This window comes from Carettochelys insculpta, chromosome 4, assembly GCF_033958435.1.
Source record: "Carettochelys insculpta isolate YL-2023 chromosome 4, ASM3395843v1, whole genome shotgun sequence".
Classification (NCBI taxonomy): domain Eukaryota; kingdom Metazoa; phylum Chordata; order Testudines; family Carettochelyidae; genus Carettochelys; species Carettochelys insculpta.
Window position 1 is genome coordinate 113,951,644 of NC_134140.1, and position 269,908 is coordinate 114,221,551.

General features: G+C 43.6%; 6 protein-coding genes and 4 long non-coding RNA genes across 17 annotated transcripts; 6 read left to right on the plus strand and 4 right to left on the minus strand.

Annotated features, from left to right (window-relative positions):
• Positions 1-582: 582 nt before the first annotated feature.
• Positions 583-12,724, plus strand: LOC142012762 (uncharacterized). The gene is made up of 3 exons (XR_012645458.1): positions 583-643; positions 4,571-4,718; positions 11,967-12,724. It is a non-coding gene; the product is annotated as an uncharacterized LOC142012762 (long non-coding RNA).
• Positions 12,725-14,273: 1,549 nt separating this feature from the next.
• Positions 14,274-17,147, plus strand: H2AZ1 (H2A.Z variant histone 1). Of its 2 annotated transcripts, XM_074993523.1 has the most exons (5): positions 14,274-14,458; positions 14,954-15,031; positions 15,505-15,618; positions 16,448-16,577; positions 16,734-17,147. In XM_074993523.1, the coding sequence occupies exons 1-5, from the start codon at positions 14,456-14,458 to the stop codon at positions 16,793-16,795; spliced, it is 387 nt and encodes a 128-aa protein (XP_074849624.1). In that variant the 5' UTR covers positions 14,274-14,455; the 3' UTR covers positions 16,796-17,147. The 2 variants fall into 2 exon arrangements, with proteins under 2 accessions (XP_074849624.1, XP_074849625.1); XM_074993524.1 differs by lacking the exon at positions 14,954-15,031.
• LOC142012765 (uncharacterized) lies at positions 15,641-19,918 on the minus strand. Its single transcript, XR_012645459.1, has 3 exons — positions 19,788-19,918; positions 18,754-18,873; positions 15,641-16,230 (listed from the first exon to the last, which is right to left on the minus strand). It is a non-coding gene; the product is annotated as an uncharacterized LOC142012765 (long non-coding RNA).
• A 373-nt stretch (positions 19,919-20,291) lies between these two features.
• DNAJB14 (DnaJ heat shock protein family (Hsp40) member B14) lies at positions 20,292-60,894 on the plus strand. 2 transcript variants are annotated; one of them, XM_074993521.1, is made up of 8 exons: positions 20,292-20,574; positions 25,778-25,952; positions 41,450-41,595; positions 44,186-44,371; positions 44,763-44,857; positions 48,693-48,802; positions 49,801-49,973; positions 54,619-60,894. In XM_074993521.1, exons 1-8 carry the CDS (start codon positions 20,442-20,444, stop codon positions 54,741-54,743), a joined length of 1,143 nt encoding a protein of 380 aa, XP_074849622.1. In that variant the 5' UTR covers positions 20,292-20,441; the 3' UTR covers positions 54,744-60,894. The 2 variants fall into 2 exon arrangements, with proteins under 2 accessions (XP_074849622.1, XP_074849623.1); XM_074993522.1 differs by lacking the exon at positions 25,778-25,952 and having other exon boundaries at positions 20,333-20,574.
• Positions 60,895-63,532: 2,638 nt separating this feature from the next.
• On the plus strand, positions 63,533-73,082 carry LAMTOR3 (late endosomal/lysosomal adaptor, MAPK and MTOR activator 3). Of its 2 annotated transcripts, none has more exons than XM_074993528.1 (7): positions 63,533-63,614; positions 65,779-65,824; positions 67,542-67,576; positions 68,341-68,399; positions 69,597-69,730; positions 71,748-71,811; positions 72,864-73,082. In XM_074993528.1, exons 2-7 carry the CDS (start codon positions 65,816-65,818, stop codon positions 72,935-72,937), a joined length of 375 nt encoding a protein of 124 aa, XP_074849629.1. In that variant the 5' UTR covers positions 63,533-63,614; positions 65,779-65,815; the 3' UTR covers positions 72,938-73,082. The 2 variants fall into 2 exon arrangements, with proteins under 2 accessions (XP_074849629.1, XP_074849630.1); XM_074993529.1 differs by lacking the exon at positions 63,533-63,614 and adding an exon at positions 65,030-65,089.
• On the minus strand, positions 69,741-119,707 carry DAPP1 (dual adaptor of phosphotyrosine and 3-phosphoinositides 1). 2 transcript variants are annotated; one of them, XM_074993526.1, is made up of 10 exons: positions 119,322-119,704; positions 99,889-100,011; positions 95,342-95,475; positions 86,650-86,780; positions 84,900-84,947; positions 82,233-82,295; positions 79,458-79,543; positions 78,466-78,553; positions 77,090-77,136; positions 69,741-71,239 (listed from the first exon to the last, which is right to left on the minus strand). In XM_074993526.1, the coding sequence occupies exons 1-10, from the start codon at positions 119,423-119,425 to the stop codon at positions 71,224-71,226; spliced, it is 840 nt and encodes a 279-aa protein (XP_074849627.1). In that variant the 5' UTR covers positions 119,426-119,704; the 3' UTR covers positions 69,741-71,223. The 2 variants fall into 2 exon arrangements, with proteins under 2 accessions (XP_074849627.1, XP_074849628.1); XM_074993527.1 differs by lacking the exon at positions 99,889-100,011 and having other exon boundaries at positions 119,322-119,707.
• Positions 119,708-171,526: 51,819 nt separating this feature from the next.
• On the minus strand, positions 171,527-194,820 carry LOC142012769 (uncharacterized). The gene is made up of 3 exons (XR_012645460.1): positions 194,686-194,820; positions 177,074-177,227; positions 171,527-172,445 (listed from the first exon to the last, which is right to left on the minus strand). It is a non-coding gene; the product is annotated as an uncharacterized LOC142012769 (long non-coding RNA).
• On the plus strand, positions 191,496-207,610 carry C4H4orf54 (chromosome 4 C4orf54 homolog). Of its 2 annotated transcripts, none has more exons than XM_074993530.1 (3): positions 191,496-196,132; positions 200,591-200,704; positions 205,160-207,610. In XM_074993530.1, exon 1 carries the CDS (start codon positions 191,826-191,828, stop codon positions 196,107-196,109), a length of 4,284 nt encoding a protein of 1,427 aa, XP_074849631.1. In that variant the 5' UTR covers positions 191,496-191,825; the 3' UTR covers positions 196,110-196,132; positions 200,591-200,704; positions 205,160-207,610. The 2 variants fall into 2 exon arrangements, with proteins under 2 accessions (XP_074849631.1, XP_074849632.1); XM_074993531.1 differs by having other exon boundaries at positions 200,591-200,700.
• A 13,528-nt stretch (positions 207,611-221,138) lies between these two features.
• Positions 221,139-259,864, minus strand: MTTP (microsomal triglyceride transfer protein). 2 transcript variants are annotated; one of them, XM_074993532.1, is made up of 18 exons: positions 259,730-259,864; positions 254,185-254,372; positions 252,930-253,073; positions 250,049-250,156; positions 248,963-249,079; positions 247,340-247,479; positions 245,277-245,427; positions 241,296-241,453; positions 240,415-240,583; positions 239,946-240,053; positions 238,318-238,530; positions 236,916-237,127; positions 235,809-235,906; positions 235,588-235,709; positions 234,144-234,371; positions 226,909-227,033; positions 223,814-223,984; positions 221,139-223,282 (listed from the first exon to the last, which is right to left on the minus strand). In XM_074993532.1, exons 1-18 carry the CDS (start codon positions 259,788-259,790, stop codon positions 223,114-223,116), a joined length of 2,682 nt encoding a protein of 893 aa, XP_074849633.1. In that variant the 5' UTR covers positions 259,791-259,864; the 3' UTR covers positions 221,139-223,113. The 2 variants fall into 2 exon arrangements, 1 of the variants encoding a protein (XP_074849633.1); XR_012645461.1 differs by lacking the exon at positions 221,139-223,282 and having other exon boundaries at positions 223,961-223,984; positions 234,235-234,371.
• LOC142012771 (uncharacterized) lies at positions 233,908-248,888 on the plus strand. 2 transcript variants are annotated; one of them, XR_012645463.1, is made up of 5 exons: positions 233,908-234,010; positions 238,305-238,455; positions 240,246-240,301; positions 242,671-242,772; positions 247,862-248,888. It is a non-coding gene; the product is annotated as an uncharacterized LOC142012771 (long non-coding RNA). The 2 variants fall into 2 exon arrangements; XR_012645462.1 differs by having other exon boundaries at positions 242,671-242,757.
• Positions 259,865-269,908: the final 10,044 nt, after the last annotated feature.

Here is a 269,908-nt window from a genome sequence, read left to right on the forward strand (position 1 = left end):
ACAACAGCAATGAAAAACATTTGCTGATCTAAATGCAGAAAAAGTACAATATAATGGAAATGAGTGGTGGCATTTTGTAAACTGCCATTACAAAAGCATATGCACAGACTCCACCAAATCCACTGACAATGGATCTAGATGGAACTTAGTACATAAATTGACACCCAGGTGATGACAATTCTGCCACCCATCCCACGTTCCAGGGCTGCACACTCACCTCCCATTTACTCCAGTTGGCATGAGTTGGTTTCTTACTTCTGTGAGAAAGATTCGTTGCCCCCGTTTCAGCCCCAGCTGCATGGCTCCTTCCTTTTGGTTTCCGCTGTACCATGGGCTTCATGTTCCTCACAGCTCTCTCATCCCTGCTTCGAACCATCTTGCTTTAACCAAGCATGATCTGCTCCCATTCTCCGTCCCTACCCAATCCCAACTCTCCCCTATTGCTGGTTACATGCCATTGTTCTCTTTCCTGATTTATGCCACAGATGACCCAGCTGCCTCTCTGTGATAAGGAGAATGAGTATACAGCCATGAGACAAAGAAGAAACAGATTGAGCAGTCTGCATTTAACCTTTACAGTGCCAGAAGTCTCCAGCTTCCCTCAGAATTTTCTCCTCTGCTGCAAGTCTGTCAGTCAGAAGAGGTGAGTCTTAGGCTGTGTCCACACTATGGGATAAATTCAAATTTAAGGTAGTTAGCTCAATATTACCATGTGACTGTCTTCACTGTAAATACCATTAGCTCAATTTAGGGAGCACTAATATTGCAGTTACCTGACGGGTATAGCATCAAGCTCAAGTTCAGAAATTCAATTAAAAGCCAGTGTGGAAGCGTCATGTCTTAAAATCCAATTTATTAGCCTCCAGACGTTCCCATATATAACCCACAGTGCCCCTCACTGCTCCGTCCTGGCCACTGCTCTCCAGTTAATTAGGTAATAGGAAGACCATGAATTTCCAAGTGGGAGCAGCAAGCCTTTGGCTGTGGGCTCATGTTTATATGAGAGCCTGGGAAATGTCTTTCTTTTTTTGCTATTAGCGCTGTGAGTGCGTCTACCCATTACAAATAGCCCCTGCAGGGAATATATAGTTCTGTCTCTCCACTTATTATTTTTTCCTGTGCTGCCTGATGCCGGCCACTGCCCCGTCACACCACATGGCAACCAGGCTGTTGTGGGGGTCTTGGGGCTGCTGGATATGAAAGAGTTTACTGTACTAATGTTTGAGTCATTATTTCTTAACTTTATTACTACATGGCTGCGTCTACACGTGCACGCTACTTCGAAGTAGCGGCAGTAACTTCGAAATAGCGCCCGTCACGTCTACACGTGTTGGGCGCTATTTCGAAGTTGAAATCGACGTTAGGCGGCGAGACGTCGAAGTCGCTAACCCCATGAGCGGATGGGAATAGCGCCCTACTTCGACGTTCAACATCGAAGTAGGGATGTGTAGACGATCCGCGTCCCGCAACATCGAAATAGCGGGGTCCTCCATGGCGGCCATCAGCTGGGGGGTTGAGAGATACTCTCTCTCCAGCCCTTGCGGGGCTCTGTGGTCACCGTGGGCAGCAGCCCTTAGCCCAGGGCTTCTGGCTGCTGCTGCTGCAGCTGGGGGTCCGTGCTGCATATACAGGGTCTGCAACTAGTTGTTGGCTCTTTGTATCTTGCACTGTTTAATGAAAGTGTGTCTGGGAGGGGCCCTTTAAGGGAGCGACTTGCTGTTGAGTCCGCCCCGTGACCCTGTCTGCAGCTGTGCCTGGCTCCCTTATTTCGATGTGTGCTACTTTGGCGTGTAGACGTTCCCTCGCTGTGCCTATTTCGATGTTGGGCTGAGCAACGTCGAAGTTGAACATCGACGTTGCCAGCCCTGGAGGACATGTAGACGTTATTCATCGAAATAGCCTATTTCGATGTTGCTACATCGAAATAAGCTATTTCGAAGTTGGGTGCACGTGTAGACGTAGCCCATATGATGTAGAGGCCCTAATCAGGATTAGAGACCTATTATATTATGCCAAGTGTAATAAAAAAGTGAATACACTGTTCCTGTCCCCAGGATCCAGTATGTCCTCCAGGTAGTACCTGCAGATGAGAAATAAAGTTGGTGAGAGTTATTGGGCATATGAAAAAATTGCAGGCTAAGAGAGAGAGGATTTTTTTATTAGCGAGCAAGTTGGAAGTAAGAGGCCAAAATCAATAGTCAATTCTTCAAGAACCAACTGTTAATATAATAGATAAACAGATGCATAACATTATCTGAACACCATCTGGGGAACTACCATAGAGATAAAGCTAGCTCTTCATTTCTAAAACAAAAGTTGCATTTTACCATGGAATAACTAAGATATATTAGCTGTCCTGCTGTAAAATCCTAGCAGAAATAAGGCAATGTAGTTTTAGTGTGAGGTAAACCAGGTGACGCCAACCAGAGGTAGGGCTGCAATGCTGACCTTGCGTGGCTACTTAGCTGTGAGAACTACAAGAACCTTGCCTCCATTAGGCTTTTACCAGGAGATAAGTGTCTTGGTAGTGAAGACGTATCCTTAACCTTCTACAGAAATAAGGGTTGCATAGTTTATATTTCAGATACTTATTTTCATTTCTTAAATTATGCTGCCACTATGTGGCCAATTCATTTTGTTCATTTAAACTAGGGATCCCAACCTATGGGTTGTCACCCAAACATGGATCATGATTAGATTTTGAAAGGGTCACCGGCTGGGTGGCTCCAAGCTGCATGTGGCTCTTAAAGGAGCCATTTGCAGCTCTGATGCCGCTCACTTCTCCAGCTCTCAGTCCCTGCCCTGCCCTGCGGTGCTGAAATTAAGTTCAATTTAATTGGTTTAATGGCCAGCAGGAGGGAGCTGGCTGTTAAGCCAATTGAATTGAGTCCCATTTCAGCACAGCAGGGCAGGCACCTGCCTGCGCTGTATGTGGGGGAAGGAAATAGGAGGGCTGGGGAGCAAAGCAGAGGAGGCGGCAGTGGCCCAATGAAGGAACAGCAGGGGGCAGCAGAGGCTGTGTGTGGAACTCGTGTGAGGTAGGTGGGGTGGCAGAGGGAGGATGACAGAGGTTTAAGCCTGGGGACTGGGGCAACAGAGGGAGGGCTGAAAGGGGTTTAAGCCTGGGGATGGAGGGGCAGGGCTGAGAGATGGCCAGGGCTCTGTGCCCCAGCCATCTCCCAGCCTGGCCGGGAATCCTGTGGCTGGTGTTGCCGGCCAGGGCTCTCTGCCCTAGCCAGCTCCCAGCTGCAGCGCTACCAGGGCAGCACCCCACCACTCTCTCCCAGCGTTTTGGAAATCTTATGCAGGACAGACAGCCCTGGCTGGGGATCCCGCGGGTGGGACTGCCCATCCTGCATAAGTTTTCCAAAAGCTGGCAACCCTAGCCAGACAGTTTAAGCCTGGGTGTGGGGGGATGGTGGGAGCTGAGAGGGGTTTAAGCCTGGTGGTGGGGAGTGGGGAAGCTGAGAGGGGTTTAAGTCAGGGGAGTGGGGGGGGCGCATTTTGGGGCTGAGAGGGTTTTAAGCCAGGAGGTAGGGAGATGCATTTTTCCCAGGGAAGAACCTCCCCAGGCCCACCATCACTTTTGAATTGCTTTGAGTCACTAAGTCTTCCTGAATTGTCAAAATGGGTTCCCATCCCCAAAAGGATAGGGATTGCTGATTTAAAATAGCATTTTGGAAGTTTTTTTTCCCACACTTTGACAAAATTGGCTGTTGCATCTGTAAGTGCATTGAGATGTTGATACCAGTGTTTGCAACTGATTACAGTATGTTAAGAATGTAACAACAAAATCCCATCTTGTATGTAATCTACATGTTGTTAATATAGCCACTTGTAGAGAGGTACACAAAATATTTATATTCATTCTGATGTGTAGTTTATGTTTAGTGAAATAAATATTCTTGTTGACATAGAACATGTCTTGATGTTTGGAGTCCTTTGCTATAGTTGGCTAAATTAAGCGTGCATAATATTTATGTAATGTTTTAATATCTAATTTTTAATTTATGTTAGTACTAGTTGGTATACACTTTTGTCCATCCAGCTGTGGTCTTGATTTTGTAAACACCACGCTGTGCTGAGGTGAAAATAGGTAGTAAGTAACTCAGGATATTGACACCAGAAACAAATAACAGGTATAATAAAGGTACATATTCCAACAACTCTTGAAAAGCCTCCTAGTAACTATATGCTGCCTCATCCCCCTTCTACAATAAAACTAGCAGAAAGTATTAATGGAAGAGAAAATCCACCAGGATTTTCTCTTCTGATTGTTCCAGAGATGGGGTGGGATTCTCGTGTGTCCTTCCATCCTCACAGAAAGAGCCAAGATGGAACACTGCTTCCATGAAGGAACATTTCGGTCAAGTCCAGTCTATAGTCTGCTGGACACCACAGAATTTTCCTCTTTCTACCCAGTCCTGGCATTTATCCACGGAAAGAGCCAGTCTCCTCCTACAATCTCTATTTTTTCTCCTTTTACCTTTGAGTAAAGAAATTAGAGTTGGAGGATTTACTCAAACTGAAAGACAATACTTACATGTTTCTAAAATGACTGACGAACTAGACCCTACTTACCTCTGGAGTTGCCTGGAGTTGCTGAAGAAGGAATGGATGCCTATGAACCTGGAGAATTAATAGGAATCTGCCAGCTGTCAACATCTGGGAGGGCAGGAAGGAAAGACATGGAAACCAACGGTGCTTGACTGGAAACGGTAAAACTCATCTACGTGTTCTTAATTTTTCTCTTTTGTTTTAAACTTTGCTTGCTTTTTATCCCCAATTAAGTGTGTGGTAAATAGATTGATTGCAGGAGGAGTATTGTAATTGACCAGTAAAAGAATTACGCCTTGTGTTTTCAATCTACGTTCAATCTATACATATCAAACTGCATCAGATTGGTGAGGTCATAAAAACAAAAACAAAAAATTCATTCTGATTAAAGTGAAATCCACATTTGGACGGTACAGTCATTATTTTGTTAGTTCAAATATCGACTATGCCTGCACCACACAGCACTGCATGGCCTCACACTAGGCTTACATTTGCTTCATTCATAAGGACTGAAGAAATTTCTGCACAAGAGGGTGTTGCCCCTGATTCACTCCAATGCTTAGCCAGTATTTGGGGCCCTGCCCCTGAAAGGAGTTAATACTGAGTATTTGAATATGATATTTCTTTAGTGCAATCCTGTTTATATACAAAGAATGTACACAAACCCTATTACCCTGAACACAGTAAAAACAAAGAGCAGGAATCTCCTCCTACAGAAATCTAGGTCTTCATTTCCAGTGAATACTGTACCTAAAAGAAGCTCTGTCTCCAGATCATCCCTAGATCACACCCACCATTTCCTCTCCTGTTTGCTTTCTGACTCTCTTACACACATGGTCAGTCCTCTGCACTGTCTCTGCATTTGTAAACAGTCTTCCGAGAAACCCTTAAACCCACAAGACTTAGCTTGCGATTGGCCTAGCCGTACAGCTCATTGCTTGGGACAATCACTTCCTGTAGTCAACTCTCACTACGCAACGGAACATTCATTTGCTCTTTCTAGTTAGTCTGAATGAAGGTTGGTTAGTGCACACATCAGCTTTAACCAAGCATGTGATTGCTCTATGGATCAAGGACACGCTTAATGGCAGCCATTAATACCTTGCCCCCACGGTTAGATTAAAAAAGGGGCTTTACATTTGCTAAAAAGATCTACAGTCTTCCAAAAGAGCAGATCTTAAATGAGGCCCCCTTTTTCCAGGGCCTGGTGCAACAGCCACCTAAGCCCCTGCATTTTGGCCCTGTCTGGGGATAGGAGGAGTGACATGTCTCTATGCTCTGCCATTTCCCTTCTCCTCTGCCCTGGGGCTGGAGCTGAAATTCCATCCCTCTGCTTCCCTTGCCTGCAGCCTCCACCCCCGCAGCTCCCATTGTCAGGGAATCATGGCCAGTAGGAGCTGCATGGGGCAGTGCCTGCAGGAGAGCACAGGGTAGTGCACAGAGCAATTTGTCCTCTTCACTCCCCAGTACCTGCCCAACCAAAGGGTAGCTACCCCTCCTAAGTGCCCCACACCAACCCCTTGCACCAATCCTGAGCCCCTCCCACCGAGACCTGACACCCACACTCCAATCTCCTGTCCTGAGCCCTCCCAGACCTTGCTCCCTCACCTCCTGGCCTGAGTCCGCTTCTGAACTCCAAACCTCTCTGCCCCAGCCTGTACCACAAATCCCTCATCCCCAGCCCCACCCTCAAGCTTGCACCCATAGTCCAAACCCTCACCTCCTCGCACAGCCAACCTAATGTCTCACCCCTCAGCTCCCTCCTGCACTCTGAGCCTCTCATTTTTGGCCCCAGCCCAAAGCCTAATGGGGAGGGGGGGTCCCACAAAATCTGACAGCCCCAGGCCTCAGACGAGTTCATTCAACCCTGCTTCTAGCATATCAATTGTTCACCTGTTTTCTCATCTGACTTATTCACAATTTACTTTCTCTCTGACAAAATCATATTCAATTTTTGCCTCATACAGGTTTAGCCAACATACTAAAAATAGATTGTACTATGTACTACCATTGTCAATGGGGATAATTACAACAGGACCCTGTCAGTCAGGCCTAGTAGTCTCAGAGATCCTGAAATGTCTGTGAGAAACAAAGTTTGGTTTTCTCTACTGTTTTGGAAATCAAACCCAATTCATAACTAGGTCCCAAGAGTGAAACCATGGGTAATATTAAAGGAGAAACTGAAGCATTCACCAAGAAAAGGAGACTGGGAGCAGCGGGGACAAGGGGAGATAACTTCTGTGCCTGAAAAGAATAGGTTTGTAAGGAGGAATTATGATTTGGTAGAGTCTGTAGCAAATACAGCTCCCATTTGGACTTATAGATCAAACCTTTCACTTACAGTCCTCTCCTATACTAGAAGTACGTTCTTTCATCAGCAGAACTGAGCGAGGAGAACATAAAAATCTATACCAACCAGTCTTTATGGCCCTGTTAATAGGAGCCATAAGGGACTACAATCAATATGTAACTATAGACAAATGGGGAGTTTGTGTGTCTCTGACCAGCAGCGTGCAGCACAAATGCCATGGTCAGATTTACTGCAGATTCTTAAAGAACTGTTTATTGATGCCAAACTGATAAATATACCAGTTAAAGCCAACTATTTTTTCCATGCACCATTGCACACAATACATGAGTGTCATCAGAGGACATTGATCTTCCTTAATTCAGCTCTATGAGTCAGCTGGGAAAGTTAACTAATGCAAAGAAGCACTATGTCAGTGTAGCAAAATCAGCTAAGGCAGGGGAACTTTTAGAAGAACACAACTTCAACAAGTTTAAAACATGCTTCAGTCTGGCAGTGCAATAAAGATCAATCCATGCTACAGTTTTGGACATTGCAGGATAAAAGCACAAAATGGGAACAAAGTGTTAATGCAGCTTGGTTCCTTCTCTGCTATAAGGCCAACATGGTTTAGCTGTTTTTAGTGAGGGGAAGCTCGCAGACCAGATTTCACCCTATTCCTGCCTGGTTGATCTTACTGGTTAGAGGGGGCCTAGGTCAAAAGTACTGCAAAAATATTGAAATCAGTGGGAGTCAAGAACTTAAATACCTTTGAGGATATAAGCCTAATTAACATGGGGCCAACAGAATTGCCAGGGCCCAGGGCAAGGTGAGTAGGGGGCAGCTCCAAGCTCCCGAAAGGGGTGGGACCGGGGTGGAGGGACCTGAGGCAGCCAGCTCTCAGCACTGAGCTGTGCCATGCACCCCCAGCCAGCCCTTAGCACTGACCATTAGCAACAGCAGCTGGGAGCCCTCCGTCCTTTTGCATCACCAAGTCCCAGGGCCCTTGCCCCCTGTCTCCTCATAGCGAGCCAGCTAATTAACATGAAAAAGCTACAAATTAAACACTAAAGAATGTGTCTATAGTGAGAATTAAATAGTGCTCCCTTAGCAAAGGGACTTACTGCAGAAGGAACATAACCAGCCATACGTCTTCAGAAAAGACATGAGTGTAGGCCCGAATAAAGGTACAAAAACAAGGTGACATGAGTTTCCTCCTTCAAAAGGAAAGTTGAAGCCTTGCAATGGCAGTTAAGAGTGCTATGTTCAGCCTTCCACTAGACACCAGCCAAGTCAATCGATCGCTCTGTGACACACACACTTCCCCAGCTATAAAGTGGAAATAGTAATTCTTTCTCTTACCCTGGTCTATAGGGACTGTAAGGGTTTGGGACAGAGCCTGTCACTCACTAGGGGCTTATATAACACCTACTACAATCAGGCTGGCCCTTTCCTCAGCTGGGGTTGCTAGGTACTACAAAGATATAAATAATAATACTGTGATAAAGAAAAAGGACATGATAATGCACAATGCAGCTTAGCTAATATGAAAAGAGGGTCTCGTAATGGGAAGCATTGGGCAATCTTAATAATAAGCAATGCTGCCATCTCTGTCCATAATAAAAGCAAGCCATAAAAACCCTACCGTCACAAGCTTCTCAGCCTGGACACAGGAGCCTATAGGCAGGCCACCCCATTGTCTTTGATCAGTATCAACACCATTAAATACCCTCAATTATCAGCCCTAAACGCTTTTCTTTACAGCTTCTACCACTTGTGAGGTTTAGTGCATATGAACACTCTGGGTACATCTACACTTACTGGAAAATCAACATGGTGGTGGTTGCCCTTCCAGGGTTTGATTTAGCACGCCTAGTAGGGCTGCTCTAAATCCAATGATATGGGCTGCACTTTCCACCCTGGCAGTCCTCGCAGTTGCGAGCAGTAAGGCAAGTTGATGGCAGAATTTCTCCGGTCAGCTTCCTGCTGTGGGGATGGCAGGAAAAATCGATTTAGGGTACATTGACTCCAGCTATGCAATTCACATAGCTGGAGTGGGGTATCTTAAATCAATTTTTCCCCATAGTGTAAACCTGGCTTTAGCTCATGGCAAGGTGGGATATAAATCTATCTTCCACTAGCCAGGAAAACATTATGGCTACATCTACACTAGCACACTACGTCCAAGTAGCCTATTTCAATGTAAGAACATTGAAATAGGCTACTTCGATGTGTATCCTCTACACGTCCTCCAGGGCTGGTGTCATCGACATTCAACGTTGAAGTAGCGACAGAGAATGTCAAAAGGAGCCGCCCCAGAAGGAAATGCGGAGCGTCCACACACACACACACACACACACACACACGTGCTCCCCATCAAAATAAGGGGCCAGCAAAGCCCCAAGCCGCTCCCTTAAAGGGCCCCTCCCAGACACACTCAGCCTGCACAGCACGAGATCCACAGAGCCAATAACTGGTTGCAGACCCTGTGCATGCAGCATGGACCCCCAGCTGCAGCAGCAGCAGCACCAGCCAGAAGCCCTGGGCTAAGGGCTGCTGCATGCAGTGACCATAGAGCCCCACGGGCTGGACAGATTAAAGTACACTTTTAGGTCCACACACATATAGGGTGCGTCTACACTAGCCAGCTACTTTGAAGTAGCTGGCACAACGTGGAAATAGTACATTTGTGTGGCTAGTCATTTGTGGTTTAAAAATATCTTCTTTCAGTAAGGAAAAAAATGGTACATTATGTTAAACTGGAGCTGAGTGATAACACATAATTAACTAAATCTCTTCTCCTCAAAATAACACTGTTTGTTACACGCGAGCCTATACAAATTAAAAAATTGTGGTGGAAGTAGCCAAATGAACCAGCAAAGGAGTGGGGGGAAGGGAAGAGTGCTTCTCTGGGACAGAATTATTTTTGTTTCTTCAGCTCTGTTGTTACAGAGCTTTCTAGCGTACATCCTAGACTAGACCTGCTTTCTTCTTAGAAATTCCCTTTTCTTAAACCAGCTGCGTTATTCCCAAAATGTCTATTGGAGCCCAGTTTCCAGGCCCTTTGCAGAGAAAAGGGAGGAACTAGTCTTTTGAGGCACCTCATATTTGTAACTCCATATTCAGATCACTTGGCAGGGATTAGTACATTTTAGATTTGTTTAGCCAACATGCAGAAACACACCTTCTTCAGCTCTAGATTCCTACAGCACTACAATATTTAGTAATACTTAGTATTAGCAAGCAATGATGTGGAAGTGAATTTCCAAAATGGTGTCTAGAAAAGCATGTTACTATTTCTACTTTGTCTTTGGATCCTGCTATCATCATTCTGATACAGAAAGGCTTGGCAAAATCTAGCTCTACCAAAAAGTGTGTAGAATATGATCCAATGAACAGTCTGGACTACTATGAGTAAACAGCATGAGGTGTGACCTCCCAGTATTTATATTAATAAGTAGTGGACTGTTGCCCAAAATGACTGAGCCTCAATTAGCAAAATGCCCCTTTCCTCACCTTCTGCTATCCCCAGAAAGCTGAATATACCTCAAAAGTGTGGTGGAAGGAAAAGAATTGTGGTGGAGGACAAGGAAGGATGGTGGTCAACTGAGAAGTAAATGTGTGCCCTCTACTGTCTCCTCCCCTTTTGGAACTGAGATATTTCTATTCTAAAGCATAGACCGAGCACAAACTGTACTTCTCCCTGTGGTGTTCTTTCATAGTCTGCTGACTGCCTCCTTGCTCCTAACCATCACCAATCAACCCAAACCTTAGGCCCGGTCTACATTAATGGAGAAGACTGAATTAAGATATGCAACTCCAGCTATGTTAATAATGTAGCTGGAGTCAACATACCTTAATTCATACTTCTGCAACGGGATTGAACAATCCTATCAAGCTCCTTTACTTCTTGTGAGGAGCAGCAGTACTGGTGCCTATGGTGGCACCCTTTGAGTTTGATTTAGCGTGGCCCTATCAGGCTTGCTAAATCAAACTCCAACAGATTAACCATGGCAGCATTGATCTTCTGCTGAATGTAGACAAGCCCTTAGTTCATGAACTGATCTCATTTCCACTGCACACAGGAGCCCATTTGTTCTTCTCCCAATTTAGACCTATCCCAAGTTTCTTCCAACTAATCCTCCATTTGCTCAGAAACACAGCTATGCTCAGAACACTGAGGCAATACAAAATTGGTATCCACATCTGCAAAAATTATCCGTGGCTATCTCTTTCCACTGATGTGGATACCCATGGATATAAAGCAGATATCCATGGATTTGGAAACAACTCATACCTAATCTCTCCAAAATTCAGAATTTGCTCTCCTCCAAACACAAAATATAGGCTATACACCTGGTCCACATATACAAAACACTCTGACAGACTTGCTCTGTTTGTTGCTGCACTTGGAGAAAGAGGGAAGACCTCTGGCTGCAGAAAGCCCTGAATCTTAATTCTGACTTGAAGATAATCAGCATCATAAAAGTCTGGTATGCCCTTCTAAGTACCTCCTAGCTGTGTTTCCCTGTAAGTTTCTGCCTTTCCTAGCATGATGGGTCACTGATCTTGACTGGGGCTCTAGGCACTAATGCAATACAATTTTATGGAATATATGTATTCCCCTTTGTAGAAGGAAGGTCTTGTGTTTGTTAAAGCAGAAGAGTCTGAGGCTTGGTCTACGCTAGGAGGTTAGGTAGAATTTAGGTGACTTAGGCCAAATTTCTGAGAGTCAGTCCGCACTAAGGGAGCCGTTCTGTTGACATGAAGGGCTCCTAAGGTTGATTTTTATACCCCTGCTTTTTCACAAGGAGTAACACCAAATTCAACCTTGCATGGTCAACCACTTTTCATGGAGCTGCTAATCAGAGAGGCTTTGAAAAACAGCTTTATGAGAATGACTGGACAGTGACATGACAGTCATGTCTGTTGCTCTTAAGGAGGTCCTCCCTGAATGACATGTGCTTGCCTGTAAAGCCTGTAAGCTCCTCTCCTCCCCCCACTGCAACCCAAGTAATAGACACTGGTTTTTTAAAGCTGAATTGTTTTTATTCATGGGACACTAAAACAGATTTTTTGCACATCCCATACAAGTGGCCAAACCAATGTGTTATTATTTCAGGCGGATGTGAGTGTTGACAGAAGGAAGGGCAAACCTGCCTGGGGCATCTCACTCAAAAGGGATCGTGGCTGTGAATCCTGAGTCAAAACAGGAATTTAACTACCTTTGAAGAATTTATGCCCTGCCCCTTGATATTTCCTACCGGAGAACAACTGCTGTTCAGGTTGATGGGTGAAGGAGGGAGGTTGGAATCCCTTTCTTAGGTATTTTTGTGCATTGGATGCTTCATCCGTGGTTGAGAATGCCAATGTATAGCAGGGCATACATAAAAGTTTATCTGTGGATCTGGCCAGAGGTATCTACAGAGGCAGATGAGGACCTAGAGGAGTTCTCAAAAGTATGTGGATACACAAGTCAAACTGACTGTGATGGAAATTGAGTGCCTGAGGCACAGTTAAAAATCCCACATCTTTAGACATCCAAATAACATTGGAAAGGTGTCCTCTTGTCACCAAAGATATCTAACAAAGCCATCAAATTGTCTTCTCCCTCTAAAATAGAATTTATTATAAAATGCTAATGGCACAGTCAAAATGCCAATGCTGTAATATCAAAAAGGGCTACCTGTTTAAATCATCAGATAAGTGTAACTTTCATTGAGCAAAGTATGTGCAGAATCCATGTGGAGTAATTTGTACAAGTGCTTCTTATTTTTGTAACTTGCAAGACCCACTCATCACTAATGCTTTGGGATGTATGTACATAAAAATATATTAAAACTTTTGACCAAAGTTAAAGTGACACCTGCCTTCCCCAGATTATTGCAGCAAATTGCCTTATTATCCTGTCTAGCAAAAGTCTGAAAATGACCTTATCTTGCACTAATGATTAGAACTTGTTGACTTTTCTCTACCAGACTACTGATTTGTCAAAATTTTAAACATTCGGTAGAGACGGCATAATTTTGATGAAGGCCAGGTGGAAAGCCAGCAGGATTCTAGTGGAACCCTGCCAGGCTTTCTGCTTGCCAGACTGTTGAGCCTGGGAGTGCTAGTTCCCAAACTCATGGTTTCTTGACAGCCTGAGTGTCCAGTGCCCAAGATTAGCCACAGTAACTTTCCGTGTAACAGGGACTCCATCGTTTGCCTTGTTGTGGAAAACATCTACATTTAAGCTTTTGCTTTAATTATGAACAAAATCAATGTGAGTTAAATAATCTTGTTGAAGGATTGCAGTTTCTCAGCACAGTAATGATAATTCAGGATGAGAAATGAATTCCTAAATTGAGAGTGCTTCAAGAACAATCTCCTGCTGTGACATCCAAGCTTGTGACAGCTGAATTAGGAATTATCTCAACAGTATTTAATATCAGGTTATTCAAAAATATTGCAAGATGTTGAATAGTTATAGAAAAAACTTCTAGATCTTGGCAAAATACCTACACCGGGTTTTAAATGAGTGTAGATTGCCAGTTGATTTTTAACTAAAGGTTTGGAGCTTGAGAAGACATATACACGGAGCGCTGCAACATGCCTCCAAAGATTCGACTTTGAGAAGGGTGAACGTTAAGAACCCTCAATGATCTTAAGCTTGCTCCATTGGAAACACCAGTCCTATAGCCACAGTTGAATGCCTTAGCGCTATGGTATTCTATGTAACAATGGGTGAGATTCTTTGAAATAAACCGGAAGGTCCCACAATATTTCACCCTTCCATCAGCCTGGGGTCAGCAGGCAGTAATTAACAAGTTGGGAAACAAACCCTGTTGTGTAGTGAAGAAAGGTACCATGGCCAACTCTTGCAGTAGGTGGCATCTTCCTTGAAGTCCTAACACTTGGACTAAAGAACATCTCACTGGCGTTTATTAAAGCCTGTTTCTAGTTGCTCTGTTGTGGCACAGCAACCTGAGCCATGCCCTGAAAGCCCTCAAGCTCCAGGGAACATGTCGTTCCCCCTCCCTAAGCGTTCGATGTGCTTGATTTTGGAAGCCAGACCTGGGCTGTATGGGGACGGCTCAGCGACTTTGCGAACGCTGCGCCAACAGACAGCCTTGGAGCCGAGCTGAGCCCCGGGGACGGCCGGGTAGCTGCAGGCAGATATGAGGAACAAGCTCGCGCTCCCCCCCCCACGGCCGCGGCAGTGCCAAAACGAGCCGCTAGGGTCCGCGCGCTCAGCACACCCCTCCTCCAACCAAAGGCGGTGACGTCACTTTAAATATGGACGAAGTCCTGATTGAGGACAGAATCAGTAGGCTGCCCGCGCCTGTCAGTCACTTGATCTCTCCAGCCCCATCCCCTAGCTGGTGTATGATTGGTCCCAGCGCCCCAGGGACGGCCCCTCCCCACTCAGTAGATTGGCTAGCTGTAGGAGCCGGGTTCTCAGATGCGGGCACGTTCGGTGGTTATAAAGCGCTCGCGCAAGGCGGGAGCAGGCGTAGTTTGAATCGCGGCGGGTGCGGGGCTAGGGTCGGCGTAGCTCGGTCTAGTCTGTGTGGATAGAACGCGCGCTTTCCCTTGCTGCCTGCTTGTGGAGCTGCGACACCGCACATAATGGTGAGGAACCCGCGGGAACGGGGTCGGCGGGGAGAATGGGGCTGCGGCTACACCGCCTTGTGGCGGTAATGGCAGAAGCTGAGGTGAACAAGCCGTAGTGTTTGGCGGAGGGTAGAAGCGCGCGCAGGAAAGGAGTTAACAAGTGGGTCGGGGTGGTTGGACGAATAGGAGGTGCTACTGGTAAAGCTGCTGCTGGCGGCGGCGGCGGGGGGGGGGGTGGAGGGGAAAAAAAGGCAGCAGCGCACGCGCATTTTTGCAGCTGCTTTGGCATGCTTTGGCGCATGCGTTCGAGAAGCGGCTGCTGCCTGCGACTGTGGAGGAACAAACTGCGCAGGTGGGGGGTGGCGCATGCGTTGGGTGGGCGAATGGCGCGTCTGCCTCTGATGCCCAGAGCGGCGCGCGCCGCGTCCTTTCGCTTCTTACGTTCTGTATGGGGTGTCACGGAGCACGCTGCGCTTGTTGCATGTGCTGCTGCTCACGGTCTCTTTGCCTTAGGCTGGCGGGAAGGCTGGGAAAGATTCCGGAAAAACCAAGACAAAGGCGGTGTCCCGCTCCCAGAGAGCTGGTCTGCAGGTGAGGACTGGGCGAGCTGTTTGCTTATAGTCCGTTCGCCCCGGTTTAGGAGGGGTTTGCCCGAGGGCTCTTCAGAGTTATGGTGGCCTATGCCTTTTATGTCAAGTCTTAAATTATTTGGCTTTTTTACAGTTTAGCCGCCCGAGGTCTTTCCCTAGAAGATATGGGTTGCAAGAGATCTTAAGACGTCATGTCATCCAGCCCCCTGCTCAAAGCATCACACAGGCGATTACTGGCATAGCTCTGGCCTGTTAGTCTCAGGTGGTGTGAAGCTGTCACGGGAAGCATACTCAAACTGCTAGTTTACATGTGCCCTATTGAGTATGAGCTTTCTGAGGGAAGCGAGGGGCTGGGTTTTTGTTTTGTGAAGTTGTTTCCTGTCTGGCTGTTGTACAGAATCAATAGGGGTAAGGATTGTGGTCTTATGGACACTCTTACCCTATGGATGCCCTGTTTATTCTGATCTCTTGCAGTTCCCTGTTGGCCGCATCCACCGACACTTGAAATCCAGGACTACCAGTCATGGGCGTGTGGGAGCCACAGCTGCTGTATACAGTGCTGCTATCCTGGAGTACCTGACAGCTGAGGTAAAAGTTGTCCAATGGGAAAATGTGGAGGACTGCTGGTACTGCATAATGGCCAGAGCTGTGTGAATTCTGTAATTCTTTAATAATTGGAATATACTGTAGAATTGTGCTCCAGAACTTTTGCTGTAGTCTTATCTGAGTTTGTAAAAATGTACACTGATGTCTGAGGTCTAGTCTTAAAAAAAAATTTGGGTCAAGACAGCTGTCTTGGTCAAAGGTGTGAAGAAAATCAACACCCTTGAAGTGTCATTAAGACAACAATATCTGGTGTTGATAATACTGGGTCAGTGAAAGGTCTTCTGTTGATCAAGCTGCTGGTTCTCCCAGGAGGCTGACTACCTATACCAACAGCAGGGTTCTCACATCAGCTTAGTTGATGTCTACACTTGAAATGTTGCGGTGACAGCACTATAACTATGCTGCTGTAACACTTTAAATGTCTGAGACCTTATTCACAGACATGAAACTGGTTGTAAGATGTATGCTGCTCTAGTCATATCACATGGTTAGGCATGGGACTCTGACTGCAGTTGTGGGGCCTGCCACTGTTTTCCCCAAGATGCTGCAGAACTCTCCATTTTTGTTGCAGGATAGAGTGTCTTCAGTTTTGAGCTATAGGGAGGAGAAATGAAAATGAGGAATATCCTGCAATGCCACCAGTTAACACTTAAGCAGAGCTAAATGGTGTATTCCATAGAACTTCCCTACACAAGGCCGTGGTAACCCTTCATGTAGTTCTAGCCTACACTACCTGCTAGATACTGTTTCAGAGAGTCATTACCTGTTGCAGCCTGTAATGGGTAGGGACTGAAAGAGCTTTTGTATGCAGGTTCTGGAGCTGGCAGGAAATGCATCCAAAGACTTAAAAGTGAAGCGCATCACTCCCCGTCACTTGCAGCTTGCAATAAGAGGAGATGAAGAATTGGACTCTCTCATTAAGGCAACAATTGCTGGTGGTGGTATGTAATTCCAGCTCCTAGCTCTTCAAACTAAACTTAACCATTGTGTTTTTTATGAAATCCATTATACATGATTACAGTTCCTCCTGGGTTTTGAATGACCCAGGGGGATACACTTCAGCCTTGCCTTAATTATGTTTTTGGTTTTTTCCTTAGGTGTAATACCACATATTCACAAATCTCTTATTGGAAAGAAAGGACAACAGAAAACTGTCTAAAGGACACCAGTATTCCTTGTTATCTCAGGACTTTAAGACTTAAAGTTGTCCAGTGTTGGTGATTCCAGTGGACTGTATCTGTGAAACACAATTTTGCCTTTTGTAACTTTAGCTTCTCAAAGCTTACTGAGCATTCTAACAAACCAAATTTCTGTACTGAAGTCTTAACCATATTTAAGTGTTACCATGGCTTCAAAGAAGCTGTTGTATCTGTAAGGGTTTTTGATTGAGCTGACTGTTTTTAGATCTGTTTGATTTTAATGTGAAGCAGAAGTTAAAGGAAATGTTTGGTTTTGTACAGACTCTTCAGCCACTAGAGTGGAAATATTCAATAAATGTTGTATCAATACTAGTTTCTCTGTGTGCGTTGGCATTGCTAAACTTTGAAGAGAGCTCTTTTCCCAAAGGCAACTCTTAAGATCTATTGGACACTACTTAACCATAGAAATGTTACCCTACTATGACAGACTGTAAATTACTTCTTCAATTGCCAAACTTTGATTCAAGCAAATTGTTCAGTGTAAAATCATTTTGCCCCAGTTCCGATGGTACTTACTAACACCCTCATGATTTGTAACCTTAATCAGGCAACACTGATCCTATATGCTTGAAGCTTGATGAAGGCAGGAGGGATATAATAGTCTGTGTTCAAGGTACTTCTGTTCACTAGCTTGTATTTTATAGCCTTTGGTGCTGCTCATACAAAGAGGCTTGTCCTAGACTGCTACAGCTAAGTAAAGATTACTAATTCTTGCTCTCTCCCTTTGCAGAGTTTAAACATGAATTTGTAGGCAAACATTCATCATCTAACAAATGGTCAGTCTACAATGTTGTACCAGCAGTAGTGCTACACTAGTGCACTGACCTTCATAGGCCATTGAGCTTGTTTAATTATATGCTACTTAGTGGAAGTAGTGTTAAGATAGGGCAGGCCTACCCTACATGGGAAGATGGACATGAAAATTGCTTACCTTAATTCAATTATGTAGCTAAAGTCAATGTATAGTAAACTTTGATATCTGGCATCCACAGGACTAGGAGATACTCAGAATATTTGATTATCTGGTAAATTGGGAGTATTCATGTTGGAGGGGTAATAGGAGAGGCTCCTTCTGTCTGCACTCAAATGCAGCAAGGAGGGATGCAAGGCAGCACTTGAGAGGGCTGGTCCCCTCTTCCAGGAGGCAGGATGTTGCACACTTTCTCTGCACAAATCCCAGCCCTGATGCTACTTCCCTACTTAGGGAGGCTGACAAGAGGCAGTGTTCCTGTCAACTCACCTTATCCTAATGGTGGAGGAGAGTACCCTGTATACTTGATTTAGTGTCAGCAGTGGGCATGCTAAATGAAACAGGACCATGGGCAGGGTTCATCTTATCCGTACTATAACAGAGGCTGTAGGGGTACCTGGCAGAAACTCCAGATTCTACAGCTTCATAGTAGACACCTTAATGGGCTGCATGAAATGTACTACCTTGCTACAGAGTGTTTTATATTTCTGTTAATGAAAGCTTGAATACTGCCTCCAGTACACAGCCTTTGGCTGTTCAGGATTTTTAATCTGTCTTTAAAATTCAGGATTATGGCTTAATGCCCTTCAAGCTTTCCTCCTACTTACCTATCCAATGACTTCACTGCAAAGGTGTGATTAGAGGGGAAATTAAGTCTAGGTGAGCCACCAGTTCTAACTGAAGGTTTCAAAGCTATGGTCAGTTTCCTCATTTGACATGAAGCTGAACCCCTATCAAGTGTCTTTTGAATTTAGTGTAATTTGTGAGGGTAAAGGGGGTGGCTGCCAATTAAGCAAATGTCCTGTAGTTAATAGCCCCAAAGTGTCACCTGAGCATGCTTGTAGAGGTGAAAATGAAGTACTGAATAAAGAAACCTTGCACTAAATCATGCTTGCCTATATTGCTACTATACATGGAATTAGAGCAGGTTTAAATAGCATGACTCACTGTAGATGCAGCCTTGCAAGTGAAGGACGCATGTCGGAGAGGAAATTTTGCAGCAGCACTAGAACACAAATAGCATTCAGCAGAGAAGCAATTTCCTGCGACTCAGCAGGTCACTGGAGCCTATAAAATAAAGATTCTGCTCTGAGGATAATCTGTCGCTCTAACTGCACAGCCTGTAACACTTTCTAGTGGCTACCCTATAGTATAGCTTCAATAAATTTGTGAATGGACCTAAATAAACTACACCTAGGTACCATTTAAAAATGGTGGCACCAACACTTGTAAACTGAAGTCTTGACCCTGTAACAAGCTTGTAGTGTCAACTGAATATCTCCCTCCTTACCAGAAATAGCTAAATTGCAGTTTTAAAGAATGACATGCACACACCTTATCTAAAAGTGAGGAGGGGAAAAACCAGAATGGTCTTCAACAAAGAAATAATTTGTGCTGGGTGTTAAGAAAAACAGCAGAAATTAACAGCCTAAGGAGGCTGAAAGGTTTTTGTAATGTTGCCTTCATGTGAGAATTGATCAATCCAGGGCATTCTGTAGCTTACATCTCAAAGAGCTAAAAAGGACTTTGCGAGGTTATTACATTCAGTCCCCTCCCCTCTTAGCAGGACCAAGCAGCATCCCTGACAGTTTTTTTTTCTCTTCCCTAAATATCTATTTGCCTCCTCCATGATCAAACTCACAAGCCTGGGTTTAGCAGCCCAATGCTCAAACCACTCAGCTAGCCTTCCCCACATGAAGACCGAAGTACAGTCCTCCAAAAGTTTTCAGGAGAGTGACAATAGCCCAGGACTGAAGCTTTCCCCTGGCTGGGGCTTTTGCTGCAGTTTCAGGCAAGGAAGAGCAAACTTCTTAGGTAAGGCTCCATCCTTTGTCCCTGCAACTAGCAGCACCCTCCCCAACCTCTCTAACGTAATCCAAACTGCTGGAAATTTTGATTATGTTCCTCTAAAAAACCCCTTTCAGCACGTATAAGAAAACAATGTAAAAACTCAAGTGGTAAATAAATGTGAATTCACATACATTAGAACAGTTACATTTCAACATTATTAATAAGAGGCAGAATTGAGTCCGAGACCTAGAAGCTGATCACGTTGTGCCCGGTTACAAAATTTCACGCTCCCCTCCGTGGCCTGCACGCACCCCAGTTTAGGGGATATTTGCCAAGGAGGGGGGTAAAAGTTACAGCAAAGGCGAACCCTGTCTCCTTGCACTGCCAGCTCAGCCTGAAGTTGCTGCCCCGCCAGAGGACGCTGTAAGAGCCTTCCACCTAGATTAGAGGCACCTATTCCGGTCTCTCGCCTGCCGCCTTCCCGGTGGGGCGGCCCGTGTGATTCTCTGGGTGTCCATGCGGCGGGAGCTGTCCGGGCGGGGAAGCGTTCGGGGGTCGTGCGTCGGCGCCGAGGACGGCCCCCGGGTACGGGCTAGCTAAGCCGAGGCGCCGGCGGCGCAGTGCGCACGCTCACTGCGGCCGCGCAGTTTGGCCCAAGAGCGGCTGGCTGCTCGGCTCCGCGCGCTGGTGTTGCCGTAGCGGCTGGGAGGACGCGCCGCGCTGCGCCGCGCCGGGATGGCTCGTGCGGAGTAGCCGGAGCTCGAGGACCCCACCCCCGCTCCGCTCTGGCTTCGGGCCCCTTCTCTCTGCGCTGTGGCGGGCGGAGGCGGCGCAAGGAGAAGCCCATGGAGGGGAACCGGGATGAGGCGGAGAAATGCATCGAGATCGCCCGGGAGGCCCTGGAGGCCGCCAACCGCGACCGGGCGCTGCGCTTCCTCCACAAGGCCCAGAAGCTCTACCCGACCGAAACCGCCCGAGGTGAGGCCCCGACCCCTGCCTGGCTGGCCTCCTCCCTTGGGCCGCCACTCCCCGTCTCCTGCTGCCACCCCGGCTTGCCAGTGGGCCGGAGGGGAGGCCTGCCCGAGCTGAGCCCCACTCCCCGCCAGCTTCCCTGCTTGGGAAGGCCCAAGTCGTTGGGGAGAGGCCAGACTAGCTTTCCTCGGCCTGCCTAACCTCTTAGGCTCCGTCCCACCTGGCTTCCCGTCCTCTAGGGTTGTCAAACACACTAGCCCCCCCCCCCCCCCCCGCCGGGTTAGCGCGTGACCACTGGTCAGGGAGATCCTGAGTCGCCTTCAACCATGGGGCTGTGCCCCATGAACACTGGTGAGCCCAGCATGTCAGTGGGCTTTGTGGCTGTGCAGTCTCTCACTTCAGACGTCAGGTGATGTGTACAGAGAGTGGCACATGAGCTAGCAGGTGATGGGCGTATACATATGCGGGCTACTGGAAGGCCACAAAAAGTGAGCTAGTTCAGCTATATTCAGACTACTCTGGCAGTAGACCCGTGTCAAAGAAACAAAATGATTGGTAGTGTAACTGTTGGGAGATTGGCTTTTTATGTATTAAAAAAAAAAGACAAGACATTCTGTGGCACCATATAGACTATCAGATATTTTGGAGCATAAGCTTTTGTGGGCAAAGACCCACTTCGTCAGATGCATGGGTGGTGGGGGGTTCAGAGGAGGCTGTAAAGAGCTGGGTCTCAGTAAAAGGGACAGCCAGAGCTCACAAGGTCTATTCAGTCAGGGTGCATGTGGCCAATAATGGCCACATTGTCGGCCACATGCACCCTGGCTGAATAGACCTTGTGAGCTCTGGCTGTCCCTTTTACGAGACCCCCTCTTTAAATCCTCCTCTGAAACCTTCCCACCCATGCATCTGACAAAGTGGGTCTTTGCCCACAAAAGTTTATGCTCCAAAATATCTGATAGTGTAGACGGTGCCACAGGACTTCTTGTTGTCTTTGAAGATACAGACTAACTCTGACACTTGTCATGGTGGGGTGTGGGGGAAAAAAAAAGACAGGAGCTGGGAAGAGAATCCTTTGGCTGGAATCAGAATTGGAAGTTAGTTGTGGAGAAGCACAAGTTCAGCTTTACTCTACTGTAGTGAGTCATTGATCTTATTTCACTCAAGTTGTCAGAGAATGTGTCTACACAGCAGCTAGACATGGCCTCTGCCAGCCACTGGTGTCTTGTTGATGTGTAGACATACCTAAAAGGCTTGAGGAGCTAGCTGAAATTCAGAGAAGTGCTTTGCTAAAACAATTAGAAGGAACACCACTTCGGTTTAGTATGTTCTGTTATTGAAATAACATGCATGGGTTATTGTTCGCGCTTTTAGCTGCTAACATGGCTAAAGTGGGGCAAACTGTTTTGGGATGTCACTGTGTTTTACAGTAGGATTCGCTGCACAAGTACAAGTTGCTCTACTCCCTTGTGAACTGAGTCTATAGTAGTGATCTTCATGGGTAGCTAAAACTCCAGTATAAACAATGCCATAGTGTCAAACAAGGCAACAAAGTCCAGTAATACTTAGGAAAATGGGACAACTCACACTTACAGAATTGTTCAGTGTTTTTCACAGAATATTAGAACTGGATGGAACTTCAAAAGGTCATCAAGTCAAGTCCCCTGCCCTCATTGCAGGAAAAGCACCAAATGTATCATCCCGGATAAATATTTGTCCAACCCTGTACTTAAATAAGTCTAGTGATGCAGATTCTATAACTCCTAGGAGGCAATTTATTGCAGTACCTAACCACCCTGACAGTTAGGAACTCTTTCTGATGTCCAACCTAAACTTCCCTTTGGCCACTTACACACTGAAATTTTAAAAAGCATTAGAATTTTTCCACGGTTTCTTTAGGGGAAATAATAGCATGGTTTCAAATTTCATTATCGCAAGGGTCACTTCCTGTCTTAGGGTCCTCTGGTCATGGTGTGCCAAACGTTTATTGTAAATGTTAGGTTATGCAATAATTTGTTGAGTTTGCTGACTCCCTTTAAATTCCCTTTTTTCTTTAAGACGTAAGGAAGATTCATTTTATTCTGCTTACTGAAATGAAGATTTTACAAAATTAAATACTGCAGTATAGAGTATGTCAAAGTTAAATCATTCTGTAGGACAGTGGTTCTCAAACTTTTTGGCCCATGGCCCACTGCGTTCAATGCAGACTTGTCTTGGGATCACCAGCCAATCACTCAGGATGACAAAATTCCTTTGTTTATCTCTAAATATCTTAAATATTAAATTATTCATGTTATGCTATTCTTGCTATAACATAAGGAGGGGTACAGAACTGGTAAGAAAGGAAATATTAATTAAAATCAAAATAATAAAGCAGATTAAGCACTTTAACTTTTAATGTTAGTTTACCAAAATTTGTTTTAAATTAACTAAAATATTAATTTATGCTCAAAACAAAACATTGTATTTCTGGGTGTGGGGGCGGGGAAACCTATTTTAGGTCAGGGCCACTGATCCATAGACAAATCAGTTGGGGAGCCACACAAGCAGACACCCCCCCCCCCCCCCCAAAAAAAAGACGACAACCCTTACTGATGTGGCCCCCAACTGAAATACCTTAGTGTGCCTCAGAGCTGCATGCTGGAAGTGTTGTCCGCCACTCTGCTCAGGCACCCCACTACTTGGTGGGAGAAGCACTTGGCAGTGGCGGCGGCCCTGGTGAGTTGCTGGCGTTGAGTTATAGTGGCGAGGGGGTTGGAGGTGCTTGGCTTTAGGGGAAGGGTCAGGCACTGGGTTATAGTGGAGAGCTGGGGGTGCCTGGTTCTGGAGGCAAGGAGGGGGATTGGGTTAGAGTGGGGTTTGTGGTTGCCTGGTTTGGGAGAAGGAAGGCATTGAGTTAGGGCAGAGGGGACCCTGTTCTAATGACTCTTGGCTCCTATCACCCCCTGGGGGCAGCCTCGCATAGTGGGCTGGGAACCAGGAGCCCAGGGTTCTGCCTCCACCCTCAATCTAGTGGAGGGAGGCTGGGAGCCAGGACTTCTGGGTTTTATCACCCCATCTCCATCACAGAGGGGGTGGCAATATACCCTAGTGGTTAGAGCATGCGGCTGGGAGCCAGGACTCTTGGGTTCCGTTCCCCCCACCAAAGTGGGGTGCGTCCAGTGGTGGGGTTGGAGGGAGGCTGGGAAACGGGACTCTTGGGTTCTACATCACCCCCCCGAGGGTAGCCATTTCTGTGCCATGAAGTTACATAGTTCTTTTTTGAACTCTGTTGTAGTTTTGTCCTTCATAATGTCTTCTGGCAAAATGCTCCACAGGTTGACTGTGCATTGTGTGAAGAAATACTTTGTTTTCTTTTTTTTTTTTTAAATCTGTGGCCTATTTAATTTGATTGGGTGATCTCCTAGTTCATAGGATACAAGGAATAAATTACTACGTCCATCATGATTTTATAGACCTCTATAACATTCCCCCATTAGTCATCTCTTGTCCAAGATAAAAAGTCCCAGTCTTATTAATCTCTCCTCAGAAGGAATCTGTTCCTTACCCCTAATCACTTTTGTTGCCCTTTTCTGTACCTTTACCAATTCCAATATACAGTAGAATCCAGAGATACATACACTGCACTTGACTTGCGTGTATCTCGGGTTAATGTGAGTTTGAATGACAGAGAGCTGGTGCCTGGGCCTGGGCTGCCTGGTGCCAGCTTCCCACCACTCAGAGGAGCAGGGAAACTGACCTGTCGGTAGCAGCACCGAGATCCTGACTCTTGGCTGCCACCTCTAACAGTAGTGAGGAAACCACTCCTGTCAGGGGTGACAAGTCAGTTTTCCCTGGTTTCCCCACTCCTGTCAGTGCTGCAGCGCTGGTCAGTTTCCCAGCTCCCCAGAGTGGTGGGCAGCCTGGAGCCAGGCACCAGCTTCCCACTACCCTGAGTCATGTTAAATCAAGATATGTGCAACTTGAGTGCATGTATCTCAGGGTTCTACTGCTCTACAAAAAATGAATGGGAACTTTTTCTTTAGGACCTTAAAAAACTTTGTGGTAGTGATAGTTTATGAAACTTAATATCGATCTGTCATCTGCCATTTTGTTCTGAAGAGTGACTTTTCAATAGCTCTGGCCTTTAAGTCCAGCCCCTTAAATTAGTATGATGTTGCTCCCCATCTGTTTGTAGAATAAACACCCACTTAGTACGTGAAGCCAAAATTGGAACAAGTTCCAGCACATCTTTCATTGCATCTTAAAAATTGGCAAATTAGAGCTCTGCTGGGGTTTAAAAAGGAGAGACTCATACTGGGCCACCAGTATCCTTATGCCCTACCACCAGTGGCAAGGGTTTAACCCTGGAGGCAGATGTAATGTAGATTCTGGGTCATCCAGGTCTTCAGTACTTGGAATTTGATTTGGGAGTTAGTGCAGAGCATTGAGTTGCCAAACTGTTAATGTTGGCGCATCCCAGGTTAGAAACAAACAATAGTGGTTTTGGTAATTAACAAGTTTGGGACTGTCGTAGGTATACAAATTGTGGTATAGTCCACTTCTGTCTTTGCATGAGGTGCAGCCAAAAAAGAAACTCAAATATTTCTTTGGTGGATTTTATTTTCTAATGGATAGCTGACCCTAAAGTCTGATTTACTGAGGGACATTCTCCACCTATTGATATACTTGCTTTCCACTACCACTTTTTCTCAGTAAAACTTCCCCTGAGTGATGTATCAAAATGATTGATTGCTAATTCAAACAGTGTTGTTAAAAGTAAAAGCAGTCCAGTCGCACTTTAAAGGCTAACAAAATAATTTATTAGGTGATGAGTTTTCGTGGGACAGACCCACTTCTTCAGATCATAGCCATACCAGAACAGACTCAATATTTAAGGCACAGAGAAGCAAAAATAGTAATTAAAGTTGACAAATCAGAAAAATATTATCATGGTGAGCAAATCAGAGAGTAGAAGGGTGGGGGGAGTCAAGAATTAGATGAAGCCAAGTATGCATAAGAGTCCCTATAATGACCTAGAAAATTCCCATTTTATTTAATATCTAATTTTGTCTAATATTCCATTTTATCTAATATCTTTATCTAATTCTTGACTCCTGCCCCCCTTCTGCCCCTTACTTCCACATAATGAAAAAGTTTGAGCCCTGCCCTGATAGCTCTCTCCCATCTGCAATGTGCATTATGATATTACAGATATGTTACCTCTTTACAGTTTTGTTGGAAGCAATTATGAAGAATGGAAGTGCTGCTGGGAGTACTCCATACTGCCAAAAGCCAGCAAAAAGCAATGATCAAAGCAAGCCCACTTGTGCAAAGGACAGCAATGCATCTGCTGCAGGCGAAAGTGGGAAAGGCTACACCAAAGATCAAGTGGAAGGAGTACTCAGGTATCAACTTACATAAACACATCACCTCTTGCATCATATGCATGTGGATATTATTCTCTTATGCTTTCAGGTTAAAAAACAAATCTAAAGAAGCATCTCTTATATGAGGGGTGAGCACAGTGAAGAGCAGGCCCCTAAGGGGAGTAAAATTTCATAAGGGGGGTTGCAGCACGATCAGCTGTGGGGTCTCAGGCTCATTCGTCTCATTAAAAAGTTGAAATCTGTGACTGTTTTTATGTGTATGTATTCACATTTGTACACCCATTAATTCAGTTTTTACATTCTGCTGACTTATTTTCTTACATGTGCTGAAAAGGTTTTTTTTAATATGAACATAACCAAAATTTCCATCTGTTTGGATTACGTTAGACAAGTTGGGAGAGCTCTGCTAAATGCAGGTATGTAAAGTGGGGGCTCGAGGTAAAAAGTTTGCTCACCCATGTCCTAGATCTAGCTCATCTTTGGAGCGGAGATGCTGGTCCTGAATAAGAACTTTTTTTTTTTAAGAACACAGATTGTGACATATATTCACTTTTGGTGAGAGTGCTGTGCCTGTCTACATTGCAGAGATCCCTACATGTTTTTAAAAAAAATCCTGCATAGTTACTGAGAGGCTGTCATGGCAAAATGGCAGTGATTCCCAAAGTCCTGTTGTAAAACCTACAAGGGCAGTGTTTCTATCTTAGATATTTATAAGGTGTATAAAAGTGAGACTAAAAGTCTTGGGGTTAGAACTGTGAGGAAAATTAACACTAAAATTTTTAAAACAATCGCACTATGCACATGGGTTTTTGATTATTTTAAATATTAAAATTAGCTCCTTATTGGAAGGCTCTATATCTTTGGAACCTCTTGACTAAATGATACGGTTTTTCTCCAAGAATTATGTCCTTGCTCCGGTTGTGACAAGTCAAACAACTTTCACTATTAGTGTGTATTGTAGAGCATTTGGAAAATTAAAAAAGTTCAGTGTCTTGGCACTACCATTGTCCTGGAAGAATTTAATTAAATGGTCCCAAATTCACACCACAAATTTCAGTTCTTTCCACTGTTGTAGCATGCCTTCAAGACAATCTGCCTATGCAAGTGGATTTTTAAAGCACTTTGATTATTACAATCCTCTCCTTTCTGTGGGAGCTGTATATGGGGAAACACTTGACTAAAAACTCCATTTGGACTACTAATTCTACTGCTGAGCTTACTATAGTGCAGTAGTACGATAGCGGAAAAGTAGTGTCACCACCAGTTAAGGACGCAACTTGATTTTCATTCTGTAGAGATGAAAAAAGTCTACAAAAAATTCTGTCTTCTAGATTAAATTGTAATTTTAAAATGTTTCTGGGCAGCCTGAGCAATGCTCAACTTTTTTCGGCACCTTTATGGCAACTTGTAAGAGGGAGAAATTATCGTAGTTTTAAAAAGAGCCGTGTGACAAAATTTCTAAAGTCATGCATTTCATTGGGATCTCTCTTCCCCAGGAAAGCACTTTGAGGGATGAAATCAATGGTCTTGTTGCTTTCGGTGTACCTTTTGATTTGTGGGGATTGGATAAATTATCTTAGAACAGGCATGTCAAACATGCAGCTCGATTGATTTTTTTTTTTTTCAGCCCACAGTACATGTTTATAAAGAAACTAAGTGAGGCCCAGCCAGTTATGTTGTTTAACCTAGATGACGAACTTGACTGTGAAGGAGCCAGAGATTGTGACAGTGAGAACTGAATGCTGCTAAACCCGCCAGGCAGCCTCGCTCCCCCTTCTGGCCCCAAGGCATGTATCGAGGAGGCAGAGCTGCATGAGAGCAGGGCTCTGCGCAGCTGGGGCCAGGCACAGCACCAGCACCACCACGAGAGGACCAAAGCTACATCCAGTGGACGGTGTGGCAAGAGGTTCTGCCAGGGGGACCTTCTGGGGGGCCCCCAACCCTCCTGTCCTCTGCCCTTCCCTGCCCTGACTAGCAAATGGTCAGGGCCTGGCTGTGCCTTGGCCCCGGCAAACCCCTTCTCACCCCCTGTCTGCATGAAGTCTCCTACACATCTCAGAGTGCTCCTCTGTCCCTCCGACATGCACCCACCTCTGGCCACCCCAGGGTTTTCACACCAAGGGGCTTTGTGTGAAATTCCCCTGGGGAGCCTGACCAAGCCAAGGAAGGGCCAATGGCAGGAGGCTCAGAAATTAACACTTCCTCTGGCTTAGCTCGCCTTGCCTGACAGAGCACCTAGGAGCCCAGGCCTAGAACAAGTTCTTCTTGGGCAGGGGTTAGCAACCAAAATAGCAAGAAGAGCCATTTTTTTTCTAATTTGGTAAAAAAAAAAAACCTCAGTCCTTCAAGAGCAGCAGCGCATGTGAATACAAGACAGTGCTTAATAAATAACATCAAACCATACTTTTTGTAACCCCTGTTTTAAGAACAGCGCGCACACAATGATTCGTAATATGATACATGTTTAGTGCAGGACATTCACAAACTTCTTACATTCTGTTTCCTCACACTACATGTTTGTTTGTACCTCTGACTTTTGCTCCTGAACCTTCTCTCTCTGGAGGACACTAGGGGGAGTTATCCAACATTTTGATATCACCTCTCATTTGCTATTTAAATATGAGTTGTTCATTTTGGGGCTTTTAAATGTTCATCCTTTATCGAAAATAATCAGGAGGGGGTTTTGTTTTTTTAATTTGCAATTAAAGTGTAGAGAGCCACAAAAGTCCTTAAAGGGCCACCGGTGGCAGAGCCCTGCCCTTGGGCTAGCTACTGCACAAAACGCAGTAAAAAAGGCAATCTTTGTGATTGACAAACTGGCCCTCTAGGCAGCTTTCTTAAACATAATCTGGGTTAACAAAAAGTTTCAACCTTGCCATGCTTGCTCAGATGCATACATGTATCAGCCAATATTTTGTTTAAATCTGTTCCTAAAGATCAGTTCATAAATCCATGTTTAATGACTTGTTGAGGTAAAAATTTAATAATGTAGCTTTAAGGGTGCTGGTGGCATTGTGTGCCTTCAACAGCGTCAAGTTCAGTACAACTCAGACTTTTGACAAGGAAATACAGAGTTAACGTATATGCCTTCTGATCACAAAACTAGTTGATGTGGCAAGAATATGGCCACTGAAATTCATTGTTGGTAGAAAACAAAGTAATGCACACTGGATAATGTAGTCCCAACTACACATACAAAATTATGGAGTCTAAATTAACTACTACTGTTCAATACAGAGATCTTAGAGTTATGCAAGCATGTCAGACGTGTGGGCCGCATGCAGCCAGATCAAATTTTAAAACAATAAAATTTATATTAAGTATTAAATTCTCAATTACTATTATTTTTATATTATAGTCAAACAAGACCTGAAAAAATTATAAAATAGACCTAAACAATAATCTATAAGAAATAATTATGACTTTCCAATAGAAGTATATTTTCTTTGGCCCTGAAAGCTATCAATTTTCATTTGTGTGGCCCTCAGTAGGCTTTGTATTTAAAAGCTCCTTTTTACTTTCTAAGACAGGCTTGTCACAGAATACACATAGTAAGCAAGACATATAATAGAACTTCAGAGTTGTGAACACCAAATTTACAAACCACAACTCTCATCTGGAATTGGAAGTATGCAATCAGAAAAATACAGTATAGTACTGGTGAACGCAAGCTACTGAAAAAACAAAAGGAAACGTTTTAAAAGTTATGAGGCAAGGAAATTTTTCTTGTTTCATTTAAATTAAGATGGTTAAATTAACCTTTTTCTTCATAGTAAAATTTCAAAGTTGTATTAAATCTATCTTCAGTTATGAACTTTTGGGGGAAAAAAATTACATTCTATTTAGGGTTGTGAACTTCTCAGAATTATGAATGGCCTCCATTCCTGGCATATTCATAACTCTGATGTGCAGCTGTGCTGAGAAAGCTGCCCAGGGCAAGATTTGAATTCAATGTATATGGATTCTGCAGAATTCAGTGGCCACAGCGTGTCACTTTAGCTATGTCTGCACAAGAGCAATCTGTTGACAGAAGTTACTGTGGGAAGATATCTTCCAACAAAACTTCTTTGGACAGATTGTGGCCAGACTGCAAAGCAGATTGAAAGAGGAATCTGCTCTGTCAACAGAGCAGCTGGCCTGCTCGGTCACTCTGTCAACACAGCAGACACAGCTGCTGGTGTCCTGGAAGCCCTGTCAGTCAACAGAAGGTACCCTGGTAGGTCCGGACTGGATTTCTGTCAACAGAGGCGTTCTGTCTCATGGGGGAGCACCAGAACACTGTTGCCAAAAGAGCTTCATTCTGTCGATTTACTACTGACAGAGCCTTGGGGATGTGGACGGTCCCCAGGTTGTCAACAAAACTCTCTAGTGTAGACACAGTCACCCATTAGTAATAGCGATATGATGTTCTGTGCAGATGTGTTCTCGGTAAGAACTGCATCATACAATCCCACTCATAAATATTTCCAGCTCTCCCTTCAAACTGATTCATGTGTTAGTGGCCATAATTCTTACTGGAGGGCCGTAGCAGAGCCTTTTTCATCTGATGGTTAGAAACCTTCTAATTTCCAGATTGCCATTTGTTCATAGCTAGTTTATACAAATTTGTCTTGTACCAGCATTGTCCTTTAGCTTAAATGACCATTTACCCTCTTTCCTCATTCCTAGATGTATTTATAAACCACAATTGTTTGGACCCTGTCTTAGCCTTCTTTTGGCTAAATTAAGCAGTCCAAGCTCTAACAATCTCCTATCATAAGATACCTCCTCTATTCCTGTGATCTTGCTTGGTAGCACTTCTCTTCATAAGTTCCAATTTTCATTTTTCTGTATTGAATATGGTATGAAGAACTGTACATAGTACTCCAAAAGAACTCTTATCAGTGCCATGTACAATGACATTAATATTTCTCTATCTGTACTGGAAATGCCTTGCTTGGTGCATCCTAGGACTGCATTTGCTTTTTTGAAGCCACATCATAGTGGTGGCTTATTGCTGTGGTCAACCCACACACTCAGGTCTGTCGTCTTGAATGCTTTCTTCCAGCTGATGAGCCCTCCATCTTTTAACATAAATTCTTATCATTAACCCCTAAAAGCATGATCTTACACTTTGTACTACTGAATTTCAGGCCATTTCTGTTATCCTACACAGTCATCCAGATACTCCTGTACAGTATGCAGAGCCTCCTCCTTATTGACAGTACCGCCCAATTTTGTATCATCAGCAAATTTCAATAGCACTCTCCTACTTTTTATGACAAGGTTATTATTAAAAATATTGAATATGATTGGTCCTACAACTGATTCTTGAAGAACTCCACTAATAAACTTCTTCAACTCTGAGAGCTGCCTTTCAGCAAAACCAAGTGCCTTCTATCCATTAGCCAGTTCCATATCTGCCTTACAGTTGTGCTAATCCCCATGTTTTCTAATTTAACTATTGATTTCCCATGCAGTACCATGTCAAATGTTTTAGTGAAGTCCAAGTGTGTTTGATCTATTGATTACCCAAATCTTAAAATAATCAGTTATTTTTTTCAAAGAAGGAAATCGGGCGAGTCTGGCACAATCTACCCTTTGGTGAACCCATGTTGCATTGCATCCTTCTTCCTGTTTACCTCCATTAATTTAATTATTTTTCCTTCATAATTTGTTCCAGAGTTGTTCTTGATTACTACTGAGATTAGACTAACACATCTGTAATTGCCTATATCCCTTTTGACCCCTTTTTTAAGTACAGGTATGAGGTTAGTTATTCTACAGTCAAACAGTATTATCCCCAGATAGACAGAGATATTAAAAGTAAATCCTTACTGCTGGATTAACAATTTGAGTTACTTAGACATGGTAGATATGAGTAAAGGGTAGGGAACTATTGTATGAATAAAGACTAGACTAATATGCTGAAGTATTTTATATATTTTATGTTGAAGTAGTTTTGATAGAATTGTTTTAATGGTATTAATAGAATAGTTTTACATATAAATTCGTGAATGAATTCCTTAATCAGGTTTTTCACATTTTTCTGTTTTGTAAGACAAATCCTCAAATTGTAACATGTTCTCAATTTTGTTAGTTTTGCATGAATGTGACTATGCAATTAAGTGTTCCGACTTCTTAAAATACTTATTTGAAGAATAGCTTCTTTCTGATGTCCCTGAAGCATTTGGACATTTTTTGATAATCTAATGAATGCTGAGAGAAAACGTTTAGGATCTGGCTATAGAGACGGTATAGTTTTTCATACACGGTTTTGTTTGTTTTCATTGGCACTAGCAAGCCTCTAGTGTGGAGAGAGCTTGCCTATGAGGTTTCTGTTGTGGAACATTCTGCATTAGAATTTCTGACATGATCAGACTATCCTAAAATTTCTTGTTATAACCATAGGTTTAAGATATGCAGTGGAGACAATTCTGGAGCAGAAAAACTCAACAGATTTACTCTGTTGTTTTTCATCAGTGTTGCTCTAGTATTGTTGATAGATACAAATATAAACAAGTACCAAGGTGCTGGTTCTTTAATTTCTTCCATATGCACAAGGGACATGGCTCACCAACAAGCTACAGTAGCACTTCTATAGAGCATTGCATTATCGTGCAAACAAGTTGCTCAATGGGGAGAAGTGTAAGATGCAATACCTTTCCGTTGATTGCATAAGTGCTGATTGATATGCTATGAATAGTAAAAAAGTTTAAAAGAAAACTACTTATTCAGCACAAAAGTTTGAAAACTTGCATACTGAGGAGTACTTCTCCAGTGGACTGTAATGTATTTGAAAATAAGGTTTTTGTTTGTTTAAAAATTAGCTTTCCTAATAATAGTGATTATCTTGCCTGACCTTTTGCTTCCTTGATCAGCCTTCCCCTGTGTGACTCATAGGGGGAGGGCCTGAGAGAGGCCAGCAGGCTTAAAAGCCAGAGGCGGGAGCGAAGCGGACAGGGAGCTGCAGACAGGGGAGTTTTACGAGGGAGTTTGGCAGAAGGGAGGCCTACGATGGTCAGGAAGACCTGCAACACCTGTGCCACCACTACTGCTGTCTCCTCCACCTGTGCCTGTAGCCAGACAGACTGCCTGACCATGGATGCCTCTACCCAGACCCTGGTGTGGCCTTGCAAGGACTGTGCGTTGAAAGTCCCAGTTACAGATATCCAGGCTGGGGGGACCGTTCAGTGTGATAGGTGCCTGCTGGTGGAATCTCTCAGGCAGCGGGTGGGAGAGTTACAGGAGGAGGTGTCCGGGTTGAGGAGTATCCGAATCCATGAGCAGTTCCTAGATAGTATTCATCTGGGGTCTGCTGAGGTGACTGTCCCAGTGTACAGGAAGGCTGATAAACCACTGGTGGAGAAAGAGGTAGACCAGGGTGGGCACTGGCAGCTTGGTTACTTCTGGCAGCAGGCAGTGTTCCACCCCTGCACAGAACCCTCCCACTGTGGTACTGGGAAACCGTTATGCTGTACTTCCTACAGGAGATGAGTTGCCCAGTACAGAAGAGGAGAAGCCTCGTACCCCCGAGGCTGAGAAGTCTCCTGCCACCACTGCAGGAAGGAAACGCAGAGTAGTGGTGGTCGGAGACTCTCTTTTGAGGGGGACGGAGGCACCCATCTGTCGCCCTGACATTTCGTCTTGGGAGGTATGCTGCCTGCCTGGGGCCCATATCCGAGATGTTACAGAAGCATTGTCGAGGATTGTCCGGCCCTCAGACTACTATCCCATGCTTCTCATCCATGTGGGCACTAATGATACTGTGAGGTGTAATGCTGAGCAGGTCAAGAGTGACTACAGGGCTCTGGGGGCACGGGTGAAGGGGTTTGGGGCACAGGTGGTATTCTCTTCAATCCTTCTTGTTGCGGGTAGGGGCCCAGGCAGAGACAGGTGCATCCTAGAGGTGAATGCCTGGCTGCGTGGATGGTGTCGCCGGGAAGGCTTCGGTTTCTTCAACCACGGGATGCTATTTCAGGAAGGACTGCTAGGCAGAGATGGTGTTCACCTTTTGAGGAGGGGAAAGACCATATTTGGACACAGACTTGCTAACCTGGTGAGGAGGGCTTTAAACTAGGTTTGCCGGGGACAGGGGAGCAAAGCCCGCAGGTAAGTGGAGAACATGGAAACCTGGGAGATGGGTCGGAAGTAGGAGGGAGCATGGGCAACAATGTCAGAGTAAAAAGAGGGCCAGGAAGAAACTGGGGGGAAAGTTCAAATCAATATCTAACATGCCTATATACCAATGCAAGAAGTATGGGTAATAAGCAGGAAGAACTGGAAGTGCTAATAAATAAATACAACTATGATATCATTGGCATCACAGAAACTTGTTTGGAATGTTGGTATTGAAGGCTACAGCCTGGTTAGGAAAGATAGACAGGGAAAAAAGCGGGGAGGTGTTGCCTTATATATAAAAAATGTACACACTTGGACTGAGGTGGAGATGGACATGTTGAGAGTCTGTGGGTTAGTTTAAGAGGGGTAAAAAACAAGGGTGATGTCCTGTTATGAGTCTACTACAGGCCACCTAACCAGGTGGAAGAGGTGGATGATGCTTTTTTTAAACAGCTAACAAAATCATCCAGAGCCCAGGATTTGGTGGTGATGGGAGACTTTAACTATCCAGATATATGCTGGGACACTAATACAGCGGGGCACAGACTATCCAATAAGTTCTTAGACTGCATTGGAGACAATTTTTTATTCCAAAAAGTTGAAAAAGCCACCAGGGGAGAAACTGTTCTGGATTTGATTTAACAAATAAGGAGGACTTGGTCGAGAATTTGAGTGTGGGAGGCTGCTTGGGTGAAAGTGATCATGAAATCATAGAATTCACAATTCTAAGGACTGGTAGGAGGGAAAACAGCAAAATAGAGATGATGGATTTCAGGAAGGCAGATTTTGGTAAACTCAGAGAGCTGGTAGGTAAGATCCCATGGGAGGAAAAACTGAGGGGAAAAACAACTGAGGAGAGTTGGCAGTTTTTCAAAGAGACATTATTAAGGGCCCAAAAACAAGCTATTCCCCTATGTAGGAAAGATAGTAAATATGGGCAAAGACCACCTTGGCTTAACAAGGAGATCCTGCATGATCTCAAACTAAAAAAGGAATGCTATAAAAAATGGAAACTAGGACAAATGACAAAGAATGAACATAGGCAAATAACACAGGAATGCAGGAGTAAAATTAGAAAGGCTAAGGCACAAAATGAGCTCCAACTAGCTACAGGCATAAAGGGTAACAAGAAGGCCTTTTACAAATATATTAGAAACAAGAGGAAGACCAAGGACTGGGTAGGGCCATTGCTCAGTGAAGAGGGAGAAACAGTAACGGGGAACTTGGAAATGGCAGAGATGCTTAATGACTTCTTTGTTTCGGTCTTCACAGAGAAGTCTGAAGGAATGCCTGACATAGTGAATGCTGGTGGAAAAGGGGTAGGGTTAGTTTTTGAAATAAAAAAAGAACAAGTTAAAAACCATTTGGAAAAATTAGATGTCTGCAAGTCATCAGGGCCTGATGAAATGCATCCTAGACTCCTCAAGGAGCTGATAGAAGAGGTGGCTGAGCCGCTAGCTCTCATTTTTGGAAAGTCATGGGAGACAGGAGAGATTCCAGAAGACTGGAAGAGGGCAAATATAGTGCCCATCTACAAAAAGGGGAACAAGAACACCCCAGGAAATTACAGGCCAGTCAGCTTAACTTCTGTGCCAGGAAAGGCAATGGAGCAGGTAGTTAAGGAAGTCATGGGCAAGCACTTGGAAGGTAGTAAAGTGATAGGGAACAGCCAGCATGGTTTTGTAAAAAACAAATCATGTCAAACCAACCTGATAGCTTTTTTTGACACGATAACGAGACTCGTAGATAAGGGAGAAGCAGTGGATGTGGTATACCTAGACTTTAGTAAAGCATTTGATACGGTCTCGCATAATATTCTTATCGACAAACTAGGCAAGTCCAACTTAAATGGGGCTGCAATAAGGTGGGTGCATAACTGGCTGGCTAATTATACCCAGAGAGGAGTAGTTAATGGTGCTCAATCCTGCTGGAAAAGCATAACAAGTGGGTTTCCGCAGGGGTCTGTTTTGGGACCAGTTCTGTTCAATATCTTCATTAATGATTTGGATATTGGCATAGAAAGTACGCTTATTAAGTTTACAGATGATACCAAGCTGGGAGGGGTTGCAGCTACCTTGGAGGATAGGGTCATAATTCAGAATGATCTAGATAAATTGGAGAAATGGTCTGAAGTAAACAGGATGAAGTTTAATAAAGATAAATGTAAGGTGTTGCACTTAGGAAGGAATAATCTGTTTCACACATACAGAATGGGAAAAGACTGTCTAGGAAGGAGTACAGCAGAAAGGGATCTAGGGGTTCTAGTAGAGCACAAGTTAAATATGAGTCAACAGTGTGATCCTGTTGCAAAAAAAGCAAACATGATTCTGGGATGCATTAGCAGGTATGTTGTGAACAAGACACGGGAAATCATTCTTCCGCTCTACTCTGCGCTGGTTAGGCCTCAGCTGGAATATTGTGTCCAGTTCTGGGCACCCCAATTCAAGAAAGATGTGGAGAAATTAGAGAAGGTCCAGAGAAGAGCAACTAGAATGATAAAAGGTCTGGAGAACATGACTTATGAAGAAAGGCTGAAAGAATTGGGCTTGTTTAGCTTGGAAAAGAGAAGATTGAGGGGGGACATGATAGTGGTTTTCAGATATCTTAAAGGGTGTCATAAGGAGGAGGGAGAAAACTTGTTGTTCTTGGCCTCTGAGGAGAGAACAAGAGGCAATGGACTTAAGCTGCAGCAAGGGAAGTTTAGGTTGGACATTAGGAAAAAGTTCCCAACTGTCAGGGTGGTCAAGTACTGGAATAAGTTGCCAAGGGAGGTGGTGGAATCTCCCTCGCTGGAGATATTTAAGAACAAATTCGATAGATGTCTATCAGGGATGGTGTAGATAGTGGTTGGTCCTGCCGTCGGGGCAGGGGACTGGACTCGATGGCCTCTCGAGGCCCCTTCTGGTCCTAGTGTTCTATGATTCTATGATCTTCTTCAAAATGTGCCTAAATTGTGATGGTAGTGTAAGAGTCAAATGCAGGACAGATCAGATGAGCTCCCTCTTGTTTTTATGCTATCTGTACCTCAAGACATCTACTTTACTACAGCAGCAAAGAGTTTACCTCTTGACCACAGCTTTTAATTTGCAATAAACATAGCAAAGACAGGAAGCAGGCTTGCAGCGATGGGAGAAACTTGATTTTTTTCTCCTCACACTCACGCTACCCTTCTAATCCCTCAAAAACTGTAATAAGGTCTCTGACAGAGTTACAGCTATAAGGAACGAGAATTGCTGGATGATGGGATACTTGGTCTGGGCCGTACAGAGAATGCCACACTCAGGACAGACTGCAAGAAACAGCACAGACAATACCTGACACTGGTAGTTTGTTCTGGAATTAGTCACCAAACCAGTATCAAAAGGGTTTCTGCAGCACTACACTGGAAGCTGAACACAATCCCCCTGAAGCAATGCAGCTCTTGATAAACTGATATATCATAGATAGTGTTTACTAAAACCCCAATTCACCATATGTGATGTTCTACTAATGCCAAAGGATAGGACATTTAATCCTAGTTCAAGATGAGTGTCAAATATTACTCAAATATCACACTTTCAGTCAGCCTTTAGGAAATTAACTAAAGATTTATTAACAAAAGAAAAGAAAAAAAGTTACTGAACTGTTAAAACTACAAAAGCTACTGAAAACTTGCTGACTTTCTACCATCTTATTATCAGTTACATCAATTGGAATAGAAATATTGCACTTACGTTTCAGTGTAAGGCATATGAAGCAGTAAAAACAGATCATTGTCTGAATGAACTTTTAGATTGCACTGACTTTACTGGTGTTTTTATATAGCCTGTTGTAAAACTAGGCAAATATCTAGATGGGCTACTGTACCCCCTGGAAGGCCTCAGCGTAGGTCCCCTGATTAAGAACTACTGTTCTATAAAGTGCAAGCTAGAGGCTGCAGTATTTGTCTTTCAAGAGAAAAGTGATAGAATAAAACCTCCTAGGCTTTTTGAAAATAAATTTCTACAGCAAATATATATTGGGCAGGCATCAAAGTCCACCCCCTAATTATAAACTGTCCTGTGTGAATGTCCTCTGTGATATCCTCAAACCCCTTTGAAGAACTCATAGAATCATAGGGCTGGAAAGGACCTCAGGAAGTCATCTAATCCAGCCCCCTGCTTCAAGCAGGATCAACCCCAGCTAAATCATCCCAGCCAGGGCCTTGTCAAGCCAGGACTTAAAAACCTTTAGGGATGCTCAGAAAAGCGGTCTCCACCCGTACCCCCTCACCTCTCCACCCACTCTTTCTGGGCTTGACAGCAAGACTTAAGAGCAAAATAAATTGTACATTTGTTACGTTTTTTTGCTTCTATAAAGTGTTCTATAACTACTATTAATGAGAGACTAAGTTAATCAGTTTTAACTTGTAAAACATTCTAATAAAGACATCTTTGCTTTTGGACAAGTGTTTTGCAGTTGGTAATGTAGTCCTTCATTTCTTTTGGGCCATTTAGTAGATAACTATTTCAGATTTGGCGACGATATATACCTTCAAATCAGCGGCACGGCTGTGGGTACCCGCATGGCCCCTCAATATGCCAATATTTTCATGGCTGACCTGGAACAGTGCTTCCTTAGCTCTCGTCCACTAACACCCCATCTCTACTTACTCTACATTGATGACATCTTCATCATCTGGACCCATGGAAAGGAGACTCTGGAGGAATTCCACCGGGACTTCAACAACTTTCACCCCAACATCAACCTCAGCCTGGAACAGTCCACACAGGAGAGCCACTTCCTGGACACCACGGTGCTAATACGCGATGGCCACATCAATACCACCCTGTACCGTAAACCCACTGACCGCTACGCCTACCTTCATGCCTCCAGCTTCCATCCCAGACACACCACACGATCCATTGTCTACAGCCAAGCACTAAGATGTAACCGCATTTGCTCCAACCCCTCTGACAGAGACAAACACCTACAGGATCTCTACCAAGCATTCTTGAAACTGCAGTACCCACCTGAGGAAGTGAAAAAACAGATCAACAGAGCCAGACGTGTGCCATGAAGCCTCTTACTACAGGACAAGCCCAAGAGAGAAACCAACAGAACACCACTAGCCATCACCTACAGTCCTCAGCTAAAACCTCTACAGCACATCATCAGGGATTTACAACCCATCCTGGACAATGATCCCCCACTTTCACAGGCCTCGGGAGGCAGACCAGTCCTTGCCCACAGACAACCTGCCAACCTGAAGCAAATCCTAACCAGCGCCACAGTCACTCTAACTCAGGGACCCATCCATGCAACAAACCACGTTGCCAGCTCTGCCCACATATCTACACCAGCAACACCATTACAGGACCTAACCAAATCAGCCACACTATCGTGGGTTCATTCAGCTGCACATCTACCAATATAATTTGTGCCAGCAATGCCCCTCTGCTATGTACATCGGACAAACTGGACAGTCTCTACATAAAAGAATAAACGCACACAAATCAGATATCAGAAATGGCAATATACAAAAACCTGTAGGAGAGCACTTCAGTCTCCCAGGCCACACAGTAGCAGACTTAAAAGTAGCTATCCTACAGCAAAGAAATTTCAGGACCAGACTCCAAAGAGAAATTTCTGAGCTACAATTCATCTGCAAATTCGATGCCTCAGCTCTGGCTTAAACAAAGACTGCGAATGGCTGGCTAAATACAGAAGCAGCTTCCCCTCCCTTGGTGTTCACACCTCCAGATCAACTGCTGGTAGTAAGCCTCACCCTTGCTGACTGAGCTAACCTTGTTATCCCCAGCCTTGCTCTGGCTTATTTATACCTGGCCCTGCAGATTTCCAAGACCAGCATCTGATGAAGTGAGTCTGTGCTCACGAAAGCTCATGCTCAGAACTTTTCTGTTAGTCTATAAGGTGCCACAGGACCCTTTGTTGCTGTTACAGATCCAGACTAACACGGCTACCCCTCCGATTTATGAATTGAAATATTTTTAAAACTTTTAAACAGTTTTTAACTCATGTTTTCTTAATTCTATGAGAATTTTTTTGTATGTCGTAAAGATTTTGGGGAGTGAGTTATATTAGATGGGTGGCAAATACTCTTGTGGTGATTTTACCTTGAGCATGGTCTAGTTACTTAAACACAGGAAAAATGATCCCTTGAATGAGATATCGCTTGATCAGTCTGTGATCTCAACAGTATCTTGTAAAATGATCTGGTCTGATTTCATATGCTAGCATATCTTTAATGTAGAATTCTCATTCCTGTATCAAAGTTATTCATCTCATGAGCCAGACAAAGTCCGCTTACCCTTTTACCTATTTAACTTGTGTGAGCATTGGGACTGGTCATCACGTGGTTTTGGACTACTGTGGTGGTGTCGGCTTAGAAACTGTCATATTTAAAGGAATAGAGTCTCCTAGTGGGGGTACAATTATAGAGCAGTGCAAGGTGCTAAGTTCATTGCATACATTTATAGTGTTATAAAACTGCTAAGGCAGACCCTTGGTCTGCAGTGGTAGTGTTAGTCATCTTGCTACCTACTTGGGTACTTTATTATTTTAATTTCTGTGCCTCAACTTTTTTTTTATTTTTGCATCACCTATTTCAGTTTTCACCAAATAGCAGTGTACTGCAATTTTGAGGAACCCTGCGGGAGAATCCTGCAGTTCCCAAATACTTTAAACTTAAGTTTCTGAATTCACTACTCCATAATTTAGTTTGGATTTAAAATTAATGTCCTGCTTTTGATCGAGCTTTCCTGTTTCCATGGAAGGAGGGCACTCTCTGTCCCTTGTGACATCAGTGTCTCCACCTCACTTCTGAGTGCACTGAATTATTACATCATTGTCCTGATATTACTGTTCATGTCAGGATGAAACAAAGTTTTGAGTATCAAAGTTGTTAAGGCTATGTGCAGAGTTGAGTCTGTGTTTAAGCCTTCTAGATCATCAGAATATAGGATTAGTGCTATTTTATTATTTCTTTGGATATATGCAAGCAGTTTATAAGAATAAAATGGTTTACAGGGTCCAGGCATACTCCTGTCTATGAAAATGTCTCGTGTGGTTCCTTATGTACATTTCTTCGTGGAGTTGGCATTTGATATTTTTCTGACTACCCATTCTGCCAAGTGAGGTTGGTTTTTCTAGTTCATGGCAGCATTAATAAAAAAATTCTTTGCTTCTGTGGAAGTTGTACAAGCTAAAATAGAATCCTTGTCCCCTCTCTCAACTGTATTAGCTTCATAGCATAAAAAGGAGTGAAAAGTGTAATGAGTACACAAAATAAAATGTACATAATAGTGCCATTTTTATACATTTACAGAATATTTTAGCTATATAAATATATTTCTATATCTACAGTGATGTCTGCAGTTATATTTAACTGTTTTTATTTGAATCTTTGAAATCTTTTCACTTATTCTTTTCTGCAGTATAAAGAAAAGTAAAAATTATTATGAAGTACTTGGAGTGTCAAAAGATGCAGGTGAAGAAGACTTGAAGAAGGCTTATCGAAAGCTTGCTTTGAAGTTTCATCCAGACAAAAACCATGCACCTGGAGCAACAGATGCTTTTAAAAGTAAAAGTTTTATAATTAAACTTAGTACGTGGAGGAAAACTTTTAAAATATATGGGCCCCATCAAGTGTGAGCTAGCTGAGTTAGAGCACAGGGGTTTAGTTGTGATTCATTTTATCTGCATAGAATGGACCAATCAGCAGTTTGTGTGGCTCCAAAAAGGCCCTTAAATAATTACTTTTCTTAGGAAACGATTGGTCGTATAGATCAATTAGGGCCTCATCATTGGAGATAAACAAGGCAAAATAGATCTGAATAATTTTTTGCTTCATTGTTGATTTTATTTGAGATGCACAGGCTTAGCTTGTGAAATTATTTTTATGCCATTTTTATCATTATCAGGTGACTCTTTACTTTGGTTAGGTTAATTTAATGTGAAGACACATTTTACATGAGTATACATGCTATTCCATCATATTATTTACATATTTATAATTTCTTTTGGTCCCTGGGGCATTTGTAGCAAGAAGCACTTCATAGCTGAAGAATTAGTTCTGGTGGTAACTATTATAAAACCATGTTTTCAGATATTTCTGTTTTGTAGCATCCTGGCTAAAAGAGCACAAAATCAGACACAAATCTGCATTATTCAGTATACCTGGCAATAAAAGTTCTATAATGTAAATATATGAATAGAATTTTTCTTAAATAAGTAATTTGTGTGTTAGTGTAAATGTAGTTTACTAGTGTAAACACTGCTTTTTCCTGTTCCACACATTGAGACTGACTATGCAGTATCACATCAGATATATTTATGCTTAGTTTTATACCATCACAGACCAAGGAGAAGTATACATCTGACTGTTTTTGATATTGGAAGGTTTAAAAAAAAATTTTTTCAGCAAAGTACAGTTTTTACTCAGTCAGAGGAAATACTACATTACCTTTTTCTTGGAGCTTTGTGCGTATTACTCATTTTTCAAACAAAAACAGATTTTGTCAAAATGGACAAAATTGCAATTACTTTTTGACCAACCCCTAACTCAGTTTAATATCCACGCAGCCAGTATCGTCAAGATTGCTCCTGGATCAGACTAAATTGCTGATAGGAAAACTTTTAGCAAGAAAAACCTCTATTATGGCATATATACAGGAAGGGAAATATGAACTTTTCGGAAGTAATTGTTTTTATCAAGTGTAATCTATTTTATTTTTTGCATTTTTTTTATATTACATTTTTGTTTGGGCATGGAACAAATCAAAATATTATCAAGGCTCATATTGTTAATTTGAACCATGAAAAAACTTTTTGTGTAGACCTGACTAACAGTACTGATTGTGGCACATTAAGGCTAAGGCTACACTCCAGTTTCTATTTCAGGGTACATTTGTATCCTGAAATAGAAGCTGAGCAGCCAAACATGGTACTTGAAATAGCAAGGCTATTTTGAGCTTCGTGTTTAATTCTTGGTAACCCTCATGGTTACCAGAAAATTTGAAATGGCACCTTATTTGGAACCCTGGTGCAGTGTAACCTGCACTGCATTCGAAATAAGGTAGCTTGAAATAACTTAAGCAGTTTGCACACAAGCTAGGGTTGTGTATAGCCCTTGCATACAGGTTTAAGATGAGAAGTTAATTGCTAATAATTGTTTTAGTGTATTCACACATGGCTTTGATAGCTAAATTTTATTTTACAAAATGTATAATTAGTTAAAGGATCACTGTCATATATAAAGAATAGTTTTAAATTTTTTCACCTTGTGACTTAAGCCTGGCCTACGCTAGAGGGCAATGTTGACCTAAAGTACGTGTACCACTCCAGCTAGGTAAATAGCATAGCTGGAGTCAACATACCTTAGGTCAAGGTGACACAGTGTCCCCACTGTGGGGCCATGTCTGCGCTTAGAGAAAATGTCAAAATGGCCATGCTAATGGCCAAATCAAAGTATACTAATCAGGTGCTGAAATACATATCCAGCACCTCATTAGCATGCCACCGGCCGCGGCACTTCGAAATTGCCGCTTTTCACTCCCGTGCAGCTCATCCAGATGGGGGTCCTGTAATTTCTCTCCACTATCGAAGATGGCAAACTCTCACCACCATCTTTACCCTGAGGCAGAGTAACTCTGATAACTATGTTTGAAGTATATGTCCTACAGCAGGGTTTCAATGTAATTTCTGTAGCTTGGTCTGTCATTTAAAAGCAGCACTTCCAGCATTGTTATACATACATATCCTATAGAGCTGGAAGGGACTTTGTGAGGTTATTGAATCCAGTTCAGGTTGTTTCACTAATATTAATTCTCATGTTTCATTGGTAATAATTTCTATTTGTCATTTTCTAACTGAATGTAACTTTGAATGTATTCATGTTAATTAGTCCATTAAATATACCTGATATGCTGCCTAGCAGAGTTAAGTTATGTTATTTGATAAAGCCAAACTTTTGCAATTAACTGTGTTTTAAGTTCACATTAAAGCAATTTTAAAAAAAAAATTGTAACAAGGGGAAAATATTTTAGCAGATGAAGAAATAGCACTTAAGAATGGTGCTGATCTTCAGCCAATTCTTGACTGAAATTACAACTCTAATTATTGAGTAGCTCTTAATGTTACTTTGTATGACTTCTCTTGGTTCCTTCTTTCAGAGATTGGAAATGCATATGCTGTGCTGAGCAATCCAGAAAAACGAAAGCAATACGACCTTACAGGCAGTGAAGAGCAAGCTTGTAATCACCCTGGCAATGGTAGATTTAATTTCCACAGAGGTTGTGAAGCTGATATTACTCCAGAGGATTTATTCAATATGTTCTTTGGAGGAGCGTTCCCATCAGGTATTTACTTATTAACATTTCATTGGTATTTCTCAGAGCTGCGCTCCAGAACTCATGTGATGATTTTTGGAATATTTAAACCCAATTCTTATTTTCCTAATCTACTGTAAGCAGTTTATTTCCTTCCGTGTATTGCAACATACTGAAGTTTGTTAATTTCCTTTTCTGATAGCTATCATAATCTTAACACCTGAAGTCATAAATGGATACATATTGTAGGCTTTCAAAAATAAGGACATGTTTAGTTAATGTAACTTTCAAAGTGTAAGAAATTTAAAGTCATGAAGTTTAAATGTATACTCTTTACTAGTTCCTCAGTCCATGCTCTTTCTCTTTCATCTGGCATGTTTATAGTTTGTGTTGTCATGACTGTTGATGTTTCTTTTTGTAGGTAGTGTACATTCATTTTCAAATGGTCGAGCTGGCTACGGTCATCCTAACCAACACCGTCATAGTGGACATGAAAGAGAAGAGGAGAGGGGTGATGTATGTTTGAGTGTTTTTTACCTAAATCTACTGCTAGAGAAAGAAGATAGTAGTCCTATGCATGGCATGATTGAAGGGGAGTCTGGTGCTTTGCTGGAGGACCTGAATTTGCAGCTGAGTTATTTTACAGGCTTAGTGTGGGTAAGCCTAGCTCCTTTGGTAAACGGACTTGAAGATTTGTGTAAGGTGTAGTAAACAACACAAAAGATCCCAAACTGTGTGTCATAATGTCCTAAATGATTGACGTTAATTTGTGGTCACTAAAGATTTGTCCATACTTGAAGATCAATTTGGATTGAGCAGGGCAGATAGATGTATATCACCAACTGCTAGGATGGCCGGGTGCCCTGTGTTTGACTGGAAATTCCAGTCGAGAAGGGGACATGGCAGTGTCTAGTTATATCTATTGACCAGACACCCAAAGTCCAGTTACTGAGAGCAGGAGTGGAGGGGAGGTGTTGCGTGATTACATGCTCCAGCCACTACTCAGCTATGACTGCCCCCTACTTTCATAAAGCAGCTGCAGATCCCAGCCCCAGCTCCACAGCAAGTCCTTCCTGACCTGGGGGTTGGCAGGGAAAAAGCACTGGGGGGGTGGGCAGGGTAGGAGGACCGAAGAGGAATGGACGGGGTGGGACTTCAGGGGAAGAGGTGGAGCCAGTGCAAGACTTTGGGAGGCCTTGAAAGTGGGGGAGATAGTGTGGAGAGGTTTTGGCACTCATAGTGGGCATCAAGGGTGAGCATTTTTTCCTGCAGAGAGGCCACGCCACAAATTTTGCTACTGGTGGCAGGCCAGCTCAGGGCTGAAAGGGGTGAGGCTGGAGGCTACAGACAGAGAGAGAGACTGAGAGAGACACGGACTTTGAGATACAGATTGTGTGTGCTGCAGTGTAAATGTGACAGTAACACTGAGGGTGTGTGGCACAGACTTGGTATGTGTGACTGTGTGTCACGGCTGCTGCTGGGTAAGTTTCTGAGATGTCACCCTCTTTCTCGAAGGGAAGTCTGTCCTGCTCTGTTGTTTCCCCTTCCTCAACCCTCTGCACACCTTAGTGAGTCACTTACCAGCCATACTTCAGACTGAAGCAGCTCTGCTGTGTTTCCCCCTCTCCCTGATCCCTATTCTACAGATATGGGGTACAGGGGAAGGGGAACATCCTAACTTCAGCCCTACCCTCACTCCTCCACACCCTCTCCCTCTCCACAGCTGGTTGGAGAATCCTAGGAGCAGCTGAACTGTAGATGGAATGAGGGGGAGAGGGTCTGCTGGCTGTAAGTATGGATGCTCTGCTAATCAGCTGGGTGGGCCAGAGAGAAATGTTTGGTGGGCTGGATCTAGCCCCAGGACTGATTTTGCCCAGCCCAGTCTAGATTTTAAATATTACCAAGATGGTGGCAACTCTACCAACTGGAAACTCTTGATTTAAATAATAAATTGTACTGAATTTTTAATCCATACTTCAGTTATTGTCTAAAGAGAGGATCACCTTGGTCAACATGGCTAGTAACATATTAATTTACAACTAAATAGGATCTTTACACTAGATGTGGTATATCTTTTGGCTACCTAGCAGAATCCTCTCTAACTATGTATATATATTTACATTTTATTTTGTTGAAAATAATGAAATGGTATTGCTTATATACCATAGTTTTTTGCTTTTGATTTATGACCAGCCAAATTAGGATGGCAACTGGATAGAATTAACATAAAACAGCCACCAGAAATTATTTTTATTAAAACAACATTAAATGTTTTGGCTATATAAACTTCTCTTCTCAGACATATTTACAACTAAATTATATTTACAACTGAATTATAAGTATAGGCCTTAACGTATTTTGTATTGAGATTTTATTTGTCAACAGATTTATTTTATAAAATAAAATAGTTATAATTTGCATAACAAAACAAAATCCAATTTAATTTAAAAATCAGATTTTTTCCACCTTGATATCAAGATAGGGAACTAATTTAAAACACATTAGCTGTTCCAGAGGATAACTTCATATGTGGATGCTCTTATTCTGGAATAAGAGTGCCTTATTCCCGTTTGTCTTAATCTGTTGTAAAAGTGAAGATCTGAAGAAGTGGGTCTGTCCCACAAAAGCTTATTGCCTAATAAATCATGTTGCTAATCTTTAAAGTGCTACATGACTGCTTTTTTGTTTTGATAGAATACAGACTAACACAGCTACCTCTCTGTTACTGTTGTAAAAGTACATTAAGTTAAGAGCATTCACACATGAAGTTACTCAAGAATAACTGTTCTGGATTAGCAACGAAGGGTCCTGTGGTACCTTATAGTCTAACAGAAAAGTTTTGAGCATGAGCTTTCGTGAGCACAGACTCACTTCATCAGATTGTTCTGGATTATCATCAGACAAGCCCTAAGTGTGGCCCATTGTTAGCATTTAACTACTTGTTTGACATCTATGTGAACATGGTCTAGCACATTAAATCAGTGAAATGACTCATTGACTTCCATAGGCTTTGAATTATATCTCCACAGCTTTAAAAGCATCTCTTTTTGGTATTTGTGACAGACTGTGTATTGCACAGCTGTTAACTAACTAAATGCTGTTTATACTTACGCTGTGAGCTCTTTGGAACTGGGACATTCTTTTTCTTGTATGGGTTTTTTATCATTGCCTTTGCAGTAGGGGTACTTTGCAGTGCCTAAGCTGTCCACTACTAATTGTAGTTAATCAAAAAATTGGCAGACAAACTGCTTTGTGGACTATTGGTATAGTGTTCAGTCTTAAAAAGCAAATCTCAGTTTGGACTGATTCTGATACTAAACTGCTCAAGATAGTTAAGACCAAAGCAGGCTGTGAAGAACTTCAAAAAATGTCACAAAACTAAGTGAATGGGCAACAAAGTGGCAAACGAAATTTAATGTGGATAAATGTAAAGTAAGGCACATTGGGGGGAAAAAAAACAATTATATGTATGCTATAATGGGGGCTAATTTAGCTACAACTAATCAGGAAGAAGATCTTGGAGTCGTCATGGATAGTCCTCTGAAAACATCCACACAGTTTGTAGCAGCAGTCAAAAAAGCAAACAAGATGTTAGGAATCATTTTTAAAAAGATAGAGAATAAGATGGGGAATACCTTATTGCCCTTATATAAAACTATGGTATGTCCAAATTTTGAATACTGTGTACAGATGTGGTCTCCTCATCTCAAAAAAGATGTATTGGCATTAGAAAAAGCTCAGAAGAGGGCAACTGAAATGACTAGGGGTTTGGAATTGGTCCCCTATGAAGAGAGATTAGAGAGACTAAGTCATTTCATTTTAGAAAAGAGGAGCCAAATGGGGGATATGATAGAGATATATAAAATCACAAGTGGTGAGGAGAAAGTAAATAAGGAAAAGTTATGTATTTGTTCCTGTAATATAAGAACTAGGGGACACCAAATGAAATTAATGGGAAGCAGGTTTAAAACAAACAAAAGGAAGTTCTTCACACAGCATACAGTTAACCTGTGGAACTCCTTGCCAAAGGAGGTTGGGAAGGCTAGCACTATAACAGGGTTTGAAAAAGAGCTAGAGAAATTTATGGAGGTTAGGTACCTTAGTGGCTGTTAGCCAGGATGGGTAAGGAATGGTGGGTATCCCTAGCCTCTGTGTGTTAGAGGCTGGAGATGGATGGCAGAAGAGAGGTCACTTGATCATTACCTGTTTAGTTCACTCTCTCTGGGGCATCTGGCGGTGGCCATTGTAGGCAGACAGGATACTGGACTGGATGGACCTTTAGGCTGACCCAGTACAGCCATTCTTATGTTTTGATTTTATGAAATGCCTAACTCTTTGTTATGTTCCATAGGGAGGCTTCTCTATGTTCATCCAACTGATGCCTATTATTGTACTGATCCTTGTCTCTTTGCTGAGCCAGTTGATGGTTTCCAATCCTCCTTACACCTTATCTCCAAGATCGTAAGTGATGCTGATTAAATTTGTTAAACAAAATACATCCAAAAACACATTCTGCCCTTTTTCTCCCTTTGCATATCTTTTTCACATCTGCTTTGCAGAATCCTCTTCTATTTGCATCAAGTTGGGAGTTGACGACAACAGCTTCCTATCTGTCGTGTTAAGGTCTGAATTAGGAAGAAAGTTGGAGAATTTCACTGTTTTCTCTTTTCCCCTATTGTAGATTTTGTTACAGTATTTTATCCCAGCCTGTCTAGAATGGAGTACAAGTATTGAAACTTACCTGTTTACTATAGAATGGTATCTAAAACTCTATTTTTTTTCCTGGAAAGAAATAACTCCCTTGACAAATCATGCAGATGGATAGAGAATAGATTTGGCCTACCTGCCTGCAGACTCCTGTTTCACACTCCTGCAGAACTACTAAACTTCATAGAAGAAAGGGCTCTCCTCTTACAGAGCCGAGTTCCACAGGAAAGAGATGTTCTTCCCTCTTGACGTTAAACTCCTATGATATTACAAGTGGTATTCCTCCAGAACACAGACAGACCATGAGTACTTAATCTGCAGTATGCCACCATACAGGTGGCTTTATCAAGGGCTGCAGTAAAACATTTTAATGCGAAATGCTGCTGTTCTTGATGGCTGCAGGGTAGGGTCCTAATTTTTTGTTTTGCCAGTTTCCAGTGTTGGTGGTGGTGGTTATATGCACATGTTTTTGTTTTAATCACCTTGTAAATAAATAAATCAATAAGTTACTTCCCAAAGTGGTTTTTTGGAGTTAGAGAGATGTAAAAGGCAGAAAATTCTATTTTCATGACCTTGTAAATGTTTCCTTCTGTTTTAAACATGGCACGTGCCTGCTCTTTATTACAACTCACTTTTCTGTACCTTTAAATAGCATACTCAATGAAACTCTATTGCTGCTCTTGATGAAGAGCAATATTTGAAATGTGCATATTGGGTATATAAAAAGACTAACAAGCACATGTCTCTTACAGGAGTACAGGGCAGACCATCAGAATGAAAACAGAAAACTTAGGTGTCATTTATTATGTCAACAAGGACTTCAAAAATGAATACAAAGGAGTATCATTACAGAAGGTGGAAAAGACCGTGGAGGAGGACTATGTGTCTAACATTCGAAATAACTGTTGGAAGGAGAGGCAGCAAAGTAAGTTTACCCAATGAGTAGTGTTTACAGGTGATTTGAATGAAAGAGCCAATATAAAGACCAGTCTTTCGCATTTGTTGTGTGTTTAATACACCGAGTTGTCTACGGTTTGGTGACTGAAGGAAACAACTGCCATCTACAGAATGATAGTCTGTATTCTGCTACATGTTGCCATTTCTCAGAAACTGAAATTATGCCCTTTTTTGGTATTCAATAAGATATATATGTTTGACTACGTTAGTAGTGGGGAAGACTATTCTTCCCCACCCCTAATCTGAAATGGCTCACAGAGCAATACTTACTGTGTTATATCATCCCTGTTGTTGCCCTGCCTCCACTTCCTTATTATGCCTGTAGCTTAGCATTTGTTTGAGTCAAAAAAGGGCAAAAGGCTTTTATTTATTTACTTACTTGCTTGCTTATTTATTTATTTTAAAGGGAGGAAAAATTCCTATGACCTGAGGCCTGGAACTTTCTGTATTTAGTCCTGGACCAGAGTAGGAAAAAACAAAAAATACGAACACGCTGAAATTTTAATATCACATGCATCTTTGGGGCCAAAAATGAATACTTTCTATAATTTTATCCTCTCGCCTGCCATGCAAGATCTAGGAACTTGTGCAATAGCATATCTTAAAAATCAGATTGCTTAGCCTACTAATTTTTTTCTTCTTACCTACTTTGAGTAAGTTATAATTCAACCAACTACTTTCTTAAAGGGATAGGAATAGAATCCATACCTTTAACACCTGAGTGATATAAAACACCATCAGTTTGGGAACTAAGGCACTTTGAAGTTGCGTGGGGAGAATTAGCCTAATGAAGTGCTGCATATTCATCACAGGACTTCATTAGTATTCTCTGATCAGGCTGATTACTAGAAGGGGACTACTGTAAACACAGCCATTATATCAGTTTAGGTTGTGGGGTTTTTTGTTTGTTTGTTTGTTTTTTAAGGGTAGATTCTCCACTTTCTCTCACTGAAAAACCCCACACTTCTGTTCAACATTGTCTTGAGAGAGAGAGAGCACAAAAAGAGAGCAATTGTTCTACTTTCTGAGGTTTATTAATCTTCACTGCTCCTTTTATACTTGCTTTTTCTTTCTAGTTATAAAAGCCAGGGGAGTAAACGAGCGAGGAATGCTGGGTCAAGATTCCAGTATAAAAAAGCAAAATAAATTCTACAGTAAAAATGATGTTGTTCGGCACTTGGATAATGGGCACGTTCTGCTAACTGGTACTTGGGCTGGCTTCCTGGCCAGGGCTGGCAGCAGCAGAGTGCTCCCCACCTCCAGCCGTTGGAAACAGGGCCAGCCCTCCACCCCGCATCCCCCAATGCGCGCGCGCACGCACCAGAATCAGCTGAGCGGGGCCAATGGCCCCACTCGATTAACTGGAAAATTTGATTATCTGGCAACACGTGTTCCCCAGGGAAGCTGGCTAATCAAACTTCTACTGTATTTTGTAACCTTAACTGAAAGGAAAAAAGGTTAAAAAACGAAAACTTCCATTTTGAAATTACTGTCATAAAATGTGCTCAAATAACATTTTTCTGCTTAAATGAATGTCTTTAACAAAGTCCCATCTATCTATAAGGTACATTTGCTGTTTAGAATAAGAAACCTACCTGTTTATTTGTAGATTTGAGCTTAAATGCTGACAGGACTTCACTTGAAAATGTGGCTAAAAATAAGACCTGCTTGGGACTATGATAAGAACAGTACATGGGCATCATCTCGGAAGATGTGACACAGTCTTTTAGGGAAGTTATTATTGTGTAGTCCCTCTGTTTCTCTTTCACGGTAGATTTATACATAACGATGCAAGGTGTTGCAACAAAAAAGGGTGGGGAGATGTGGTGTGAAAGGTTCCTTTAGAAGATCTCTAAATCAAAAATTGATTTAAAATCTATCAGAGCAGGGCTCGGGGAGCAGGTTTGGGGGGGTTTTATTTTCTTCCAGGTTTAAATAGGTCAATTTGAATATTTAGTTAAAGTCTCTCTCGCTGTAAAATGGTTAAAATAGTAAATAAAGGTAGGGGATCAGCAAGTGACTGAGCCAAATTGCTGCTGTATGTCTGAGTTTGAGCGGATAGCAACTCCTCATACTCAACACCTTCTAATCCCCTCCCACACGAAAAGCAGAGCACAGAGTTGCAGAGGCAGTAGTACCTTTTGAAAAAATCCTTGCACTAAAAGAAAATAAAAAGTAGGGAAGGTGTGTGGTGGAGGCCTCTCTGACTTCAATTTGAAGACTTAGCACTCAAAATATGGAGGAATGAGCGAGCTGAAGAAAATTAACCACCAACCAAGGCAGATATTAGGGAGTGTATCTTAGGCTACGTCTACACTAGAGAATTTTGAAGACAAAACTGTGGTTTTGTCAACAAAACTCATGGAGCATCTACAAACAAAATGTGTATTGTCAACAGAAAGTTGACAAAAAAATGGCGTAATTGCTCGGGGGTGCCCATTTGCCGACAGAGTGGGTCAAAAGATGATCCACTTTTATTTGTAGATGGAAATCTGTCAACAGAAGTTTTGTTGGAACATCTCTTCTGACAGTAACTTCTGTAGACAGATCCTTATTGACATAGCCTTAGAGATTTACTACAAGACATAACATCCAAAATTCAATCAGTAAAGAAAGAAGTTACTGACACTGGGTATGTCTGCACTTGGGAATAAAGTCAAAATCGTTAGTGAACATTTTAACACTAGATTTTATAAAATCGAAGTTGAGTTTCTTCACCTGGTCATAACATTGATTTAGTGTGTCCCCATTAAATTGCGGAGTTCAACTGTGGCAGCAGTGCATTGTGGGCACCTATCCCATAGTTCCTGCAGCCCTGTTGCATTTTGGGTGTCCATGCCAGTGTCTTGTGGGGAAAAGTGTCACTGAAAGTGGGTCTGGGTGTCTGATGTCATCATCCCACCGTGCATTTCCCTCACTTCTCGCTTCCCATTGAAAAAAAAATGGCCAAGGGAATTTTCACATCACTTTCACATGGACTGCAACACCCCATTGCAAAGAATAACTTGGCTCCATAGATGCGTTAGTCCCACCGCAATTCAGTATATTCTGAACCTAATGCCCTTGGAGGATGAGTATGTTGATCTGGGGGGCATTTCTGCACGTTGAGATTGGGAGATGAGGAATGTGGAGTGTCTGACAACAATGGAGTCACTGTACACGATGGAGTGCAGGTTCTGGACCCATGAAACCAGCTCAGACTGGTGAGACTGCATCATTTTGCAGGCATGGGATGATCAGCAATGGCTGCAAAACTTCCATGTGTGTAAGGCCACTTTCATGGACCTTTGTGAATTGCTGTTTCCCGCCATGGAGCACAGCAATACCAGAATGAGACCTGCTTTGCCAGTTCACAAACATTGTAATTGCTCTGTGGAAGCTTGCAATACCAAACAGCTACCAGTCAGTGGGAAATCAATTTGGAGTTGGCAGATCCACAGTGGGGGTTGTCGTCATCCAGGCACCCAGGCAATCGCTAACCTTCTCCTGTAAAAGACAGTGACTCTGGGGAATGTGCAGGACACTGTGGACAGTTTTGTTGCCATAGGATTCCCTAACTGTGATGGGGCCATAGATGCAGCACACATCCTCATCCTCGCACCAGGTCACCTGTTCTCAGAGTACATAGATTGCCTGGGGTGTACTTCTCTATGGTGTTGCAGGCGTTGGTGAATCACAAAGGGCGTTTCACCAACATCACAGTGGGGTGGTCGGGAAGGGTGCATGACGCACATATCTGAAGGAATTCTGGTCTGTTTAGAAGGCTCCAGAGTGGCACTTTCTTCCTAGGTCAGAACATCCTACACATCCCCGAGGTTGGTGACCATATCTCCCTATCCCAAAAACGGGGCGGGGAGGTGGCTCCTCCCAGCTCCACTGAGGCGCAGAGAGCTGGGAACCAGGTGGCAGCCACATGGGTGGGCTCCCGGCTCCCCACACCTTGGGAAGGAGGCAGCAGCCACTGGTGCTCCTCCCGGCTCCCCCTAGGTGTAGGCAGCAGCCACATCGGTCCAACTTACGGACCCAGGTGGCAGCTGCCTGGGTCCAGCTCCCACGAGTGGCAGGTAGCCGGGAGCCAGGCACAGCTGTGCGGGTCCAGCTCCTGGGAGCAGTGAGGTGCCTGATGAAGCCAGATGGGCCCAGCTCTCCCAAACCATGGGGAGCTGGGAACCGGGAGGCAGCCGCTCCCCACCCCCCAAATAGGTGGCAGTTAGCCCCATTTTGAAAATAAATTGGGACACCTTCTTGGCACCCAAAATATGGGTCTGTCCTGCCAGAAGCAGGGCAGTGGTCACCCTAGGGATGTGGAAATACCCATAGGCTGAGTCGACACAGCATGGCTTTTCCAGCAGACCCGCTGCACTTCAAACTGTCAAGCAGTGCTGATGGAAATCCATGGGAAACCTGCACTAAAGCTGTACCTGGATGTCGCTTCTCTAATAGCAGTAGTAATTGGGGTAAAAACAACAATCGATTAATTGGGAGCAGCAACCAGAGTGAAGCAAGCTGTGCGGAGGACTTAGGTGTGAGATGTTTGGGGTAGTTCTGAGAGAGAGAATCCTACATACATGTGCAATTACTACTTTTAACCTTCCAATTTTTCCTTTGTTCAGAAACAGCCTTGCTATATGAAGCAAAAGTGTACCGAGATGATCGCCTCCGAATGAAGGCAGACTCCTTGTCCATGGAAAACTGCAAAGAACTAGAAAGGCTGACCAGTATCTATCGAGGGGGTTAAACGAGAATGTTACCCCTGTGCATCTTTAAGTATGCTCTTATGTCTCTCCTGTATAGTGAGAAGAGATTTAGTTTCATTCTGAAAATTGAAGAGCGTGGATGTAAAACTCTACTGTGTAGCTGTTTCCAGAATCCTTATGCTGAAATATCATTTAATGGCTTATTTATCTACTCTGAAATATAGAACAAAGTCAGTTCATATATTTTAATTGTTTAGTATTTACTTCAAAAGCTTCCATGAATTCTTTCACCAGAGAGAGTAACTCAGAAAGGATGCCACACTTACAGATACTTAAGTCATAGTGGCTCTCCTCTAACATACTTGTCATGTAAATATCTATGGAAAGAACACTTTATGTATATACAAGTTAAATGACTTTCTATTTAATGTCTCAGAAATTTAGCTCCATAAAACTTTTTGTCTCCCTGATGGAATAGTGTGACTATATCACTCCTGATTCAGATTTCAAGTGTGTGTTGTTTGAAACAAAACAGTTTTAAACACTTTATCTCTAACTTTTATGTAAAAATGTCAGGCTTTATCAGCTTAGAGGTACTTGATATTTTTAAAATATAGCCATGTATATTCCTAAATATATGATGGTGTAAATTTATTTAGCGTAGAATAGCAGTTAACTGTTGTTTTTAAGATTTTTCTGACAGATAATAAGAAAACCAAGAGTTTCGTTAATATCAATATTTGTAAAGTGCTGTATAGAGGTTATGACCATTGCTTTTAGTACTTGTAGTAATTTACAGCAGCTTTGCCATTTGATATTTCAGTAGTATGTAAGTCCATGAGCATGGTGAACATGCACTCCCAGGTTCCATATTTTTCAGTGCAAAGGTAGAAGGAAAACCTGCAATAGTAATTGGAGGTTAAAAAAACCAGAACAGAAAACAACAATAATAAGTTTGCTCTTGAGAGACTTTCAGTTTCTCATTTCACACTAGTATCCTAAACATGATTCCTGTTCAGTGGTCACAAGTGGAACAGGAAAATCAAACCTTGTGCCTTTTAACATTTCTGACAATTAATAAATGCTTACCTAGTTTGTAATATTCTGTCATAAAAACCCCACAAATTTGACCAAGTACAGAAACAAAAGAAGTTACAATATATAAAGTCCTTTCAGTCTAGCATCTTGCTGGATAGGTTTTTAATAAAAGAGGAAACATACCATTCAGCAAGTAAATACAATGTTATAATTTAATTCCATGGATGGAACACATAAGTTATATATATCCAGACATGCTATCACAAATTAAGGGGCATTCTGAACCAGAGTGATACAGGTTTTTTGTTGCCTGTAGAAAGAATGAGTAAGTGTTTTGGATGTAGTGGGTGACATTTCTGCATCATACTGTTAGTCAATGCAACAAAGCAAAATACTTTGTTTTTCATTTGTGAATGCTGGAAATTTGGTAATAAGGGCAGTATGTTGTTTTAGAGGTATTCTCTCTTTTAATAATTTATTGAATTACAAGGAGGCAAATTCTGCTTTCAGGTTATAATAGTACAATTGTTTAACTGAAGTCAGCTTCCTGTTCACTTAATTGGACTTATTTCGGATTTACACTGATATACCTTGTGAGCACATTTTGTCCCCAGAACCACACTAAATGCTGCTAATTTGGGTGACCCTTAAGCCCCTTCTACAGTGTCTCAGTGGAAATGCCCAATATTGTATGTTATGATGGAACGGACTGGCTGGTGACAAAACAAATGGCCAAACCAAAATGTTCTTGGTCATTTGAATGAAGTAGTGTTCAAAGTAGTTTATTAAAGGTGAACTTCAAAGCTGAGTTGAAAACTAAAATAAAGCAGCCTTCCTGTGCTGAATGTGCCCTCTCATCAGGTTTTGCAGCACTAAGAGGGGTGATATATCACGTTTATCTGCATTTTAGAAATCAGCCAAATGTTTGCAGCTTACCCAAGACAACAAGCAAACAAATGTGGATTTCACAGTTTCTAAAAGTATCCAGAAAACATCATAAATATGCTAATTTGGGGAGCAAAACATCAAATAACTTGACAAATTCTCTACTTTCTTGATGGAAGAATTTTTTTTTCAATGGTCTTGAACAAATGCACTGGTCTCCTGCTTCACATATACATCTGTATGTTTGCAGGCACCTTTTGTTCAGTGAACATAAAGGGGAAATGATTTTATAGTGCATTTATAAAGTATTGGGGCTGTGAAACCACAATTACTATGTTTAATAAAGCTGCTTATAGTAAACATATAGTTACTGTATAGTGAGAACTAGGCTGCTACATTCCATTGAATTATAAATGATTAGAAAAAATACTTTTCTAGGACAGTTCTGTTTTTAAAAAAAAAAACAAAAACATGGTTTGATTTGTTGAAAAAATGCTGCTTCCCACTTATCAGATTAAGTATTTGCAGTCTCTCTTATTGAGACCAAGATATGGGGATTTGGGAAGCATGGGTATTACTTCCTGTAGAATAAAGACCTACCTTCCTTAAAGGTGATCTGCAAAGGATTCTTTTAAAGTTAACTGTGTTTTTACTTTTTAATATATTTTAAAAATAAATGACTGGGAGGTATTACTTTTTTTTAAGTTTAAAAGTGTCAGAAATGTCAAGTCTCTTCTTTGGTTTTACTGAAGGATCTTCTCAGCAGCTCAAAGTATGTATCTTGTGAGCAAGATGATAAGGAGTAAATATCCTTTCTCAAAATATTAATTAGTCTTAAGTCAACATTATCATAAAACGAAACCAGAGTTTTAAGCAACATGACTAAAAATCCTGGCACTTTTTGGCTGCTCAGATTTTACTCTGGACTCTAGTGAGTCAGTCACTCCATTGGGCCTCTGCTACATAGTTTTCCAGGGTGCACGGAAACTGAACTTCTCAACTGAAAAACAAACTGAGAAAAGTCATTTAACAAAACAGCTCCTGGTAAGCCAACTTGATATAAAGAAGCAAAAATGAGCCCATTTACTTCCTTTGCAAAGTGACTGTACCAAAAAAAAAAACAAAACCACAATAGCATCTTTTTTTTTTTTTTAAGTCAGTGGAGAACGCTGATTTGATTCCACTTTAAGGTAATAAATATTTTGTCCATTTGGTCAACATTTTAGTGGAAGTTTAAGTTTTACTAAAACTTAAAAATTTGTGGTGTCACTCTAGTAGAAGACAGCAAATATGGTGCTCAGATTTCTCAGGACCTGTGGAGTTGTTTTGCTAAAGGTGTAGTGCTTAACAAAAATTTTATGTAGCCAAATACTTTTTCCCCCACTTGGGATCTGGGTTTGCAAGCAGACTGCCATACATAAAGTCCCTGAATCTGCTTTCATTGAAATTGCAAGCAAAATTCCATTTCATTGAAATCAATGGCAAACATGCCATTTATTAAATGCAATACGGTATAATTTCATGTCTGGGTACATATGTTATATCAACGAATGCTGATAAGTTAAGGGACTTTAAGAAGTTGTTAGCTAATGAGTACGTGTTGCCTGTAAAAAGAGCAAGAAGAGAGTGTTTGAGTTTAGTGATGCAGTTGCTGTTTGGGAACATCAGTGGGGCTCAATGTGTGTGAGGGGGGAACAAGTGGAATTAATCATTTGCAGGATTGGGCCCTTTGCAAAGCCATTACATTTTAGCTTTCAGTCTTTTCTGATGGACATAAAGATCAATTTCAATTTAAACCTCTGTTTACTATTCACTCCCCCCTGCCCTAATAAGTCATTTTAAATTATACCAGAAGCTCTCATGATCTGATAATGAGGCTGTAGATTGCAGTTGAAGATTTTACAGTGACCTTATTTCACTTGGAATTTCTTTGAGAGTTACCTTAATAGCACCAAATCCACTTCCTTAAACTACGCTCCTTTTATTATTTTTGAGACCAGATTGTGGATGCTCAACTTTCATTAAAATTAATCTGCCTTTTTCATGTTCAGCAAAGAAATAGTTTGTCCCCCACCCCCAACCCTGGTGATTGGGGAGAAGGGCGTGGTTTTTATTTGTTTTAACAGAAGACTCAAATGTTCAGAAGTGTTCAGAATTGGTTGTGGAGGTAGATTTCTCAGATCTTCGCTCCTGTTAAGGCACTTAAAGTAGTCAGATTTTTCCAAAGTTCCCAAAATCCAGCAGCTTTTATTTACTACAGTCAGAGGTGTTGGGTGCTGAGCTCCTTTGAAAATCTGCCCCTATGATCTCGGGGTTTTTGAAGTTGTCCTTTATCTACTGGAAAGAATTTTGCTGAAGGTTTAGTGCTTAAAAACAATTTCACATAGCCAAATACTGAATATTCACAACTCATATTTGTACATTTTAAAAATACAGGCAGTCTTTCCTTATGAGAAAACTTCATTACCCCTTTTGAATGTGGTATGTAATGCATAAACATAGTATCATGCAAATCCATAGCTATGCACATGCATATTCTCATATGGGTGTACCAGACATAAATCTATAAAAATGCATTTACAGGAAATGGGCATTGCTTTCCACTCTCTCGTAAGTCATGAACCAGCTTGAGCATAAATACATTTCGGTCTTCTTCTCTGTTACCTTGATGCATTTCCTTTTTCCGATTGTGCTGGTTCTCCAAAACGTTCCCAAAGACTAATGTTGAAGTTGGTCTTTTTAAAAAAAAAATCCATTTTTGCTTTTGGGTATTAACCATCATTGGCGAAACACATTAAATCTCATATAAATGGATAAAATTTCCATAGTGCTTGATTATTAATTGAATTTTTTTCAGTTGTGCTCTTTTAGAACAAATGAATCTTCTTGATTGGAATCTTCATTTTTGTCCTGAGTCAGCCTACCATGTGGACTGGGGAGAGCATAATCCACTGAGTAACCACATGGGAAACTTAGGTTCACGATCACGAGGCAACACAAGATTCCCTTTTTCTATTAAATCTATCCAAATGATGGAAGATTCCCATCCCCCATAGTGGGTTAGAAGAATAAATAAATGCAGTGATGAGTATGTCAAGGTGGGGTTCATGGAAGAGATTGCTGCATCTACGTTTCTAACCCCATACGTTTTAGCCAAAAAGGTTGGGGTGGATGGATCTTACAGGAATGACTTGGAGAAAGATGATGAAACTCATCCTTTTTGCCTTCATGCAGATCTAGTCTGTGTGTTTAAGTGAATGAATGTGGAATGAGACCTCTCAGTATCATCTTTTTGGTGACTTTAATCTTGAAGGAAAATTTCACTAGAGACTCTTTTTGATTTGGTTACCCACTATTAAAGATATTTTTTCCAATGTGTTTAAATTTTCTTTTTAAGCATGTTGAACAGAAAAATAACTTGTTCCTTATATTAAGGGTTATGTGAAATGTGTTTTTTTTTTTTAAAACTTCCTTGCATGTATAATTTCCTTGACAAGTACGTGATTCCTTTTCACTAAATACCAAGGTTTGCTGGTCTTGGGACCATTAGACTTGTGAATACTGTGTGTGCATGTGTATAGGTGTATATATTTCTTTTCCAGATAATACCTCAAACTTTGTGATAGTTTAATATTGTACCACTGTAAATTTGCACAGAGGCAGGCTTCTGTTAGAAATTATCCATCAGATTTTGAGGGTTCTGGCGTCACTGATCTTTTTTTCTCCCTCGTATGTGCATAGGCATTTCTGTTAGAATCTATGCTTAAAAGAAAAGTATATCCTTTTGTTCTGCCCAGCAATCTAAAGCCTTATAAATTAAAAAGCATTTCTTAACTTAAACTGTGAAAGATGGATGAAAATGGCATACATTTCAAATGACATTTCTGAACCTGCTGCTAGCATAGGCTGTTTTGCCCGTTGTGACACGATATGTTCCAAGTGTGTGTATGGAGAATATAAAGTCCATTGCCATCTTTAAAAATCTGAAGGAATTTAAATGGTTGTTCTTCAGACTTGTTTAAAAAAGCAATGAAGGAATGGTGATGTTACACAGTCTTTGCAGATCATGTTTAAGACACTTCATAAATTTAATGGAAGCCTTGCAAAGGAAATCCAATGAAGTAAAGGTGGTATGTTAACAAAATTCTTATTTTATCTTGTTTAACTCTGTGGCATTTTCAAGATTTAAAAGTTAAGTTTAAAGAGAAACTTGCTTATTTATAAATATCTAATGTAATATTAGACATATCAAAATAAAATTATTTTCAGTGTGTAAATGAGCCAGCATCTTACCTTTTTACCTGTTAAAGAAAACCCCTAGTTGACTTTTCAGTGGTTTGTTTTATTCTATGCACAGCTGATGTAGCTATTGAGACTAGGAACATACTTGTAAGATCAGCTATCCCTTTTTAAGGCAAAGTATTCTAGCTACTAAAATATTTAATCTTAAATTCTTACATATTTTGAAAATGCTGCTGGTTTTTTTTCATAAATTGGGACTTCAACATAGAAATTAATTACCAAAAGGAAGATTAGTCACTTGCAATAAACACTTTTTTCTTCTCTGGGGAAAAACAATTTCTAATCAATTGTGATAGACTAGTTAACATACTTTCACGTTCCAAGTCACAGTGAGTCTGTACTTACCGGACGATTGACATGGGCAAAATCGACGTGTCTGGGCTGAACCATCAACCCCTGCCCTCCAGTCTATCAAATGGAGTAAGGGATGTCTACATGAGACTTCCAAGCCCCAGACTACACTAGGTGAGAAAGTTGATTCTGGTACACCAATTCTAGCTATGCTAATGACATAGCTAGAATTGCGTATCGAAAATCAACTTTCCACCCTAGTGTAGCTCTAGCCAAAGTCCTTTGTCAAAAGGAATAATTAGATGGTACCATCTATTACCGGGGTGGGCAAAATATAGTCTGAGGGCCACATCTGGCCTGCAGGTGCATCAGGAGCCTCAGCCATATGCAAGTCCAGAGTGGGGAGGGTGGGCGTTCGGCTGGGTGACTAGAGTTGGGGGCTGGGAGCCAGGACTCTTGGGTGCTTTCACCCCCCACACTCTGAGGGGAGAAGGGTGGCAGTCCAGTGCAGGAAGGCTGGGAGCTAATTCCTCCTGAGGGTGTGGTGGCAGCAGCAGTAGTAAAGGGGGCTGGGAACCCTAAGCCCTCAGTTCTGTTCCTTGGCAGGGAGGTTCAGAGCCCCCTGCAGGAAGGGTGGGAGTTAGGACTCGAGTCCTATCACCCAACAGGGAGGAGAGTTGGGACTAGTGGTTAGAGTAGGGGGCTTGGAGCCAGGAATCCTGGATTCTATTTCCATCCCCATCCCAGGGGGTTAGCAGTCCAGTGAAGGAAGCCTGGGAGACAGGACTCTTGGGTTCTATCACCCTACAGTGAGGGGGGTAGTAGTTTTGCCTGGGGGTTAAAGCAGGCAGCTGTGACCCAGGACACCTGGGCTCTGCCCCACTCCCAAAAGGAAAGTGGGAAGCTAATGGAGAGAGGCTGGGAGTAAGGACTCTTGGGTTGTATCACCCACCTCCCCCTCGGTTGAGAGTGTTCCCTAGTGGCTAGAGCAGGGGGGGCGCTACTGTATATTAGTGTCAGCTGTGGAGCTAATATTGTATATCTACAGCTTATATAGTTACATGACAGTTTATTTAAAAATCAAAACAAGCAGTCCTCTAGCACTTTAAAGACTCACAAAATTTATTAGGTGATGCCCTTTCCTGGGACAGACCCACTTCTTCAGATCCAGAAAATTCTAAATGATAACTGAGAGGAAGAGAAAGTAACAGAAGGATGGGGGAAAAAATGAAACAAAAACACAGCCATCTGCTAGGGAGAACAGCAGGTGGGGGTAGGAAGGGGATACTGCAAGCGACAGTTAGTCTGTACCTTCACAAACAAGAAGTCCTGGGGCACCATATAGACTAACAGATATTTTGGAGCATAAGTGTTCGTGGGCTTATGCTCCAAAATGTTAGTCTATAAGGTGTCCAGGACTTTGGTGACTTACTACAAGTCTCTCTTAAGTGGGCTGCCTCAGATTACTGTGACTATCCCAGGTGGGGAAAGTGTCCTCATATTTAAAAACCAGGTAGCCTGCCGTGCTAATGGCCACAAGCTATCCAGTGCCTAACGCAGGAGGTGCAGGGGTGGGAGAGGTTGGGAAGAGGCTGAGACGCTCTTCCCTGGGAAGCAGCACCTGACTCGTCCACATCTAAAGGTGTACAGCGAGACTCCCACAGTGTGTCTACATTTGCATTCCTCTTTCGAAACAGGCGTGCAAATGAGGTGAATTGAAAATTCAAATTAGGTGTAAATTTGCATAATATCATTTGCATATTCTAATTACAAAAGAAGAAAACCTGTGTAGATGCTGCTCTTTTGAAAGTAAACCCATCTTCGAAAGAATCCTTCTTCCCTTTATTTCCTTGGAAGAAGCAGTGTCTACAATGGCCATTTTTTGTCCAAAAAGCTCTTTTGAAATTACAGTATGCAAACGAGGTATCAAATATGTAAACTTATATACTATTTGCATGTTTAATTTGCCTCATTTGCATACTTCTTTCCAAAGAGGAATGCACAGGTAGACACACTCTCAAGGACGACAACGCTCCTAGAGCGGAAATCAGCCCATGGTATTAACCCTCCCGCGGTCCGGCTGCATCACACTCAACCCAGCAGTTTCCCCCGCCCGCCAGCGCAGCGCTTCCGTCGGGGCGGAAGCCGGCAGAGCCGCGGTAGCTCCGCCTCCTGCATGTCCCCTGCTCGTCCCACTACCGCCGCCCCTGCGAGGCTTCCACAAGTGAACTCGCCCATTGGCTACCAGGGAGACAAGGCTGACACCACCCCGGAAGTGAGGAACTCGGCGGAAGTCGGCGATTGTTCCGGGAGCACGGAGTCACATGACCGCGGGTTAAAGGGGAAGCGGCCGCTGGCTGTGGGCAATCGCGGAGGACGCGGCTCGTTGGCTCCTGGTAAGGGCGGAGTTCAGCGCCCCCTCCTCGTTCTCGCAGAGGCAGCGTGTTGTGGGTATTGTTATTATAGCGCTTACTGCACTGATTCCTTCGCCTGCGGGGTACAGCGGAAGCCCCTCCCCGCCCGCAGGAGCAAGGGAGCCTGGCCCGCCCTGAGCGGTGTGCGTCCCACCGGCCGTGAGCTCCCCCCGTCTCCGCGGGAGCCTGGCCCGGGCCGCCTCCGTTGCCCTTCCCGCTAGGCGGACGCCTCGGCGCGGGACCTGTATCGCCTTGCGGCAGCTCCAGCCCCTTCCTGCCGCTGCTCCTGCTGGGCACACGTAGCCCGATCTCTCCCCCGCCTTCTCCCCAGTTTGTGCGTGTGCGGAGACCACTATCTCTTACTCTCTCTCTTTCTCTCTCTCTCTCGCTCTCTCTCTCTCTCTCACTCCCACCCACGCCGGGGCCTCTGGCTGTCTCACACACACACACACACACACACACACACCCCTTGGGGTCTCTGGCTGTGACCAGCCCCAGGATTTAACCTTTCCTCCTCGATCCGATTCGGCTACCCTTCAGCAGGCAGCTTTTAGCAAGCTAAAAGCCTTTCCTCTGCTGTCCTCTAGCCCTGCAGCTCTCAGGGTGACAGCTGCACGGCTGGGGGAAGGGGCCACAGAGCAGCTTCAAGTTATGCTTAACTTGCGTTAAAGCCAGTTACATGCAACTTGAAGCCATGTATTTTTGGGAGTTTACTGTCGCTATTTTCAGCTTACACTCATTCCTTTTTTTAGCACCCGATCACTAAGCTTCATGTGGTTTGCACTGCAAGTGTACATCAGTATAAGAGTGCAGCTCAGGGGTTGCTCAAGCCCTCAGAGAGTGCGTGTCATGCCTCAGATGGCAGCGTGACCACAATTCACTAAATTTGGTCGGCTCGTTAAATCATTAGCTTCCCTGGCTTGGCTCAGGAGCTGATGGTCAGTATGATGTGAATGTTGATCCATACCCTCTAGCCATACAGTTATACCTGTCTATTTCTTAGTGTGGACATACAGCTGTCTCCAGAGCTTGTCCTGTCAACATGTGAGAGCAGGGCCTGGGAAAACCTGCCCATCCTTCCCACAAGCCCTGTTCCTGCCCTGCCTCTGCTCCACCCCCACTCCACCCCTGCCCCCAAACCCTGTCCCCTTACCACTCCCCCAAGCAATAAGAGCCAGGGTTTCTTGGGCCTGGTGCAGGATGGCGGCAGGAGATGCCCCTGTCTCCCACACTCACCAAGGCAGCAGGAACTAGAGTGAACCTGAAACCTGGTCTGCTCCACCATGCTACCCTCTCCCAGTCCGCTGCACCCTGCTTCTCCACAGCTACAAGAAGTGGCAGATCCTAGAGCCAGGGTGCTCTGCTTCCTGCTGCTACAGCATAGTACAGCCAGCCTGGAGAGGGGAGCCTGGCATACCAGAGCATGATGCTGGTCTGCTCCAGATCTCACCACCATGGTAAGTGTGGGAGTGGAACACAACCTGTGTTAAAGCCCTGCACCAAGCCCCTGTAATTTTCTGATTCCTTCCCATCCATAGGGAAGTTGTGGCAGCCACCATGGGGCCCACAAAAGCATGGAGGCTGGGGCGGCTGCCCCAAGCCATTCTGTGGACAGGACAGCTCAGCATATAGTTATCACTTATTGTAGATGTGGATTAATTATGTGGACTGGAGAAGCTTTTGTGTCAGCATAGTAGGATCTTAACCTAAGGCCATGGAGCTGTTCCGTTGCAGCTTTTTAAATATAAATCTGCTGTGAGACTCTCTCATTTATGCAGCTTTTGACCCATGTTTCATCCTGGAATGCCTGGGGCTTCTTGTAAGGAAGGTCCTCTGAGCCTGCCTTGTGTGCATCTTAACAAAACAAACCAGCAGTCATGTAGCAGACTAGACGGCTACCTCTCTATTACTATTGTGTGCATCTTGTAAAACATTTTCTTTTAAGAGCAGTTCAGTGCCAAAAATTCATTCTTTTGGGCAGGCTACCATGATCGTTATTTTGTTTGCATTAGATAGGAATAGCCAGGGAATGTTGGAAATTAATAGGGATGCTTCCTCCTCGTCTTTAATTTTACGTGAGTAAGCAAAAAGATAAGAGTGCATAGTTGCTTTTGTGCATGACTAATGTTGAGACTTATTTTTTCAGGAACTTTGACAGTACATCTGATTTAAAGTTGCAAAACATGGCTGATGTAAGTTTTTTGAAAACACACATTTCTGTTGAAAATGTCTTTGTAATTAAATGCACTTTGTTGTTGTTGTGTGTTTTTGTTTTTTGTGTTTTTTGCTTTACCATTTCTGAAAGCTACCAAATAGGAAGAAACTTTATGCCTGTCCATAAAAAGCTTACTTCACTGCCCAATCCGATGGACAGGACAGCTCATTCAGTTCAGTCAGACTTACTTATGCCAGTAAAGCTATGTATGAGCTAAAGCAGTGTTTCTCAGCCTTTTTTTTATACAGTATCCCTTTAAAAAAATACCCTCAGTACCCACAATTTTCAGACATGCAAGTTTCTTTTTTTCTACCATTGCAACACATTTGTTTAAACAACTTAATTGTAACTGGTTGGTTGGAAGAAATTACCTATGGGCAATAAGCTTCACATTGTACTTAGGATTGTGCAAAGAGAGAAATAGAAAATTTAGATCAACATAAAATAAGTCCAATCTTTTTATTCATACATATATTTTATGCACACATCAATGAACAGTGATCAATGAAATGAGAAGAACAATTTTTAATTAATTCAAAATATAAACTTATTTGGATGAAATCAAATGTTCAAACCTAGGTTTGAAACTGCTGAGCTCCACAATTAAAGAAATGTTTTTGACACAGTTTCTGTGTGCTCTCTTCTTCCAAATGTGCAGTTTTATTCTTCATTTTTACAAGGTCCATTTTAAACCCTTTCAGTTGTAATTAGAAATACTAAAGTAAAATTGTACAAATAGCAATTTTATCAGTTACTTCAGATAACAAGCATAATATTCCAGAGCCAGGCACCATCAGCTCCCCACTTTAACCCAATCCCCGCCCCCCCCCCGAGCCGGTAACCCCATCCTCCCACCATAATCCAATGCAGCAACTCACCAAACACTAGGGAGGGATGCATGCGCAGAGCAGTACACAGCACTGTCGTGGCTCTGAGCATTTTATTGCTGAAAGAGCTGCATATGACTCCAATACGCGTGCCACACCCCCTACCCCAGATATCTCTCGTGTATGCATACAGGTGCACATACCACACATTGAGAAACACTGAACTAAAGATTTGCAGGACTAAGGCCTTAGAAAACTATAAGCGCTTTGAAAGGAGAATAGGCCTTGACTAATTGAGAATGGCTTGAATTATGCAAAAGGAGGGAGAATCTGCTCTTTGGTCAATAAGATGTGAAGTGATCATGTCTGGAAGATTTTAGATCAAAGTTCAGGTGTGTCTGGGACATAAATTTGTAGCAGCAATTTGTTAAAATGTTTCAGTGCTACATATTGCTTTAAACTGAAACGTTACAGCTAAAACACTTTGGGAGGAGTGTGAGATGCAATTGTGTACTTGCTGCCATTTCACTGCATGTGTTTAGTTAACAAGTACCAGGATGTACACTCCCGGAGCCTCTGAATGATTAACAGAATGAAAGTAACAAGTAATATAAGTATGATGCATATGCAGATTCTGGAACTCTATTTTTAATGTACAAGTACTGAAGAAGGTGCTTGGAGTTTTTAGTCAGATTATAATTAAACAAATTCCACGCAGTGCAATTTAAAAGAAACGTTTTAGAATGAAAGAGGAAGTCTTAAAAATATGTGAATAATTTCTACTGTGACAAAACTGTGAAAGTTTTTAATACATTTTTTGAAAAAAAAAAAAAAAAACATCTTTCCTAATCTTATTTTTCTTTATAGGACCTGAAAAGGTTTCTGTACAAAAAATTACCAAGGTAATGCAGTTATCATGCTACAGAAAAGAATCAGCTTAGCACTGTGTACTGCTTTACAACTACTGTATGTTGTTGGGTTTTTTTTTAAATCTTATTTTCGTGGGTTTTATTGAAAATAATCCAATGGAACATCCATATTGTATGGACAGTTTTTAAAAATTGTTTTAAATTGCAGGTTCTTATACTCTGAATAATGTTTATCTGGCTGCAAAAACCTATCCTTTGGTGACCCAGCTTTGTGTGAAAGAGACGCTTGTCTTGAAGTTTAGTACACTGTTACTTTGGTGTGAGTTATGTGAGTTCAGGTGGAAACAAATCTTGCTATCTCTCCATTCCAAAAGGACGACAGTATTCTTCATTTCATTTTAAGGGAATAGTGTTAAAAAGGGCACCTGTTACTGGAATAACTCTTCTCGTATTCAAGCAACCTATCGAGCTGGATATTTGAAGACTTGGTAATTTAGAGTTTCTCAGGACTTCAGCCTCATTGGCATACCCCCTCTCCCAGTGCCATCCCAGTGCTTATCTCCTGATTTTTAGTAGTTTATTTTCTGCCATGTACCCCTTGAAATCCTTTCACGTGCCACACTTTGGGAAACACTGACCGCATAACAAAAGCTAATTTAAGGGTGGGCACTCCTTGAACTATCGCCTCTCTCCTTCCTACTACTGTTTTCACTTTGGTATGTGTTTGCTGAATGAAAATGAACCTCACTGTCAACATTTCAACATAGTAAAAACAACACTTCTTGTTTTTTCTCTAGTGTGGAAGGTCTTCATGCTATTTTAGTGTCAGACAGAGATGGTGTGCCTGTTATCAAAGGTAAATCACAATGTCTGATTGTACATCTACTGTGTAATAATGAAAGAGAAAGTAGTGGCTTCCTGATGGAGAGAGGATTTTCTTCCCCCAATTTGTCTTTTAGTTTACAGTAAATATTGGAGGTTGAGCTACGCATTAAGTCAGACATGCTGAAATCTGGGACATTTTAAGAAGCATTTATCGAACATTACTATATTTTAAGGGAGCCTTCTGTCTAGGCACATGCAGCATGTTTAAAACCATAGTCCGTAGACGCTTTTCCATGTCATGTCTTCAGTGATGAACACTGGAATCATGTGACAAGTTTATATCTTAAAGCTGCTTTCAGATTGGTAGACAATGCCTAGACTGGTTGAGCAGTAGTCGTATCCTGTGATATGGCCAACTGCTACCTTCTGATAGATGCAGCCAATTACGGTTGAATGTGTTTGCATTGGTGGATGCCCTGTCCTTACTTTATTTCAAGCAATAGCGTGAGACATCCTTTGTTCCAGGCCCAAGGGTGGAAGTCAAGAATCCCAAGATATAGGCATCTGCAGATGGTTTTTAATGTCTCATCACATTTACTGGTGCTCACTAGGAGTTGCACATGTGTGTGAATCTGAAGGCAGAGAAGTGACATGAGCATGATGGGGTGAAATGCGATGGGTCTGGCACAGTGCTGCAAGTGAGACCATTAAAACAGCATCAGCACAGATCATGGCGCAGCAAAAAAGCATACGGAAAATAAGCCATCCTCAGAATATTAGGAAAACTGGCTGGTGAAGTGCTGCTAAAGAAATGCACAGTAAAACGTTTACTTGCGTCCTCCAAAGCACATCAGGGATTCTTTACTGGGGGAAGGTTGGAAGTGAGTATGGGCAGTTGCATATGTACAAAATTCAGGCTTACTGACAGGAATGCTCTGGGGCTCTTTAAAGCACGGCCACGCGGTGTACTCCAGACAACTCTGAGGGGTTGCAGGGGTCCAGTGTAGCTTGCTCCAGAGAGCACTAAGGGTTGTCTGCCCCAGCCCCGCCCCTTCTGAGAGTATGGAGCCAGACCCACACACACACACACACCCCTTTGCCCAAGGGCCAGGCAAGTCTGTCAGTCTGTCTTATGAGATCTGATCTAAATTACAGTTGCCTTAGATGCAGGATGCCTGACCCATATATATGGAGATCATGTAGCAATATAAAATATGTTTTGTTCCAGTTGCCAATGATAATGCTCCAGAGCATGCACTTAGACCTGGTTTCTTGTCCACCTTTGCACTTGCAACAGACCAGGGCAGCAAACTAGGGCTTTCAAAAAACAAGAGTATCATCTGTTACTACAACACATACCAGGTAAGGGATTTCAGCATTGCCTTCATCTGTCTGTTGTCCAGAACTCGTCTGACACGACTTTAAAAAAAAAAAAAACAAAAAACAAAAAAAAAAAAAACCCTGGGCTGACTTTCCACAGAGGTTCAATTAAATTTAAATATGTATGTTATTTACTCAAATATAATGCAAGCTGGTTTTACTGACTTTTTGCAGTATTGATTGAAATGAGCTTTTACTTCCCAGCATCAAGGATGAGTTACTGGTTCAGGGTAATACTTGAAGATCACTGTTTTCTCCAGCAGATGGTGCCTGATGCAAATCCCTAGTGTCTACCGTTGATGTGTCCCTGTTCTACATTTGTAATTATTGCTCACAGTTTAAAATACATCAACTGAAAAACACAATGTGCCTGTTTATATACATACTAGGAAACTGTCTCAAGGTTGCTTGGCATTTTAGTGCAGTAAGGTGTTTTATTCCTCCTCCCCATACACACACCTGCTGGGTTGGGGGAAAAAAAGCTGTGTCTGTTGTCCAGGCTTTTTTTCCCAGGCCCAGCAGGAGCCCAAGAGAGGGGTAATGGGACAGACGACTGGACTGGACTGGACTGGGCCTACCAGTGCAGCTTTGTTCCCCTAACCAGTGGCAGTGGGAGGAGGGTGAGGGTTGGGGCCAGGGCAGGGCCGTGACTGTTCTCTGCAGCCCTGGTCCAGCAGCAGTAGGGCGCTTGAGCCGGGCCTGCAATTTTTTCTTTTCCCTGACTCCAGAGAGAGCTGCTGGGGGATTAGGGAGCTGGCCAGGGACTGGGGCAATTTTCCCAGCCCCAGTTAGAGCTTGGTGCTAGGGGGGAGAGGGTGGAGTGTCCTCTGGTTTGTGGCCGCAGTGTCTCAGGGGGACGCTAGTTATGGGAGGCAGCAGGGCTCCCCTTTTGCAGCACTGTGGCAGAAGTGAGGGGGGGGGGGCAGGTAGAGGAGCATTTACCAATCCCAGCAGGGTGGAGAGCCCTGTCTGCATGTGGCCTCTCTTTTCCTGCTGCTGCAGTGTGGTTCTTCCCTGCACTTGCTGTCGCCAGTGGTGACTTTGAAATATGTCCTCCCTCCTGTCGGTGCCCCTCCCTTTCTATGTTCTGGGAAATCCTGGGATTTCAGGCATTTCCCACTTTCTAGGCACAACCAAATCCTGACCCTGGGTTAAGTTAGGTAAGAGGAAGCTGCATAACAAATTTCATGGTCGTAGTTCTGACAGTTTAAGAGGAGTTCTTGAACAAATGTAGCACAGACAAATGCACCATAAAATATATAGTAGATAATGATCAGTGATACTGCTGAACAAGCTGTGGTTCTGTCCACATCCAAACTGTTTAACAGTTAAATCCAGCTGAAAGAATATGTCTAGGCAATTTACAAACAATTCCTTTTATAAAGCTGTTTTCTTTTTATTTCATGTCTACTGAAATCCATCGTTCTCCGGTAGTTTCACATTCCTCCTCTGACTGTGGACTGATGAGCAGAATTTTACAGAATGGCATTACTACAAATAAATGAGGAAAAAAGCCTGTTCAGACTAGAAATACTCAGCTTTGTTTGATGGAAAATTAATGCAAAAAAGTGACTGTTTGACCCTGACTGCATTGCTTTGCCATGTTTGAGACTATTAATTCATGTTCTGTATTTCTGATCTCTTCAGGGCAATATCTCCTTCCTTGGGTAGAACTGTTACATGATTTTTTTTAAAAAAAGGAAATAACATGCATACTCTGCTACAGCTTTTGAAATTGGCTACATTTCACAATGTGTAATATACTGTACATCTCTGTGGGCCATAAGGGATTACTGTCTATATCTGTTAGCACCTTTTAACTCTGAGTCTTTAAAACTTATGCTTAGTCCTCATCCTATTCTTAATTTAAATTGGTAGGACCAGTTGCATGAGCAGTAAGGACTACAGGATTAAGAAATGGCATTACTGTATATCGATTTTTGTTTAAGCATTAATCGATTTTTGGTTTTGAGGCACTTTTGTTTGTCTGTTTTTTAAGGTGGTCCAGTTCAACCGGTTACCTTTGGTAGTAAGTTTCATTGCTAGCAGCAATGCCAACACAGGTATATTTTAATTTCCTAAACTGTCATGCCATTTTAAACTGAGTGGTATTTTTTAATAGACTTAACATAATTCATTGGGAAAAATGAAAAGCTTAGGTCAGTACTCATTTTAAAACTGCATATTGACTTGTCATCAGCATTGGCACCTATTTCAAAAAGTTTTCGTGGTTGAGCAGAAAAAATATTTTCAGTAAAATCTTCAAAACTGCATATGTCCCACTGGGGCTAATATTTGAAAAAAATTCAAAATAGGACGTTGGGTGCCTATAACCGTTCTTAAAAGCAGTTCATTTTTCCCCATATTCTGATACTGTCTTAGCTTAAACAGGATGTGAACTTCATTCACTTGGAATAGGTACTGGTAATAATCCTTATTCTGTCCTCTAGGCTTCACAGTGTGTCTGAATTGCATTTTTGTCTGTTAAATGCTACGGTCTACAGGGAAGATAACTGTGTTGTTGTGTCTGGAACAGCTTAGCACATTAGTGCTTAATAATGCATCGTCCTTATAATCGCTAGTGGTAGCAAAAATTCCGCAGGTCAGATTTTGCCTAGGTTGACCTGTGCAACACCTTGTGTCAAAATTATGGCCTTCAATTATGCAGGGCTCCGAGTTTGACACTCCAGTGCATCCACCTGGCTCTCTGCTTCTTGTTGTGGAGTCCTTGTTCTCTGAGTTTGAAACATACAAATTCTTCCAATACACCCCAGAGTCTGCATGGTATAGAAGAGATACAGCAGGTGCCTGCAAAGAGGAATACCGTGCTTGCATAGGCTCTGTTCCTATTTTGGGGGCTTTCCTGCCATGTTTTGCTCTTATCTGATCGCCTACCTGTCCTTCAGAGAGGAAGAGAGCAGAGGGCATTTAATTATAGTGGCAGCTGCTGGTCGCTGCCGTCACTAGCTTTTTAAGACTGCTTCCTTGTACAGTGAGAAGCTGAAGTCAAATCAATTTAGTTTTAGTAAACTCTCATTTTTAACTGCTTTGGCGAGAGCCTTAAAGGATGTTGTGTAGTATAACCATTTTGTATCTCTTCTTTTTATTGTTCCAGGATTGATTGTCAGCTTAGAGAAGGAGCTTGCTCCCCTGTTTGAAGAGTTGAGGCAGGTTGTAGAGGGTTCTTAACCTGATGGTATCTGCAAAGACGGCATTTCTTCACTATCCAATGGGATAAAATGTTTCAATAATTCTCAGCCAATGAAATAACTAATGTTTGAGGAAATGTCACTTCCCCATATTGTATTAAATAAAAATAAATGTGTACATAGTGCTGAATCTGCAATGAGATACTAATGTGTTGTAGATAGACTCTTTGGCCACACCTGATATGGTGCGGTACTGGGGAGACAACCAATTGGCTCCAGTGGAGCCACTGACTAGGGATCGGGCTTAATAAAGTTGAATGGTATCTGCAGTCTGGTCCAGATAAGTGACCCATCTCCCTTATTCTATAGGAAATGAAGCATTAAATAGGGTTTACTCTCTGACTAGCCACCACTACATAGTGAGAAAACAGAATTAATTTTCATTGTCCTGTAATGAATGCTTTGCTGCTTCTTTGCATGTACTAAGAAAAAGAGAAAATTTGCTGGCAGTCATAGCAGGACAATCAGTAAGTATACCATATATTTTCATTTTTGTTGCTGGTTTAGAGAAATACTACTAATCCTGAATGTCAGCTTCCTTGGTATAGGAGCAGGATGCTGGGATTTTTATATAAGATATCGCTTCAAGCGTTTTCCTTATTAATAGGTACAAGTGCTCAATCAGTGTTGCACTTCTTTGTATTTCTTTTGTACAGCATAGACGTGTTACCCATGTTTGGCTTTTGTTCTAGTATTTGTGGATAAGTTAGTGGCAACACTTCGTGCTCATTTCTCTTCAGGATTTCCTAAGTAAATGTCTAAATAAAACAGTATTTTGTAAAAAGTTGTAGCCTGATTCATTTTTGTAAGAGTTGTAACATATTACTGGTAAACCTATTTTCCATGCAAATAACTGTCTCCCTTATTGCTTTTTAAATGTAAAACTTGGAGAACTTATTTGCTGAAAAGTAACTTATGTGGATCTCATTTAATTCTCGTTTTTTTTGGAACATCTTCATTTTTATAAAAACTTGCATCATTTACACTCATAGGTCAACTTCTGCTTGTGTGTTGGTTTTCTGTAAGTAAAAAAATGGCTTTGGGCAATGTGGGGGGTGAGGCTTAGAGCCCCAGGAAGTGGCAGCTGCTGGCACTCCTGCTCCAGAGCCCCAGGGAAGCGGTGGCAGTTCCTGGCACCGGAGGCCCAGGGAAGTGAGGCCACTCGGCAATAATTGAATTTGCGAATTTGTGACACCTGTGAATGGTGAGACCCTACTGTATAATGACTTGTTTTAAAGCAAAACTTTGTATATTGATGTGGGATTTATGATTTTAAAGCAGATGGCACTGTTGCCTATGTTTTTGTCTTTTCTTGTACTTTCGAATAAGTTAGTGGTAATGCTTTATCTGCTCTAGTAACTCTTACTAGAATGCCACTTCAGAACTGAGGATGGCCTGAGAGGACCTTTTATGTCTCAACTCCTCCACCCCTTCCCCTCCCACCCCCTCCCAAAAAAAATCACCTTAGCACTCACTCCTTGTGTCCCTCAGCTCATTGCCTCTCCAGCTACCCAAACAGAAAAATATGAACTTTTACAGCATATTTCTAAAGTGATCACATTTGGGCTGTAGTCTACAGGCCTATGAATTCTATAATGGAAGAACCTTTATAGTGAATGCCTTGCTAGCTTCCCTCTTCTTTAAAGTTCTTAAATTCAGAAGCCCCAGCTTTTGCTGTCTGTAACTGTAGAAGTATCCAATGGAAGAGGCAGTTTTTCAGGTAGTCTAGTCTTAAAACATCTACAGCCTTAATATAATAAGGCAAACACTTTAAATTCAACCTAGAAACTAATCGGCCAGGGTAGACTCTTGATCAACCAGTGTAACATCCTGTTTGACACTCCAGGAGAAAAGCAGCAAGCTGTATTCTAGCCTGTCTTCAATTTGTGTTTGTTTGTAAGAGTGTGTGTATCCTAATTTTGTTTCAAATATTCTGTGACCAGGCCTTTTATCATGCAAAGAAGCTTGAATTGCGAATGATTTGACTTCAAAGAGGATTTTCCTACCTATTAGTAGAGGGGGAATCTCTAATGTTGGCTCTATTGAACTCTGCTGCAGTTATCATATAACAGATTCATTCATTCCAAAAGCTCTCGTCAGTGGTCCTATTGCTTAATAATTTGGGGGGCAGACAAAATGGATGGAAAATAATTAATTATTTTATAAAACTCTGTTGCATGTTGGCATCATTCTGCTAACATCTTTGACTTCAGGCATCAGAAATCTGTGTTCAAAAAGACTCTTAATGGTACAGTAAAACTGTATTTATGCACACTTTAAAATATTTCATCTACACAAAAGCACTCACCAAATAATGTGAACATCTAAATTAAAAGAACATACTTGTCCTGTAATTACAGTCTGGCTCTTTCATCTCTCATAATGAAGTCGATTATTTTGCCAGGCTCAGGTACCTCTCTAGACACAGTAAAGGCAGCTATAGAAAATTAAACTGGTTGGAGTGCAAGCTTTATTTAAAGAATGCCAAAGCAGCTTCTAGGGCAGGAGAATATAGCATGGCTTTGTCTAATGTAAAACATTTTTGAGTGGCTACCAGTCAAGAAAATTTGGTTTTTCAGAACAAATGCATGATCTCTGCCTTCTTTGTCTGGCTAGCTGCCTAGTGCTTTATAACTCAGTGCCAGAATGTAACATCTCTTAGCTCTTTATCTTGTCCCCTAAGGCACACAATTAATAGCTTCTCCTTGTACACTCTCAATGCTAATCAAGGAGACGCTTCTAGCAGAAATGTCAAAAATTTAAATCTTCTTCATGTGGGTGAGTGAAGGGGACCTCACCCTGCTAGACTCCCACTGAATACCCAATGGAGCCCAAGAGCTCTGCTGTCTGTAGAGCAGTGATGGGAAGTCTAGGCCAGTGAGTGGGCCCCATGAGTGGCCCTCCTTCATCTCAGTGAGCCGCAAGATTGTTATAACTAAGACAGTCTCTCAGATACGCAAGTTTTGCTGAATGCACTTGCGTACCTAGAATTTGCAGGTGTCCTCATTGAAACATAGCAGTGTTCTCAGTGGATGCACAGGGAGTACACAGCTCTCCAAGTTAATGTTTGCGAGCAGCCCGCACCTCACTTCACATGCTGTTGCTTTACAGGCATGTTACTTTAATAATAGGGGTAGGAAAAGACCGTAGTTGGAAACTAGCAGAATCTGGCAACCCTGTGCATGTGCAATAGTAAACAAAATGTCTTGTGGGCCATAAATAAAACATCAATGGGCTGCAGGTTTTCCACCACTGCTGCAGAATAGTCTGGCCTCTTTTCAGGGATGCTGGGATTACTTTCTTCAGCTATGTACAAAAAATGGAGAAGGTGGGATCCAATTCCCATGTGCCCTTTTCACCCCGAGTATAAGCAAGGATGCTCTTGATATAATACATTTCCGTAATACACGTTCTGTTTAACAGAAAGAAAGGCTATCTACACAACACACAGTTGCAACTACCACTGCCAAAATGTTGGACCAAATCACAAGCTAGTGTCGTATATCAAAGTTATGTATTATTCATCGCCCACTTTGACACTGGACTTTACAAATATTTAGTTTATATTTTCCATGTAATAGGGACTTATATTAGAAGAATATACTTTAGTCAGTTTCACGTCAATATGAAAAAAAAAAATCTTCTTTGATGACAGAATTGTCCTTTAAGGCCATCCTTAAAACACAATGCAAAAGCAATATTTAAAGTTTCCAGAATAAGGCTGATTTCACCTGAGTAAGCTAAACCATTCACAACAGCTGTTGCTAGTAGGTAGTTATGTATGTATTACAGAAGTTCGAAGAAGCTAACATGAAAGTGCTTTACGCCTATACCAAAAGCTTCATCTACTGAACTTTTTTGTGATATATTAGTAAACAGACTAAGTGGCTCAATTAAACGTGCGTTAAGAATGTGCACTGGTAAGGAACCAGCATTGTTAGGATGCATCTGTTTTCAGAGATGACATTTCACATTCTGTAAGTGTCCATTTAGCATTAATCCTGTATATGACGCAAGTACATAGATGTTCACGGTAAGTAATGGGTGGGCTGGAGCTATCCTCATCGGGAAGTGACTCTTAAATGCTGGAAACTACAACTCACTGAGGAAATTTGTTTAGAGGAATAATTACTGATTAGAGGTGGCATCACGCTGGTCCTGTTGTTTTCTTATTTGTGACTGAAACAAAAGACAATCCATTATTTAGTCATATGTGGCTAGTTGAGATATCAAAGAAAATAAAAATTGGTTAAATAGGTAAAACACTAGTTGCTGATTTTTTTTTTGAGCAAGTTGGATTCATAATACACTGTCCTGCCTTCTTGACTCTTCACTGATCACCCAGTTCATGCTTTCAGTGTTGTCCTCTATTAAATACAATCTAGGTAAAAAATTCCTTTGGCGCGTGGGCCATGACACTTTGGCTGGGTCTACACACGCCCCTTCCTTTTGAAAGGGGCATGTTAATGAGCAGGTTTGAAATATGTTAATGAGGCGCTGCAATGACTATTCAACACCTCATTAGCATAATGGCGGCCGTGACGATTCGAAAGTGCGGCTTTTCGAATCGCGTGCCGCCCGTGGAGATGGGACCTTCTGAAAGGACACCCCCCGCAGTTTTTGAAATCCCTGGAAGAAGGGCTTTCAAAAACTGGGGGGGGGTCCTTTTGGAAGGTCCCGTCTCCACGGGCGGCACGCGATTCGAAAAGCCACACTTTCAAATCGCCGCGGCCACCATTATGCTAATGAGGTGCTGCATAGTCATTGCAGCACCTCATTAGCATATTTCAAACCTGCTCATTAACATGCCCCGTTCGAAAGGAAGGGGCACGTGTAGACCCAGCCTTTGTGTTTTGTACATGACTATGAACACATACGGCACTCAAAAAAAAAAAAACTACTGTAGAGTGTAGAATATGCACATTCAAAATGCTTAACCAGCTTTGTGTGTGTATCTTGATGCAACGATTTCAAACTGTAGAGCTAGTCTACCTAGTTTTGCCCTCTTAGATATTTCCAGACATGCAGGGGAATTCCAATATAAAGATCCTGGATTAAAAAAACCCAACACTCCCTTCCCATATGGCAGATGTGCTTTTAAAGGTACTATGCTGTATACACGTCTTAATATTTTATTACTAATCAAATACTTCTTAGACACAAACCAATAACAGCAGCCCCATTGTACCAGAGAAGTGGAGAAGTAGGTCTGTCCCACAAAAGCTCATCACCAAATACATGATTTTGTTAGTCTTTAAAGTGCTACCTTTCTGCTGTTTTGTTTCATTTGGTCTATAGTGATTCAAAATGGACAAGGCTAGATAGTTTCAATGAGGGCAAGGCAATTTGCTCAGGCCTGGCATTAATGCATCATTATGGTAAATGCATCTATCTGTTACATGCGTAAATACAGGAAAGAGCCAACAAATGCTTGTCTAGTCTTTGGCATGCTAAGTCAGTGATATTAGCCTTTGGCCCACGTTGCCATTTAACACACCAGCTCCTTACCAGCTTCCATCGCAGTATCTTAATCCACTCATCAGCTTCTATGCCAGTCTTTGCACATAGGTAGTATGTCCTTAGTGGGAACACTAAACTGTAAAGAAAACCTAAATTAAACTGCATCATAATCCATTAGCACAATCAGTACACCATAGCAGTGCTCCCTCTCCCATTGGTACCAACCAGTTATTATTGAGATTTCAGGCTGGAGTGATACTACAGCTGTGAGGCTAATGGCTCACACCCTGCCTGCAGTGCAGCTTAACCTGCTTAGCCAGAACTACTTCCCAATTCAGTTCTTGATGAGGTATTGTTAGTACATTGCTCCTGGCCAGTATATATAAATGAATTGTGTTTTGCATAAGTGAGTAGGGACAGCTTTCTTGTAGCCCTCAAAAATAACCATGGTTAAATTCACAGACTGTGGTATAATCTCATTAAGAGTTACACCACCTGCTCACCCTGTGAATTCAGTTTTCTGAATGGACATGGGACTCGATGCATTAATCCCACAGCCAAACAAGTATTTTAACTAAAGCATTAATTCTTGGGGCACTGTGTAGAATTGGTCAAGAGAACTGATTGAGATACATGGATAAAATAAGAGTGGGAGACACTCTATAACGCTCACCCCTTATCATCAAGTATCAGAGGGGTAGCCGTGTTAGTCTGTATCCCAAAAAACAACATAAAGTCCTGTGGCATCTTATAGACTAACATGTTTTGGAGCATAAGCTTTCGTGGGCAAAGACCCACTTTGTCAGATGCATCTACATGTGCATCTGAATCTACAAAGTGGGTCTTTGCCCACCAAAGCTCATGCTCCAAAAGATCTGTTAGTCTATAGGGCGCCACAAAACTTCTCGTTTTCCTCCTTATCATCAGGTGCTTGTCAGAGATGGATGTCAATAACAAATCAATGTTTCCTGAGTATATTAGGGCTTTCAGAAATGCTAGGGGGAAAAAATAATCAAGAGTTCATTGGGACTGCAGCTTACCAGAAGCAGTTGACTCGTTCCTGTGAGTAATCAAATTGCACTGCTGTGCATTCTGTTAAGTCTAGTGCCCGAATTGGTTCTGTGGACTTGAAAATAAAATGTTTTAAAAGCAAGACTGTATGAAACCAGAAGAAAAAGAGTAGGTGACCTCAATCCAAGGCCTCTCTTTCCACACCTATCAAGTGGTAAGGAGGCAGATTCTGCTCTCAGTTATGGTGGAGTAAATGCAGAGTAACTGTATTGATGCCACACAGACAGCGGTGTATCGGAAAGCAGAATTTTGCTGAATATGAGAACAAGGAACAGGAACATACCCTTTCAATGTAGGGCTAGTCTGATCACAGCAGGATACTGCCAGCGGAAGGTAATACGGGCAGATGTGCAAGGCTAGAGTTGCCAATTCTGTGACTAACATAACAAAGATTTTCATATAGTTTCCAACCAAAGGGGGGCTTCTGCTGAAGTGGGAAAGAGGGTGTTTTGGCAACTACATGTCCCATGATGGCAGGAAAAAATTACACTTGTTAGAGGAAAAGGCAGAGCTTAGCCCACCTGTGAGGGAGTTAATTCCTCAGCATACTAAAAGGAGTGAATCTGGGTAAGACGAGAAACAAAAAGGCAAAGGAAAGCAACTATTTCAACACATGAGGTTGCTCTTTGGCTGATTGTGGCTGGAGTAATGCGTGTTTTATGTTTCTTTGAGCAAATGTATAGGTGTTTGTGTCACTGCAGTTGAAAAATGCCTAAGCTTTACAGTCAAACATCCTCCCAGGTCTTTGACTTTTCCACACTGCTTGATCAGTCCTTGTTGGGTCAGCTTGTTGTAAGGGGACCTACAGAGCAGCCTTGGTTTTCTGGCTTGCTGACTGAAGAGATGAGCATGACATACATGTCGCTTTCTTCTTTTCCCCTCAAGGCACATAACTGCTCTGAGGCCTTAGCTACCCACTAGCTACAGAAGAGCCATTTGTGTGGAGAAATATGCCAACTTGTCAATCAGTAAGTTGGTGTTTGGTTTTTCGCACACAATAGTTCCTTGTCCACAGATATCCCCACACGACCCAGAACAATGATATTTCTAATGCTCCTCCCCAGGAGGCAATGCTTATTCCAGATTTATCTTGATGCCTTATGAAGAATTCTCCTGGAAACTTCATTCAAATGGCCTTGAATATGAAGACAGGGACTGAAAATTGGTTGAAGAACCATAAATGGTCATTATAACTGCCAGTGTCGTGAGCTGTGAGGAAGAGGCCCACGGTATAGCCTTGCAACCTGACACACATCCAACAGAACCTGACTACAAGTGTGAGGTTTGGGTCACGTCAGGTATGACGACAATCTGCCCTTCTTGGGCTCAGTCACTTTGGGCAGGCTCTACTCACCTCTTGCCCAAAGGGTCAGCATGCCAACACTGCATGCCCCATTCCTGCCAGCAGCCGCTGCCTCACTGCATGGCGTGTGCTGTGGATTGCATGTGCCAACAAGCTGCAGCCCCTCTTCTGGAGCACACATAGCACAACCAAGTCTCAAGGCTTGGCAGACCTTGTTACGTAGCTACCAACCTTGCACTCCACAGGCAGACAGAGGCTGCTGACGTATCACTGGTATGAGGTGTATGGAGCAGGAGGCTCCCACCTGGCCTGGCCCTTATACTAAGGCAGCAATGGCAGCAATTGCACAGGTTCAGGGTGAAAATGACTTATCTGCATAGGCTCAGCTAGGTTCAGGGAACTATAAAATGAGGCCTGAGCTGACCTCTAGTTCAGTGTTGTGTTGCTCTTATTTAATATCGCTCTTAATGAACTTGAATGAAGGGAGTGCAAGGGGTAAACTGTTTCTTACTGTTGCAGGGGATGCTAACCTGGGATGTGTTGCAACACCAGCAAGAAGATAGAAATTACATAAAAGGGCTTAACAAGGTTAGCAACTTAGGCAAAAGATGAAGTACATCTGCTAAAGGCTGTTATATCTGGGGTAAAGTTATGCAAAACAAAGCAATGGAAAATAAATGCTTGGAAAGCAGGAATGCCAAAAGGGGAAAAAGGTGCTGTGTAACTCAAAAATGGGGTGAAATTGAGGAAAGGACAATAAACCCTGAATATCAGGTAAAGTGTCCCAATAATAATGCAGCTAGTTTGTGGAACAACATCCTCAAGTGCAAGTTCCATCGTAATGTTCAATGATCACTCCCTGAGGAAGGACTTGTAAATAAAAGATCTGCTTTTTTCTGTCTGTTTCCACCTGGCTGCACATAAGAACAAGAAGGTCCCTGTCTACTGTCCCCACTCACTCTCTCAGAAACTCAGCCCTTGAAGGCACAGTCCCCAATACCACACATTGTTTCTCAAATGTAAAGTAGATTGAACAAGGCAATTTCAAATATACCATAAAGAGCAGCTTTATATGGGGTTATGGTGAATGATTAGATTAAACACCTACTAGGTTATAATATTTACAATTATTCTCTAAATGGCAAAACTACTGTTGACTTCATTGGGAGCAGAATCAACCTGTCATCACATGGCATGTGATGGCTAAAAACATGCATGATTTCCACAAGTGGAACCATGGCATGTGTGAAAACCATGAAGTCAGGAGCCAGGGCACGGCAGGGGTTTAAATAGGGGAACTGATCTATATTAGAGCCATCCTGAGAAAGGCTGGGCACCTACAGCTCCTGATGAATTCCAAAGGATTTACATGTTCTCAAGACCAGGCCCTACTTGAGATCTGATAATTTTATACTATGTCAATTTACAATGTCTTACTCACCATCTGGTCTTTGAAATATTTAAGTTCATTCCTGGACAATGTAAACCACCTTGTTTTCCAACTCTGAGAAATCAAGAAAGCAAGCAAATGGGTCTTTTTGAGGATTTTAAAATAAAGTAAAAAGCACAGCAGAGATAATCAAACAACCTTTTCTTTGAAACCATTTTGTTTCTTAAAGAAGCTCTGTGTGTATTCAAAGTGTCCTATACTAAATTAAACTATCATTCCAAAAGTTAACATGGACACTAGATAAAATAAAATCGGAATCAGATGCATTCAAAGGGAGCCTTTGACCACTTGATTATAACATTACTTACCTTACACTTTCTTCTTAAGGCTCAAAAAGTTCTTAACAAGGAATAAGTTTTATCACCATTTTGCAGATGGGAAAATCGGGGTTCAGAGAGGTTAGCTAGCTTGCCCATGACCCCTGGCCTGAAAAGGCCCAGTATCTGCCTCTCAGATTAACACTGCTGGGGAAGCCCAGAACTTGAGACTTTATGTCACAGGTTCCCTTGTACTGATAGACCTTAGGGTCCAGATTGGTCGATTATATCAAGGGGCTTCCTATTGTGTGGTTTTCTGAACAGCTTCAGTGAACAAATATGTATATATTACATAATTTAATGTCAAGCCAATGAAATCGACCTTTGAGCAACTCACTGACAGGAAGCAATCAAAGACATAAGAATGGCCATATGGGGTCAGCCCATTGGTCCAACTAGGTCAGTATCCTGTCTCTGACAGTGCCTGGTGCCAGATGTTTCAGCAGGAGTGAGCAGAATAGGAACATTTATCAAGGGATCTATTCCTTGTCATCCAACCCAAGCTTCATGGAGTTCCACTCCTGACCATCTTGGCTACAGAACTAGCTGCCATGAACTCACCTAATTCTTTTTTGATTCCAGTTATCGTTTTAGCCTTCACAACATCTATTGGGAACAAGTTCCACAGGTTGGTTGTGTGTTGTGTGAAGACGTACTTCCTTATTTTTGTTTTAAAACTGTACCCTATTAATTTGACCTTGGTTTGTGTGTGATGTCAAAAGGCACATAGCACATCCTTCTTCATTTTCTCCATTTTTACTCACCACTATCATATCTTCCGTCAGTCATCTCTTTTCCCAGCTCAACAGCCCCAGTTGAGTCTCTCCTCATATGGAAACTGTCCCATGCCTCTAGGCATTTTTGTTACCCTTCTCTGTATTTTTCCAGTTGTAACATATCTTTTTGAGCTGGTGTGTCCAGAATGACTTGCAGTGTTCAAGGTGTGAGCTTACGCTGACTTTATATAGTGGCATTATTGTATTTTCAATCTTTTTATCTATATCTTTCCTAATGGTTCCTAGCATTCTGTTAGGTGTTGTGTGGGTTTTTTTTGTTTATTTGGCCTGCCTGTGTACATTGAGCAGATGTTTACAGAGAACTATCCACAGAGAAGCCAATATCGCTTTTTTGAGTGGTAATAGCTAATTTAGGCTTCATCATTTTGTATGTGTAGTACTGATTATGCTTTCCAATGTGCATTACTTTGCACTTACCAACATCAAATTTCATCCACTATTTTCTTGACCATTCATCCAGTTTTGTAAGATACCTTTGGACTTACCTACCCGATGTAAATTTTTACCATCTGCAAACTTTCCCAGCTCACCAGTTTACTCTCTTTTCCCTGCTCATATATGAACGTGTTGCCCAGCCCTGGTCCCAGTAAAGGTCTCTTTTGAACTCTGCTGTTTACCTCTCTCCATTGTGAAAACCCTAGCCTCAGTTATGATCCATAAAAGGACTTTCCCTCTTATCCTATGCCTACTTAGTTTGCTAAGAGTCTTTTATGAGGGACCTTGTCAAAAGCTTTCTGAAAGTCCAAGAACACCGTATCACCCTTACCCACATGTTTATTAACTATCCCTCAAGAAATCTAATAGCTTGGTGAGGCATGATTTTCCTTTACAAAAGCCATGTTGCTTCTTCCCTAACATACCTGCATTCATCTATACATTGGCTAATCCTCTTCTTTACTACTGTTTCAACTAGTCTGCCTGGCCCAGACGCCAGGATTATTGGTCAGTAACTGTCAGGATCACTTTAATTTTTTTTAAAAATGTTCTCACATTAGTTACTACTGATCATCAGATACAGAGACCGAATTAAACAATAGATTATATACCACAGTTACTGGTCCTGAAATTTAATATTTGGGTTCCTTCAGAACACATGGATGAATGCAATCTGGTCCAGGAGACTTATTACAAATGTATAAATTTATTCAAAAACCACCTCTATTTACAACTCTATTTGGGAGATTTCCTCAGGTTTGTCACCTAAAAAGAATGGCTCCAGCACAAGAAACTCCCACACATCATCTGTAGTGAAGACCAAAGCAAAGAATTAATTTAGCTTCTCCATAAGGGCCTTGTCTTTCTTGAGTGCTCCTTTAGCACCTCAGTTGTTCAATGGCCCCACCATTTGTTGAGAGGCAGTCTGCTCCTGATGTACTTGAAACATCTGTTAGTTTTTGTGTCATTTGTTGACTGCTTTTAAGATTCTTTTTTTTATCCGCCTAATTATACTTTTACACTTTCACTTGCCAGAGTTTGTTTTGCCATAAAGATGTATTTTTAATTCCTGTATACAGGATATTTAACCAGAGAACATTTTTTCTTACCTTTACTATTCTGCCTTGTTTTATCAAGTATCCTTCTTTTGTACCAAGCTGCAAAGAAACAAGGAAAGGGATCACACTTAAAGGTTGAGGTGTATTTATGTTTTGTTCCTTTTCATTATGAGCAAAACCAAATCAAACTATAGTTCATTCTGCAGATCCCTCCCACCACAACTCATCTTATCCTTGTGCAGGTTCTGTGATATCCCCATAGTGTGGATGAAATTGCCCTCAAGGTCAGGTTTCAGATTGGTCCTTTGTGAGTATGTGTAGGCCAGAGTCTATTCCGTCTCCAAGTATATAATAATACAAAGTCAGTAAAATATACATAAAAATAAAGTCATTTTTCTTCCTTTCCTTTACTTTACTTCATTTACTTTACTACCTAGCTGCCATATGCCATAATACCTACGTAATGTAATAAATCTTGGGATTATCCATGTAGACTGTTCTGGAAAAAAAAATTAAAAAAGCAAAGAGCTGGGACACTTTTTCTTTAGTTAAATAGTCTCTATATGTAACAAAAGCTCTTTCAACTAAAGATGAGCAGAGTGTGTACAGAACATTGTGTAACACAAAAGAATGTGACAGGGAGTTTTGCTGACATAGGCTGTAGTGTAGACACAGCCTCTCTGGAAATGGTTTTCTAACCAGTTATGCACCCATTTTACAGAAGCTTCATCTAGGCTATATTTCCCAGGTTTATTTCTGAGAAGGTCATTTGAGACAATGTGAAAAGCCTTACTGAAGTCAAGCTATACCTCATCTACCACAAGGTGTTACTCTGCTAAAGAAAGCCATTAGGTTGGTTTGACATGATTTGTTCTTGACCAGGGGTCTGCAACGTGCAGTTCCAGAGCCACATGAAGCTCTTTAAGAACTTTGTTAAAGCAAAAAATATAAACTGTTTTAAATAAACCGTGAACATCTTGCAGTAAACATGTATCACATTACAAATCTTTGTGTGTGCGCTGTTCTTAAAAGAAGGCATACAAAAAGTATGGGTTGATGTTATTTATTAAGGACCATCTCCTATTCACATGCATTGCTGCTCTTGAATTACTGAGCTTTTACTGAATTAAAAAAAAATGGCTCTTAGTGCTGTTTTGGTTGCTGACCCCTGTTCCTGACAAATCCATGTTGACAGTTACTTAACTCCTTCCTATTTTCTTGGTGTTTGCAAATTGATTGCCTTATTATTTGCTCCTTTATCTTTCTGGGTACAGAAGTTGAGTTCACTAGTTTATAATTCCCCAGGTTTTCCTTATCCCCTTTTTATAGATGGACACTCTATCTGCCCTCTTCCACTTCTCTGGAATCTCTCCCATAGATCACGAGTTTCCAAAGGTAATTGCCAATGGATCATGTATCTCCTCAATCAGCTTCTTGAGTATTCTGGGATATATTTCATCATTTAATCATTTTGCCTGTCATCTTTTGTAAAAAACTAGTTTCAAATCTTGTTAAAGTTAATATTCTGAAAGTATAGCAGTTAATGTGCTTGGTTCTTCAAGGGTTAAAAATAATTTTAGTTTGACTGGAATGATTTGCATATGACGGCTCTCTTTTCAGCATTTTCTAATGCTCAGCACTGCTGATTTTTTGATGGTTATGGTGGAAAGATCCTTATGCACCACCAGGATTATTTTCTTGACTCTAATAATTTTTTAAAGGGCAGAACAAGAGTGCGTGCTCCAGGATGCCGTTTGCTTGTCATGTTACATTCCAACTTCAGAGTACAAAATTAACTTACCGATGGAGCGCTTGGAACAAGGTCATTTTCAGTTTTTCCTGTCTGCATTGCAGTGTGAACCCGGACAGATTCATAAATAGAAGGTTCTTCCACTTTCCGGGGATATGGATGTTTCAGTACAATTAGCGTTCCTGAATGAAAGATAGCACTAGTGAGTGACCTGACAAAGTGAGTGATTGTCCCAGCTATCTGTTTGTGTGATTTTAAAACATATTTCCCATTTAAAGGTAAGAATGCACAGAAGTCATGAACAGTATTCCATAGAGTTCTGGAGCACTCCTCTGTTCTCAGGTCCTAACAGAAGAGAGGAATTTTAATACACACAGGTCAGAGGATAAGACGACTTTATATCATAAAGGACACTCAAATTATTGATAAAATGAGGCACATCATTTCCAAAATGCCCAGCCTAAGTAGCCTATAAAGTCTTCTGCAGGGGACAAAAATCCTTCCCCACAAACTGCAGAGTGGCTATAGGCAGTGATTGGCGTATTTGTTCAGTGGTGGTTCTACCTGACTAGAGTCGATCATTCTCACCCTTGACTCTGCCCTGCCCTGCTCCTGAGAAGTCCTGGATTTTATTCCCCTGGGCATGTAAATCAGGGGCTCTTGTATGGGCTACCCAAATCCAGCCAGTCTCCCGCACCTAGTGGAACTGCATTGGGTCGGCTGTGTCGGAAAACCTCTGCTCTCCTGTGGGTGCCCAACTGAACCTTGTCTCTTCTGTTCCTTCAAGCAGTCGCTAATGTTATGGCTACACTGTAGAGCTGAAGCCAACATATTTATGCTGACTTAGTCATATCAGCTGAGGCCCCTAGTGTAGCTGCATAATGCCCCAGCAGAAGGACTATCTGCTGGTGTAGGAGCACCATCTCCCCAAATCAGCTAAGAAGTCCTTTTCTGATGCCATAGTTGAGCCTGTGCTGGAGTTTTTGTCAGCAAAGCTATCATGCTTCCGCACCACTGACTGACTGAGCTAAGCTGGGGTAAGTTTTAACTGCAGACCAGGCCTGAACTTTTGAACCTGCCTTCATGCAGACTTGCACATCAACCTCCTCCCTAATGTGATACGAGTAGAAAAGCCAAGAATGCAAAGCACAGAACTGTCACACCTTCAGGAGGCGAGGAAAGGATGTTGTCTTTGTTCCCTTTAGGGCTGTAGTTTGAATCCGCTTTTGCTCACCCATTAATATGAAGATACTTGGGGTAGACACACAACATACGGCTTTGGTGGCTATCAAGCACCTATGCTGTGTTTCACGCAATAGCTAAGCCCAGTATCTTGGAATTTTCACAGCTGCATATAAATACATTGTGCCTTTCTTAAGCCTCCAAACTCAGTGTACAGACCTATAAGGAACCCACACTGAAGTCCAGTGCAAAGAGATGTTCGCTTCACTCTTTTGTGCACAGTTAAGAGGGGACAGAATGGTCCCATAGCTGGGATCCCAATGGCACACCTTAAGGCTGTAATTAGGGGCCGGGCTCTGCTCCTGACCTACTGTGTGGCATTGGGCAAATGGCTTCATCTCATGGGGCTTTGATTTTTCTTGTTGCAAAATGGGAATAACAAAGATGACCCACCTTTGATAAGCAATTTAGGGAAGATTGTAAATGCTCCATGCTCATTATCAGAGCAGATTTAGAGTCTATGTTTATCAGGCTTCCTCACTAAATACAATCTTAGCTTTAGAATATATGAATGCTGTGGTAGCTAAAAGGCCAGGTGGTGGTTGTTGATTTCTAAATGCTCATTTTCTATTTGTGACAGAGGAACAGACTGCATGCAAATGACCTTTTTGACACTTTCCCTCTATTTAGTATATGTTAATATAGCTGTTGTTTCATCTCCCTTGTTGAAACTTGATGGGTTGTGTCCTCATGAGCTTGTGATCATCGGTTCTCACAAGCTAAGCAACATTAAGACTAATGAAGACTTGGACTGAAGATCCACAAGGAAAACTCAGATTGCTGCTAGAAGAGGCACTGTCAGCTGACCCAGTGCCTGGAGAGGGCACTAAGAGACCCAGCTTCTGCTTAAAGTCCCAATCCTGCAGACACAAATGCACATGCCTAAAGTCAGCGCTCACTCAGTGCTTAACGTGTGCAAGAGAATGCTTCATTCTGTGTCTAGTTCCAGCTGACTGGGTATAACAACAAGAGCTTCACAGTGTCCTGGACAAACTTTCTAGGAAGTTCAGCCCATCAAGATACAACTCCCAATATCCCAAGATCTCATCTACACTAGAAAAGGATTAGTTTATATATCTATATAGGCAAATCCTCCTAAGGTAGCTGAATCTTATACTGGCAACAGACATACCATTGTACCAGTTCCCAAGCAAATCAAGCTGTACAAGCAAAAGCATTTTTTTCTGCAATTATAACTATTTTGGGGGTACAAACATTGTGTACAAAATTTAACTCTTGCTTAACAATACTAAAATGGTAACGTTTTAAGAATTGACCTGGCCCATTTTTACACAAGGCAGTTAGTCCCATTTAAATCTATAGGTTTGCTTGGGATATAAAGTTAACCATGTTATTAAATCTTTGCAGGATCAAGGCTTATGAGAGCCATTATAAGAGATATCACAGCCCTGAGCAGCTGCAAGCAGCTGAGGCCATTTGTGTTTGGGGTGTTGAAGAGGGGGGTTTTTAAGATTGTTGTCTGGGCAAGACTCTGACACAGCTACAGTTTGTCTGCTTGCAAAGTGCTTAGGAAGAAAGCAAAACTTACAAGCAGAAAAGCAGTGGTAAAACAAAAGTAAATTCAGATTTTTATTATTCAATCTTAACAGAATAGGAGAACATACATAACGTGTAACATGTAAACAGCCTGACTTCATGGGTGTCTCACCCTAAGATCCAGTCTTTAGGAAGTTAATAACCTAACTTGTCTTAGAATCATAGCCTTTGTTATTTAAGCTGCACTGTCTTCTTTCAGCATAGCTCGTTACACCTGTGTTTCCCCACACTTGATTCATTCATTGTATAATGTTCATTCCCAGAATGCACCCTCCTGTAGCCAGGCCCTTAAACCAAAGGGGTGGGGGGAATAAGCTGCAACATTCAGGAGCCTATTGTGGCTACAAGTAGTGAACTGTAGCTGGTTGTATGCTTTCTAGAGGGTAAGTGTTTGTCTCTTTCTTTCCCTGATCCCCTTGGCTTTTTACTTTGCTTTTCAGGAAGAGTTCTTTCAGCATGGCTTTTAAACCACAGTCCTAGCTTTTAACTTGGACTCAGCTACCATAACTAACTATATCCTGTTACCAAGTAGCTGATCTAGTAGCTAATGAGACTAGAGGTATGCTAGATAGAACTTGTGAGGCAGGGTCTACTAGTGGTGAACCTGATATGCTGCTATTTGCCTGTGCTTTCTCCAACAGGACTATAAGAATAATATCTAAGCACTTTATTGATCTCAAGCAAAGGAATCAGTAATCTTTGGTCATCAGAAAGGGAACTTCCCTTCTCTCTCATACCTTAGTATGTGGCACAGCCTCATGCTGATATATAAATGTGAGGCAATAATAATATACCTTTTAGATTTTTTTCTATATATCAAAGTGCTTCATAAAGGTAAATAAGCATTATTATTCCCACTGTATAGATAGGAAACAGACACCATAACATACTGAATCAGCAATAAAGTCAGGAATAGAAACCAGTTTCCTTGACTCCTAATTAATTAGTGGATCATGCTTCAGTAATAAAGGAACATATTACTTTATTGGTCAGTTTGTTCCAGTTAACACTACAACTTAGTTATAAAGTAATTATTTAACTTTGTTTTTAGGTTAGAGAAATCACCTTTTCTGAAGTGTCTTATTGATATTCTTGCTCCCTACATCGCTGCTTGGTTACAGCAATGTTTGGCAAACTATGTACCGCGGTACACAGGTGTTCCATGAACTCACAGGTGTGCTGCAAGTGTTTGAAAAAATACACTGATAATCTATATTTTCTATTATTGTAGCCAGATGCAATGTTACTACTTCATTGCTATGATACCTGATTAAATTATTTCAGTTTGTTTTTGCTATCTATGTTGCTGTTTGGGGGTGTTTATTGTGGTTTGATAATATTTTAAGAGACTTTTCATAGGTGTTCTGCATAAAAATTATTTGGGGTCCTGTATTCTCAAAAAGTTTAAGAAACACTGGGTGAGAGGATGTTGTAGACAAGTGTTACACATACACCATTCAGATTAACCTTCAGGGAGCTATGATTAAACAGCAGGCAGTATATGTTTCCAGCAAAACACTAGCAAAGGAGATCTCTAAAATTAGATTGGTGTTTCAGGTCCAAGTTTCCTCCCTACCCACATGAATTTTCTAAGACCAGATAACTCACAAAGGTAATTCATCAAAGTGACCATCCACAATAAACTTTCAAAATGATGTGTGAAATTCTATAGACTAATTATTTTGCACAAGGAGATGGGCTGCGGGAAGAAGAATATTTGAAGTCAATAGCTGACACCTAATCACAGGTACAGGGAAGTATGCAAATGTGATATGCTTTACTTGAGTTATGTGGTGTAGGTCCAGGGTCATAGTCAACTTAATATTCACCAGCTCCATGGAAAACTGCTTTTGCATTTAATAAGAATGGATCCAAGAGGACCCTAATTTGCTATTATTTGAAATAAGCCAACAGAACCAAACAGAATGCATTAACTTCCATAGACTATTGATATACTTGGCACAAATGGCACATGCTGGTTCAAACAGCCTGTAAAAATATTATGTTCTATTAAGTTCTGTAGGATTTTTCCATAATGATATTTTTTATGTAGAGTAATTCAGCAAATACATAACTAGAAATGGCCAAGCTAATCTGTACCAAGACCTTTTTTGTGATGTGTTTTGGCTTTCATTTTAGGGGTAGGTGGGTGATATAATTCTGCTTTCCAATGAATAGGAATAGCCTGAAAACTGACAGAAGAGGAAAATATCAGTATATGATTGTATTCTTGGAAATTACAGCTGATTAAAGCCCCAAATTGGTTTTCATGTCTTCCTAATGACTCAAAGCTTATACATGGGTTCCAAAAACAACAGCTGGGAACTGGTAAAGGAAGCAAACAAACAGAAAAGAATAACCTTTTGACGATGTCAGTTTGGCAAGAAGTCAGAAATACGATAGCATGTTGCTTCTTCCCTTGTTTTAGAAGCTCACTTCAGTAACCAAGTCTAGTTGTCTAGTCAAGAAAAAGTCTTACAGAAAATAGCTGAGAAAGCCACATTTGTTTGTTTTGTGTTTGTGGGTTTTTTGTATGTTTTTGTGCACACTGAAACACTGAAGTAAAAATCAGCATGTGTGGGTGGCTACTTGCAATGACTAAAGAAGCCATAGGCAGAAATAGGCCTAGTTAGAATTCTAATGTTTAAGCCCCAACCCAGCACAGAAATCACATGCATCAGATCTCAGGGCTTTATGCAACTTTTAATCGATAGATCACAAAGCACTTGCGCTGGGCTCACAGTCAGAAACATAGAGCATCTAAATGACATAAGATTTCACAGTGACTGTTTTACCCATGATGGCTTATGCCCAAATAAATCAGTTATTCATTCAGGTGCCACAGGATTCTTTGTTTTTTTGTAGACACAGACTGACATGGCTACCCCATGAGACCTGTACCTTTTTAAAATATTTTCACAACTCTTTGCAAAACTTCATCTAAAACATAAAAGGTACCCAGTTTTTTCACTGTGATTTTATTTATGTTTATAAATGGAAAAAAATTCATTGATATGAAAAGCTGAGTTTTGGAAAATGGAAACTTTTTTTTTTTGGTGGGAAATTTGTAATAATGACCACTTATCACACACGTTTACATTTTCAAAAGTTTCCACTTTTAAATTTTTGTTGCCAACATGTTGATTGGCCACTAAGTTCTACCCTCCTTTCCCATGGACATGGAACATTCACTTGAGAACCATGAGCTGCTTTGACATTTTTCCTGCACCACTGCCACATTTCAGAGCCCAAACTAACTGTAATTTTAAATGGAAGAAAATGATAATCGGAAGAGGGAAGCTTTTATAACTGATTCTGTTTCTTTGTAGGTAATAGCATGTGCTTGTGAAGTCCTTTGTTTATAAAACAGCCAGAGAACAAAATAATTCCGGGTTCCTTGTTTATTGGGTCATATTGTTGAGCTGCCAATTCTGCCAACATCCCCTACAAGCATTTAAAAAAAAATGGATTATACAGTTACTGTCCACTGGTGCCTGGGCCAAAGTTCTCACATTATCTATCACTGAGGGAGAGCATGGTCTGGAAGCCAGATCTGGATTCTGTTCCCAGCTTTGGCCATTGACCTGTTTTCTGATCTTGGGCCAGATACTTCACCTCTCTTGCCCTAATGACATTTGCCTTCTTATGGATAAAAGGTAAGTATTACAAGTCTGTTCAACCACAAGACCACTTACTGCCCTTGCTCCCTTCAATTAGCCATTACCCCCCATTAATCATTATTAATCATGCTTATTACAGTTGTGCTCAAATAATTTGACATCAGGATGTGAAATCAGCAGTGGTGCCAATTCTTTCTTCCTGTATATAGGAGAGATAAGTGGAAAGGGAATAAGCTTGTTGGCAAGATACTTGACTACCCATTTCCAGCCTATAGCTCTGTCTGATGAGAGGTTTCACAGAGCTAGCAGAATCTGATTAGGGCGTTTTAAGCCAACTGCCATGCACATCATTCAGCACTAGGGATCCAGCTTGCAGAGATCACGTAGCACCAAATCCTTATTTACTAATGGATGTAACACATGGAGTGAAGGAAAGAAAAATCATAATTTTCTATGTCATCTGAAATATATCAGCAAGTTTAACCTTTCAAATATTTCTGATGTCAGATAAGAATGTTCTCGTAGTCCAAAATGTAGGGTTTATATTGAAATAGTCTCATCCTGCACTTTAAATCAAAACATGTCTGGCAAACTAGTAATCCAAAGCATAGTTCATCATACAGTTGTATTTCTAAAACAAACCTTAAAACCCTGTGACTGGGTTAATATTTGTCCCACATATACAGAAGTGTTTGAGTCCATAGACATAAAAAATACAGCATCATGGTAATTGCACTTGGTAATATTCATTAGGCATCTATTTGATCATTTGCAGGTATATACCTTTACTGTATATACAAATTATTTTCATATTTTTACATACCTGATACTAAAATTTTGTCCCCAGATATTAATAGTTTTCTGTCTTACAAACATTAATGAATTCTAGCAATTTCTTCCAAGAAGGTAGGAAAGTCTTAGCCTTATTTTAGGGATAAGAACAACCACAACAAGGAACACTGGCCCATCACCATACAAGTGACAATACTGCAGCTAGGATTAGAACTCAGGAGTGCTTGGCACCTAGACCTAACCTATTCATTTTACCATTAGAATAGACCCCCCTTCTCTTTTTCTCAGGATTAATGCTAGAAATTTGAACTCAGAGTTTTAAATTTCATCCCTACAAGTGAGTTGGTCTATGATCTGCTGGCAATAAGCATCTTTCTCCTCCTTGACCCTCTTCAGGCAGTAGCTGTTCATTGAAATGTTCTGTGATTTTTCTTATTTTTAAATAATACAGCTGATAAAGTAAATATTTTGAAAACAAAATATAATCTCTGCTTCATGGCAGAGCAAGTCAATAAGTAGGCTGCTCGGGGAGGAAAGGCAAAGGTTGATGGTAAAGTACAGGGCATGTCAGCTGTAGGAGAGGTGGGGAAACCACTGGGGGCTTATGGGATGGAAAGTCATAGAAATAAATTCTTGCAGAGCTCTCTGCTTCCCCTACTCTCAGCCCTGTCCCACCACACCTACTCTTCTGAGAGGATGTTTAAATGTTATTATGGGACAGCCATCACATTGAAGTTTTTAATCCAATATTTCTTTACCTCAAACTCAAAACTAGGGAGGCAGAGTTTAAAAGTCCCATCCTCCTCGGCATTCAATTTTGTTTTCGATAACTGATGAAAACTAACCCTATTGGCTTGATTTGCTGAAAGCAATTTCTATAGTTCCATCCCACATGCAACATCAAACTTGTATCAAACACCAGCTGACTAACAAATTGAAAAGTTCTACCAGGTAGCTCCATAGGAGAGCTGTGGTTCCCTCCCTTCCCCAGGGTGAATACACACAAAGGCATCTGCCTCAGGGAACAGAGAGAAGCAGGTGGGTTCATGGACTTGTCATGCCACTGGGCTAGGTGGAAGGGGCCTCAGGTAAAATGGGTAGAACTGGGCCAGCCGGCCCTCAGTACAGGCTGGAGTGCATTGTGCTGCCTCTCTCCATCCAGCCCTCCTTCCCCCACTGTTCATCTCCTAGCGGCAGCCAGGAGCCCCAGGTCCTTCTGAAGTATGAGGACCTGGGGCAACTGCCCTTTTGCCCCCTCTCCTCCATTGGTGGAGCTGGAGAGAAGATCCTAGTACTGACTCTACCTGGAGACCAAAATGGGCTAGTGTCCCAGGCTACTGAACTCACAACCTGCTTACTTTGTTTTTTGTCTAGATTAAGTGGCTGGTCTCCCAAGAGACAGCCACCTCTGGTACTTTAACATTTTTCATGTAGTATTTTGTGGGTGCCAGAGTATACCTGAGCAGGTTTTGAATAAAAATGTCTCTCCGGTTTGGATTCCCTAAGACTGTCATGTGACATCTATTGTTTACCTGTCTCACTTCCAATTAAAGGCTGGTTCGCAAAATGCATGACTAACTCCTTCAAGCTGGGAAATTCATTGAAGCCGAACTTGAAAGCTGTCCCAGTGTGCTCCACATGGAAATGTTTCACAGAATCTTTTGCTCTAAAAGGAAAAAAGACAATTGTCTGTACATGCAAGTTTTCAAATTAAGCAATGTCGCTGCAGGACAATGTAAACGCTGCTTCATGCTTACACAGCACCAACCTTTTTTAGATCTTTGAGTGGTAGGAATGTTGAGGCTGTGTTTTTTTTAATTTTTATTTTTTCCCCCAAAGATACAGCCTGTTCAGAGCTCCCATTTACTCCTTTTAGAGTTGAAAGTGCTTGATACTTCTGGGAGCCAGCGCTATAAATTAAGAGTTGCAATGCCACTATGAAGAAGCTTACGTATGAAAAATATCTTACAGATGGGGTATAATAAAAAGCACACACAGCTTAACCAACTTGTCCAAGGTCACAGTGGCAGTCAATGACCAACTACAGCTCAAGTCCTTTCTTCCAGCATCCTGCTCTACCCACTAGGCTGCCTGCCCAGTTAGCAGCAGTACAGTTAATTCTTAAAATATAATCCTTGTGCTCAATGTACACATTTGATTATTATTAAATAACATTTTCAAACATTAGCTGCCTAATTTAGGCACCTTTAAAGGTGGCTGCTTTCTCCTCCCTCCCGCGCAAAGTCTTCCTAATCTCACTGTGAAGTCTTTTTGTGTTACAGGTGCTCAGGACTTTTCATATTTTCATATCAGGCCTCCTTTATTTGCATGCCTAAGTATAGCTTTAGAGTTTAATTTTGGGAAGCTAGGTTTCAGAATTTTTTGCCTACTGTTTACTTTCACCACTGAAGGACCCATCAAGATCAGGGTTCTGTTCTGTTAGGCACTATACAAATCTACACAGGAAGACAGACTTTTATCTTTATTGGTACAATGCCATTCAGGACAACTTGTCAACATGTACAAAGAGCTAGCAGTCCTGACTTCCTTGCTGGATGTTTGTCATCCATAAGACAGTGACACAATTCATAGAAAAGGCATCCAAACAGGTATTTCTCCTCTATTAAAGTGGATCCTGCTAACAATAGCAACTCAGGTAGTCCAGAGAATGTTTATACAAAAATGTTGCGGGGGGGGGGGATGGGAAAGATATATTGAAAATAGCAGAGGAAGGGGAGAAGTTATGAATTCCTATTATTGTTGCATGATTTAGTAGGAACTACATTTTTTATACTGGATGGTTACAGTCCCTGAAATGCTTTACTGCATCTTGGCTATTTTTAATTATGTTAAATAGCCATGTTCTAAGCACAGGTGGCCACTCCAGGGTGTGCATTCACAGCATATAGAGCTCCTCTCTTGTGGCTGAAAAAGCCTTCTGCCTTCAGCGTCCCATCACACAATGTATGCAAGACATAGGCTGTCATGGCTTCTTGTTACACTGAGGTCATGGTCTCATCTCTTCATCTAATTTTACAGGAAATAAAGTGTGGCAATGAGAGCAGGCACTCTTCATTGCATAGTTCCTCTTCAAAGTTGGTGAATTTAACCACTCACTAGCTTCAGATGCAAATATCAGTCAAAATATCAAGGGATATCTATCTGATCATGAATTGCATACTGAAGCAAGCTGCTAATGCTGACTGATAAAGTGTGTGTGTGTGTGTGTGTGTGTGTTAAATAAAGGACATATCAAAATGTTCAAGAGTAGCTGAGTTGGTTGAAAAATGAGGGTGGTGTGTGTGCCAGGAGAAACATCTGAATAAAATTTAAAACTTTTGAAATGAACATTTTATTTTGTTTTAGCTTCATCAAAAATCCAGGGATTAATTCAGCATGAAACAGGCATTTTTTCATTTTGTTTAAAGTTTTTCATGGATTCTTTCTATGGATTCTTTCTATTAACCAAAAATTTGTTTCAAAATGAATTTTTCCCTACCTCTTCTCCTCCCCACTATTTTTATTTCCATAGAAAAAAAGAGAAGGGGGTAGCATAATTAATTCAACTTTTTCAATTAATTTTGCTGAAAAATAAAGTCAAGGGAAATAATTTTTTGCTAAAAATTCACTTCCCTCGACAAGCCATTATTTCTATGAAAAACATTTTAATTAAAAACTTTAGGCAGCTGTTCTGAGATCTTCTAATCGACCACATCAAAAGGTGGAAGCAAACATTTACACCAGACTGTAAAGAACTGTGAGGACTAACTTTAAGTATACTCATTGATCTTGACTTCTGGATGCTAATTTTTCACATCAAACCAGTTTGCATATATCTGAAGTGTCATCTTTGGATTCTGTCTATACAAATAAAACATGCAAAGTAATTTTAAAAATAGAATCACTTAAAGACTTACTTAAATTTCATCTAACTAACAGGAGGTACACTCCTTCATAGGTATTTTTCTAGATGTTTGGCTTTGTTCATTTCTTCCTCCCCTTCACAATGCAAACAACTATACCACAACAGATGAGTAAGTAGGAAGGCATGTACTTTGGCTGATATGCACTATGTTTCTTCATAATAAGTTACCATTACATGCATCTAAAGGGCATCAAAAAGATCTGGGCAGTCTGAACTGTCAGTGAAACTTTCAATAATCTCCATTCTACTCACCAGTCTTGTGCTGGAGTAACTCCACTGACTTCAACAAAGTAACAGAAAAGTGATGTAACGCAGTAAAGAACTAGGGGCAAGGATGCTGACCTGTGATTCTATTTTAACTAATAACTATTGATGAAGTATTATTGGTTTGCTACTTTACTACACTGTTCTTAAGGATGACTAAAGCCTTCCAGTCCAAATCTCTGTTCAGTTTCTTAAATTTACAATGTCTGAGTTTTGCAGGTACAGGTTGAACCTCTCTAGTCCAGCACCGAACCAGAGAATCTGCCAAACAACTGGAGGTCATTGTTATCTAGCAGCATTACCAACACCTCCACTGCTTACTGGGCTCTTTGAAAACATTTAGGCATAAATAACACCACAGGAACACTGACAGCCAGGGCTAGTGGCTGTAAACAAACCTCACAGGACAGTAGGAAACTTGGTAATACCCATGATAAGTAGACATCTGACTAACTCAAATCATGCTGGACCAGAGAGTGCCAGACAAGAGAGGTTCAACTTGTATTATAAACTTGGATTTAACAGAGAATTTTTGTAAACTGATAAAAAGAAATATTTAATTAGTAATGACTCTTTTGAAATATATATAACTTTAACATTGTCTTGCAAAACTGGCCAATGGCAGAAGCGTAGCTCAAGTAGCACTTGATTCTTTCTGCTAGTGTAAAAATACTCAGATCACTGAAAAATTACTCTTCAAAAACTAAAATGTTTTAAGAAATGTTTCTGTTTTCTCCTTGTCATGTGGGTGTTTGTTTTTTTTTAAATAAATACAAGGCACCTGTAATCAATACTTCTTGGGACCTCTGTATGGCGGTCCTTCTTAACACCACGGGACGCCAATTGGTTTAGGTGCTGTACAAATGAGCGGGGGGTAGGGTTTAAGGCATTCCATGCTGCACAATGCTCATGATCTGGGAATGTGTCTGTATTAAAGCTATATTTGCTGGTATCTCTACACTGACAAAAACCACTAGGGTACTAGTGGGAAATTGGGTTTCACAATGGCAGTTGATATTGGTTACCAGTGAAATATCTTACAATGATACCAGACAATATATAAATGGCAAGTTATTAATTTAAATGGTGTCAGTGTTCTTATTTGCAAGTTATCCACGGCAGTGCATGCAATGTTAAGAAAACATCCCCTTTAAAATCTTGTTATCTCAGTTATTGGGAAAAGCTCCTTACATCAAGACAAAGACTCAACAGTCAAGGTCGTAATCTTTGAGCATGGTTGCAGAGTCTGAGTTACCTATTCTCCTGGTGTCAGTCTTAACTCCTTTATGTCCCTTGAGCTACACTGATTTACATCAATGGCGACTCTGGTATTCTGAGCACTCGTGCATTGCTGTGACTCTGGGCACAATGTAAAACTTGGGATGGGCTTCTGGAGGCATTGTTTGGTCTCCAAAGGCTGTAGTCAGGTGGTAAGATGTAGCTGTTAACTGCTATGTTTACCACGATAAAATTCTCACCACGGAGTCTTTCTGCTCACTTAAGTCTGATCCCTTTACTATTATGTCTGCTAATCCAGGTAGTTTTACAATTCTAGAGGGTTTTGAAAGATTGTACAATCTTCAAATCAGCTCATCAAATGAAGCATCTTTCAGCAGCAAGAATGCCGACAGACCTCTGAAACTGGGCACAAATATTAGGTGTTGAGATGTTTACTTCTTCCTGGTATGGCATTCAACAAGGTTTCACTTGGATGCAGCTTACTGGTCAAAACCCCTTTTTGATTTTCTGATCACAGAACTATTAATGTGTTATATATAAAATTAATCATGTGTACCACTGTTGCCAATAATCCTGGTGGTAAGTGGAAGATGCTTATAATGGTAGAAATACAGTCATGTAAGTTAGTTAATTTTTTTCCTCATATTCTACCTTACTGAGAGAGAATACAAGTCACTCCTTTCATTACTCTTCCTTAAGAGATAGCTTCCATCACTTCCGTTGGAAAGAAGAAGAGCCTCTGCTGCATGGCGGGTGAGATTATCATGGTACCACCTAGCAAAATATGAAGGTTAAAATGTCACTCATTTGGTCTGACACAGTGACTTGCAAAGCAGTAATAACCCCCTGGATGGGGCTGCAGCCAGCTCTTCATTATAACCTGAAATATTTGCACATGTATTCCCTCTCTCTCTCTCACATGCGCGCACACACACACTTCTATCTTGCACACGGGGGCACATATTTGCAGTACAACTCCTTTGACCTGGACATTTTCATGGGGAGACTTTTTTTTTTTTTTGCAAACTCTGAACGAAATTGGTTCCGACTATTATGTCAGTTAAGCCATGAATACAATTCTGACTTTGTGTAGGGAGGAAATCTAGCCCTTTTTGTTCAGTTCTATCTCAAAAAAAAAAAAAAAACAGCCAGGGGTGTGTCAAACATCCAAACTTCCCCCTGACGTTAGCTCTTCCAGGAAACTAGTTCAGACTTTGTCTGAAAACCCCAAAGGTTAGGACTATAAAGCCATTTGTTTCCTTCTGCTGCATGATGGAGGCTGAGGCCAAGGGGGTGTGGGAGGGGTGGCAAATCATGGCCTATTTATGTGTGTGAAAATCTCCAAGTTTTCTCAACTTGATCCCCTGATAGTATTGCAAACTGGGCCTCCAGACACCCTAGTGAACAGGAGCCCTGTGGGGAACAGCCCCAAAGCAGAGCAGGGTAGGCTCCTGAGCATTTTTGTTTCTGCAGCATGCTTCCTTCAAGTTCAGGTTGATTTTTCCGAAGAAAATCCACTTTGGAGTTCCTGCTGCTCTCACCAGTAGCTACAGTCCCTCCTGGGCTATGAACTTCCACCTTCAGAAGTGAGGATTGTACCAGTGTTGCTTTAAGCCACTGTACGGTAACTGAACCCTTCCAGTGCTGCTTGTGCCAACATTGTCCTTAAGCTTAAATAAAGCTCGTGTTTACCCCTTGACCTATCTATACAAAGCAATCCTATCCCTTCTCAGCTGTCTTTTGGCTGTGCTAAACAATCCAAGTCACCTCTTCTAAAAGCACTGGCTATACTCTAGAGGAATCAATAAGAATACAGGAATGGACAATGAAAACACAGGGGGTGAGACATACTCCTTCCTCGTACTAGTATTGTGCTCCTCTCATTCTTTCGACTCGGGTAATACTGAAGATTATTTAAATTGAAAGGGAACCACACGGGCTTTTATTTTCCAGTTTGTGCGCTTTGAGCATTTGACAGCACTTTGGGCTTGTCTACACTAGCTCCCTACTTCGAAGGAAAGATGGTAAGTTGCATATGCAGCACTTCATTAAGCAAATTCTCCTCCACGGCAACTTCAAAGTGTTCAAGTGTAGCCGCAGCTCACTCGCTGGGACTTCAAAGTGCCCCAAGCACTTCTGAGAAGTAAAGGGACTTCAAAGTACCGGTGGGTGAGCCATGGCTACACATGAGCTGACACTTCGAAGTTGAACACTTCGAAGGTGCCAGGGGGGAGAATTTGCTTCAAGAAGTGATGCATATACACCGCAGCACTTCATTAACCAACTCCCAACCCTACTTACCACGCTTTGAAGAAGGGAGCTAGCATAGACAAGCCCTTTGTGTATAGAAACTCAGTGAAAAAACCCTTTCAGACAGCAACAGGCAAGCAGAAAAACACACTTAAAAACCAGGGTAGACTGTTTAAAAGGTAGTTTCTCAGAAAATGAATTTTAAACAGCCCTCATGTTGACAGTGTCCTAACTATTTATTCACATTTCACTGGTTGTAATTTCTACAAAAATTTGAGTTTTAACTTTCCATATTTTTCCCCTCAGTCCTGCAAGAACAGGGGTTTAAGTGCAAGACATTTCTTTACCCTTTTCAAGCTCTGTCTCCTATCTTCTAAATCTGTATTTCCTGAAATGTTTTTTTTTCTCCTCTGTTACACTTCCTCTTTCAGGCAAATATGCGGCACATACTACTGTAGCCAAAAAGATAGTGTTCAGAAAAAGCCTGTACATTAATCTATCATGTCAGCAATACCGTTCAACCATGCTTCTGAACACACTGCCGACAAATAAATATGTCTTGGTTAAAATCTTCACCTGGAGGAAGTATAACTTTTTTTTGCAGTAGAGGGGAAGGGAGTGAAATTACTCTGTCATCTGTTATAGACCTTCAAGAGAGAGGCCTGAGCCCTGAAAAGTTCTGAGCGCTATTTTTGCATATAGGTAACCTGGCTTAATTTCGAAAGGACTGTAACATGGAATAGAGGAAATCAAAATGGAAAGAGACATTAAACAAATGGCAAGATCTCAGAAACTTTCCTGACGCAAATTCAGGGTATACTGGATACCACATCCTGTTAAATACCCTGCACCTAAATAGGAAAACTGTTCCCCATAATAAAAAGTCCAAGAATGAGCGAGTGGGAGAGGAGCGAATACAGTATCTGGCGATCACATGGTAGGCTGAGCCCTGTAAGAGGCAACTGGTCCAGACCACCTGTGCATCACGAACAGCTTCTCAGTGTATCTGACAGAGGGCAGCTGGTCTCTATAAACATAGGGAAACAGAGAGAGAGAGTGCTGTGGCAGAGACTGTAGAGCTGGCAGGGAGCCACAGGCTCCTGCAGAAGACTCTTGACTGTCGGGGGAGGGCTGTGAGCACCAGGAACAGAGAAGCCTGGGATTCGGTAAGAACTGCCAATGGCAGATTTTAAAGGAGAAATATGAACCCTCCAGCCAGGAAGGCCTAGGACCAGCCTGCTAAAAGCAGGGATTTGAGCTCAACTTTGTAGACTTTGAGTTTTGTTCTTCACTTTAACAAACTAAGCATCTTGGAGAAATCAGTTTTGCGGTGTTTATCCCCGGTGGGAGGGCATGAAGCAGGGTGCTGCTGAGCCACCTCTGCCACAAGGAGGCCCTCAGGAGGCAGCCAGTCTATACACCCTTGCAGGTGAAACTGTATTCCTGCTCATACGTAAATTGCTATTGGCCCTGTGGGTGTCCTAAGAGACAGCAATGATTTAGAGCAGGGCTGCGCAAAATGTAGGGGGGGGCCTCCGTAGAGGGGGCATGAAATTTCACACAGGGAGCGCAGTACAATCCTCTGCTGGGTCTCAGGCTCATCCACCTCGTCAAAAATGTTGAAATATGTGTTAGTTCATGTGTAGGTGCATTCCCATTTATGGGCCAATTAATGGAGTTTTTTACATTCTGCAAACTTATTTTCTGACACCTGCTGAAAGGGTTTTGTTTGTTTGTTGTTCTCATCTGAACATAACTGAAATATTGTCAGTTTGGATGACATTAGACAGCTTGGAGGGGCCCTGCTAACTGCAGGGATGAAAATTGGGGCCTGACATAAAAGGTTTGTTCATCCCCCATTTAGAGGACCTGCGAGGCCTGGACTCGGATACCATTCTGAAACCTAAGGAAATCTGAGTTTAGCAGAGTTCCTGGGTTTGGTTTTCCTTTCTTTAATGTATACATGTAGGAAAAGGTATTGGGACAAATTCTGATCTCAGCTACATTGCATACAGTTTGAATTTAGACCAATGGAATGAAAAGCAGAAGTCGGACCACAACATTTCCTGGCATTCATGATAAAGTGGTCACTAGCCTGACACATGGTAACAGTGCATCTCCCTTTTCTTCTCATTCATCGTAGCAATTCAGTATTTCAATAAACACACCCTACAAAGATTTAATTAGGATTTAAGATCAATTGCTGCTTGAAGCCTATTTCAGAAGCAAAGGCTAGTTAGTGAATCTGTCTCCCTACTTAAAACCAAACAAACAAACAAAAACCTTCATAATTTGAAAGTCCATGGAGGACAAGACCCAATGAAACCTAATGCAGACAGAAACCTAATGCTACCAAGATTTTGGGGGGTAAGGATCTGTTCACAGAACTACATACACTGTATGCAGTAAAATAAATGGCACAAATGAAGATCAAAGCATCTTCCTTTGGAACACCTGTTGTTCTGGGGCTTGGTTACAAAGCCCATTTTAACTGTCAAAGGTCAGTCTCGGTGGTGGTGTTCCAACAGCACAATGATGGGACCAGTGTTAACATCTAACTAGTTCTAGAACTGGAAGAAAGGGCAAGATTTTTGGAGTGAAATTTCATATAAATTGTTTCAATTTGGTGACCAAGAAACACAGGTTCCCTACCTCCACACCCCTCCTCCAAAAGTGTTCTACCAGTTATCAATTTTTACATAGACAGTCTTTTAAACTTGAAGTTGCTCATTGAAAAGAAATGAGACGTTTCAAAAGGGCTTCTATTTTTAAGTTTCAGAAACATTTTGAATAAAAAGTTGTTTTCACTTTCTTTTCAAGCTCAAAAATTGAAATAGAGCAAGGCTCAGCAAAACTTTCTTTAAAAAATTAAATGGGAAAACTTTTTATATTAAGAAATGGATCTTCTACATTTGGTTCAAAATATTCCCACACCTTTGACTGTATCTATTTTGGTTTTTGAGGTGGAGGTGTTACTTTATATGCCAAGAAAGCCCACACACAAACAACAAACCCTGATATCCTGTTATGGCCATCCTGGTCAGCATATAAAATATAAACAGATGTGACAATATCAATTAACTGCTGTTACCAAAGCAACTGTGTCAGACATTGTAGAATTGCTTTTGTTTTTCTTTTTATTCTGACACAATGAAAAGTCTTGGTAATCTGAAAATTCAATTTTTAGTACTGACTAATCCTTGAGATGGCCATTCAAAATGTGTCTGTGGGCCGGGTGGGAGGGGGTCTCCTGGCATGTTTTGTGTGGTGTGTTTGTTTTGGTTTTTGGCTTACTGCCTATATTTAGTGACAACCTGTTTTAATGTTTTGGTTGTCTTGCAGAGAAAAGCAAATATTTTCACGTAAATATCCAGGAAAGTCCTGTAAATGGCCAATTCATACATTTAAATAGACAATTTATTCTCACAGTATGATAATGTAAGTTTAAAAAGAAGTCTCAAAGGAAAACTGGAACCCATTCTCGTCAAGTCAGCAGTGTGGCTCTTCAGAAGGTCAAAATTAATCTCAGTTGAAATCCGCTATGAAATGTACTTGACAAAAAAGTTTTTAATTACTCTTGGCACAGGCACTAGTGCAAATGATCTGTTTGCAAAGGGAGTTCGTGTGACACGAGCCATGGGGCTGTCTCTCTATGAAAGGGTTGCTGATCAGTTTCAGACCCGCCCTAACCTCAGTTTAACACTCAGTAGAACTATTTATATGTGTGTTATTTAACTAAGACCTGTTAAATCTTTTTTTTTTTTTTAAACACCACATTTTTTATATTGTTCTCAATTTAGTTGTACTGCAGTACAGGTTGAACCTCTCTTGTCCAGCACCCTTGGGACATGCCCGATGCCAGATGAGAGACTCAATATTGTCTAGCAGTATTATCAACCGTTCCAATACTTACTGGGCTCTTAGAAGACAGTTAGTTACAGCTAAATAACAGCACAGAAGACTGAGAGCCAGGACTGGTGGCTGGAAACAAACTTTTATGATATTAAGGGAAACTTGGCCACACCCATGCTATGTGGTCATCCGGCTAACTAAAATCATGTTGCCAGACAAGACGGTTTTTGGTTTGAGCATTGGCCTGCTAAACCTAGGGCTGTGAGCTCAATCCTTGAGGAGGCTGTTTAGGGATTGGAGCAAATAGATGTCAGGAACAGTGCTTGGTCCTGCCAAAAGGGCAGGGGACTGGGCTAGATGACCTCCCAAGGTCCCTTCCGGTTCTAGGAGATATGTATTGCCACTTTATTTACAAAAAAAAATAGAGAGGTTCAACCTGTACAGTCTAGGAGCCTCATTTGCCCCATTGTGCTAGGCACTGGGTAGATGTACTCAGTGATAGTTGACCCACCATTAAAACAAGGTCAAGGTCTCTTTCTACTGTCTCTCACAAAGAACTCCTCTCTCTCTGCACACATAGCCAGTCCTGCCAGCTGGGGAGGACAAGGGAGACAACTGCCTGGGGGCCCAGATACAAAAGGGCCTGGAAGTCCCAACTATAGCCACAGCTGTCACTGCAGCAGCTGGAGGCTGGGGCTGTTTAAATCAATGCTGGAGCACTGTGTGGCACTCGCCAGGCAGTGCTGAAGCCTTGGGGGAAGGGGCAGCGTTCACCATAAGCTCAACGGTACTGAGATCTGGCTGCTCCAACCCTCCCCACTCCACCAGAGGCCCCCCCCTCTTCTGGGGGGCCTGGAGCAGATCACTATCCCTCCCCCCACCAACCGCTTTGCCCAGGGGCCTGGGCAGGTTGTTGGTCCCGCTGCACACAGCTCATTTAATGCATTTTAGATCAACCTAGGCATCATGGAATGCAGCCAAGATCCATTCTTTATTGATAATATGAATAACTGTGAGCTTGATTTATGCACCTTCAGGGAAGCCCTATTAAGAAATAAGCTGTTAGTACATCCCTTGACTGAAGAAAAGCAGTGCAAAATAATCCCCGTTCCATAGAAACTGGGTTCAAAGAACCATTAGCTAAGCTGCTGGAAATAGGACTACCTCTGTTAGCCAAGATGGGTAGGGATGGAACCCCACACTTTGGGGGGGTCTCTATGCCCCCAACTTCCAGAAGTTGGAGCTGGATGACAGGGGAAGGAGCACCCTGCAATTTTCCTGCTCTGTTCACTCCCTCTTAAGCAGCTGGCACTAACCACTCTCAGGAGACAGGATATGGAGTTAAATGTACCATTGGTGACCCAGTATGGTTATTCACATAAGAATGGCCAATCTGTTCTTCCCATAGCTGCATACCTCGGGACACCAGTAAGCTATATGTTGATGATAAATGAGGCTTTTGGACATGAATACAGCAGTCAACCCAGCTAGGAGCCATGGCTCAAAGGAATTTTACCCTGTGGGGGAGAGTGTCAACTTAATCTTTGTTTTCGTTCAGTGGGATACCTGAAGCGGACAACTGCGTGGGTTAGGGAATGTCATCTGGCTCAGTGGGTTCTTAAACACAGAAGGGACTGGGCTGTCCTGAGGGGCAACAATGTGCAGGTAGAGAAGAATGTAGATTGCCTTCCTTGGTACTTTAAAACAAATATTGCTAATGTTAGGAAGAGAGAACCAATATTGCTCCTGGTATGATAGATAATGAAATGACTTTTCATTAGTGAAGTACTCTGTCTCGTTTGAATGCCTCGCTAAGATCAACCATGTGCAATCCACTTTGCTTTCTTTGAATGCACTGAAACCATCTTATGTAATACTTATTGGAATGTGCACGGTGGTGTATTTTGTCTTGCATTCTGTGCACCTCCTGAGAGCCATCAAAAGGATTTTGGTAAGGTCCCTCCAAAAATAACTCCCCTACTTTACTCATAGAAGCAAGCTATTTATTCTGGGTAATGCTCCAGAAACAAGAGCTCCATGCACTGCAAACATATTGTACTGAAGGACAGCTGAGGACACACAGCCTGCTTTGGCTTCATGGGAGGGCTTTGGGTGAAGAGCGAGATTAAGGCATTCTAGTGCTACAACTATCCTCGCTGCTATTCATTTATGTAGTGCTAATATGTTTACAATGGACTCCTCTTTGCCTGTGCTCAATTCTACCTAAAATCTGAGGAGCAAAGAAGGCTTATTTGCTGAGAGGAGGAATGAAGGACCATGCAATCTTATATATTTGTATCCTCGTTGCCTCAAAAATAATTTCTTGGAAACATAGCCAGAGACCACTGAAGCTCTCGACAAACAAACTTATCCAGAGTCCTAGTAAACTTGCCCCCAGAAATTATTTTAGGCTTAACTGGCACATGCACATACAAACACACATGCTCTAGAGGGGGCCACTGTGTCCAAGCAGGGCACGATTGCCAAGGGAGCCCAAGTAAGCGTCCCACCACGATGTTCCATCTGGTAACAGCTGCTTTAAATTACAACCGTATCTCCACAGGATCCCCTCTCCTGTTTGAGAGCTGTGCTGAATCACTGCCTCTACTGGACAAGTTCACTCTGACTATTTGGCCCTGGAATTCCATTACTGGACATTACCATTCCCATCTCTGCCAGTAAAACATCAGCCTGGCACTTAACTTTCAGTTTCTTGATTCCTGTTTTATTCTTGGCGTCCACTATTTGTCACTCAGCTTCTGTGACACAGACCTTCATTTTTTCACCTCTGCCAGAATGACTTTCTAACTGCACTTTTAATGAAAATCCTGTTGGAGACACCTCCTTTGGTAAGGCATTTTTCCCTGCTCATTGGGGAAGCAAATATTTCCTTTTGATTCTGGACACAGGTGGTGTTGGTCTGAGGCTGGCAATTTTTTTTACTATGTCCATACCAGTAACAAGCACTGGTTTCTCTTGCTTCAGAGAAGAATTTTCAGTAATTAGTCACCTTCTGCTAGACTAGGTTTTGTATTCACTGATTAAATCAGTAATAGGGCAGGTTTTACTGGAGCTGCTCTTTACAGAGATGAAACAAGAGATGAAGCTCAGGCTTTCAGGTGAGCTGCTCTTGCCTTTTTCTAAAGCTGTGTATTGACACTTTGGTTTTTAGCCACCACTATGAATTCCTGTTTTAGAACCAGGTAACCTGTGCAACAGCACAAATTGTGCCTATGCTAGGAGTTTATATGGGTGCACCTATGCTGGGAGTTAAAACCCCAGGATAGACAAGAGCCTCTTAGTTTACAATATTCATAGGTACTCAGCATGGTGATAGGTGCGCTGTAAATAGTAGTCAAAAGTTTTGATGGAAAAATACTTCTGGCTTTTCAACAAACAGGAAAGTTCTACAGAAAACGGCTCTATCAGAAGCCTAATAAGTCGTTAAAAGAAAAAATTGATAACCTTTTCCCCCACCAAAAAGGAAATCCTAAATTGTTCTTGTAGTTGACATGATCCTTGCACACATCAGACTCCATGCAGAACATCTTTTTGATCTCCTGACAAATGTATTATCGCTTATACTGCACAATATGGCACTGGGCCATATAGGAGAAGCAGCTTTGCTTCTATTCTTTTAAACTCTCAAGAATGATGCTTGTTGCATCAGCTGTTACCTGAAAATCAGACTGTCTGTACTCTGTCACATTTTTTGTACCTTCAAGATTATCTACTTCAGTGATAAGACTTAATGGAGAGAAACTAGTTGTAAACCAGAATATCCACATTTTCACATTGTAAGAATTTAGGTAACCTTCAGTTTCTTCTTATCAACATCAAACGTTCACTGGGGTTACTTTCTCATTCCATTTTATGAATGAGAGATGTAATAGTGGACCCATAATGAGCCACTGGCAAGAGGGACTGAACCTGTGAACTCTTGATCTTAATGTACAAGCCTCTTCCCTGAACTAAATGAGCCTGTTTTATTAAGTGAGACTTTTATGATTCTCTACATGTGCCCAGCCACCATGTGAAGGGGACAGAGCCACTGCACTGACTGGCTGTGGACTGCCCATCAGGAATCTCTGTCCAACCCCATCAAGTGAATTTTCACAGCTACACTCCATAAAACAAAACCCGAATGGAAAACAGCATTGTGCCGAGATGTCCTCTTCCCATCCCCTACCTACACCAAGACTGACCCAACATTCTCTTCTGTCCCCAAGATTTTATCAGCCTGAAGACTCTTTCCCTCACTACAGTAGAGTCTAGGAGTGTACGGTAGCAAAATCTCAGTCTGCGGGAAGGTTAGTGACAGAAGGTAAGGGAGCCATTGTCTGGTAAAGATCTACAGCACCATACTTTCAATGGTATCATACTCTGCAAAAGAGCTTGTGATGCGGCGGAAGCGGGGGGCGCACCTCACTGCCCTGCCCACTCGCTGCCAGCTCCAGGTCCTCCAGTTACTCAACTCTGAGCTATTTCCAGTGACACTAGCATTCAAAAGTCCTTTCTCCCACAAACACAATGGTACCAAACAAGCCTAGAGCAATTTATGTAGTTATATATTTGAGAAAATGTTTTTAAAAAGCAACATTTTAAAATTGTCCTTTAGCCTAGAGACGCACTGCTCACACAGAACAGACCTTGCCTTTGGGTAATCCTAGGGAAGTTAGTCTTGGCATGCAGACCAAAAAACATTTATTCATCAAAGTTGTCATCTGTGTCATCTCTGTCTCGGGCACCACTGCAAGACACATTATCACATGGATCCTTGGCCACGCAGTATTTGTACGTCTCCGTACAATGCGGGCTGCTGGCCAAACATTTGCAGGATGGTGAGCATCTGCTCTTTGCACATGAGCCGAAGGACTGATTGGGGAGTGTGTAGTATTTTACACACAGCTGGTGCGGTCAGTCCATCCTCCAAGACCCATCTATGCCTGATAGGGGAGGACAGCTTTGGATGTGATTAATCATCCTGGAGACGTTCCATTGCTAGATTATTTGCCCTTTTAATAGCATTTATACCTCCTTGGTTGTGGCAAACTTTCTCTGCCTGATTGCTTTTTGGAAACTATTCACCAGCATGGCCTGCAAGTGATGTAATATCGGTCTTCAAATGGCAAACTCCGCATATGAATGCCTGCAGTGCATTTCTGACCTCCACATAAATGTCTTTGGCCATTCTAAGCACCTTCAGGATGAGAAGTCAGTGCCTTCCAGTTGGTTAATCTGGTCTTTCCAGCCAACCTTCCAGCAGTGCTATGCCCTGACAGTGGATGGAAACCTGGCAGTATGGCAGCTTTCAAGGGCCCAAGTGAAAGGAACACACCTCAGGAAGGTAAAGAGCAATGCTGTCCCCTCAACAGCAGGCAAAAAACCAGAATCTTGCAGAAGTCTTGCGTGGCATCTCACAGAGTAGCAGAATGTCTGTCTTGTGCAAAACCCAGAGCTTTGTAGCATTCTCTCTGTGGCACTGATGGCATGCAACATAATTTTAATGTTGGCTTCCCCATGGGAACTATGAAGAAACTCAACTGAACAGTAAGAGGTTGTAGTTTCATGATACCATGCACTGGCAAGGCTCCCTGAGCAATTCATTGCACACTGGAGCATTTTTCCTACAAGATATGCCACTCATTCATCCTTTGTGTGAGCATGAGAGAGCTTCTTCTCTGAGGAAACAAGGTGCTTGCAGAGTCAATGATTTTTTGAGCCCTTCGCGGCTACAAATGTCTACCTGCAGGTGCAGTATCTGCAGACAGAAATCAGGATCTGCTACTCCCAGGAGATGCTGTGGTGGAAGGAAAGGAATGTAATGCTGCCACTCCTGGCTGTGCAGCTATACCTCCCCAAGCCTATTGCCAGTGAAGCTATACAAACACAAGCAAGAGACAAAACTGGTGATGGGACTGAGGGCAGTACAGCCACGCGGGTGAGAAAAACTGCCAGCATGAGGAGCTGGCTCCTGGGAGCGGCAGCATCTTGCTCCTCTCCTCTGGCTGCAGCATCTCCTGGGAGTAGAGCCCTGGGGATCAGTGGATACAGATTTCTATCTGTGCCTATCCACATCCATAGATAGAAATTTGTCTCTGCATGGGGTTTGAATAGCTTTTGTAGGGGAAAGAGGCAAAACCATGAAGGCTCTTCTCTCTGGTAATAATTTTTTGATCAATTCTTCTACATACATACCCTACACAAGATGAACTTTACCACAGGTCTTATATTTTCTCTGCAGCCTATAACCAACTGTTCAGCCACCCTCTGGCAGGTGTTACCATAGTCACCCTAGCCCTGGCACCAGCTGTAGCTGTGCTGCATCAGCACAAAACGCTGCCCTGCGGTGAGAGTGACAGTCCAGAGAGGGGAGCTCAAAATCTGCCTGCAGCTGGAAAGTGGTTGAAGAAGGGGGATTGGCCTGAGGATGCTGGCCCAGGAAGGGCCATGTGCAAGAAGACTGAGCGCAATAGATACAGCGTGTGAGATCAGTAAGACTGACATTTGAGACATTGACAGTGTGGGGCTTGGGAAATGGGTGTGGACCTGTGGGTGAGGAGTTAGTCACTGACGTGCCTGTTGGAAAGAGGTGTGGTTATTGCAGCTTCAAACCACAGAAGCATCACCAGCTGGACAGAGGCAACAGTGAGACAGCAAGGGGCTGAAGCTGGGCTTTACCGTCAGAGAAAGGAGGAATTGATTCTACCTTCAGCTGACAAAGCATGTTGTTGAAAATATTTTTGTGAGTTATTTACAGGATATTAATTTCCTAAACAAGTATCTGCTGTTACTTCATATTACATTAGTATCTTATTTTTTTTGTTCCTTCTAATTTGTTTTTTTCTTTTATAAAGTTTAAAATTTATGGTTATAGTCATTGAATTGGCTTGCCTCTGCCTTTGCCTCTCCACATAACCTCACCAAAGTCTGCATCATTGCATTAACAGTTTCAGTTTGTCACAGGCTTGTGGCTTATCAGTTATTGCTACAATGAAAGGCCTCTGTCAGCATAAAGTGCCAGTCCTGTTGTCAACAGGTACCGGCTTAGGAGCACCTTCCTAGATGTGCATTATTTAGCTCTGTGTTTGTCAAATATACATTGTTCCATCGCATTCAAAGAACAATCATTGTGCTTTCCCAAAGACTCATGTAGATCAACATCACGCAGATCTGGACACAATCAGGAGACGAGCAAACCATGACCAGTCTGCAGTTAGGTCTGTAATAGGGTCTGCCACCTTCACTTTGATATTCCTCTTTGCATTTGTTCAAGTACAGCTTTTGTTTGTTCTTCTTGACTGGAGCCTGGAATAACTATTTGGGTTTTGAAGACTTCAAGCAGATCATGACTCCAAATAGCCATTCAGCTGCCATCCTTAGCTAGCTCATCACTGCTTTTGTCTTGATATTCATGTGCACTGGTTTATCAGTGGGTTGCCAATGTGACCAAGCTCAAACTGTAGCTTTAAAAATGCCCTTTATTAGCATTTCACACTCCTAATGGGCCTAAGTTGTCTTTAGTTACTGGTGGGTAAGTCATCCTAGCCATGATTAAGATTTCATTCCAAATTTAATGGTGCTCTGGGGCTATCCAAAAAAATCAGGAAAGAACATTTGGATGCTGTGTTATGCCCCAAATGACCTTCATCATTCTGTTTTTATTTTCTAAAGCTTCATCTGAGTCAAGTGCACAGATGGGAACTGGTGACCTTTTAACAACAGATGAGGTACCAGGCAAACATCTAAAGCAACCTTTCCACTTAGGGTAATCGTAACAAGCCAATTTCCTTTTTCAAATTCTTCCCATATGCCAAAGTCAGATTTTTTTCTACGCTGCTTACTTCAGTGAGGTACCAGGCAATCATTTACAGCAAAAAAGTTTTTCATTACATATTCCAATACTGCAAGGTGCAAATGCTAGTTAGAAGTTCTGACACATCGAAAAAAGAGCAGCAAAGACTCATTCATCTTCAGGTATTGCCACGCCATCCTGAAAACTGGCATTGTCACTAATTTGACCTTATGAAATTTCTCGTCCATTCTGTGACGTTGCAGCTCTCCAGGGCATGCAATACGTCACTGAGAGTGGAATGCAAGCTGGATGTGTGGAACTGGTTAGTCAAGTCCTGTGTGCTTTGGAAAATGACTTCAACCCACATCAGCAAGCTTGCCAAAGAAGTGTATTGTGTAATGTACAGTAAAAAGCCCACATTAGGGACACCTTGGGAATGGAGGTTGTAACTCTGAACAAAATGTCCTTTGAAAATTTTCCAACTGAACATTGACTTAATGCAGCTCTGAAACTTTACCATACAGAAGAAAAAGGCTGCTTTCTCTTTATCTTTTTAGGACATTTAGATAGTACTGTACTATATTTTGCCTTTTTTTGGGAGGGGGTCTCTTTTTGGGGGGTCCTTTGTTGCATGCATTTGGTTCCAAATGAGGTGTATGATTGGTCAGTTTGTAACGTTAGTGCTCATAACTCTGAGGTTCTATTGTACTTATGTACCAATGTGCATTCCATTTCCGGATGTGTAGCCAATATCTTACTATAACTCTTTTGGCATAACAAGCAAAGCTGATAATCAATACCACTGAACTGCTATGTTTTAGTTAATCATGGCACATCAACTTGAAGCATTATCATAAGTGAAAGTAATCTGTAACATTAAAAAATGAATTAGATATCATGTTTTGAGCATTAACTACAGGAGGGTCTCGATATTTGCAAGGGCTCAGCGTTGAGAAACTTCGCAAATGTTCAATTTTGCAAATAGCATTTTACCCAATGGGGGGAGACAAGAATTTTGACCACTGAGCTGCTTCTTCCCTCCCCCTTGACAGGGGGATCACCGGGCCCCGGTGCTAAGCTGCTCCTCCCTTTCAAGCGGGAGGGAAGGAGCAGCTCAGCACCAGCCACTGCTGCCATGGCGGGGTCCAGCAATCACCCTGATAAGGGGGAAGAAAGGAGCAGCTGAGCTCCAGCAGGGACTGGCAATCCTTCTGCTTGCGCATAATTACATTCAGGAATGTTAATATCGCGACCTTACTGTAGTTACGTAGTACGTCCAATCCAGTGTCACATTTAGCAGTGTGAGGGCTGTATGTATTGACATGTCTGTTTTTTAAAAACCTGCCTTCTTGAATATATATCTGCATACTTGCTCTAGTTTCACCATGTTTGCTTCCATTGTCTTCGTGACGTAAAGAGCTTCTGAATTGTATGAATGTGTCGATTTTTTACAATCAAACAACACTTCCCTGGCCCTTCTGTTGCTCCTGGAATTATGCATTGTTCACTGGGCTTTGTTTTGTTTTCCAGTTTGGAAAAAGTCAATTAGAGACCTTTTAATGAAATGCTCACAGTGGGTAACTACGTTAGTCTGTAGCTTCACAAACAACAAGCCGTCCTGTAGCACCTTAGAAACTAACAAATGTATTAGGTCATGAGAGTTTTGCTATGTCCCTGCTGCTTCCCCAGGGCTCTGGAGAAGGGCCGGCAGCTGCAGCTTCCCCGGGGCTCTTGGGGAGTGCTGGGCACTGCCACTTCCCTGGGGCTCCCAGGGAGTGCCCACAGCTTCCGCCTCCTTCCCAGCTCCCCTGGGTTGGGAGGAGCCACCCATAGTCCCCCATATCCCGTATTTGCGACAGAGAGAGAGATGGTTGCCCTAATGTGCAGGCAACAAAATGGCAGATGAAATTCAGTGTTGATAAATGTCACGTAATCATCAACATAATCACAACTAGATCGATAAAATGATGGGCTCTAACGATGCAGTTACCCCTCAGGAAGGAGATCCTGGAGTCATTGTGAATAGCTCTCTGAAAACACCCACTCAATGTGCAGCAGCAGCAGTCAAAAAACAAACACAATGTTGGGAATCATTAAGACAGGAATACATAATAAAACAGACTATATCTTATTGGCTCTTCAAAAATTCATGGTACATGTACACCCCCATCCTGAATATTGAGTGCAGATGTGATGGCTTTATCTCAAAAAAAGATATACTGGAAAAGGTTCAGAAATGCACAACAAAAATGATTAGGGGTTTGGAACAGCTGCGCTACAAGGAGAGATTAGTAAGATGTGAACTTTTCAGCTGGGAAAAGGAAAAGGCGTATGATAGAGTTCTATAAAATCATGACTGGTGTTGAGAAAGTAAATAAGGAAAAGCTGTTTACTTCCTATAACAAAGGAACTAAGGATCACCAAATGAATTCAATAGGCAGCAGGTTTGAAAACTCTTTGTGCTGACAGGGTTCTCAGAGACTGCATCGTGGCAAACCAAAATAAAGGCTTGAGTGGGGCTTGGCTAGTTTCTGGTTCTCATTTGGAAGGCAAACTTCTCAATCAGGCTAAAACTATGCCTCTCAGAAGAAAACTAAGATTCTAGAGAAAAATAAGCCAATTTAAGGAAAATCTGCAGTCAATCCCCAAAAGAACTGGATTTACAGCGCCTAAGATTCTCTGTTGATAATTTTTAGAGAAAAACCTTATCTCATAGTTGATGACATCTTGAAACATGCTTTTGAGTTATGGGAGGGACAGATAAATATTGTTGACTCAACAAGCTTTTGCATTCATCTTAATTTCCTGTCCATTTCTGATTTGCTGACACAGTGATACACATTACAAAGCATTTCTTGTAGCCACTCACTCTTGCTTCAAACATAAAAGGAATGTTTCTCACGTTTCCAAAATAGGAAATCATTTCAACTGATGGTGACATCTTCAAAACCTCTCCAACTTCTTTGTTTCTGTACAGTGGAGCGAAAGACACATCTGGTGCTCTTTCTCCACAGGTGGCTCACAAATTGCATACCTCTTATGTATAATGTTTTCGATTTAGCAATGAGTTGCTATTGCATGGTTCCAGGACACCCAGATGCCTTCAGCATCCCAAAAAGTTTGCCAATAACCTATAATGATTTCATGTTGTTAGAGTATGGCTCATTGACTTTGCAGTTAATTTAAAAAACACATAACTTATGACAACAAGTCCTGGGCCACCTCATAGACTAACAGATGTTTTGGAGCATAAGCTTTTTTTTGTTTTTGAAGATACAGACTAACTCGGCTACCTCTCTGATAACTTATATGGTGTTTTATGCAGAGTGTATCCTTCCACTCTGAAAACTAGTTTCTACTCTCAAAAAGCTGATGCAAATGAAAAAGAGAAACAAGGCACAGTTGCTCTGGGAACCATTACCCAGTGCTTTCATTTCACTTTAGCCATGAACAGATCTTCCCTGCTATACACTTTCAAGTGATGGAAATATCAGTTGTGAGGAGCTTTTATTGGAGTTTCTTCACTGAGTCCAATTTTTGCCCTCTTCATTAAACGTGTCATCACAAGAAACACACACCATCTCCACCTGTGCATTAATCTTTCTTTTCCTTCGTGGGTCTTCCAATCTTCACCTACTTCCTCAGAAATTGTAGGTACCCTCCCAGTCTTTCAGTTTCTGGGATCCTATTGGTTGGTGGTCTTGCTTCTTTTTTCTCCCCTTTCAGGACTGCTCTCCCACTACCTGTTTGTGTTACTGCTACCCACCAATTTTGTCTAAAGAAACACACCCTGCCTGAAACTGATGCAAGCCTAATCATTTTCACTTTCTTGGTAGGAAGAAAGCACTGTAGGCAGGTATTGCAAAATACAGTCAACCATTGGCCAGCAGCCAGGAATGAACTGGCCCTTGGGCAAGTACCCCATGGACCCCACCCAGCATCTCTCTCTCTCTCTCTCTCTTTCTTTTTTTCCCCTAAGGTAGCTAGTAATGATTCCATTTCTGGGCACCCTATTTGTGACACCTTTTCAAAAGTTCTGCGTAACAAGCTGGCTATCAGAGGGGTAGCCATGTCAGTCTGCATCTGCAAAAACAACAAGAAGTCCTATGCCACTTTTTTATGCTCCAAAATATCTGTTAGTTTATAAGCTTTTGTGGGCAAAGACCCACTTCATTAGATGGGTATGGCTGACTGAAACCCAACATTTTCTCCACTGGATCGTCATTTGCTAAGGGTGTTTTGTGAAACTCTCTACTCCAGATATTTCACTAACTCAATCAGGTATTCAGGAGATGGGAGTGGGGCTCCTGACAGATGACGCAGGTTGTACAGTTCCTTGGATAGGAACTTGGGGAGCAGCCAAAGCTAGTGAAAAGTCCTGGCTGGATTTTATGTTTCCACAGGAGGCTTTTTTTGGTGAAGTTTTTGAGCTGCTGAGACTACTGAAAATATATTCCTATTGCTGTTTCACTGCAGCGTCTTCTACTGTCAGCAGAGGAATCTCTGTGTAAGGGTAGTAATGACAGCACAAACGCTGTCCTTTTGAGATTGGAGGTATCCTAAAAGACAATCTTTGGTCAGCCTTATACCCTACTCAATTTTAATGTCCTGACCTTTTGAACATTTATACTTTCACACATAACTTCCTCAGTATTGCAGTGGGCCTAGGGCATAGTGAAGAAGTCACTGGAGGAATCTTTATGGACGCACGTGTGTATGTGGCACTTACGTATTAAAGTACAATATGGCTGGCATGGTGCAGAGAGAGGGTGATGATGCCATTTTACACCCTTGTGCTGCAGTTTTCTTGTTTGCAACACTATCTAACTGCGGGATACGGTGTGACAGGATTTGCAAAAGGCAGTATTTTGTCAACAGAATATCCCAGGCAGCAAGCACACAGGGATTGTGATTTTAAAATGTTGCACTCCTATTGAGTGAAATGTCATCACAGTAAAACTAAGCAATCAGATGCCCTCAGTATTGAAGAGAGGATCATCAATGGATGGTCCAATAGGGTGAAGTTATCAGTACTACTGCAAGAAGTGCGGAGGAAATGTAAAACTAACACGGCTTTTGAAATTGCCAGATGTGGCAACTGCTTTCAACAGTAATTGTGAAATGTTATTAAATTCCTTGTTGCACTTTGAATGCATCAAAGCTACATATAGACACCTATTACAGCAGCTGGAGTCTAATGTAGTTTCAAGGCATACATATTAGACCAAATCTGAACGGGGAATCATTAGGGAAACAATTCCAAATGCTCTGGTGTGTGGGGCAACCCATAAGACCTCCTCAAAAATTAATGGAATTGCAATGGGTATAAGTCAGCACAAAACAGGGCCTGACAGAAAGAGAAAGAGAAGCCTTTTGAATTTAATGGGGGCGGGGGGACAGCTCAAGCATAGTTCCTGAGCAATCTGCTCCCTGCTTTGCCGCCCTTGACCATGTTAGTACAGTAACCGTTGTCGTTTCTGATTAGGTTTTAGGACACCCATTTAAACTGTTCATTATTTGCCTGTTCTTAATGACAATAGCAGAGAGGGTACTAAATACAAAGCCAGTAGTAACCCAGACCCCTCAAACAAGCAGTCCCTCTCTTTCCACCTCTGCCTGCCCTATACCCACATTAGAATTCTCTGACCCTGCGGGGGCCAAAGCTGCCCCTCCTCCAGCCTAGGTAGCAGCAAGGGCCCTGCAGCTGCGCCCATGTCCCTCTTTCCCCCATAAAGCTGCCTGCCGCCCCCACCCCCTTTCATTCACAGTCTGAGCGACTGAACTCCTCCTCCCCCCTCCCCTTTCGTCGGCACTAGCGCGAAGCCGCCCCGCGCCGGGCCGTACCCACTCCTCAGGTTGGGACTGTGCTGAAATGGGCCGAGGTGGCAAAGTGTGGCCCCGCTGCTTGGGCGGGAGCTATTGCCGAGTGCGTCGCCCCCCTCTCCCCCGCCCCATTCATAGGCCGCCCCCGGGGCCCGAACTGGAAGGGGGCTGAGCCCACGCCCGGGAAGCAGCACCTAGGCAAAGGCACAGCGCTGCCTCGTCCCCCCGCCGGAGGGGGACCACCCCGGCTGGGCATGCGTGCGAGCGGGCCGAGTCCTGCCTGCCCTCTGGCTTCCCAGCCGCGCGGGGGCGGCTGCGGGGGACCCGTGGGGCGAGGTCTGGCCCGGCCCGCGCCACCCCTTACCCGAGGCTCTGTATCTCCTCCAGCGCTTCTTCCTCTGGCCCGTCGTCTGGAACCCCCTTGGCTCGGCTCATCTCCGCGCCTCCTCCCGCCTCGGCTCTTCCCATCCGCCCCACCTGCCGCTCGCGCGGGCGGGGAAGGCCGGCGGGGGCTCCCCGCTGCGCCGGTCGCCGGCAGCGCGGAGGCTCCGCGGGAGCACCAACCTGCTGCTGCCTGGCGAGCCGGGCCGAGGAGGAAGTGAGAGCGAGTCCCTCCCCGCACCCAGCCCGCCTGGCCCGGGCGCGAGCACAAGGAAGGGCTGGCCCCGGCGGCGGGGCTCAGGCTGGGGAATGGGAGGAAGGCTCCTGGGGGGGCGGGGGGCAAACCTGGGGGCGGCCCCTCCTCTGAACAGCCGCTTCACCTCCTGGGACTCCCCGTCCCACGGGGTGGGGTGGGGACTTTCCTGGCTCCTGCCTGCACCCCCTGCTGGAGACCTGCCCTGGCCTGGCTGTCCACACGCTCAGCAAAGAGATGGGCTGAGCCTAGCCTCGGAGGCTACCTCGACACAAGAAGCTGTTTCCCGCCAAACCGGGCTTTTGTCGGGAAAAACCGCAGAGCGTCTACATGGCAAATGCACTTTGTCAACAGTTTATTGACAAAACCGGGCACATCTGCGAGCAGCGTTATACCTCTCCCTGATCAGGTCGAATGCCTCCCTCGACAGTTTCCTGACGGCAAAACAGCTGTGTTGATGCTCCAGGGCCCTTTTGCCGACAGACAGGGCTTCCAGTTCCAGGACTGCACTGTTTGCAGAGCTTCCCATCAGCCGCTCTGTCCAGAGAGGACCGGGCAGTCTGGCTGCTCTCTGACCACAGAGCGGTTTGCTCTTTCATCCTCTTTTATGTGTAGATGCAACCTGTCAAGAGAAGTTTTGCCGGAAAATCCCTTCCGACAGTCACTTCTGTTGACAGATGCTTCTCATGTAGATGTAGCCAGTGTGAGTATGAGCAGCACCAAATCTTCTGTTCCTAGTGTGTCTAATTAATTCAAGGGAAGAATAGGATTTTTAAGAATAATTAGTTGCAAATGATAGAAGTGACAAATGAATAGATACTCCATGAAAATGTGTTTTTTCTTTATGAAGAGAAATTTAAATTCCCTTGCTGGGCTTGCAGTGGTCGCTTGCAGTCATTGTGTTGGGGGAAGAAAGAGAACATTGACCTTTGCGTGGTCCAATGAGGTGAGTCCACCCCCTGCCATTTATGAAATATCTAGGTTTGTGGTTTGTATGGGCAATGGTCCAGAACCTTTCTATGAACAGTGCCTTTGGGACAATTGACTTGCCAGGTGGTGCCAGGCCTGAAGGCCATGTAGTCCATCTCTGACGGTGCCCAGTACCAGAAGTTTCAGAGGAAGGCATAAGAATCCTGCAGTAGGCATATGTGGAATCATTTCTTCTTCACCACAACCACCCTCACGTTATGTGTCATCCAGCAGAGCTGTCCCATCCAGAGGGTGAGGTCGGCAGCCATCCCAGGTCCTATGCTTCTGGGGGCCACACAGTGGCAGCCCCAGCCCTCCTAGGACAGAAGAGGATTACCCAGGGCAGGGGGTAGCAGTGAGTGGTGGCAGCAGCAGGGAGTTGCCTCCCCTTGTCCCCTTTCCCTGCACTCACCACGCAGTGCCTGTGGCAACGTGATCCACTCTGCTGCTGCATGCCCTCCTGGCCCACTGAGCCCTGCTTCTCCATGGGCAGTGAAGTGGCACTTCCCACTGCCACAGAAAAGTGGGGCTCGGTGGGCCAGGAGCGAGTGCCTAAGCAAAACGGAGCAGGCTGCCACTGGCACTGCATAGTGAGTATGCAGGGCAGGAGGTCAAGGGCAGATGAATGCTGCTGCTACTGACAGATATCAGAGAGGTATCCGTGTTAGTCTGTAGCTTTGAGAACAACAAGAAGTCCTGTGGCACCTTATAGTCTAACAGATATTTTGGAGCAAAAGCTTTCATGGGCAAAGACCCACTTCAGAAAGCTTATGCTCCAAAATAACTGTTAGTCTATAAGGTGCCACAGAACTTCTTGTTGTTCTCACTGCTGCTACTGCACCCTGACCCAGGTAATCCCAGGCCCTATTTTTGGAGGGAAGGGGGCACGGTGGGGGCAAAGTGGGGGAGGGAGGGCTTACAGCACAGGTGGGGTTGTCTTGTGCCCTGCCTGCAGGGCACTAAAGGGGTTGCCCCATGCCCGGCCCCTCATGACTCAGGTCAGCCTGTCCCACTCTGTAATAGATTAGCTTAATCTTAAATCATGAAATTCAATCTTGCAAAAATTTGGGATGAGTTATTTAATTATAATTTTTTTTTTTGAAGAATGCATCACTCCAACGAGAAAGAAAATATAAAAAAAGGCAGCTGAAAGGATTCAGGCTCTCTGTACTAGTGCAGCCCTTTGTGACAATGCTTTGTCTATTATGTAAGCAAATTCATGCTTCCCAATGTGTATCTGATTTGTGTGTCTTTTAATAATCTGTAAACACTACTTAATTGTTTGCAGATGTCATAAAATGAGTTAAAATCTTGGTTTACACAAAACACACTTTTATTCAACATGCTAATGTAAATGTCAATAACAAACTGAAACACTTTTCCTTACCCAAAGTAGCTGTGATGTACATCGTTGCTCTTAAGCTGTTTTTAAAAGCATCATTTGAGGTGTATGCACAGACACACACACGCCCTAAGAATTACATCACATTTCTGCTAGCTCATGCACATATGCAAACTTCTTTTTTCTGCAGCAAGAAATCCCCCTTGCCTTTTATAAGGGGTGGTAAATTCACAGCCAGTAAATATGAGGCTTTGTCTACATGCCAACTGAACAACAGAACTTTTGTTGGTTTTGGGGGGGTGCTTAGAAAAGCCTTTTTCTGCCCCACCCTCACCACCAAGAAGAAAAATTTGCCATGACTAATGGCTCGTTGTTGACAGGGGTGCTCTCCAATCGATAACGTGAACCCCGCTTATATGAGATGGATATATTTTGTTGGCAAAAGTGCTGACAGGCTTCAGATTGAAAGACTTTTAGCAACACAGCTGTGTCGACATGGCTGTGTCACTAAAAGCTGTGTAGTATAGCCAAACCTAAGGCTTGAGTCACTTACAGTTAAATTGCTCTGTAAATATGCCTTTTTGACCTAAGGATAACCACTTACAAGTCGCTAAAAGGGCATTAAAGGAGGAGGGAGAAAAATTATTCTCCTTAACCACAAAATGATAGGACAAGAAGCAATAGCCTTAAATTGAAGCAGGAGAGGTTTGGGTTGGACATTAGGAAAAGCTTCCTAATTGTCAGGGTGGTTAAGCACTGGAATAAATTGCCTAGGGAAGCTGTGGAATCTCCATCACTGGAGATATTTAAGATCTGATTAGATAAACATCTGTCAGGCATTTGTCTTGGTCCTGCTGTGAGGGCAGTGGACTGGGCTTGATGACCTCTCAAGGTCCCTCCCTGTTCTACTATTTCTGCCATGATGCCCTTTGCTCATTTGTTGATTTGGGATCCTTATATCTTCTGTCAAACTCCCTTTCATTCCACATCAGACCTTGCTTTGCCATGTTAAGAAGCTGTACATTAAAGATAAGCAAACATCCTCCCAACCATTGTTTGCATGGGAAGACAAAACATTATGGCTACATCTATACTTACAAAAAACTTTGAAATGGCCATGCTAATGGCCAAATTGAAGAATACTAATGAGGCGCTGAAATGAATATTCAGTGCCTCATCAGCATGCCACCAGCCACAGCACTTTGAAAGTGCTGCATTTTGCTTGCTCGCAGCTCGTCTACATGGGGGTCCTTTTTGAAAGGACTGTGCCAACATTGAAATTCCCATCAAAATCAGCTGATAGGAATATGGGGATTTCGATGTTGGCAGGGACCTTTCGAAAAGGACCCCTGTGTAGACAAGCTAGGAAGCAGCAATGTTTTAGCTCACTCATCAGCCTGAAGCACAGTAAAACATGTATGCCTCCTTGACAGAAACAAAACAACAAGGTACTGCTTGGTTGAGGAAAGCATAGTTTGTTGCATTCTTTCTTTCCCCCTGTTCCCACTAAATGCTCAGCTTCATAAGGTTCCTTCCTCCCCTACTCCCAGAAACGATCCCATAAATACCCCCCATTTGATATGTAACCATGGAAATTGTAGGTCTTTAATCACTTTCCCAGACTCTGTTCAGGATGTTGGCCTATTTCCCATTCACCTCACAAAAAAAACCAAAACTGGCCTGCAGGCTGGGGAGAGAGGAGAGAATCGTGCACCCCACAGACATTGTCACCACACCCTTTGGGCATTCTAATTCTGGCAGGGCTTGAAGTCCCCATAGAGACTCTCTATTAGAAGGTCCCATGCTCTGTAAACTCTTTGCATTGAGACTGGATGTCTTCCTAAAATGCATGCTGGTCCTTCAACTCGTAATTATGGAAGTTTTGCAGAAATTTGGAATTTACTGGGTAAAGGTTTATGACTTTGTGTTACCTGGGAAGTCATACTAGACAATTATAATGGCCCCTTCCGACCTTACAAGTTTATGAAACAGTTGTTTCAATTTATTTGGTAAAATTTCATGCGACTTTAGAATGAACAGCTGCTAACTATTAAATAGAAGTGTATCAAGATTCATTGATGTAATAGGATATAATTATGAACTATGTTTGCTCTCATTTGGACTGCTGTAAATCTGAACTTTGGTTTTAGCAGACTTTTATATGTATGTAATACAGCATGGAATCTGATTTATATAGTTGATAACCTAATGAATGTGGTAAAGGGGTACTATCCATTTTTTTAAAAAATCTCATTTAAAAACACTTATTACCTCTCTTTAGTAATGTTTTAGATCGGGGTCAGCAACCTTTCTGAGGCAGAATGCCAAAATGTGACCTTTTGACCTCTACATACAGTCTGAGTGCTGGCGATACTTTTTAAAGTCACCAATAGTCCTACTTAAAACAGTTTCATTAAAAAATAAATTAAGATGCAGACCTTTACCGTTTTTAGATGGTGGTTGTTAGCATTAGCTGGTCTTTTGTTAATCCACAGGCAGCATCGCTTTGAGCAAACTTAGGGGTGGGACCCCAGGTCTAAGCTCCTGCCTCACATGCTGATGAACATCGGCACATGTGCTGATGGTTGTTGACCCCTGCTTTAGATCATGGACACAAGGGCTACGTCTACACGTGCACGCTACATCGAAATAGCTTATTTCGATGTAGCGACATCAAAATAGGCTATTTCGATGAATAACGTCTACACGTCCTCCAGGGCTGGCAACATCGACGTTCAACTTCGACGTTGGGCAGCACCACATCAAAATAGGCGCTGCGAGGGAACGTCTACACACCAAAGTAGCACACATCGAAATAAGGGTGCCAGGAACAGCTGCAGACAGGGTCACAGGGCGGACTAGCACTTCCCGGGCAACAGCACGCCGCTCCCTTAAAGGGCCCCTCCCAGACACAGTTGCACTAAACAGCACAAGATCCACAGAGCCGACAACTGGTTGCAGACCCTGTGCATGCAGCATGGATCCCCAGCTGCAGCAGCAGCAGCCAGAAGCCCTGGGCTAAGGGCTGCTGCACACAGTGACCATAGAGCCCCACAGGGGCTGGAGAGAGTGTCTCTCAACCCCTCAGCTGATGGCCGCCATGGCGGACCCCACTATTTCGATGTTGCAGGACGCGGATCGTCTACACATGCCTTACTTCGATGTTCAACTTCGAAGTAGGGTGCTATTCCCATCCCCTCATGGGGTTAGCGACTTCGACTTCTTGCCACCTAATGTCGATTTCAACTTCGAAATAGCGCCCAAAACGTGTAGCTGTGAGGGGCGCTATTTCGAAGTTGGCGCCGCTACTTCGAAGTAGCTTGCACGTGTAGACGCAGCCAGAGTATTTAAAAGCCGATGTACTTATCACTATTTATGCTGGTTTATTTTTTTTATATCACTCCTCTCAATGTAAGTAGACTTACAGCTTTCAGTTTGTACACGACTTGTACTAGCGCAATGCAGTAATATTTTAAACACCAAAAGGGAATGTTTTCTTGCAGACAAACTTCCCCTTGAAATAATAAAAAGTTATTTCTGAGCCACGAGGTCCTTACTCAATTTTTACTCAGGCAAAACTCGATCAATGTCAGTTTTGCTCAAATATGGGCTGAGCCAAAATCTGAAAATTTTGCATCTCTAGGTTTGTCCCTGTCACATTGAATTTGGGGTTTAAAATACTTATTTAGAGTTGCCATAATTTGTGAGTATAATGTGTCTGGCTTCTAAATATAGGACACTATCTCTGTGCAATCTTGCTTAGTTCAGTGTGCTTGTCGGGATGTAGCTGGGGATAGAATTTGGTCTGATGACTCATGGTGGTGGTTTTATGTTTGTTTGTTTTTCCCAAATCCATCCTTCCACTGGGGAGAAACGTCTCTGGCACATCTAAGACATAGTTGAAAACAAGCTATGGGATTTTGGTGCGCTGGCTCTGAAATGGTTAACTAACACCTCTTATTTTGAAAGCCTTGGGATATCCTTGTTAGGTGCCAGTGAGCATACAGCAGCAGGACTAGACTTTAAATAATGCTTGGAAAGGTTAGATATTTATGGGTAAATATTGGTTAACATAATTCTCTCTGCACACACACAAACCAATGAAAAAATGTTTCCACTGATAATAGAGAGGCAAATAAGAAAATGCTTCTTTAGACCTTTTTAGAGTTTCTTTTAAGGTTATTTACTTTATATTTTGATATGTGATGCTAAGAATTTTTGTTTTAATGGTTATAAAGCTTTAAGTTTTTGTATTTTAACATCTACTGTCATTGAATAATTGTCTGACCACCCATAATTTCCTATGACTTTGAAAATTTAAATTTTCAGAGTATATTATTTGTCAGAATTATATTGTAAAAAAAAACAAATTTTGCCATTTTAAGGCAGTCCCACTCCATTCCCTGAGAAAGTAAGCAAAAACAGTGTTAATATCAAGCTCCAGCAGCATTATTGAGTGGAAAACTCAAGATTAAAAACAACAAAATTGCTAGAAAAAAATGTGTATTTGGACTTCTAAATGGTTTGAAATGAGAGTAGATTAAAGCAGCCAGACTAGATTACTTATCATGCCTCGCCACAAGGTGGACATAGTGCAGGGTACTTAGGCATCCCAGCTTACAGCAAGCCAAATGCTTCTATATACCAGCTTGAAGAATATTGCAAATCGTGGAGTAAACCTGCTCAAGCAGAAAACAAGTCAAGCTAGGAACAGTTTCTTGTGCTTATTTGAGAAACTTCATTCAGTTTTACCATAAGACCCAACTGGACTCTTGAGATCTGATTTTGCAGCCCCTTTGTGTGAGCAATTCCCACAAAGTCAAAAGGAGTCGCCCATATGGAACAGCTGCAGACTCAGACCAGAACCCTAAAATAAATACATTAAGTGGAACAGTCTCAGGGACCTAGAAATATGGTAAAATTAAGCTTCTTTTCACTGGCAGAATAGTTTATTTTAGTAAATGTATAATTGACTTTAGCCTAAGAATGAACATCTTATGTGTCAGAGGATAATTATCCCTTTAATTAACTCTTCTACTCCAGTTACTATTCATCTGGCCCCTCTCCCCAGCACTTCTGATCTTACCATTGGGCCCAGGCTCAATGAGTGTCCCCAGCTGTCCCCTTCACACCATATCTGCCAGCTGCACAGCACACAGCTGGTCCATCTTCAAACACATATAGCAGACATCCACATGTGCACAAGTGCCACCACCTTAGCTTCCTCACCTTCCTGTCCCTGCCCTGACACCAAGAGATGGCATCTCTTATCATGTATGGAGGGACAGGAGCCCTGGTGGGACATGAGGTATTCCACCTTGGTCCCACAGCCCGCCAGGGACATTAGTTGGTAGCTCCTGCCCAGACCTGTGAGCACAGGAGAAAATGTGACATGGCTCATCACTTCACCTGAAACCAGCCCTTCTGCATGGAGAGAGAGACCCTGGCACATGTCTACATCGAGTGCAACAGTTTTCTGTCCCTTTTCCAGTTTCTGCAAAAACTTCTACTTAAGTTTTAGCTATGCTTTGTCCCACATCTCCTGATCTAGTCACATCCCATCCATGCCCCCACCAAGTCACAAGGTCTCTTCTGGGCACTGACCAAGGTGGCTGTCCATCAGACTGGAAGGAGGAAGCTAAATGGGAGGTGCGCTGCAATGGTGGAGTCTGTTTCTGATGCCCCCCGTCATGTCTTTGGACAGAATTCCTCCCGGCCAAGTCCTCTGATCCCTGGAAACATTAGAGGAGCAGCAGGTGCTGGCTGGTGTTCTCTGCTTATTGTCTTCCCCTAGATCCCTGCTTTTGGACCTGTGGCCCTTTTTTCTGCCCCTCTTTTTGCATTTGTTATCCCCTGTAATGATTTATGCCTGGGTCCAGTGAATCCTTCCCTGAGGTTGGAAAGATTGGGGCCTTCAGGTGCAGATGGGTTCAAAAACCTTAATAGGTACTGTCCATATGTCTGCATGGATATGACAGAAGGTGGAATTTGGCTCTTGTTTCATTGGCATAGTCTAGGTTCTCATGTTGTGAATCCATGAGAAGTCTTCCTGATCTTAGCATTTTGCAACTTTAAAGTCTCTAGCTTCAAGTAGCATAGAGAACATATATTTAGATTATCAAACTTTGTGGCCTTTTTTTCCAAAATTGGCTTATTGAACTTTTAACCCTGGGGCAAATTCCATAAGCAAAAAAGGTGAAGACTGATCGTGGATTATTTTACTCAAATTTTTGTCAACAAATATAAACCATTGAATGATGCAGCATATTACATTATATGACAACATTTTATCAAAGAATACTATTCATAAGCTTTGTTTAAAACGTCTGTAAACTTCCCTCTGAGGACGACGATTCTGGGCTTAAATGCTTCCTCACTTCTGGAGGGACATAGGTTAACATGGTGCTCACATCTGTGTAACTGAAACCCAGAAGGCAGCAAGCAGGATTTATGGACACCAGGCCTATTCCAAAATGGTGTTGACAGCTTGGTTCATTGCCAGTTGCTTATTTAAGCTTACAAATGCCCTCTGGCATGAAAGTCTTCTAAAAAAGAAAAAGATATGAATTTTGTACAGCATGCAAATGTTTCACTGCAAGCATTCCATAGGGTCTGCTCTGCTCAATTTATGCTTTATGCATTGCATGCCATGGATTTAATCCTTTTCTCCCTGCACTTCAGCAAGAAATGATATGAATGGTATATTTACAAGCCATTGGCAGTTTCATCTTCCATTTTGAGTTGAGGCATTTTGGTCAGTCTAAAAACCAGTGCTTTGTCACATTAACACCCTGCACCAACCACCTATCAGACGGCTCATTATAAATAGAGATCCTCTCTAGAGGCATAGTCTTACCTGGAGCAGCCATCTGGAAGAATTGCAAGGCATGATCCCTGCATGTCTATTACTTGGCCATTGCTACTGATTTTGCTTTTGAAGGGAAGAGGCAGGAAGTATGTATTTCATGACTGTGGTACAATGTGCTTTGCCAGTTAATATTAAAACTCCCATTAAAAGTAAATGACGGAAGCAAGCACACTGTTTTTCACTGAGCAGCAGGAGATGTGTAAGCTACCTCAGAGATATTATTTTAATGGCAAGCGGAGTGAGAGAGGTAGGCAATCATGCCTTGATCCAGTTCTTTCTTAACATGAGCGTTATGTGCTGCTAATAGAGACATCTTCATATGCTTTAAACTGCAAGCTAGTAATTGTCACGACTCCTTCCTTTTCCGGCACTACTTTGTACACATTTGTGTAATTGAGTGGCACTCTAGGTGATATTCCCCCCCCCCAGAAAATCTATTGTGACCACGCATCTTCCTGTGGTTATTTATTTTTACACAGACTACAACAGCTGCACTCAGGTCCCTTGGGATATACGTGTTGGGTCTCTGCCAGTGTGTCAGTCCATCAAATCCTTTATTTTTATGTAGCGCCTTTCATAGTAGCGATCTATGTCCTGTTGGCAAAAGTTATAATTAGACCTTCAAAACCAGTTCAGGAAAAGAAAAATCCAATTTTGCAAATCCCCAAACTGATTCAAATGAGAATGTGAGCGCTCAGAAGGCTTGGCTTTGGTATGCTCTTGTCAACATAGCTCTGACACAGCAGAGAAGTTTTGCTTTGGTTAGTTCTGCTGCTTTTTTGTGATAGTTCCATTTTATGGTCCTAAAGTGGTCCACTTGCAATGTAGCAGTCATCATTAGATTAAAACCCAAGCCATTTTATGTTATCTCTTTGTTGCATTTAAAACATCACAAGTTTCTGCATCTACACAGTAAGTTTGCCCAAGTTACAGCAGCCAGTGTAATTGAACTGGTGCAACCACAAGAGTGGATAGGCAAAGCTGCTCTAAACCGTGACTGAACAACAGTGCTAATTGAAATGTCCCATGGTTTAAAGGTCTTAATCACAACTAGGCTACAGGCATTTCCTGTGCAATAAGAAATTGAATTGACTTTAAAGAGGACTATTCCACAGCCATAGAGATTCACCAGTCAAGTGTTCCTTTATGTACATGTGATTAGAATAAAGAACTGAGAGTTGGAGGCTGATGGAAGCAGAAGGATTGAGAAGATAAAGATTCTAGACCCAAACAGATCTGATACTGCACAGGGCATTGGAATGAGGTGGTCTGGTATGTGTGTCCTGATTTGGCTTCATGGAGTTAAGGATTGTGGATTTGTTTTTGTGTTGGCCAGGAGAGGTTGCTGTCCACACAAGTCTTGATGCATTTTGAGACAGAATAGCTAAATCTGGGACTCCAGTTTTTTTACTGATTACCTTTATTTTCAGCACTTGCCCATTATTGAAGTTGAGATGTAATGTGCATTGTTTGGTTTGAACATTTGAGTTGTATAAACAAGGGATAGGTATATGCTCTAAAATAGGGGTGGCCAACATGTGGCCCATATCCACCATGTTTTATTTGAGTGTAATAGTGTCTCAGCTGAGGACTTCAATGTTTTGCAGGCATTAACTAGTTTACACCAGCAGCTGCTGAGGTGGGTGAATATGGTCATACACATTTTGGAGGTAGATGAATTCAAGCACAATGAAGATGAGGGATTTGCTCAAAGTAAAATTAGCAAGTAGCTTTTTAATTGTTAATTCCCTTCTCTACGGAGAAGACAAATAAATCTCCCTAAGGGTTACCTCAGAGGTGTCCTGAAGTTTAAGTAATTTGCCAAGTACTTTGAGTCTTCAGAAGAAACATACTCCAGGAATGAAAACTATTATTGTAATTTAGGAACTTGTTAAACTTCAGCATATATCTGAATTTCAAAGTGTGCTCAGTCAACTGTTTAGACCTGATCCTGTTTTGTTGAAATAGAGGGCAGTTTACACTGATAAAGTAGGAGTCTTGAGAAGGATTTGGTGTACTGAAGCCTTTCAAATTAAAAGTCTATTTTTAAAATCACCCTGAGCTGCAATGGACAGCCAGTGTAAGGAACTGAGAATATAGCAACATGGTCTGTTTGCTTTGGGTGGCAGGGGTCTTTCTGGCTGCCACATTCTGGATGAAGCTAAACTCCTGAAAGAGTGTTTCTGGCAAAGCCATCACTGAAGAATGTACAGAAATCCTATTTGGATGTAACAAAAAGCAGGGGCCTGCAGGATTTTGGCAGAGTTTAGTATGTCACACTTTTCACAGGTGATATTAAGCTATTTAAATAGGAAATATATATTTTAAACAGGTTTGTAAAAAAGAGACTTGCAAATCTACAATAAATTGGATGTGGCTTGCTGTACATGAATAAGGGATACACTCAAGAAGTGCCTGAAGGAGGCTAATCCAGTTGGATTAGGGTGTGCATTCTATTTAATGCCAAGAATGAAAATGTCAGTTTGACTCTGGTGCTTTGCCAGTGTGCTATAATGGGTACAAAAAGCAGCTCCAGCTTCCAGTCTCTGCCATTTGACTGTAAAACAGCTTATATCTTCATTGCATTGTTTTTTAAAATTGTATAGATGTAGCCACCTCTAAGGCAGAGTAGCAGAGAAGCAGGCAATTGGTAAATAATAGTAATGGAAGAGGAAAGAGAAGGAAAAATTTATCCAAAAGGGAATTTGCACACTATTGTCACCAAAAGCACAAGGGGGTCTTTAAAGTTCATGCCAGGCTGAAAGAGCCTCGGACTTTAAAATCTCAAATGTAAGATCGTTCTACATAAGGAAAATTGCAGAGGAGACCAAGTAGATCCCTCATGATCTGAACCAGTGGTTTCAGGAATCTTGATATTTTATTTTTGATGCTAAATCCAGAAAGTCTGGCAAGAAGTTCTTTAACAAACATACATTTTTCCTTGGAGAGAAATTTTGCCAGTGTTGGCATTTTACATTAGAGCAGCTATCAAAATTGCCATTGAGTTGCATTGAATGCTGCTGCTAAGTTTAGAGAACATGGGAAACAAACTGGCTATGTCTACACTAGCGTTCTTCGTTCAAACAAAACATGTAAATGAAGGAAATCAAAAATGCAAATGAAGCACAAATTTACATATCTGGTATCTCATTTGCATATTCTTTTTTCAAAAGAATAAAAGAAGTGTAGATGCGGTTCCTTCAAAAGTAATCCCCATCTTCAAAAGAACCCTTCTTTCTCAAAAAAAAAATTGGAAGAAGGGTTCTTTCAAAGATGGGGATTACTTTTGAAAGAGCCATGTCAATGCTGCTTTTCTTCTTTTGAAATAAGAGTATGCAAATGACGTGCCCAATATCTAAATTTGTGCCTCATTTGCATTTTTGATTTCCTTCATTTGCATGTCTCTTTTGAAAGAGGAATGCTAATATAGACGTAGCCACTGTGTGTTGCTTTCAGTAGGAAATTGTGAATAGAGTTCCTGTACTTTCTAAATTTTTCTGCATTTACATGAAAATGATAGGCAACCTGAGGCCCCTAGGCTGTATGTGTCCCACTGGGGCCTACTGGGGTGCCACCTGCAGCCCACAGGCCCCCCTGTCTGCCTACTCCCCCATATGTCTCTCACACACCAGGGCACAGGAGCCCCTCACTTCCTATGCCTCCCACCGTCCTTCTCGGCATTTTCAGAGGGCACAAATGGTCTGATTTGTGCTCTGTCCCTGTTCCTTTCCCTCTTTCCCAGAGCTTGAACCGCGAATCAGCTCTTCGCGGCATTCTAGCTTTGTGAGGGTGGAGGAGGAGGAGCAGGGAAGGAGCACAAATCAGGTGATTTGCAGCACTCTGAAAGTGCTGAGAGGGAGGGGACAGAGCAGATAAGTCTGGGGCTCTGGTGTGTGAGAGGTGCCTGGGACAGAGGGCCACCAGGTCAACAGTAGAGCCCCAGTGGGCCACAGGCTGAAGGAGGGCCACTCATACAGCCCACTTAGGATTGATGGTTCCGATCACTGCATTAGAGCATGATTAGGGGCAATCAGGCACTAATGCTGACTGGGGGCAGATGGTCTCTGTCCTTACATCTAAAACTTCAGACTTGCATGTCAGTGAACCATTTGAACAGGCAGCAGCTTTTTCTCGCAAAGAAGTAAAAGGATATGCACAACACCAGCCCTTGGAGTTTAATCCAGTAAACCTATAAACAGCTTGTGAATAACGTTCACCCAAATGAAGAGAGAGAGAGGCAAAGCATGCTGCCTGAGAGGCCTGCACAGTTTTGATGAGACACCTTGCCAAGTGTGAGGAGAATCTATGTCCTGTTCCTGTGAGTTGCTGAGTGCCTTCGTATTTGCAGACCTTGTATTAATCAGGGTTCCAAGTCTGCTATACCCTTCTGTTATCTAAGTCAGTCTTGACTGCACTGTGAAAATAATAATGTTTAAACAGGACTAGGAATCATATTTGTGGTCAGTCTGCGTCACAACTGGGAGTCATTTTGCGTATTTGAGCAGCAGAAAAAATTAACCCATGTTGCGTCGGAGATCTACATTTCAGCCTGCAAACATGTAGCAGTGTATAAAATATGATTATAACAGCTTTGTTCATCAACACAGGCAAGTAAATGCACACTAATTATAACAGTCTGGCCACAGCTACGTTTCAGCATGATTATTACTGAAGTGTAGGCAGTGCTTAACGTTGTCCAACAATTATTTATAATCAAAGAGCAGGTTTTGTTCCACAAGTAGGCCTGTGTCTTCATCATTTCCACAATCACAAAATCCCACCCTTGCTGCAAAAGTGTGCTCCAATATCTATGTCAGAGGTCAGCAACCTTTCTGAGGCGAAGTGCCAAAATTTGACCTTTTGACCTCTATGGACGATCCCAGTGCTGGTGATACTTTTTAAAGTCACTAATAGTCCTACTTACAACAGCTTCATTAATAAATAAACTAAGATGCAGAGCTTTACCATTTAGGTGGTGGTTGGTTGCATCAGCTGGTCTTTTGTTTATCCACGGGGAGCGTGGCTTTGAGCAAGCTCTCGTCAGCATGGGAGAGGCGAGGTGGGGCTGAACTCCCACCTCACATCTTGATGAAAATCAGCTCACATGTCGCTCTTGGAACCCATGCTGGGGGCTGTTGACTGCTGACCTAAGTTTTATTTATAAATGAACAATCCAACTGCTCAGGCTATGATAAATAACCTTGAAAATATGACCCAAAACTTATACAGAATTTTTAGTTTAACTCAGTGGAGGCAGTTGAAACAGATTATGTGAGACGCCTGTTGTTCTGAAGAGATCCAGTTATCTCAGGAAATTGCAGTAATTTAGATGGTTTCCGTATCAACCATTTGTTTCTACCAACCAATATTCTAAAAGAAAGAAAATTGCTAAAAAAAACCTCCCCTAGCAAAGAGCTTTACTTAAGTTCAAGCACCACTAAACCAGCTAGTAGGACAGTTCTCTTATGCCTGTTACATGCCAACAGAACCAGGCAGGCTGGACAGAATAAGAGTGTCACTCTAAATAAGTTTGACTAACAGCCATCTTGGTAGACATCTGCTCCCCTACAGTAACCAAAGGTAACTGATCTCTTTCTATGTGTACATGTCTAGACAGGCCTGCAGGTCCCAATGACCTCCACTAGAATTACTATATTTGAATGGGGTGGGGGAGGGGAGGTTTCTCATGAATCTGTTTTGAATCTTATATTCCCTTCAAATAAAAATGAAAAAACAGAGCTGCAGTTTACTTGCAGACCGTTTTTTCTTGTGTATTTCAGAAAGGGAAAGAGAGGTTAAATCATATTGTCAAGAACTCCAAGCCAGTTAATGTCAAATCCACAGAAGCCAGCTCCTGACTTTCAGCCTTTGTGCTTTAGCCTCAATACCATCTTTCCCCTCACAAATGGGGAAACTGAGGGTCAGGGTTATTAAGTGATAGAGCCATAGTCAGGCAGAAAATTTGTGGCCCACTAATTTCCACAGATTTTTTTTGTCATGTATGTATTCTGTAGATTCATGTCTGGGACTGGGAATGACATTGTTTTCAATGCTTAAAAGCCTTTGAATGCTAAGATAGCTTTGTCGTCAGCATATGCGTTATGTAAAATTTATACTAGAACTGAAGAAAAACCCAAACTCAACCCATACCTCCTAGAATCCTAGCACTGTAAAGGGCTTTGGGACGTCATCTAGTCCAGCCCCCTGCCTAAAGTAGGGCATACCCCAACTAAATCATCCCAGCCAGGACTTTGTCAAGCCAGGATTAAAAAACTTGAAGGGATGGAGGTTCCACCACAACTCTAGGTAAAGGATTCCAGTGCTTCATCACTCTCCTAGTGAAGCAATTTTTCTTAATATCCAACCTACACCTCCGCCTCTGTAACTTCAGACCATTGTGCCCTGTTCTGCCATCCACCACCACTGAGAACAGCTTCTCTCTCATGATCCCCTATAGTTTCTACTGGGAAAAGTTTTGGTTAAATATCTGCTTTAGGGTTCTCAATATGTATGTCCCAAAAGGAAATAAATACTCAAGACTCTTGCTTTGTGGTTTCACACTCAAGCTGTCAATCATGAGAACTCAGGAGGTTTCATTAGTTTCTTTAATGACTTGTCTAAAGACCTGAAACGCTTTCCTTCACTGTCATTGATGATGCAAGGCTCTGGTTGGTTTGGCGGTGGTTGTTTTTAATAGTTTAAGTGTAACTAAGGAGTTAGTGTTAATTAACAAAGCAAAGTTAATCATTTATGGAAAAGATATCCGTTCCAAATTTTGAAACTTTCTCCAAAACTGCAGGCACAAATGATGCCCATGACCTCATTTTTCTTTACAAAGAGAATTTTGTCCTGACAAATTGGGCAAATGCATTTTGAATGATAAACTCTGAGCTCTCACATGTTGGTTTGCACCCACAAAGGCAAATTTCATATGCAATTGCCTTCATTTGTGTAACTCTTTCTGGAGCCACTTTGATGATCTTTTTTGCAAATTGGCAGGATGTGTTCAATAAGTGTAAAGCAGGCAGGTACAGAAACTACTTTTGAGGCAGCAAGTGGCAGCTATCTGCTGCTGGTTGCTATAGAAGATGTGAACTACAATTATAAACTATCCAAGGCTCTGCAAACCCTTGTCTCCCATGTGTGAAATTCTTTCAGGCTGTCCAAATAAGTTGCTTGGATGTCCCATCACCTAAATTTAAAGAAAAGATTTATACTACTACAACTGGGGATACCACATGATATCTGAGGCCAGAGGGGGTGGGGAAAGGAGTAGTCTTTCTTGGCAATACTTTTGTCTGTCTGGCATGAAGCCACCTTCTTTTTCTTGCTGCTTACTCTGGGATTTTTTTTTAATTATTTTTGAGTGGAAGAACCACAGACAGCAGTTGTCCGCTGAGCAGAGTTGTGATATGGCAGCTAGGTTTTCCCACGCAGCTGTCCTGTGAATGGGGAAAAACTCATTCTGAAAATCTAGTGTATATAACTTTGCCTATGAAAGCTTATGCTCCAAAATATCTGTTAGTCTATAAGATGCCACAGGACTGACTTCTTGTTGTTCTTGAAGATACAAGCTAACACAGCTACCTCTCTGATACATATATAACCTATTATAGATGTCAGATGTGTAGTTCATGTACTGTATTGCTCTGACCTTCCAAAGAATTTCAAGTGCACTCAGTGCTGTGTAAGATGATGAGAAATGCCTTTGAGTAGGGAGGAGGAGAATCTTCTATCTTGTTTTGTGAATCAGGTAGTGACTCTTGTTTTATATTCTAAAATAATACCATGAACTCTAGCTATAATGCTCAATTCTTGTGTGGGATCCCAACTGCATCATAAAAGTTTGCCACGTCTGGAGAGGTCCAGTATAAATCACTCCTCAATGTGGGAAGCAATCCAGAGATCCCAGAACCACAGTTGCAGACAAGCAAACAGTGTGATTTATTATTCAAAGGCTCTTTTATACAGGTTGAACCTCTCTACTCCAGCACTCTCTTGTCCGGCAAAATCTGTAGTACAGCATGATTTTAGTTAGCCGTTTGTCCATTTATCATGTGTGTGGCCAAGTTTCCTGTGGTCCCATAAGTTTTTTGACAGCCACCAGTCCTGGCTGTCAGAGTTCTATACTATTATTTAGCTCTAATTTATCCAAATGTCTTCTGAGAGCCCCATAAGCTGTGGAAGTGTTGATAATGATACTAGACAATATTGACCTTCTGAGGTTTGGCAAATTCTCTTGTTTGGCACCGGTCAGGTCCCAAAGGTGCTGGCCTAGAGAGATTCAGCCTGTATTTTATTTTCATAAAGGTCAGTTTTGCTGCTGGTGAAAAGTACCTGATTGATGGCCTTGGAAAATTAAATATTGTATTCATCCATGGAGTTCTTACAGCAGAAGTGGTGGGAGCAGAAGGTTTCTTCACATTGTTCCACTATTGTTGTTGAATCCTGACTGAGGCTTGGTCTACACTAGACCTTACAGTTGCCTGCAGATACACAGTTCTAGTTACAACAATTGCATAACTAGAATTGATGTATCTGCAGTGAACTAAGGTCTGTCCTCACTGAGGGAGGTTGTCATGAGCATTTCTCTCATCGACTTCCCTTACTCCTCGCAAAAGCAGGAGTACAGAAGATTGACTGCAGACCCCAGAGAGATCAATTTCATGCATCTTTACCAGATGCGCAAAACTGAACTCCCAGAATATCAACCCATCTCCCAGTAAGTGTAGACACGTCTTGATAGGTAAGGAGTCGGTCTCCTTGCCGATTCATTTCTTGGTCTCGCCTACGACTGCAAACTAAGGAGCCCCTCAGTTTTCCTTTCTTAGGCTTGGTCTCCACTGGATAGGTAACTCGATTGCAGATAAGCAATTATAGCTACAGAAATTGTGTACCTAGAATCAACTTATCTGCAGTCAACTTACCTGGCCATCTACACAAATGGAGGTTGACCTTCCTTACTCCTCACAATATCGAGTAGTAGAGGGGTCGACTGCCAACCCCAGATAGTTTGATTTCACATGTCTCTACCAGGCATGTGAAATCAAACTCCAGAAGATCAAGCCTGACCTGGTCAATATTCCCCACAGTGTAAATAAATATACCCTTAGTCACTGGGAGAGACAGAGCAGTGTAGTTATGCTGCAGGAAGGAAAAGGCCCTCAGTAGTCCCACATCACCTGTCAAAAGGGGGAAGCCCAAAAACTTCCAATCCCACAACCCTTCTAACAATAGCTGGCCAGAAATATGGTAGGCGTGTTTCCTGAGATACAATTTTTTTTCACTCTGTTTAAAATTTTGCATGAAATATCACACCTTTGGACCAAAAATCATTTTAATCGGGGGGAGTGGGAGGGTTAGGAAGTACTTTTTTTTTTTTTCTTAAAATGAACCAAAACATTTTCTCACTAGCAAAATATGGAGAAAAGCTTTTCTGTTTAAAAAATGAAAAAAGTCATGGTCAAAACATGGCTCCACCCCACCCCGCCAAAAAAATTCAGCAGCCCCATTGTTAACCACTTTAGTCATGTGTAGGCTCAGATCCTGAAGTCACATTTAAATCCATTGATTCCATGAGTCTACTCAATAGTAAAATTAAGCTTGCGAACAATTGTTTGTAGCATTGGTGTTCTAGATTGTCAGCTGTTTGAAGCAGGAGCCATTTTTTTTAAGTGAACACATACAGTGCCGAGCACACTGGATCTGGGGCTCCTAGGCAGTGCTGTAATGCAAACAAAGAAAGTAATGTGAGACTAGGCAGAATCGTAGATCTACTCTGAGGATTCACAGAAGTGATAACTGAAACTGGGTGGGGGAAGGAATTTGGGGGTTGCATAGAAAGAGGCAGAAGGAAATGGAGGCTACGAGCAGACCCCTGAGACATGTAAAGTAAGAATGAGACAGTAGGGTATGTGATGGTCCCACCTCCATGCTTTGTTAAAATTGGCTTATGAATATAAATAAGCATAACTCAGAGATGCTTTGGACAAATATCTCATGTAACCTATTAATTTTAATGTCACAATCTGTTGGATCTGTGTGTTCTATTTTGGTGCATGTATCATTCTTATATGTGAAGTTAGAAATATGGAATACAAGTACATTTGTAGTTTTACATGTGCTGATGAGGTGAGAGCCATTACTTGTGCCCTGGAACCCTCACAACTGGGTGATCAGCTTAATGACTTGTAAACAGCCTTGTTTGTCCTATAAGTTTTTGTAGCAGGTAGCTGGTGCTAGAACAACATGTAACTATACCACCACGTATTGAAAGTCATTTTGATCCAATATTTTTCCACGGGAAGGGGGTTGTAAAATAAAGGTTTCTCATCCTGGGAAAAAAGACTAGTTAAGCAATTGGAAACTATCAGTTTTCATCTTCATTCGGCTTTGGATGCTGTCTGACACACCCTAAGAGGTGTGAAATGAAAGGCTGTTGACCTAAATCAGAGTAAACGAACAGCTCTGGTTTGAAGAGTTTACCTGACAGGACAGGGTGGTGTGAAACCCCAGAAAGCAAGAGGGCAAATGTCAGTGGCATGGTTAGCACACTGGCGAACAAAACCAAGGTATCTTCGCCAACTGCACCCTGTCACAGGGCAAGCATCTACCAAAGAGGTAGCGGAAGCATAGTAATATGAAAGCTAGTAAAGCACAGAGAAACTGAGTCTTAGAGAAGGGTGTTGCAGCCAGATAAGAGTAAAAATAGAGAAGTGCCACTTTAGTGTAGGAAGAGGTCATCATTAATAGAACAGGTTGAAATATGGTTGGACTTCCCCTCCGCCTTGTGCACCTATTAAAAAAAAAACCCACAAAATTCTAAACTACTGTTTAAATGAATTTTTCTTCACATTTAGGAAAAAATAGAATTATGGGTGTTTCCCCTCCTTGCTCTTGCCTTTTAACTCACCTGACCCCTGCATTTTATTAAGATTTTCTCACTCGACAAAGAGGAAGTAAAAGTTAAAACAAAAGATTTTAAAAAGAGTTGACTAATGTTTTGTCTTGGTTTTGGCCATTTCAAACATAATATCATGTAAAATTTCTGTTTGTTTGGAATGTCTTCAAAAAAGAAAGATAATAATAAATGCTGAAGGACAAAAAAACTAGCAGTGGAACATGTACCCTTCCTCATTTAGGATTTCAGAGACTAATGAAAGGAGTGAGAATGCAAGTAAGGTTGAAGCAAAACTACACTGGTGTGTTTCCCCATCACAGAGGCACAAAGGAATGCTGCAGAAATCCTTAGACATATGTGGCTGGTACTTAGGCATCGGATTTGGTAGAGAGCAGATAAAGGAAGGAGGGCAAAGGAAGGTGGACCGTATCTCCCTGTCTCAAATACAGGACAGGGAGATATGTGCAGAGAGAGGCAGCTGCTCCTGGCTCCACCAAGCCCCGGGGAATCAGGAAGGAGGCTGCAGCTACTGACCCACCCCAGGAGCCCTGGGGAAGTGACAGGGATACGGTAGCCACCCATGTTCCCCCCCACTCCCCCAAGGCTTGGGGAAGTGGCTCCCCCTGCACAGCTGCTGGCAGAAAAGGTCAGTGGTGGGGGACCCAAATATGGGACAAGTAGTCCCGTTTAAAAAATAAGTAGGGGTGCCTTTTTGGCATTCCCAAATATGGGACCATCCTGCCTAATACGGGATGGATGGTCACTTTAGGCAAAGGTTCTAGAGAACTGAGAAGGTGAGAATGGATAGATTTGAGGTGTGAGGGGCAGACAGGAAGAGGGAGAGTCCTGCAACAAACCCATCTATTGTCTAGAACAGTGTTTCTTAAACTACGTTCCACAGAACACTTGTGTTCCATGAACAACTCACAGTTGTGCCGTGAGTTTCTGATATGTTTTTGATATCATATAGGGATGGTATCTATTCTCTGTTGTTAAAATCAGCTACAATGCTACTTCGCCATTGCTATGGTACCTGATCAAATTATTTCAGTTTGTTCTCGCTGTATATGTTGCCATTTGGGTTTTTTGGCCTGACAACAATTCTTTTTGAGGAAAATTTTCATTGGTGTTCCACATAAACAATATTATTGTTTGGTGTTCCACCGTCTCAAAAAGTTTAACCAACACTGCTCTAGAGACCATATTTAAACAGTATTTGGTATGTGTGGCTCAGGAAAGAGCTGCTCCGTCTCAGTTGTAAAATGAGAGGACAACTTATATTTCTTAAAACTATTACTACATGTAAATCTGTGCATTCCAACTACAATTCATGCATTAAACATTTCGGGTGTGTTTGTGTCTCGTGTGGAATGGGGCTCCAACATTACTCTACAGTTCTAGGAAGGACATAAGGATTTCTCTTTTTGTTGGCCATAAATGGGTATGTCTATGCAGGTGGTGAGTTAGGAGTCTGTGGTGCCCTAGCACCAGGACTATTCCTGGCCCAGGGCTGCGCTCCATGAATGTTTGTCTCCTGCCACTCCCTTCCCTCTGCATCCCCTGTCCCTCCCCACCCCTGAGCACCTACTGCCTCACACACTCCCCCGTGTGTGCCCCAGCCCCACCTGCTGCCCTCTGATGACTTAGAATGCCTCAGGGGCCCGCCACCACCAGCAGCAGCTTGAGCGACTTCCTACTGCACTCTCTGCGCGGCTGTCAGCATGTGCCTCCTTCTGGCCCAGGAAAGCGGGGCCTGTGTCTCCATATCTTATGCTGCAAGAAGCCATTGGGCACATGTGCCATTGGACACGTGCTGGCAGCCTCAGGGAGTGAACAGCAGGAAGCTGCTCTCGGTCTGCTGCACTGCAGATGGTGGAGTCCAGGGGACCCCCTGGTTGTTTTAGGTCACCTGGGATGACAGGTGGGACCAGGGTATGCATGGGGTAGAGGGAGCATGTATGGGCATCAGGAGGGCAGCAGTGCCTGGAGACCCATGTCCCCCCAGAAACCACTGATGGGAAGGCGGGGGGAGAATGGCCCAGGTAAGTGTGGCACCCCCCCCCAGCAACTCCCCACCCACCCTCTGGTGCACACCACTCCCTCCCAGAGCCTACACTCTCTCCAACCATCCAGTATCCTCCTCCAGCCCACAGTCTGCACCCAGCACCCAAGTGCCTTCCCAGCTCCCGAATCCCTTCCACACCCAAACTCCCTCTGAGCCTTAGGCAGGTGGCACAGAAGGGAGTTTGAGTGGAGGAGGGGTGTGGGTTCTGGGTACCACCAAAATGTCTGCAAATCTGCAGCCTTGTATCATGTCTACGCTGCAGTCATACAACCCTGGCTGGCCTGCGCCAGCTGACTCAGACTCCCAGCACCCAACCTAAGGGGCCATTTAACTACCTTGTAGATGTTCGGGCTCGAGCTGCAAACTGAACTCTCAGGGTCTCCCACCTTACAGGATCCAGAGCCTGGGTTCCAGCCGGAGCCTGTACATTTGTGTGTAGAGGAAGGTGGCGAAAGTCCTTGGAAGGCAGGCTTGATAAGCAGGTGGCGTAAGAGAGGCACTCAAGGGAGCAATGCAGGCTGACGGGAGGGTGAAGTGGTCAGAGGGGAGAGGGTTACTTTCAAGGGATGAAAGCTGTTGATGTCTCTTCTGTTTTTTTCCTAGATCAAGGGGCTAATCTGGTTTCCCTTGGGAAAAGGGTAAATCTGGGAGATATTTATACAAACCGATTTTTGTTTTAATTCCATTTTCTCTCTATTCTAAATATATCTTGGTTAGGTTATTTTGGGGGTTATTTTACACAGTCTGACCTCAAAGAATGAAAACACGGTGACCTCTACAATGAAGTGTTGAAGGGTAAAGAGTTTCTGAAACTTACAGCCTCTGTGCACTTGTAACCCACACACCTAGGTGTGGTTAACTGTCCCTTGTAGTGGCACCTAGACCACATCACAGAGACAGAATGAGTGTCCTCTACAGCCTAAGCTGAGAGCCAGTTGGCCTTCAGCTCAAACTGTAGAGGCACCTGCACTAAGCTCCAGAGGTCCCAGGTTTGAGTCTCTGGGCAGTTACACTGTCTCAGTTAAGGGTTTTGGGCTGTCCCGGGAAGCTGCATTACCATCAGGAGGCAGTGGGTAAGCATGAGGAAAGAAGCCAAAAGACCAAGGAGGACACAGAAGTAGATGATGATTGTTGGCTATGTCAACATTAGCTCTAAGACCATAGACATGTTACAGAAATCACTAACAGTGGCTTTCCCTCCATGTAGGCCTAATACTTATGGTACCCACTGGGAGGGAAGATAACATTATCCCCCATATATCCAAATAAGGAAACTGGAGCAGAGAGGTGAAGAAACTTGCCCAAGACCGAAGAGCAAAGTGGGGGCAGAGACAGGCTTATAATTCTGGAGTTCTCAGTTCCATGCATTCATTCCTTTGACCAGGCTCTCTCTTAATTTTGCAAGGATGGAATTTGCATGATATTTAAAGAACAGTATATCATTTTCCATGGAGTTCAGACTAAAAAGGCACAGATGGCAGTTGGTAGCTATACGTTGGCATGGGAAGGGTGATATAGTACCCAGAGGAATCCAAGCCCTGTGTCCCTCATTTGCAATTCTCTGTACTTGGAATAGCTGGTGAATGAAGTAGTAAAATTAAGGGTTATATTACAAACTTGCATGTGGAAGGGTTGTCTGTTGTGTTTATGGCAATGATTTCAATAACTTGCCTAAGAAAATCTCAAAGCACTTTTCAGAGGTGGGTAAGCAGTAGATCCTGCATTGCACACGAACAATGAGAAGACGACTTTCTACAACTGAAACCATTTGGGCAGACCAATGCCAGGAAACTGGAATTTGGAGTAAAAAGGGCCTTTAGCTACCTATGGAGGCGTGTGACCGTTGTTTTTGCAACTAAATCCTCCAGAATGTACCTGGCCTATGGAAGCAGTCCAGACACTTGTACAGACACCCCATAGTACAGTAGGTAGTCCATTGTGCTTGACGATGACGTCTTGAGCTTGCACAGGCTCATCGGTTGTGGACTTGCGTGTGGCTGAGGAGTCCAAGCTTTGAACGGCATGGGCATTCACAGTGGGAGCAAGGGAATTGTCCTGGCTCTGTTGGTGTGGCTGCTACTGTTGCTTTCTTCCTCTCACGAGCATCAATGAGGCGTACGCGTCGCTGCTCTTCAAAGTTGTCGTACACTTGTACAAAGCCAGCTCAGTGCCCTTGTTTTCCCAGGGAGTTGAGAAGGGTGTGTGCTCAATTGTGAAAAACAGTATTTAGCAAGAAAAGCAAAAGCTTTGTAATATCCTGAACTGTATGAATAACGATGCACTTATTTTTAGAAATATATGAGGTCTGATGTAGTGCGGTGTAGCTAAGCAATCCTCCCAGGGAGGAAACTTGAGGAAGGCTGATAACTTCTCATTCTGTTATATGTGCCAAAAGACTAAAAAAGTGCGGAGCAAATCTTGTAAGGCCTAATATTATATTGCTGAGGTATTTAAGGCATGCGTTCATGCTGAAACACTCTCTGTTGACTATCCTGTATGTGTTATTTTCCCCAGTCTTTTTCTAAGACTCTTGTCTTAATCAGTGTAGTATGCTCTTAAGTCAGATCAAATGAGCCCAGGCATCCAAGTGAGTTTAATAGGGTCTTGCCATCTGAGAGAACATTATCCATTGAATGCAGGTAAGTGGAATGGCAGAGGTGAGGAAGATGGATGCCGGCTGTACAGAATCCAGTAAGAGGAGCAGATTTGTCCGAACCATCACTTTCCACTGACTGTCATATATTGGTTTCATCATCTGGACACTTGCTGATTTGCATTTTGTGTTAGGTGTGGAAGTGGCTTTCAAGTAAAAGTAATGGTCACCTGAAGGTGACTGTGACTGCACCAGAGGAGGCTTGTGATAGTGTTAGCTGTCCTGAGGTACTGTGATTTGAGAGAAGAAATAGTGCCCAAGGCATTGGGAGCAGCTTCCATGCATGTTGAATAATGTTGCAAGAGCTTTCACTTTCATTTCGTGGGGATTAGCAGCCCCAGGGGCAGGGGGGAGCACAAGTTTGATAGGTTGCAGTACACAAGCAGTCAGAGGGACAATGGATCCAGAGGGCTGAAAACTCAGACAGGCGGCACAGCTTTGTGGTTTCCTCTTGGTATTTGCAGAAGTTTGGCACCTGGGCTTGCTGCTCCCAAAGGCTGCTGTCTATTCCCACGCCCGGATCAATGAACTCCCACCTTCATGGTCTCAGAATTGGACAGAAGGGGTGAATGCTCTCTGGAAGCTTCTGGAAGGTCACAATACAAACAGGTTGATGCAAAAAGTGGAAATAGGCAGAAATAGCACTGTCGAATAACCTCTGCTGCTGGAAAGTCACTTCTCTTTTCTCTTTAGGGAAGCTGCTTAATAATTAACCACCTTTTGGGACAGTTTGTTTTAAAAGAAGTTTTCCCTTTGCTGACCTGATATTGCCTTGCTTATGAGGAGAGTGGACAGATTTAAATCAAAGCAATTTAAGTCACCAGAGGCTAGGGGTGCGGGAGGAAGGTGGGCACTGGCCACATGCCCCAGCCCCACCCATGCTGTAGCCCCTCTATGCCCATGCACCTGTTCTACCGCACCTACTTCCGTGGTCTCTCTCACACCCAGAAGCCATGACAGTTTTTCTGTGGCAAGAGTACAGGGGAATATAGGAAGCTGTGTGTGTGCAAAATAACTTACTCCCTTTTTCTTTCCAGTCCAACCCAGTGTTCCTTTCTATGTTGCCAGCATCCTTTCCTATATACTGTGTCTGTCTTTAAGACAGTGTCTAACTAATTCTTCTGCTGTGCTTGGCCAAGGTCCTCACCACATGAGCGCAGAATAAAAACAGTCCTGGATCATTTGGGTCTTTCTTTGTATGTGTTACTTTTTAGTCTTGTAAAAAATAGAAATTGAAAGCCCAGAACTTTCAAGAAGCTAGAACTAGAAGTTAGGCTGGAAAGCCTAGAGCCATAAATTCATTTTTATGAGACTGTAAGTGCATGTGTAACATGGTTGTGATGAGATTTCATGGTAGCTGTTATTTTTAAATGAGAAAATGATTATTAATGATCTAAAAACTAACATTTAATTTAAATTAAAAAATGCATGTGTAAGTCATCAGTTTTTACCCACCCTGCTTATGTGGTATTTTAACTCTGACTAGTACAGCAGGTACCTTTCCCCTGGCTCCCCCAGCTGTAGGGGCCAATATGTGTGAGATGTTAATAAGCGTGCTATAGTTGGCGAGGCTACTAGTGCTCTGTCTACACTGCCCCACATGTCGGTGGTCACGAGTGTGAATAGCAAGTGCTGTGTTGTAGTTAGTGGATGCTGTCGGTGCAGCCTAGTTCATATGCATAGAATCCGGGTGTTCACTGCTGTTCCCATCCCCATAGTTGGAGCCAGAGATGTCCCATCTGTAGGATGAATTGTGGTGGCTGCCCCAGACCCCAGAGTTTGGGGGGGTCCTGCATCAGCCTCCCCAGTCATCCTATGGATGGGAGAGACCTGGGGGTTTACAGGGCCTGGCCTGCACTGGCATCAGGAGTCAGCTTTCCCATCTCCAACCATGCAGGTGGTGGGAGCCAGAGAGGCCTGGCAGCCTGCGCTTCTCCACTGTCCCTCAGTGTCCTCTCCTGGCCTGCTGTGCATGGTTTCTCAGCAGCAGCAGCAGCAGGCAGCAGAATGCTTCAGCCCCAGGGTGCTCTGCTTCCCGACACCACGGAGATGTGGGGTGCAGGAGGGCAGCACAGCTTCAGCTCCCATGGCCTGCGTGGTGAGTGGGGAATGGGGGCGACCCCTGCTGGCGCTGCACCAGGCCCGCGTAATCCCTGGGCCGCATTGCTCAGGGAGTGGGGCAAGGAGAGAGGGTGGGACCAGAGCAGGCAGGTCTTGGGGAAGGGAAGGGATAGGGAAAGTGAGGGGCCTGCAGTGGTGAGGGGAGTTGCCCTGGGCCCCAGAGGGTGGGGGTTGCCTCAGCAGACCACCTTCCCTGCCCGCCTCCCCCCTCCAGGATCGCCCTGGTCTGAGCTGCAAATTGTGGAAGACGAGCCCCGGTTCCTTCAGCACAAGCAGTAAAGGCACATGTTAGAGCGAGAGGTCTTGGGTACAAGCTCTGATGACAAGCACATCAACAGCAACCTGGAACATCTTGAAAAATGTAACGAACGCAAATATGCAGAGTGGCAAAAGGCAACTAAATCCTGTTCAACTTTCTGAAACAAACTGTTCAACTGAAGTCACATGACTAAAATAAAATAGATTTTGGCCAAAGAGCTGAGTTTTGTAACAAAACGCTAAACTGTTGAAGCTTCATGTGGCTTTGTTTCCTTGCAAACATTTTGTTCAACTATAGTTCTGACAGTTATAGCACAACCAAACACATCAGACTAATGATTGGGTCTGATTTTTCAGCTAACGAGAGTGGTCTGCAAGATAGTGGGTCACATTATATGTAAAGGTTCAATATATAAATACTTTACAAAAGGTTAATAAATGATAAATAGGTATTTTAAGAAAAGGTGAATTGGTTTTTAGAGTCCAACAGGTCAGTAGATTGTATATAGATCTGTCAAGTGATTAAAAAAACTAGTCATGAGCAATGGCGTGATTTAAAAAAATAGTTATGATTAATAACCATGTTAAGCAGTAATAAAATATCATTTATTTAAGTACTTTGTTTTCTACATTTTCAAACATACTGATTTCAGTTAGTACACAGAATACAAAGTGTGCAATTCTCACTTTATTTTTTATGACAGATATTTGTGCTGTAAAAAAACTCTGTATTTTTCAGTTCACCTAATACACACACAATAGTGTGATTGCCTTATCATGAAAGTTGAACTGGAAAAAATAGCTGCATTCAAAAATAAAACCATGTAAAACTTCAGATCCTCTGAGACCACTCAGTCCTACTTCGTGTTCAGCCAGCTGCTCAGAGAAACAAGTCAGCAGGAGATAATGCTGCCTGCTTCTTGTTTACAGTGTCACCTGAAAATGAGAACAGGCATTTGTCTGGCACTATTATAGCTGGCATTGCGAGACATCTACGGGCCAGATGTACTGAAGATGTCCATGTTTCAAACACCATTCTAGAGGACTTGCATCCTTGCTGATGCCTGTTTGTGTTCAATAATGATCCAAAGCAGTGCAGGCTGCATGTTCATTTTCACGTCTGAGTCTGAGGCCGTGAACAGAAGATTATTTTTTTGCTGCTTTAGTAATTTCTGCATCTGAGTGTTGCTTTGCAAAGTGTCAAAAGAGCATGTTTCACACCTCAGCCAACTCAGATTTTGGGTGGCACTTCAGATTGTTAAACCTTGGGTGGAGTCGTCTCGCTGTTTTTAGAAATCTCATATCGGTACCTTCTCTGCATTTTGTCAGAGCTGGTGTGAAAGTGTCCTTCAAATGAACATGCGCTGGGTCATCATCCAAGACTAATAAAATGATATATATATGGCAGAATGGGGGTAAAACATAGACGAAGACACCTACAATTCTCTCCTTAGCAGTCACAAATTTAATTAACACTTTTTTTTTAAATGAGCATCATCAGCATGGAAGCATGTCCTTTGGAAAGGTGGCTGAAAGATGAAGGATCATACAAATGTTTAGCTTATCTGTTATGTAAATGCCTTGCTATGCCAGCTACAAAAGTGCCATGCAAATGCCCATTCTTACTTTCAGGTGGTGTGATAAGTGGGAAGCATTATCTCCTGTAAGTGCAAACAAACTTGTTTGTCTTAGTGATTGGCTGAATGAGAAGCAGGACCAAGTGGATTTACAGACTTCAAAGTTTTACTTTGTTTTGCTTTTGTGTTCAGTTATGTAACAAAAAAATCTACTTTGTTAAGTTGCACTTTCACAATAGAGATGGCACTACAGCACTTATGAACTGAAAGATGCTATATTTTTATCATTTTTACACTGCAAATGTATGTAATCAAAATATTAAGTGAACACAGTACATTGTGTGTTCTTTGTTGTAACAGAACTCAATGTATTTCAAAATGTAGAAAAACATCCAAAATAGCTAATAAATTTCAGTTGGTATTATTTAACAGAGTGATTGATGTTTTTGAGTTAGTTGCTTGAGTTAGCAGCCCTAGTTTGTTTATAACCACCTATAACAACATCTTCTGGTATGTTCATGTCTGATTGTAACACATGCGCTCTCTAACATATTTATAAAAAGTATTAATCACTTATTAGTGTCCACTAGCTAGATGAGGCTTTCTTCAGGCAGCTTAGTGAAGCTTCCAAATCACGGGCCCTGGTTCTCATGGGAGACTTTAATCATCCAGACATTTGTTGGGAGACCAATATAGCAGCACACAGACAATCCAGGAAGTTTTTGGAAACTATTGGGGATAACTTCTTGGTACAAGTGCTGAAGGAACCGACCAGGGGCCATGCGCAACTTGACCTGTTGCTCACAAACAGGGAGGAACCAGTAGAAGAAATAGAAGTGGCGGGGAGCCTGGGCTGCAGCAACCATGAGATCGTAGATTTCAGGATCCGGACAAAAGGAAGAAGTAACAGTACAGGAAGCAGTAACATACAGACCCTTGATTTCAGAAGTATTTTAAAGAAGTCTTACTGAAGGCACAGGAACAAACAATCCCGCTGTGTAGTAAGAAATGCAAACATGGTAGGCAACCAGCTTGGCTTAACAGGGAAATCCTTAGTCAGCTTAAATTCAAAAAGGATGCATACAAGAAATGGAAATAAGAACAGTTGACTGAGGAGGAGTATAAACATACGGCTGGAGAATGGTGGGCAGTAATCAGGAAAGCGAAAGCACAATTGGAACTGCAGCTGGCAAGGGATGTGAAGAGTAACAAGAAGGGTTTCTACAGGCATGTGAACAATAAATGTGTTATCAGAGAAGGTGTGGGGCCATTACTGGATGAGGGAGGTAACCTAGTGACAGATGATGCAGGAAAAGCTGAAGTACTCAATGCTTTTTTTGCCTCAGTCTTCACAGACAAAGTCAACTTCCCAATGATGGTCCTAGATGATGCAGTACGGGAAGGTGGAGGGCAGCCATCTGTGGGGAAGAAACAAGTTCTGAGCAATCTAGAAAAACTAGATGTGCACAAGTCCATGGGTCTGGATTTAATGCACCCCAGGGTACTGAGGGAATTGGCAGAGGTCATTGCTGAACCTTTGGCCATTATGCTTGAAGACTCTTGGAAATCGAGGGAGATACCGGATAACTGGAAGAAGGCAAACGTAGTGCCCATCTTTAAAAAAAGGAAAGAAGGACAATCCAGGGAACTATAGACCCGTCAGCCTTACCTCAATCCCTGGGAAAATAATGGAGGGAATCCTCAAGGAATCCATTTTGAAGCACTTGGAAGAGGGGAAAGTGACCAAAAGTAGCCAACATGGATTCACCATGGATTCCCAATCATCACGGATTTCATGCCGTTGGACCTGGGCCATCCATCCATCAAGGACTATATGGTGCCTGCAATGCAGCAGTCCCCTCATGTTAAAAGAAATCATGCATGGGTGTCTTCCTCTGCATACTACTTTCCTAAACTTAAACCCTACAGTGACTGGCAACTGGGGACAGGAGCAGGATTGTGAAATCTGGAAGCTTTCAATCACGAGCAGCATGTATGTGGTGGATGTATGCATCAGTCATTTGGTTCAAGGTCTGAGGTGATAGAAAGGTCCAGCTGCTGTGTCCACAACTGAGCACCCCTATTAAGTATCTGCTCTGCTCTGCTCACCCCACATGGGGAGAGGGTGAGAAAAGGTACCCTAAACATAATCCACCTCAACCCCCTGACTAGATAACCTCATCCAGTGGGTTCACCTCTATGCAGTTGAAATTGAACAGTAAACTTTGGAACGTGGAATATTCGGACTCTAATGGACAATTTAGACAGTGGGCAACCCAAAAGAGGCGTGGCAACTATTACCTGCTAGTTGTGACAGTTCAACATCTATTTAGCTCTCCTGGCAAAAACACGTAGATCAAAAGAACAGCTAAGAGAAGAAGACAGAGGGTACACCTTCTTCTGGAAAGGAACCCCAAAGGAAGAAAAGTGAATTCACGGAGGGGGATTTGCCATCAAGAATGAATGGACAAAGGTCCTATCTGAAGTCCCTGTTGTCATCAATGCGTGTCTCATGACTGTCTGCGTGACACTTGCCAGAAACCAACAGGCAACTACATTCTTCCCCCGCCTTACAAGGCTAATTTGTTCCTGAAAAACTCCTCTTAGGGTGAATTCTTGTAAGTCAAAAATGTAATTACCATTAATTTCAATGGGAAAAAATATTACGCCTTCCTGAGCCCCAAAATTTACACCCACTTACACTTACCTGGCAGAGGGCACAGTTGCACAAAGCAGGTGGCGGCGGCCCCCTAGCCACCCAGGGGAGCGAGGGGCGGGGCCAGGATGGACTGTGCGCCCAGTAGCCATGTCTCCCAGGAGCGCCAGGGATGGGCCACTGGCTGCTGCAGTGCTGACGCAGACACCAGACCAGCCCCAGGTAAAGGCTGGGCTGGGGGCTCCAGGAAACTGACACCAGGCGGTGAGTGGCACCCGCGGCACAGCTGTGCAGGGTAGGCAGCGGCAGCCCCCAAGCCGCCATGGGAGTGAGCGGCAGGAGTGGGGACAGGATGGACTGTACACCCAGCAGACACATCTCCCAGGAGCGCCTGGAAGCCCGCAGCCTCCAGCCAGGCCGGGACGCACCACTGATGCAGCGCCCGGGCGGAGACCAGCCCAGCCCTGGGTAAAGGCTGGGCTGGGGGCTCTGGGAAACCACCGCCAGGCAGTGAGCGGCGCCCAAGGCACAGCTGTTCAGGGAGGATGGAGGCGGCCCCCTAGCCAACCAAGGAGTGAGCAGCAGGGGTGGAGCCAGGATGGGCTGACTTTTTCCAGCTGCAGGGTGTCTGCGTCCCACTGAGGCACTCGTAAACTTGAGCAAATGCCTCATAAGGGCTACGTCTACACGTGAAGCCTACATCGAAGTAGCCTATTTCGATGTGGCGACATCGAAATAGGCTATTTCGATGAATAACGTCTACACGTCCTCCAGGGCTGGCAACGTCGATGTTCAACATCGACGTTGCGCAGCACCACATCGAAATAGGCGCAGCGAGGGAACGTCTACACGCCACAGTAGCACACATCGAAATAAGGGTGCCAGGCACAGCTGCAGACAGGGTCACAGGGCGGACTCAACAGCCAGCTGCTCCCTTAAAGGGCCCCTCCCAGACACACTTGCACTAAACAGCACAAGATCCACAGAGCTGACAACGAGTTGCAGACCCTGTGCATGCAGCATGAATCCCCCGCTGCAGCAGCAGCAGCCAGAAGCCCTGGGCTAAAGGCTGCTGCACACGGTGACCATAGAGCCCCGCACGGGCTGGAGAGACAGCGTCTCTCAACCCCCCAGCTGATGGCTGCCATGGAGGACCCCACAATTTCGACGTTGCAGGACGCGGATCGTCTACACGGTCTCTACTTCGACGTTGAACGTCGAAGTAGGGCGATATTCCGATCCCCTCATGAGGTTAGCGACTTCGACATCTCGCCGCCTAACATCGAAGTTAACTTCGAAATAGCGCCCGACACGTGTAGCCGCGACGGGTGCTATTTCGAAGTTAGTGCCGCTACTTCGAAGTAGCGTGCACGTGTAGACACAGCCAAGGTGAAGCAGTGGTCCTTAATCAAGCTGCTCAAAAACTTGAATTCTCATAGCCCAAATGGGCGTATCTCAGGGTATAACTGTATCATGAGAGCTTATGAATCAACTCTAGATGCCTAAGATGACATGAAGGAGAAAATCTACACCCAGTTGGACAGTTCTGAAAGACATTGCCAAAGAAGACAAGATTATTCTCTTGGGAGTTTTCAGTGCCAATGTTGTAAGAGATGCAGACCTCTGGCAGACTACCACTGGGGAAGAAGGAGTCATAACAGCACCTCCAATGGAGTGCTCCTCCTTACAAAATGTGCGGAACACGAGCTTGTCATCATGAACACCCTCTTTTGCTAGAAAAACAAATTTAAGACCTCATGGCTACGTCTACACGTGCAGCCAACATCGAAATAGCTTATTTCGATGTTGCGACATCGAAATAGGCTATTTCGATGAATAACGTCTACACGTCCTCCAGGGCCGGCAACGTCGATGTTCAACTTCGACGTTGCTCAGCCCAACATCGAAATAGGCGCAGCAAGGGAACGTCTACACGTCAAAGTAGCACACGTCGAAATAGGGATGCCAGGCACAGCTGCAGACAGGGTCACAGGGCGGACTCAACAGCAAGCCGCTCCCTTAAAGGGCCCCTCCCAGACACAGTTGCACTAAACAACACAAGATACACAGAGCTGACAACTGGTTGCAGACCCTGTGCCTGCAGCATAGATCCCCAGCTGCCGCAGAAGCATCCAGAAGCCCTGGGCTAAGGGCTGCTGCCCACGGTGACCATAGAGCCCCGCAGGGGCTGGAGAGAGAGCATCTCTCAACCCCCCAGCTGATGGCCGCCATGGAGGACCCAGCAATTTCGACGTTGCGGGATGCGGATCGTCTACACGGTCCCTACTTCGACGTTGAACGTCGAAGTAGGGCGCTATTCCTATCTCCTCATGAGGTTAGCGACTTCGACGTCTCGCCGCCTAACGTCGAAGTTAACTTCGAAATAGCGCCCGATGCGTCTACACGCGTCGGGCGCTATTTCGAAGTTGGTGCCGCTACTTCGAAGTAGCGTGCACATGTAGACGCAGCTCATGACAACATCCTCGTTTGAAGCACTGTCACATCATAGACTATGTTATGGTCCGTGCTCGGGATTGGCATGATGTCCACACTTGTGCAATGACTAGCTCTGATGACTGCTGGACTGATGACAACCTTATTCGATGCACGACTGCAATTAGGATTGTCATCAGAGAAATCAGAGGAAACTGATCCGACAAAAGGTCATTGTACAAGACTTAAAGGACCCCATGAGACAAAGCAACTTCCGGATAGCACTCCAAAGGAAGCTGCCGACAGTACACGCTGAAGGTGATAAAGACGTGTGTCAAATGAAAATTGCTATCACTGGATCTGGTGCAGAAACCACTGGCTACCAGTTCGGGAACATCGGGACTGGCTTGATGAGAATGATGTGGAAATTGAATGCCTGATTGAGGGGAAAAGGAAAGCCTTTTGGGCCTGGCAAAGTGACATGAACTGCACAATGAAGAGAGAAGCACATGCCAAGGCCAAGACAGAAGTCTAACCTAAAACAAGGACTCTGAAGAACCAATAGTGGACTGAGAAGGTGCAAGAACTCCGGCATCTTGCAAACATCAATAATACAAGATGTTTCTTCAATGCCACCAAAGGTGTTTATGGACTGAGAAATGATGGAATCAATCCCCTGAGATCAAAGGATGGTACCCAACTCTTGAAAGACAATGAAGCAATTGCGTCTTGCTCAGGGGAGCACTATAATGAGCTCTTGAACTTCCCCACCACTGTGGTGCTAGAATGTCTTGGCCAAATCCCTCAGCAGCCACCGAGAGATGATCCTGCAATACTTCCTACACTGAGTGAGATCCAAGCTGCGATTAAAGCAATGAAGTGCAACAAGGCAACTGGACTAGCTGGAATCCTGGCTGTTGTCTTCAGAGAAGGTGGGTCAGAGCTCAACAAACAAGCCCACCTCCTGATTTTCAAGGTCTGGGATAGGGATCAGATGCCACAAGCGTTCAGAGATGCACTGATTGTCAGTCTCTTCAAGAAGGGAGACAAGTTGGACTGTGGAAACTATCATGGCATCTCCCTCCTGGCAGTGGCAGGGAAAATTTTAGCTCGAATCCTTGCAAACAAATGCCTGCCACTCTCAGAAGAAATTCTCCTAGACTCCCAGTGTAGCTTCTGACCATTCCAAGGAACAGCAGACATAATCTTTACTGCCCGGCAACTGCAAGAAAAATGTTGTGAATAAAACCAAGCCTCATACGTGAGTTTGATCGACCTAACCAAAGTGTTCAACTAAATCAATCATAGCCCCCTGTGGACCATCCTCTCAAAGATCAGCTGCCCCAAAAAATGAATTAGCATATTGAGGCTGGTTCACAGTAACATGACTGCCATAGTATTGAGCAACAGTGGATCCCAAAGTGACCCCTTTGAGGTCAAAATTGGAGTCAAAACAAGGCTGCATCATTGCCCCATCACTGTTCTGCATCTTCATCACCATGACTCTTTGCCTCATTGATGGTAAGTTATCAGATGAGGTGAAGATTGTTTGTCTATAGAATGAATGGTAAGCTTTTCAATCTCAAAACCTGAAGGCTAAAAACAAGACCTCCATGGCCTCGATCATGGAGCTCAAATATGCGGATGACAACTTGATTGCTGCTCTTTTTCCTGGAGCCTTTCAGACCATTTTAAGTGCCTTTACCAAAGCATATGAGAATCTTGGTCTCTTACTGGACATCAAAAAAGACCAAGGTGCTCCACCAACCCTCACTGAAAGGATAATTTCATATACCTTCTTTTGAAATCAATGGAGACCTGCTGGAAAATGTGAAGTATCTCCCATATCTTGGAAGTCATCTTTCCGCTAAAGTTTTCCACTAAAGTTCACATCCAGCATCATTTGAGCTGTGCAAGCTCTGCTTTTGCCTTCCTGCTACAAAGGGCTTTTGAAAACCTGGACATCTACACCAAGACAAAGCTCCTTGTACACCGTGCAATGGTTATTCCAATGCTACCATAGGCATGTGAAATCTGAACAACATACAAGCATCATTTGAAGGTACTTGAACAATATCATCAATGCTGCCTCAGAAGAATTCTAAATATCTGTTGGGAGGATAGGCGCATGAATGCTAACATCCTGGAAGAGTTGAACATGACCAACATCGAAGGCCCACAAGCTTCTTGGGTCCAAGAATGGGGCTGCAGCCCTGCAGGTGAGGCTCCCGGCTTCTCCCCAACCCAGGGAAGCTGGGAACATTGGCTGAAGCCCTGCCTGGGGGGCTGGGAGTCTCCTTGGCTGGAGGGACGGCTGCCCAGGGTACCAGATCCCATTAAAATCTTTAAAAGAACTGGGGGGGAACCCCACCCATCTCAACATATCCTCCCTTTACCTATGCCACAGCCCCTGCTGGCTCCCTCTTTTGCTGCTGCCTGTACACATGGCTGTTGAGTACACGCTCCATGGGCGCTCCAACCAGCAGCTATGGCTGTGCTGACCTGGGGGAAGGGCAGCTCAGCAGGGGGCATAAATACAGGAGAGTTAACCCGTTTGATAAGATGAGAAGGGATGCCTTCCCGGCACCTGAAATACGGGAATGTCCCGGCCAAAATGGGACGGATGGTCACCTCGAATATGGGCCAACTTAAATCTGAGAGAAATCACAAATTTTTCACAGGTCAGTCATGGGCTAAATAGCAAATTTCTCAGGTGTGTGACACAGCCACAACATTTGCTATTTATGCCATGGCCAACCTGTGAAAAACGTGAGTTCTCCACACCATTTCTCAAGCTGGGAGCCTGGTCCTAAAAGCGGGTTGCAAACCTATTAGGGGTCCCAGTACTGCCACCTTTGCTCCTTCGCTGCTGCTGGTGGTGACGCTGCCTGAAGCTGGGTGGCAGGAGAGCAGCAGCTGTTGATTAAGCAGCCAGATTGGGAGGAGGGTCTGGCCAGCAACACTGGCAAATTAAGGGCGGCATGGTACTGCTGGCCAGAGCGCCGCCTTCAGAGCTGGGCACCCGGCCAACAGCTGCTACCCTCCATTCTGCCTTCATAGCTGGGTGACTGGAGATCAGATTTGATGGCCCAAGGCATGGTTTTCATGGCCGCAGATTTGATAGACCCCTAAATCTAAATGCTGTTTGGGAGACAGGATGAAAGTGTAAAAGTTTAGTGAATGTGTGAGTTTAGTCAATTCCAAACATTATCTCATGAGCTGAGGAAGTTTTCAGGCTGAGTGTTTCTTTCCTTATGACAGTCTTAAGAATCTCTGACAGCTCTGTCGAGAGAACTAGATCTCCATATAAAAAGGTCACACAAGCGTAATGCCTACTGTGTTTTTATTACTTCATTTTGACATCCTTCCTGAAAGTTCTGCCATGTGACGAGGTTAAGTTCCTCATGCTTCCCCAGTGGTGGTAATGCCATTAATTTTGCACTCTTTGCTCCTAGCTAAATGACAAAACCTAGCCTTCGTTGAATACCTTATAGCTACACTACACAATTCAGTATTAACACCACAGGAATTTACCTTTGAGATTAAACTGGACAACCATATATTGAACTAGTTTCCAAATTACACAGTTCAAATGTACTCTCCAGGAAAAGCTTTTCCAGACCTCTTTCTAAGAAGTTTTACCCATGGGCAATATTTAAATATATGTATGCGAAGAAGGAGTCACAGCACCTGTTCTAGGCTTAATTCCTATCTCCTGCTATAAGGAAGCAGTTGTGCTCCAGTATGTATTCACACACACCCCCGGGAGGGTGGTGGCTATCTGCAGTGCAGAACTTCCTCAAGGAGAGGAGCTTTTCAGGGCATCTGTGGCTCCATAAGAGTCCTGCCTTTGGAGGCTGCCTGAGGATGCATTGAATCAGCGCGTTGCTTGGCTTTCCTGCTCAGGCCTTCTCCACAACCATTGTCACCTGCTTTTGAGGCTGGCTGAAGATCTACTAGCATAGATGAACTTCTGTATGTCTTGCTACAGGGCAATTCCCATTAGACTTCCCACCTCAGGCATGAATGTCCCTCTGCCTTAGTTATATCCATGGAAGAGAGCATTACTCAGACATGACCCCATCCTGTAGTCACTCAGGCTACATCTATATGGATGTTGCTCAGGGTATGTCTAGTGTGGAAGCGCAAAATCAACCTCTCGGAGGTCGCAATCGACCCCTGTGCTCCTTGCGAGAGGTGAGGAGTAAGGGAGATCAACAGGAGAAACTCACCCATCAACCTTCCCCTGTGTGGACAGACATGGTAGCCAAGTGCAGATACATTGATTTTAGCTGTGCAGCTGGTGTGGCTAGAATTGTGTCTCTGTGGTCAACTTTCTTAGTCTAGCATAGACACAGCCTGAGGAAGTTTAGCATCCAGCTCCTACTATCAGTAGTGGAGATATTTATGCTATATTATATGGATGTGAAGCAGGAGCAAGTCACCCTGTGTGATCTGCAGGGAAAAGGAGGCATTTATTAGTTCTGAGTAACATTTAACAGATGAGAGTTTGTTTGTCCCCCACCTGAGACAATAGCTTTGCTTTGATGAGACTATACCACTACAAGCATAGCAGGGCTTTGAAAATGTCTTGAGGACTGACATAAAGATGTCCTACTGTGACACTAAATCATTACACAAGGGCACTAGTGAGATGAGGATCAAGTCCCAGTGGCAGTTACATAAGTGGGAACTTCATGCACTTGGCTCAGTCCTGCAACTGCAGTCCCACTTTTTGGTGGTACCAAGGAAGCCTTCTAGAGTACGTTTTCCTGGTGGGTGTACCTTAGCACTGTTTTACTGGTGGTTAGACCACTGGATGTTACAAATCGTCGTGTGAGCTGTTCTGTGTCAAAATCTGGAGAGCCAGGATGTATTTGCAATGTAGAAACAAGCAAATATGAATTGGCTAATAGCATAAGGGAAAAAATATGTAGGTTATGCCCAGTCACTTCAGGATTTTACATGCCTCTAATGAGCTCAGAAATCAGGAGAGACCCTTGGACATTTGAAGCAACCTTGCAGGCATTCTGCAGACTGTGTCATGTCAGCATCTTGCAGAAAGAACTCACCAATGAGTAGACCCATGGGCCAGTATTCATATTTGCTTTGTGAGTGTTTTCCACCTAAACAAACATCTTCACAAAAACTTGGCCTTTTGGTCAAATTTATACTTAGGAAGAGCTCTGTGGATCTCAGCCATTGCTCTATTCTACCTGGGGTGACCTGTGGGAGGGAGCATAAATGGTCACTTGACCCTCCCTAAAATGCCAAGGTGGGGTTAGGGCCCAGCAGCAGAGCAGAAGGGAAGGCAGAGCTGGAGCACCCACGGGAAAAAATTAAGGCTCACGCCAGCAGCCAACCCCCATCCCACACGTCTCTCACTCGTTGATGGCCCTACTTACCAAGTCCCACCCTCCCAGGGCTTCCGGAGTGCTGCAGACAGCTGATTCATGGAGTTCAGGAAGCTTTGGGAGGGAGCGGGAAGAGCGGGCACTGGGCATGCTTGGAGGAAGAGGTGGAATGGGGATGGGGCAGACCAGGGGCAGGGCTTGTGGAAGGGATGGAATGGGGGCAGGGAGGGGTTGAGTACAGCTCTGCTAGGCAGGAAGTCAGCACCTGTGCAGCCCAGTGCACTGCAATGGCTGCGCTCTCCCAGGCAGTGGCTGTGATGTACTGGGCAATGTCCCAGGCAGGCAGCATGGATGAAGGCTGCCTGGCAGAGGACAGAGCATCTCCCCCCGACCCATGCCATGGAAAGGGGACAGGGAGATCCTGGTGCAGCTGGGCTGGGGGCAGGAACAAGTCCCATGTGGGTTTACATGGGGGATTACGTTCCCTCCCCACTTGGTGCCCCACTTATATCCCTCCCACTAGTCGCCCCTGATTCTAACTGGGGATAAATGTTTTTTTTAAATGGCAACTGCTGCATGAGCTGTGTTGGTTAATTATAACCACATGGAGCTAACTCTGACTGAATCTCACCATAAATGGTATTTTCCTTAAAACCTCAGCTCCTGGAGTCCTGTGATTAGACACAGCCCACTGCTTTCACAGAAGAAAAGTCTACTTCTCTCCTTCACTATCACAAAGAAAATGATGAAAATTTGAACTGTCCAAGGCTCAAATATCAGAAAACAAGTCAAAGTCCCCATCTTTTATTTTTAAAAATCTCATGCTTTTTAGAAGCCAGGCACATGACTTTTGAATGCTTAGATTTGAGTAGTTCTGCTAACCTTATGGCCCAGGCTATAATGTGTACCAAAGTATATCCACAGTGCTTGATGTGCTAACATGAAATTCTCAGCACCACACCACCCTGGTCTTTCAAACGAAAGTGATCAAAGTGTTGCACTTTGTGGCTGAAAACTGCAGTGAGGTTTAGGATGGATAGATTCTGTAGGGTGGTGGCTCTTAACCTGCCCAGACCTCTTTCAAGAGTCTGATTTGTCTTGTGTAACTCCAAGTTGCACCTCCCTTAAACACTTGGAAAATCAGACATAAGCATACAAAAAGTGTCACAGAACCTTATTACTAAAAATAGTTCACTTTCTCATTTTTACAAAAGTAATTATGAAATCAATTAGAATATAAATACTGTACTTACATTTCAGTGTATAGTATACAGAGCATCATGGCCTGTGAAATTTTAGTTAATACTGATGTTGCTAGTGCTTTTTTTATGCAGCCTGTTGTAAAACTGGGCAAATATCTATAGGAGCTGATGTACCCCCTTGTAGAAGACCCCTGAGAACCCCCAAAGCTTGAGAGCCACTGCTTTAGGAAACCTCAACAATCCTGCTCTTTCATGGCCGCCCATGGGTTTCTTAATTAATTATTTCCAGTGTTCTGACTTACTAGCTAATAGTTCTGCCAAGTACCATAAAAGAGGTGTATTATTGGGATGACCATCTGTCCCATATTAGGAGGGACAGTCCTGTATTTGGGATGCCAAAAAGGCGTCTCGACTTATTTTTAAAAGGGACTTGTCCTGTATTTGGGTCCTCCCCCCCGACCTTTACTCCCAGCAGCTGCTGGCAGAAGTCGCTTCCCCGAGCCTCAGGGAAGTGGGGGAGTATGGGCAGCTGCTGCACCCCTGCCACTTCCCTGGGGCTCCCGGGGTGGGCCAGTGGCTGCCGCTCCCCGGGGCTCCCAGGGAGGGCTGGCAGCTGCCGTCTCCTTCACAGCTCCCCAGGGCTTGACAGAGCCGGGAGGAGCCACCCTCTCTGCCATATCTCCCTGTCCCATATTTGGGACAGGGAGGTATGGTTGCCCTGTATATTATCCTTCCAGAAACAGTTGTTAAAACTCCATGTAATGCCTTTGTATATAGCCAGCCCAGCTTGTGTATCCACGTGAGCAATGGCGTACATCCATGTGGAGGATACCAGAATTTTGAGGGTATTGCATTTCAAACGTCTCTTTCTACCTACCTGTGACTTGCGGGGCGGGGGGTGTCCCTCAAAGTTTCCGTATGAGTGGAATTACAGTGGCGTCCTGAACTAAAACCAGGCAGCTGTTTAAAGGTTAATCCATGTGAATGTTGCCAAGGCTTTCTCCATTTGTGTTGTTTGGAAACATGAGTCCTCCTTTGCTTCTGGGAACTGCCGTTTGCCAATTTGTCTGCAAAGGAATAGTTTTCTCCCTTTTCCCATGTTTATTCATCACAAGAGAAGTTGGGCAAACTTAGTCTGCAGAATATTTAGCAGACACAGTCACGGGCTTGATTCTGCTTTCCTCTATGCTATGATAAAAGGAGAGGTTTCCATCTGTCCGTCTACCCCTCCTCAGCCAGGTCCCTGGGGCTAGAACTAGACTCTCAAGGGCTAGAGCTGCCACACTGCTGCTGGCTCCCAGCCCCAGGGCTGCAGGACTTGCACCGGCTCCACACGGCTCCCCAGGGCTGGAGCTGCCAGATTCCCCCCAGCCCAGTCCCTGTAGCAGGAGCTGCCAGTGGGGCTCCCCACCCCAGTCAGATCCCAGCCCTGGGGCTGCTGGATTCCCCCAGTGGGTTCCCAGGGCTGCAGCTGCCAGCAGAGGTCCATGCCCCAGCCACCTCCTGGCCCCGGAGCGGTTGGGATTTCCCTGGCCCAGTCCCCATGGCTGGAGCTGCCAACAAGCTCCCGGTGTGGTAACCATCACAAGTGGCAGGGCCTGCTAGTATTGATGAATCAGAAGTAACTCCATTGATGGAAATGAGTCAGATCTTCCATGGCACTAAATGGGCATAGCACCATCATGACTTCAATGAGATTTGTAGATTCCCCGTGCCTCAGAGTCTGGGCATTTATGGTTAAAGGCCTAAATATGAATTTAAGTCTCTGGCTTTAGGCATGCAACTTGTATAATAGAGGACAGATTTTTCCATCAGAAAGTGAGCACATTACCTTTTTGATGAGTCAAAGAGAAGAGAAGACAGGATTTTAAAAGGTTAACATTTTGAACTTGTATACACATAACAAAGAGCTTAGCTACATTTAAACATAAACAACTAGTTACATTTATAATTACCTGTCTGGTAGGATTATACTCTTTCTTGACACAAAACATTTTGTATTTGTCTCATTCTACTTGCTTCTGAAAGAGTAGCTACTTCATATTCTGATGTGTTAACATATCCAGCTGATCAGTCAAGAAGTGGTTCTCCATACAGTGTCAGCTGTTAGTAACATTCATGTCCGAGGGATTTACTCAACACTAGAACCGTAGTAAACTAATACAGATGGAAAAAACTTCTAGCAAACATTATTGTGTTTTGCCAATAAAGCCAAAATCAAAATGGAATAGTTTCCCACTCAAACAATACTAGCTCCTTCTTGTAAGTATACAAAGGGGCAGAGTGAAGACAACTTTAACTTTGTTGTTTTCTGATTTTTGGTGTGCTTTGTTTTGCAGCTTTAATGCTCTTTCTAATGTAAATGTTTGCAATGGACCAGTTGCTCCCATACTCTGTGCATAAGTCCCATAATACCAGGTTACAATCTCTGAAAATAAAGCTTCTGCTAAATATGGTGAAAGCTGGCTGCTCTGCGTACACAAATACTGTGATGCTTTCTGAGCTGTGCCATGTAGGTACTGAATGTTTTGCTTCTCAAGCCCATTCCCAAGCATTACAGCCTTGGAACAGAATCCCCTAAAGGACAGAACGTGTAAAACTTCCCCTGTGCTAGTACCCAAAGAAACGTCTGTGCAAGTCAAGTGTTTTGTGGGTTGAGGACATGAACGTGTTGAGAGTGGAGATGGGGGGCGGGGTGGGGGCAAGAGAGACCTGTCATACATTTGTCTTGTCAGGTTGGCTTTTGTGCCAACCACAGAGCCATCTGCTCCGGAGTAAAACACCGGCCTAACAGACTAAGGCAGCTGCCATGACAATTTTTTTTCACACTGCTCCTTCAGTTTCCTCTGCTGTAACCTTGAATGACCACCCTTTCTAGGTAAAGGGAGAGATTTAATAGTACAGTTGGTAAGTCCCAGGTTTCTCCTAAACACAGGCTACTGCTTATGTTAGCCTAGCGAACTGATAGGATCCGATAGGGCTAAATCATCTCATGTGAGAAGCTGTTTGTTTACGTTAGTGGCTGGAGTTACTTGATTCCCTTCTTCGTCTGATTAATTGTCACTATTTTTAAAAAGCATTTGATAGGTTATATTGTCTTCCTAGCCTTGTATGGTTATTTTATGAAAACAGGGACTTTTTCAGGGTGTCGCCACCTTTATTATAACTGCCTTTTCAGTCTCTTCTGATCTGTAATGAAACAGAGGCCATTATCTATTGTTGTACTAGTTGAACTGCTCTAATTTGGCACCCTTGGGACCTGACTGGTGCCAAATGAGAGCATTTGCCAGACCATGGGAGGTTAATATTGTCTAGCACATTAGCAACACTTCCACTGCTTACTGGGCTCATAGAAGACATAGGGGTACATTAGAGCTAAATAGGGGTACATTAGGGCCAAATAACAGTACAGAACACTGAGGGCCAGGTCTGGTGACTGTAGACAACATTTATGGGACCACAGGACATTTAGCCACACCCATGATAAGTAGTCATTTGGCTCACTATAATCACGCCGGAATATGGATGTAGCTGGACAAGAGAGTTCCAGGCTGAAGAGGTTCGACCTGTAATCCCTTTGCATCTGCTCTTTAGGCCATGCAGCCTTAACAAAAGGATGTGCCGTTAGCAAAAACTTTCTTGCCTGCTGCCCACTTAACTTTATTCAAGATTATTCTAACTATTACTACCTCCCTATATCCACCTACAAACTGTTTGCAGTAGGATGTACAGGGACATTTGCTCAGGGTGGTGGTGGTGATGTTTAGTAACAGTGATTTCCTTTTCCTGTGGATAGATACCAGCTTTGACTGGCCATAGTTGGACAGTTTCTGGACTTCTCTGTTGTGTAATTTTTTGCCAAATTTCAAAAATCATCTTGCTTGTGGCTCATTGCTAGGAAGTTCAGAACACCAGCAATTCCTATGGAGTTTGCACCTCCCAAAATGAGGCCTTTACTGAAGATGCCTTAGTGTAATGAAGTAGCTACATGCAACAGAGCAGGGATGAGCAAAGTGGAAGGTGGGTCCCCTCGGGGGGTGGGGTGCAAAATCTGTAAGGAGGGGCACAGCACGATTAGCTGCTGGGTCTCAGGCTCATCCAGCTCATTAAAAATGTTGAAATCTGTGGCTGTTTCTATGTTTGTGTATTCACGTTTATATCCCAGTTAATAAAGTTTTTACATTCTACAAACTTATTTTCTTACACGTGCCAAAAGGTGGGGCGGGGGGGCACAGTTCATATGAATATAACTAAAATGTCCATTTGTTTGGATTACATTAAACAGGCTGGGGAGCCCTGCTTACTGTAGGGATGGAAAGCGGAGCCCGACATAAACATTTTGCTCACCCCTGCAATAGAGGTATTTTTTCACTGGAGCTCTGTCTCTAAGCAGTTGAATTAGCTTTGGGAACATCTTTCGAGCTAAATATAGTATTAGAGTGTGGGAGAAGGTGTTAGCCATTAATCTCATATATGACTGCACTTCTCCATACAGGATAATTCTAAAGTGTTAACAGCATTGACTATCATTCACAAAAGCAGCCTGAAGCACAGACTGTTGTATTTAACATTTCTTTAAGCAGCTGTAATGTTTTCTTGGATAATTCACTTCTAACTGGGATCCTCGCGCTCTGTTTGTAGATGCATTTTACCAGATATGGGGGATTTCCAGGCCTACTGCAGTACTTCATTTACCTCTGCAAAAGGCTAAAAAAGCCTAAAGCTACAGGGGAGGGAATCTCTCTCACAACTTTCTTCTGTTTTCCTTGTAGGTAGAAAACAAGGCAACTATTTTATCAGTCATTTCCTCAGGGAGTTTATCACTATTCCTTCCTTAGCAATGTTCTGGAAGACAACACTCTTAAAACGTTGTGAGTGGTGAACCTACAAGACAGTGGGCAGGCAAACATCCAAATGGACACATTCTTATACAAATCTGATTTTGAAGGTCTCACATCTCAGAAATTGGGCTGGATGCTTTATAAAGGCAGACCTTTTTCTTTTCCTTTTCCACATACTTTCCATATTATCTCCAGTTCTAGCTGTCATCCAGACATGCAGAAGATGCAAAAATGATCAATTTTGTTTCAAAATAATTTTTCAAACTTTTTCAGACTCCCTTTTCATTCACCAGAAATCTGCTGAGGTTCAATAAGGTTAAGTGCTGAGTCCTGCGTTTAGCACAGAAGAATCCCATGTGTGCTACACAATGGAGATCAACTGGCTAAGGAGCAGTTGTGCAGAAAAGGATCTGAGGTTTATAGTGGATGAGAAGCTGGGTATGAGTCAACAGTGTGCCCTTGTTGCCAAGAAGGCTAATGGCATACTGGGCTGCATTAGTAGGAGCACTGCCGGCACATTGAGGGATGTGATTATTCCCCTCTACTCATCACTGGTGAGGCCACATCTGGAGTATTGCATCCAGTTTGGGGCCGCCAACTGGAGAAAGAACGTGGGCAAATTGGAGAAAATTGATCAGAGGGCAATTAAAATGATTAGGGGGCTGTGGCACATGATTCATGAAGAGAGGCTGATGAAACTGGGTTTATTTAGTCTGCATGCAAGAAGCATGAGGTGAGGGGGATTTAATAGCAGCCTTCATCTACCTGAAGGGTGACCCCAAAGAGAATGGAGCCCAGGTATTCTCAGTGATGGTGGCACTGACAGAACAGGAAGCAGTGGTCTTGAGTTGCAGTGTTGGGGGGTCTAGGCTGGTTATCAGCAAAAGTGATTTTACTAGGAGGGTGGTGAGCAAAGGAAGGGTTGCCTAGGAAGGTGAAAAGGCCCCATCTTTTGAGGTTTGTAAAACCGGGCTTGAGAAAGCCCTGGCTGGGATGATTTAGTTAAGGTTGGTCCTGCTTTTGAGCAGTGGATCGGCCTGGATGACCTCATGAGGTCCCTCCTAATCTTCTGTGAGTCCATCACGGCAGTCCTCCAAATACAAGATGGAAGGTGGGGAAAGGTTGGTGTTCTTACTAGAGATACTTATCTAGCCAGTCACAGTACAGAGCAAATTGTAATGAATATTGGCACAGTCCTGTGCTTCTGCCTGGCTAACAGTGAGTACGTCTACACGGCCGACGGAAGTGAGCCTCCCAGGCTGGTTTGACAGACTTCAGCTAGGTGCGCATTAGTGCTCTAAAAATATCTCTGTAGATGATGCATGGAAGTTGTGGCTTAGGCTCTGAAGCTTGGGGGTGGGAGGTCGAGTTGCTTCCGTCGCAGGGGTGCTAGAATAATGGGGACACTGAGAACCACCAAACCGAACTTCAAACCCTGGGTACGATGGAAACCTCTTCCAACCAGGGGATGGAGCAGAGCTGATGCTCCACAGGGTGTGGAGATGTATTCAGAAAGCTAAAACAAAGTTGCCTAATGTCACTGCATTGGGGAAGGGTCTTCCTAAGTAGTCTGGTGTTGAACTGTGGAAGAAAACGATTGCCGTTCCACATTGTTCCAGCCTGGGAGTTTAGATTGGCATTGGGGCTCAGGGGTATTCAGAATCAAGAAATTTGCTCCAGGTCTAGCTCTAGTTTCATAACTGGATTTCTTTCATTTCTAATTAAATGTTACTGTGATGACAGGTTTCCTTCTGAAGTGCCAGTCTTACCTTAATTTATCAGCAGGCAAGTGCAACATGAGGCACACCAGCACTTTGAGAAGGAAGGCCTTATTGAACCTGCTTTTCTTTTCTTTTCGCAAGTTAGTGCAGCAGTGAAGCTGATCATGCAGCCAGCAAAGAGTTGAGAGGGTGTCTTGTAACAGTTCAAATGCCTTCTCAACGGCCTTTTCATTCCAAGCTATTCAGAACCACAACCACTACACTGTGGGTCACAACCCCATTGTGTAGATGTAACAGAGGTCAATACGACTGGCTTAGACTTGCTGGGGCCCAGGGCAGAAGCTGAACCCACACCACCCAAAGCTGAAGGCTGAGCATTTCAAACCTGCATGATGGGGCTCAGGTTACAAGCCCTGTCCCCATCCTGCTGGTCTGAATCCATGGGTGGTGGATGAAGGCCCAGCTGGGGAAAACAAGAGGCCATGCCCATTCAGCAGCCTTCCCTACTCCCCTTTAGAGCCAAGTTCTGTCCAACCTCAGTCTGATCCTTCCTGGCTACCTGAAGGCCTAGGGCTGTCATTCTGTGGCCCCTGCCTTCCTGGGCAGCCATGGAGCGTAGGCAGTATTGGAAACACAGTGCCTTCTCTTGCCTACATTAACCACTGCCCAAGGCCCTTGAGCTTCAACTTTGTCCCCTACCCCCAGTGGGGACAGTGGGACTCAGGTGGGCTCAGTCTTTGCCCTCCCCTCCTGGGGTCATGTAGTAATTTTTGTTGTCTGAAGTTTGAGAACGCCAGCACTAGATTCCTTAGTCAAAAGACTGATACTGCTGCTTGGGCTGAAATGTTAGATTAAAAGTGGGAGGTTCGTGTTGTCTGGGCCACAGCTGCACAGGGACAGGACAGTTGGAACTGCATTATATGGCCACCACTTGATCCTATGACCTTCACGTGCCTATTTAAGTGGTGTGGGAGGAAGGACTTAAAAACAAGTATAAAAATCTGTATCTAAACTAAAGTAACATTTACTGGTGTCAAAAATGGTGTCAACGCAAAGCATATTTTTGAACTATATGTTTAAAGGTACCTCAAGCCTCCTCCCATTGGAGAGAAGAGGGAAAACATTTCATAGAATTGAGTGTTACAGGATAGACCCTATATTTAGGGGAGAGAGTGGAGCAGTGGTTTCATGCACCAGTCATTCATCTTTTGAGCTCTGCATTCAAATCGGATTTTGGCCACAGACTAGATGACTACGCAGATGTTGGCCTTTTGCATTTCCTGTCCTTAAAAAAGGTTAACTGTTCAGCTTGGGTGTTCTGTTTGTGCATTGCTTCGTGCATTATAGACACCATGTAAGATCTTACCTTAAAATGTGATGGCTGCTTTTACCTATAAGGTAGAGGAAAATTGTTGGGTTTTGAACAGAAAGTTAAAAATAAGGTCCAAGATAGGCAATGCCTTATTTGTGTAAGTAGCCTTTACTGAGTGGAGCAGTTCCGCTGATCGCAATGGGGTTACATAGAGAAGCAAGGACTTCTCATCTGAGTGAGGTTTGGCTGGATCAAGAACTAAATTTGAAATTAAAAAAGAATATGCAGTCCAGTTTAAACAACCCCCCCCCATATTTCCCACTTACCTTCTGCCCAGATATTATTTTTCAGCCTCATAAAAATATCACATTGTTAGAGATTTGGCATGGTCTCCTTGTGAACCTGACCTTTACACCACATTTTACAACTAAGTTTAGAAATCTCACTCGTGCCTTTGTTTGAAGTTCTTTGTCAGGGGCTTTTCATTTGGGGATAATTCCCCTCTCTCCGGCTAACCTGAAATGATTTGTAAGATAGTAGTTGGTGTGATTTATAATTGTTAGATGCACACGCATACCTCAATTTTAGATATTGATTTTAGCCATGAAATGGGTGTATACATGTGTATAGCCTTAGTCCCAGGCAGGGGGACAGCTCACAATGGTGTGTATTGTATTCCCCTATATATAGAAAGGTCCAGACAGATAGAGGTTTTGCTCTGGAAGCTGTTTGATCCTCCTTTTCATTGCCATATGGTGGAAAGCACTTTTCCTGGCCCTCAGCACAGGCCAAGGGAGAAATACCCACAAGACTCCCATTGCACGAACTTCAGCTACTGTGACCAAACATAGACCCCTGTGGCAGGAAGGTTTGCATAATACTCCAGGATTGCTTTTCATGTGATCTTTCAAATCTACTGGCATACAAGATAACTTCAAGCAAGAATTGGCTGCTGTCCAGAGTGCAGCAATTTCATGTTTCAGCGTGACAGGATAAGACTATTAATCTGTTGCTCAGATGCCCTCACCACATTCACTCTTTCAGCCCTTAGAAACGGTTGGATGTAAACAAATTGTTGCCTACGTTCAAAATCCTTTTGTACTGCAGTTGGTCACACATGATCTGTGCGTTCCTGCTCCACAGAATGTCTAATCTAGACACCTGCATTGTTATTTTTAAAGCAAGCACATGGCAATGTGGCAAAGCAAAAGCAGTATCCGTCCACATTGCAGTGATGGGTGAATTAGAAATTAGAAAATTCACAAAAAAAATCCCTTGTCTATGCTGGCAGATTTTTGTCAGAAAAAACCTTTAAAAAATGTGCCAAAATATTCGCACAGCCAAGCAGGATAATTACAGATAAAAGGGCTTCTCCTTTTGAAATAATTAGTTCAGCTCAGTAAGCAACATTTGCCGACCCCCTCCCCCAACCTCCAATCTCAAAAACAAATGTGTGTGAACAAGGCACAGCTATTATCGGCTCATGCAAAGGCTCCTTTTGCAGGATTGTGGCTGTGAACTGTGGCTGTAAATGAGACTGCTCTGTTTCGCAATGCTGTGGCTGCGTGAATGTTATTTTTCTGACTTTACTTAATTCGACATTAAAACGTCAAAACAAGTAACATCAAAAAACCTTGTAGTGTAGACATAGCCTTATAGTCATCCAGTAATGAGTAGAGCAGTGCAGAACTCAGGTGTTTACAGTCACATGAACATGTGGAAAGACCTCCTTAGATTTCAGTTTGGTAGGCTCTGCACCTTGAATTTTGCTTTACATTTGTGTGTTTGCATCAGTGGCAGATTTAGAGTTACTGGGGTCCTTCATTGTCAGGGCCCAGACAAGAAAAAGAATATATTCTCTCACCCCCATTCCTGTTTTTCATTCTTTTTCTTCCTTTTCCTCCTATATTCTAATATGAAGTAAATGAAAGTAAAGAGGGGTACCATGATTAGGGCAGGGGTTGGAGTGCAGGAGGAGGAGCAGGAGTCAGGTTCTGGGGGAGTTTTCCATGCAGGTGCTGGGCTGTGGTAGATCTGTGGGAGGGGGTGAGGGTGGCTTTGGGAGGAAGCTTGGGTGCAGGCTGTGGGGCTGGGGCAGGGTGGGACGTAGGGGTCAGGCTCTGGGAGGGAGTTCTGGGGGTGGGCTCGTGGCTGCGGGAGGGGTTGGGAGTATGGGAGAGTCAGGTGGTGGTGCTTACCTTGGGCAGTGTAGCTCCAAAGGTAACCAGCAACTTCTGGGCAGGGTGGGGACCACTGGGTCTCCATGCACTGCTGCCCATAGGCACTGCCCTGATAGCTTCTGTCAGCTGTTCCTCCCAGCCAATGGGAGCTGAGGAGCTGGCACCTAGGGCAGGGACAATGTGCAAAGACCACCCCCAGGACCCATAGGGACATGCCGGCTGCTTCCAGGGTGCAGGGCGGGAAACAGAGTGGGCCTTAGCCCTGCTGCAAACACATTGCTGTTTGCACCTTGGGAGGAGGGGCACAACAGGTCTCTGTGTGCTGCTCAGGACAGAGGCAGAGTCTTCTTTCCCTATGAGTGCTGCGTCTAAATGAGCAGCCTGGGGCTACCAGCCCTGACGTGCAAGCAGCCTGCCTGTCTGAGCCAAGCTGCACTACTGCAGCTGGGGGTCCCCAGGTAGACCCCATGCCACAGTGTTTAATGGTAAATGTGCTCCCAGTTTGAAAAAATACAAAAACTGACAGCATGACTCAGTGAAACCATGCAAATGGTATGGGGAGACCATGCAAATTGAGTAGAGACAGACCTGAACCAAAATCCCCATTCCAAATATCTCAAACTTTAGATCCAAATCCAGGCTTTCCTAACTTTCTCGTTTAAGCCCATTTCTAAACATGATGGGCTTATCTACATGAGCCCCTTCTTCGAAAGGGGCGTGGTAATCAGCCCAAGAGGAGAATAACCATGAGGTGCTGTGATGCATATGCAGCACCTCAGTAGGCTAATTTTTGCCACGCAAACTTGGAAGTTGCAAACTTCAAAGCACCAGCAAGCTGGGGAGTCGTGGACACTTTGAAGTACCCACGCAACTTCGAAGTGCTTTTACTCCCAAAGGCTGTGTCTACACTACAAAAGCAACTTTGAAATTGCTTACTTCAAAGTGCAACTTCAAAGTAACAGACTTTAAAGGTGGGTGTCTACACACACCCTACTTCAAAGTTAAACTTCAAAGTAAGGGAAAACGTGTAGACTCTCTGCTGTTAACTTTGTTAACTTCGAAGTTAGTTCCTAGTGTACACACTCCCAAAATGTTCTGGGAGTAAGGGCACTTCAAAGTTGCACAGGTACATCGAAGCACCCACAACTACATGCCTTGCCAGTGCTTTGGAGTTAGCAACTTCCAAGTTCGCACAGCGAAAATCAGCCTAATGAGGTGCTGCGTATGCATCGCAGTACATCATTGCTATTGCCTGCTCAGGCTGATTACCATGCCCCCTTCGAAGGAGGAGGATACTGTAGACAAGCCCGATGAGTTTTCACCTGATTTTAATAGGAAACCATCAATCAGCTCAGGTTTCCTCAGCCTGGTTAACAACCTGAAACCAAACAAGCAACGTGATTTTGTATCCTTACTGTTTCAAACACTTTACAGCATTAATGACCAAGTATGTCTGCAATCCAAATTTAATCACACAGTAATGCAATACAAACAGCAATCATGTCCAGGTGGGCACATATTACTCTGTCCAGAAGGCATGCACACAGGTAACTTCAGTCATAGCAACAGTCTCATTTTCAATGAGGCAATTCCTGTGAAAGCACTTATATGTAGACGTGTGTGCTCATTAATAAATTGTTGCCTGCCTTCATAATTCTTTTGTACTGTACAGTCTGGTTCGCATTTGTGGCTGCTGTTGAAGCGCGGATAGCCACCTATATGTTCTTTCTTAGCAGTGGCACAAAAGACCCACTTTAGCTTGCTATATGAAAAGTTAAAGTCAATCAGGTATTTAATTCATGTGAACCACTGAACACTGCATAAATGCATGGATGAATGTTGAGTATCGGGGCACCTGTGGGGGAAGGATAGCACAACGGTTTGAACATGGACATCTTAAACCTAAGGTTGTGAGCTTGATCCTTAAGGGGGTAATTTAGGAATGGGGGGCAGGTGGATTTTAAAAGAAACCTTCGTGAGGAATGGTGATAGGCCCTGCTGTGAGGGTAGGGGATTGGACTCAATGGACTCTCAAAGTCCCTTCCATATATATGAGCATGTCCAAAAAAAAAACCCTGAGTATTTGTGTGAAATCTTTTTGCATTAAACTTTTAAAAGCCCCTTGCCAGCTGACAAGGAAAATCTCAAAAAGCTGAAGGTTAACATTCATCCTGCAGACTGGACAGGGTCTGCAGACCTTCTAAAGTAACCAATGTGACCTGCTTAAGGCAAAGGCCAAAGAGACATTAGAGTGTACTGCAACTGCCAGAACATGATCCTTTCTCATCCTGGAAGGAAATGTAGGCTTCCATTCTAAGGGCCAAGTTAGAGCCTCTGAATTCTTTAAGCTCGAACACTCAGGTTAGGGTCTTGAAATCCATCCAGCTCTACAGCTCCTTTTCCTGGAAGAGAGGGAATGGAGGTGTGAGAGGGGCTGCCAGGAACAGAACCACAGAGGTTTTAAATTTGCAGGATGATTGATTATATGAGGCCCCTAAATCTCTCAAGCAAACCAGCGTCTAGAAGGCTGAAAGGAAACAGGGGATTTCTCTCTGCTTTGGTTACCTTCGGAAACAGATGGATGTCTAGAGGTGCTGACTTCAGTTGGAAGCTCAGCGCTGCTAATAAGCAGGCTCTAAAACACCAAGAGAGGGGCATCTTCTCAAAGGAAATTAAAGTGACCTCTCTGAAAGTCCAGAATTTCCAATGGGAACTGGCTATTAGGACACATGCTACCAGGCCCTTGTGGAGTACATGTATGTGGAGGTTAGGGGATCAAGGTAGCTCAGTAGCACCCAGAGACTGAATCAGGCTCAGGGCTCCATTAACCATGGCCAAAACAGAACTTGTAATTGTCCCTTACTAACCTCCTCTGCTTCTCCCTCTTCGGTCAGTGGTCCTCCCTGTTACTCAAGCCTGCAGTGTAGGGAATAACTTTGACTGTTTCCTTGCTTCAGGCCTCTAGGAAATAGCCAAGACTTTACTCATTTAATTTGGTTTTATGTAAGGTAAAGGTATCAATACAAAATCCTAAGCAGCTGGTATGTCAGGGCAATTGTACAAAACATAAAAATCCAAACAAATGCCCCACACAGCAAACCCAGCAGCAGTCAAATGATAATTCAAAAGGTGCTCTACTACCCTGCCATTTATCCCCTCAAGCGAAAAACAAAAAAAAAAGACAACAAAAAAAAAAAAAAAAAAAAAAACCCTCCTTTGACCCCCCTGTATTGCTTTGGGAAGAACAACCAGCCCTTTCCAAAGATCCTGTCAAATAGATGTCTTTTGCATCTTGCTCAGAAGATCATCACATCCTGCCATTGCTTCCTTCTCAACATTTCCAAGATATGTCATCTCTTTCCTAACTTCTTATTCGAGCCTTCTTTGTATTCCACATTGGTTACCTCCATGGCCTCTTTAGTCACTTTCAGGGTCTTATGCATTAATGCTTTGCTGTGATCTTCGTTTTGCATATGTTGTCAAACAGAAGAAGGCACATATTAACAGATCAATCCAGAACTTTACAAATAAACTTTCTTGAAGAACTCTGATCTCTAGCCATGTAGATCTAAGGTACCAGAATACCAGCCCAAAAAGGGACAGCGACCACCCTTTCTGAAAGGCCTGTGAATCTAACTTTTTATTAGCGTGCTGCGCAAGCCAACTATCTGAGCCACAGCAGTGAAAGAGAATATAAAATAGAGCATTTGGCTTGATACAGGATAACTCTGGCTTCGGATGAGTTCTTTAGATCTTTTACATCTAGATAGCTCGGTCAACTCTAACCCAGATCTTAGTGTTTGGATGCCTTTGGACTCTACATGGCTGTTTTGGGCTGGGTCAGCTTTTCTGAGTCATTTGGTTTCTCTGAGTTGTAACAGAAATTTGCAACACCTGGCTACATTTGTCGATTGTTACATTTTAAGATACATTTTTGGGGGAAAAAAATTATTTCAATTTAGTTTAGCTTGTCCACATTACAGCTGGCACTGGTTGGGTCCCTCTTTTGCAGGTGCATCCATAAGACAAAGAAATGAATGGAGCTGCATAGTGAACGAAGCTAAAGTCTCTGCCACAGTGGTGTGAAAGAAGCCTGTACGGTGTTGCCTGCGATGCGGTAGTTCTTCTGTGAGTAACTTCCGTGTTTAGGGCCTGCCTGTCTGATACCTTTATATAAAATACCAAATTCAAGAATAATTGTAAAGGGGAAAATAGCAGTTGCTGCTATTCTGCTGATATAGGTATCCAAGAACTGATTTCAATGGTCCAAGACTGGGCCCTATATTCATCAGGTATGTAAAATAAAGCACAAGAGTTTCCAAAAGTGGGAAGATTTCAGACAGATGTCTGTCTTTTTCTGAACTATGTAAAACTACTTGTTAAGGGCCCTGTTCTGCAACACCTAGATGTGCATCGTATTGAATCATACTGATGGCAGTAGCATCTGAAAGCAAATGCTGTCTAAAGGATGTAACGGAGGCCTTGTCTTCACTGCATGGTGGATTGAAATGGCATGATCAATCTACTGGTTGTCCATTTATCACATCTACTGCAGAAACGATAAATCAACCTCTGATCTCACACCAGTGCTTCTCCAAAATGAGAAGAGTAGTTCGTGTTGACTGGAAAGCAGCCCCCATCAACCTTACCTACCACGGTATCTTGTGTGTAATATGTCAACTGCAGCTACACTATTTGGCTGTGTCTACACTACAAAATAACTTGAAAGTAGAACAGCTCCACGCAAAAGGCACCCTCCCTTACTTTGAAGTGGGCTTCCCCCTACTTTGAAGTTAAGCGTCTAAACACAATTAGCCCCTGCTTTGAACTAAGAGGCCAGGAAATGAGGTAAGCATGGGGATCGCATGGTCGACAAGTCCTTCTGGGCTCGCAGCCAACCGACCCCTTAAAGGGCCCCTCCCAACGCTTCAACCCTGTACATGCTCCGGACTGCCAGGCTGCAGACAGCAGCAGAGCACGTGCTGGGCAGAACAGCTGAGCAACATGCCCCCTCCCATCCTCCCTGAGGATGAGGTCCTCTCCACCCGGGTCAACCTGCTGGCCATGCTGGTCGCCCTGAGCTTTCAGTGGCATGGTTGGGTCGCCCACCAGGGACCCAGCCTGCAGGCCTTGGCCACGGCACTGCTGCCCTTCTCCCGGCCCTGCCCACCCAGTCCAGCACTGGTGGGCCTTCGGCACCACCAGTGTGTGGTGGTATCAGCTGCTGCTGGAGAACTGGGATGACAAGCGGTGGCTGAGGAACTTCAGAAGGACCCACCAGACATTTGAAGACCTCTGCCACTGGCTCGCCCCAGTCCTCCAGCAGCACGACACATGGATGCAGCCAGTGCTCCTGGTGCAGAAGAAGGTGGCCATTGCCCTGTGGAGGCTGGCCGCCCCCAACAGCCTCCGGTCCGTCAGCCACCAGTTCGGTCTCAGCAAGGCCACTGTTGGAGTGGTGATGATTGAGGTAAGTTCAGCCCCCACCATGGACCCATCTTGGGAAGAGAGCTATTGGGCAAGGGGCAGGGGAGCCTCCCAGTCAGGCATTCATGAATGTGTCATCCCTCCCCTCCTGGCTCTGCAGGTTGTCCGAGCCATCAACAGGGTGCTCCTCCCATGAGTCATGACCCTGGGGGACCTGGACGCTGCCCTTGCCGGGTTCACAGACCTGGGCTTCCCCAACTGTTTTGGAGCTCTGGATGGGACACATGGTGATTCAGGCTCCAGACCACAGTGGGAATGCCTACATTAACAGGAAGGGATATCACTCAGTGGTACTCCAGCCCCTGGTGGGCGCAAGGGGCTGTTTCCTGGATGTATGTGTGGGGTGGCCAAGCAGGGCCTGTGACACCCGGGAGTTTCAGAATTCGTGGCTGAGACGCTGAATGCAGGAGGGCACATACGTCCCCCCCATGGGAGCTCCCACTCAGGGGCATCATGATGCCCCCCTGCACCGTGCCTGATGCCGCATACCCGCTGCACCTATGGCTCTGAGGCCCTATACCAGAGGCACCACACCAACCCTGCACACCTTAAACAGTGGCCTCAAACATGCCGGGGCACAGTAGAACGGGCATTTGGGAGGCTGAAGGGGAGTTTTCACAGCCTCCTCACCAGGCTGGATGTCAGCCTCCCAAACGTCCCCTCAGTCATCATCACCTGCTGTGCCCTCCGCAACCGTGTGGAGGGTCAGTGGGAGCCCTTCATCCAGGGCTGGGCCGCGGAACCAGGGGTTGGCTATGAACAGCCGCCCACTGCCCCTTGCTGCAAGACACAGAGGGATGAGGTCAGGGTCTGGGACGCCTTGTGCCAGGCCTTCACGCAGGGCCTGCCCTGACCCACCCAGCCACAATCCGCACTACGGGCCCTCCCACTTCCCCATCCCTCATGCTCCCCGCATCACCACTCTCCCACCAAGCACCAGGGACATGGGGTTAGAGTAGGAACAAGATACTTCAGTATTGGGGTAATAAACTTCTTTTGCAAAATCAAACAGAACAGTGTGTGAAACTAGTTATAGTGTACGGGGGTGGACGGTCCACAGGAGGGAGGTGGGGGGTAGGTGAGGGGACTGAACTGGGAAAGGTCTAGATGGGGGAAGGCTCAGTCACCCAGTGGTGTCAGGGGACCGCGAGCCGCGTCGGCCACAGTTGCCCCTGCAGGGCTGTGATGGGGTCAGGACCGCAGGGAGGTAGGGCTGGGGCAATAGTGCCATGGGCTTGGCCTCTGCAGGGTGTGTGTGGGGAACCACTGGGGCTGGGCCAGGTGTGAACAACTTGGCCAGCAGCCACTGGGCCAGCTCCAGACGGACAGACGGTGACAGGTCCGCCAGGAGGTGGGTGGCTGCCAGAGGGGTGGCTGTTGCGGGGTGGCTCCAGGCCAGGCTGGTGAAGGGGCAGGCGGTTGGGCAAGGCGGGTGGCCAAGACCTTGGTCACGGCATCCAGGCTGCCAGCCAGCCACACCGACACATCCTGCTTCATCACCAACCAGTCCTGGAGCACTCCAGTCATCTCCCGCATGACCTACCAGTTAGCGTCTGCCTCCTCATGCCTCCAGTGCCGTCTGCAGGAGGTCCTGCCACGGCCCTGGGGAGATGCAGGCTGGGGAGATGGGGCAGCCTCCTGGCCCCCTGCGACTCTGGCCTGCTCTGGTGTGCTGTGGTGCCTTCCTGATGGTGAACCTGTGGAGACAGAAAGGGACGGGGGGCAGCCCGTTAGTGCTGGGTCCCAACCACGGGGGGGCCAGGGCCCCCGCTCTCTTTGCCCCCACCCTGCCCCCAGCCACCTGATGAGTCCTGTGGGATCCTGGGTGCCCACAGGTTCCCACCTGGCAAGTGTCAGTCCATGTTCCCTTCTCCTCCCCTCTCCCCAGGTGTGTAGGCTACAGGGCTGTTTGAGTGGGCCCCCTCCACATCCCTGGTGACATCTCACTTATCCCATACATACCGTCTGCGACATCCTGGGGCTCAGGCAAGGCTCGGCTGGAGGGGACTCGGCTTGGTGTCCCAGAAGGGAGGGCAATGACAAGGGTTCCATTGCTGGAGCCCTCGTCATCGCCCTCGGTCTCAGTTGACCGTTCCCCATGCAGGGGGCTTGTGATCCCGGAGAGGTCTACGTTGTCCTTGCTGTCCACGGGGGGTGGGGGTGTCCACCATGTGCTCTGGGGTGGCCACCTCCTTCGGCCCCAGGAGCCCATGCAGCTCCTGATAGCGGGCACAGTGGACAGGCCATGCCCCGGACTGGCTGGCAGTATCGCGGGCCTTGATGTAGGTCTGCCTCAGTTCCTTCACTTTGATGTGGATGCTGCTGCTGGAGTGGTTGGGGCAGCCTCAGGTGGCGAGGCCACCGGCCAGCCAAAGGCCTCTGAATTCCTCTGCCAGAGAGCGAGGAGGGTCCCCTCCTGGCATGGCCCTTGCCTGTGTGATGTGAGCCCTCGGACTCCTCATCCAGGGCACCCGGGGGACAGGGGAGTCCTGGTGTTCTGCCATGGTGGGTAGGGGGTGCAGAGATGGGCTGGTGCTTTGAGCAGGGGCAATCCGAGTGGAAGCTCATGTTGCCCCTCTTTGTGGCACAGTCTCAGCTTCCTGCCTGGGGTTGCCGGGGAGCTGTTGCCTTTAAGGTGGTTGGCAGGGACCATAGAGCCCTGCCTGGGCTGGCCAGAGTGTCTCCATCCTCCAGAAGGGGCCGCCTCTTTGGCGGACTCTTTACTTCGGAGTAAGGTGTTCAGAGCATCTAAGCACACTTAACTTCAAAGTTACATTGTGAAGTAAGCCAGTACTCCATTCCCAGGAATGGAGTGGTGATTTCGAAGATAGCCTCCCTTACTTGGAAGTTAATTTTGAAGTAAGGGAAAGTGTGTGTAGATGCTCTGCAGGCTGCTTTGAAGTAGCAGCTTACTTCGAAGTTAACTTTGAAGTAAGTTTGTAGTGTAGACGCAGTCTTTGTGTAGCTGAAGTATTTTGGTGCATGTCACTTAGCGAAGACTTAATGTCAAAATGATGGAGAACTTAAAAACCAGGTGGTAACAGACAGCAAATCCTAGCAATGCTTGAATCTGGTGATATGCTATACAAAAAAGAGCTCTCAACAAGGCCTGTAGCTATTTCCATTGCTTCACACTGACTCAACAGACATCATTGGTTTCTAAGTCACAGGAGGCAATCCTGGAATTTTATTATAAATTGGCTGTAGTGGAACTGGACAGAACCCTTACATTGCTGCTTTACCCTCTTTTCACTGTATACTGTAGAGAGGATTAAAAGTACTACTTTCTTCTGGCTTGTTAGTCTGTTGGGAAGTTGCATGAATGAAAAATTTCCTTGCTTCTGTTTCTACTCCTGTACACATACATTCCGAATAAAATCCTATGTGAGAATATGAATTGGGGCCAGATGGTTTGCCTGTTTATAAAGAGACATGAGCTGAGGAGGAAATGCTTGGATATGGATTAGTTTTGAGCTAGAGTTTGAGTTCAGGTTCACCACAGCCAACATGTTTTTGGCCTCAAATGTCAACAAAAAATAAAAAACAACCCTCACTAGAGCAACTGTTTGCATGAGACATCTGGCATGTAGGACTGAAGACTCAAGGGCACATATCTGTAGAGCAGAGATGCAGGCAGAGATACAAATTTTATATCTACAAAAATGAGCTGTGGATAGCTGCACCACATCTGTGGATGCAGATTCTTGTGGAGATCAGCAGCTTCACAGGGCTCTGTATATCAGCACCACAGCTAGAAAACAGTTCCCTTCCAGCTTTGGATCTGATCTTCTGACTGGAGCAATAGCAAAGGTCTCACGGTGAAGATGAAAATCCAACCCTCGCCCCACCCTGTATGTTGTAAGAGGATTGGTTCTGAGGTTCTGTGTTTGTCCCATGGATAGTTCTTTCTTCTAATGATTCAGGCCTTTTTTCCCTGGCTGCCTAGAGGTGAAGGAATTGTTGTAATTCCCTCTAAGGGGGTGAGAGAGTGAAGCTGTGTACAGCATATGCTCTGTCTGTACACGGCTTTAAGTATAGCTACATGGAGCACTGTTGCACACGTAAGGAGAGCTGAAGCTGGGCAGTGATTGGCCAAAGGAAGAGCAGGGGCTGCTGGTTTCCCTGCTGTGAAGATTTACTGACCTTTGTCTCCCATTTGATGGAGAAGTGCAGAGCCACTGGAGTTAGTGCAGTCTCTGAGTTTCAGGAAGACCTGTGAAGCCATTCTTTAGCAAATAGGAAAACGTTCTTGTGCCTGACTCTCATGGAGATCCTTAGTACACAAGGTGCCTGCTTATACTGTACTTGGATGTGTCCCTTAACGAGTGACTGCTGTTAAACACAATGGCCGTGTTTACACTGGCCCAAAACTTTGAAATAAGCATGCAAATGGCCATTTCGAAGATTACTAATGAGGTGCTGCAATGCATATTCAGTGCCTCATTAGCATGCCACCAGCCGCAGATCTTCAAAATTGCCGCATTTTGCTCCTGCACAGCTTATCCAGAGGGGGGCCCCTTTCGAAAGGACCCTGCCAACTTCCAAATCCCCTTATTCCTCTCAGCTGAGGGGAATAAGGGGATTTTGAAGTTGGCAGGGTCCTTTCGAAAAGGAGCCCCGTGTAGCCGCAGTGAGCCACGTGTGTTCGAAAGCTTTCAAAGTGCCGGGGCCGGAAGTGTGTGAATGCTAATGAGGCGCTGAATAGTCAGTTCAGCAGCTCGTTAGTATTCTTCCATTTGGCCATTAGCATTGTCATTTTGAAGGTTTGGCCAAGTGTGACCACAGCCAATATGTCATTATGAATATGTAGATTTCTAAAGGCTGCAACTCACTACCTTACCTTGCAGGCACAGAAAAGTAGCTCCACAAGGTGAGCAAAGTCCATTCTCCTACCACTCTCTTTCCAACCAGGAGCTATGAAATGTTGCTAGAAAACTGTCAGCTTCTTCAAGTCCACAATGTTTATTGACTAATTGCGGAACTTTTGAAGCCTGTAGATAGGCTGTGTTAGCTTGACCTGGGAGAGAGTTTAATGATGTTTGGGGTCAATTTGCAGTCAGCAAAGAATTCCATCTGAGACATTTACTGCACTTCCCAGCTGAGCTGCAGTGTATCCTTTCAAGGGCAAGGTTCTCTTCTGTAGGGAGAGGGAGAAGGAACACTCCATATTTTCTGGCCAAGTTGCAGTGCATAGACAGCTCAAACCACTTGTAAAGCATGAAGGCCCATCAGCTCCAAGCTAAAGCTTGTCCCGTGAAAAAATGACTTTGAAAAACCACTGAATCCATTCTCTCCTCACTGAGCCCTAAGGCTGGGCCGTGAGGGGGGTTGCAAGCTGTCTAACCTCACAAACCCAAACACCCTTGCCCTGCCTCTTGCTCAACCCTTTTCCCAGGCCAAGCCCCCGCCCCACTCGTTCCATCACCCCTCCCTCTGTCACAGGTTCCCTGCCCCCCATACGCACTCTCATTCACTGGCATGGGACAACGGGTTGGGGTGGGGGCTCTGGGCTGAGGAGCATGGGAGGGGGTTCTGGGCTGAGCCTGGGGCAGAGGTTAGGGAGTAGGTTCTGGGAGGGAGGCTGGGTACAGTGGGGAGTTCATGGCTAGAGCAGAGGGAGGTGCAGAAGTAGGTGATGGGTGTGGGCTCCAGCTGGGTGGCACTTACCTTGGACATCTCAGAGTTCTACTTGGCTGTGCATTGGGGTTAAGACAGGATCCCTGCCTTCCCCGGCCCTATACTGCTCCCAGAGCCCCACCATATCCCTGTGGCCCCCTAAGCAAATGGACCAGCTCTGTGCACGTCCCCTTCCTGCATCCACCATCCTCAGAGCTCCCCTTGGCTGCAGTTCTTACCCAATGGGACTTGAGGAGTTAGTGCTTGCTGCGGGGCCAGTGTGCAGAGACCCCTCCTATCCCTCCTCCAGGGGCTGCAGGTATGTGCCAGCTGCTTATGGGAATAGCATGGGGGCAGGGCAGGCAATGAGCCCTGCTGCATCACTGGAGGCTGATCTCCTGGTTTGGCTTCAGGAGCCTCTAGGAGATCAAGTCTGGTTCTGGGAGACTGGAAGGGTTGGCAACCTTAGTGGTGCAGTGTACACCAATGCTAAAGCCAAAAACCCCTGAAAGGAGGGATCCAAGTGCCATAGATCACAGCCAGTCACACACTCCGCTCTGCTCCTGTTCCTGCTCCAGATTGCAAGCTGCTCCACTGCTCCACATGGACAGGCTCTGCCTGCAGTGGCCCTGAAGTTAGCACAGCCCTATGCATGAACCTCCACACTCCAGGTGTCCCTAATCTGGGAACTCCTGTGGTGAGGTGGATGAAGTGGCTCTGTGTGCTCTGCCCCCAGTTGGGAGAATGGCAGCACCCAGAGCCACTTCCCCTGAGGCTTTTCCTCACTGCTCCCATAGCAGTGTCCTCGTGCCTGGGAGCAGCAGAGAACGCAGAGCCACGTGTACCACCAGGAGAGGGGCACCACATCAGTGCCCTCCTGCACTCGGCAAAATCTTTGATCTGGCATATCCTGCTTTCCAGGGTTGCTGGATTAAAGAGGCTCAAATGTACTTTTGCTGTGATATGCAACTAGCCCAAGGCAGCACTTAGATCCCTCGGAAAGGGGAGAAATCCCCATTGAGCCCGAAGAAAGCAACGCTGCCTCGGGCTGCATCATTTGGTGAGTACGGCTCAGCTGCTGCAATTCTGTAGTGGTGCAGGCCCATTACTGCAGCTCTCCCTGGCTCCTCTCCCATCACATGCCTGCAACAGATTTTTTTTTATCGGGGTGGGAATAATGGCTATATGGTGTAGGGGGGAAAATCCAGAGCCCAGTAACTTTGCCTCTGTCACACAGTGCAGTGGCAGGGCTAGGAGGGCACAGACACCCATAGTACTTAACTTTTTCATTATTTCTATTAGACTGAAACACTAACATCTCCATCCCTTGAGGTTTTTAAGTCCCGGCTTGACAAGTTCCTGGCTGGGATGACTTAGTGGGGGTTGGTCCTGCGTGAAGCAGGGGGCTGGACGCGATGACCTCCTGAGGTCCCTTCCAGCCCTATGATTCTCCGAGTCTATAATAAATCCAAAGAAACAAACTAGTGAATAACTCCGCACCAGCCCACTCAGTTGTGCCTTGTTATATCAGGGGTCTCCCAAATTCAAGGAAGTGCCCACAGACACAAATTAAAACCATGGCCCTGATCCTGCACTGTGTAACATGGGAGGACTTTTTACATTTGCATGTGAACCCCGGTTAATACCAAACAGCTCCTGGCGTGCACAGGAGTCTACTGGAATTCCTCCGGCCCCAGTTCTGTATTGTGAATACGCAGGCCTGCCAACCATGGTGTGGGAGGAGGGACATGGGGAACGGAGCACCAGCAGACAACTGCTCCAGATCCCAGCAGTACAAAAAGGCCTGGAGCTCCCAGCCACTATTACTGCAGCAGCAGTGGCAGCCAGAACCCCCGGGCCTTTAAATAATTGCTGCTGCCCCACGTGGTGCACTCCAAGCAACACTGAGGGCTGGGGGCGGGGGGGCGGTGCAAGCAGAGGGCTGGCTACCCCTGCCAGGGTGAGGGACAGGCCGTCCCCTTTCCCTGGGGTCTGGCAAGGCTGTCGGCCCCTCTGTGTAACACACAATGCTAGGAGCAAGGACTGTTTCCATGGCTTTCCAACAGAATGGGCTTCTAAGGACTAATCTACACTAATGCAGAAGATCGACCCACTTAGGGTCAATCTTCTGGGGTGTGATTTCACTTGTGTGCAAAATCAAGCTCTCAGGGGGTCAAAGTCAACCCCGGCGCTCTTGCAAGAGATGAGGAGTAAGGAAAGCTTACAGGAGAAACTCTCCCCTCAACCTTTCCCCGTTAGGACAGACAAGTTAGCTGAGCGTAGATATGTAGCTTTTTAGCTACACAATTGGCGTAGCTAAAATCACATATCTGCAGTCAACTTCTATGTCCAGTATAAATATAACGTTAGAATCAATTTCTGCTTAATTTGACCAGTGTTAAATCCAGAATAATTTAATTGAAGCCCTTATATTAAATGTTTCTGGTTTCAACAGCTGTTTATAAAGGTTTAGAAACTCCATATCAACATTTTAGTTTAAACTGGAAAAAACCTGATTCTGCCTCATCTTGGGACCGCTACTACTTTTGACAAGGGAATTTCCTAAAACTACAGGTGAACAGAAAAGTTGTCCCAAATCTCCTTATCCATACATGTGAGGAGGCTCCTTAGCTGGCTCATTTCCTTGAACTATGAAAGACTAGTCCTAAGTGGTCTCCTGTTGTTCAGTGCCCTGCAGTGGCAACATTTTTGAGTTGAGGGAGAGGTGAATAAAGGAGGAAGGGTGTGGAGATACAGCTAAACTTTCTTTGGATTATATTTCTTCTCAGATTTTTTTGCTGTTGTTGTTTAAACCCAGTATTTTCAGGTTAATTTTTCCCTCTCCTACTGCCACATTTTTCTTCCGTTAATAAAAGCCATGTAACTAAGTTAAATAACCAAATAAAACCTGGGAACCCAAACCATACTGAATCTTCAGGACCTCCTACCTGTGTATAACACACAAACACATATTCCACCTTTGTAAAGTGTGCATGTGTATTGTGTGTTTGTATAAAATAGACCAAGCGTTTATATATCCCTTTTCAACCACAGATCTCAAAGAGTTTTACAAATCATTCAGTAACATCACCCCAGATGATGGGCAAAATGGGTGAGAAAATATTGACAAAGGATAAACAAAAGAAATGAGCGAGAGAGAGATTTACTCTTTAAAAACGTGCCCTGCTCACCAGTCATAAAGCAGCTAGGATGATATAATATTTCAACACTAGGGGGCTGCTTTGTACAATCTAACCATTTCTAGGGCCCTTACCAAACTCCCTAGCATAGTGTGCAGGCTCTGTGAAATACATTGCATTCAGAGGCTCACAAGCACTCTGTGGAATGTTTTATGCCCCACAGTAAGTACTATAGCACACATTGAAATGAGAAGTTGTAAGACCTTGATCATCAGGTGAGAGATGGCAGATTTTAAAAAAATAGAAATAACTGAAATGCGACAAATTCCAAATTTCTTAAATTAAAAGTTCATAGAGTGAGTTTTTGGGGCTGTCTTCATTTACTATTCCCCGTCCCCACATGCTTGCATGGTTTACTTGCCTCAGGTATAGATTCAGGATATTACTGAGTGTCTGTATTGGTCTTAAGCTTTTTCATCCACCCCTTCATTCCAAGCCCACCGTTTGCCATTTAGAAGCCCTTCCTGCATAGAAATTGCAAATATCACAGTTGTCCTTCCTGAACACTGGAATAGCTCTTCATAACCAGCTGCAAAGGAGTGTGACATTATGACACATTTCCCTTCTCCTCCCCAGAGGGTGAAATACTGCCTCCAGCCCCCATGATTTCAGCCCCAGATGATTTGAGAAGTGAAAGTTCTGAGTGGACTCCCAGACTTGGGTGTCCTATATGGCAGATTATTGAGTCTGACTGGCTCTGTTCCCCATTCTAACTGATTGAAAATCCATGCTGTAATGTAATCTGAACACTCTCCTCTCCCCCAGAAGATATTCTGTTTTAGTTATAACTAGCACTTAAAATTGCATATCTATTTATAGGTGTTCACTGGTATGGTAATTATCACTGTTAGTGAACAGTTTAACCTCCACGTACTATAGTTTGCATTATTATATATGGCTTATGAAACAACCATTTCTTAAGACTTTGTAGAAGTTATTCTGCATATTATCTCCAGTGAATCCCATACTATGTGTGTCTGAATATAGTCTGGTTTTGCTAGGCTTACCTTCAAATTATCTACCTTCAATTCACGGTTTAATAATAGAAAAAGTAATCAAGATACAATTGCAATCCAAAACCAAAATAATTTCAGTAAATTGAAGTAATGGATGTATATTTACCATCTTAATTAAAAAAAACGAGAACTCTAAACACCAAATACTACAAAAGCTGGGGATTTAAAATTAAGGTTACTTTAAAAGAAAATGGGAGTATTGAAAATATAGAATTAAGGACATCTGAACAGTCACTCTGCATGTTCTCCAGCATGCTGCTTGTACCACTCTATCTGTGCTTCACCACACTTCCACCCTGAACACTTGAAGGAAGAGCCTTATTCATTTGGCTTAATATGTACTTTTAGAGCTTTGCAGTCAGAGCTACAGACTGCTTCAAATCACTTTATTTGTACAATTTGCCTGAGGAGACAACTGATTTAAAAAAAAGCTTCAGTTTTGTATGTGCATGTGTGATAGCTAAATGTGATTACTCCACATCCATGTCATAAGCAACCCAATCTTTGGTCTGGTTGGTAAGGGGTTTAGAACCCAGCTACAATCTCTATTCATGTATGGTAAATCTTACATAATGTTAAGACTTTTACTTTTGCAATGTGTCTACTTTTTTGGAGTTATCCTGACAGAGCACTCAGAAAGTGGCTGAAATATGTAGCAATCCAATTTTTTTTGTAATGATGGTTTATGGCATTATAGAAGGTAGCAACCGTTCCTTGTACAAGCTGAACATCTCTCATCCAACACCCTCAGGTCCTGACCAATGCCAAAGCAGAGAATTTGCCAAACCACAGGAAATTAATATTCTCTAGCAGCACTGCCAACACTTCCACTGCTTACTGGAATGTCTTAGAAGACATTTAGGGGTAAATTACAAAAATAACAGCCCAAAACACTAAGAGCCAGGACTGGTGGCTGTAAGCAAACTTTATGGGACAGCAGGAAACTTGGCCACATCCATAAGTGAACATCCGGCTAATTAAAATCATGACAGATCATGGATGTTGTCAGACCAGAGAGTACTGGACTAGAAAGAACAAGAAGTCCTGTGGCACCTTATAGACTAACAGATATTTTGGAGCATAAATTTCTGTGGGCAAAAACCGGCTTCATCAGATGCATGGGTGGGGGGGTTCCAGAGTCTATAAGGTGCCACAGGACTTCTCGTTGTTTTTGAAGATACAGACTAACTTGGCTACCCCTCTGGACTGGAAAGGTTCAACTTGTAGCATGAACTAATAGTGCACTTCTATACAAATAGCACAATACTGTACAATGTTTCTAACAAGGCAGCACACATACCTTTCACCAGCACACATTTCCCAATTACCAGTTCTTGTATGGTATAACAGCCACACTGAGTCAGACCAAAGATCCATCTAGCCCAGTATGCTCTGACAGTGGCCAATGAGAGGGTATTCAGAGGGAATGAAGAAAATAGCTCCTAGCTTCTGATGAACAGATGCTAGAGACACCATCCCTGCCCATCCTGGCTAATAACCACTGATGTGCCTATCTTCCATGAACTTACCTAGTTATTTTTCAATCCTGTTGTAGTCTTGGCCTTTGCAACATCCTGTGACAAAGAGTTCCACAGGTTTACTGTGTGAAAAAATCCTTCACAGGGTTGTTTTAAACCTCCTACCTATTAACTTCAGCTGGTGAGCCCTAGTACTTGCGTTATGAGAAGCAGAGCTGGCCCCCTGGGGCCTGGTTGGTGCGCAGGGCCCAAGGAGACACAGTGACAGCTGGACCTAGCTGGTGGGCAGTGGATGCTATAGTCAATTTGAGCATTGGACCCTGAAGGCATTGGGCCTGAGGCACCCACCTTACTCAGCTTCCACCCTTCCCCAAAGGCCAGGCCTGATGAGAAATAAATAACACTTCCTCACTTACTTTCGTTACCAGCCATGCTTTTATTGATTTCTATCACATCCTTCCTTAATTATCTCTTTTCCAAGATGAAAAATCTTATTAATCTCTCTCAGATGGAAGCTGCTTCATGTGCCTAATCTCTCACCCGCTTTTTTTTTTTTTAATACCTTTGCCAGTTTCAGTGTATCTTTTGAGATGGAGGAACCCCATCCGCATGCAGCATTCAAGACGTGGGCATGCCATAGATTTACATAGAGGACACATGATATGCCTAATGATTCCCAACATCCCATTTGCTTTTTTGACTGCCATTGCACATGGAGTGTATGTTTTCAGAGAACCATCCATAGTGACTCCACGATCTCTTTCTTGAGTGGTAACAGCTGTTTTAGACCCCATCATTTTATATGTATACAATAAACCCTCAAAATGCATGATTTCACGTTGCGCTAACTCCTATTAACATGAGTTAAGTGCAACTCAAAATCCTGCTCCCCCTGACCCCATGCGGCCCCGGGTCAATGCCCCCCACTTCAAATCCCCACAGCCTGGCTCACCTCCCGCGCATAGCTCCAGCTCACCCACCCCACCCCCGCAGATGGCACTGACTCACCACCCCCAGCCCTGGTTCAATCCCCCCGCCAGCCCTGGTTCAACACTGCACAGCCCTGGTTCAAGACCCCCCTGGCCCTGGTGTAATGCCCCCCCCACAACCGGCCCCGTGGCCCAGCTCACCACTCAAGCACAGCTCCAGCTCACACCCCTGCGTGTAGCTCCTGCTCGCCGCCCGTCCCAGTTCAGTCCCCCCAGCCCCAGTTCAACCCTGCCGCATGCAGCTCCAGTCCATCCCCTCCCACATGGCCCTGGCTCAACTCCACCCCACAGCTCCAACCCACCACCAGGCTTAACCTTCCCCAGCTGCCTCCCCCACCCCCAGGACTTACCTTTCAAAAGAGCTGCATGTGCTCCTGCTACTTCCCTGGCTGCAGAACTGGCTGTGTTCCACTGGGGAAAAAGCCGCCCCCCAACTGACACAGAATTCCAGTTACACGAGGATGCATGGGATTACGACCCTCGCGTAACTCGAGGCACTACCATACAAGGAGACAAAGCGGCAGTTGCCCTGGGCTCAGTAATTTAAAAGGGCCTAGGACTCCAGACTGCTGCTATTACAGCCCCATGTGGTGCAGACTAGGGGGCAATGAGGGTGGGCTGCTCTAGCTCCGCCCCTTCCACCTGAGGCCCTGCCCCTTCTTGGGGCCCAGAGCTGAGTCTTCCCCCATGTTGTTCAGGACCCAGCAAAGTTCCTCACCAGCCTTGTGTGTATAGATGAGATTATGGTTTCCAATCTGTTTTACTTTGTATTTACCAACACTGAATTTCATCTGCTATTTTGTTGCCCAGTCACTCAGTTTTGAGAGATTCTTTTGTAACTCTTCTCAATCTGCTCTGGACTTAACCAGCTCGAGTAGTTTACATCTTTTGCAAAATTTGCTGCCTCGCTTATTCCTTTTTCCAGATCATTTATGAAGATGATGAATAGGACTGGTCCCAGTACAGACCACCTCAGGGACACCACTTTTTGCCTTTTTCCATTCTGAAAACTGATCATTTACTTCTACTCATTATTTCCTATCAATTAACCCATTACTGCTCCATGAGAGGCAGAGTTAAGGGTGCTGCAATGATCCTAACTCTGCATTTCCATTTATAAAGGGTGACTTTAACTTAGTATTTCCTGTCTAAATGTCTGTTTTGCGGGAAATAGCCTGTGAAAGACTCTTTCTCCTGTAAATTTCTGTAAAGAGCAGAGGACACAAAAAGTTAAAATCGCCTTTTAAAAAATCTTTACTACCAGATGGATATTTCTACTACTATTTTTTTAACCTGGAAATTTCATAATTGCTCAGGGAGTCATTTTGCAAACTCTGCCAGAATTCTAACCACAGATCCTTCTCTGTCAGCTGTAAAATCTACTCTGCCACAAACTGTTCCACTCCATGCCTGGACCTCTAACTGATGTTGCAGGGAATAATGCATCTATCTTCTGCAGGGCAGGGTCCTCAGCTGGCTCAGGATGGTCTCTAGTGGGAATGGTTGGAGGTTGAAGGGACTGTAGCAGGCTGGTTTGTTCCATTCATTTATCTGCCTCTTCCCAGAGACTAGTATTTTGATTCCTCTTCCTATACAAAAATGGTGTCATTTCCCACTTATGTCTTAACCTTATGCTTCTTCCATTGAGCATCTGACTATTAATTACATTTCCATGTTATTAATGGAAGGCCAGACAAAATAATCTGTTTGGTGCCAAAAACATCTCCCTTTGAGAGAGATACTGAAGATATACAGATCTTAACAGCTGTTTGGTTGGTTGTCTTTTTTTAACTTTAATAACCCCTACCTAGTACGCAGCCTTTTTCAGTGCTAGTGGTCCCTCTCCTCGAAGGATTCTTTTGCTACAGACTAAAGTTTCTGTAAGAAGAGGGGCGGATAGAGTCCAGATTCAAGGAAATCTGTTGAAACACTGTCCATCGATAAAAATGTAGTCTTCTGCTTCACATAAGCCAGTCAGTGAACACTTCAATGGCGTGGGCCATTCTGTTAAAGACCTAAGAATTTGTGTCTTAGAACAAAGAGATTCTAAAAACAGATTACATAGAGAAAGTTGTAAAGTGGAATTCTTATTGAAATTGGACACAGTAACACCTAGCATGAACAGAGACAACAATTACCTCAGGCATTACAAGGACTGCTTCCCTTCCTTTGATGCTCCTAATTATCTCAGGCAGGACACTTAACATCCCCCTGCCCCTCATCCCCCTCTCAGTCCTATGTATTTGATTTGTCAGTCTTTATTGCAAAAATTTTTGGACCCCTGTACTTATAAATGTCAGTCTCTATTGGAAATGCGATTGATCTGATGCCGTGGGTCTGTCCCACGAAAGCTCATCACTGAATAAATCATTTTGATAGTCTTTAAAGTGCTACATTTCTGCTGCTTTGTTTTGTTTAAATGCAGCAGAGGCGTGCAAAGGACGGTGGGTAAATCCTCGCATGTTTTCTGTGCCGTTTTTGCGCCTCGCCTTAGTGTACATCCCCTTCAGGTTTCCTCCTAGGAGAGAATGACTCGGACCCTGCGCTAAATATTTGAACCTAGAAAGCTGAGTCACCACATTCTGCGGACTGGAGCGAGGGGGCGGCTGCAGCCAGCGATGGCTGAGCGTGTTATTTTTCGCTAGACACAAATGAGGCCGTTTTAAATAGTACTTTCTTCACTCGGCATAAATGACGCATCGCCTATGTATAGGGAACGGTCTGGACCTGGGGAGTGGCCCGGCCCCACAAAACCGCCCAGCGGAGCCTTTACCCCAGCAAAGCGGACCAGGAATGCGTCTGATCAGCTGGCACCTGAACGAATCCAAGCAGGTCTAGGAACACAACCCGATCCCTTTTACCCGCCCGGCTTCGAGGGGCTGGAAACCTTTCTCTCGCCTTCCCCTTCCCTTCCCGTGCGCCGCGGGGTGCCAGACGCGTGACCCGCCTCCCTCCTCCGAGGGCTCCCAGCTGTGGTTTATTCTCCTGGCCTTTGCCTTCACTAGTGCCACCAAGAGCATCACCGAGAGGCCCCCGCCACTTCCAGCCGCTAAGCCCGGGCCGGCAGCAGCGGGCGTCCCGCGCCTTCTCCTGCCATCCCACGAAGTTGTCTGCGAAAATCACGCGCGCGCCTTTCGGCCGCAGCGCCCCCGCGGAACCCTACGCACTGCGGGGAGCGCGGCAGGGCGGGGGCGGTTCTGAATACTGCCACCGGGGCAGCACAGCCCGGGCGCCAGCACCTCCGGCTGCCTCTGCAAGGAGCCAGTGGGCACGTTTCGGAGCGCCCCTGGGACAGGTAACTGACCCGTTGCGCAAAGAGGCGCCGCGGCGCGCCCAGCGCCCGCAGCCCGGGAGGGCAGTGGCAGGGCAAAGCCGCCGAGCCTCGCCGAGGAAACGTGTGTTCCGACAAGCGACTGGACAGCTCGTCGCCTGGTGTTCGTCTGTAAGGTGCCACCGGGCGGCGGGGCGTAGGACCAGCCCATGCGCTCTGCGCGCCCGCCCCAGCGCCAGGGCGCAAACGGGGGTGGCCAGCGGGCCCCTGTGTAAGGGCTGGGCGATGGGGCGAACCCCCCCTCCGGGAGCCGGAGAAACACAAGAATCTCCATGTGCTTTCTCTCCACTGGCGGCTGGCTGGGGGTCGGGCTGCAGACGCTGCCCCGGCGGCTCCTTCTGTTACCAGCGGCATTCGGACTGACAGCTCTCCCTGCCAGACCAGCAATTGCACTCAGCGGCTCCGGAACAGGACCCCGGCCGCCGCCGCCGCCGCCGCCGCCGCCGCCCCAGCCAGCCCGGGGCACGGCACGCGCCTGCCTCCCCTGAACAGCCCGGAGCGCAGCTGGGAACCAGCCCGCAGGAGACACGTGCGTCCCCGCCGGCGGCGCAGATCTCCGCCCTTGCTCTTCGCCGCGCGCGGGCCGGCTAGTCGTGGACAAAACCGGAGCGCGATCGCCCGGCTAGCGAGCCCCGAGCCCGAACGGGAGAGCCAAGCGCGGCAGGATGAAGCGCCCCCCGGCAGAGGCAGGCGCCGCCGCCGCCTCCGCCTCCAGGGAATCGCAGGACGCGGCGACCGAGGGGTCCCCGCCCGGGAGCGAACCCGGGTGCCAGCCCCTCAGGCTGGCTCGGCCGGGAGGCAAGGGGGCCTCTCTCCGCTCGGCGCGCGCAGGCCACCAGCTCAGCGCGCCTAGCGGCTCGGAGGACACCGGCTCGCCCGCACCCTCGCCCCGGGAAGCCGAAAGCCGGGCCCCTGGCTCCCCTACCGCAGTGGGCGGGTCCCCTGGAAACGCTCCGTCCGGGCTCTCCACCGCGCAGCTGGGCGTCAGCGGCGGCCCGGAATCCTCCTCCTCCTCCTCCTGCCCTTCCCCGGGGCCCCAGGCCGGCGCCTTCCCGCTCCCCGCGGACAAAACCTCCCCGTCCTCCTCCGGGGACGAGAGCGACGCGGAGGACGAGGCGGAGGGCAAAGGCAGCGGGGCGAGCCGGGGCCCGAGCGAGGAGACCCACTACATCAGCACGCACGAGATCCAGCTCAGCGAGGTGGAGCACGACATGGACTTCGACGCGGCGCTGGCCGCCCGCTGGGACTTCGAGGACAACAACGTGATCTACTCCTTCGTGGACTACGCCTCCTTCGGCAGCGACGAGACGCCCGGGGACACGCCGACGGAGGAGGACAACAGCGGCTCGCTCAGCACCCCCGCGCCCACGGAGCTCGCCAGCATCCCCTCGGAAAGCGATATCCCCGGCGCGCACGGGGGCGCCCGCTCGGAAGCGAGCCAGGCGCGCAGCCCCAGGCGCGGGAGCGCGGAGCCGGCGGCGGGCCACATTCTCCTATCAATCAAACCCGCCCCCCGGGCTATAAAGGAGCTTAGCAACCCGCCCGCGCACCACAGCGCCGGCCAGGCCGCCAAGCATGAAGGCGACATGAGCCTCCGCGTCTCCGACCGCCAGGCCGCCTTCAAAGCCGCCGCCGCAGCCAGCCATGAGCAGGCGAGGAAATTCATCGCCGTCCCGGCGCGGCTGCAGACGCGGTGCGGCGCGCTACGGGCCAAGGAGCTGGGCGGCTACTCCAGCGGCGCCTCCAGCGCCGTCAGCGAGCTGGACGACGCGGATAAAGAAGTGCGGACCCTGACCGCGCGGGCGTTCCGCAGCCTGGCGTACCCCTACCTGGACACGCTCAGCTTCAGCTCCAGGGAGTCCTCCGCCTCCCTGTCCGACCAGGCGCTCGGGATCAACCGCTGGTCCACCTACTTGGACCTCAAGTGCGGCAACCTGGGGCAGAAGCCGGAGCAGAGCCTGTTCAAGAGCAGCGCCGAGCCCGGCGCCTGGCCCCGAAGCGCGGGAGCCAAGCCCACTACCGACCAGCTCTCCATCCGCTCCAATAAGTCGCAGGCGAAAGCCCTGGAGTTCGTGGTCAGCAAGCTGGACGGGGAGATCGCGCACGTGGAAACGCCGGCGCGCTCCGAGAAGCGCCTCCAGGCGGGCGCCCGGGTAGTCACTCTGCTGGAGACCTTGAATTTTAGCAGCAACATCGATGCGGGGGTGCCGCGCCCTGCCAAAGCTCCCGCCGGTGCAGCCCCGGGGCGCCCGGCAACGCCGCCCCGGGAGCCGGGCCAGGAGGCTGGCAGACCAGCCGCGGCCGAGGTCCCGGAGGGACCCCCCAATAAATCCAAGTTCGCCTCCAGCCTCCTCAAGAATGTCATCTCCAAGAAAATGCAGCTGGAGCACGAGTTCAGAATGGAGCGGGGGGAGATCACCGACACGTCCTACACCGGGCTGGCCGCCCCGCCGCCCGCCAAGCAGCAGGAGGGCTCGGCCCGGGAGAAGCCGAGGGAGGCGGGCGTGCAGAGGCAGAGCTCCAGGTATTCGGAGGGCAGCTCCGACTACACCATCGTGACAGCCGAGGAGCTGGGCGAGTTTGTGGAGAGCAAGTCGCCGAGCTCCAAGGCGTCCACGCCTCGCCTCGACCGACCCCTGTCGGAGACGCGCTTGGAGGAGGTCTGCGAAATTAAGAAGAGCGCCTCGGAGGCCATCAAGGCCACCTTCCTCCGCAGCCAGCACAGCGCCTTCAGGTCCTGGAGGGAGAAAGAGGCGGAGAAGCAGAAAGAGCGAGCTCCCCTCGGCAACCTGACGTCCGCCCCCGCCAGATCCGACTGGCGAGCCGACCTGGGGGAGCTCTCCGCCAGCAAGTCCACCAAAATGTCGCGTCTCTTCGTGCCCGGCATTCAGCACACCCCCAAGGAGAAACAGCCCGGCCCGCAGGTGACCAAGTTCGCCGCCGCCCCCGCTGCGGCGCGGGCGGACGCCTCGCCGAAGCCCCCAGCCCCCGAGATCAAGATCAGCCTCGGCAGCGTGCAGCAGCCCTTCAGCATCGCTAAGCTGCTCACCCCCAAACTCGCCGCGAGCCTCCCCAAGGCGGCGGAGGAGAGCCGAGGGCCGGCGGCGAAGGCCTTCAAAGCGGAGGGGCTGGACAAGGTGCCGCAGTTCTTGGTGCGCGATATCAGAGAAAACAAGCCCAAGGTGCCGGGGCCCATTCACCAGGTGCGAGACGTCAGGAAACTAATCAAGAGCTCCTACGGCCACGACTCGGGCGAGCCCGGCAGCGAGCGGAGCAGCGCGCTCTCCGAGCAGGGCAGCGCGGAGCAGAAAGCGAGGCAGCTGACCCTGGCGGGGGTCCCCAGAGCCCTGTCTCCCATGGTCATAACCTGCCAGGCGGTCAGCAGCAGCCGGGAGGACAAGAGCTGCGGCGAGCCGGGGGCCAAAGCGCAGCCTGCCACGCCGGAGGGCACGATCCTGGTGCACAGGACCTCGGGGAGGCTGCCCGTGGCCACCATCGCCCCCAACAAGAGCGACCCCCGCTTGCCTGCCGTGCTGAAGATCGTCTCCAAAGCCTCGGCTCCTTGGAGGCAGCCTCCGCCGCCGCCCGCGCTGGCGGAGAAGGGCAAGGGCGCGGGGGACGAGGAGCCGCGGGAGGAGGCCAAGGCGCCGCCCAGCCGCAACGCGTTGGAGAAGCTGACGGCGGCGGTGCGCAGCATGGAGGAGCTGTACAGCTTCAGCAAGCACGAGTGGAAGCGCAAGAGCGACCCGCGGCCCATCACCGACAGCCACGTGCTCTCCCTCATCGCCAGCGAGGAGCGAGGCTCGGCCTCGGCCTCGGCCGCTCCTCCGCGCCAGCCTCGCCCCGCCCCCGCCCCAGACAAGGTCTCGGCCAAGGCGGCCGCCTTCGAGAGCCTGGCGCGGGAGCGGCCCCGCCCCCTCGCGGCGCCGCGCGGGGAGGAGGCCGCGGCGGACCGAGCCCCAGGCACGCAGCCGCCTCAGAGCCTCGTTACCCTCAGCTCCGCGCAGAAGGCGGCCCCGGCCCCGGCCAAGCTCCCCACCGAGGCGCCCCCGCTGCGCGCCCTCAAGGGCCAGGCCGGGCCCGGCCCGCGCTCCCTCAAGCTGGGCCCGGCCGCGGGGAAGGGGCCGGGCGAGGCCGAGAAGGGCGCGGCCGGGCCGGACTGCGGGAACTACCTGGCCATGCCGCTCAAGGGGCCGCCCGCCGCGGCAGCAGAGGGGGGCAGCCCCGGCCCGCTCTCGGCCGCTCTGCAGCCCAGCGGCCCCAAGCGGCAGCCCGGCCCCGCCGCCGGCCCGGAGCTGCCGCCCGCCGCCATCTACCCGCAGTCGTTGCCCGGCGCCGCCCTGCCGGGGGCGCTGTCAGCGCCGCTGCTCTGCTTCTCGCCGCCCTCGGCCGCCGAGCCCTTCCCAGGCACGCAGCGCAAGGTGCTGCTGGACCTCAGCACTGGCCACTACTACCTGGTGGACGCGCCCGTGCAGCAGCCCCTCAAGAAGCGGCTCTTCGACCCCGAGACGGGGCAGTACGTGGAAGTGCCCGTGCCCCCGCACCCGGCCGTGGCCCCCGTGCCGCTGCCCATCTCCCCCTTGGCGCTCAACCCGGGCCCCTACGGCGCCACCTACATGATCTACCCCGGCTTCCTGCCCACCATGCTGCCCGCGAACGCCCTGCAGACTCCGCTCTCGCTCCCGAGCAGCGACATCAGCGCCCCCGCCGCGGCCAGCAGCCCAGCCGTAGCGGGACTGGGAGCGGGCGGCGGAGGAGAGGCTGCTTTTGTGGAAAGCCCTTATTACATCGCCACGGGTAAATCCCAGTCCGCCGCCGCCGCTGCCCAGCTCAGGGGGGCGGAGGGGAAGCCGGTCATCAGCATCACCTCGCAGCAAATGGGGCCACGGATAATTGCCCCGCCCTCTTTTGATGGTACCACCATGCGGTTCGTGGTGGAGCACAGATGATGATGAACCCAAGGGGGATGCCGGTGAGTTGGTATAGGCTCTTAAACACGCATGCCACAAATGCCAGCGATTCCATGGTAAAGTTAAACATCGGGGGGGGGGGATAATAGAAGAATGCTTAATCTCACAGATGGGGAGACAGTCAAACGTTGGTAAGCCATTGTGATAAGGGGCCCAAAAGATTTTTGTTTTACATGTCGCTTGGCAAAGTGATGTACGCACAAAACTGGGAAAAATAGTATGTGTGTGTCTTCCCTGTTAGGCCTGGTTTGTTCAGCAATATACACCAAAGACAAGCTCCTTTTTTCTCTGGAGTATTTCTTAAAGCACTTGCCTAATGTAAAACTTAAAGATATCTAAAATGTAACCTGTTTGCCATGACAGTGGGTGTTTCTTTCTGCTTTCCTCCCTCTTCTTTGCTGGTTAGAGTTTGCAGGATCCTTTTATTCTTAGGACCCTTATTTTTTTTTTTAATTTCTTTTTAAAATGGTTTCTACGATGTGTGTATAAATAGACACATTCAATATAATCATCTGGTTACTTGGTCTCCCTTTTAAAAGTGAGGATCATAGTTTTCTAGTGGGAAAGCCATTAGTCTCTAGGGACAAGGGAAGCAACAGCTGGGATTGAAAGACCTCTCTGCCTTAATTTATCCTTCAGTAAGTTAGGTAGGATCATACTCACACCAAAAGGTGACTCTCCTTCTCTTCATTTTCCAGTGGGAGAGGGACACAAGTTAGTGTTCCTTTTTCTGAGCTCCCATGGAGGAGTATTAGGTGCCCTTCCTGCTTATTTTCAAGATAGGTAGGAAGAAAAAAAACAAACTAGACCACCCCAGGGCATTTCTCCTGCGCATTGAGGATGCAGGAAGATTGATCTGAAAGAGACCAACTCCATTTCACTTCCCTTTGTTGGGGAGGTTCTAGTTAGTCGTTCTATTTTCATGAAATTGCGCTAACAGGAGCACAGTCATGAGATAGGCATGTTCCGTGGTATTGCATTGAGAATTTCAGCAACTGTTGGCCAACCACCAGCATAGCTATATCAATGTAAGAAGACAGCCACTATGAACTGTGATTTGCACAAGTTCAGCTTGTTTCACTTTCAAGCACAGGTAATGTTGCACCAAGGCAAAGCAAATTTTAGCTTATTTTGAAGAGTTTGCCTTTGTGCGGTTACTCCAGTATCTGGCCCAGATAACTGTAGGTTAAACAGCGTAAGGCGTTAGTAAAGATGAGGCTTGAATGTTCAGTGAGTTTAGATGTGTCACAGAAGAAGGATGATATGGCTGAGTATTCAACAAATGCAGAAATCAGGCTGCAGAAAAGCATAAACTCGTAATTGTGGGGAGGTGTGGCAACTCTGAAAAGACAGTGAACGTCATTATCGAATGCCAGTTCACATATGTTACGAAACAAATGTCAATACAGTAGAACCCCAAGATACGTGCACTCAAGTTGCACAAATTTCGTGTTAACTCAATTCTGAGTGATGGGGAGCTGGTGCCTGGCTCCAGGCTGCCTGACACTCAGGGGAGCTGGCAACAGAGCAGTGCAGCAGCACCTTCTGTCCACATAACTCATGTTAGGGGCACGCTATTGTAATTGTAACAACTTATACAAATTAAAATAATAATATTTTCCAAATACTTTTTAAGTACTTTAATAAGTGAGGTTTCCTGGGAGTACAGCATGAAAGATACATCATCCGACCAAAATACTCATTATACAAAATGTATGATACTAAATTTGATACATTTTCAACCATATTCATAATGTACTAATAGGCTTTTCCAATCAACAACTATTTGCATCACTGAAAATGTAAGTGTGGTTCTCATCTCTGCACATTTTGACACACAGCACAGTGAGGTACACTTTGACACTACAGGAGGCTGTGTGTAACTAAAGATAATTGTCCTTCAAATTTATTTGTTTGTGTATCTCGTGTAAAGGCGACAAAGAAGGGTCAATATATGCTTTTAAGGATGCTGATTATTACAGCATATAGTAAACTGTTCTCCTGTCTCACAAAAATTTTTCAAGACTTTAGAAGGTGGTTTTTTTTCTCCTTTTGCACTGAGATGGAATTGAGAGCTTGTAATTTTGGGGGGTGGGGGGTGGGAGTGGAGGAAAAGTGTGTGTATCTTTAAGGATGTGAAACTAAGGTAAACATCAGACAGGTGTTACAGCATGCAGTGCTCCTCCCAATTCCTGACTTTAAAAATAAAAACCCTAAAACCCTAACTGAAATAAATGGGTATTATAGCTTAGTCACACACCACAAAATAAATTTTTCTTCATCTTCACTTTTTCACACACATTATTTTCGGTGAAAAAATTGGCAACACTACAACCATAAAGCGTCCTGTTCTTTGTTTCTGTATGCTGACCTCATTTTACATCTCCCTGTTCTTTCATTGTTTCTCCTACTATCTTCCTTTTTCTTTCTTTCCTTGCATCATCTGTATGTCTCTCTTCTTCCACTTTTGCCACTTAATCAGCGTACACTAACTAATTTCAGTCTGCATCCAATCCCATTTGTAGATTAACTGCAGAACTTTTCTGCAGAGCCTAAAGCAAACGGAAGTAATTGCCATATCTCATGAGCTAGCCATGAATTTTTAAGAGTTTGAAACCATATTTTCTTTTTAGCTTCTCACAAAAAAATACCATAATATACTAACATAAAAGTTGGGGGGGGGGTATGTTTTTGGTTTTCCCCTTTTTCCATTCCTTGCTTTCTTATTATCTCTTTCTCTTCATCTTGTACCCTAGTGCATGCACATTCTCTCACTCCCTCCATCTCTCTCTGCTATTGTGGTCATTCTTCATAAGATCCTCCTTTGGTAATTGTGTCACTGTGCCAAGGACTGAACAGTCTCAAAACTGGTATCCTTTGGAGGTCAATTTGACCAGACTCACTTTGTCTTATTTCTTTGTATGTTGCTGTTCATCATGGTTGAAGTTGGTCGTGTTGCTATTGGTGACCTGTCCTTGCAAACATTTGTTCCTGTTAGCAGATCTCCTCATATGGTGTATCTACACTAGGAACTAATTTAGAAGTTAGGCACTACATCGAAGTTGCCAGCAAAGGGTCTACCCACATTTTCCCTTACTTCCTGGGAATGGAGTAGTGCCCTACTTTGAAGTTTAACTTCGAAGTAGGGTGTGTGGAGATGCTTAACTTCGAAGTTATTTTTGTAGTGTAGACACAGCGAAATTGAACTTAATCAAATGACTCATGTTAGCAAGTATTTGAATGCTGTAATGGTCCCTTACTCAACTATCTGGTTAAAGTGCAACCTTACTGAATGTTTTTTAGATTCTTAGTATGCATGTGTCAAGGAATAAACTGCTTTGTCCCTGTGAAATAGTCAGCAATTTATTCCTTCCCCCCCGTATTAATGACCATTCTTGTGAGCTTGCTGGTAGACTAGTTCTTAGGGTTCATCTATTTCTGCAGCAGTGATTAATTAAAGCTGACTGCTTCCATGGTATCAGTTGTGCAGGTGCACACACTAATAGGTGAATAAAAATTAATATCAACTTTCATCTCCTTTGGAATATGTGGTGAGTGGAATGTAGGTGTGGAGACGCTATTTGATGTAGTAGAAAGGAATGACATTGAAGGGAAAGTCATTTGATTTTAAATTCCAGTGAGATTATCCTTAATAAAAGTGCCTGTCCTGCAATGAATTTGTTACGGCTGGACCTCAAACACTTGTATGGGTTTATGGAGTTCTGTCTGTCTGTATGGAGTTAATTGCTGGGTTGGATCTTTACACTTAAAGAAAAGTAACACTGTGCATGAAAGACTGAAAATGGTGGTTTTTAGGGTGTGTAAATATTTGCATTTAGAATTCCTAGAGGGCTATAACTTGATTATATGTGAGTTGAAGCTTGTCTTATAACTGCTCAGGTGATAAGTTGAGTTGTATTACAAATATTTATTTTGAAAAAATGAAATGTTTCTGTTACTTATTCATGTGGCCAGGATGTAGCGTTGGTATGAATATTCTAATAATGAGAAAAGCCTAAATCAAAGTTGAGCAATTCTGATTACTTAAGTGTGCAAATGTAAACACTCATTCTAAGTATTTTCTTCATCCATGTATGAACTTTTAATTACCAACGGAGATGGTCACTTTTTAAAAGTCTGACTTCATTTAATTATTTAGTTAGAGTTTGTTCAGTCTAAGAAGTCAAATACACTTAAAAATTGTGAATTTAAAATTTAGTTGCATAAGGTGCCTGATATAGCAATGTTGAGAGACCACAATTCAGGAAAGCACTGAATTTTATATGCTGTTATTTGATACTGGCAACAGATTAAGAAATTGGCAATATTGTAATAAGTGGCATTATTTATAGTTCTGCAATAATTTAGGGTGCTTAAATCAGTAATTAATGTAAGAATTTATAATGTAAAACTGTACAACGTTCTAGACCTTAATTTCTGTCATTGGTGTATTTTTACAGGAACCAGGATGAAGAATTATCCTTCTTTAATCTGAAATGTGATAACACTAAACGTTCATCCTTAAAAACTGCTTCCATGGTTTTCTCATTTTTTGCTTCATACAAAACAAGTGTGTAAGTTTCTTGTTTTCTCCTTGGTACCCCCATTTTTGGTGTATGTATACATTTAACTATGCAGAACAGGGGTGAATGATTGCATAATTTTCGGTAAAATTGTTCCTTTTTATACCAAAGCCAAGCAGACACTATACATACCCCATGCTTGTAGCTCAGTGAAAACGCTAAAATTGTACACATTTCCATGTCTTCTTTTTAAAAATTGTTTCTGAGTGGTGTTAGTACTGCTCTATTGTGTGTAAATGTAACATGGTTTAAGTTTGGATCAAAATATATCTTCTTTCAGGTACTCAGAATTTGTTATTAATTTATAATGCAGCTAAATAATTTACAGTACAGAGGCCCTAAATCTTCTCCCTTTGATATCAATGGGAGTCTTTCCATAGATGTCAGTGGGAGCAGGATCAGGCCCCTAGTTTATAACATTATAGGTGTGCATTACGAATAACAGTCATAGTGATATAGAGACTTCAGGTTATATTAGTGAGTGGTTTTGGCATGGTTTCAAACATGGCTGTGAAACTGTCACAAAATTTGTTTTGATTACCGTCATTTTTATTTGTCCTTTTGTATTTGACGTTACAAGTTTCGTTAACCATGGCAGTTGTTAAATAATAGAAACTGAATGTAATCTTTTTAGATCCCAATGTTAAAGGAGAAGATAACATTTATTTTTCTTTAAGACTGCAGTCTGTTGTTACAAATACCCTACCTTTGTTCAAAATTTATTTAATCTCCTTGAGCCACACTACAAAGGAACTGTATAATGTTGGTTCTTCAGTGTTGTTTTCTTTTGTGTTCATTATATGGCAGATTCATCTTAGGTCCACATTAACATTCTATGTGCTTAAGAAATTATTTCTTAAAAAAGGGGAAAAGATGCAAAATATAGCTAGACAGCAAGGGACAATTATAGGTCTGCTATATCTGCTGAAGCTGGTGGAGTTACACCAGTGATAGATTTGTCTTATTAAAAGGGAACTGTTAAGATGAGGGTAGGTCCACATTACATTTGATTTTAATCAGTGACCTGCTTGTGTTTTGGTTGCTGCCGTTCAAATCAGTGGGAGGGCAAGAGATGCAAGACCAGGTCTATAGTTTTTAGTACAGTATAGCATCTCAAGGGCACAACATGCCTTCCATTGATGCTATTTGAAAATATATGTACAAGGATCTCTTGGTGCATATAGTTTATCCAGACATAGTTTTCTCTTATCAGTTTGAAAATTTACCCTTGTTTTACGCTCTGTCTTTAACTTTAAACAGGCTCTGATCTGTATCTGGTCTTGATTTGTATAAGAAAGGAAAAAAAACACTTTGTTTTATAGGAAGGGCTGTGTTGTTAAGATGATAGAAATTGAAACTAGAACCCCTTGTCTCGCAGAGGACAACCTTATCTCTGCCAATTCTAAATATATATGCAGGAGTTTCAGTTGCTGGTTAGTAAGATTCTTAGATTGCAAAGCTTTGGTACAAATAAGTCCTAAATTGTTTTTAATCGTAAATTTCAGAAAATGAATGGCCAAAAAGCCTCACAACCAACTTTAAGATGATGATATTTTTATTTAAAATACAAATAGGAACTTTACAATAAAAGAAAATTACTTTTTTGTGTTGCTAACTTGTCCCTTTTCAAAGGTAATATGTTCATCTTTGTTTACGTTCATAAAAACTCTTATCTTGTGCAATTCTAAAATACTCATGGCTAGTTAGTTAGATGTTTAGAACTACAACCTATTTATCTCTATATGAAAGGTAGGAAGTAGGTTTTGTTTTAATGTTTAGTGTAAGAACTAATAAGGAGTGTAACTTTAAAACATGAGAGAGATTCGAGGCTCACCAAACATAAGAGAGAGCAAACTTTTCTTTGAGCGTATATCTGTACAAATATTTAATTCATGGCAAGCTCTGAAATCTACCGTGTGCTAGCCTGGTGTACATCAAGTTTTCATGTGGAGATTGTTGCTGCAGTTTAAAAGTTCCATAGTGCTCTTTCATCTACCCTGCTTTGAAATGGGATTTGATCACTTGTGAGAATTGTTAGTGTTGTATAGACAAGGCTTCAGATGAGATGTTTGAGGTCCTTTAGTTGAGTAAAGAAGGATATTTGGTTTTGAAGGTAACCATTTAAAAGAATGTTTACAGGATGTCAAAATTTAAAATATCAAATCTTGCGTTCTCCATATTTTCTTAAGTAAAATTCCTATTAATTTCGATAGGATTTTCCCAGAATAAGGAGAAGGATCCCAGTCTTGCTTCCTTTGAAAACATCAGCTAAACTTCTTTTGATTTAATTGGAAATAGGATCAGGCTATAAATAAGAAATGTGAGATTTGTCCCTAAATTCATTTAAAATGCTTTTTTGACATATTTCCATATAAAAGGTTATTTTCCATATTTAAACATCCTGCAGTTGAATTTGATAGATAGAGGAAATCTGTTAAAAAATCCAGTATAGATAATACCCAGCTGTCTTGTTTATGACTTTGTGCAGAAGCAACCATCTTGAGCCTTCTGGCTGTGCAAGCCTGGGAAGGCTATGGCTTTTGGATCCGTGAAACATTGACCTATTCAAAAGAAAGATTTACCTTCTAGTGATGCCCTAATAAAATGAATTCTAACAGCTCGGTTGCCAAAAACTGTGGCATTGGTAGACAGCTGGAAAACTCATGCAAATAAATTTGCCTCCCAGAGTGCCTAATTCTTGCTTCCTTTATAACGGTCGTTCTCCCCAGCCACCTGTGGCCAGTCAGTAAATTGGAATTATATCAGCTATAGGTCAAAACAGCTGTAATTCACAGGCTTTGGAGTATCTATATATAATGTAACCTTAATTATGTTTGGCAACTGCTCCACCATAGTGCTTGTTTTAAGCTTTTAAAAGTGAGTTTAGCCTTCTGAACCTATTTGCTCCTATGTCCATTGTTTCACTGTTGGTCTCTTAATTCTTTTCTGTAGCTCACGGGTTCATTTGTGAAATCAGCCATCGAAAGCTGTGACTCTGCATGGCCTCATTGCTATATAGTAATGGTTCCTGCACTACAATCCAGGGATTACAAATGGTCTCTATGACAAAATGTTTTCTAATTTAAACAATTAGTGATTGGGAGGAGAGATGCTATGAGAAAATTTTTCTCTCACAAACTGGTCCACGGAATGAAACTTGCATCCCTGCCATACAGTAATTCCCTGTCATATATTATATGGAAATTAATTGGCTGAAAATTTGATTGGCGATTCTGTTGAACTTGTTCAGGGATTCTCCTGGGAGTGATTGCTTGCAGATAAATAGGCCAGTTGTGAAATGAGCAGCTCACTCTGTCTGACTTTTAAAATTGGACCTGTGAACCTAGTAAGAGCTCAAATGCAGTTCTTCTCTATTTTAATTCCTTAGATAATTTATTCCTTTTATGTGTCTGAGGAAGCAGTGTTTCTGCTTCTTGGGGGAACTGGCAGATTGATGGAGAGAGACTTAGGCTTTGTAGCATAGATACAGGGCTTGTCTCCATTACCGGGTGGAGCGATGCTGTGGGGGTCAATCCACTAAGGGTTGATTTAGAGAGTCTAGTTAAGATCAGCTAAATGGACTGCTGAACACACTCCCATTGACTCTGGTACTCCGATGGCAGGGGATGCATAAGGTAAGTCAAAGGAGGAGTTTCTCCTGTCGACCCCACAGGGTGTAGACACTTCAGGTGGTCGACCTAAGGTACATGAGCTCAAACTAAGTGAATAACATAGCTAGAGTTATATAACTAAAGTTGCCCCTACTTAGTTTTGGCACAGCCATAGCCCTCTACTGTAGAAATAGCCTGTGCCAACATTTTTTTCCATCAACGTGGGAACACCACCTCCCTGAACAACATTAGCTAAGTTGACAGGAGCCTTCTTCTGTCAACATAGCTGTGTCTAATTTGGGGATTTTGTTTGTGCAGTGTTGTTTGTCAGAGGTGTGGGTTTTTTCACACTCCTGATTGACATAAGTAAGCTGGAATAATTTTTTAATTGTAGATCAGGCCTTTGACCGACATTCAACTGCACGCTTCAAAATCCCCCAAGCTTGAGTTTCTCCAAACACATTGATAGGCCTCTCCATTGCGCAGCACAGGTCCTATCCAGATCATTTTGGGCCATACCTTGCATTCTTTACTCTCACAAAACAGCCAATGAAGACGATGGGAAATTTTAGTGAATAAAAACCTAAACTAAATATAAAAAATATTGAGACTAGTTTTAAATTTTTGAAAATTACCTTTCTCAAAGTAAAAAACAACAAAAATGTTTTATTTTAATACACTTGGTTATTTCAATGTTTGTTACATTTAAGGAAGATCTTAGAATTTAATTGATAGTTGTTTTTGTTTCCTCTGATGTATAAAATATAGAAAATCAGCTACAGTTGTCTTGAAGTACATGTGTGATTTTATTTCACCAGAGTTTATTTGTTTACAGGCACAAATTGAAATTTTCCTCAGGATGAAATGCACTGCAAGTATACAGATAGTGAGTGATTTAACATATGATGTTCTCATTTACCTGCATCATTGTGGAAATCAGGTGAAAGAAATTATGTTTTTAACATTTTAGAACTCCAGAGTGCACAATTAGACTATATAGCATGTAAAGTTCATCTCTTTGTTCCTCAATAATATTGCCTAGGTTTATAAGCTTTACATTTTTATCAAAAGTTTGCTTTTCTGTTCAAGTGCCTCTTAAAGAAAATGGATGCATCTTTGGTGTTTTCATAAATAATAATAAGTCTATATATGTTACAAATAGGATTTCTGCATTATGTGAACAGACAGTACTTCAGACTGCAGGACAGTATAGATGCCAAAGTACCACACAAATATATGTAAATAAATATAAATGACAATACACATCTAGAACTGAAAGGGAGCTTGGGAGTTCATCTTTGTCCAGTCCCCTGCCCTCTTGGCAGGACCAAGCACCATCCCTGACGTCTATTTGCCCAATCCCTAAATGGCATCTGCAAGGATTGAACTCACAACCCTGGGTTTAGCAGGCCAAGGCTCAAACCACTGAGCTATCTCTCCCCCTGTATAGTACACAAATATGTATGTTACACAAATATATGTATGGTACACACACTGTAATACTAGGATCAGCATTTAAAAATATTAGTGACATGCCTTTTTCTATAACGGTGCTCAAAGAGGAGTTTCACATTACAGTTTACAAGACAAAGGTTTGCACACACAAACTCTCAGGATTTACAGTTTTGCCCTGTGTACTTGAAAGAATAAAAAAGGTGCCCTGTATTTCAATATATATATAGTTCCAAAAATATTAGTAGTAGTTGTTTTTGTTAAACTGCCTGTAAAAAATGAAAAGCAATAACATGAAGAAATATCAACAATTATCTGTTCTCTCAGGGGAAATCTCTTCAGTGGAATGTTTGACACTAGGATTAAAACAGTGTTTGTTTAATTTTGTCCGTTAATACTAAACAGACTTCATGTTTGCATGAAGGCTCAGTTATGCAAGGTGTTGAATGATTTGGTCCCAATCCAGCAAAGAACTTGAGTATATCCTTATCCGATGTGTTTAAAGTTAAGCATGTGATTCAGTACTTGGCTTAACTGGGGCCAGAACTCTCAGCATCCTGAAAGATGGAGCCCCAGATCCCTAACATTACGTGTATGCAAAAAAATTCAGGTCTGGAGTACTATCATGAAATATGCAGGCCTACACTGCTGCAAAGAGTAGCTAGAAAAATCCTGTAATATGGTGCTTATGCATGCATACACAGTGGTGATTTTGTCAAGCTAATATGATCATGTGTAACCATATTATCTTGAATTAGAATCAAGCCCTCTGTGTCAGAGTTCAAAAGCTGCTAATATTGTATGTTTCATATTGTGGCCATAGTACCTTTATGGGTGAAATTCACCCTTTTGTAGAGGGTCAGCACAAAACACATATACCAGCCAAGTTCCATATAAGCCCTGTGGCCTGATGAAAAACCCTCTGAAGTCAGCGTAAAGACCCCCTGTTGATTTCAGTGGATTTTGAATCAGGGCCTGCTTGAAGATTTAAATGGCTCTCAGGAGGCATAGACCTTGTGTTTACTCTACAGCAGGGTGGGGTGTGTGTCACTCTTTTAGAATTATAGATGTATTCACTTTGGTGACTGATTTGAAAAGTACTCTTATGGGTTGTGTGGTTTTGTTCCTGTCTGCATTCAAAGATGAGTTTACTGTCTAGTGGTGATGGCCAGAGTGTCATTCCGTTCTCTTAGAAGTTGCTATAAACTTGTGGCTACCTGAGAATGCACACAGTACTTTTAAAACCTGCCTGCTGTTGAAGATGTGTGTGTTTTTTGTGGGAGTGAGGGAAGCATCAGTATTAAGAAATATTTAACAATGCAAATATGAAGTAAAGACAATGATTGTTAAAGAGAATGTAAGTGGTATGTTTGATTAGTGCACAGTTGGTTACATTGTAAATGGCAAAGGCAGAGTGTTGTGAAGGTTTTGTAATGTTAACGGACTATTGCCAGTGGAAAAAGAGAAGATACGTACATGGAGAGAATTTGACTCTTTAAATTGCTTTCAACATAGACAACACTGTTTGTGGCAAGTTGAAGTCTGAAGTGATCACATTACAGAATGCTGTGAACTTGGAATTTAAGAAAAAATTAATACAGCAAAATAGCTCTGAAAATTGCACTAATAGTGTATTGCACAAGGAGAAAATTTAATATGAATCGTGAGAATGGACAGTTTTGAAACCATTGATACCAAAGTTTCTAACTCATTAGCTAACATTTGCATATGTTTTTTGAATGTTATGACAAATGAAATGTATTTTTCAGTAAAAGACACATTGGAAACAAGCATAAACTGTTTGACTGTGTGTTTGTGAAATTAAATGCCATTGTCCATAATAATGCTGTGGTGTTATTTAACATGTAAAATACCAAATAGCAGAAGGAAAGCTTATGCTACGTAGCAAGGGCCAAAATGTACACTGACAAACTACAAGTTCTTTTGAATGCTGAATGAAGTTCTCAGAATGCTGTCACATAATATGAAAGCAATTGAGGAATAAGCAAATTCAGAACATGGTTTTCTTGTCTGATCTCCTCAGTAGTTTGAATTATGATGTAACTGTACAGCATGTGTTCTCATAATGTGGCTTGTGGTCCACCAAGCTGCCTTCTTCACTTGTAGTCCACAGGCTCAGATATTTTGAAAGCTATATAATTATGGGGATATGAGAGAGAGGGGCTCTATGAAAAGATTGGGTGCAAGGTAAGTTGGAGAAAATCTGCTCTGTAGCAAAGTATTCAGCTTCATTATGGACTCAGTTCTGTGAGGTGCTGCCTGTGCTCCTATGTGGGAGGGATTATTTCTCCCTATCAGCCGTCTGAGGCTCTTACTGCACTGAAAAAATGTGTTTCATATGGAGAGGATATTTTGTAGGAACAGTAATATTTGGGGCCAATTATTTTCTGTGTAACCTTACTGACTTCAGAAGGGATATAAGTCAGGGCAAAATTTGGTCCTTTGAGGCATTTTCTTGGTTTGTGATGAGGCTATAAATCAAGTAGAAAATGCTGTAACATTTGTTTCAGTAATCAGGAGAACAGCAAAGAACTGCTCCTAGTCCTCATTGCTGTCAGTAGTAAAATTACAATTGACATCAGTTGTGCTTGATCAGATCCCAAGATAAAGCACTGATTGATAGCATAAAAACTCAACCTAGATTTCCACAGACCAAGCCAATAAGACCCTTATCCTGCACCATGAACGTCAGTGTGAACTTTGCTTTTGACTTCAATGATCAGGCTCTGGAAGAGCAGTGAAAAGACTCATTTTGTCATGGGCATCCTAGGAGTCTGAGACTCTTGCTGCGTGTTCTCAAGCACCTGATTCAACTGCCTTTTCTCATTGACTTCCCTGGGAGAGAGATCAAGGTCTGAGGCTATGCAGTGAAACCTGTGGTTGGCCCCGACTTGCAGGGCTCAGACCAAGAGTTTGTTTAATTGCAGTATATGTTTTCTGGCTTGGGCTGGAGTCCAGGCTCTCAAACCATATGAGGTGGGAGAGTCCCAGATTTCTACACCCAATTTAATAGCCTTTTAGCCCAAGTCCGCTGGCATTTGTAATTTCAGTGAAGACATATGCAAAGTGATCAAAATCCCCCTTTGAAGATGCTAGAATGAAGCCGCAGTCTGGTGAGGGGTACATTGGTTTTCATGAGCATTTACGGCACTTAGCATCTTGCAGTTTTGGGGTTCCATACTTCTTTCTGTTTAGCATGCCACATCTCCCTTCGTTGGGCAGTCACAGTGCTCTTCTTTAAACATTTGCCTTTTATGGGAACTTTTAAAGTAAACATGCCTCCTACCTCGAACTTTTTAAAAACTAATGGGCCTGATAGTCTCCTCTGACCTATTAGGTAGTGGTGTAACTTCACTGACATCCGTAAAGTTACTCTGGTGAAAGAGAATCAGGCCCAGATCTGTTTATGTATAACAAATAAATGGTGCCTGACAGAATGACTGTATAAATGAAAAAACTGAATGAGAGGGTAAGGGATCCTAATTGTGCCTCTTTTTATTGGAAGAAATAAGCAGTAACAAGATATCTTCTGAGGCAGCCCACTTACAAAAAGTCCCATTCCCCTAATTTTTTTCTCTAACTGACGAAGGAGGTATGTTTTGACTTGAGAACAATAGACAGGATGATGACAGCTTGACTTTATGCAGGTCGCCCAGCAGCAGCATGTGGTGAATTTAAACAGTTATTATTAGAAAGTTAGCTATGGAGTTCTAGAAGGTTGTTTTCTGAAGTCATTCCAGATGAATTAGTAAAGAGAAGGGTTATCTCAAGTTGTAATAGAGTTGAAAGGCAGGTGATTTAAAAAAAAATCTTTTCAACCTCCTTACCACCCTCCCTACTCCCGCTCCAAGAAATCCCTTACAATGTTTTTGATAAATTTGACATATGCTTTTGGCTCTCAGAAGAGCCACGTCAGTTTACCTCTCTGACATACACTTACGACAGATTAGTGAAGTTCATATTTCTTTCCCAGTCATTCTCTTTGTTGTCGCAGTTGTCTAATTCTGGGCCATGATCATAAGCAGTATCAGTTTGCTGGCCTAGAGTGGGATTGCTTGAATTATCAGTGGGCAAAATCGGCTGTTCTGTTTTGTTCAACATATCACAAAGGCAGTAGGACTTTCCAGTAGTGCCAACTCACATGTTAAATATTCACTAGTTAGGATCCCAAAAAGAGTGTTGAACTGATTTTAAAAATCATGACTTCATTTTTGTGTGGAGTGAGGCAGGCGCCTAACTTATTCCCACAAGAATAGCTCAGGCACCTATGCTGCCTGATTCCAGGAGAAGGGTTCCCCTTCATGGGTCACTAAATAGAGGAAGGTGCCTTCTGTAGCCTGGAAATGGGGAGCTATTTCCATGTGAGGACATAGCTCATAACCCTTTCATCAGGATCGCCCAGTGAATAGGCTAGGTGCTTCTTATGGCTCCCTGCTTCATACACTGGCTTTTGTGGATCCCATTCTAGGGTACCTACCTCTCTCTTTCCATTCATTGTACAGACATCCTGAGTATGTATCTCGGGCTTTGGGGATCACAGTGTTGTTCCTATGATTTTCTAGGGCTGATAACACTGAATGTTTTAGTGCTTAAGGTCTCTTTCTGGTTCTGGGCCAAAGTCCTGAGCGATTCTGTCATGGGTTACAAGAGGGAAGACAGAATTGTCTGAGCTGTAGGAAAAGAACCAAGAAAGAAACACAGACTCTGTTCAGAAGGAGTAAGTGTGCAGCTGTAGAAAGGTATGGACTAATCAGGGATGCTTAGGATGGAGAAGAAGCCCTGAGATGTATTCAGAAGAAATCTGGACACCTTAGAGCAATTTCAGTGAACACTGTACAGTGACTTAGACTCTATGCTCTGCTCTACCATATCTTAAATTAAATTTTTTAAACTTTTAAATGAAAGTCTGTATTAAAGAAAGTCAGAAATATAGTTTGCATTTAACAAATCTTCCAATCATTCCCAAAAAGCACAATGTAGCCAGCTCAGGTAGTAGAATGTGGAATCCTATATCTAAGGCTGTGTCTACACTAGCAAGTTCTTTTGGAAAAGCTATCTCTTTTTCGAAAGAACACGTGGTGCGTCTACACGCAAAATGCACTCTTTCCATCTGAAATTTGAAAGAATGCAGCTCTTCTTCTTGAAGCCCTCTTCTTCTCCCGAAAAGCTTGAAAGCTTATTTTGAAAAAAAGCGAGTGTAGATGCTCTGGGGGCCCTTTTTTCAAAAGAGCAGTCCTCATAGTGCTTGATTTTTCGGTCCCTGGTCCATTCTTTTGAAAGAGCGGGGGCTGTGTGGATGCTCTTTATAGAAAGAGTGAATCAATCTCTCGACCCCCTTTTGTGTGTGTGGACGCACTCTTTCAAAAGAAGTTTTTTCAGAAGAGAGCTTCTGAAACAACTTCTTTCAAAAGATCACTGTAGCGGAGAGATAGCCATAGAATGTAATGGAACAAAACTTTGACTAATTTCTGGTAAAGCTACAAAGTACGTGAAGTGCAGGCTCTGGTGAAATGTATCTGAATCTTTTAAAGGGTTACTAGAGGAAATCGTGGAATCTCTGAACAATTTCTTAACAGATGAAGATGGAGAGAGGTGTACTGAACAATGAAAACATAGAGGTGGTGTAGCTATCAGCTGAAAGGGTAAAATGAAACAAATCAGAGTATCAGAGGGGTAGCTGAGTTAGTCTGTATCTTCAAAAGCAACAAGAAGTCCTGTGGCACCTTATAGACAAGCAGATATTTGGAGCATAAGCTTTCGTGGGCAAAGACCTGCTTCATCAGAAATTGGAAGTAACTGTCTCATGTCTGTTCCAAGCAAATATCAATGCATAAAGTAAGCAAGAACATGCGTTGTTTTTGGAAGCAATATATTTTATAACTGCCAAAGCTGAGTTAAATAAACACAATTAATCTGGCAAGACCTAACTTATATGTATTTGATCCATCTAGCTCTAGTATTTCTAAGGCCTGAGTCTCTTAATTACTCACCAAAATAGGCTGTGATCCTAAAGTGTATTTTGCTTGGGCAAATCACTTTGTTCACTAAGCTCCCCATTGACATCAATGGGACAGCTCACATGCTTTAAGTGTGGTGCATGCTTAAGTACCTAGATGAATTGGGGACCAAATCAGCATTGTAGCTTATTTTACAATCTCTGTGAATTCTCCACTCTTCTAAGATACACATATATGCAGTACAAGTGGTATAAGTGTTTATGGATCCTGAAAAGTTTTTTGGGGTTGAGAGATAAGCGAAAGGTGTCAGTCCCTCCTCTGGAACAGTCTTTAGAAGGCAGATTTGCACTTTGTATATCAGATGCTTTCAGCAAGTTACAGTGGACTTCATAGGTAATAACGTATTCATTGGAAACTTTGGGTGGTTGGGGTTTTTTCTGTTTTGTGAGGGGGTTTTTTTTGTTTTGTTTTGTTTTTGCAATGCTCCAGGTATGTTAATCCAGCATCTTTCCCCAATACTAAATTCACTTAAATTTAAAAAAAAAAAAGTGTATATCACAGGGAAAAGGATTAGTGATCCTGTTCCTAACCAGCCATACAGGAAAAGGGGGTGGTTGGAACACCATCTGGCCCTGTTGCTAACCCCCAGGTTAAGCACCTTTAACTCAGGGGTGGGAATAAACAAGCAGCAGCCTGCCAGGGTTATATTTACTTATGTCTCCACGGTTATCAGGTGATCACAGCTCTCTATGGGTGTGGATCACCCTTCATGGCCAACTGGAGTAGCGGGAAGTGGCACAGACCAGGACGCTGCTTCCCACCATTTTCATGGTCCGCAAACAGCAATCTGTGGTCAATGAGATCTGTGATTTGCCAATACCTGTGGAGGCACATGTAAATATAGAAGCTTAACCCTGGCAGGCTGGATCTGGTCCATGGGCTGGCATTTGTCCACCCTTGTGTTAACTGACGGCTTTTCTGTGTTCATGTTATTTTTACACCTCTGACACCATTGATTTACACTGTCTGACTCCTGTTTTTTACACTCCTGTCTGTGAGAACAGAAGTGAACATTTATACAGTCAGCTCTTTGTGAAAGGGGCATTTATCATTTTACTTGCACTGTTTTTGGCACTGCGTACACAATCATTATAAAAGTAATAATGTTAGCCCCATTCCCATCCATCATAATGAATCAGTCATAATGAAACTGTTTACTACTGATTAATTTTAAATGATCAGTTAAAGAGGACTCCAGTGACTACTCTAAACAATTATCAGAGGGGTAGCCGTGTTAGTCTGGATCTGTAACAGCAATGAAGGGTCCTGTGGCACCTTATAGACTAACAGAAAAGTTTTGAGCATGAGCTTTCGTGAGCACAGACTCACTTCATCAGATGCATCTGATGAAGTGAGTCTGTGCTCACGAAAGCTCATGCTCAAAACTTTTCTGTTAGTCTATAAGGTGCCACAGGACCCTTCATTGCTACTCTAAACAATGTTATTAGGCAAACAAATATACAAAATTTTTGCAATATCTTTTAATATTATACAAGTAAATTTAGTGTTGGTGAAGGAGTGATAGATTAACAGACTTTATGGCTGATCTATAAAAAGGACCTATTAGAAGGAAAAGGTTATTTGAAAAAATTATTTTTAAAAAATTGGATTTGAACTACAATACATAATTCTTGAGCTGCCTAAATTCATTCACTCGCAAGTAATTGCATAGTTTTTCCTTTGAAATGAAGTCTGCTTTGTTTGGAATTATGGCTACATCTACTCTTACTCAAAACTTTGAAATGACCGTGCTAATGGCCGAATCGAAGAATACCAATGAGACGCTAAAATGCATATTCAGCACCTCATTAGCATGCTGCCGGCTGCTGCACTTCGAAGGTACCACAACTTGCTCCCATGCAGCTCGTGTACACGGGGGTCCTTTTCGAAAGGACCCCGCCAACATCGAAATCCCCTTATTCCTAGGTCCTTAATAAGGGGATTTTGACGTTGGCGACGAGCTGTGGGCGAGTGAGCTGCGGCACTTTCAAAGTACCACGGCCAGCAGCATGCTAATGAGGTGCTGAATATGCATTTCAGCCCCTCGTTAGTATTCTTCAATTTGTCCATTAACATGGCCATTTTGAAGTTTTGAGTAAATGTAGACACAGCCTATGAGAAGTAAAACTTCAGAAGTGAAGCCATGTAGGAGGGAGGAGATATCACCTCTCTGGCATGGCAGAGTAGTTTTGGTGCTTCTGGATAGCTGATTTTCATAGAAAACATGGTCTTTGAAAAGGCATTTCAGTAGTCTTGCTAACTGCAGAATGAGCTAAAGCAATGTCAACTGTCCTATGTGAGGAGAAAGATGTAGAATTATAAAGAAGAGAGACTTTCGGGTGGAGGGAGTACATTAGAATTTTTGGGAGACTGATGTTTAAATTCTGCCCTCATTTATATCGGTTCAGCCTCTCTGAATTCACCTCCCCTCCGAAAACTAAGGTCTTTTGAGGTTTCATGGATGCAAATAATGGTACTGTTTGTCCCTTACTGAGCTAAGTAAAATTACATTTTTAAATAAAAAGTCAGCTAGCTCTTGGTGGCCAACTTGCTGTACCTAAGCCCTGATGGTATTTTTCCTCCTGCTCCCCACAGAGGTGATGATCACTTGCAACTTCAACTGATTTCCATAGAAGTTGCAGTCTTTCAGCACCACTGAAAATCAGACTCTAAATGTCTCAGATTTCAGGTTGGCAACTGTTAAATCAATTGCAGTTTTGAAAGCTAAGAAACAGTTATTGCATATATGAAAGCCATACACAGCACGTCAATTCAAGTTCCAGGAATAGAACACACAAGTTTTGAGCCCTGTCCCAAGGCTTTAACCATTGCTTGACTGCCCTCTTGTTTCAAATAAGCATTCACAGCATGACATTTCCAATCGACACTGCCAGGGAAATTCCAGGATTTATCCTCCTGGGCCAGCCACTCAGCTAGGGTTAATTGGCATAGTTTATTGACATCAGTAGAGCTGTGCAATTTTATACCACTTGAAGATCTGTCCCAGTGAAATCCGATCAATGAAGCTATGCTAATTTATATCAGTGGAGAATATGGTCACATGAGGCAGAGTCCTAAATGCAGAGTTACCCTCTTGCTGCCCCCAGTAGATATTTTTCCTTGAAAAATGTTATACATCGCCTTTCAAATGCTCATTTCGTGTAATGTAGAGTTTCCCTTTTAGAGAAACTGTGCCAGTCAAGCTAATTGAGTTAGGCTTTTTGTTTTGTTTCCCCCCGCTTCCCCCACTGTACATGAAGGTACTCTCAGGCCTGGAGTGAAAAGCTTTTATCACGGTGTTTGTGTTTATATGATAAATAACTTTTAAAAATAGACTAGAATTTTAAACACATGGTTTTTAAAAAAATTCTATTGTTTAATCACAGGGTTTTTTTTAACTCCTGACCCAGCTGTGTTTATAGTGGACTCTTGTGTGGACTTTCCTTAATAGGATTTGATACTTCATGCCTATAGCTCTGGATAGAGGAACTAATGTATTATTTAACTTCCATGTTTTGTCATTTGGAAAAATGATGATTTCTAACTACTTCAAAGACTTAATAAAAATAAGCATTAAACTTCTAGCCTCAACTTATTGTTAAATATGGAAAATGTTTGCTTTGATTGTAACTAAGTATGTTTTTGTTTCAAATACTGGCTTAGGCAGTGTATTACTTTCACCTTATTTTTAGAAGATTGTCAGTTTTGTTGTTTCTGTAACTATGGAGTCAGTGCAAGTAATCCATTACCTTCTATTACCCAGCTGTTGGACTAAAACCCTTTAGGAATTCCCATTATGTCCAGCTGTTCGGGTAAAATATCTTCAGAAATAAGTGCACTGGAGTGATACCATGTAGTGTCCATTAGGACATTTATCGCTTCTGAGTAACATTGCCTCAGAGGTTTTCATTTGCTGACAGCTCCATTTGATTTAATTTCTAGAGACTCTCTCAAACTCGCTAAAGCCTTTTGAATAATGCAGCTTCAGAGACTTTCTCTGGCTGTACTAATGCCTGAGAAGTAATTAAAAACAATCATGAGATTGTCTTAGCGGGACTGATTTACATAGTAAGCAAATGTGCATGTTCTTAAGACAAACTTACTGTGTTTTGGGGTACGTGCTCTCCAGCTGTGTGGCAACAATGTGATCCTGTACAATTGTAAAACGTTCATAATAGTGGTACTACTTTCTTAAAGAGGGCATGTTTTATGCTACATTCCATACAAGGCACACAGTCCTACAAGTCTGTGTAGCCTCCAGCTCTGGGTATGGGAAAAGTTCTTAGCAGCTTTATGTTACAAATTTTAAGAGGGAGGTTGGTCATGTAGTTTAGGCAGTGGTCTGGGACACAGAACAAACTGTATTCAAATCCCTGCTGTGCCACAGACATCCTATACAGCCTTGAATACTTGAGGCTCCTGTCTCGCATTGAGAATTCAGTGGTGCACTAAGAGGGTGGTGCTGTTGCCTGTGCATGTCACACTATGGAGCAGGTGGGTCTTAATTTCTCTCTTCTCCCTCTATAACTGGAGGTAATGTTTCTCTTCTCTTTGTCCTGTCTACCTAAATTATAAGATCTTCAGTGAGGGAACTCTCTTTGTGCATGTGTGTAAATACAGCACGCTTGTGCTCTGAATTTAATTTTGACCAGTCAGTGCTGCAATATACAAATAATAGGCAATGTGGGAGAGGTAATAGCTTTTCTTGGACCAACTTCTGTTGCTGAGACAAGTTTTTGAGCTTACACTGAGCTCTTCTCCAGGCCTGTGACTACCATAGCTACCATATTGCATACAAATACTAAATAGTAATAATAAGACATTGAAATAAAATTGTTATCTAAAACAATTAAGGTTGTTAATACAACAGCTTTAATTACATGACATACAATTTACAAAACTGAGACATGAAAAACCCGGAAAATACTTAAAAGATGCCTAAAACTTATACTCTCCATGGCATTATTCTTATAAAAGACAAATGTTTCTCATCAGTACATAACAGTCTTAACTTGGATTCTGCTGATTTTAATATGTTGTTATCTTTATAGTGGCATCTAAATATTTTCCAGTAGGGATACTGTAAATTTAAGAACTATATCAGTTAAGATATTTATCAACTGACAAGACAATTTTTTGCAATTAACATTTTATTATGAATGTTTCTTGAGGAATGCTGAAGAAATGATTTAAAAGGAAAAATGTATAATAATAATGTCACTGATTTGATGTATGTCCTGTGTGGATTTGCATTTGAGGTTGCTTAAGCTGCATCATTTATGTATGTATGTATCTTTTTAATTTATTTCCATTTAATTGTTTAGGTTTTATAAATTACATGATAGGTAACTTGGTATAATCATTTAGCAATCTAATCAGATCATGAAGCTGCAAATTTATGTTTGGGAGTATATAGGGGGAGGGTTTTTTTATTTTAATTTTTTTTTTTGGTAAAACATAAAGGCCCAGTGTTGTTGAGTTTAAATAAATTGGTTGGATGATTCACCAGATAATTAACTTCAAGAAGAAAGCTGCACAGGAAGCACTAATATTTGCTCTTACAGAGCTCTGTGTCCTTCATACACACCTGCCAAGATATGCGGTTTCACTGGGTAGCTAAGTTAGTCATGCATGCACATTCAAATTACATTCTGACTCCTTGTTTAAAGTGCTAAAAAATACAGCAACTTAAGTGTCAGAGCTCCCTTATGTGGTGCTGCCACTAACACCTAATACACTAGGTCCTCAACCTTTCCCATACTGATACTCCTTTTAGTGTTCTGAGATTTTCGAAGGTCCATGTCTGGTTGCCTTTGCTTCTGGAGGGGTAGGAAGGGTTGTGATACCCAGTTGAGAACCCGCTGTACTAGGTCACAGTCAGAGGTGTAATTTTAAGGGACTGACATGGGCCATTTCCACTCCAACTTTGAGCTTGTGGAGGAAATGACACTGCACTTCTACAGCCAGTTTTCAGCCCCTGTTGGAGGGGACAGCAAGAGGGAGCAGTCAGAGGCTATTGCTTAGTGCAGCTCACAACTGTCTCCAACTTGTCAGCTGGGTAAAGAGGCAGCTACAACCTCTTGCCCACTGGGGTCATTCTGTTCCTGCTGATTTTGGAGAAGACCCTGAGCCTTAGCAGCAGTTCCTCGTCTTCTATGAAGGAGGGCCTGGCATGATAGGGGAAGTGGAAGCGTAGCCTATGGGGGACGGTGGACTGTGAATGTACTGTGGTGGGGATCTTGTGGACGCACAATATTCCTACTTAATAACTAGCTTTTGTGTAGCTGGGGTATTTCAGGGTGGGAATCCATGCTCTAGAAGGTATTAGGGGAGGGGAGCTATGTGGGAAGCAGGAGCTGGGGAAAGACATAGCCTCAAGAGATGTTCTGAGTTGGGGGACCAGGACTTCAGGGGATCCCTGGGAGAGGGGACTTGTGGGGAGACACAACTGAGTGGCATCCTTAGGAGGAGGATCCAGGCTTAGAAAGCTACATTGGGGGAAGGGAGTTGTGGGTGGGACACAGTCATAGAGGAGACACTAGAGGTGGGAGGAGGACACAGGCTCGGAGTGAGTCTTGAGAAGGAAGCTAAGCTTGGAGGCAGATTAGGCAAGCACTGGGTGTGTGGGGAGCAGGAGATCTGGAAGGGGAGAGAAGGAATGTCTGGGGAGAAGGATGTGTTTAGAGCCTTATTGGTAGGGAGCTGCAGGAGAGAAAGATGGGATGCACGTGACTGTGACCTTGAAGCCGTCTCATAGTCCAAGAAAGCTGGCAAAATTACTGGCCACAGTCTGTACTTAGAGCATTTTCACCTCTGGATCGCTGACCACTTTGCAAAAGTGAATTTATCTTAAAACTGTATCCCAATTGGACAACTGGTTTTCAACCTGTAGTTTGCAGACCCCTGGGGTTCCAGACTTAATGGCTAAAATTTTCAAAGAGCTCTAAACATATATTCAAAAATGTATATGTGTCTGCACATGAAAAAAAGGTTGGAAACTGGCATAAAAGGTATTGTGATTTAGTTGATTCGGGATGAGTCTGCCACGCCAGAGATAAGGTCTGTGTTTCCAGCACTGCCACAAACTTACGTACGAATATGCAAAATAGTTTCCAGGCTCCACCTTCTTGGCCTTCAGAGTAACTGTCAATTTTCAAACCAACCAGTTTTCCAAGCCAAGATGTAATGGAACTAAAACACGGCTGTATAATGGAAGCTGGTCCTACCCTTGTTATGAATACCTGTGAATTGCTTTTTTTTTCCTCCCAAATCTGACTTTACTCAAAGTTTTTAAAAAAATTTTCCTCAGATATTCGGTATGTAGCCCAGGAATGTGATTGGCATCTATTCAAACTGAACTCAGCTCAAGTCAGGTTCCAGTTGATGTTTGCATACTGGGAAAAAAAAATATTTATACAAATTGTAATTGATTTTGCTAGTGGTTTTTTTTTTCCCCTCAGGATGTCTCCTGTGGGTGTTGAAGATTGTTCACATTCACGGACTACCTTTTCTTTCTGTTCGAATCCTCGTGGGAAGTTGTATCTCTGTGTTTCCAGTGTGACAATATTGCTGTAACTGTGACATCACAACGTAAGCCTTATCATGTATTTGCCAATAAGGAATGAAGACAGGCTTTTGGCATTCACTGGACAGGTGATTTCCCTATCCTCAGAATAGGGTGCAGTGAATTCTCTGGCTGTGCAAGGGGCACAAAGGGCTTCTGTGCTACAACAGGGTATGAAAGAGGATTTTGGCTGGATTATTTCTTAGGTGCAGAGTTGAGCTCTGTGCATAGAGTGTACATTTTTTATCTGCCCATCTCTAACCCTTCTTCTCTTTGCATCACAGAACCTCACCAGTTCTACTGCAGGGAGAGACTATGGCTACAGATGAAAGTGCAGAATGCATTCCAGGAATGGGATGCATTTGGACGTTGTGGATCCCTGCTGAAGGCTCCAGGGTCCTACTACACCCTATCCCAGGAAAGGAGCAGCGAAGGTGGGTCCTCCAGGTCTCCCTAGAGAGGCCTTGTGGAAGCAATCAATCAATGCTTACAGGCTGAGATAAAAGGAGCTGCAGAGCTATCTGTTCCTGGCTGCGGGGATTGGAGGGGGAATGGTGCTCCTCTTTGGCCAAATGAGCTTGAAGAATAACCCAAGTTTTGTACTGAGGATCTAAAACAGGGGTTCCCAAACTTTTGGCACCATGCCCCCCTTTCGAGTTTTAAGAAACCCTCATGCCCCCCACCTCTTATTTATCATCATCCAACCCCTTTAACAAGTACTCAATTCATAATTTGAAATAAAGACAAAAATTTGATATAAAAATATTATTTAAAATTAAAAATAAGCACAAATAATTTTTCTTGGCCCCTTGTGGTTGCCTGGTGTAGTACCAGCTGGCCAACTGCCTGAGCCCCATGCCAGCCTCCAGAGCAGACCAGGCCAGCTGCCCAAGCCACCCACCTAAGCCCCACACTGCCAGGGCCAGCTGCACACCCTCCATCCTGAGTATGCTGCTGGGGCCAGCCACCTGAGCCGCACGCTGCTGGGGCTAGGCAACCACCAGCCCAAGCCGCCCAAACCCCATGCTGCCGGGGCCATTCACCCAAGCCCTGCTTTGCCCGGGCCAGCTGCCTGAGTTCCATGAGTCCCGCAAGCTGGCCGGCTGCCCAAGCCCTGCAAGCCGCCCACCCAAGCCCTTCCCTTGCCCTCCTACAAAGCCAGGCACCCCCACCCCCATGTCTAACCCCATCCCCTTCCTCCTCCCTGCCAAACCCACACCCACTGTCATTTGCAGAAGGCAGCTAGTTCCACGTGGGTCTTTGCCAGCTGCCTGCTTTTTATAGTGGCTGCACTGGGTCACCCCAGTGAAATGGCAGGGGCTGAGAATCGGCAGCAAAGACCGCATCTTTCTTGGGGTGGGGGGCGATAATGACGGGGGCTGGGTTGCTTCATGCCCCACTGGAATTCCTTCACACCCCCCAGTTTGGGAATCCATGTTCTAAAACATGAACCCTGTGGTGAGGGATGAAAATAAGGGCCAGTGGGAAGAGTTCCAGGAAAGTAGTAATAAGGAATTGAAGTGAGTGGTACGTAGCTGCTGTTTATAGGGTCCCTAAGTTGTGATCAAAAGTAGTGGGCAGGCCTAGGTTCCACCACTGGCAAAGTGGTATGAACACCAGCTAAGCTTGTTTGGAAGCCTGCAGTACTACATGCAACGACAGCAGAAGAAACTCAAGAGGTGAGCGTCCCCTCGTTACCACCTCTTAGGGACTAAAACTGACCAAACCACAAAATAAAAGACAAAAAACTGGAGGATAAGTAAGTTTTTGTTTTGTTTTATTTTGCCCCATTTTATTTTTAGGCAAGAAATGTGTGATAGAATGAATGGTGTATTTGGAAAATACAGTAAACAGCCTGCTGATTATCTGCTGATAATCCTAAAAGGAACATTATTGGTTTGCATAGACCAGACAAGCAGTTCGGGGCTTTACATGCCTGATTTCATTTTCTGAACTGCAACTTACCCTGGGTTATTTAAGCCCAGTACTTAACAATAGACAGCCTGTATTATGGAATTGTAATAATATGGATCACTTGAGGAATTGACACTGGAAAAGTAACATGTTCTATGATGGGACATATTTGCTTCTTCATTTATTACAGTCAACCTCGATTGAGTGGACCCTGATTTAACAGAGTTCAGAAATAACAGATGCTGTCTGCCAGCCCCCCTCAAATAAATGTCGGCAACTCACTGGGGCCGCCGGAGTGGATGGGGCCACTGCCACAGCTGGGGCCTCCAGTCCTGCAGATGCAGATTTAACGGACTTTCGGCATTAACAGACACCCCTTCCCTGCATTACTGCATTAAATCAAGGGTTTACTGTCCATCCTCACAACTGCAATGAGTTAGTGAGTAACAAATACAGTATTACTTTCAGCCAGATATGTTCCTGATTCTTTTTGTCCTTATTTACACAAACAATCCTTACTGCTCTAACTAATACTGTTTTCTTTTGTAGCCACCTTGTGTAAGTAATAACTTAGGCTCCTCTTTTGATCTAAATGAGTAATCTCCTGTGGAGTGGAATGCTAGATTTTTTCTCTCTCTCCTTACACGATCTGCTGGATCGGGGGCAGGCAGTAAGGCAGCAGTGGTTCGCCAGGGTTACCACTGCTGTATTTACCTGCATCTCCGCTTGCAGCTTCTGTTGGCCACAGATTGCTGTTCCTGGCCAGTGGGAGCTGTAAGAAGCATCGGGGCCCAGGACGCTGGCTGGGATTGGCGATCCATGTCCATTGAGAGCTGCAATTGCCTGTATTTCTAGACCTGTAGGTAAATACAGCAGTGAAGGCCTGCCAAGGGCTGAGCCTGGTGAACTGGATTTGGCCCATGGGCCAGTATTTGCACACCACCGTACTGGGTGGTGCATTCACAACTCACTTTAAAGACTTGAAAGCTAAACATATTTCACTCTGATGCTCCAGTGAGCACTCATCTCTAGAAATGTACAGACTTCAAAGCAGGTAGTTACATGAAGTTGCAGAGTGGAATCTTGAAACGTGGTCCACAATGGCTTAACTTTTGCTTCCACTGAAGTCAGCAGGCATTCTTCAATTCATGTCTGTGGGAGAAGGTACGCCAACGTAGGGCGCTCTTGAAAATTTCATCCTAAATTTTTAATCAAACATATCTAACCATAGCACTCCACAAAAAGATAGATAATACTTCTGAGACTGATGCGCTAAAGAAATTATAAAAATACACCCTGCTTTTGATTAAGCAAACAGGTGGCAGTGAGTGACCAAGAATTAATGGCCTTTGAATGGTGATGCTGTTTATTTGAATGAGAATGGGTTAGTTTTTGTTTGTTTGTTTTAAGAAATGACTGCCTCTAAATGTATGTGTAAATTATCATTCTACTTTCAGCATAGTTGTTCTGAATGCAAATCAGAAGCGTGGGCTTCTCTAGTCCAACTTTGAGAAAAAAAGGAATGTCTTTCTGCTTTTGAAAAAAATTGCAAATGGTATCTCCCAAGGGGAGTGTATACACTGCCCCAAATGGGTTTATTTTTTGTTTTTTCTTAGCTTTTTACAAAAGTCTTAAATACATGTAAATATGTAAACACTGTGCACATACTAAGCATTTGATCCTGGGCCTGTTGGTAGTCAATGCCAAAGCTCCCATTGATTTCAACAGTCCAGGATCAGGCACTGAGCTAGTGCAGTACATACACGCCTAAGTCACTCCAGGAGCCGGGGCTTCAGTAAAATGAAAGAACAGGTGCCCCTTTCAAAACCAGCTGTCAGAGGAGTCAGACTGAGTGCTGAAAACCCTCCTGCACATGTTGGAGTTCTCTTGATGGAGCGGGTACTCAGAACTGGCCAGCAGTTTGACTTTTCCTTTCCGAGAGGTGTACTGTTTGCCAGATGGCAGGCTTTCATATTTAGTCACGTACTGCCTGCAAAGACACAACATTGTTCTGTACTATAGCCAAACATATAAAATCTGCACCCTCGCTCTGAATTTAGGAATTTATTTTATATATATATATATATATATATATATATATATATATAATAAAATCAGCATACACATTTATCAGGACAACTAATACCATGTTTTCAGAGCGATGGGTTTTATGGGAGAGCTTTAGGAAATTCCCATCTGTTGGGCCCATCGTTATACCCATTACCCTCTGGCCAAGAAGCACTCAATGGAAACCTTTCTCACAGGGACGGAGAAGGCTGTCACTAGACCATTCTCAATTCTTGGCAGAAAAGGAAATCTAGGCTTTTCCCATGGCAATGCAGTATATACTTAAATTTGTATTTGGGAGTGATCTTGCCCAGCACTGACTTGGTACTGTGCTAAAATCTAGTCTCTGTTTTTTATCCCTCATGTTTGTGAACATCAAACATATGGAGGGGGGAAAGTTCTGAAGTCCCCCAGTGGTTAATGGGAAATTTCCCACAGTGTTTTTGTGTCTTACCTGAATGGAGATTCTGTTTTGTCCATCTGCATGCAAACTAAAAATGGATATTCTGAAAACTTTACTGTGGAGATGAAGTTTAGTGTTGCCTCTACTTCAAAACTGGTTTCCATACCAGCTTTCACAAAGAAGGAATCCACTGTGATGTTACCAACTACCACCATGGCTCCCCTACAGGTAAATTCAGACATTAGAATTTATTATTAACAGAAACAGAGGGTTAAACTGCAAATAGTCCTAACACTTGAGCAGAGTAATAACTCTTCTCTTGGAGTTTGTTCTTGTGTAAGTGTGTCTAGGGAGCTGCAGATGGCACCAGCAATTGTGCACACGAACACATGCCAAGAGGAGGAAAGAACTATTAGGGCTTGTCTACACTACCACCCTCCTACGAAGGAAGGATGGGGGGAAGTAAGGTGTTGGGAGTTTACTAATGAAGTGCTGCGCTGCATATGCAGCACTTCATTAAGCAAATTCCGCCCCCCGCGGCAACTTTGAAGTTTTAAACTTTTAAGTTTTTAAACTTCAAAGTACCAGTTTGCGTCCAGCTGTGGCTTACCCGCCAGCACATCGAAGTATTTTACATCTCTTTTACTTGGGTAGATAACTAACTGAGGCTCTTTGAGAAACTGACTCTGGATATAACAGCATACTACACACCAGGCTTTTGCAGCCAGTTCCAGTGGTAGAAGTCGTATGTTTCAAAAAGTGTACTTTTTACCCAACATTAAGGGCTACCCAAAATTTTGAGGAGTAAAGGGACTGCGAAGTTGCCCCGGCACTTTGAAGTACTGGCGTGTGAGCCGTGGCTAGACGTGAGCCGGCACTTCAAAGTTTAAGACTTTGAAGTTGCCGCAGGGGGGAATTTGCTTAATGAAGTGCTGTGTGTGCAGCGCAGCACTTCATTAGTAAACTCCCAGCACCCTAATTACCATCTTTCCTTCAAGGGAGGGTGGTAGTGTAGACAAGCCCTTAATTTTGGGTAAAAAATACACTTTTTGAAACAAACAACTTCTACCATTAGAACTTGCTGCAAAAGTCTGGTGTGTAGTATGCTGTTATATCCAGGGTCAGTTTCTCAAACAGCCTCCGTTAGTTATCTACACAAGTAAAAGAGATGTAAAATACTATCACGTTGATCTGGTTGTATTTTATACTCACTTCACATTGGTGCAAATGACCATACCAGAGGTCTATGGCAAATCAAGCCCAAAGTGCTTGCTCGCTGGGATTTTTGTCAGAGTTGTCCAGAGATTGCAGAACTTACAGAATGTCATTGGGGAGTGAAAGTCAAACATGGGGGAAGTTGGAGCAGTGGAGGTACACTCACTTACGCTAGGATGTACTGAATGTTCTAGGGTTATCTTCGAGAGCGGAGCACTGATACCTATTTTTGTTATTGCCATACTGGTCTCCAGTCAAGAACAGTACTATATGGATGAGTCATCTTCACTGATTATCTAGGGCTACGTCTACACTAGCCCAAAACTTCAAAACGGCCATGCAAATAGCCATTTTGAAGTTTACTAATGAAGTGCTGAAATGCATATTCAGCGCCTCATTAGCATGCGGGCGGCCGCGGCACTTCAAAATTGACATGGCTCGCCAACGTGCAGCTCATCCAGACGGGGCTCTTTTTCGAAAGGACCCCACCTACCTCAAAGTCCCCTTATTCCTATGAGCAGATAGGAATAAGGTGACTTCAAAGTGGCCGGGGTCCTTTCAAAAAGGAGCCCTGTCTGGATGAGCCGCGCGGCGGCAAGCCGCGTCAATTTCGAAGTGCCGCGGCCACCCGCATGCTAATGAGGCACTGAATATGCATTTCAGCACTTCATTAGTAAACTTCAAAATGGCCATTTGCATGGCCATTTCGAAGTTTTTGGCTGGTATAGACACAGCCACGGAGAGGAATTCTTGCCATGCAAGCCTGGTAAAAGCCGCTAAGGGGTGTCTACGTCCATGATTAAGGATAGTCATTAATTTCATTTGTGTAAAACACACTACCCTAAAGCAAGCTCTGTTTAGATCTGGTTCAAGAAATCATAAGTTAACAGTAACAGCCTGGCCCTTTTTTCCCTTTTACCTCAACCACCACCACTTTTGAGCTTCATTGAGCTTTTCTCACAAATCCAGTTTGCCCAGGAAATCAACAGAACTGGAGGGTGCGCAGCATTCCACAGGAGAGCCTTGGCACCTTGCATGAGCAGATGTTTTTTTTGGAGCCTGCATCTTGTAATTCCAGTTTTTATTCAGAAGGCCAGATGTATAATTTACCCAAGAGAGGCTACATCCTAATTTCTGGTCAGGACTGAGTCAACTTCTGCAATACTACCTCAAGCTGCAGATCCGGTAATACCAAGTTCACTCTCATATTCTAAGAAGGTAGCATAATCTATCAGGTTAGACATGAGTTTGGAAGAAGGAGACTCCTGCACTTATTCTGACATGAATTTCTTGTATGTTGAGTAGATTATTTGAGCTCTTTGCCTTTCTTCCCATCCCCATTTAAAGTGATGCTAATTACTTCACAGGTGAGGATTACCTAATTAATTGGGGGACAAAATTTTCACAAGTGATTTAGGCATCTGAGGGCTGAAGCCTCACAGACTTTCAATGAGGTTTAAGTGCCTGTCATTTCTGAAAATGGGACAAAGGTTCCTGAATCACTTAAGCACATCAGAAAAATTTATCCAGCGTATTTAAAGCACTTTAAAGATGTGCGGTGGTAGGAGTTCAGTTCTCATATCCACTGATAAAATCTCATGAGGCCGATGGAGCTGTCTCAGCGTAAAAGAAGGCAGAATGGAGCCTTTGAAACACTGAAGTTCAGTCATATTTTCTGTAACAAGTTAAAGGTGATTCATTTTCGTATCTTTTCTTTCATTGGTATATTTATACGGCAAATGTACTTATTGCCACATTGCTTTTCCCTAAAATATAAATCTAATTTTAAAAGGTGTTTAATATGTCTGTCCCTTCATTGTCATGAAAATGTAAGGTTGCTTCTGTTTTAAAAGCTGCAAAACAGAGCAGCTCATTTCAGATTTTTGGTATTTCAGAGTATAGGGTCGCAGCGTGTACTGAAAGTATCTCACCGGTTTTGAACTCTGGTTTTGGATTCTCTGTACCAAAGACTGAACTCCATTCCACCTGAAATGTCAATGGCCAGACCACCCTGGAACTCTGCACTCGCCTTCAGACCAGACTGTAACTGAATGACCTGAAAACACAGAAGAGCACAGATCACACTCTGTTTTGCTAAAAGCAGATCAGAAACAGTGTTAGTTTTGTTGTTTCTTTGAGGATGGTTCAAGTGGGGAGAGAGCATGTGGTGCTCCCTTCTGTCCTTTTCCATCCTGTTGGAAGAGATGGACAGGATTTCACTGGCTTCTGCTCTTGTCTAGAACACTCATGAAAGGGAGGGAATGAGATTAGAACCACAAATGTGTCCTTCCTCCCCTCCTCTTGCCTAAAAGAGCATTGCTGGCCTGGTGCAGAACAGGGATCATCCTGCCTCCTTCTCACAAAGTGTGACAGAGCTCCCACACAGGCCTATACCTCCTAAGAAAACCACAGAGCATAATCTTATCTCTTAATAAAATGCCCACTGGTGCCTGGAGAACCAGCTACAAAGATAGAGAACAGCTACTGTGGAAAGATTTGATCTGAACAGTGTGGTGGCGACCACAAATACAAATTGGCTGTGATATCTTGCTAGCGATGCACTTTTGCCAGCTTTGGGTGTGCTTATGGCTGCTTGAAACCTTTATAGCTGGACTGGAAATGCATTTCATGGAGTCAGTTTCGGAAGTGATACTAGCTCAGCCTCACAGCAGCCTGTTACATTTGAATTTTGTCAGTCGGCCAAGTTTTTAAAGTTCACGCTGTTTGGTAATCTGATTTGCCTTATATAACTGCCCCACTCTTCTTAAAACTAGATTGAAAAATTGATTTAGGACAGAGGGCCTGCCCCTAAGTTATGCAGTGTTAATGGCTCTCAGTAATCAGTAGTCAGATTTATTGCTGAGGTCCATGAAACATCAGGAGGAGCTCAGTACAGTACAGGGAACGGACCACAGGCCAGGGAACCAGGAACTTCTAATCTTGGCTCTGACACTGACTTCCACTGTGGCCTTGATGAAGTTCCTTAGGGCCTAATTTGTAGCCTACTGAAGTTCATAAAAAGATACCAACTGACTTCTAAGAGCTTTGGAGAAGGTTTTTAATCTCTCTGCCTGGGTCGACACTTGCCTCCAATTTTGAAGGGGGCATGTTAATCAGGGTGATGGGAGATTACTAACTAAGTGCGGCAGTGAATATGCAGCACTTCATTCGGCTTCTCCCACACGGCAACTTCAAAGTGCCAGCATGCATGTAGCTGTGGGCACTTTGAACGGCCCACACTACTTCGAAGTGCCTTTACTTTTACATGCATACCAGCACTTCGAAGTTTGATGCTTCGAAGTTGCCGTGGGGGAAAATTAGCCTAATGAAGTGCTTTATTAGCTGTTTCCCTTCGCCCTGATTACCATGCCCCCTTCGAAGTTGGGAGCAAGTGTAGACAAGCCCTCTGCCTCAATTCATCTTCCATGCAGTTAAAAGAATTGGAGCTGTGCACAGGATAATTCCATTTTATGAAGTATTTCTAAATTTGGCTTCATTGTGAATTGGAGCAAGACACCCACATTTCAGAATTCTCCAGGAAAGTAAATTATGGAGAGTTTTGGATTGATCAGAATGTTTTGTTTCAACAAAATTAAAATGCTTAGTTTCACTTTTTATTTGTAAAAACAATGTAACATTAAACATACTTCACAAGAAACAAAAAACCCAAAATTTATTCTGAAAATGTCAAAATGGGACATTTTGATATTGACAAATGTTTTGTTTTCTTTAAAAAAAAAATCTGAGTGAAATCCATAGAGCTTTTGCAAATCATTCTGATTGTGAGGGACCTGATGCTGATTTTTCCAGCAAAAATTGGTTTTGTTAGTCTGATTATCTCTAAAAACAATTATTTTGTTTTACCTTATGTAGAATTAGTGAATTAAAGTGGTATTCTGAACCTCACTTTGTAGTAACTAGTTATTGCCTAGTATAGTTTTAATTTGTAAAACCCTGGATGGCTGTATGGGTCCTGAGAGCACCTCTTCCCAAGAAGGAATTTGTCTGCTACTGACCTCTGAGAGACACCTAGGCCCTCCCTCATGGGAGCAGCAGGAGGCAGCAAGATGTTTGAGGTACATCTACACTGCAGTAAAACACTAGTGACTGAACGTCTACACTGCAAGTTTGTAGCCTCGCAGCTTAACACAGGTTTGGTTGACATGCAGAAGTACTCTGGGAAGCCTGTATGTATAAAAAACATAGGCTTCTCCGTTACTTCTGTGGCACTGGCTTGATCATGCTACACTCCCCTTCAAAAACACCTGCAGGAATGGTGGGGGCAGGAGCTCTTGACCCTGAAGGAAAGAGCAGGTGTGGGACGTAGGCAGTGGGCGTTCTGCCCAGAGAGCAGTAACAGGAGACGTGAGGATGGGAGCAGAGATTTTCAGTGCAGCAGGAACTGGCTTCTCATTCCCTTCCATTTGTCAGGATCCTGTCTCCCCTCACTGTTGAGGGAAGAGGGGCCTGCCATTTTTCCCCCCCTTTGCCCTAGCACAGTTGTGAGAGGGGCTGACCTTGTACACACAAGCTGTTGGTGTCTACTCTCAATGGACTCTGCTGCTCTCTTTTCCTTTTCCCCTGTAACCATGGCTCTGCAGTGGGGATACTTATTCTCCCTCCTCCCCACTGGGTTCCTCTCCTTGCCAGTATCTCTGCCCCTCTGTTGCTGCCTGTATTACAGCAGGTGTCTGCAGCATGTAGGAGTGCTTGATTCTGCCCCGCTTCCATTCCTAAGTCAGACAAAGGCATCTCTCTGCAGCCCTTTCCTTGCTTGCTACTCAGCAACCCTGCCGTCTGCTGCAGAAGAAGCTAGGTTCCCTCCCAAACTCAGTCAGCAGTGGTTGGTGCTTAATGAGGTTGGTTCGGGGAGGACCTTAAAACCTTGCTATGTTAATGTGTGGAGCCTAGAGAAATGTGGTGACTGTATCTGGTTACTTTACCTTTTAAGGTCTGAAAAATTCTGTGTTGCAGAATTCAATATGCTTGTCACTGGGCAGTCAGTTGCTACTGGAGTGGGCTAGAGATTTAACCTAAGAATGCAGTAGCCTGAGACATATCTTATAAACAAGAATGCCCCTTGCTGGCCTGATCACATGTTATTGTCCTGTTTTCTTGTTATCTAACTAAAATACTGGTGAAATCCTGCTGCCACCTGAAATTAAAGGGTATTTCGTTGGTCCCAAGATTTCACTGGTGATAGCTAATTAAAAATGCCTGACGTATTTGGATCTGGAGACTTTCCATGCTTCTCTTTTAAAAATTAGAACCAAACCAGGCTTTAACTGAGAACACGTGAACGTGTAATAACATGCGTTGTGAACGTCCCATGTGCACAAACTGGGCAGGAGATTTTTTTGAGATGGATATCAAATTGCACTTCAGTATTTGAGTGAGGGATCAATTTGCAAACGCTAAATTATTAAATTTAAACGTTACTGTGGATGTGATTGTTTAGGATCACAGGCTGCAATGGTTAAGTTAAATCTGCCATTAAATCTCAAAGAAAATCTCATGAACACTTCTGTCTCTGTGTTTCATATTTTTATGAGACTTGACAACAAGGTTGACCTGATCATCCATTTCTTACGCCAGGTCTATATTAAACGTGTGAATCATATTAACATCAATGGGAGATGGCCTTTTAGAGGTGTTCCTTTCTGCTAAAAGCTTAATGGTGTATTTGTAACAGAAGACATGAGAAACTGGGATCAATGTCTTCGTGCTGATTCAAAATACTGAAGTAGACCCCATTTCAACAAAAGCCCCACCACTACATAGTGTCCTACTGGTATGGAATGTAAATGGTAGTGCTGAAAGACACACTTCTTTGAGAACTGGCTACCCTCCAAGCAGAGTCTGGTTTTCAAATGGCTGCTTTGACCTACTCATAAAATATTTGGTTTCTCTGCTCTTCTGGCAAGGGTAATACCAAAAAGAAGTCATGTTCTTACGCCCAGGAGTGTTAACACAGGGTGTCTTCAGGGCCTCAAAAATAATTCTGTGAAAGACTTTTCTTTTATGATTTGTCACTCCATCATTCTTAACCCCTGAACTCGTTTGGGAAAGGTGGTAATAGATGCATAGTGCATCCTGAGGATTCTTGCTGATGGATTTTTGGAACATCCTCTCTCGCAAAAACACTGCATCATGTATAGTGGGCAGGAGTATGAGTTTAAAGGGTGATGTCAATTTGGAATTTATATCCATCTGAGAATGCTATTATAGTAATGATTACTACATCTGAAAGGAGCTGGTGAAGGAAAGCTATTTTTCCAGGTCTTTTTACTTTGTATATTTGACAGCCCCTTTGTGTGTAGTCAATTTCACTTTTCACTCGTTTAGTCAATTAGTAGTAGAGCAACTATTACCCGAACTGACCCATATAAGATGAACAAAAGAGCAGAAAAATCTTTATAACTATTCTAAAGCATTTTTAAAAAAATCAAAATACACTATTTCAATAGTGTCTATAAAATAGAATATACTGAAATTAGGTTTCAGGAATTCAGTTGGCCAGTTTTAAATTCCTCCTTTTATCTTTCAAGGCATCCTCCTATAACTAGAATAATTGTGCTGTCTATATCCTTTTCACATTTGTTCCTGTTAGTGCTGAAACCATACTGCCCCATGCCACAACCCACTGTGGACCTGCCCAGCTGGTAGCTGACCACTAGGTATTGTAGAGAAGCATGAAAACAATGTTATAAACTTTTTTACAAAGCCATGCTGTTGGCTAGGATGGTTTACAAGGGTTGTGTGCCACTCTCCATGCTGGCCAAAGAAAGAGAATTAGTACCCTGGTAACAAAAACCATGGTTAAGAAGCTATGTTAATCATGGCTGTTGGTGAAATGGCTTCAGCAGAAGTTCAGGAAAGGACTTTTCTCTCAGTCTGACCACTAAATTAAGGCTCTGTCTATATTTCTGTTTACACCAGTTCCTGATACAGTTTTAATCCCAATTTAAAGGCACTCCAGATGAAAATATTTCTAAGGCAGTATGGTGGGGCTCATATGGAAGTGGACAACCCATGTTAAAGCTGTTTCTAATCTTGAACATGATTGTTAAAAATAGCCACAATCAGTCCCATACTCACTGACCAGCTGTACAGTGCTTTAAAAAAAAAAAAAGTTTTAGCCTGAGCCTTTTTTTGAACAGTGCTGTAAACCAGATCAGGGCCTTGTGTGGATGGTGGTTAAAAGGAACCCCAGTGTTTGCCTAGCTGGGAAGAATCAGTTGAGTTATCCACTACCTTGATCCCAGATAGTTTGCACAGTAACTATGCTATCAGGGACACAGAAGAGAGAGCAGAGCCTGATCCCATCAGCTCACTGTGCTGTTACAGAGCTTCCAATGCCAAGCCTTCCTGAATTTCAGCGACTGACCTAAAATGATATGCCCTGCTGTTGTGAGGCATGACATGCAGTTCCAACCCTGCTGCGACCTACACTCTTACTGGGCTCTCTGAAGTTAAGGAGTCCAGATCTGGCTGGCTGGCAGAGTTCTCAGGGTGTCCCACCAAGCAATTCTGCCAAAATACTTAGGGAGCTTTGTGCACACCTGGCAGTTGGAAAGATTTAGTTCTGAATACGCCATGCTTATGTGATCTGAGCTCAAGAACATAAAGGTCTGATCATGTTTCCCACCTGCCTGGTTTGTAAAAAAAAGTCTCAGCCTCACTGTCTGTAAGATGGACCTCTGGCCTATAATCTTCACATTAGAACCCCACTGAGTTTCCCAGTGAACTTTCATTCACAGTGTGTGTACTGGATGTGAGACTCTTAGCTGACAGCACTGTTTGAAGTAGCAGTGTATGATTCTGGTGCAGAAGACTTGGTACTCAGGATAATTGCTGGTTGGTAATGCCCAGGAGATGGTGTCAGACATACTGCACGCTGTCTGACCGTCTCCTCCACCAGAAAGTGGGAGAGATCAATGAGATTCTATGAAGTGAGAAGTTTCATTACTGGAGCCTCTCTGAAATCTTGTGAACTTTGCACCATGCTTGCACAGTAATCCAATACAGTACTACTCTGGGGGTAAAACAGGAGCTGCAATTCTTCTGCTGTTTGATTTCTTTCTGCCAATGCAGTCCCAATTCCACACATCTGTATTTGAGCAGAACAGAAAAATCAATCCAAATGCTGCCTCTCTGCACTACGTTAATTGTCTAGACTTGCACTGCTCAGACACATGGTTGTTCCATAGCTGAAGCTAGATTCAGAGCATATGATGTTTGGTAAAAGAGGAAAAGATTATCTGTATACAGCCTAGATGTGACAACTACAGCTGGGGTCTAATGGTTGCAATTTTTAATCCCTATATGCAGATATTTACACTGTCTGAACCTTTCACCTTTGGTGATTTCCACCTCAAGAGGAGTTGTTTGGGAAAGTTTGGCCAAATATATTTCAGTAGCTTGGCAATACAAGAACAGTGAAAAACTTTTGCCCATCACACAAAAAAAGAAAAATCTTGTGATTTTTTTTTTATCATGTTTGGTGTCAATTTAGTTGAGGGAAGAATGTTTACTGTGAAGAGGTTTTTAAAGTTTCAGTGACAGATCATTTCAATGTCACTGTGTTCTGAGCCCCTGAGAAGTGCACTCTGGGTATTCACCATAAATTCAGAGCAATGCTAGCACTGAGCTTGTAAAGTGAGCCATAAAGGAAGATCACCTGTTACGTGCAAGCCTGGGAACCTTAGCTGAGCCTTTGACAAAATGGACAAGATGGGTGTCAAATCACTGAAAAATTTGTATAAAAACAGATTGCAACTGGTGACACCGCCACCTTAATAGGAGCTGTACATTACAAAGTAACTGTCTAGAGAGGAAGCTGTATCTGCCAATGATACATTGGGAATCAGCTGGAAGTTTCTACAGGGAATTGGTATTTTTTATATAGCAATGAGGTAGGTTTTTAGAGTGCTATGTATTTGCTGCCTTTATCTTAATTCTTTTTTCTTCTATCCAGGCTGATTGCCTGTCTTTGGATTTCCTGCAGTGTACAAGTTCCCCTTTGATTTAAAGGTAAGCAAAGTCCTATAGCTTCTTCAGCATAAACTGGGTGGAGCAAACAATCAGGTTAATGGGATTGGAGAAGCAGGACTAGGAGAGAGAGTGCGTGCTTGAGAGACCAGAAAAAGTGTTGAGGTATTAGTACCTGTGAGTAATCTACCAGAAGGATAAGTCCTTTCACCACGTTTATAGGGTCTCCGGTTGCCGAGAACATTTTAGACATTAAATCTGCATACCCTTGGAAAAAGGTAACAGGCCTGAGCTGAACGTCAAGCAAGATTGCTGACATGCCAGCAAAGGACTCCAGGTTTTCCTCGCCTTCATCCACAGTTGCAGCTATTATGGATTCTAAGCCTTGAGCTTCAATCACAACCTAAAAGGCAAAAGTGAGACATTACTGATGACAAAGTACCGGATCTGGAATTTTAAACTCTGCAAGTATTCCTAGTGCACAAAGAGTTGAACTTGAAAGTTAACTTACTTTTTAAATTTTTTACTTTAAGTGAAGAAAGCATCTGATCAAAATGTAACAGTGTTTTGAAGCAGAATAAATAGCAGTAGGTAAAGTGGTCTCATAGCAGCTATTATAATTTAATTAGTTGAGCACAAAATTTACTCCTAACAAGTAGGCTATATAGTTGTTCCCTAAAAGTGAAACACTGGATCTATTATATAAGAAATTGTCTTTCTTTTATGTATTTGCCTCATCAGCGTTTTTTTCTGAGTTTAGCACATTCTCTCCATCCCAATTGTCCTTAAATGCACAAAACTCCCAGGATTTTCAATAAGGCTGTGTCTTCGCTCACATTCCTCCTTCAAAAGAGGCATGCAAATGAGGGAAATCAAAAGTCAAATGAGGTGCAGATTCACATAGCTGGTGCCTCATTTGCATATTCTTTCAGAAAAGCTTCTTTCCCTTTTTTATGGGAAGAAGGATTCTTTCAAAGTTGGGGTTTACTTTCAAAAAAGCCACATCTACACGGCTTTTCTTCTTTCAAAAGAAGAATATGCAAATAAGATGCCAGATATGTAAATATGCACCTTATTTGCATTTTCAATTTCCTTCATTTGCATGCCTCTTTCAAAAGAGGAATGCAAGTGTAGACACAGCCTAAGAGATACATTAGCTTAAAGCAGTGATAGGCAACCTACAGTTGTGAATGACTCACACGCGTAGCCCTCCAACTTAGTGGGACACAACACTGTGATAACCAAGATGGTCTCCTGGGATAGGGTAGTTTTGCTAACTGCATTTGCAAGCCTAGAATTTGCGGGATGTGCTGATTAAACTGTAGCAGTGCTTTGGATGCATATGGAGCACATAGCTGTCACTGTCAATATTTTGTGCCATCAACCTACAGCTCACATCACATGCGCTTGCTTTACATGTATGTCACGTTAGTAATACAGGTAGGACTACTCACAAAACTACGCAGATGGAAACCAATGCAATCTGGCAACCCTGTTCATGGGCAACAGTAAGCATAATGTCTATGGGCCACATGTAGAACCTCAGTGGGCCACAGCTTTTCCACTACTAGTTTAAAGGCTGCCGGAACAAGCCCGTTTGCTTCAGACATGGCACTTACCTGGCTGGCATGAAGTTGAGCATTTTTATTGAAAAGAAAGATATTCAAGTTACTTCTTCTTAAAATCCCAGAGCCTGAATAGAGGATGTCAAGGCTGTATGTAGATGATGCATCAGGACCACCTTAACCAACAAAGACACCAGATATTAATCATGCCTGCAACTAAGTCAAGTGACCAGGAAGATAAACTGGCTTAAAGAGCTATTTTTCTAATTACATACGTGTAACATAGCCAGAATAGGCAGAGGAAGACCCAGTCTTGGAGAAGCGATCATAGTTATGAACAACCATGTCCTTCAGAACCTTTCGAATCATTTTGCTGTAGAATTAAAAAAGAAAAACCCACTAGTTTGCCACTGTACTATCTTCCATGAGAGCATTACCAAAGTCAGCGTGTTAGGAAGGATTTAATTTTGCACACACTACTGGTCTATGCCTGACTCAAAACCTACTGAAGTCAGTAGGAATATTTTCATTAATTTCACTTGGCTTCAGTTGCTACAACCTGAAAACAAATAGATAAGGGACAATAGATGGGTATTTCAGAAACCACTTAAGAGATTTAGGAGCACAAATCCCTTTTAATTACTTAGGCACTCTTGATCCAATATTGATTATTTCCTTGCTTTCTTGAAAGAATTTTAAGGTCCTAGATAGACAAGCCCCCAGAGAATAAAGTTCCTGTCCACAGAACAGATATTACCTGGCTCTTTGGTACTTCACATTAGAATGTTAATATTTTTAATGTAAGATTTTTAATCTGTCTATGGCTATGTCTACACTAGCCAAAAACTTCGAAATGGCCATGCAAATGGCCATTTCGAAGTTTACTAATGAAGCGCTGAAATACATATTCAGCGCTTCATTAGCGTGCGGGCGCCGCAGCACTTCGAAATTGACGCGGCTCATCCCGACGGGGCTCTTTTTCGAAAGGACCCCGGCTACTTCGAAATCCCCTTATTCCCTTCTGGTCATAGGAATAAGGGGACTTCGAAGTAGCTGGGGTCCTTTCGAAAAGGAGCCCCGTTTGGATGAGCTGCGTGGCGGTGAGCCGCGTCAATTTCGAAGTGCCGCGGCCGCCCGCATGCTAATGAAGCACTGAATATATATTTCAGCGCTTCATTAATAAACTTCGAAATGGCCATTTGCATGGCCATTTCAAAGTCTTTGGCTAGTGTAGACACAGCCTATATGAATTGATAGTTCAATAACAGAAATGAAGAAGATTAAAAATGAATGTCTTTGTTTTATCCCATGTCATGCTAGTACAATAAGTAAAAAACGTGGTTTCTATCTGTGTGTATGCACAAATATTAAATGTAATGTACCTTGCAGGCATTTCAAAATGAAGTATATCTTGGACTAATGAGAGCATGTACTTGTTCATTTCCGATGGCAGTTCTCCAATAGAAAGCAAGAGGTTTTTCACTTCCATGTAGGATGGGTTACTGCTGAAAATGATGACAGCTGCAGTGGTTCTGAGGGTCTTTTCATAAATTTTATGATTCTGGTGATAAATCCTGTTCATGGTTTCCTTCACCTGATCAGAAAACAGAACAGTCACTTCGTAAGTCAAATGTTTCCATGGAAAATATACAGCTTGGAACTGTACTAATTTATGATGTCAGAGATGCAAACACATTGCCTGACTCCTGCATAGTCTAGGTCCAGAGCTAATGTACTGGATTATGTTTTAATATGGTACTTTTTATGCTCCCAGTGTCCCTTTACATGTTACACACTAATAGCACAATTATGTGAGGAAATGGAGCAGCCATTATATTCTCAGTAATAGCTCACACGCAGCCTTACACATGTGCGCTGACAGCAAGATTGTGGCCAGAGTGCCGGCGAAGGAGAATTAATAATGCTGACAGTGGCTAAGGAGATTTCTTTAAACTGGTAAGAGAAGAGGTATCTTTAAAAATAGTCCCACGTTTCCCCCAGACTCAGGATTATCAGATACTGCACAGAGGGCTGCAGAGCCAGTTCATAGCTAATGGAGTGACAGAGAGCCAAGCAGTCGTGGCTTGCTGATGGATTGCGATGTTTGATTTGTGAAATTGCATCGTAGCAGTGCAGAGTGGTTGGTGCAGAACGGCAATAGACACGCATAATAATGCAGTGTAATGTCAGAATCTGTGGTCATTTTACATTTCTCTGCAGTTTCGTTTGCCATAATCTTTCAGGATTATATTGACGTAACACTTTTGTGGCTTCTGGGAAGGCAGACAGAGGAACGTCTCTCTCTCTCTCTCTCTCTCTCTCTCTCTCTCTGTCTCTCCATCCCCCCCCCCTTTCTAGCCATTTTCCTTTGCTAGGTGGGAGGGCAAGGAAGGAGCCTGTTAACTCTGGTTCACATGTCCTGAATTCCCTCCAGTCTCTTTGTGTGCCACATAGCAAAGTGAGCACATCTATGAATGGAGTTCAGAGCAGAGCCAGGATCTCCCATGAGGTACAATAATTGTTGCATGTGACTCTAGAGTGGCAGATTAATTCTGACATTCTACATGTGGCCCTATGGGAAGAGAGAGATGTGTAGAGATGGATGTCAAAACTGCCAGGAACAGTTTTCTGGCTACCCCCTTAGAGGGTATAAAGGACGATTTACTGAAAAAAAAAATATCTAGTACAAATGAAATGGGATGCGGCATGAAGAATGCACTCCGTTTAATTTACATTTGATTGTAAATGTCCTCTCTTGTCCTTTTTTGCAGTAAGTCTGCTCACCTCCTTGGTGATGAAAGAGACATCGTATCTCTGCAGAACTGATGCAGCAATGTTACCAATGGTCCCTTCTCCAGACTCAGCATATTTTAGCAGCAGTGGAATTGCTTCAGGCAGAAGGGCGTTCTTCATGGCCAGCAGGTACATCTTCACCTCATCCTCTTTCATTGCCTTGTCTAGTCCTCCAAGGATCAGCTTCTTAGCTCGTACAACAGCCTGAAAAGAAAATTGATGCCACATGTAAGATGCTTCTGTGAGGTACTGAGTGCTTCCTAACAGGTTCTCAGCATGCTCAGTGCCCATGGGAGCAGGAGCTGCAGGACTGGGTCCTGATACCTGTGATTGGTTTAAAATGTAATTGGACAAGTTTAGCAAAAGTACAACTTTTCAGCTGCATTCTGAAAACTTCATTATCTACAGGCTTGCACAACTCCTAAACATGCCACTCACTGAGCATGCATTGTGTTGGTTCAAGAGACTTACAGACTCCACTGCTATAGCCAACAGACACAGTTTAAATAATTGTGATGGAAAGAAGTGGTGCAGCAAAGGTTCCTTCAGGGTTAGTCCTACAGGACTAGGAATGCATGGTGCTTCACAGAAAAATAAAAGGTAAATCCTTGCATGATACCTGGGCGCTCTAGGACTCTCCAGCAGTGCAAAGGAGTCATAACTTCAGCAGATCTGGCTATCTGAGGATTCCTTGACCCTCAAGTTCACCTTTTTTTTTCTTTTCTTTTTTTTCCATGATCCATGGAGTGGCATAGAATCAGTCCTAGGAATGCCCATCCTGAGCTGTACTGAGCACAAATTAGACACAGTCCAGCGTCTAGACCAATATTCACCCTCTCTCTCCAGTGAATTTGTAATCCAATTTTTTTCTATGGTGTAGGCAGATCCTGATTATGGATAGTTCTCAGGGGACACCAAAACCTTATGTAAAACCAGAGAAAAGTACAATGTCTACTGGCAGGCTAGAACATCCAGGCCTTTGGGATTAGAGAGAGGTCTGATATGAGTTACTCTGGTGTAAATCAGAAGTCCATAGGGTTATGTGTAGCATAATAGAGGTACTGAGATTAGAATCAGGCCCTCAGGGCACAAAATAAAATCTGTTATAAGGAAAATTGCTCCATCATATTGAAGGTAGGTGTCTGTAAATTACTTTTGAAACATGAGAGCAAATTTCTCAGGGATGCTTGTGTGAGTCTCCCAATACTTTCAGTAGGGATTGCGCATGTACAGCCAATGGCAGAATTTGGCCAGTACCTCTTTAATACAGGACCTTTGAACCTCTTTAATACAGACCTCCCTCGTCCGGCAAACTCCATAATCTGGCATGATATTAGCTAGCCAGATGAACACATATCATGGGCATGGCCAAGTTACCCAGGGACCCGTAAAGTTTGTTTACAGCCACCAGTCCTGGCTCTCAGTGTTCTGTGCTGTTATTTAGCTGTAATTTACCCCTAAATGTCTTCTAAGAGCTCACTAAGCGGTAGAAATACTGGTAATGTACTAGAAAATATTGACCTCCTGTCGTCCGGCAAATTCTCTCATCCAGCACCAGTCAGATCCCCAGGGTGCTGGACAAGAAAGGTTCAACTTGTAGGAAAATAGCAAATACTTACTGGGAGTTTGCAGCCTCCCTTGTCACACAACTTTTTGATGAGCGCTCCTACAATGATGGTAACGCTTTCTCTGACTTCACTGTTTCCAAACTGGCCCTGGAGTCTGTTCTGTTATTTAAAGGGAAATACTGTTACCCTTCATGTCTAAATAGCATGGCACAGAACCTGCAATGTGCTGAGTGCCCTCCAATCCTGTTGACTTCCTTGGGAGATGAGGGCACTCATCACCTCACAGGAGCATACTCGATACATCAGATGCAATAACCAAATGTAATTTTTTCCCATTTACATTGCATTCAGAATGTCAGGCCCAGCTGTTCCTTATGAAGCTGATGTTTAAAGCCTGGTGTCAACAGGTAATAGAACTATTTAATTTTTAGATGAACTTTTTCATTCCCTCCGCTCTCCACATGGCCTAGGCATTTTGCGTAATAAATGAGCTTGTGTTTTTCCCACCATTTTGACTTACCATTAAAGATTTCAGTAGCAGCTCATTGGGAATGGAAGCAAATCCACAGGCACATAGGAACCGCTCCTGCAGGACAGAGCTGCTTCCATTTTTAAAGTCCAGGAACTCCAGCATGGCTTCTAGTGAGGCTGGGGTCTGAGCAGAGGTCACAGCATCCACCAGCTGAGGACTGTAAAGGGAGGAGTAGAAGTGACCCAGTTATTGTAGTGTGTTAGGCAAAGTATTGAACAGACACAGCTACTTAGAGAAACTGAGAGGTTAGGTTATTGACAGGGATGATAACGATGAGTAATCAGAGGTAGAAGGTGTTACTCTTTTTGACTGCTATGGCTGTCAGCTCTTAGATTTTTAACAAAACCAGTGCTTCTGAAATCTTCCAGGGGAAGGACTGAAGGACTGAAAGAGGTATTCATACATGTAGATGTTGTTTGGTTTTATGCCAACACAGACAAAAATGACAACAGGCTAAGAAAGACTGAATATTTTAAAGTCCACAGAACTAAATCTCGAAAAGGAAAAGCATGTCTCTAGAAAGAAAACAGATGGAACTGAAGATGGAGGGGTTTCCACTCAACTTCAGTTCCATTTTTGGCTCTGTTTGTTTACCAGAGTGTACACTATCTGGGATGCTGTGCAGTTGCCAGAGGCATCTGGGGTGTGAGAAAAAAACAACAAGAACATATTATTGAAGAAATTGACACTATTGTGCAAAATTCCCCCCCGCCCGTGAACAGAATAATGTTAACTATTAGAGGTCCAGCATATCACCAATATGACTGTGTATGTATTTGTACGAGTTACTCCCTCCCATACACCCATCCCACATTTTTGTGTATTTAAACCCTTTATTACAGCATTAAAGTTTGCTCTGGGTGACTTACAGTACTGCATTTCTTTCACTTCTAAGAATTTGAAGTATTTCCTCTTTTGTGGCTTTCCTGAGGTTCTGAATAAAGGACAAAAAACTTCTTGTTGCTTCAGCATTGGAAAGGTTTTCAGGTTCCAGTTGTTTCCTGATAGCTTGCCAGTACTCAGAAATCTACAAAATAGTTAAACAACTAAATTGATGTCAAACCTTACGCACTGGTTTCAATTCTCAGAAATCAGTCTTGTGATAGAGATGTTGAGTATAGTTTGTATTAGTTAAAATTTCATATGCTTGGAGATTCCTTTGATTGACAATTAATATGCCTATGGTACCTCAATCCATGTGTTCCTTAAGCCTTTTTGAGGTCTCATAAGTTGCATACTGAGGTGAAACCAAAATTGAGCATCTTATTGAAGTCAAGAGTGTCACTTGAGCACTACATAATATCAGAAATGTAACACATTTTGGTCCTAATCATGGTTGCCCAGAGTTTGACAGGAGCAGAGAAGAAGAATGGTTCTTTCATGTAAACATCGTGTTCCAATGAAGTGGCTCTACTTTTCTTGAAACACCATTATTGGAAAAACACATGAAATGCCACATTAAAAAAACTAATTTAGAAGATGCAGCACGGGTAAGACGCCTTTGCCCATGCCCCCTTAAGAGTTTCCCATTTCTGTCTTCTACAGTTTTATATCGTGGGGAGGGGTATTAACTTCTGACTGCTTTGTAAAATGGTAGTTAGCAAAGTATTACAAAAAGGGTGCTTTTGCTTGCCTTGAGATGTTGGATCAATAATATTTAACATGTATATAGCACATCACCCAAAAGTATCTTTAAAGTGCTCCACAAATATTTACGTATAGAAAACTGAAATACAGCTACCTCTGTTCTGGTGGATAGCAATCAGCTGGGGCACAGCATTCTTCACAACAGTTGTGGAGGGAAAAGGGGTGAAATTTAGGCCATGAAAAAAGTCAGTCAAAAGCAATGTACATTCACCAACATTACAGGAACGCAAGAATTGCCATATTAAATCAGACCAATGATTCGCCTAGAGCTGTGTCCTGTGCCAAACAGGAAGAAGTACCATGATGCCTGAAAGGGATGGGCAAGAAATCCTGCAGGAGATAGTTATGGGATAATATGACCAAAAGGAAAGTTACTTCGTTCTTCCTGTGCTTAGAGATGAATTCGTGGCTTGAACCTTGTAGAGTTACGTCCCACACAATCACTGGCGTCTTCTCTTTTTCTTATTTTTATTAATTCTTACGAGTGTAAGTAAGTAAGTATTACTCACTGCTTGTTTCTATTAGTGATACAAATGTTCAGTCCTGTTTTTATTTCAACATAGTTAAGCTCTCAGCATGAATTTTATATATTTCCAGGCTTCCCATTGCAGTATTTCAGAAGCACATGATCCGTGTTAAGAAATCTGAACTTTGAGGGAGTTGCTTTCTCTCAGACCCCCGTTGGTAAGAAATCTGTTGGTAAGAACTCTTGACATTTTCTCTGTTTTGTCATGGATCTCTGTTTCTATTATCTGGTATTATCTGGGGCTTTCCTCAATGAAAATACATCTGTTCATTATAGCAGAGTTTAATGCTGTTCTCTGAGGGGGAAATCGCATCACCACCAAGTCAACCTTTGCTAAACTATTCTGCCTTCATAGGATTTGTATTAAGCTCTAACACTTGAACCTGCCTGCAAACCGAAATACCATTTCAGTGGTACAGAGCGTAGTTTCCATGAACTGTGACAGTAATTAGGCAACAGTGACAGAAACACTGGGTATTTCCTAGGAATTAAAGATCATCTGGGAGAAGCTGATGGCCTAGGGCACAACAGGGGCTGTTAATCTCAGCTGGTCACTGATGCCCAGCATCAAGGTCAGTATTGCTACTGTGAACTGAAAACTAGTAAGTATACATCTTTGAGAGATGGATTTTTCTAGTGGGTGATGACTTTGGTTCACATGCTGTAGCGCTTCAATGTCTTTTGCAGTACCCTAGATTACTCAGAATCATCCCTTAGCATTCATTCAGCTGTAATGATCCTGGCACATTAGCTCGTAGCTGAGCAGCTTGAGGAGGTCAGGACACAAGGAGAAGTATGAAGTCTCAAATTCATTAGGTCATTAGTTGCCAGGAAATGCCTCTCCTGTTGCTGTTAGTAATAGTGTAAAATACATTAAAGAAAATTATAATGCAGTTACTGTTTTTAATTGTTTAAATACAATTAATAGCTGGACTGCAGGAGAGGCAGCTTCAAATCTCAACTCAGTCTTAGGTACCTAAAGCCAAAATTTTCAAATGCGAATGACTAAAAAGGCCATCTTTGTAACTAGCATGATTGCCCGAAATGTTGAGCAGCCCGTTAAATAACACTGATTGCTCAGCACTTCTGAAGTGGCTTATGTGACATGCCTAAACAAGGGTTTATATGCCTAACTTAAAGCTTCCAAGTGTAAAAATCTTGGGATCATAATGGTTACTTTAATCCTAACCACACTTAAGTGCACTAAGTAATCTTTGTGAAGGCCTTTGAAAATATCAAGATGTGTGGTATAATACACGTGAATGTCACACTGACATAACATGATATGGAAGTGCTAAATATTATGATGTTGCTGTTTTGGATACAGTAGTGTATTTATAGATCTAGCTTTTGGGTGGCAGTTACAGTACAATACAGTAGGAAAGCAGGATTCCATTGTCAGCATTCCGCTAGGTTTATCTTGAGAATGGCATGCCTCATTCCTCATGCAGTGCTCTCTAGCCCATGATTTTTAATTTGGCTTGGAAATTATCTGTGCAGCTGTTTTGACAAATTCAGATCCAGATGATTTGACCTCAGTTTTAACCATAAGAAGCGTGAAACTCTTCAGTGTAAACAGTCATAAGCATGACCCTGTGGGGAAGCAGGGCACCTCTCTTTTTCAGTTGTTTGCCTCCCATTGATATACCCCCACCATCCTTCAGAACCTCTTCATTACTCAAGTAATAACCCTTCTCCAACTTTTTGGGTTTTTTACTTCTGTACATCTATACAGGCTCAAGGTGGGGAAAAACACATGATTTTACTGCCAAATACTTTGCTGCCCTGGGGCCCATGTAACTTATTTTAAGTGCATGAACAGACCTACTAAATAAAGGCTCAAAATTATGCACATACTTAAGTATCTTGCTGAACTGGAGCCCTATTTTCCACATCAAAAATTACTGAGAATTATAAATTTTAGAGTCAGAGGAGTAGCTGTGTCAGTCTGTATCCACAAAAACGAGAAGTCCTGTGGCACTTTATAGAATAACAGATTTATTGGGGCATAAGCTTTCATGGCCAAAGACCCACTTTGTCAGATGTATGTTTGGAGTATCTGTTCACTGAAAAATAATTGATTATAGTCAGTTAAAATATTTGACTATCAATACACTTTTTAAAAGTAGCTTTTACCTTAGATATTTCTAGTGTGTAAGATTTAAATCTCAAAAACCAAAGTTGCTTTGCTAGAAGGAGTGGGAAGAACCTCTCGAGGGGCATTTTCTTTTAAAGTGTTGTAATTACATTTATGAATTTACCTGTAAATTCTCAGAAACGTCATTCTCTATTCCTAAGAATGTGCCATAATTTTGGCAGGGGATACAAAATAGTCATAGAAAACAAAAGGGTTCAATTCCAGCCCTATGATTCTGTTGGGATGACTTAGTGGGGGTTCATCCTCCTTGAAGCAGGGGGCTGGATGAGGTGACTTCCTGAGGACCCTTCCAGCTCTATGATTCTGTGATTCTGTGACTCTGGAAGTAAAAACTCAGTTCTGCTTTGACTGTTGACCCACTACAGCTCCACCATAATGTGCAGAAGTTTGGGGAATTCCTGCGGAATTGACAGTGGTATATTGGCAATCTTTCCTTGGCATGTTTGTTGGACAGAAATTTCTTTTTCCAATCTGTTCTACTCAGCTCCTCAATTTAAGTCTAATACTTTGTTTACTTACTGAGGGACAGTTCCTGCACTCAGTCTGGACAGGCTCTGCCACTAGAGGAATTGCTACATAACTAGAGTCCAAAGTCTTGATAACACTGGTAACCTGCTTCCCAGCAACCACTCTAGGGCCAGCTTCTGTTGACTTCAGTTCCAGTTTCTGCCTGCAAATCCACACATTGAAAAACACTGTTAAGTCTGAACATGTTTTATAGAAAGAAATGAATCACGTGGAGGAAGAAAATATTATCCCATTGGTGTGAATCACAGAGTCAATGTATTGCTTATTTGAAGAGTTATCAGAAAAGACTTCCCATTTTAAGGAAGGATTTAACACTAGCACTAGTTACTGGAGGGAAATGGAGGAAATCTCCAATGTTAGGCTATCTAGGATCCAGATCCATTACATATGGTAAATCTACTTCACTGCCAGATTATTTAAAGCTGTGTCTTTAGTCTGAAATGTTTAATGTGCTTTTTAAGAAACTTCTGACTACTGAAATGGCAAAGGCCCTGCTTTCTTGAAACCATGCTATGCTTTTACCATAACACTAAGGGCTTGTCTGCTTGAGGACTTGGCGCACTGCAAGCTGGTCAGTAAATCTACAGCACATGAGCTTGTTGTGCAGTAAGTGTTTGTGTGAACCTTGCAACCCAAAGAGCAATATAGCAATCCCCCGGTATGCGCAATTTCTATTTGCGCTTAACTTGCATTAATATGAGTTAAGTGCAGATTGAAAGCGCCCACCCCCCATAGCTGGGGAAAGCAGGGGAGAAGCTGTGCTGTGCTTCTGGGGGAGACTGGAGGGCAGAGAGTTAATCAGCTGGGAGAAACCACGCCACAGTGACTGTTTGCCCACCAAGCTCCTCCACCTATGAGGGAGGGGAGACAGCCACTGTGGTGCGGCTTGTCCCCAGCTTCCCCCAGCTGGCCAGGAGCTGGGAGCAAGGCTGTCACTTGGTTTCCAGCTTCCCACAAGCACATGGCTGGTAAGTTTCCCGGATCCAGCTAGCAGCAGGGAGATGGAAACCAGGCTGCCACCATGTGCTGGTCAGTTTCCTGGGTCCTGCAAGTGGTGAGGAGACATGAACCAGGCTGCCCCCTGCTTCCTGCCCCGCCCCCCGACTCTAGGATCAAGGAAGCTGACCAGCCCTCATGGACTGGTCAGTTTCCCAGCTCCTGCAAGCCCAGGGGATCCAGGAACCAGGCAGCTGGTTCCCATCTCCCCCAACTTGTGTGAAATTTGACTTACATGGGGGTTGCAAGGAACGCAACCCCCATGTAACTTGGGGGTCTAGTGTATCTCAATGTTCACTGTGTTCAGTGTGTGGTAGCAAGCTCCACATGATGCAGCAGCCTAGTGAGCTGCACATACGCAGCTGGTTTGCAATGCACCAAATCGCTTAGCAGACAAACCCTAAGAATGTTCCTGTACCAATTCCCTGGATATGAATATCTCCAAACTTTGGGGGGTGAAGGGGGAACAGAGTCTGGACTCAGACATAGTGCCAAATTCCAAATTTCCCCATTGATAACTACCTCCATTAAGAATGTGTTTAAAAACTGAGAAAAATCTTTAGCCAAAAAATCAGCACTTCTTTTTAAAAATTACTTCATTTTTATTATTTACAGTATGATAGACCATTTGCACCCCATTCAGCTAGGTCCTCAAGCACAGAGGTAGACAGAATTCTTTTCTGTAGAGTTTATGGTCTTAGGCCATGAGTGTGCAGACACATGACCCAAACTAGCAGTCTGCCAATGGCAGTGCTTGCATGACTCAAAACGCATGTTCTCAAGTGTTTGCAGATATCAGCTCTAGCATAAGATAAGACACCGCATGCAAGTATAACAAACAGAAAGAAAGAAATAAAAATAGTAAAGAAACAATGCAAAAAGGAAAATGACAGAAGTGACTGCAAAGTATACTACTCAATGGTTTTCTATTTTTAATTATAAGGTCAAGTAAACATATAAAACACATAAAATTAATTATTCCTACTGGCCATCTGCCCAACCATGATTACTTGGATTTAATAGTTAAACTTAAAAAGAAATCAAATTAGACACCTTACTTGGAAACTATTTTAGCATTTGTTGTGTGCTGGAAATTCAGAGACAAAACGTAATTCTCTTCTGCCCTCACAGATTTAATAAAGCTGTCTTCAAGCACATATATCGTGGCAGATGTAGCTTTTGTACTGACATCAAAAAGCTGAAAAATAATAACAAACAAGAAAATTGGCCCACAGCCTACAATCCAAACACAAGGCAAAACTCTTACTGAACCAATGCCCTGTTGAGCTATGTGGGACTGGGCTTATCCCCCTAGTTTAGGAAAGGGATCTGAACCCTGGATTGGGTGCCAGGATCTCTGGAGTTCTCATTTCATTTCTAACATGATCTCCTTCTGTGATGGTGAGCCAGTCACTTCTCTTTATGTGTCTGAAATTTTTCATTGCCAAATTGTGTTAATGCTTTTTTACCTCCCTGGGGGTTGTAGGGAGAGAAAAAAGGGAGTAGAGAACTGAATATTGCTGAAAAAACACCCACTAAGTCACAGATCAAGATTTTGTTTTGTTTTGTTTTTTTCAAAGGCAACCGTCAGAAAAGAAGATTCTCAAGAAAATCAGTGGGACTACTTTTTGGACTCAGATTTACTCACATGAGTAAGCATTGCAGGCTCTGGCTCAACACTGTTGGCTTCCTATATCTACGGCACACTGTGTAAAGCAAACTAGCTATCTACTATAATAACCTGTTCAGAAACAACTTCAAATCTTTGTTGTTACTTTGAAATTCCAGATATCGGAGGCTTAGGGCCAACCAGACTGCTCTTGGCGCAAGATCTAACAAAGAGTGGGGCCAAGATGGCTATACATCACAATTGTACTTAATGGCTCTCTACAACGGCCAAGGACAAGTTTAGCCTCTTGGGTTAGCTCGAATACCCTTAATGTGGCTCTAATTTGTACTAGTTAGTAACAACCCAAAGGAGGCATTTATGCTAGACAGGGATCACTGTGGCACAGCCACTTTGCGGCCATGTCTGCACCAAACTCCCCTTTGTCATGGCAGAGAAATCAGCTGTGCAGCCCTGTGGCAACAAAGTGCCATATCAGGCGTCAGGATCTGACCCTACATCTACAGCATGTGCTAAACACAGACATAATATCTAGGGAAGGGTTTACAGTTACCAGTAGCTTTACCCACACAGAAAGAAACACATTAATTAAAACAGCAAAGAAAACAGAATAGCATCCTGGAAGTCTCCCTAGATACTGCAAGTAAAATATATCCTGGGTCAGATCACCAGCTGGTATAACATGTCGTAGTTCCACTGATGTCGATGAAACTATGGCATTTTACACTGGTTGAGGATCTACCCCCATGTTTTCATTTGTTGGTAATCCACATAGTAATTTTGTGTAAAGTGTATAAAAGAAGTGCCCTACGTGAAACATACAGCTATACCATGCACTCCACAATGCAAGGAAGGCACAAATGAGAGCAAGTGAAGAGGGTATTATAAGGTAAAACAAATAACGTTCATTAAAATGACTTTCACTGGTTGCACATATCTATCCTACGTATGGGCAAACATCAAATAAAATATGGTTTAGAACTGTCTATTTTAATGTTAGACTTTTATCTGATTTTTTTGTATTTATTTTTTTCAAAAAGGAACCATGTTGTACCTCATTATGGCTGGTAAAGCCTGTCTTGTCGATTTCACAGGTGCCCAGAGCTTTAATTTTAGTTACTTGACTTTCTCGAGCATGGTAAGTAACATTGCATTTCCCAGAGACATCCACCTTGGAAAAGGAAAAAGAAAAAGTATTCTCAGTTTCACCCGTTTCTCATTTGTGGTAATGATTTCAGTGTTGGTTCCCCCTGCCCCGCATCCATACACATATACAGTCTTTGCTGGATGGAACATCTGTAGTATTTGAAACTGGGTCAGCACCTGCATGAGCCTTAACAACATGTTCAGGGGCAGTTAGTTGAATCAGTCTGTTTTGCTGGCAGGTGCACTCCAAAGATCATCTGTTTCCTTACTTCTCTGGCACTTGTGTGAGCTGTTTGAGGTTGTGTACTGTTTCAGGTTGATTTTCATTTTGAATTTGTTATTTTCTAGGGTGGGGGTAAGGGGCTGGGGGAAGGTAAAAGAGGCTGCTCGCTTTATTTTTGTTTGTATGATTATGTTTTTAACTTGTGCAAAAAGTACTCTGTCTTGGATGGGCACAGATTATTTTTATTAGTTGCATCTGAAGCAAAGTAAATATAAATTAAACAAGTAGGAGTGTATAAACAATTGACTGCATTTGCCTGTGCTAGAGTGAATTTTGCCAAGATGCTGGCATTGTCCATGTTCAAAATTTCATGCGCTTATTATTTTAAACCGATGTACTTAAACAATTGCTAAACCTGTGTGGACACTTAATTCTATTTAAATCTCACTTACATTGATTTAGTGGAAGTTGATTCTTTGCTGAATTAAACTGAATTGAAACAAGGGACTTTTAAATCAAATTGCATCCACACAGGGGTTTCTCTGGTTTCACTAAATTAGTTTGCAAACCACATAAAATTAAACAACTTCATTTTGAATATCAAACACAATGTAAGCAAAGGCTCTCCTGACGTACTTTTCTATCACAAATTCAAGTTTAAACCAAAGGCCAAATTCTGTCACGGTCAGTGGGAGCCACATATGTTCATTCTAGGACTGAACTAGATGCTATCACTCTGATTAACTCTTTATTGCTGATGTAGTACAGTACCTCCCTGGCAGCCCCAGAGTGCAGCTGTAGCTGAAATAGGCTAGCCAGGCCTCTCTTGAGATTTTGAATAACTGCAGGTTCATTTTTGTAGGAGTAGAAGTTTTTAACCTGTGAAAACAAAAACAAACAGTAACTGTATATATCTGAATAAGTCAGAGAAACATTGTGTGATCCCTTGCAAACTTCTTCCAATATTCAGATTTTGGCTGAGGAAACTGAGCTTTATTCACACACTATTGGACTTCATCCTATATTTCTTTCTTATGCAACCCCCACTCACTCCAGGATCCAGCCCATAATGGAAGGGGGTGCTGATGCTTCAAGCCTCTGTAGATAACTAGATAAGACCCCACTTCAGAGGACTGACATCCTGTCTGCTATTGACAGAGTATTTAGAAAGGAAATGGAAAACTTAATATAAGATCACATGTGGCGCATTCTTATGTGCAGATTAAAGTGGGTCGCCTACAGCATTATTCCCACAGACACGGACAAAACCATCACATCTCATGGTAATCCCTCCCTTCACACCCCTTTCCCTCCCCACATACCTCTAGTAGACATTGCACTTTAATCACAGGTTACAATAAGTCAGAATGAATCATAACTAAATCAGAGTTGAAGAGACTTTAACTGACGTGTCAAGCACATGCCAACCTTTGAACCACAAGGGACAACTGTCATGTCTGAGCTTTTTTTCTAGTAACAAAAGACTTTGCACCTTCAATCTGCACTGAAGGAGCTTTTATGCTGCCTTTCTTCCTAGAAGCAGTAAGTGTAATCAACATGTTATCTGTGTTAGTGTTTCAGCAATGTAGGGCACAGGTGTGGAAGAGGAGATCCTATAATTGTGACAGAGGATAGAGTAACGTACTAGTTGGCAAGAAAAAACATTTATAGAAAGCGCTGCATGGAAAACTACATTGCAGTCGCTGGTACGAGAGCTGTATCTGCCAAGACATTTGCAGCATACGGGGAGCAGATGTATTTAGATTGTGTTATTTTGATACTTTAATCCTGGTTTAGAGATGTGTACAGAGGAGAGCCAGAGCCATCTTCTTTCTTTTTATGTTTGGTAAAACTGATGACGAGGCTAACTCTGAAGCTTACTGAGCACGCCTGGTGGTATCTGCAAGTGGGTGGGCCAAATGGATAGCGAGTGTATGTGCTCCCAACCTTGCTGCAGCAGTAGGTGAAGACCTTCTGGAAGTTAGATGGTCACAGCCCTTATGACTATGCAGAGGGCTGACAGTGAGTGACACTCTCACCCACACACTTCCCTGTTCAGCATAACTCAGGTTGTGACTGGCTTCAGTTGAGAGATCAGGAGCTGCTCCCAGATACACAATGCCGCAAGGCAGTGGGTGGCACAGGAATAGAGAGGGAGTGGGCATAATCTTGGCTCAACCCTCCCCTTTCACTGACCGTGGGCTTAGTGGGGGAACTAAGCTGCTTCAGGAAAGAGAGTGAATTAATTTACTCCTCCCCCAAGTAAATGGGAGATGGGCTGTTCCTGTGACAGTGTAGCTCTTTGCTGTCCTTGTTGTATGTGCTGGCCAGGTTGTCAGCTGACAGTCCGGCCCATGCCAATGGGAGAGGGAACCCCTGATTCTTGATTAAAATTCCCCAGTACAGGACCAACACAGAAAATTTCGGATTTTCAATGTCAGGATATTTTATCTAATTATTTTATAGCCAGTGGAGGCTCTGTGTGAAAATCTGACACAAGTGCTGCTTTGATTACTTTTTTGGTTCTCTGTGCCTTAAATATTGAGTCTGTTCTGGTATGGCTATGGTCCGAAGAAGTGGGTCTGTCCCTTGAAAGCTCACCACCTAATAAATTATTTTGGTAGTCTTTAAAGTGCTACTTGACTGCTTTTTTTTGCTCTGAATGGTGATTCATATAAAGTTTTCATAAACACAGGACTTGGAACTTAGGCCACATTTTCAAAAGTAAATTAGGCAGTCAGGAGGCTCCATCTCAGTGAAATCATTGAAGATACAGGGATTTGGATATCCTACCTAATTAGCACATCTAATTATAATAGTTTACACTAACACTGCTGGAGCCAGTAAGGATACACTCAAGTACATGTATCTCCTGAGTGAGTAACATTACTCCAGACTAGACTTAATATAGTTTACCGTCATGATAAATCATATCTCCTCTTTTCCCTCTACCTCTGGGTGTAATCCTAGCCCTAGTGAAATCAGAGTGAAAATTCCCAGTGATTTCAATAGACCAAGGATTTCATCCCTTATCACTGGGTGATATCTAGTTTTACAGCTTCAGTTATTGTCTGTGTACCAGTGATTCCCCAGTCCATCTATACACTCTGTTCCTTTGGGATGGTGTGTCCTGCTCTCTGTGATGTGCTGTGTCCAGCAGGCCTGTGGCTGGAGTGGGTGTAGCCATGGCTTTGCGTGTGTCCCAGAGGCACACAGAGAAAGTAGGGACTAGTTTTGGCTAGCTTCTATGCAAGATAGTAAGAGCTGGTGTGTAGCGAGGCAGAGAGGAAGCTATTTGCATGCAAAAAGCCAGTTTTGTTGGTCCTGTCTAGGAACTGTGCTACTTAATCTTGCATGCCATCTCCTGGCGCCTTATCCATGAACTATGTACAAATATACAGACATAGAGCACTCTCATGACAGAAGAAGCCAGGAGCTGACATGACATCTTATGTCCTCTCCACAACGCGTATAAATAAGCGCGAGTAATAGTCTAGCCCAAAATGAATATATTTTACATATAAAAATAAGACATGATAATGTATTTGTATCTTCAAAGAGACAACAAATTATGAAATAGTTTCATGCCAATAATTACTTCTTCAGGGCTTCCCCAAGGAACACACATGAACTTTAAAAGGCAGGGATTTACCTTTCCATGGGTCCATTGCAGAACTACAGGGCTTTGGAAAGCTGACAGATATTCTTTTCCAACTATATTCTCTGAGTGTTTCCCTTTAAAGATGTTCTTTTGGGCTGAACGTTCATTCACATTTTCAAACTTAACATGTTTTATCTAGAAAAGTAAAAACAGGAGAAAACCTCATAGAGAACAAGCTTGCATTGGCAGGAGGACGGATGGACAAAATTGTCTAATAGATCTTTTCATTCTCTTGCCTTCCAGGGTATGTGTGAGATAGATGTAGAGAAACGTTTTCAAAAAAGAGCCAGAATCCACCACTGAAGAAAAACTTTTCAGAAAGCTCAAGTCAGGTGAAGGCACCTGACAGAAGTGGTTAAATTTTTAAATGCACCTAGCAAACTTCATAGTTCTCAGCAGGAGCTTGCTGGATCCTGAACACACATGACAATCTGGCCACCTCATGTCAGCGCCTAAATTGAAGCCATTGGATGTAGAGCTGTTCATTTAATCTGGTTTATAATGCTTTGATACCGGAGAGCTCATTTGTATTCTGTAGGCAGCTACTGAAGCTGTTAAGACTAATTTCAGTTGGAGAGACTCATAGCATGGTAGATTTAGCTAGCAATTTGTTCATCTTCTAAAGAGTATCATACCTCAACAGGAAATGTTTTAAGAGCTAGCTGCCTATATAGCCAACTGAACAGAACAGGTTAGAATATCTGTGATTCCTCATAATGCTTACAACGGGGTCATACATAATGACTATTTGAGGAGGCAGTTGGATTTTTTGAGGGGGTATAGACAGACCTTGGAAAATTGTTTATATTTTAGCCAGGATGAAGTTTTGTTTAGAATCTGAGCATCCCACTGACAAAGCGTATCCACTCCACTAAGCAAAACATTACATGTGCCAAAATACTAAATATGTTACATAGGCATAATGGAGGACTTATCACAGAGTCAAAAATTAAGAGATGGAAAGGACCTATTAGATGATCTGGTCCACACATGGATGACATCTATATCGACAGGAGGTGCTTAGAACCTGGCAGGGCCTTAGCCCTTTACCTCAAATGCCTTGTTTCAGCAGGTGACAGATTTCTGGCCTGCAGACCATCTCTGTTTGAATACTTCATCCCACTTTCCATAAACACTCTAATTTACCATCCATGTTGCAAAGCAACACACACTGGGGATTAGACTACTGAGAATGATGGGGTTGAAAATAATTTGTCTGCTTTTATATGCTTTTGAAAACTCCTACCATAATTTTGATCAACTGGTCATCATCATTGTTGGGGTTTCTCCAGACTAGGTTGACATCCACATCGGATGAAATCCGGTAGCCTACACTATCTTCTGGCAATCCTTTAACCCTATCAATAAGCACTTCAGTTGAATAGGCAAATTTGTACAGCTTGTCATTATTTATTCTTGGTCCTGTAGTGTGCCCTGTTTGGGAAAAGGGAGACAAAAACACACACAGCATTATGTTAGTAATCATCATGGGCTCAAATAATTTGTCATTTCTCTCATAAAAGCATCAAATCATCTTTAGAAGAACTAAAGACCTTTTTTCTAACAGAGCATTCAAGCACCTTTGAATGTGTGACATTGACTTTGATGGGATTGTTTTTGTGAGTTAGGCAATTAGACCAGACTGTCCATAAAACCCTTAGTAGTGTTACACAGAGCTATGAGAAGATTTAGCTTAGGTTCAAATTTTTTCCCTTTGGATAGTTTTTTTTTTTTTAAAAATGAATTCAGAGAGAGCTCAGAATATTTCTGTCACGAGAAAGCAATCTCTTTGGCAACCTGAGAAGTGCTGAGTGCCTGCTCGCTCATGGGAGCTAATGGAAATTAAAGGCATTCAGCCTATATTAGGAATCATTTGTAATCTTTCAGGTCCTTGCCTGCAGTCACAGTTTGAGACTGTCTAGGAGAAGAGGAGCACAGTGGGCCAGGAGGGGCACAGCACCACTTACTGGAGCAGAGCAGGCTGCCACCTGCACTGCCCACATGGTTAACATGGGGAGTGGTGAATGCAAGTGGAGGCGACCCCCCGCTGTTGATGCTGCCACCACAGCCTGCCCCAGGTAACCCTCCCTCCTCCCATCCATAGGATAGTTGGGGCTGCTGCCAGAGGGCCCCAAAAGCACAGAGCATGTGATAGCCACCCCATTTGTCCTATGGACTGGATGTCTCTGGGTAGTTTTGGTACCTGTGGCTGTCAAAGGCCTGAAGTAAACAAACTGGACAAAAATGAGACACCTCCCTCACCCTCCAAATTGCTTTCAGTTATAATAATTTGATGTTCTTTCTGTTACTTAAAAACATCAGAGTCTTACTAGGTTTGTCTAATGTTGCACCAGTTGGCGCCTTGCTAGGGATGAAGTGTTTGTGAGAGCAGATCCTTAGCCCTCAGAAACAGAATTAAAAACCGCAATAGAATGAAACCAGAAAGGGTCATTTTGTTTTCTGCAGGAGGGATGAGTAATTCTCTTGGGGAACTCAGGAAAAGAAAGTCCACCAAACCATTGTAGACAGGTTCTGAAACGAAGTACAACTTAATCAGTGTGTTCTATGCTCCTATCAGAGAGTTAACAGTTCCAGGTTTCTCAGTTTTTGTAATACCTTGCACCATTGGATGTGACTTGAGTACATAGAAGTTTCAATACATCTAATCAAGAAAAAGTGAAAAGCGTTTTCTTTATTCAGATAGCAGCTCAGTAAACATTTACATTTTTTTCTTTAATTAAACTTGTGTTGGAGATCCATCATGACAGGGTCAGGTTTTGTTTTTTTTTAATCAAATGTGCATAGGTTTAAAAACCTGAAAACTGGGTCTGTCTTCACCATTTCTTACTGCAGTAATGCCACTGGGAAGCACTCCCTGGTGGCAGATGTTTTCCTTTAAAATCAGAGGGCCTGCTCTTGGAAGGGTCTGTGTGTCCTTCTTGTGAATTGCTGAGCACCCTCTGTTCCCAACAATTGCAGTGACAGATGCAAGTGTTCAGGACCTCATAGGAGCCTGTCAACACCTGCCTGGAGCAGACCCCAATTCCTGGAAATAATGCTTTGCTGAAGCCCTATGGTTTGTTTTAAGTGTACAATAGCTCAGTACCAATTACACTGTTGTGTATTTAATATTCATTGAGATTGAGATAGTTCAGTGTGCTAGGTGCTGTCTAACTGCACAAAATGCTGCCCTTGCCCAGGAAAACATACACTCTAAAAGCAAAGACAGATGAAGGGTGGGGGAAAGGACATAGGAGTAAAATAATCAGGGTGACTGTAGTCATGTCTTGTTAACTACAGCAAAGGATTGTTTGTTCTCTTTCTATATTTTTCTTAAGTTTAAGCTCCTCACACTCTGTTTTTCCCTTCCTTCGTCCACAATTCACCCCATCTTTGGGTTTTTGGACAGTAAACTATTTCATATCTGGCATTCTATTATCCAGAATTCTCAAATAATCAACATTTTAACCACAAGTAAATTTTAGTTACATTTTCCATAAGTACAATATAGTGAAAGTAAATACAATAAATATAGCAAATACAGTATAAGTTTACAGTACAATACTACTGTTGTTGGAAAATAAAGTACTCTGCATATATTTTTGTTTGTGCATTAATATCTAATCTTGTTTTTCTTTAGTGTTATACATTGCTAGATATACCTCTCTGTGATCCAGAATATTTGAATATCCAGCTACCTTCTGGACCCAGGGCTGCTGGATATTAAAGAGTTTACTGTAGTTCTTATTTAATATCCTCTTTAGGGCTGCCAGATTTTTGGAAAATTTATGGTTGACAGGCAGCCCCAGCCAGTGTTGCCTGTCCTGCATAAGTTTTCAAAAAACAGGGACCAGGGCACCCCACAGTCCTCCAGCTGATAGCCAGCTGGGGCTCCAATCCCCACCTGCAACCCCAGCCATGGGATGCCTGGCCGGGGGCAGGGAATTTCCCTGGCAAGTCCCACATCCCCCATTTATGCAAAATGTCCAGAGGGACATTTTTACATAAACACAGGACGTGGGACTTGTCAAGGAAATTTGGAACTCTCCTACACATTGCAGGAGTCTGGCAACCCTAATTCCCTTTGTCCCCTTTCCATCCAACAGTGGCTGCCACATGCAGTGCTAGAAACTGATATGCAAATGATTTCCTGTGGTAGTCATGGAAGCAGTGAGTGCGTGGAAGGGATTGAGGTGAGGGACAGATAGTGACTTTGTGTACCAGCTCCGCAAGGGCATTTCTTGCCTGGGCAGCAACAAGAAAGAAAATACAGCCAGTAGTTGGAAAACAGATACACTGGGTCACAAGGCTAAAGAGAGCTTTGATAAGAGACAAGGGAAGGCAAACAGGGAAGGGAGCACTAATGAGAAGCCCTAACCTGTTGAACAGAAAAGGGGAAGCCAGTGGAGATTAAAGAAGCAGCAAGCAACATGGCAAGAGTAACAGGCCAAGAAGATATTCATAGCTATGTTTTATGTGGACTGGTGATGTTATGCACCAATGTCCAAGACAACTTTACAAAATACACACACTATTTCCATCATAAGGAAAACAGCAATACTGTTTAGGCAAATAATTAAATCATGATAGTATAGAATATAGAAGATTTCACTGCAGTTCTGTTCCTAGCCAATGGAAACCTCACTCAAAAATCAGTCTTACATTAAGCTGCCTTTAGGAGAGCTGTACTGTCAGCCAGTAAGGTTGTGATGTTTCTTCCTTTGATCCTATATCCATTGCAGCCAATGGCAAAACCCTCACTGGCTTAAGGAGGAATCAGGACTGGACCTAGAGAAAGCATTCCATTGTACTGTACTGTGTTGGGGTCAGAAGTGCCTGCGTGGACTACATTGCTTTCAAGGTGGAGTGCATAACACATAGCTTAACTAGAATTTTTAAGTGTCTGTCCTTAAGGGTAACGTGCCAATTCTATAATTAAATCATGGTAGTGTATAATACAGAAGGTTACATTGCATGAGCAGAGACAGCTGTCACACCCTGTGCCTTTTATTAATACACTTGGCATGCACAACATGTGCATCTCTAACCACTAACTGGCTCTAAGACCATAAATTACCCTTGCCAGTTCTTATGACATTGGATACCTTTAAAAAAATGAAAGCTTTCTATTCATTTGAATTATTTTAAAAAATGTAACTAAAGCTATAAATGTATAGTGTGCAATTATCCAACTGATTTGAATGTGAAGAATACTCCTTAAGGCTGGTAGACTGAGAGCCAAGAACTGAATTCTAATCCAGACTCTGCCATTGCTTTACTCTCTGGCCTTGGGCAAATCACCTAACCTTTCAGCTTTCTCATAGGGCTGTTCTGAGAACTCTTAATGAGTTGGTGTTTGTATAGCATATTGGAGATGCAGAGTGCTAAGTATTTTTATTCCTTATTACCTTACATCAGAGAGCAGCTTGGCTAAAATAACATTAAGAAGCTGAGAACAGCAAACACTAGAGGTTCAGAATGTCACTGTGTTGTTATATAATAAGACTGTAATAGCAGCATGACAAAAATCACCTATTGGTAGAGGCCTGTGTAATGGACCCTGTGCTTTGCCACTGTTGGGAGGGAAAAGGCGAGCAGAGATGATGCACAGGTAGCCTCTGCAGCCACTGAAAACGGAGGAGGTAGATTCTGTGCTGGTTGCACATATACTGGTGTGGAGGAAAACAGTGGGGCCCAAGTGACAGTGGGCTGGAGGAACAGCCACTTGCCCTGTGCCTACACAGATCAAATGGCCTGGAGGCTCTGCCTGAGGGACTGGAAGGGACAGTAACAACTAGCCCATTCCACAGGCTGTCCCACAGCCTGGCCTGATACTGGAAGGGTAATTAATATGAATCTAGGTCACCTACATAAAACTATTATTAATTGCCATTTATTGGAGCTTTAGGCATGCGGCCTTCAATGTACAGACTTATTGCACAGAATGTTGTTACCTAATTTTCACCCAATATTTTAATTGATTTGGCCTAAAAGTCTTGTAAAGATACTCCATTATTTACAAAAAGTGGCAGAATATCCTGATATAGGAATTGTGTGAGGGCAGCTTCTACTAATCCATAGGCTGCTGACCCTGAAGAGTGCAGAGCGGCTGCAAGGGAGTCCTGGGTGTGGAATCTGTACTCTTGACTGTTATGCAGAAGACCTGCATAAAGCCATTTGAGGGGGGCATCCAGAATTTTACCACGAAAGCAGCTCCATCTTCAAATGCCATTCAGGTTAACGGGAGTCTTTTTATTGATTTTAAAGAAGCTGAAACAAGCACTCAGGGCTCAGTTCTGATCCATCAACAAGTTCTTGACTTTAAGCAAATGAGTAGCATCTTTGAAGTCAAAGGAACTATTTCTATGTGCTCAGAACTAATGTCTGACCCCTGGCAGGATGGAGCCTAATAACGAAAGTTGTTGTAATAGTATTTCGTTCTTCTGTGGCGTTTTTAATCTGTACATCTCAAAGGGCTTTACAAAGAAGGATAAGTAGCATTCGCCCCATTTAACAATTGGAAAACAGAGAGGGGAAGTGACTTGCCCAAGGTCATTGGGAATGCCAAGACAAGAAGCCAGGTTTTCTGACTCCTAGGCCACTGCCGCATGCACTTGATCCCTTTGCATTTGCTATCAGCTGGGGTGAAACTACCATTACAAGTTTTCGTGCTGTGTATTTCATTCTCCTTCAGAACCCATTTAATACAAGATCTTCCTTCCTTATGTAAAAAATGTAGTCCATTCACCACTGCCACCACCAAAAAGTAATCAAATTCAGCACACACCTACCTTTAACAGAGGCGGAGTATGTGGAAAAGATGCAGAGGAAAAGCACAGTAAGAAGAATCATGTTGGACTTTTCAGAGCTCTTGACTACTGCATTCAGTGTAAAAGCTAACAAGAAGTGAAGTCTTCAGATTGGAGTGAAGTTTGCAAAGAGAGCCGCTGATTCTGCAAGGGTGTTTATCTAGATGTAGTAAAGGTCAGATTCCAAATTCCACACTCAGGTACTAAGTTCATTGATGGTCCTGCAGTTAATAATTAACTACTGAGGTAACTGAGGCTTTTTTGCCTTTTTAATTGTTCACCTCAGTTTTCATTTTCAAATGCTAACCAGCTTCAGCATGGGTGCTGAAAGAGGGGCTGTAGCCAGCTGCTTGGGAAATTGATAAGAGCTTTTCTTTACCGTCTTTACCAGAAGACGGTTTGAGCCCCTTTCAGGAGCAAGATGCTACTATGCTTTCATTAATATCGTTGGGATTACATGGTAGTGTAGGTAGGTCATGATAGCAGAATCTAGCTTAGAGACAGCAGTACAGGCCTTCTGTACAGGTACTTTTTTGACTACAGAAGTATTCCATAATTATAAATGCCCCTGAAAGAACAAATGACATTTTATTACAGACGTACTCAGAGAAGACATCAGTTACTACTATGTTTTATCAAAGAGATTCTATTATAGTTTTTACACGTCCTAGCTAGACATCAGTCATCATTAATATGATAAAAGCTAATGACTGAAAAGGTCTCTTACTCCTTTCACCCATCCCCCTGCCAGCAATGTGGTTCCTTACTGTAGGTTGTTTGTGTGTTTTGTCAGGCCAGTTTTAAACCTCTCAAGAGATGGGATTTGCACCACATTCTTTGGGAAACTCCCATAGTCCGCTAGATAGCTTCCTGCTTACATTCAGCATATTATTGTTCTTTTCTCAAATTCTTCCCATCATGCGTTATTACCAATCTCTTTGTGTCTCCCTAAATATTTACCCGTCCTCCTACCCTCCTCAGGCTTGTGCCAACTCAGAAGTCATGTTTACACTACACAGTTACATCAACCTAAGTTACATTGGCATACTGGCACCCATGGGCAGTGGGAAATGCAGTTAAGGGAAGACATTGCCTTCCTCACAAGAAAAGAGTGGCCCTGCCCACACCCTGGCTGGCAGGGAAGGCTGGGCTGGCTCGTGGGGAAAGCTGGGGCCACAGCACAGATGTAGCCAGGAGGTGCTCCAGCTAACCAGGAAGGCTGGGGCACAGCATGACTGCCAGACACTCCAAGGGGCCCAGGACTACCCCGCTGCTGTCAGGGGAGCTGGGCCCACCTGGCTGCTCTGGAGGGCGTTTGGTGAGGCCATCGAATGCCACATTGTCCTGAACTGGGACAGGAGGGTGCAAGCCTTAGGCAGGGGCCAGTGGCCTTAATGAGGGGAGCTAGGTGCACAGGGTAGGGACTAGTGTCCACAATGAGGGCTGAGCTCTGGTGGGCTAGAAAGGAACAGGACCTTGGCCACAAGGGGTGGAGCTGAGGCTTCCACATGCCAGCCATTCATCCACTGTCCATGCAGCCACCAAGGCTTTAAATTGTTCATGTGCGTGCACACTTGGATTCTTGTGTTGGTTGTGTGTCCCCTCACCAGGAACACTTGTATCGAAGGTCTTGGGGCATCACCGGGAGGCTCCTGAAAGCTAGTAACAATTGCTGTAAACCCCACTGTGTCCACATTGATAGCACATTGACCCAATTCCATCACGCGTGTGTCTACACTGTTCAGAAACTAAACTGTTCCGTGACTAAATCAGTCTTGAGTGGTACTTATGTGTGCAGGAGACAAATTTAAGAGAAGAGGCTTCCACAGCTAGGTCGACACAAGGCAGGTGTAATACAGCCTGTCAGCTGGTTATGTGTTTCCAGCCATCTCTAGGGAGGCATAGCACCTGGGGAAACCCCATCCCCAGTGCCCCAGTATGGGACAACCCCCTCCACAGGCCTTGCTCCCATCTCCATCACACCCGCAGGCCAGGATATGGGTTGCACAGCAGGGTAGGCTGCTGGGTGTTCCAGCTCCTGCCAGCACAGGGAGTACCGGGGAAAGCCAACCCATGCTGCTGCCTTGTCCCACCCCCCGCCCCCAGGTAATTCCCCAAGGCCATCTGGGCCTGTGTGTTACAGCCATAGGACAGTTGAGTCAGTCACTGCAGGACCCACTGAAGCACAGAGCCTAGTGCAGCCACCTCAAACTGTCCAATGGACAGGACAGTTTTGCATGTTTTCTATTGCAATTTGTATTATACCTTCTATGTAATTTACTCTTGGATTACAAGAGTTCTATCATATATGTGTATACACCTGGTTTTGGTTTGTAGCTGATATGCCCACCAGGGGTGGCAGATATGCAGAATTTTTGGTGGTGCCCAGAAGGCAAGCCCTTCCCCCGTGCAAACTGCCCTGCCCCTGCACCTGCTTAAGGCTTGGGGAGGGAGTTTGTTCAGCAGGCGTCCTGCTTCTGAAGTACTTTCTAAGTTGCTGCTACTTTTTGAGGTTTTGGCTAGCTGTTCTCCAAATTGTTTTTTGGCCTTCCTAATTATATGTTACACTTCATTTGACTGAGTTTATGCTCCTTTCTGTTTTTCTCACTAGGATTTACCTTCTACTTTTTAAACGATGACTTTTTATTTTCTCACTGTTTCTTATATGTGGTTGTTAAGCTACGGTGGCACTTTCTTCATTCTGGTTTTTTTTTGTTTTTAATTTGGGGGCATACGTTAATAGCATGGAATTGCTGTCCAGAAAGATTCTATGGTATAAATTGGTTCATTTAAGATTTTTACTTCTTTTGATTCTGTTTTCCTTCACACGTAGTGATGCTCTTCCACCAGCGTGACCTGTTTTGTCCGTCCAGTATATTTTGTATCCTGGTATTACTGTGTCGCATTGAGTAGCCTCATTTCACCAAGTTTCTGTGATGCCTATTATATCAATAGTCTCCTTTAATACAAGTCACTTTAGTTCACCCATATTGTTGTTTAGGCTTCTAGGGTTTGTATATAAGCACTTAAAAAAACTTAGCACCTTTTTGATGTCAGCCATTACAAGATGTGTTTGAATGGGATTTTTTATCATTTGACTGTTTTTCATCATATTTTACCTGTATTTTATTATCTTTTGTCCTCTCCTATTTACTAGGACACAGAAAACCTCTATTAATAGGCCCTCACCAAAGGGGTGATTCTGTCTGATCCATGTGCTCCTCCACACCTGTCAGCTTTGGCCTAGCCCAGGAGTTTGCAAACAAAACAGCAAGAAGAGCCATTTTTTAAATTCAGTTACAAAATCAATAATTCAAGAGCCGCAATGTGTGTTAATACAAGACAGTCCTTCATAAATAACATCAAACCATACTTTGTATAACCCCTGTTTTAACAATAGCGCCCACACAGTGATTTGTACCAGTTAGGCTTAACCGCTCTCAGCCTCAGACTCACCTCTCCCATCCCCAGGATTAACCTGCCTCCACCCCAAACTGGCCCCTGGGACTGATCCACCCATGGTGCTGGCTGGGGAGCCTACACTGGGGGGGCCATGTGGGCCAGCAGAAGGAAGGCTGCTTTGGAGGTGTTCCACTGGTGGGGTGAGCTGAGCCATGCCCACTGAAAGGATGTGGCCACTTGGGTAGTGGGGCGAGTGAGGGGCTCTCTGGCTCCCTGCCCTGCTGCCACTGAAATAAGGGAACTAAATTCAGTTGGCCTAATGGCCACATCCCTCCCACCACCCTGCCAGCTGTTAAACCACTTAAATTTAGTTCTACTGCTTGAGCAGTGGCAGGGCAGGGAGCTGCAGAGGAGTCAGCAGTGGCAATATCCAAACCAAAAATGACTCCTTAAAGAGCCAAATGTGGCTCCAGAGCCAGAGGTTGCCGACTCCTGCCCTGTCCCTTAGTTTGAATGCTGCTGTATGACCTGGTTAATTTTAAGTGCTAGCAATCTAGTTCCTGCATAGACTGACTCCCGCTTTCCCAAAGGTTTCCCCGGTTCTCAATAAACCTTGTTCCCTAAACCATTGGCCACATCCATGCATTGAGGCCCTGCAGTTCTGCCTGCCCTCATGGCCCAGTGCATGGAACTGGAAGCTTTTCAGAGAATGCTACCATGGAGATCCTGGATTTTAATCTCTTACCTAACTAAATTAGGCCTTCAGGACCTCTTTCATATCCTTCCCTGTGTCATTGGTACCTACATGTACCATGACCACTGGCTCCTCCCCAGCACTACATACAAGTGTAGCTAGATGTCTCAGGAGATCTGCAACTCTTGCATCAGGCAGGCAAGTCACCTTGGGGTTCTCCTCATCATCACTAACCCAGCTGTCTGTGTTTCTCATGATTGAATCCTCCATAACTAGCACCTGTCGTTTCCTAATAACTGGAAATCCTTGCCCCTAATAACTGGAGTTCCTCAGGGTGAAGGGATACCATGACATCATGTGTAAGGAAGGTCCAACTATGGGATTGTTTCCCTCTGCTCCAGTTAGATGTTCTCCTTCCTTTAGACTTTCACCTCTTCAAGATTACAGAGGTAGCCTGACCAGAGATGGGATTGCTCTGATGTGTCAATACTTCTCTGCCTCTCTTAGTTCTTTCAGTTCAGTCACCCCAGTCTCCAAAGCCTGTACGTGGTCCCTAGGGCCAAGAGCTCCTTGCACTGTACGCGCACTGACTGGGCAGGGTGGGGTGCAAAGAGTTGGCTATTTTGGCAGTGGTGACTGTGCGCGGCTGTCAGGGAGTAGGCAAAGTGGGGGAGCGCAGTGCTGTGGTCCTTGTGGCATTGAGAGCTGACTCCTCTTGTCCCCTCCCCTTCTGGGGCATGGAGCCTGGCTCCCCTCCCACTTTTCCATGGGGCAAGCTTGCACATGTAATTTTCTGCTTGGTGAGAGCCTGGAGAGGTAGATTTTGGACTGGAAATACTGAGGTGTGTAATTTTGTCTGCAAGGCAGAGTTCTGTCTGGTTTTGTCTGTGGAAAATGCCTTGTTGCCATTTTGCATATTTTTACATCTTTGGAATTTAATTAAGAAATATATTTCATAGACCTTGTTCATTCTTGAAATAAAGGCAAGAAGACTGCGTTTTAAACCTTTACAACAGGGGTTCCCAAACTTTTTGGCATCACGCCCCCCGGCTTTTGATTTTTGAAAAACCCTCACCCCCACCTCTTCTTTACCATCATCCAACCCCCTTTATAAGAAAAAATTAAATTTGTAATTTAAACACAAAAACGTGATATCAAAGATTACTTCAAATTAAAAATAAGCACAAATAGTTTTTCTTGGCTCCTTGTGGGTGCCTGGTGCAGACTCAGCTGGCCAGCTGCCTGAGTCCTGTGCCAGTCTCTGAAGCTGCCTGCACCAGCCACCCACGTGCCCAAACCCTGTGCTGCCAGAGCCACCAAGCCCTGCACTGCCCAATCCTGCGCTGCCAGGCCAGTCACCTGAGCCACACGGGCCGGCCGCCTGAGCTGTGCTGCCAGGGCCAGCCACCTGAGCCTTATGTTGCCAGGGCCAGCCACCCGCCTTCCCGCAGCCCTAGCTACCTGCCCAAGCCACAGGCCAGCTGCCCATCCACCAGCCTGAGCCCTGCGCTGCTGGGGCCAGCTGCCCAAGCCCCACAAGCTGTAAGCTGCTCGCCCGAGCCTCTCCCCTCCCATAAAGCCAGTCACCACCATCCGCCTTCCCCGAGCTGGGCACCCCCAACCCCTCCATCTAACTCCATCCTCCTCCTCTCCCCCACCAACCCCCACTCGCTCACCTTTGGAGGAAGCAGCGAGCTCCATGTGGAACTTTGCCAGCTGCCCTCTTTTTATAGTGGCTGTGTCAGGTCGCCCACGTAGAATGGCAGGGGCTGAGAGCCAGAAGCAAAGGCCATCTCTTTCTTGGGGTAGGGGGAATGATGCGGGGGGGGCTGGGTCACCTCACACCCCTCCTAGAATTTCTTCATGCTCCCCAGTTTGGGAAACCATGATTTAGAACATTCAAAGATAGTTCATTCCTTAGCTAGTGTGAATCAGTTTATATCCAGTGAAGTCATGGAGCTTTGGCAATTTAGACAAGCCAAGAATCTGGACACTATGTCTTTACTGGTAGATATTGTGTGTATGTGCTCTAACCACAAACAGAGGGCTTAATGCTAGTCTCTTTTATACTGGATACAAATCCGGAATAAATCCACTGAGTTTACATCGTTGTAAAAGTACTCAGAACTGACTCTGAGGGGTGAGTCCTGCACCCACGGAAATCAGTGGAAGTATTTATTTAATTGTACAGTTCAAACCTTTCTAGTCTGGTATCGTCAGGACCTTTTCTAAGCCAAACTAGAAAATTTGCTGACCCCACGGGAGGTCAGTATTGTCTAGCAACATTGCCAACACTTCCGCTGCTTCCTGGTCTCTTCAAAGATGTTTAGGGACATTAAATTAGAGCTTAATAACAGTACAGGACACCGAGACCCAGGATTGGTGGCTGTAAACAAACTTTATGGGACCATGGGAAACTTGGCCACACCCATGATAAGTGGTCATCTGGTTAACTAACATCAAGACAGACCACAGAGGGTGCTGGACTAGAGAGGTTCAACCTGTAAAATAAATCCATGGGCACTGGATTGGGCCCTTAATGTACACCTCAGGTAAGCCCTGCTGGCATGTGTTCCAGGGTTAAAGTACTACTGTCGTCACCTATATTCCAGGGTCCAAACAATAAACTTATCATTATAACCCAATAAAACTAATTATACTCCTTTTGCTCTTTTGATTTCCATAAAATATTCTTGCTGTTCTTCACAAAAGGTGGAGTGAAATTTTAAGTTTTCCTTAATCTGTCCCAATCAAAATCGCAAAAGAAGGAGATCATTCTAAAACTTTGTATATGTTAGGTAAATTACTATTGGTCATAACAATGAACGAGTTTGACTGAACATATAGTGGCAATGGAAGACGAGAACAGATCATTGTAATATAGCTTTTCACCTTAGTGGGAAAAAAATGTTAAAATGGATAATTGTATAGTGCAGACAATGCTTCAGGGGAGTGGAAGCAGGTGATTATGTCAACCAGCATCTACTCATTCTTTACAGTTTACACTTTTCTGTTTAGTTGTTCTCCATGTGAGATAACCTAGAAGAAACTCTGTTATCAAACCTGGGAGGAACTAATGTCTGTTTATCAGAGAGGTAGCCATGTTACTCTGTATCTTCGAGAACAACGAGAAGTCTTGTGGCACCTTCTAGATTAACAAATATTTTGCTCCAATAAGGTGCCACAGGACTTCTTGTTGTTCTCTAATATCCGTGTACAAACCCAAGCTTCCCATTGTTTCTTTCTCATTGTTCTGCAAATTGCCTTGCAAAATCACCTTCTCTACAGATGTTCTTATTTATTAAACAATAGTATCATTGTGCTGCTGTTTTCTAGCTGCTCCTGTGTTTGTTGAGTTTTTCTCTTACATACTGGTTTAATTTGATTTTTGACTGATAGTTATTGTGATTTTTATTGTATTCAGTGTACTTTTGTTCACGCAGACTCACTTTTCAAATTAATATCTTTGTGGTTCACATTGGACTCTTATAAAAATACCTAGTCTAGCACTGTTTTTCAGCTATTTGCAACTGTTTGGGTCATCACTTTACTCTGCCATCACTGGGCATTGTGACATATTTTAGATGAGAACAGTTGCATTGCTCCACTACTGCCATTTAAAGAAACATAGGTTGGGATCTGCAATGCTGCCACCCTAGGAAATTGTAAAGAACGGGTGGGGGAATGTTATGCTAATCAAAACATTTGAGAATCTTTCTGCTCCAAAGAAAAAACAAGAGTTGAATGCTTTTTTAAAACAGTACACAAAAAGAAAGAATGGAACACGAAGAAATGGGGTTTTGTCAGCAGTCTAATTGCAGCCCTTTAGTGCCCAATTGAAAATTAAGGATTCTTTATTGAGACTGTGATGCAATTGAGCTTGTGTGATTTTTAGCATGTAAATCGAGATATAAATAGAAATGTGGAGAGGTTTAAAATAGAGATGAGCATGAACAACTGTATATCCAGATTTTTTTAAAGTAATCCAGGATAGATGGCCCCTGAGAAAGTCGAATATTAAAATTTCTATATATGGAGGAATCTGTGTACCACTAAAGGTAAATGTTTTTCCATGGAGACAGCACACTGTTTTGTGACTTCTAATATAGCAGAGGTAAATCTGAAACCAACACTAAGACTGAAATGCAGTGTATAAATCTGGAACTAATGAAACTTGAGATAAGCATTAATATACATGAAAAAGATCTTATAGTTCCACAGACTGATGTGTTAGCTGCCTTTGCATGTCTCAGTAACAGAGCTGGGCAAGTATCACTATCTATCCTTTCATGAAAGTGTATTTATGTCACGTTTCTCACACAGGCTATGTCTAGATTAGAGTGATCTGTCGACTGAAAATTTTGTCGGAAGATGTCTTCTGTCAAAACTTATGTCAACAGATTGCAGCCAGACAGCAAAGTGGATCACTTTCGATCCACTCTGTCAACAGAGAGGGGCCAGACTGCCTGGCTGCTTTCTTGACAAAACGGCCACCCGGAACACCGTCAGACAGGGTTGCATAGCCAGCATGCCTTTCCAGGAGCCCTGGAGAGACACACCCTCAATGGGCCCCCACCGAGATGCCCGTTCCCTGCCCATGCAGAGGTGTGCTTACCTCCACAAGAGACAGCACAGCTGCTAGAGCAGGGCTTCAATGCTTGCTGAGAGATACAGAGCTTTCCGGCTAGCCATGGTGCCAGAACCCCCAGGCTCACGCTGGCCTCACCCAGAGGTGCTTCAGCACCTGCTGCTCCTCCTCACACCTATCATTCTCTACAACACAGTCCCACCCATGCCCTGGCCCCGGGTGCACAGGCAGATCTGGAGGCACTGCACCAGTTCTAACTGGTGCGACCAGCTGGTCATGGGGCAGTGGGATGACCAGCAGTGGCTCCAGAACTTCCACATGTGGAAGAACACCTTCCTGGAGCTCTGTGCCTAGCTTGCCTCCACACTCTAGAGACAGGGCACCCAGCTGTGGCCCACCATCCCTGTGGAGAAGTATGTCGTAGTCACCCTCTGGAAGCTCACATCCCCCAACAGCTACTGCTCCATGGGAAACCAGTTTGGTGTGGGGAAGTCCACTGTCAGGGCTCTCCTCATGGAGGTAAGGCACTCTCGGGCTGAAGTCCCTGCATGGGGAGGAGGGGGGTGTCCCACCAAAGGGGGACCCTCAGTAAGTGGGGTCAGGGGTATGAGGGCTGGGGTTTATGAGGAGACCCATCCCTGGGGGACCATGCCATCCCACCCTCACACAGACCTGCTGCCAGGGGGGCAGCCTCATGGTGGGGGGAAATTCCAGAGAACGCAGGGAGAGGGGATAGGAGGAAGCAGGTGATTCCCCCAGGGCCCAGGGACTCTCTCCCTCAGTCCCTGATCTGTGTGTTTCGCCCCCTCCCTTTGCAGCTCATGACTGCCATCAAAACCATCCTGCTGTGGAGCATCATCCATCTGGCGGACGTAGGCGCAGTCGTGGCTGGATTTGCTGCCCTCGTGTTCCCAAACTGCTTTGGGGCTATCAGTGGGACCCACATCCCAATCCATGCCCTGGACCACAGCGCAGCCAAGTATATCAACAGAACAGGGTACTTCTCCATAATGCTGCAGACCGTGGTTGACCATTGTGGAACGTTCATAGACATTTACGTCAGGTGGTCAGGCCGGGCACGTGATGCGCAGGTGTTCCGCAACTTCATCGTATGCCAGAGGATGGAGGCAGTCATCCCCCACCAGGACCTGGCCATCAGGGATGTGCACTGTGCATCATGCCCTCACTGATGAAGCCCTGTACCAGCCAGCTGGACCCCAGCTGGGAATTGTTCAGTGCCTGCCTCAAGCAGAACCAGATGCAGGTGGAGTGTGCCTTCGGCTAAGCCTCAAGGCATGCTTTAGGTGCCTGCTCATTCACCTGGATGTGGAGGAGCACAACATCCCCCAAGTTGTAACTGGATGTTGTGCCTGCATAACACTGGAGAGGGGTAGGCCTTCCTCCCAGGGTGAGGGTATGAGCAGCTTGGTGCGGCTCTGATCTGCCAGGCCCATCAAGATGGGCTGTGGATCCGCAA

Bases quoted from the DNA above. Each gene is read 5' to 3' on its own strand.
- H2AZ1 (XM_074993523.1), top strand. The intron at 15,032-15,504 runs GTGAGGACTGGG...GATCTCTTGCAG, and splicing joins CCCAGAGAGCTGGTCTGCAG to TTCCCTGTTGGCCGCATCCA. The intron at 15,619-16,447 runs GTAAAAGTTGTC...TTTTGTATGCAG, and splicing joins TGGAGTACCTGACAGCTGAG to GTTCTGGAGCTGGCAGGAAA.
- LAMTOR3 (XM_074993528.1), top strand. The intron at 67,577-68,340 runs GTAATGCAGTTA...TTTTTTCTCTAG, and splicing joins CTGTACAAAAAATTACCAAG to TGTGGAAGGTCTTCATGCTA. The intron at 69,731-71,747 runs GTAAGGGATTTC...CTGTTTTTTAAG, and splicing joins GTTACTACAACACATACCAG to GTGGTCCAGTTCAACCGGTT.
- DNAJB14 (XM_074993521.1), top strand. From the start codon at position 20,442: ATGGAGGGGAACCGGGATGAGGCGGAGAAATGCATCGAGATCGCCCGG. The intron at 41,596-44,185 runs GTAAAAGTTTTA...TCCTTCTTTCAG, and splicing joins AGCAACAGATGCTTTTAAAA to AGATTGGAAATGCATATGCT. The intron at 49,974-54,618 runs GTAAGTTTACCC...TCCTTTGTTCAG, and splicing joins TTGGAAGGAGAGGCAGCAAA to AAACAGCCTTGCTATATGAA.
- C4H4orf54 (XM_074993530.1), top strand. From the start codon at position 191,826: ATGAAGCGCCCCCCGGCAGAGGCAGGCGCCGCCGCCGCCTCCGCCTCC.
- MTTP (XM_074993532.1), bottom strand. From the start codon at position 259,790: ATGATTCTTCTTACTGTGCTTTTCCTCTGCATCTTTTCCACATACTCC. The intron at 240,584-241,295 runs GTAAGTCACCCA...CTCCCTTTACAG, and splicing joins AGTGAAAGAAATGCAGTACT to TCCTCAGCTGGTGGATGCTG. The intron at 235,710-235,808 runs GTATGTAATTAG...TTGTTGGTTAAG, and splicing joins CTATTCTGGCTATGTTACAC to GTGGTCCTGATGCATCATCT.
- DAPP1 (XM_074993526.1), bottom strand. From the start codon at position 119,425: ATGGGAAGAGCCGAGGCGGGAGGAGGCGCGGAGATGAGCCGAGCCAAG. The intron at 86,781-95,341 runs GTAAACAATAGA...TCTTTCATTCAG, and splicing joins TTTAATTGGAAGTGAGACAG to GAACGCTAATTGTACTGAAA. The intron at 79,544-82,232 runs GTGAGTAAGACA...TTTATTTTCAAG, and splicing joins AATATTTCAAAGACCAGATG to TCCACAGAACCAATTCGGGC.